The following is a 237,338-nucleotide window of genomic DNA, read 5'->3' on the forward strand; positions in this document are numbered from 1 at the left end:
GCAAGTTTGGAAAATACTCATTTATTTGAAGCCTTATAATGTGTTTGCTTAGTGAAATGACCAGACCAGTCATGCATCATGACCCATGACTGCACCACCAAATGAAAAAGGTCTGCAGCAAATATGTTGTAAATCATTTCATACAAACTTCCCCCAAAAAAACATTCAGTCTGAATTATTTGGTATATTTTAACAGGTGAAGACACGTGTCAGTGCCCGGGAATGAGTTTTAGGATAAAAATAAAAAACAATTTAAGCGTAAAGACAAGGTTTCACTTCCAACTATGCAAGTCATTGTTTTATATGAACAATAGAGAAAAAATATATAACAGGATGTAAATTATACAGAGTCAATTTTAACAATAACTCTTAGTCAGTAATAAGACAGAGAGCCTCAGTAGGAAAGCCCATACTACAGAGTAGATTGATTGAGTGCATATGGAAAGTAAAGCACTAAATCAGACCTGTTGACTCTCTTTGACAGCCAATCAGTTTTATGTCCAGAAATGATTACATGGGAGCTCATTAACATGGACGCAGTGAGCCAAAGCTTAGTTTCTCTCCCTCTGTGAGGTTTATTTCTCTCTGGCTGAGCAGCTGTTTATGCTGCTCTCATTAAAACTGACTGAGAAGGTGAGAAATGACTGCGTTTTGCAAATCCACTTTTCCTGCCTTTTGCTTTTAAATGTAAACACCAAGCAGGAGCTCTCAAATCTGCAGGTGAGTCCTACAGTTTGTAAAGAAGGACGCCTGATGTTTACCGTCCCGAGCGCAGGGGGGGGCCTGCCGTATCTGCACGTGGCTGCAAATTCAAATTCAGTGAAGGAAGAGATTATTATTTATTAAAGGCAGCTGGTGCACCATATGTGACTTCCATCCAGCCATGAAATCACAGGCCCCGAGATGAACAGTTCGGCATTACTCCTTTCTGGATTACTCGCTTCGAAGCTGCCACGATTTCTCAGTTTGCAAACAGTTACAGTTTCTCAGTTTGAGATCTCTTTTGTTCACCTTCCTTTAACACCCTGGTGAATTTAGATGTGTGGAAATGTAAAGATTTATTTTTTAGATTTAGACAAACTTCCCAACGGTTCCCTCTCGATGCCTTTTTATTTATGATCAGCTTCCAAATGTGAGTATATCTGCAAATCCTGCCGCCCACAAAACTGTTGCAGTCAGGCCATTGCTTTGATTAAGAGTCTGTTCATAGCCATCTTCCCCAGTAATATATGACTTCCCTGTGCCTCACTGGGGCCAAGTAATTGTTCTAATGCAGAAATCCTACTTTTCTAATTTAAAGTTTTGAACCTATACAGCTTGGATGAAACTGCCCGTGACTTTTAACCAGCAGAAACTTCCAGATTCTGCTTAATTCAAACGTACTATCAAACAATTCATGGTCGAGATGTGTATTATACCATGTGGAAGAGTAAAGTATGAATGACATAACATAGTCACATGTGGAGACGTTCCATAGTGTCAAAGCTTGAAGGCTTTAAGAGCAGCAGCAGCAGTGCTTTGCAGTGGCAGATATTTCAAGATGCAGCTACACAGAACACTGTGTGCTGAAGGAGTGTTACTGCTACCATCCCACTGATGGTTAAAGCTGAATTTCTAATTCAGACTAATTTTGGATGATATTGTGATAATAGTGTTTGTTGGTGTGTGATTGTTGGTGGCTATGGGACCTTATGTTGTCATATTATTGTCAGTGTTTTCCATTGTAGGCACAGAACAAGAAGTGCTCCTCGGAATTGTAGCATTGTGTTACCAAGATCTGAACTTAGCATAGCTGCCATCTTATTATCATTGATTTTTGCAGAAAGAAATCTTGAACTGGGTGGCACAGTGGTGCAGTGGTGAGTACTGTTCTGGGTCCAAATCTGCCCAGTCAAGACTTTTCAGTGTGGAGTTGGCATGTTCTCCTCATGCCTGTGTGGGTGTGATGACTCTAAATTGTCCATAAGTGTGAATGTGAGTGTCAGCCCTGTGATAGACTGGAGACCTGTGTAGTGTGTACCCTGCTTCTCATCCAAAATCACCTATATGTGAGTGGACCTATATTTTACAGTAAAAACACTGAAGCGGCCCAGAACGATCTCACATGCACAGTTAGCAACTTTATTCTCTCCTCTCATTTTTTTCCACCTTTCAAGTGTTTCAAGTGTTGCAGTATGATCTTACGCATCTCTATCAGGAAACCACAATCGTATTGATTTCTGAGTCAAGGCCATGGAATAGGAACAGCAGCCATATGATCTGGATCCACGGAGTCCATGGTTAGAGATGAAAACAGCTGTGGTATGTTCTCAATGGTTTAAAGTGCAATCTGTGGTTGACTTAAAAGCCTTGTTTGGAGGAGAAGCTCCCCCATCCCCCACCCCCCCACCCCCCCTCAGGGAGGCTTTTGGTGTTTTCCTGTGTACATGCTGAGGTAAAACCACAGGAAAACACCACATAAGGTAGAGTGAGTAGAAATGCTCGGTTGTGGTTGACTTAAAAGCCTTGTTTGGAGGAGAAGCTGCCCCCCCTCGTCCCCTCAGAGAGGCTTTTGCTGTTTTCCTGTGTAGATGCTGAGGTAAAACCACAGGAAAACACCACATAAGGTAGAGTGAGTAGAAATGCTTGGGATCTAAACGGTCTTGCAGACTTCCCATTCTGCAACCCTGTGCTCATTTTGCTTCTTATTTTCAGCCGCTGAAAAAAGAAGCTGAGGAAAGGCTGAGGAGACCAGTGAAACTGATCATGAAATATTGATGTGCAAGAACTGGTTTGCCCCACAGCAATTTCATGTCTAGACTGTATTTCATTTCCTCGCATGGGATAATCTTATGAGTCAAATTGTTTTGCCCCCACCCCCCTCCCGTAGCACTTCTTTGTCGCTGCTCTTTAACTTCACTGTTGATTGTTTTAAGCTTCACTAAGGAAGATTGTACTGTAAAAATATATTTTATCAGCCTAAAGCACTAAGTGGAGCCGTAGCAGAATAGTGTTCTACCCCCATTAACCAAGGCTAATGTACTAATTAAATCTGGATATTTGTTTTCTCACTTGGGGAAATCTCCATTAACCGGCATGGTACAATGAGTATATAAGAGAATGAGTCAAACAGGGAATAAATCAAACAAAAACAAGTAATAATGGTTTAAATGCACGAATAAATTCAGAACTATGTGAGAGAGAATGACAAAGACAAAGAATTTACAAAATTAAAGCGTTGGATCTGTTACATCTGTGGAATCAAGATAATAACAACAGGTTTTTATGGGTTTTCAGAAATAAAACTCCCTGAGAACTGTAGTGGAAAAAAAGGAAGTTACATATGATACCTTTCAATCACTAAAGGTCCAAATATTTCTAACATCCGCATGTTTTATTCCAATGTAGTGGTAACAGATGACAAACATATTGTTTGTCGTCTTCTCCGACGTGTTTTACCATATTTTGCTGCGTCACGTTCTAACTAGAGAAAGTCTGTTCAGTTGTTTATGGTGATTTATCTGTCTGTTTCTAAGAGAAATATCTCACAAATATACAGTGGTTTGTTGGAACAAACCACAGCCCAGCAGATGTGGTCATGTACTGAATCGAACTTGTCCACCACCACATTATATGGTTTTGTGGGTATTTGTGCAAACCCTGCTTCGGCTGGTCATTTCAGAAAAGCGCCCCCCCCCCAGGCAACATGCCCCGTAATCTGTCTGAATGTCGTTGGGCATCCATCAGAGCCTGAGGCACAAAGTCCCACAAGAGCTAATCGAGGTGGTAACAGAGGTGTAATGGAAACATCCTGCAAAACCTCTACAGCTCCGTCTGACTGCCAGTAGCCTCTGGTGTGTGCATATTTTGGCAAGCTGATGTTGCTCCTTATCACAAAGCTCCTGCATCTGATGTACACTCGTACACACATCTAGCACACGGTGGTACATCGTACAGGCTATTTTTTTTACTGCATGATAGAAAGTGAAAACCAGCCAACTATGCTTTTTGTGCTATCTTTGAAAAAGGACATAATAAGTACTATACGTTTTGGATTTATTTAATTACCTTTTGGCTACTGGTCAGCTATAAACTCTACCCACACAGCACATGACGACTCATGGCAAACTCCTCAACACTGGGGTAAAGAGCATCGTCTCTGGATGTTTCCAAATGGTTTTCCAGGCTGTCATCTGAACCTAGAACGATATCAGTCAATCGCTCAGTTACTACGTTTATGTTGGTTGTGTTTCAGGTGCAGGTCTACATATAAGAGTGTCCCTCACATATCACCCACAGCCATTAATAACTGTAGCACTTCATGTTCCTTTTAAAAAAAAAAAAAAACGATGGTGTCTCTGAACATAATCCAGCCACTGATTACATTCCCTACAAAACATTGATTTAGTTGTACAGAAAACTTAATTCCTAGAAGACAGAGTTGACTCCATTGCTAACCGTCCGTGTGCGGCAGCCGGAGACCAGTTCAGGTTATCCTCTCGTCTTTCTAACATTCCGTGTCCTTGCCCACTCGTCCTCCCTCCTCCCTCGCTTCCTCCCGTTCTCTGGCTCTCCTTCCTGCTGGCTGCTGTTGTCCTGTGCTGTGATTAGGATTGACATATTCCCTGGAGCTTTTCTGTTTGCCTGTGATTGAGCATGCTGGCTGCGCCTTCTTGCATTCACCCCTGCTAACCTTACCTGACCAACCCGTTTAAAGCTTACAGCTCACTGCCATGAGTAAATTCTCCCCTTTTCACTGTGAAGCCGCTTCAATATTGGAATGCTCAAGTTGTAAACAAGGAACATTTTAAGATTTTCACCCTTAAAAATACTCTCAACCTCTGTCAGGTTGGATGGGGACTGTCAGTGGACAGACATTTTCAGGTCTCTCCAGAGATGTTTGGTTGGGTTTCAAGTCAGGCATCTGGCTGAGCCACTCAAGGACATTCACAGAGTCGTCACTATTGTGTTACCTTGGCTGTGAGCTTATGGTCACTGTCCTGTTGGAAGGTCAGCCTTTGACCCAGGTGATGAGTGGTGCCTGGTTTCCTCCAGACATGATGCTTAGACCTTAGATGGGTTCTTTTGCATCTAATCCTCATTCACTTACAGCTTCCCTCACATAATGCTGTAAATAAAGTTTTCCCCCAGTGTGGTTGTCATGCTTGGCTCATGTTTGCAGTATATGAGTTATGTGACGCACTGTAAACGTTACGTACGATGTTCAAGCGTCCAAAGCGACTCTCTCTGCTGAGTTGAGAGAGTTCAGCACCCACGCTTTAACTTCTGTGTACAACTTGGGCGATGTCAGTGATGTGTTGTCGGGAAGGTGTGGTGTACTGGGGCTCTGATGTCTTTATCATATTACGGAAGCCGTCATTATTCACAACACTAAGTGGGCACAGGTCTTTGCAAGTAAAGTGAAGTATTGACTGTATTATGTTGGTTGCACGAGTTGAATCAGCGGTAACTTCGATGGATGAACTTGTTCCACAGTTGGTTGAGAGGGAAGTGTTTCAGGTTAGCCATTAGCTGTAGATCTGTACGGTGTCTGTCCATGTGTGTTCGCAGATTTGTTGTACTGCCTGAGTATTTGTCTCTGGTGTTGCATAGCTTGCAGACGCTGGCTAGTACAGTAGGCCCCGATGTATGTATGTTTGTGAGACCTCTGTCTCGTGAGAGGAGTGGAGGGAGGGGGACAATCAAATGGCTGGATACCTGCTGCCAACTAGTAGTCTTAATACAACAAAAAACCACTGTCACCATGTAAATGATTGATAAATAAATAAATACTGATACAGCACTTCAGAAAATCAATACAATATTGCATCACGAAATATCGCACTATTGTAGCATATCGATATTTTCAAATACTTTTTGTCCACTCTGCCATAAAGTCCAGATCAGTGGAGTCCTGCAGTGATGGTTGTCCTTCTGGAAGTTCCTCCCATCTCCTCTCACAGGATCTCTGGAGCTCAGCCAAAGAGACCATCAAGGTTCTTGGTCACCTCTCTTACCTCTTGCTCTTCAATTCAGTTCAGTTCAATTTTTTATTTCGGTTACATACATCTTATAAAATAAACAAAGGTCATTTCACACAAATGTCACAGTCAATAACTGTAAAAAGGAATAGGCTGAAGCACAAAGCTTATTATTGCCTGTCCTCTCCTCCAATGTCTCAGTTTGGTGGAGCGGCAGCTCTGGGAAGAATCCTGGTTGTTCCGTTCCAAAGTTCTTCCATTAAAGAATTATGTTCTCTGTTCTCCTGGGAACCTTCAATGCAGCAGAGGGGTTTGTTTTTTTTTTTTTGTAGCCTTTCACAGATCTGTGCCTCAAGACAATCCTGTCTCTGAGCTCTGCAGGCAGCTCCTCGGACCTGATGGCTTGGTTTTGCTCTAATATGCACTGTCAGCAGTGAGACCTTATAGAGGCAGCAAGGGGTCTGAATAAGTTTTATATATATGTGTTTGTGTGTGTGTGTGTGTGTGTGTGTGTGTGTGTGTGTGTGTGTGTGTGGATTGAGTTGCACAGCAGATATGTTCCTAAACTTCCTTTCCTAACCCCACTGTCACAGCTCTTTGTGCTGACTGTGTGGTGTGCAGCTGATATTCTCTCGGCCATGACTGCTGGAACAAATGAAGCCCACCGTCCTCATGACCCCTTGTCTCTTGTGTATCATTAACCAAACCCCCCCCCCCCCCCCACACGCACACACACACACTTGGCTCTGGCAGCCTCTGCTGTCACAGTGTGGCTTTGTCACGGGACGCAACAACATTGATGTAACATTGAGCTCAGGCTCTGGCTGTGAGCAACATTCTGAAAAGAGTTGACGCAGAGAACCACTGACTCTTGTTGCCGTTGAAACAGTGAAGTGCATTTTGCATTAAATATCCCCCCTCTCAGCGTCCTCTGTAATCCATACTGAAGGACAGAGTGGCTCCTCAGGCTGTAAGAACTGCACTGTGGGATAGGGCTGAAAAAAAAAAAAACTGCAAGGCATGGCAGTGATACAGTATGTGACATCATATGTTTCAGCCTGTACAACAGCCAACAATCTGTACACAGTGTGGTAAGGCTCTGTGAACATGCTTGGAACAGTATTCTCTTATCAAAGTTAGAAGTGATACAAGGTCATGGTTTAAAGTTGAAAGTGTTTATCTTCTTGGGAGTTTGATTATGCTCAGGAAAATGTATAGAAAGTTTGCCTTTTGGATGCAGAGAAAGTTGACACATTAGTGTGGCGCCAGTGAACATGGGCTTAGAGGAAAATCTATACATGTATATCAAGACCTCACTCCCACCTGGGATTAATAAGCAATATGTTTGTAAATCTGATCTGTATAAGGGAGAAACATACTGACGTAAAAGCATGAAAAATGCATTGCAGTTGGACTACAGCCTGATCAGGACCCTGTTTTCCTAAAGCGTCTTAAATTGACGAAGCCTTCTTAAGCTTAAGAGGTGTTTGCTACAGTTAAACTGGTATAGTAAACATATTTGGTTTTTAATGTGTGTTAAAAGTTTCAGAAAGGAAGTAATTTCAAGGTACAAATGTAACACTTTTACTTTGGAAGAGCTCTAAATTGATATAGTGAAATCGCTTGATTATCAGCCTGTATGTCTTTATGCATTCCCTCACATTTTAGAGAGATGTATATAAAATGTGGTGTACCACTTGCAGGCAACACACACCCCCACATGCAAATACAATTTGAATATCAGTCAGGTAACCTATTGATACACCTGACATCAATCATATTCACAGCTGTAGTTTGATGAGGATCATCAGTTACGTGTCCTCTTTCTGAGTTTCTGATAAGTCTTCACACAGCAGCAGAATCCACATCTGCATCTCTGAAGTGGGCGAGGAGCTGTGCGCATTTATGCATGTGGCACAGCAGCTGTTACCACATTAATTATTTAAAAATGATTAATCCGGACATGCCAAAGGTAGCAAATCCTGTACTTACTTCTATATTTGCCTCTACACCAAAGACGTGTTCGTTGTCACGAACAGACTCCAAGTTAGTACAAAGATAGCTCGTACTCCTGGTGGGTCCAGAGCTCAGGCGAAAGCTGTTGGGATATTTTGATTTTGCTGTAAGTAGAACTCTGATCCATTTCATCTGGAAAGTTCATGTTTTGTGTCCATTCTAATTTCAATTTAATGAAATTCCGTCTATTGCACAACAAAACCCACCAGCGTTCAGAGCAGCACCTGCTTTGACTTCCGCTCGCTGACATTAAACATTACGGGCAGCGAGCTGAGAACTGTAGACTCCTAACTGTACTCTGTGCATCATTTTCAGGAACAGCCCTTAAGTATAAAACCATTTCTCTGTGTTGTTTACACTTTGTAGTCATATTTCTAATGTATATTCATAATAGTATGTAATTTCAGTATGCATCACGCCTTACAGGCAGTTAAATCTATCCATCTTAAGGTGTAAGTGCACATCAGATGTCGTTAACCAGATAACATCCAGATTCAGATCATCACCGCGTGTAGGTGGGGCCTAAAAGAGTTCATTCTCTGTAGTGATTGATGTTAGTTTGTGTTGTGTGGATATTTTTTTCTCTTACGATGGAGCAAGACAAGGAGAAAGGAGGCAGCAGGCAGTTTGCAAGTGGGAGGAGGAACAAAGAGAAAAGAGTTTAATGCAAACTAATCAGTGAGATCATGATCGTGGATAGATACTGAAAGAGCCTGACATGACGCACAAGGCGAGTGATGGTTTTTTTTTTTTCCTTTTTTTAATATTTCAAGTTGTAGTCATATATTTAAAGTTTTTAATATTTAAAGTTATGTGCAGTTTAATATGGCAACAAAACGCTTCCTGATAGCACTCGATATAACTGTTTCCATTCTTTCAATAAAGAAGTCAGTCAGAAGTAATTGCAACCTTGATCTGACTTCATGCTGCGCTCAGCTCAAGTAGTTTTCCCACACAGCAGCAGGAAACAGTGAAAGGAAGCCGGTTACCACGCTGAGGCGTCGGAGGTGTTCAGCCTGTCGCCTGCAGCTCTTCATCTAACAGCTCACTGTGGCTGCTCCTGCTCGTTCCATCAACCCCCTCCCACCCCCAACCCCCCCACAAGATTCAGAAATCTTAAGCATTTACAGCTTTAACCAAAACAACCATCTGAAGTAACCGGTAACCCAAACACGAACCCATGTTTGGTTCTGGTGAGAAATCTTTTTCTTTTTTTGTTTGTCCGTTCAAAGTTCACCAATTTGCCAGCGTTCCCTCTGAAAACACAGTGTTTTGCTTTTCCTCTTTGTTCTCGTCCACTGAGGTTTAAGCAGAACCAAAGTGATTAATTCTGCATCCAGAAATAACTGCAGAGCTGAAACTCCAATCTCCACATGATCACCTCTGTTCTCTCTCTCTCTCCCACCGCTGGCCTCTGCCCAAAGCCCTGCTACTGCCAGTCCAATTGTCCACTGACGCTAATGTGCTGATCATTGCTTTAAAAAAAAAAAATGTCTGCACACATGCTGGCACTTTAGGTTTGATTCCAAGCTTTCTCATCCTCCATCTCTCTCAGAACACAGAGAATTTAGACTTCCTCTCTTCATATTCCCAGTCTACGCCTGTTGGCTCAGTGGGCGAAGCCACATTTTCCCCCAAAGTGGTGAAAACAGCAGAAAAAAAAAAAAAAGTTAAGGACGTTATTGGTTTATGGTGCTTCAGTAAGAGCTCTTCCTCTCGTCTGTCATTTCTTTCCATCCATATATCCTACAGCATAAAATCCCTCTACTTTTACTGTCACATTTAACTGCAGCAAAGATATGAAGCTGTCACACTTGCAGCCTGTTTGCTGCAATGTAAAGCTGCAGCTGGGAGACATGATACAGTGAGAGCTGGGACTCACCTCTGACCCTCTGCAGAGCCAATGAATGTATGAATGGACAATGTATAGCACTGAATGCTGTGCATGTAATCCTCATCTCACTGACTTCATTTAATTATCACATGCCTTTTTGAGTCTTTGCAGGGTGGAATGGCTGAAGTGTGTGCGTGCGTGTGTGTGTGTGTGTGTGTGTGTGTGTGTGTGTCTGCCGCCTGGTGTTTTATTTCCTCTCTGGCCATTGGCACTTCAGTGGAACAGATTGTCAGCTCTGCATCCCGGCTTTGATAACGCAGCATTTGCAGTATGTATTTTTATCAGTAGCAGAACAGAGTCTGGCTCTGCAGATCTCATGATGTAAGCGGGGCCCGACGCGGCACCAGCAGAGGACGTTTCATGGTTCGAACAACAACAACGTGCTTGAAATTACAGATAATAAAAACGGGGTGTGACGTGTACATTAGCTAGTGCCTGCAAAGGTCTGTTCATGGTTCTTTAAAGTGCTCCACGTTCTGCCCGGGTGCTCTGTGCTCCAATAATTTATTCTACACATGTCGTGAATATGTAACCGCAGCCTTTTCATAACTGCCATGCTACTGCATTATCATTAAAATTTAATTTGATGGAACTCCAGTGCTGGAAGAAGTATTCAGATTCTTAAGTGGCAGCAATGCAGGCTACACTGTAAAAATACATGAGTTAAGGGAGCTTAGTTCGAATCAGAATCTGTGTGCTCAGTGTACTCACACACTGAACACACTACTAATAACAATGTAAAGTGGGATACACATAGTTACTGTATATACATACAGTAGGTGGTTGAATAATAAGTGATGGGTGAAAACAGCCTCTATCTGGACAACGTTCTAAGCTTCTCCAAGACCAAAGAAGAGCATGTTCAGCAGGTGCAGACTGACAAACCTTTTGTCAAGGTGGAGAAACACAAAATTCCAGCTCCAACATCGGGCACTGCAAACTTCTGACTGTCAGGTTTAGCCCTGAAGGAGAGGAGACACTGGTCGGAGGAGGCTGAGCGGCCATTTATGGTGTGAACCGACCACAAAAACGTTGAGTCCATGTGCTGCTCTAATCGTCTGAATTAGGCCACCAGGTATGCTCTCTTCTTCAAGAAATTAATCTTCACTGTCTTGAATCTCCCAGGCTCAAAACACTGAAGACCCTGTCACACCAGTTCCAGTCGCCCTGCAGAATCAGAGAAGGTCTTTCCTGCATCATTTGAGGGATCACCAGGGGAATCAAGTGGAAGGTAAAATCATCACACACCAAATACCCTAATCTTTCCATCTGTCCCTGTACTACCACTGCTGTCCCAGCTCATGTCCACTCTCCACTGTTCTCCAGTGCAGCTGGAGCTGAAGGGTTGGTGGGTGATGGGGGGGGGGGGGGGGGGGGCTGCTCGCATTTCTTGCAGCATGCTGACACGGAGGCCGATCCAGAACCGGCAACAACCTGCCAAACTGCCTGCTCGGGGCCAAGTTTGAGCTGTAAATTCAGCCCATATTTATCCTATTAGCGAAACCAGAGTCACACTGCAGCGAGGGCCTGATGTGGGCCAGGAACTCTGCCTGACCTGTTCCGGAGCTGGCCCAGCTGGGGCGATGCGTTAAAAACTGTTCAGGCACTCATTCTAATACGTCTGCGTGTTTACGGGCTGTGGAGTTGATATTATTTATACATTTTATTATTACATAGGCTATCTGCACCCGCCACGGTATCAAATTTTCTTTATTGTTGGTCGGTACTCCATGAATCAATGTGTGTGTATCCTTTCATTTTTTTTCTCCCCCAGTTGGTAAAGATGTAGGAAGACACAGAACACTCTGAGGGTTATTTGTTCTGTCCAACACTTTGAGACTGTGGGCTATGAAGAGCCTCCAGAGCTGGCAGTGAGGCTTTTAGTCAAAAACTTTGTCAGACGTGTCGTGCGCCGTATTTCCTGAAACTCAAAACACTCTTCAACCACTCCGCTGTCATTTTCTGCAGCTGTTCCCACTTGTAATGTACAAACCTGAGGCTCGGTTGTGTAGGATCCTAATGCCTCGTACTGTCAAATTCACCCACTCCGCTCTTTAGGGATAGGAGTGTGAGCTGAATCTGAAATTCAGAGCATCGCATGGCACCCCGAAATGCTGAACATTTCTGAACAGAGCATACGCTTCATGACACAACAATCCGTTGTATTTCTTGTTATCTTGTTATGAGCTCCTGTCATGGCATTAATAAATGAAAAGCAATCCGTTTTCATAGCCCCCTGGGAAATTAAATGAAGCAGTCAAAGAAGCAATAAATCAGCTGCCTGTTTAAAGACCTCCTAGCAACATTGATGCAACAGTTTTCAGAGGTTATTAGTTAATTGTCAACAAAAGCCCTGCTCGAGACAAGCTTTTGACTCTATCATTTAACTGCAAAATTATTAATGTATATCATCCACAAAGTGGTTTACTCTTTATTTATTGCACCTGTTTAACTCTGAATTTGCATCCATTTGTCTCAGCATCCAGTCAGTGGTATCCGTGTCTACGTTCAGGACTCTCCCGTGTGTGTCTATGTGGTTAGATGGTGTTTTTCCTTTCCTCCCACCCGAGAGCTCAGGTAACAGCACCAGGCAGATGGGCTGATTTGTCTCAGAGCACCAGGCCTATCTGTGAGCTCAAATGCAGTGTGCTTCAAACGTTCTATTCTTAGCTGAGAGGGAGAGAAAACAGCAGATTTACGTTGTGTATAAATGTTATTGATGGTACAAAGGTTATATAACAGTATCTGCAATAAGCTCGTAATGTTCAGTGTTTGCTGAAAGTGTTTCAGGGTGGTGTCATTGTAGTTTGCATTACACAGAAAGGTGTTAGGCCTTAATCTGTCAGTACAATGCAAAACAGTTCATTCATACAGTTGTGGCACAGCCTGGAGAATCGACTTGGGGGGTTCCTCTGCCAAAAATGAACTGGTATTATGGTATCAAGTATTTATGTACTGTGTAGTTGATTGTCTGCATCAGTGGTACACATTCCCAAACAAAATTCGCAGTGAAACCTAATTGAGCCCAAACGGCTTCTCACACTCTGAAACTGAAACTGGGGCGTCTGGGTGCCGCGGGGTCTTGGGGTCCCGGGGCTGTCGGTAATCTAGCTTTAGTTGTGGGTGGAAATGCGTCAAAGAGGAAATGAGTCAAAGAGGAAATGCTTCAAAGAGTTCTTCTAACGAGTCAAGTGGTTGTGGTCAGATTTTGCTGTTTAATTTTACAGTTAACACGTTTTTCTAATTAAGGACGTTCTGGTCTTTGTGTAATGATGAACTGTCATGAGACCTGCTTCAGTTCTGCTCACACAGAGTCCTGTCGTTGCTGTTTGATGTTACTTTCATGTGTATACTCAGTCTTACCTACTGGGCTACTTCATGGAATAGAGCCATACACACACACACACACACCCCTAAGATAGTTCTATGATAACAGCACCATTGCCAGCCATATATGTGTTTTATTTTTATAAATCACATCACAGATCATATAAAATATTAATGTAGCACATAAGTTCCATATCACTCTCAGTCTCATTTCTCCTCTGTGCTCGTTCACCGGTTAGCAAAGAGTAACAGGCAGAGGGGACAATGGTTCAGTGGGCTGGGCTGAAGAGACTGTAGATCAAACCTCATTGCCCCATTGTAGGCAGTTGGACTCAGGGGAACAGTGCAGTCCAAGCAATTCACTTTTGCCGTAATGAATCAAAGGCATATTTCAGTGGACTGAAATACATCTGTGTGTGAGTGTAATCGGGGATGTGCACTCAGTGCCTCCTGGCTTCGGGACACAATGAGCTTACTAGTTAGGATAATTTGCATCTTTCTCCTCGTCGGCTTGACTTACATAAGTCTTTCTCTCGCAATATGCTGATTCAGACGTCCTCCGCTCTCTCCCTGCTCGCACTTAATTGGCTCTGCAAAGCCTTTTTTTTTTTATCAACCCTGACGGCCTTTGCTCCGAATCACTCTTTATAATCATGACACCATATTTTCTGAGCGCTGTGATTAGCTCAGGCCCACGGGTGGATTTTACTAAAGGCTGAGGCAGATGTTTCCCTGCGTCAGGCCTGGAAGACTGTTAAGGTAAACACCTGGACTGTCCCCCCATGTTTTTTTTTTTCCCACATTAATTCAGTTCAAGTGCAGCTTTGCTCTCTATGAAGACAAATCACCCGTCTTATTTCCTTACAGAGTGTCAGGTCACTCCTGTCTTCCCTCTGTTCTTCTGAGGAACCAGCTCCATTTGAAAACTAAACGCCCAAGACAGCCTTTGAAGTTTTTAAAGCTTAAATGACTCAGTCTTCTGGCTCTGCTGAGAGCTTCAGGGAAAGACGCATGGTAATTTATTTCCTGGTGTGTTGACACATGAAAGCATCAAGCTGTCAGAGTCCTTCACAATGAGTGCGGGGAGTGAACTCTTATTCTTTAGCTCCTGTGGATTCACTCAAAACACACACATGCTCACACCTTGCACAGAGTCACTTTGGGGGCAGGAATAATCCCATTGGTAAGGAAGTATTCACTGTAACTCCAGCTCTATGAACACAGGTGAAACCCACTGGGTTCAGAGGGGGGTGGCTCCGCGGCCTTGTACGGGCTTGACCACTCGTCTCACATATCTTTGCACTGAAATGTGCTTCATATGAGGGCTGTATAGATTTGTTAAGTGTGAGGACCACTAGTTCTGGAAGTATCTCTGCTCCCGAAGCTATCTAGTCATCTGTAATGATGTGTGTTTTCATGTTCTACATGTATTTGAACATATCTGCTAAATCAACGAAAGAGTGGAAAGCAATATGAAGGCAAGCAGCTACACTAGGATCTTCGGTAGACACTGTATGGATCTGCAGATCGAGGGTTATCCTCTGCGAGGGATGATCTCTGTTATAGCTGTAGCTAAATGTTAACTGGAATGTGTTATGTTTTGCTCTAATGTTTTGGTCTCTGTTGTTCCGCTTCACAGATATATATACATGGGGTGGTCTGGTCAAACACATGACGCAAGAGTGCTTGGCAACTCTTCCTACTTCCCAGATGGCTGACGAACAAGATGGTTACATGTTTCTCCCCCCGTGAGGTACGTGACAGCAATGACTGTGCTTCATTTCCTGGGCTGCAGCACAGCTAGGCACTTTCACAGACCTGTAGACAAATATCCTGTGAATGGCTGTGTGTGGAGGTCCAGCACACGTGTGTGTGTGTGTGTGTGTGTGTGTGTGTGTGTGTGTGTGTGTGTGTGTGTGTGTGTGTGTGTGTGTGTGTGTGTGTGTGTGTGTGTGTGTGTGTGTCTGTGTGTGTGTGTGTGTGTGTGTCTGTGTGTGTGTGTGTGTCTTCTCATGAAATGATTGTGACCATGTGATTTATTCTTGATAGATAAAGTGTATATCTTCTCAAAACTGTATTGATCAGTCTCTTCCAATGTGATTACTGATGTGTATAAATAGGAATAAAAAGAGGAATGTGTCTGAAAACACAACTTTATGGGCAACAGTGTATATCCTAGTGGCAAACTGGAAAGCACACTAACCTTTGGGGACTTATGTCACTGTGGGGACAAAAACTGAGGTCTCCATAGAGACCGCTTTTTTAGGGTTGTACATGTTTTTTCTATCCACTCACTGCGCATTTATGATTATTATTATTACTATTTTTGTTTCTCTGATTCTGATGTGGCACTGTGGCAGCCTTGTTAACCTATATGTTTCCCCTCAAAGCAAACAGCTGAGCTGTTGTACACAGAGAGATATAATATTTCTACTGGTATGTGAAGTGTATTATTTCAGGGAGTTTTCAGTTTTGCTGTTTAAATACAATAATATTTGCATTTACATTGCTGCAGGCATGAAACGTATCTAATCACTTTAGTAAATAAAATGTAAAACAGCAGAAAGTAAACTGTAAAAGCCCCAAAAAAAAAAAGACAGTATTTGCATAGAGGACTATTTATTTTGAGTGTGGTATTATTGTCTTTCGGGGAGTTCAAAGGACTTCACAGTGGTGAATTCTTTTTTTTTTTTTTTCTCTTGCATTTTCTGGCCAGTCAGACCAAAACTCCACCTGAGAGACAAAGGAGACTGGAGAGACACGAAACTCCTCCACGTAACCAGTTTGTGTGCTGGGGTCTGATTCTCTTCCATCAGACCATCAGATCCGAGGCCCACTCATTCATCACCTGCCAGTTTCATATTCTGGCATTCAGAACAGTCTATCAGCTCCACACAAATCCATCAGGACTTTGTTTATTTGGACCCAGCTCTGAAACCTAAGACGACGAGTCCCCACGGCTCATAAAAACCTCCTGTTAACTTGCTCAAACACCGGTGCATTTCATTTGAATCTCACTAATAAGCTGTTGTGCCGTTGATTTAATTCACTACTGGCTCAAAACAGTCATTTATATCATATGTATTCTGTATTATTCACTTGCTATAACCTCGTACTTCTGTTTTCTCTTGTCCTTTTGCCTCTTTGTTTTGTGTTAGTTGTAGTGTACAATCATAACACCGCCTGAGCATCACAAAATTCCAAAAAGTAAATCGTAAAAAACAGCTCACAAATATATAGTTTTATTTATTTACTTACTTACTTATTTAAACAAGGCTCCATAATGTACTAATGCAGCTGGTCACTGGAGTTTTTTTTTTATCAAACAGGAGGAAACAGTACGTTTGCTGGGAGCTATTGATCCAAATTTAGTGCTCCACTGAGTTTGTGGGGGCCACAGGATGGTGTATTTGGATTGAGTCAAAGTAAACTACACAAACTAAACAAAGGAACATATTATCCAGTGCCACAGTGTGGCTCATTGATGTGTTTTTAATAGTGTTTGGACAACAATAGAGCTCTGTGGCTCAGAGGAATATGATATATCAGCCTCTGGATACACTCGATACTACGTAGTAAGATGCATTCATGGTGGGTTTGGCTCTGAAGGGATTTGTGGACAATGAGTCTTGGGTTTTCTTATGTGTATTAGGTGCTGAACTCTTCACTAAGAACTCTTGGTGCCATTTCAGCTTGAGCCAAACATGTACCATCTCCCAGCGTGTGGGGCTGGGAACAGGGATAATTCCAGTTTGTTAAAACGTGTGTGTTGTCTTGTAGTTTTCCATCGTTAGTGCAAATTATGGCAACACTGTGCTCAGCAAAGTAGTTTCTGGGATCTGGGAATGTTGCCTCACTACAATAGGTAGAATTGGATCTTCCTTTTGTTTGGGAAAACAAATGGAATCAGGTCTGTGGGGATTAATCTCACTTCCTCTATTACCCAAATGTTCAGTGTGAATGGCCCTTTAATGCTCCAGTCTGTGAATAAACAGATGGCTGCACTTACATTTGTCTCCCTGTGGTAGAGTGCCTATTTCAGAGATATCACATCTCTTTTCATTCATTTTCTGAGAAACTAAATATTCTGAAATGAATTTCTATGAAATTAATTAATCCCAGATGTAATGTGTCCCTAATTTGTTTCAGTATTATTTGTCCTACAGTGCCAGGTACCCACTGTACTGAGCTTATAAATCCAAATCTGTGCCTTGGAGCTTGGAATAGTTAGAAGAGAACTTTTAGTCTTATAAAAATAGATCTCTTTGGTGCCATTCTAGGCTACTTACAACAGCTGATGCTGAAGTTATTAAATCTACCTGCACAATTATTAAACATTTAAATGGAAGATTTGATATTGCTGGGCTCTCATTACCTTCCTCTGAGAGTCTGCTCAGAATGTTGACATGATTCATCACATCATTCATGCTGCCAATCTGCTGTTCTACCACATCCCAAAGGGGTTCTACTGGATTCAGGTCTGGAGACAGAACCTGGCCTTCCAGTCTTCATCTGTCTAGTTTTGGTAAACCTGCGTCCACTGCAGCCTCAGAGCTCTGACAGGACTGGAGCTCCTGACCTGTATCTGCAGGGTTTTGTTTTTTTTTTTTTTTTTTCCATTGCACTGCTGCCACATGATTGGCTGATTGAACAAATGTGTAAATAAGCAGGTGCTTCTTGTTCAGTATTTTTGGTTTATGTCTAAATATTAGCTAAACAAATATTCAACAATACTCTTTGCATTCCTTAAAGATCTATCACCCAGATGTCGTGGCCTTCATCAGTGAATGGAGTGCTGAGTTGTCATGGAGATGTCATGGAATTCAGTCACAGATTAACCTATCACTTACGTTCACTAACAAAACTATCAAGTACACCATCTTATATTAGTGCTTCTTGTACGTAGCTTCATTGTATTATTCTCCTTCCCCTTTAAGAAATACTGACCTATGTGTAGGTCAGGAAGAGTACACACACTGTTCTAGTCTCATAACACACTTGTGACTCATAACATACGCTGAGAGCACTACAATATGTTCTTGCAACGAGCCTGATGTGACAAACTGTCACATTGTCGGCTGTAGAGCAGTATTAAATCCACTTCACGTTGCTCTTCCTGCCCCATCCTGGACCGTGAATCACCCTCTTGCCTCTGTCAGCTTCTCCATGGTTGCTGAGCCATTTCAGGATAGAACTGCTGCCCAAGCTCATCAGCATTTGTTTCAGGTGTCAGCCTTGTAAAAAAAAAAAAAAACCCTACGGAGTGGAGAGGAGAGAATTTTTATATGGGGAGGACTGGATGTGAAGTCAGTGCTACGGTGTGAGGTTTCCTGTAATTCTATGGAGGACTCGGCAGCTATGAAACTACTGTGAGATCGTTCAGCAAAGCAGGTTAATTGGGAGTACAAGAAGCAAACATGATCAAGGAGCCTAAACACTCCCTTAAGAAGAACTGTAGATGCTCTGACTCAGCAAGGTCTATTACACATGCTGCAAGATGCACAGGCCTGTTGCTAAGGGTGGGACACTGGTGCTCTGTGTATCCCCACCTGATGTGTGGGGACATACAAAAATGTCTTCTAATTAATTAGCACAAGATTTAAGTTATACTAGACTATATTCTGTTTGGTGTCCCGTAACTGAAGGCATTGAAATCCTTAAGGATCTGCCGTTGCATGTCCAACCGACAGTCCAAAACCCAAAGATGTCCAGCCTACTCTCATATGCTTAAAAAATACTCAAATGATTAATTGATTGTCAAAATAGTTTGCCTAATTTATTAACTAACTAATCATTTCACCTCTGGTAGCTATCTAACTACCGTATGTAGGACGTTGTCGACATGCTACAAATAGCTGTGTAATAGTTGTGATGGAAATATTTTCATCCATCACTAAAGGGGGAGGCCAGTATGACCGATGCTCAAACCTCCTCCTCTGGCTAGGTATGATGCAAAAAAAAAAAAACAACAACAACAAACAGATGTTCTTCCTTCGGCTCCTTCTGGAGGCTTGAGGTATTCACCCTTAATCTGCATTTCAGAGTTTGTGTTCTTTTCATGAAATCCGCTAATTTAGAATCCAATGACCTTATTCTGTCACCAAAGCCCAGAATGATGCACCTCCACGAGAATATCGCAGCAATTTTAGTCCTGAAGGTGGATCTGTGATCTGTCCCTGGGATTTGACGTGTGGCGCGGCCCTCGGGTTTTATTTGGAGACGGGTGTGGGAGGACGGGGGCTGCTGTTGGCTCTGAACACTCTTCTATCAGAATTATTGTCACAATGCTTCAAATGCTTCTTTCATCACTCACTCCAGCTACCGCTTTCTTTATTTCCAGTCTCGCCTGAACTTTTTCCAACCGGCGTCCTTTGGTTGTCATGAACCTCTCTTTTTTTTTTTTTTTTTTTGTCTCCTGCTCGGTGCTCATCATTCTTTCTGTGTGTTTCTCCATTTTCCTTCTTTCTTTTAATTTCAGTTCATCTTATGGAAGATCTGAAATGCCTCAGTTAAAACAAATCAAACTAACAAAGTAAAAAACAATACACACTGTTAGGTATTTCATTTTATGGAGGCATTTAAATAAAAAGGACAATCATCTTGCTTTTTGTTTTTAATAATTGAATGATCTGTTTTTTTTTTTGTGATATAAATTTTCCATGCCAGAAGACAAAGTGAAGAGGTGTATAACTTTTAAGTGTCATCCAGCAGAGAGCAGCATACACCTGGCAAATGCACCTTTATCTGTCTTGTATAATCACCAAAATGAACAATCAATCAACTGTCTAATCACAGTTTAGGGACAGGACCGTGGGCGGAGTTTAACTTTGCTGACACAAGCTTATGGCAGCCTCTAAGTGCCTCTTTGTGCAACCACCTGCAGAAAAATCAATCCCATTAAACATTTGTGACAGTCAATCACAAATATAACTGTATGTCTGGTCAGTAGTGTCCCTCCAACTGACAAGTTCACAGGAAATAGTTTTATTTTGAAAGGTAGTTGACTTGCTTTGTTTTGTTTTGTTTTTTGCATGGACAATGTCTTGTCTTGTGTTTTGTGTTTCACTGTTTCTTTCTTTTAATTTGGTGGTTTTAAATCTTCCATACCAGCAGAGTTTTAACCGTCATCAGTCCAAGAAAACAGTGTTGTTCCCCTCAATGTTTCAGCTTTTCGTCTTCATCCTGGCTGGTCTGGCCTCTGTACCTCTCAGCGTCTAATTCGGTGTCCTTTGTAATGAGAATGACGCACTGCTGCATCAGAAAGCATCACAAACGTGTCACATTTGTCTGATTTCTATTTCTTTAAGTGACTGTAACGTTTGAGGAGTGGTATCACGCTGTCATCACTGTCTTATACGCAAAGCAATGGACCTTTGTCCTTGACATGATTCACACAGTCACACACAGAATGAAAACATACATGTAACAAAAAAAATATATATATATATATATATATATATATATATATATATATATCATTGCAAGTAGTATATAGTAGATTTACATCAATATAGAAAGAACTGTGTGGGAGATACAGCCCACATAGACCCCAGAGTTTGGGGGTTTCATATGTAATCATATGTAATCACAAAGATACACAAGGTCAAACAAAATCATCATATTTAATATTTTCTGTCTCAGATCTTCCCTGAGTGATTCTCTCCAGACCTTCACTGCAGTCTCCTTCGGCTCTTGCTCGTTGTGAAGTCTCTCCTCCTTCAGTCTGCTGTTCAGTAAGTGGAATGCCGCTCAGTCAGACTGAGATCAGACATCTGACTTGTCCAATCAAAGATATACCAGCTCATCACCCTAACAAGCTCATTCGTATACTGCCATCTTTTGGGTCATGGGTTATTTTCTTGTTCTCCATACTTCTTCTCTTTCCATCAGCAGTGGGTTTGCGTCTTGTGGTGAATCCTCTGAAGTTACGCTCATGAAGTCTTCTCTTGATCGGTGACAAGGAAAGCTGTATGCCTACATTCTGGAGAGCTTGACTTGACTTCTTGACATAAAAGGGTTTTTCCATGCAGATGATGTTCCGGGTCGTTTGCCATTTTCTAGATTTCCTTTGCACACCTGCTTTTTTAGGAATGTATCCAGCTGTTTTGACAAACCAATGACTTTGTGTACTGCATCTCTCTGATAGATCTTTGCTTTTTTTTTGGAGCCTCATCATTATCGTCTTCATTTGCAACCCTTGCAGTCTGGGCTCTATGTCCCATACATTTATTACTGTACCTGCTAAACCTACTAAAATTAAAGCTAAGACTTGGCACTGTAGTTTTCATTATCTTAATTCACGTTGAAGATGCTGAAGCACAGAGCCTGAACAACAGAAAACGTGCATCTGTCCAAATGCCTACAGTCTGGACTGGTACCAGTTTACAGTAGTTGAGAGCAGTTTGGCTGTAAAGTGCAAATATGTGCAAGTGTTAGGGCACTAATTCTGTCAAAGCTTGTTTATCATGTTAATGGAATTTTTTTGAATATATTTGCCCTTGCTGGGGGGGGGGTACTTGTCACAGCAGCTGGATGGGAGGAGTTGGAATGTATTATGGTGGGGGCTGTGATTGCTCCTGTGTGATGAGGCTCGGTCTGTGAGCATAGTCCTGAAAATGCAAACACAGCACTCTCAGGCTCACAGTGAAGAGACTTGACGGGACCGGTGGTGGATTTTTTTGACAGTCCACCCGACCAGCAGTTGCTAACAGTAGCTAACCCACCTGGTGATGCTTGTTAATGTTCCTTATTTTATAAGCTAAGAAATACATATTTCCTGTTAACTGATGGAAGGGTTCATACAAAGTATGGACAAAGGTCCCTGATGCCTGCACCAGGGAGTGTGTGTGTGTGCACGGTAAATACTGTTGCTCAGTTCCTTGTGAGAGAGCTGAGCCAGAAAGTACACTAGTGTGTGTGACACTACTGTGACAACTGTGACAAACGCTGAGCAGATTAGGTTAAAACATTGCTATTATCTCCTCGGAGCAGCGTTACTGTGTGTGCACGATGTTGGGTATCATGACAGTCCTCTCAGGGTGTAGGCGGTGGGGACAGTTGGGACTGCTCCACATATATAAACACAGTAAGCACGACACTACAGATCCTCCGAATTCAGCGGCATCGTCCGCGCCCACTGAACTGACGCCCCCTATCAGCAGCAGGACGTCATTTCTCAGTTTCTCAAATGGGAGCATTATGTGGAGGAGGGTTTCATATTACTTCCAGTGTGAAAAAGATGGATATCCTTACTACTCTGGTCCTATGTTGGGACTATTATAATAGTCACAGGACTATTATAAGACTGTTCTGTCCCTGTCAGTCTAGGAATGACCACGACCGTACTGGCCTGGTTCTCTCAGCCAGGCTGCAGTCATCTGACCTTCAGCTTCAGTCCAGGCCAGAATGGCTGCTATAACACACTCTGACACACACACGCAACCAGTGAGCAAACACAGAACACAGCAGCTCCACTCCCTTACACCTGCTGTCAGCAGGAAACCAACCTCTGTTTGATTGATTTGCACTGTTTGTGTTCACCTGTGCAGAAAATCTACAGTTTAAGCTCAAAGCTCACAGCCTGGATGTGGACTGAAGGGCAGAGGAGCAGAGAAGGTGTCTGGACACCAGAGGACTCCCTGACCTTGCTGCTCTCAGTATTTTGGTTGGATTGTTTTGAGTCCCGTTTCATGGGAACTTGGGGAATTATCAGTACCATCATTTCTGTATCAAATTAAAGTGTAACTACAGCCGAGGCGTGGACTTGTAGCATGGACAGGGATGCAGAGAGATGCCAACAGTCTCTCTGTGTCTCTGCTGGAAAGACAGGGATTTGGGTAAAGCTGTTCTCAGTCCCTAGAAACACATTTAAAGGGTTGTGTTGTAGCTCGGCTAACTGTGCTGCTGTGTCATTGGCATGCGTGGTTAGAGTTACCGTTTGTCAGTCTTAAATGTGTTGTTAAGATCTGAGTACACCACTAGCTATTGATAGCGGCTCTGCATGAGAAGCAGTGTTCTGCTTTTTATACTTGACATGGCAGCTGCTATAGTCGGGGGGGGTCAACATACGTAATAGACTTCAGAGTCTGGCCAGTTTCATCGTGGTGAAGGAGGGGCGGGAGAAATCCCAGCAGACACATTCAAGTTTTCCACAGAAAAATCCATTTTCAAAAAATCCATTTTCACACCCAGTATACCCGTTTGCAGGATAAATTGCCTGCGTTAACATCTTCAATAAATCATTTATTGTGAAGTTCCTCTCACAGATCAGCCTCACCCCACTACTGAACATAACCCTCAGTGGACAATACCACTTGTACAGTTCAACAAAAGCCTCATTTTTCAGTTACAGGATTGTGGATCTTGCTAAATCTGTAACAAAATGAGGTGGTTACTTGTTTTTCCAAAATTGAAACAAAATAATCTCCAAAAGGAAAACTGGAGCCAGATCCTTTAGCTCTAAGGCTCCTCTACTGACAAAACCATCTACCAGTGTGGGTCCTGGAGGCAGACACCCTCTCCATGTTTAAGAGGAGGCTAAAAAACTTTCCTCTTTGATAAAGCTAAAGTTAGTTCTGGCTCAGTCTTTCCTTGAACCATCCCCTAGTTAAGCTGCTATAGGTTTAGACTGCCAGGGAACTTCCCATGATGCATCTGGCTCATCTCATTCATATCCCATTAATACATGTTACTGACTCAGCTTCTTCTCTTTCCTGTAGTTCTGTTCTTCCTCCTTTCTCTCTTCTGCTGTCACGCTCTCTGCAGGTTCATCTGCCTCCAGAGCTGTAGAGTCTGGATCTGCTGCTGTGGGCCACCTACTGCCCCATTATTAGTCTCATTAAATATTATTATTAGTCCCGTTATTAGTCTTATTATTAGTAGTTTTACTATTGTTGTTTGTATTATCATTAGTCCTATTACTAGTCCTATCAGTGTCTTATTATTATTATTAGCCTTGTAATTATCCAGACTCAATTACTATTTTATTATTATTACTATTTTACTATTATTTTACTTTTACGTTACTCTATGTTGACCTTCACTCTCCGGACCCCAGGAAACGCTGTCTCATTTTGTCTGCACTGCAGTTGTATGTACAGCAAAGTGACAATAAAGCCTGATTTGATTTTGATTTGATTTGAATTATGTGGAACCTGCACTGTGCTATGCTCTCTTTCCTCTGTGCTATATAAATACAACTGCCTTGACTTGACAAGAGAGGTTTCTTGGCATAATAGAATTTGGTATGTAGTAATAACCAGAAACGGATGTCATTACAATATAAAAATATCCTCTTAGAATTTTTTTTAATTCAACTTCCTCGGTTTAATTTCTTTCTGCAGACTCTTCCAAATGACTGGAGCACTTGTCTGATCACCAGGGACAGACAAATATTCCCGTACGAGCTTTGTGAGATGAGAGTTCAGTGGGACGTGCAGGTGTCTAATGTGAATTCAGGTGTGAAAGCAGGTGAATGTCCCACAGAAGAATGTGACTAACGGCTGCAGGAAAGTTGTTAGTGACTCGCTGCCTGTCAGCTCAGTCTGTGTCAGGACAAATCATTTCAGCTCTCACACACACACACACACACACACTGACAGCTGAATCTGTTGATTTAGCACTCTGTCAGATTACACCACATCTGCTCAGACCGGGCAAAACCAAATTACTTAATGGCGCACAACAATCTTTGAGATGGGGTACGTGAGCATGGCATTAATATCTCCTCAGGCCAGTAAGAGTTCATAACTTTTACAGTCTGCTCGATTACTTGTATAAGGCTATAATCTTATTATTGTTTTTCGAAACAGCTGCACGGAGGACAAACTTAAATTGAGTTGGAGTAACCAAAGGCACTCTGTGATTGTTTTTTTTTTTTCCTATTTTCATTCTTCCTGTCAGAAAGGTGAGGGGTGGGGATACAGCCCAGGAAGAGAAGATACGTGTGTGACTTTTGGAAGGAATTATCGAGCTGTTTTGTAAGTAGCTTAGCGAGTGTGTTTCCTCTGATGGTCTGAGCGCAGCGCTCGAGTGAGATCAGGGTTTCAGCTGGGTCCCTGTTCACTACGTGGACTGACTACTGATCCCTCTCTCTTCTCCCAGAGAATGTCTGACTGCGCTGACAGTAAGGGCGTGTATGTGCAAATCAAGACATCCTTCTGGGGGAAAAAAAAAAAAGACATCAGATTTTTGTCAAAACGCCTGATAGGACAAATGTTTCTGTTTTCCCTCACAGGGACCCCTAGTGGCCATGTGAATGAGGATTCTTGTCTGTCAGCAGAAGAGGGGAAATTAGTATGACATACTCTGAAAACTCCCTAAGGAGGTGTTTGGGGTGGATGGACAGTATCGACCTTCAGAGCCAAAGCACACTGTCAGACTATTTTTCCTCCAGTAAATTCAGAGGGTAGTTCACATGAAAAGGGCCAGAAGAGGCTGTGTGTAGAATAAAAAGAAGGGTAACATGAAAGACAAGTTCAAATCCTGGCTTCTTTCACTCATCAGATTGTTGGACAGGTATCTCTGTGTAAAACACAAAGCACCCAGGTGTTCTGTCTTCATGTGACAGACTTAGATTAAAGACAGGTCTTTATTTCTATTTTCCCATGTTCCCCAGTTAATACAAACGCATAACCTCCTCCATGTTCATCTGTTGTCTTTCTAAATTTAGTATAATGTCCATTTCCACAGCACTAATTCCATCAGGGGCAGTGCAGTGGTCTCCTCACAAGAAGGTTCTGGGTTCGAATCCACCAGCCGGGGCTTTTCTGTGTGGAGTTTGCATGTTCTCCCTCCCCCCAGGTACTCCAGGTTCCTCTCATAGGCCAAAGACATCCAGATTAGGTTCACTGGTGACTCTACATTGTGAATATGAGTGTGAATGTGAATGCTTGTTTGTCTCTCCTACCTCCCTATATAGGCAGGCTTTTAATATGGAAAAACATCAGGAAGCTCTGACTTGCACATTGAACATTAGTACCAAAAGAAAGACAAAAAAATTGGGAGAGTTATTTTGAAATTAAAATGTTTTGCCCACTGGGCTAAAGTGTAGTTCCTAATGTGACTGTGTGGTGTCACTACCCACTATGTGAAAGGAAGTTTCGTTTAGCATAGAAGAAAGTTAGTGGAGAGTGAATGCAGGAGATTCCAGACACAGTGGCAAAATGAGACCACGACAGATGAGCCGAACGGAACAGCATCCCTGGTGTGCAGTAAAGTGGAGAAAAGGCCATGAAATGGCACGTTATTATACATCAGGAAGCACTCTGCACCAGAGCCGCCCAGCTGGGCCGTGTGATAAGTACTGTGTGTCTACCACGCAGATGTGCTCCGGCTTTGTCGTGGGTCAGTACTAGGGAGCGGTTCTATTAGCTGAGATGTGATCTCTTTGAAAGAGAAAAGCTCACAGCCTTGTTGAACTGAGTAACCCTGAGCTGTTGGCAGACTTTGCTTTTTTTTTTTTTTTTTTTTTTTTTTTTTAGTTGATCGCACCGCCCATCTGAGCACCTCAAACAAAAGCCTGCAAGGAAAAGATGGGCTGTGTGTACTCACATCACTGACCACTGAATTTAACCAGTGCTTTCAAGAATTTGCCTGACAATGTCAAGGACATGAACCTGTTAGTCACCGCCAGCAGCTCCCACTGTCAGAGTCTGGAAAAGTCCAGATTAGGGCAAATGAAGCTCTGATGCTCAGCTTTTATTTGGCTCTGCCACATATATACATAACATGCATAACATTTTCTGTTATGAAATCACCTGACTGGACAGCAGCTCTCCAGTCCAAGACCCCAGCATCACTGAACCCACTGGCAGTGCCATTTACTGCCGAGTTCAGTTTAATTGTGTGGTGATAAAATCATATTACTGCAAAATTCAAGTGTCCAGCACGAAATGTTTTAAACTCGGGAGGCAGTGCAGGTGCACCACATTAATCAGAAGGCCGGTAGCTGAAAACCCAGGTCAAATTTCTCAACATACAGAAAAGCTGATTCTGTCTCACATTTATTTCACATTTGTTTCACAGTCTCTTTCCATGTGCGTGGTATTTCACAGATTCAGCAGTGAAAACCAACCTGAAACACATATTTTGGAATGATTTTTGAGTTTTTGTGTTAGTGTGAGCGTGTGCGAGTTTGTGTTGTTCTGCGAGCATGTCTTAAATCATCCGTGCAGCCCTGACATTCAGCGATTGGTTTGTTCTCTTGCCTTCAGGCTGTTTTCATACAGTCTCCCAGCATCACTCTGGGCTTAGACAGAGTTTCTTGGCTAGAGAACAGCAATGCCAGGGAGACAATTATAAAGATGCAGTGTACAGTTGAGATTAGGGAAACTAGGAGCTAACGTCCCACTGAGGAGAAGGATTTCTGTTTGTCCTGCTCTGCCCTGGAGTGTTTTTCTAGCATTACACAATCCCTCACAGGATTAGACAAATTCTATTACTAATCACTTCTGGCATAACAATTCCAGTAGTGACCAATTTCATCCTATGAGGAATTTTCCATGATGTATATGGGCGATGGCATTAGCTGTACAATAGGCCTTTTAACTAACCAGATATGATCTTAATTAAGCTTTTATGGGAGATACTATACCACACAGCCTCATTCAGTACAAAGTAACACAATATAGTTAGAATAATCTGCATATACAACAGGACGATCTCACAGGCCCTGCTTACCACCTCAGTATGAAAAGGGTTACAACCAGGAAGTCTCACTGGGAGACCCTGGCAAGTGTCAGGCTGGATACCTCTGCAGTATGAATGAGGAGACCTACAACCACGGCACATGGCACGTCTAAATATCCCTAACCCTGACAGATAGGACAGGAGGAGCTAGTGAACCAGAGATTGTTACGTTTCAAAGGCAGTGAGGGGGGAAGAAGTGTTTCCCAGTGTTCCTCCCTACCACGCCAGTATATATCGGATTAATGCTAATACAACCCCTCTGAGCTTAGCATTGAGAAGATTTTCTCCCTTTGCTATTGTGCAGACTTGCATGAGGCTTATTACATTAACAAATCAGACTAATTTAAGTTATGTTCTTACATCCACATACATACAATAAAAAAAAAACATATTATGTCACGATTCACTGTAGACAGCATTTATTATTTCCAATTTCCTATTATGAATAAATGATAAAAGTTTGGATTGAAAGTGTAGAAACACTGTACTGGCTCTGGCAGGCTGGAGGTTATGTAACACACAATCTCAACCCAAGTCAAAACACTGCAAACTCACAGGGAAAGAAGCAACATCAGCTTCATTAGAGGCAAATGTCACCCACTCACACATCCACATGTATACAGTGAGCACACACGCATACACTAACCTCAGAAGCTTTACTTTACACTGCTCTTTTTCGGTGTAGTAAATAAACCAAATGGAGACCATTTTTCTGCCACCACCCCCAACAAACGCTGTTTATTTTGATCCTTTGTGTTCCTTCCTCCCCTCTTACAGAATCTCTCTGTTTGGTTTTGCAGAGCTACAGTTTCTGGAAAACAGCAAAGATATTGTTTGTTGTTTTGCAGCAAACTGCAGTAATGATATCACACCAATATTTATGCTGTGGGATTGTGTTTGGTAAAAGTTAAAAAGGAGAGTTCTGCTTTAATTGCATTCAAGGCCCTAATGTCGTGGTGTTGTAGTTACCAGCACATGCAGCGCTCTCATGGTTTGGTATTTTCCTTGTCCTTGAAATTCACTTTACCCAACTGGGTGGTGTTTTTTTGGTGCAGAACATCCAGTGGGAGGAGAGGCGCAAACAGGCAGACAGAATAATCCACCACTAGTACAACTTTTCCACGTAGTTCAAGCTGGAACGCCAGTAAATGAGTCTGCGTTTACCCATAAATCAACATGAATGACTCTGACAGTATCTGCAGTGTAGTTTATTTCCTGCTTTTGCACTTTGTGCCGCTGCACCAACATGAACCAAAGCAGCAGTTGTATTATTATTATAGAGTATTATTCTGTTGTTGCTGTGAATTACAAGGTCAAGGTTACAAGGTGGGGGTCTAAATTGGATTGTTTCATGTGGAAACTTTTGTGATTGGATTTGGACTTGACCATGAAACCTTTCAAGCTCTCGGGGTTAGATTTGTTCTCATTCTTTTGATTACTCACAATCCTGAAGGGACAGAGTGCTTTAATATATTTCTTACGGCCTTAATTTCTGAAACATTAGCACTAATGAAAGTCCAGAACTTTCCTCCTGAATACAGGATTTGATGACAGTTATTTATGAGTCACACAGAAGCATGAGAAAAGACTGTGCATCCGTTTAGAAATTTTCTGGAAAGTTATAAGAACGTGACACATCACATCATGCAAAGCTGTCTGTCTGCTCCTCTGTCGGCTGTCAAGAAATCCTAAGCACGTCAAACACAGTCTTAGCAAAGTTCATTAATCAACACACATGGTTAGACTGTCTGCAGCTGACGGGCAACTTTTTATGCTGATCTCCTCATGAATCCTCAGTCACTTGGGGTCATTTTCTGCCCCTGTCTGTCATCTCACTCACTACAGTGTCCTCTGTAGTAGTGTCCTTCCTCTGAGCCCACTGGCTCACAGGAAATTGTTTTAATGTGAAAGTCTGTAATAATAATAATAATAATAATAATAATAATCTCTTCACTTTTTTCAAAATTTAATGCTTTTTTTATTTAAACAATGACACAGTAAACACATATGCAAAAAAGGCAAATAAAAAGATATTGGTGAGTCGCTGTTTCCAGTCACTGCTCACTTCTCTCAGGCCATGTTTATCCCTCCATCTCCCCAGACCTCCCATTCTCCATCTGCCCCCACAAGATCTCCCCAGACTGTCTTCCACCTGTTGTCCATCCATCTGTGAGCCTGGCTCTCCTTCAGTTTATACTGTTAAAGTTCCTCCACCGAGCCTGCCTGATTGTGTGTCTGTGTTTGGCTCTCCTCAGCAGCACAGGTGGGGAAGGAAACTACCATAAAACAGCCATAAAGTTGAAATGAGTGTGAGGGCAGCACCTGCAGCCACACAGCTCCAGTAGAAGTTGGTACGTTGCACATACACGAACATAACTGATAACATATAATTCCTCGTTTCATCCATGTAACTTATGGTTTATTTAATGTTTTCTTGAAGTACATTAGTTCTATTGTTAGCTGGCACTTCTGCATATTCAACATTGTGTTGTTACATCAGTTTATCTTGTTTAAATTCTCTTTTGAGTTTTACCAGTGCTTGGGAGGGGGGGGGTCAAAAGGGATGGACACCAGGAAGAAGTGAACCCAATCACAGGAGGTGTTCACCACACCAGGGGGGATTTTAGTTTACATATTTTGTTTATTTACATATTTGATTGGACTTTAGTTTTTTTTTTTTCTTTTTTTTAAAGAAATTTTCTCCCTTTTGGGGATAAATTTAAACACTTATTTTCTCCTCATGCTCACCAGCTTGGTCCCTCACTATTATAAGAGACACTGAACCAAAGTTAGAGGCAAAAACTTTTTTTTTTGTCTCGTATAAAAAAAGCATACAAAGGGAACATGAGGCCTGTAGTAGGACCTTTTTTGACTCACTGACTCACCCACAAGTCTGAGCCAACTTTGTGTCTCAACAGCTGTTGCACTGCTACAGTGAGGTAGGTTGTGTGTGGAATGAGTCTAGTACAAACCAAAATACACCTAAAGTAAGTTTTTTTTTTAAATGTAGTTTGAAGTTTGATTAGAATTCTCATTCTCTAGATATGGATTAAACGTCAAGAGTTTTACTGGACTACATATTGACTGAGAGTGAAAATGATCAGGCCTGACACGATGGAAAGTAACCTGGCTTTTTTTTTTTTACGATTAAAACTAAATCTAAAGTAACATTAGTGCTCAGACATAAAAAGCATTGGTGAATCATCATTATCATACTGGTGTAAAATGACTTCATCGCACGCTGTGTCTTTGAGAATAGCTCGGTGCTGGTGACCGTGAAGCCGGGGTGGTTTGATGTCGATGAGAATAAGTTTGCGTGATCCGACAGAGTCTGCCGTCTCCTCTGACTCATCTCTGAGCTGCGCTGTTCGGCTCCCAGCTCCTCCTCAGGACGTTAGCGGGGGGAGACGAGCCGCACCGCGTGATGGGGCCGCTCGGCACTCTTGCTGCTCGTCTCCCCCATCGCTCTGACACCCGGGATGACACTGGTGTCCAATTTTTTCGACAGCAGCGATATCAACATGTGTCACGAAGCCAAAAATCCAAGAGTGCTGCAGTCAGTCCGAGTACACTGCAGCAGGTTCGCTTTCACAGAGCCCGGAGCTGCTGCTGTATTATGCATCACTGAAGATTGTGTTTTGTTTTGTTTTGTTTTGTTTTGTTTTGTTTCACAGTCTATACAGACGTGGGATGATTCCCCCCAAAAAATCTCTGGCTGCAGTTCAGATTGTTGGTTTGCTTTAGATTAAAAGCAGTACTACAGTCTTACGATTTAGTATAAGGCTGTGCCGCTTCATTCATATATTCTCATCTGCAGCATGGAGAAGATAAATGAAGGGAGAAAGTGGCTTTGCTGTGGTTTGACTGAACAGTGGGGACGACTGTAGTGGGATGTGAGCACAGTTGTCTGGATGCAGCAGTGGGGATTTTTTTTTTTTTTTTTTTTTTTTTTTAAACACGAGCCCCCAGCTGAGGTTCCTCTGATCTGTCTCCCGCAGGGAAGCTGCTCTGCTCACAGCATTACAAAGACGTTCAATTACTTTCATCAGGTCCTGCAGGCGCCTGCAGCCCCAGCCCAACAGCAGCACTGCAGCATTACATGCCATGCAATGCTATTTTTGATTGATTCTATCTATTGTGATGCTCCCCTGTAAATGAAAAAAGTCAACATTTATTTCATTAAAGAAGCTGCTATCTGTCTAAATTTGAACCGAGTCAGTTGAATCTGGACTGGCTTTTTTCCCCCCCACATTTTCTTTTTTACATCTTCACACATCTGGACGGCTGACAGGGCTTGGTTTTACATCCTCTGGGTTCTCTGACGTCCTGCCACAAGCTTGGTCCCTATTCATCTAGCAGAGGAGTTAGCATCGACCAGTGTTATATCTTGAGCCTTTTTTTTTGTCCAATTACAAAAACGTTTTGTATCAGTTGTATCATACAAGCATGCAAGGATAATAAAAAAAGCGGTGCAGTGGAGTAGGTTATTAAGGATGTAACACAACATAGTGTCTGTGTCTGCATCTGTGTCTGTTTGGCTCACAAAAATAGCTCTCAGTAGGCTACAGGTAGACTTTGAACTAAATCCAGTTAATCTTACCAAATTCCACCACTTTCAGCTTCTCTTCATCGGCTCCTTATCCATGTCAGATCAGACTTTAAGGTGCTTTTGGTGACGTCACATGATGACCTGCTCTTCACCCTCAGAACTCAGGGCTCCTGTCTGTACCCAGAGTTAAAGAGAAGTCAGCAGGCTGCTGAGCCTTTTTCCCATCATGCCTCCTTCCTCTGGAACAACCTCCCTGCTGACATCAGACTGTCTGACTCCAGTGAAGCATTTAAAACTTTAAACTTTACACTTTAAAACTCATTGTTATGGTGAACTTACTGAAACACACTGCATCTCTCTGACTCTCTGTTTGTTTATTCCCTCAACCACATGAGAGTCCAGGCTGTGTGTCTCTCTTTGTCTTTCTTTCTCTCTCTGTCCCTCTATTTTCTCCTCCCTGTTGTCTCTTTTTACTCAGGCTCTCTGTGCTGGTCCATAGTCCATCCTGAGACCAGATCAGATTTATCTGTGTTCCTCTTTATGAAACTGTGTATAAAGTAGGTCAAACTAACTCCACCTGCAGCAGCTACGACAGCAACATGGTGCTGACACACTGATGCTTCAGTATTAATCATCTAATTATGTTAGATATATAATAAAAGGGACCAAAGCAGTACTTTTACTGTAAAACTTAAACTACATTTTGCTACTAATTCTTATGTACTTTTACTTGTGATGGAGTATTTTTACTTTGTTATATTGGTACTTTAAAGTCAGAGACCTCTTTCTGTTCATCTGCTCTTAAAACAGCAAAATAGTTTGTTGGTCATGAAGTCAAACACTTGAATAAGACTTGTACATGTACACTGTAGATGCCACTCAAATACGAAATGTTAATCCAACCCTGTCCTTTTATAAGATCAAAGAGACTATTAAGTGCAAGGAGCCAACACATCAAAATGTTCCAGCTCTTAAATTATTAGAAGGAGTTTGAAACATTTGCTTTGCATGTCTCTTATATAACAGTCCAATCAGCAAGTCTGCCTTTTCCACTGATGGGTTTGGAGGGTTTAGCGCCCCCCCCCCCCCCCCCCCCCCCCCCCCACACACACACACACACACACTTTTGATCCATGGGGCCTTTTTGTAAGCAGTGAAAAAGAAAGTGAAGACAGGCAAAGGAAGGAGACACACACAGCCATCTCATTTTCTCTCAAAGAAGTACACATAGGTGGCTAACACCATGATAAAAAAGAATATTTGAGGGTAAATGGAAAAGATTGTGTGTCAGCGCCAAGACCTGTGTGTTGTCGCTGTTGTTACATAGCAGTCTGGTGTTGTAGGAGCTAAAAATACTACCGGTCTGCCTAATGTCAGAGTGAGACCATGTCAAAGTGTTGTCCTTTTCACTTGCTCCTGAGGAGTAATACAGATAAAAATTAAAACTAATGATTAAATAACTACTGGTAATAAGCAATAATATTAAGGTTCAAAAATGGTAGCATTCCCTGAGAGGTGTATTGCACTGAATATATAGTAGCTGAATATATAACAGCAAGTAGTGGTAGCATTTAAGGATAAAGTGCACAGAGATGTGCATCATCACTGCTGACTGCAGGCTGATGTGGCACTGAAACCCAGTGGACGCTGCCTTTAAAGGCACAGTCAAACACAATCGGACTAACAGGGATGATTGTCCAGGCTGGGGTGAACTCCTGTGTGTGTGTGTGTGGACAACAATATTACTGTGAGCACTCGTGTATCACATCACGCGCTCAGTTGTGCCCCAATGCTCGTCCGTGAGTATCAAGACGCTATTAAGATCACAGCGAGGGGAAGTTGTGCAGAAATGCAACGTTGCTACTACTACTGAAAAGAGGGATTATACTTCTGCTGATGTGCCAGCAAAAATAATCAAATGCAGTAATAAATGAGTATTAAAGTAACTTGGCAGGAAGTCATCCTCGAATCGAGGCTGAATATCTTTTTTTTCTTCCATTCACAGGTGTAAGTGAAGGGGTTTGAGTTGATATTTCCTCCTGTTCAGCAGTTTTTATTGATGTATTTTTAGCTCTTTGCTCAGCGTTCAGAAGGCAGAGGAAATGGAAGCTATTAAAGATGCTGTAGAACCGAATCTGTTATTGTAAGAGGAGCATCTGTGAGTTATAAACTCTGCAAGTGATTCACAGTACAGTCAACTTAAAGTTTGTGTTCTGATTCAAGCCTCTTCCGTCTGGATTCAGGGGAGATTCTGACCTCTCATGGTGGCATCAGCACAATGTGTTGTTACTTCCAGACCAGGTTCCAGGATAAATGTACTATAGGAGCTCGACTGGATTCACAACCGACTGATGCATTAAATATGCTACTTAAAGGACGTGTTTAGCATTTAGGAAGGCAGTCTCTTTAATAAGGTTAGCACTGGCGCCAATATGGATCCAACAGATCAAACATGCACCAACATTTTTTTTTTTAATCTGCTGGTAGCTCTAGAGGAAAGGACAGTCAGTAGGATTCATCTTCTCTCAGTCCAACCATCATTATTACCACTGCAGCAAGGATTTACTGCAGTACTTATGAGTTTAAACTCCAAGATGAGGTGAAACTGAATCTTGTTCTTGAGAAACGTTCAGAACATTCGGTTCCTAAGAGAACAGGAAGTTCATAACCTGTTTAGTTCTTCTAGCAGCATGGACTAAGGATGACAAAATGGGCCAAGTGGTTGGTTGCTCTGTCCAAGTGCTTCTTTAAAAGACCTTTGGAACCTTTCTTTGGTGGAAATAAAAGGAATATCTGCTTTAAATCTCAGTTATAGTGGATCCTATGTGATCTGCAGACAGCCCCATCAGTGGGAGGCCAATGAAAGTCCATCATGTGGAACCACTGATATTCTGGGACTGTAAAGCCCACTAAGATATTTTATGTGATACAAATAAACCTGTTTATTTACATACATGCTTAAACCTAATTTTGGCTCCATCTTTACACTTAAAATGTGTTACAATCCAAAAAAAGAAGTGCAACACTAAATTGTGTGAGTAGCACTTTAAACAACCCAGAACACTGGGCTCCACACAACCTGACCAAACAACATTTCATGGAGAGTGAATTAACATTTAAAGAGATGTGTGTGAACGAAGATTAAAAAATGATAAATTTCACGTTGGTTGTTTTGGATTTGATGTGATTATACTGAATTCGGGGCACAGCTGGGGGTCGGGCAGGCACAAGCTGATTGGTGATCAGAGTTTTTCAGCTTGCACCACTGCACACACACACTATCCTGAAAATGTATATAATCCTGTTGCGTGGTAGTGGTTTGCATCCTCCAGCCCAGAAGGAACCCACACTAGCATGTTCTCCCCGTGCTTGTGTGGGTTCCCTCTGCGTAATCCGGCTTCAGTCTGTGACAGGTGTTTCAAGATATTGTGTGTTCTGCTCCATACAGATGCATTAGTACAATGGTTTTACTGTTGTGTTTGTTGTAGTCATCCTTGTTGAAATCCTTGAAAATACCTGTAACATGGAGTTAGTCCAAGTTCATACGAGCTCTGGAGCAGAGGCAAAATGTAGTCCCAGGAACTGGTCCAGAGATGGAGGTTGAGAGCAGCGGAAGGAATAGCTGAACCTGTGAAGATGAATGCACGTTATTCTATTCTTTAAGACCCTGCAGTGGAAATAAGCTGTCTGAGCACAACAATGCAGACTTGGTTTGGGTCTTTGTGGGATTAGATTTATGGCTGCTGAGAGAAGCCTCACAGGGCCTCCAGTTACGAAGTGATACTCTGTGCTGACAAGCCAATGAAATCAAGAAGCAGAGAGAGGAGCAAAAAGCTGATAACACATGATAATTATCCCCCTGCAAGCTGACAACGGTTTAATCCAGAGCTGAGGAGCGAGCCTGTGGGAATCACTGATAGTGTCATCGTGGGGCTGCAGTGACAGCTTTGCTGGGAGAGGGGTTTTATTCAGCAGGACCATAATTAATCATGGAAACAAATGTGTAATGAGATGATTATGATGGTAAAGATTGTTATTGGTGGTTGGATTTGTGTGTCAACAGCTGCTGTTGCAATAGAGGTAAAATGACCTACACTGAATGAGCCAAAGGTCGGAATCACAACCACGAAATAAAGAAATCTCTCATGTTTCTTATGAGATTTTTCACAAATCTCAAGCTCTCTTCAGTGAACTTCCAGCGTGTTATGGAAACACTGAATGCTGAGGGGCGACATGTAGTGTTTTGGATGCATTTGATGTCTGGTCGTTACTAACATTGAGAGGGACAAATTTCCACAATTCACATATTGACAGAGACCACCCATTCCTTGATCATTGTAGTACGAGTCCATGTGGACTCAATTACTTTGATACAACTGATACCCTTATTTTATTTCATCTTTATTTAATCAGGCCGTCTCATTGAGATTCAGGTCTCTTTTTAAGAGAAACCTGAGAACAATAAAACATTCATAGTCACACAAGAGTCATAAAAGCATCAGATAATAGAGAAGGTTATGAAGGACTCTGGTTTGAGGGCAGATTGATGTTCATCCTATTTAAAAGGTGCATGTCTAAGGTTCAGTAGTTGCTGGGTTATACTCTGTAGTTTAAGATTTAAATGTTGAAAGAGATGACAGATGATATTTCTTCTTGTCTGGAGGGAAGTCCATCCCACCTTGGGATACAGAATATTACCAGGTTCATGACGAGACCTTTTTTTCATGTTCTTAAGAGATGCTACAGTCTTCCAAAACGTACAGGAGCCGTTGTGACACGAAGAGAGAGCCTTCATGATCAAACAGGTGCAGATCTATCATTGTTGTCTTGACCAGTCTTCAGTGGTGCCACTAGATCTAGCCCCGTACCAAGCTTTGTCTCTGTTGTGACATGATCTGCCTCAACTTGAGTGGCTTCCTATGGACTCTATGCTTCCTGTTTTATTTTGTCATCACTTACCTGTTGTATATTTGGTTGTTTTACTTCCTGTCTTTGTGTATCTTTTCCCGCCTGTGTGATCGCCCGCCCCGGCCTAATCAGTTTCACCGGTTGCCTCCCTTGTGTATTTAAGTCTCTGTGTTCCCGTCTGTCTTTGTCAGTTTGTCTGTTCAATTCCCTCCTGTTACTTTCTGCTTCTGTCTAATTTCCTGTTCTTGTTCCTGATTTTTTTTTTTTCCCTGTGGTTTTGGTGCTGAGTTTTGGATTTCCTGAGTTTTGTTCCTGCCCGGACTCTAAGTTTCTTCACCCATCAGCCTGTAAGCCAGCTTTTTGTAATTAAAGTATCTTCACTGAATCTGCCTGCCAGCGAGTTTGCATTTCCCTGTTCCTGGCTTCTGCCATAACACAGTGGGGATAGTGGTGGACAGCTGCAGGGAGAACCAAGGATTATGTCTGTTTTTAATTGAGTGTTTTGTATGGAGTGTGTCTGTCTGTTTGAAGACTGTAAAAAGAAAAAATACTATCAGCGTCAGGAAAGCACAAGTCCAATTGTTAGAGCTGTGACAGAACCAGTCCAGGTTTCACTGTCATCATTTCAGAAGAGGCATAAAGAGACCAGAGCTTGATAGTGTCATCCAATCAATCAATATTTGCTGAAGGGAGGTGATACATACTAATAATGGTCATGTGCATGTGATTACCAACATAGAGATCTAATAGTATATATTTACATTTATTAGGCTCAGAGCAAAAGCTTTTACATAAACTTGATTTTTGCAGGGGATACCATTTGACGTCAATTACTACGCCTAGACAAGCGGCCATATTTAGAAACCGGATAAAAACTTGCAATGCAATCACACCAGCTGAAATGTAAAAATGAGTTTTTATATTAATGGTCTGTAGTTGTACCTACAAGTGCTCAAAGCTACCTCTGTGGTAGTTCCTGCCATGATAACATACACACACAGACTCACAAAGTGAAAACAGTAACCAGCCATGGCGTCGCAGCTGGTAATAACAGGAGTGTTATGTGAATTTACAAGATTGCTGGAGGGTCCTGACTCCACATGAACAATGGGTGGGGTGAGCAAAGGGAGCCAATTAGTCTGGTTCTAGGACCCTGGGGGTGTCAATGGTGGTGGAACTTGTCAGAGTGTGTGGAGGTCGTGTGTTACATATTTAGACACAGGGCTCATGGATGCAGGTGCAACAGACAGCCTTGTTTTTAATCCCCAGTTTAGTGCACAATGTGAGTACTTTGCGGTACAAAGTACTCACAAGTACTGGGCTGGAGGAGTACAGCGCACCATACTGGCAGCATCCCTCTTTTTTCTTTTTCCTTTTTTTTTTTTTTAAAGGATACGTCTACATAATCACATGAACTATAATGATATAAATTTAGCTCTGTTACCTGTATAACCTAAACTCCAAGGGACACTATGTAGAAATTGCTGATGCTCTCCACCCTTACTGCCGAGATCAAAGCGTTTGCTCATGTCTCAGCATCCCTTCGTGAGCCTTATGTGACCAAATTGGTTCACTGCAACCAGACAGGGTTCATTAAGTCACGACAGGCCTTTAATAATATGTCGACTCCTGCATTATCACACATGCTGTAAAAGATGTTGCATCTCCAAGCACTGTTTTAAGCCTTGATACAGAAAAAGCATAACAGGCTTGAGTGGAATCTGTTGGAAGCACTGAGACAATTCAGATTTGGTTGAAACGCCATTAAAATCACTCTTTTCTCCAAGCCTGCCCCCGGGGTTCCTCTTTATTTGCCCTGTCACCCAAGCCACTTGCACAGATTCTTAGATAACGTCCATCTGTTTTTCCATTTAATTTGAATGTTACCAGTCATTAAATCTCCCTGCATGCTGACGACATTTTCTTTTATGTTGATAAAATTCCCAATCTTCTTGAATCATGTTCGGGGGCATTTATGAAAATCTTGTATCTGACCTTAGCAGGTGGATTTCTGGGAGTTTGGAGTTGTAATCCACACACACATCAAGTAATCTGCATCAATGAACTGAAATAAATCACTTTCAGGAACTAGGCGTGGCATACGTGGTTCTTTGTGGTCGTTTTGTCTGAGGGTGTTGCAGGTCATGGATTTCGCTACCTCCTCCTCTCTCTGCTTAGCTATTCCTGTCCAGTAAAGGGCATCTCTGGCTCCTTTCTTTGGACTTCACAAAGCCCATATGTGATTCATTGATTTTTTTTTTCTTGCTCAGAGCCTTTTAATAACAGTCCATCTGTATTTGACAGTCTCTGAATATCCAGTGTTGTTTTATCTCACTTGGTAGCTGACTGTGTATCAGACCACCCATGCAGGACTGTGTCAGTGACCATCCTCAACTCACAATCTTCCCTGGTTGCTGCTTTGATATACTGCTGTTTTTTTTTTCTATAACACTAACATAGTGACATAACTGACCTCGAGTTCATTACTTGAGTTTTACTTCAAGGCTATACTTTTGCAGTCTCATGAGCTTTCTTTGCAGCCTGGCTTCTTAAATATCACCTCTAAGGGTTTGTGATGGACATAGCAACAATAGCAACAATAGAAACTGAACTGCTCCCACACTCATTTGGCTCACTTGGTTGTGTGGGTAGGTTACAATATTTGGTCGTCCGTCCTTAGAGCACACTGTCAACACTTCTTTTTTTTTTTTTTTGGTTGGTAGAAAGTTCCAATGAAAGTGTAAACAGCAAGGTCTAGATTTTCCAGGGTAATCTGGACTTTGGACTTTCCAGAACAACACGTTTAACTTCAGTTTTTAAATCTTTTGAGTGACACAAACAAAATTTCATTCCCTGACACAGGTCATTCTAAACCTCAGCACATAAAATCAGATCTGCTTCCAATACTTTAAAAATATGTCCAGTTGTAATTTGGATGGCCTGAGCTTTTATGATTAGGTTAAGGTTTTGGTACCCGGTCAACAGTTCTTTTTGCACATACTGTGGTGTAATAATGGTGTTTAATTTAGTGTAAATAAGAACACTTTGCACACACACAGGTCTGGCTGCCTTCTCTTTTCCTCAAGTATTTCTTTTGTGATCTGCTCCAGATTTGGCAACAGCAATGACATATGATTAATATTTTGATGATGATGTTAGAAGTGAAGAAAAATGATTTGCTTTTCATTTTGGCAAAGATGATGTTGATATCTGAGACAGACCCTGTGTGGGATGCAGAGATTACGTGCTGTCCCTGCAGAAACTGTAATGTCCTTCAGACGTTACACTTTGTAACAGGGAAAATACAGCTACAAAGTACAACAGTGATGATTTTGTCGGGGGCCAACAGTTTCACCTTTCATAAATCAAACTTTGATCAAACTTATTCTCATCATGGAGACTGAACACAACAAGGATCCTCTGTGAGAGAAGACTCAAATTGATTTAAACACGATCAGACCCCCCCCCCCCCCCCCCCCCCCCCCCCCCCCAGGCAGGATGTCAGCTGCATAATCAAGGACATTTCAACTTCATTACAGAAAGTAACTATTCAAGAGACTCTTCTCCAATAAGAAAAAGATCCCATTGGCTGACTGTCACAGGAGTCTACCTATGGGGTCTAATGGTTCAGCATTAGATTCAACACTATTATGGGAAGTGTAAAACACTATGGTTGGATGGGGCTAATTTCACACAGGTTAGTCAAATTATCTACCATCTCTATGTTCTGAAAAGCCTCCATTTATTTATTTTTTGAGGCCATGAGTCATTTTGTTTACAGTCTACTGTGCAAATAGCAACTTTGTTAAATATCATCTTGTAATAAATTTTGGCATCATAATTTTGCCTATGTTACCTTGGTGAGTTACTTACATTATTTAACAATACATACTGTACAATACCTACACATAATAAAGTGGTGCTTTATGACAAAGCATCGTCATAAATCCTCCTTAGCAGCTGGCAGAGCTGTAAAACAGTAATGTCACACTCTCTTCCAGGAGTCATGCTTCTCTCTGCTGAAAGTCGGTGTACGGAGCTTCATAAATTACTCAAGTCCTACTCCGAGGCAGGAGAGTTTTATTCCGAGGCTAACTTTCAGTGTAGTTCGAGGGGACTGATTCTGAGCTATCTTTATATTATCCATCCAAAATTGATAGAATTATATAAAGGTGGCAGAGGGAGAGACTGCATAGCACAGAGATCTAGCTGCTTCATCCAGTGTGAATAGCAGAAAGCCTGTCTCTCATCTCCTCCTGCATGCCCCCCCCCCCCCCCCCCCCCCCTTCCTCCTCCGCCTTGCCAGCTCTAGAGCAGATTCATGGCTGTAACCTTGAGATGACTGGTAAACAAGTCAGAGATTCTGGGGAGCTCCTCACAGCCTTTACACACTGAGCACACACACAACACAAACTAAAACCTATAAATGGACAGATATGCTCAGCTGTAAACATCAACTCCGCCTCAACATTTGCACACATAAACACAGATCTGCGCATAATCTTCCCATTTATACAGCTTCAGCATGTTTACACCAAAGTCACAGTAGACTGGCCTGCGAGAGCCGCGCAAATAGAAGCTGGAGTATGGATATATGAATGAGGAGGGCTAACACTGACGTGACAAGCCGGCTCCATGTTTAAAGCCAAGTCACACACAGCGCAGGAATGCAGCCAATTAATACTCCTTCACGGAGCTGCTCTCAGCACAGACTGTTAAAGTGTCAGTTCACCCAAATTACAATGGAATCTGGCCATAAAGAGAGTTCTGGGTTTCTTTGTCCAAGGTTTTGAGATTTCTGCCTCCACCCCAGTACAAAGAAAGTGAATGGAATTCGGGTTGTGGTGTTCACAGCATTTCCAATAAAAAAAGTACAAGAGAATTAACACCAACCCTGGAGTTCCCCTAAACTCTATGAATATTTGTAGGCTGTTGTAACTCAGCTGTTGTTTCTAGCAACAGGCAGCTGTTTTTAGTGAAAAGGGTTTGGTAAACCCAAATGTCAGACAGATAAAACTAGACAGACAAGCTGGTGAACATGTAACACGCTAAAGCCAGATTCTGGTTCTTGTCAGAAGCTGGTGGAGACCAAAGCAGAGCTAAAAAGAGGGTGAATATTGGATTGCATTCATCAGCTGGACTCAAACACAGCTTCAAGTAATATCAGTCAGTTTTTAGTCTAATGAACAGATTACCAAGATTATCAAGTTATTTCTTCAGGGAAACCGAGTTCCAGTTAAAACTGTAGACAAGGTAAGCAAGGCCTGTGGATCATCCAGAGGACCCAGAACTCTGTTCCCTGTTTCCCCTGGACCCTGTTTCAGGAAATGAATTTGAAAGTGTCAACGTCTCAAACAAAATTTCTGAGGGCACAAATCTCAGATTGACCAATATCTGAAACACTGGACAAATGAAACCAAAACCATGGATATGTATATATGTAATTAAGGTAAGTGTGAAAATGTGTTGTCATAGGCTGTTATTTGGTGAACCAACCCTTTAATATTCAAACCAGCTCTGGCTGCCAAGTATGTTTTCTGTGATTATACAGCAGATTGGCTCAGTGGAGATGGAAGAATTCAGAAAGACAGCCTAAGCACTTCACTAATTCCAGGATTAGAGTTAACTACTTCTGACAGTTTTCACACTCATAAACTTGTTTCACCATCTCTGTGGGGTACACTCATTGACATAATGCATTCTCTAGTCCCTTACCTTTTGTCCCCACAGTGACAAAGGTCCACATGCAGGTTTAAGTCCCAACCAGGACATAAAAACAAGCCCACAAATACAACATGCACATTGATGCTTACAAATATCAGCCTTTTTCCATCTTCTCCAATTGAGAACACAGCTTTTGGACAGTTCACCCCCAATTAACTGGTCTGAAATGTGTCCCCAAAAGTGGCCTATGACACACACACACACACACACACACACCACTGCCTGATCATCATGTAAAAGAAGTTTTTGCTGGGATAATCTCAAAGATCTCTGTCAATCTTCCTCCGAGAGAGGTTGTTCAAATACAGCACACCGTGTCATCTCACTCTGCAGAAACAAATTGCTCCTCAGCGAAGTTTTCACATTATTGATCTGGAAGATTAAAACCTTTGCTACAGCAGCGATCCACAGGAAGAGAAAAGCAGTGTGGTTCCAGACTATGTGGAAACAAGGATAGTGCTCATGCTGTTATCTGTGTGACTGTGTAAGAGCTTAGTCGTCGGCTGGATGGGCTCCTGCTGTGTGGAAGAGGGCTCTACTGATAAGATCCCCCAGGAAGTTATAATTAACAACATTTTGTTTTAAAGCCGGGAAGAGACCTGAGTAGTTTCAGAGTCCTACGATAAAACACCAGAGTGTTAAGGGGTGGGAGGGGCTGCTGATTCTGGAGGAGTTTTTTCCCCATTTCAGTATTTTCTTGAGGTGATATCCTCAATATTGCTTAACATAGAAACATAGGACTCTTTCAGATATTGTAACCATCCCATAGGTTTTATTATGGCCACCATTTTCAGTTATTTCTGCTGTGTTTCTGAGAAAGCGTGGTTTGTCTGTTGGCTTGGCAGACACTTACAAAAACCTACAAGTTATAAGTTGCTGAATTCACCAAAAAGTAGAAGTGGAAATCATAGATCAGTCTGCTGATTGGAAACATTTTGTTCAGTTCAGTTCATTCATCGATTTGTCACTATGCAGATGATTCACTTTTGTTCAGATCATTCACTAAGCCTTGCAGTTCCATCAATATTTAAAGATTTTTCAGTGTATACAACAGTAAGTGAACACATCATCATTTGTACAGCTTCAGCATTCAGCTCTGATTCTGACTCTGTCTTCAGTTCAGGAGTACGTTTAGTCTGTTTGTGGTCCAAGCTGTCATGTTCAGTTGGGTACAAAACTAGCCTGTACAATGACCACACATACGATTAACAGCTTAGCAGCCACTTGTTTACAACAGACTTATCACATTATGAGTGCTTCTGTAGCTTGTTCTATCTTTTAAGCTTTTCATAAGGAAGTAACGTCCTGTGAATCACAGCTAAGCTGACAGCAGAGCTCTGTCACCAGTGAGGAGCTTTGGAGATTAGACTCCATCAATATCAAGCGTCTTTATTAAGCGTTGGCCCATATGAAGGTAAGAGATAGGGCGCCTTTGGACGAGTGTCCCTGGTTACAGTGGCAAAGGAGAAGGTGGATTGTGCAGTAGTAGACAGAAAGGCAGAATTGCAATGCTATCCAGTGATTGATTAGCTAAAAGAACGCAGGCAGAAACATCACTGGTCAGATGTGGTATTGTCAGGATTGTTGATGGAGGGATTTGACAGGAAATCAGAAGGGATGGAGGGAAATAGATCAGGAGTGTATAGCCAACGTTAACCCATATGAAAGAAAGGCTGTGAGAGCATGATGATGTGCGAAATGGGCAGCTCCATGGGCCAATCAGACACTAGCTGCGCTTGGGCTTGGCATTTAAAAAAGTTATACATGGTTATTATTACATTTCTTAGAATGGTACTTTAACTACATGAGCCTGAATAGGTTGTGAGCAACCCTTTTGTAAGGAATGGTTCCGGTTTTCAACAAAAGCAGTTTCACACGACCAGAGATGTCACACTTTGTGGGGAAACTTTCTGATAAAGCAAAGACAATCAGTCAGGCACTTTTTTGTGTGTTTTTGCAGTCTCTTGTATATAATAATGTTAGATTGTGGCTGTTTTAACTAATGGTGGATACTTGTATGGCTCAGAGTCAACTTTAGAATGAGTCTGTAGTGTTTCCTGGTAGAAATGTGATTTTTGTCTTTCTCCTTATTTTATTCAATTTTATATTTTCCTATTTATCTATATGTTTGTATCTGTTCATATTTTCTTTAGATGTAGGTGTTTTATATATGAATAAAAGTCAAGGCCTACCTTCAGATGATCTGTAAATAACAATCAGCATCCTGCATACCAGATAGTTTTATCTGTGACTCAGCCCTTTATCTGATCACATACCTGACATGATGTGTGTAATAGTCAGTCTTTCTGGAACATTGTGGAGATGTGGCGCAAATCATCACAACAAGAAGCACAGAATTTAATGAAAATGTTTTTGAAAATTGAACATTTAATTAGGGCTGCAACAACTAATCGATTAAATCGATTAAAATCGATTATTAAAATAGTTGGCAACTAATTTAATAATCGATTAGTTGGGTCTACGTTATCATACACATAAGTGCAGCGGCTACCCCGTAATGTGGGGGCAGTAAAGCACCAGTAAGCTGGATGCCGACCGCCGTAAAAGAAGAAGAAGAAGAAGGGGCAAGAGAAGCGAACCAATGCCGCCCTTGTGTAGCTCACCTGGAAGAAGCGTTTGAAAAATGGCGGAGGCGGTTACAGCGGTGAAGGCTATAACGTTAGCAGAGAGAAAAATACGACCCAAGTCGCCAAAAGCATGGGAGCACTTTACATTAACGCCTTCAAAGAACAGCGCTGGACGCGAAATGTGCGCAGCTGATCTCGCCTGGCACGGCAGCACAACACCACTGCGAGAGCACCTGAGGAGGAAGCATGTTGGAGCCGTGGATGAAGGAGATTCAAGATGATTTCGGAGTAAGTTAATTTATCTTGTATCCATCAACAAAACTAGAGAAAACGGACAGAGGTTTGTTTTTAAATTGTCCTGAAAAACGGACACAAACCTGCCGGAAACCGATAATAGCTGAGATTAAGTCTGAGAGACACAGGTGGATAACATTGTTGTGAAGTTTTTTGGATTATTTTATGCAATTAATCCGAGAGAGTTTAACGTGAATCATTCATTTCTTCATAGCAATATCTGGTCAAATATATATTAATTGCATTTTCCTTTTATTCTCAGTACATGGCAGCATTACCCAGTGTCTATTTATTTAATTTCATTTTGCTTTGTCTGCGTTTTAGATCAGTAGTTATTAACTTAAAAAGATATTGTATGTTTTACTTACTGTGCTTCTGTGCATACTCATACTACACTTTCTCTCTCACCCTAGGGAAAAAAAAACCTTCAGCCCTGGTTACACTCTTTCCTCAAGGACTTATTTCACCAGACTGATGAAGAAATGAACCATAAAGAACCGTTCCTCCATAGTTCTATAGGAAAAGCCTGTTTAAAATCTGTTTGAGTTTCATGCATTTTATTTATTAAATTGCTGTTCAGCTCATTTCAAGGTGGAGACAGGTTTTTTTTCAGAACATGTAAACAAATGCTCTCTGCACTGTATAAAAACAGATGGTCTTTGTTTTTCATTAGTTACTTAAACTGTTCACCATCTTTATGTTTTTCTTTACATTGATTCAGCTGCTACAAAATTTTTAGTTTTATTTATTTTTTTGTACTCAATGTAACATACATTTAATTTTTTTATGTGAGTTGGAAACAGCTTTTGAACAAAGACAGTTTGGTTAATTAAATAAAATGCTGGAAATCAAATGTTTCTTTTTCCCCTTTTTATCCGATTAATCGATTAATCGAAAAAATAATCGACAGATTAATCGATTATCAAAATAATCGTTAGTTGCAGCCCTACATTTAATGCATATTTAGTCAGATCACTGATAAACGAGTTGCATGAAATTTACAAAATCAAAAGCATTTGTCATTTTGATAAATACTTCAGCTCATTAAAGTTTGGTGAAATGTTCGTTTCATCTAAACCATCAACCTGACCTGACCCATCTTAGACCTGATCTCAACTACGTTTGCTAATGTATCTTTACCATAAGTTAGCACCTCTTTATTAGATATGATCAATCTGTTGTAATTCAGATGTTTTAGCCTTTTAGCCAACTGTGGACCTATATCTAACCCTCCCTGTTTCTGTAGTATGGATTCAGAGTGAATCATAGCACAGAGACAGCACGGCTGAAAGTTACAAATGACTTACTATCTGCTTTGGACAAAGGACATTTCTCTGTACTTGTCTTGTTAGATCTTAGTGATGCATTTGATACCACTGAATATCACATCCTATCATATATACTGGAACATTTAATTGTCATCAAAGGAACCATACTCCACAAACTCTGGGTTTTTATAAAGATGATGTGATTATATTTATCAGCGAAGCCAGAGGATCTTCAGGAGTTGGGTTTCCTGGAGGTTGAACTGTGTTAGCCTCGTCCAGGGTGATTGCACTAGAAGTTGTCAGTGGACTGCACAGCAGCTGACCTGCGCCCTTGGATTTGATATATGTATCTGTTTATATAATTTACTTTTGATGTTAACACATTTCATTCATGTTATTAGTGTTTAAAAGACAAAGCTTCATTATCTAGTTATGAGATAATATCATAACTTTGAGAAATTTAATAATGATAATGATTCAACTGCTTATGTGTCAGACTACATGTTCCCTTTGGAAATCCATAATTACAACAACAACAAAGCAGTCAGTCATGTCTGAAAATGAGTTCAAAGATACAGTTCAAACTTCAACAGGCTTGAATGTGATCTAACTAACTCTGAATCAGTCCAACCTTGTGCAGGTTTGAGCTGAAAGACTGTTACTGTGACGACAGCTCCAGATGAGCGTGAAGCCAGTTTCGAAGACCTGAACAATCCAAGCTCCTGTCAGATCCTCTGTAGCTAACTCAATTATCTGTGTAGAAAGAACAGAGTGCAGCACTGTCCTGTCTGGATTATAGAGCGTGTCTGCATCACAGCGTGGTGTGGTGTAAGGATTGGTTCAGGGGATGCTGAACTCAGACGTCCTGACCCCCAGGCTGACTTCCAAGTATTCACTCATAGTGAAAGAGATGAAAAGAGCTTCAGAGCTGTTAGTGGGTGAAAATGAGTTATCTGTTTGAAAACTCTTCTATTAAATGATACAAGAAATAAATGGTGTAACCACTGCTTCATTTGTAGCATAGGTGGATTAAAGAGGTTTTACTCTACTTTCTGAAGTCCCAAGAGAATCCAGGGTGCAGTTAGAGTATAAATCCTGCCCTGTCCCTTAAGGACAACACTGAACACTCTATACCATTCATGAAACTGTTTTTTCTTTACTGTCTTTTATCATTGTTGAGGTAAACATTCCTCTGCATTTCCATTAATTGTGAGTGGCTGGAGGTCTACAGCCCAGCCCAGCCCAGCCCAGTGTGTGTGTGTGTGTGTGTGTCCGTCTGTCAACGCTGCATCCTGAGACAAATAATTTGAACCTGTTTTTGCTGCAACACGACGTGATGTTACCCAGCGGGGCTCTGTGTTGGCCAACCACATGCAACACAAGTAAGCTCACACGCAAGTCTGTTCCTCCAACTGGACTTAAATCATCATATTTCACTATTTCACTGTTACCATGAAACAACACGTCTGACCAACACAGCCCCAGAGTTGTTTCAAAGCACGATAAATGTCTGTCTGAATGTGGCACCAAAGAGGAAGGAAAAATTTTTTTGCAGCTGATTTCTTAAAGCTCGGTTAGGTTAGCTTTCATTTCACGTGTGTGGCAAAAATACAGGAATGTAATACGTCTTTCCTCATGGACCTCAGTACAATTTAGAACAGACTTTAAGGACAAGCTGCAGTGATTCAGGGCACAGCTCTGACAGGCGACTGCCTCAGTAACAACAATGATAGTGTGGCGAGCACAGTCCAGTGCTGTTAGTCTTAGAGGACAGCAGTGATTGTGTGTCAGCAGTGAGTCAGTCACAAATAAAACGAAGCAGTTCTTCAGCTCACGCTGGATAGTCTGTCATACTCAACTCTGCTAGTCTCCAGAAGATCCAGCAGCTGCAGCTGAGTTTTGCCACATAAATGTAATATGACAACTGAAATATTTGGTCTGCAAAAAGCCGCAAACCCAAGCCTGTCACTACAGTGTCTAAAGCATGTGCTCTGTTAAAAATCAAAAATCTCTATTGCTTCTTGTCCCTGATGTAAAGACCCTATGAACATGTAAATACTGTTCATTTCAAAAGCCCGTGCTGCAAACAAGATGTGTACTCCCTTGCTAAAACCTCCATCCTCATCCATCCAGGAGGTTTGGAGTTTCCACATCATACTTGTGTAAGTCGCACAGTGATACAGGCTCCAAACTAATGATGTCATGTCACAAAACGTTGCTCATATGTAAACATTCTTAAACAGAGACTAAACTTTCCTCTAGATGAATGTGAAAACGGCCCTCCAGCCTCAAATTCTGACTCGCAGACACTGTTCTCCACAGTCAGACACAAGTTTGAATAAACCCACTGCTCACGCTGTACAGCACACCTGCAGCTGAGAGCATGCAGACGTGCCGGTGGCTGATGTTTCGCTGTCATTGATCAACTGATTGGAAATGAGCTGAATCTGTTGGCTGCAGCATTTCATGTCCCCATTGTTCTTCTGCTCACATCACTGCATGCAAGACATGTACAGGTGGACATGCAGACACTGTGAAGCACGTGATCTAAAAGGGAATAAGACTCATTATATACTGTGATACTGTGCATATATAGTGTAGTATGTGTGTGCAGGTGAATACTAAACTCATACTAGCAGCTATAGAAACAGAAGTGTGTGTGTGTGTGTCTGGTCTCTGTCAGACCAGTGGTACAAACTCTGGGGACAGGTCAGCTGTCGATGAGATGAACAAGCACTCGTGTCAACCCAGTTAACGTAATGTCTCTGGACTGAGGGGAGGAAACATGCAAGACTCCACACAGACTGACAGGTTCAAACCCAAAAAACACAACCAAACACTGAAAGGCTACAGGGTTAACATCAGGTATCTGGAATAATATCTGAATCATGAGGTCGGAATATTTAAAGGGGAAAAAAAAACATCATTTACAGCTGCTGTGGAGCTTGAAATATTTATGTCGATAACAAAATGAAAATGTAATTCATCCTTTTACTCAGGCTTTAAATATTAATATTGTCACATCTTTGCCAAATGCCTGCTCTGCTACTGCTTTTGGCCAGTTGTCGCTTCTCTGATGATGTGTGACTTGATTTAATTCACAACAGACTTACTGTTTAAAGACTCACAGGGTTAGTGTGCGTCTTTGTCTTATTGCACTGTTAAGTGTTGTTCTGGCTCAGGGAGGAGTTTCTGAAAAACTGAAACCCTTTTGAGGATTTGTGTTGGTACTAACTAACATGTGCCACTGCACAATGACAATGATGGATAAAGTTTTAGATGATGACATTCGCTGACTGATGAAAAGTTTGGTTTTTGTGAGCATCCAACGCTCAACAGGGCGATAACGTGGTAGAATAATCCAGAGCCTGTGTCATCTTCGCCTGGTCACAGTGACCAAGCAGAAACTGCTTATGACCAAGAACACGACGGACGAGAACAAGATTCGCTGACCTGAAGTGTTCTGTCCCCTCGTGTGAGACGGAGTCTCCTCTGCTCAGGGCTCCATCGAGTCTGTTTGACAATCCTGAATTAAACTGACTGAAAGATAAGTTTTGTCTTTTGCGACATATTTAACCCTTTTAAACCTGCCATAGAACCAAATCCTCCAGAACATATTTTACATTTTTACCTGCTGTGGTGCCACATATTTTTCTAAATACAGAGATGTCTTAGTTGTATCCCTCAAAATTAGAAATATAAAAAAGTTGCACAAAATAATTTTAAACCACAATAAATTTGAGTGTATTCACTGGCTAGTCTTTGAGATACACTCAAATTTATAAACTAAGACAAAAACAAAACGAACACCCGCTATCTGGATTATACTAGTGTTATTGTGTGTGCTGTTTATGGATTTTTTGCGATTTTTTACTGGTTTTCTGCACACCCACTCGTGGAAGACAGCTCTCTGAGACATGTTTAAAGTTTGATATGTAAGTGTTACTCCTCCGGTTTAATATGCAAAAAGAATTATTGCTCTATCTTATGTGGTTGCAGTTTTACCGGCATTTAAAAATTGATATGCAAAAGAGATCGCCGGCGCTCCCGTTGGTTTAAACCCCTTAAAGATCGCCGGCGCTCCCGTCGGTTTAACAGGGTTAACAGAAATTGTTACGGCCGTCTGACGTTTTTTGGAACTTTTTCAGGCCATTCTAAAGTATGACTTTTTTTGGCCGATTTTGACGCCTTACTATCCTATTGTCATGGTCCGTAAAATATGACTTATGTTTTGTCTCGTGTCTATGTTGTCTTGTGGTTTCCTGTTTTATTTTGAAATTATTGCCCTTGTGCGTCTTGTCTCATTTTACTTCCTGCCTTTGTCTGGTTTCCCGCCGTTGTGATTGTTTTCCCCGCCCTAATTGTTTCCACCTGTTTCCCCTACCTGTTGTGTATATATTGTCTGCGTCGCCCCTTGTTCCGTGCCAGTTCGTCTTGTCCTTTCCAAGTGAACCAGCGTCTCTTTATCGTCCAGTCTATGTCAGGTTTAGTGTTGTTCTTTTGTACTTTGATTTCGCTTATGTTTGCCTTGTTGCCTTGCCTTTTGTTTCAGTTTGTTTTCCTCGTAAGAGTGATTTTGTGTTTTCCTCGTAAGAGTGATTTTGTGTTCTCCTCGCTAGAGTGATTTTGTGTTTCCTCAATAGAGTGATTTTTTTGTTCCTTTTGACATTTTGTTTCATATCGTTTGTTTCCCCGATAGGGCGATTATCATTTGCTACTTTGTTTAATAAATACTTCTTTTTTGGATTATACGTATTGGAGTTGTGCTTTTGGGTTCTATCCTCGTTCGGCCGTGACACCTATGACGTTTTTTGGCACTTTTTGAGGCCATACTAAAGTATGACTTTTTTTGGCCGATTTTGACGCCATACTATACTATGACCTTTTTTTGGCACTTTTTGAGGCCATACTAAAGTATGACTTTTTTTGGCCCGATTTTGACACCATACTATACTATGACGTTTTTTATGACATTTTGAGGCCATACTAAAGTATGACTTTTTTTGGCCGATTTTGACGCCATACTATACTATGACGTTTTTTGGCACTTTTTGAGGCCATACTAAAGTATGACTTTTTTTTTTCCGATTTTGACGCCATACTATACTATGACCTTTTTTGGCCGATTTTGACGCCATACTATACTATGACCTTTTTTGGCACTTTTCGAGGCCATACTAAAGTATGACTTTTTTTGGCCGATTTTGACGCCATACTATACTATGACGTTTTTTATGACATTTTGAGGCCATACTAAAGTATGACTTTTTTTGGCCGATTTTGACGCCATACTATACTATGACGTTTTTTATGACTTTTTAAGGCCATACTAAAGTATGACTTTTTTTGGCCGATTTTGACGGCATACTAAATTATGACTTTTTTTGGCCGATTTCGACGCCATACTATACTATGACGTTTTTTGGCCGATTTTGACGCCATACTATACTATGACGTTTTTTGGCTGATTTTGACGCCATACTATACTATGAAGTTTTTTGGCACTTTTTGATGCCATACTAAAGTATGACTTTTTTTGGCCGATTTTGACACCATACTATACTATGACGTTTTTTATGACTTTTTGAGGCCATACTAAAGTATGACTTTTTTTGGCCGATTTTGACGCCATACTATACTATGACTTTTTTTGGCACTTTTTGAGGCCATACTAAAGTATGACTTTTTTTGGCCGATTTTGACGCCATACTATACTATGACTTTTTTTGGCACTTTTTATGGCTTTTTGAGGCCATACTAAAGTATGACTTTTTTTGGCCATACTATACTATGACGCCATACCATACTATACTATGACATTTTTTTATGACATTTTGAGGCCATACTAAAGTATGACTTTTTTTGGCCCATTTTGACGCCATACTATACTATGACCTTTTTTGGCACTTTTTGAGGCCATACTAAAGTATGACTTTATTTGGCCGATTTTGACGCCATACTATACTATGACGTTTTTTGGCACTTGTTGAGACCATACTAAAGTATGACTTTTTTTGGCCGATTTTGACGCCATACTATACTATGACGTTTTTTATGACATTTTGAGGCCATACTGAAGTTTAACTTTTTTTGGCCGATTTTGACGCCATACTATACTATGACGTTTTTTATGACATTTTGAGGCCATACTAAAGTATGACTTTTTTTGGCCGATTTTAACGCCATACTATACTATGACCTTTTTTGGCACTTTTTGAGGCCATACTAAAGTATGACTTTTTTTGGCCGATTTTGACGCCATACTATACTATAACGTTTTTTATGACTTTTTGAGGCCATACTAAAGTATGACTTTTTTTGGCCGATTTTGACGCCATACTATACTATGACTTTTTTTATGACATTTTGAGGCCATACTAAAGTATGACTTTTTTTGGCTGATTTTGACGCCATACTATACTATGACGTTTTTTGGCACTTTTTGAGGCCATACTAAAGTATGACTTTTTTTGGCCGATTTTGACGCCATACTATACTATGACATTTTTTATGACATGTTGAGGCCATACTAAAGTATGACTTTTTTTGGACGATTTTGACGCCATACTATACTATGACCTTTTTTGGCATTTTTTGAGGCCATACTAAAGTATGACTTTTTTTGGCCGATTTTGACGCCATACTATACTATGACATTTTTTATGACATGTTGAGGCCATACTAAAGTATGACTTTTTTTGGCCGAGTTTGACGCCATACTATACTATGACCTTTTTTGGCATTTTTTGAGGCCATACTAAAGTATGACTTTTTTTGGCCGATTTTGACGCCATACTATACTATGACGTTTTTTGGCAATTTTTGAGGCCATACTAAAGTATGACTTTTTTTGGCCGATTTTGACGCCATACTATACTATGTCGTTTTTTGGCACTTTTTGAGGCCATACTAAAGTATGACTTTTTTTGGCTGATTTTGACGCCATACTATACTATGATGTTTTTTGGCACTTTTTGAGGCCATACTAAAGTATGACTTTATTTGGCTGATTTTGACGCCATACTATACTATGACCTTTTTTGGCACTTTTTGAGGCCATACTAAAGTATGACTTTTTTTGGCCGATTTTGACGCCATACTATACAATGACGTTTTTTGGCACTTTTTGAGGCCATACTATACTATGACGTTTTTTGGCACTTTTTGAGGCCATACTAAAGTATGACTTTTTTTGGCCGATTTTGACGCCATACTATACTATAACGTTTTTTGGCACTTTTTGAGGCCATACTAAAGTATGACTTTTTTTGGCCGATTTTGACGCCATACTAAAGTATGACTTTTTTTGGCCGATTTCGACGCCATACTATACTATGACTTTTTTGGCCGATTTTGACGCCATACTATACTATGACCTTTTTTGACCGATTTTGATGCCATACTATATTATGACCTTTTTTGGCACTTTTCGAGGCCATACTAAAGCATGACTTTTTTTGGCCGATTTTGACGCCATACTATACTATGACTTTTTTTATGACTTTTTGAGGCCATACTAAAGTATGACTTTTTTTGGCCGATTTTGACGCCATACTATACTATAACGTTTTTTGGCACTTTTTGAGGCCATACTAAAGTATGACTTTTTTTGGCCGATTTTGACGCCATACTAAAGTATGACTTTTTTTGGCCGATTTCGACGCCATACTATACTATGACTTTTTTGGCCGATTTTGACGCCATACTATACTATGACCTTTTTTGACCGATTTTGATGCCATACTATATTATGACCTTTTTTGGCACTTTTCGAGGCCATACTAAAGCATGACTTTTTTTGGCCGATTTTGACGCCATACTATACTATGACTTTTTTTATGACTTTTTGAGGCCATACTAAAGTATGACTTTTTTTGGCCGATTTTGACGCCATACTATACTATGATGTTTTTTGGCACTTTTTGAGGCCATACTAAAGTATGACTTTTTTTGGCCGATTTTGACGCCATACTATACTATGACGTTTTTTATGACATTTTGAGGCCATACTAAAGTATGACTTTTTTTACCGATTTTGACGCCATACTATACTATGACCTTTTTTGGCCGATTTTGACGCCATACTATACTATTACGTTTTTTATGACATTTTGAGGCCATACTAAAGTATGGCTTTTTTCAACCGATTTTGACGCCATACTATACTATGATGTTTTTTGGCACTTTTTGAGGCCATACTAAAGTATGACTTTTTTTGGCCGAATTTGACGGCATACTATACTATGAAGTTTTTTGGCACTTTTTGAGGCCATACAAAATTATGACTTTTTTTGGCCGATTTTTACGCCATACTATACTATGACGTTTTTTATGACATTTTGAGGCCTAAAAAAATGTTGACTTTTTTTGGCCGATTTTGACGCCTTACTATACTATGACGTTTTTTATGACATTTTGAGGTCATACTAAAGTATGACTTTTTTTTTGGCCGATTTAAACGCCTTACTATACTATGATGTTTTTTATGACATTTTGAGGCCATAATAAAATTTCGACTTTTTTTGGCCGATTTTGACGCCATACTAAAGTATGACTTTTTTTGGCCGATTTCGACGCCATACTATACTATGACTTTTTTGGCCGATTTTGACGCCATACTATACTATGACCTTTTTTGGCCGATTTTGATGCCATACTATATTATGACCTTTTTTGGCACTTTTCGAGGCCATACTAAAGCATGACTTTTTTTGGCCGATTTTGACGCCATACTATACTATGACTTTTTTTATGACTTTTTGAGGCCATACTAAAGTATGACTTTTTTTGGCCGATTTTGACGCCATACTATACTATGATGTTTTTTGGCACTTTTTGAGGCCATACTAAAGTATGACTTTTTTTGGCCGATTTTGACGCCATACTAAACTATGACGTTTTTTATGACATTTTGAGGCCATACTAAAGTATGACTTTTTTTGGCCGATTTTGACGTCATACTATACTATGACGTTTTTTATGACATTTTGAGGCCATACTAAAGTATGACTTTTTTTACCGATTTTGACGCCATACTATACTATGACCTTTTTTGGCCGATTTTGACGCCATACTATACTATTACGTTTTTTATGACATTTTGAGGCCATACTAAAGTATGGCTTTTTTCAACCGATTTTGACGCCATACTATACTATGATGTTTTTTGGCACTTTTTGAGGCCATACTAAAGTATGACTTTTTTTGGCCGAATTTGACGGCATACTATACTATTAAGTTTTTTGGCACTTTTTGAGGCCATACAAAATTATGACTTTTTTTGGCCGATTTTTACGCCATACTATACTATGACGTTTTTTATGACATTTTGAGGCCTAAAAAAATGTTGACTTTTTTTGGCCGATTTTGACGCCTTACTATACTATGACGTTTTTTATGACATTTTGAGGTCATACTAAAGTATGACTTTTTTTTTGGCCGATTTAAACGCCTTACTATACTATGATGTTTTTTATGACATTTTGAGGCCATAATAAAATTTCGACATTTTTTGGCCGATTTTGACGCCATACTATACAATGACGTTTTTTATGACATTTTGAGGCCCAAAAAAATCTTGACTTTTTGAGGTCATTCTAAAGTATGACTTTTTTTGGCCGATTTTGAGGCCATACTAAAGTATGACTTTTTTTGGCACTTTTTGAGGTCATACTAATGTATGACTTTTTTTGGCCGATTTTGACGCCATACTATACTATGACCTTTTTTGGCACTTTTTTAGGCCATGCTAAAGTATGACTTTTTTTGGCCGATTTTGACGCCATACTATACTATGACCTTTTTTGGCACTTTTTGAGGCCATACTAAAGTATGACTTTTTTTGGCCGATTTTGACGCCATACTATACTATGACGTTTTTGATGACATTTTGAGGCCATAATAAAGTATGACTTTTTTTGGCCGATTTTGACGCCATACTATACTATGACGTTTTTGATGACATTTTGAGGCCATAATAAAGTATGGCTTTTTTTGGCCGATTTTGACGCCATACTATACTATGACCTTTTTTGGCACTTTTTGAGGCCATACTAAAGTATGACTTTTTTTGGCCGATTTTGACGCCATACTATACTATGACCTTTTTTGGCACTTTTTGAGGCCATACTATACTATGACGTTTTTTGGCACTTTTTGAGGCCATACTAAAGTATGACTTTTTTTGGCCGATTTCGACGCCATACTATACTATGACGTTTTTTGGCACTTTTTGAGGCCATACTAAAGTATGACTTTTTTTGGCCGATTTTGACGCCATACTAAAGTATGACTTTTTTTGGCCGATTTCGACGCCATACTATACTATGACTTTTTTGGCCGATTTTGACGCCATACTATACTATGACCTTTTTTGGCCGATTTTGACGCCATACTATATTATGACCTTTTTTGGCACTTTTCGAGGCCATACTAAAGCATGACTTTTTTTGGCCGATTTTGACGCCATACTATACTATGACGTTTTTTGGCACTTTTTGAGGCCATACTAAAGTATGACTTTTTTTGGCCGATTTTGACGCCATACTAAACTATGACGTTTTTTATGACATTTTGAGGCCATACTAAAGTATGACTTTTTTTACCGATTTTGACGCCATACTATACTATGACCTTTTTTGGCCGATTTTGACGCCATACTATACTATGACCTTTTTTGGCAATTTTCGAGGCCATACTAAAGTATGACTTTTTTTGGCCGATTTTGACGCCATACTATACTATGACGTTTTTTATGACATTTTGAGGCCATACTAAAGTATGACTTTTTTTGGCCGATTTTGACGCCATACTATACTATGACATTTTTTTATGACTTTTTGAGGCCATACTAAAGTATGACTTTTTTTGGCCGATTTTGACGCCATACTATGCTATGACCTTTTTTGGCACTTTTTGAGGCCATACTAAAATATGACTTTTTTTGGCCGATTTTGACGCCATACTATACTATGACGTTTTCTGGCACTTTTTGAGGCCATACTAAAGTATGACTTTTTTTGGCCGATTTTGACGCCATACTATACTATGATGTTTTTTAGCACTTTTTGAGGCCATACTAAAAGTATGACTTTTTTTGGCCGATTTTGACGCCATACTATACTATGACGTTTTTTGGCACTTTTTGAGGCCATACTAAAGTATGACTTTTTTTGGCCGATTTTGACGCCATACTATACTACGATGTTTTTTAGCACTTTTTGACGCCATACTAAAAGTATGACTTTTTTTGGCCGATTTTGACGCCATACTATACTATGACGTTTCTTGGCACTTTTTGAGGCCATACTAAAGTATGACTTTTTTTGGCCGATTTTGACGCCATACTATACTATGACGTTTTTTATGACATTTTGAGGCCTAAAAAAATGTTGACTTTTTTTGGCCGATTTTGACGCCTTACTATACTATGACGTTTTTTATGACATTTTGAGGTCATACTAAAGTATGACTTTTTTTGGCTGATTCTGACGCCATACAATACTATGACGTTTTTTGGAACTTTTTGAGGCCATACTAAAGTATGACTTTTTTTGGCCGATTTTTACGCCATACTATACTATGACGTTTTTTGGCACTTTTTGAGGCCATACTAAAGTATGACTTTTTGTGGCCGATTTTGACGCCATACTATACTATGACATTTTTTATGACATGTTGAGGCCATACTAAAGTATGACTTTTTTTGGCCGATTTTGAAGCCATACTATACTATGACGTTTTTTGGCACTTTTTGAGGCCATACTAAAGTATGACTTTTTTTGGCCGATTTTGACACCATACTATACTATGACCTTTTTTGGCACTTTTTGAGGCCATACTATACTATGACGTTTTTTGGCACTTTTTGAGGCCATACTAAAGTATGACTTTTTTTGGCCGATTTTGACGCCATACTATACAATGACGTTTTTTGGCACTTTTTGAGGCCATACTAAAGTATGACTTTTTTTGGCCGATTTTGACGCCATACTATATTATGACCTTTTTTGGCACTTTTTGAGGCCATACTAAAGTATGACTTTTTTTGGCCGATTTTGACGCCATACTATACTATGACGTTTTTTGGCAATTTTTGAGGCCATACTAAAGTATGACTTTTTTTGGCCGATTTTGACGCCATACTAAACTATGACGTTTTTTATGACATTTTGAGGCCATACTAAAGTATGACTTATACTATGACATTTTTTATGACATGTTCAGGCCATACTAAAGTATGACTTTTTTTGGCCGATTTTGACACCATACTATACTATGACCTTTTTTGGCACTTTTTGAGGCCATACTAAAGTATGACTTTTTTTGGCCGATTTTGACGCCATACTAAACTATGACGTTTTTTATGACATTTTGAGGCCATACTAAAGTATGACTTTTTTTGGCTGATTTTGACGCCATACAATACTATGACGTTTTTTGGCACTTTTTGAGGCCATACTAAAGTATGACTTTATTTGGCCGATTTTGACGCCATACTATACTATGACTTTTTTTTGCCGATTTTGACGCCATACTATACTATGACGTTTTTTGCCCGATTTTGACGCCATACTATACTATGACGTTTTTTGGCACTTTTTGAGGCCATACTAAAGTATGACTTTTTTTGGCCGATTTTGACGCCATACTATACTATGACGTTTTTTGGCAATTTTTGAGGCCATACTAAAGTATGACTTTTTTTGGCCGATTTTGACGCCATACTATACTATGACATTTTTTATGACATTTTGAGGCCATACTAAAGTATGGCTTTTTTTGGCCGATTTTGACGCCATACTATACTATGACCTTTTTTGGCACTTTTTGAGGCCATATTAAAGTATGACTTTTTTTGGCCGATTTTGACGCCATACTATATTATGACCTTTTTTGGCACTTTTCTAGGCCATATTAAAGCATGACTTTTTTTGGCCGATTTTGACGCCATACTATACTATGACATTTTTTGTGACATTTTGAGGCCATACTAAAGTATGACTTTTTTTGGCCGATTTTGACGCCATACTATACTATGACGTTTTTTGGCACTTTTTGAGGTCATACTAATGTATGACTTTTTTTGGCCGATTTTGACGCCATACTATACTATGACCTTTTTTGGCACTTTTTGAGGCCATACTAATGTATGACTTTTTTTGGCCGATTTTGACGCCATACTATACTATGACCTTTTTTGGCACTTTTTGAGGCCATACTAAAGTATGACTTTTTTTGGCCGATTTTGACGCCATACTATACTATGACGTTTTTTGGCACTTTTTGAGGCCATACTAAAGTATGACTTTTTTTGGCCGATTTTGACGCCATACTATACTATGACATTTTTTATGACATGTTGAGGCCATACTTAAGTATGACTTTTTTTGGCCGATTTTGAAGCCATACTATACTATGACCTTTTTTGGCACTTTTTGAGGCCATACTAAAGTATGACTTTTTTTGGCCGATTTTGACGCCATACTATACTATGACGTTTTTTGGCAATTTTTGAGGCCATACTAAAGTATGACTTTTTTTGGCCGATTTTGACGCCATACTATACTATGACGTTTTTTGGCACTTTTTGAGGCCATACTAAAGTATGACTTTATTTGGCCGATTTTGACGCCATACTATACTATGACGTTTTTTGGCACTTTTTGAGGTCATACTAATATATGACTTTTTTTGGCCTATTTTGACGCCATACTATACTATGACGTTTTTTGGCACTTTTTCAGGCCATACTAAAGTATGACTTTTTTTGGCCGATTTTGACGCCATACTATACTATGACCTTTTTTGGCACTTTTTGAGGCCATACTAAAGTATGACTTTATTTGGCCGATTTTGACGCCATACTATACTATGACGTTTTTTGGCACTTTTTGAGGTCATACTAATATATGACTTTTTTTGGCCGATTTTGACGCCATACTATACTATGACGTTTTTTGGCACTTTTTGAGGCCATACTAAAGTATGACTTTTTTTGGCCGATTTTGACGCCATACTATACTATGACATTTTTTATGACATGTTGAGGCCATACTTAAGTATGACTTTTTTTGGCCGATTTTGAAGCCATACTATACTATGACGTTTTTTGGCACTTTTTGAGGCCATACTAAAGTATGACTTTATTTGGCCGATTTTGACGCCATACTATACTAAGACGTTTTTTGGCACTTTTTGAGGTCATACTAATATATGACTTTTTTTGGCCGATTTTGAAGCCATACTATACTATGACCTTTTTTGGCACTTTTTTAGGCCATACTAAAGTATGGCTTTTTTTGGCCGATTTTGACGCCATACTATACTATGACGTTTTTTGGCACTTTTTGAGGCCATACTAAAGTATGACTTTTTTTGGCCGATTTTGACGCCATACTGAAGTATGACTTTTTTTGGCCGATTTTGACGCCATACTATATTATGACCTTTTTTGGCACTTTTCGAGGCCATATTAAAGCATGACTTTTTTTGGCCGATTTTGACGCCATACTATACTATGACATTTTTTGTGACATTTTGAGGCCATACTAAAGTATGACTTTTTTTGGCTGATTTTGACGCCATACTATACTATGATGTTTTTTGGCACTTTTTGAGGCCATACTAAAGTATGACTTTATTTGGCCGATTTTGACGCCATACTATACTATGACGTTTTTTGGCACTTTTTGAGGTCATACTAATATATGACTTTTTTTGGCCGATTTTGAAGCCATACTATACTATGACTTTTTTTGGCACCTTTTGAGGCCATACTAAAGTATGGCTTTTTTTGGCCGATTTTGACGCCATACTATACTATGACCTTTTTTGGCACTTTTTTAGGCCATACTAAAGTATGACTTTTTTTGGCCGATTTTGACGCCATACTATATTATGACCTTTTTTGGCACTTTTCTAGGCCATATTAAAGCATGACTTTTTTTGGCCGATTTTGACGCCATACTATACTATGACATTTTTTGTGACATTTTGAGGCCATACTAAAGTATGACTTTTTTTGGCCGATTTTGACGCCATACTATACTATGACGTTTTTTGGCACTTTTTGAGGCCATACTAAAGTATGACTTTATTTGGCCGATTTTGACGCCATACTATACTATGACGTTTTTTGGCACTTTTTGAGGTCATACTAATGTATGACTTTTTTTGGCCGATTTTGAAGCCATACTATACTATGACCTTTTTTGGCACTTTTTTAGGCCATACTTAAGTATGACTTTTTTTGGCCGATTTTGACGCCATACTATACTATGACCTTTTTTGGCACTTTTTGAGGCCATACTAAAGTATGACTTTTTTTGGCCGATTTTGACGCCATACTATACTATGACGTTTTTTGGCAATTTTTGAGGCCATACTAAAGTATGACTTTTTTTGGCCGATTTTGACGCCATACTAAACTATGACGTTTTTTATGACATTTTGAGGCCATACTAAAGTATGACTTTTTTTGGCTGCTTTTGACGCCATACTATACTATGACGTTTTTTGGCACTTTTTGAGGCCATACTAAAGTATGACTTTATTTGGCCGATTTTGACGCCATACTATACTATGACGTTTTTTGGCACTTTTTGAGGCCATACTAAAGTATGACTTTTTTTGGCCGATTTTGACGCCATACTATACTATGACGTTTTTTGGCACTTTTTGAGGCCATACTAAAGTATGACTTATACTATGACATTTTTTATGACATGTTGAGGCCATACTAAAGTATGACTTTTTTTGGCCGATTTTGACGCCATACTATACTATGACCTTTTTTGGCACTTTTTTAGGCCATACTATACTATGACATTTTTTGGCACTTTTTGAGGCCATACTAAAGTATGACTTTTTTTGGCCGATTTTGACGCCATACTATACTATGACGTTTTTTGGCACTTTTTGAGGCCATACTAAAGTATGACTTTTTTTGGCCGATTTTGACGCCATACTAAAGTATGACTTTTTTTGGCCGATTTCGACGCCATACTATACTATGACTTTTTTGGCCGATTTTGACGCCATACTATACTATGACCTTTTTTGGCCGATTTTGACGCCATACTATACTATGACCTTTTTTGGCCGATTTTGACGCCATACTATATCATGACCTTTTTTGGCACTTTTCGAGGCCATACTAAAGCATGACTTTTTTTGGCCGATTTTGATGCCATACTATACTATGACTTTTTTTATGACTTTTTGAGGCCATACTAAAGTATGACTTTTTTTGGCCGATTTTGACGCCATACTATACTATGACGTTTTTTGGCACTTTTTGAGGCCATACTAAAGTATGACTTTTTTTGGCCGATTTTGACGCCATACTATACTATGACGTTTTTTGGCACTTTTTGAGGCCATACTAAAGTATGACTTATACTATGACATTTTTTATGACATGTTGAGGCCATACTAAAGTATGACTTTTTTTGGCCGATTTTGACGCCATACTATACTATGACCTTTTTTGGCACTTTTTTAGGCCATACTATACTATGACATTTTTTGGCACTTTTTGAGGCCATACTAAAGTATGACTTTTTTTGGCCGATTTTGACGCCATACTATACTATGACGTTTTTTGGCACTTTTTGAGGCCATACTAAAGTATGACTTTTTTTGGCCGATTTTGACGCCATACTAAAGTATGACTTTTTTTGGCCGATTTCGACGCCATACTAAACTATGACGTTTTTTATGACATTGTGAGGCCATACTAAAGTATGACTTTTTTTGGCCGATTTTGACGCCATACTATACTATGACGTTTTTTATGACATTTTGAGGCCATAATAAAGTATGACTTCTTTTGGCCGATTTTGACGCCATACTATACTATGACCTTTTTTGGCCGATTTTGACGCCATACTATACTATGACCTTTTTTGGCACTTTTCTAAGCCATATTAAAGCATGACTTTTTTTGGCCGATTTTGACGCCATACTATACTATGACATTTTTTGTGACATTTTGAGGCCATACTAAAGTATGACTTTTTTTGGCCGATTTTGACGCCATACTAAACTATGACGTTTTTTATGACATTTTGAGGCCATACTAAAATATGACTTTTTTTGGCTGATTTTGACGCCATACTATACTATGACGTTTTTTGGCACTTTTTGAGGCCATACTAAAGTATGACTTTTTTTGGCCGATTTTGACGCCATACTATACTATGACGTTTTTTGGCACTTTTTGAAGTCATACTAATGTATGACTTTTTTTGGCCGATTTTGACGCCATACTATACTATGACCTTTTTTGGCCGATTTTGACGCCATACTATATCATGACCTTTTTTGGCACTTTTCGAGGCCATACTAAAGCATGACTTTTTTTGGCCGATTTTGATGCCATACTATACTATGACTTTTTTTATGACTTTTTGAGGCCATACTAAAGTATGACTTTTTTTGGCCGATTTTGACGCCATACTATACTATGACATTTTTTATGACATGTTGAGGCCATACTAAAGTATGACTTTTTTTGGCCGATTTTGACGCCATACTCAACTATGACGTTTTTTGTGACATTTTGAGGCCATACTAAAGTATGACTTTTTTTGACCGATTTTGACGCCATACTATACTATGACGTTTTTTGGCACTTTTTGAGGCCATACTAAAGTATGACTTTATTTGGCCGATTTTGACGCCATACTATACTATGACGTTTTTTGGCACTTTTTGAGGTCATACTAAAGTATGACTTTTTTTGGCCGATTTCGACGCCATACTATACTATGACTTTTTTGGCCAATTTTGACGCCATACTATACTATGACCTTTTTTGGCCGATTTTGACGCCATACTATATTATGACCTTTTTTGGCACTTTTCGAGGCCATACTAAAGCATGACTTTTTTTGGCCGATTTTGACGCCATACTATACTATGACATTTTTTGTGACATTTTGAGGCCATACTAAAGTATGACTTTATTTGGCTGATTTTGACGCCATACTATACTATGACGTTTTTTGGCACTTTTTGAGGCCATACTAAAGTATGACTTTATTTGGCCGATTTTGACGCCATACTATACTATGATGTTTTTTGGCACTTTTTGAGGTCATACTAATGTATGACTTTTTTTGGCCGATTTTGAAGCCATACTATACTATGACCTTTTTTGGCACTTTTTTAGGCCATACTAAAGTATGACTTTTTTTGGCCGATTTTGACGCCATACTATACTATGACCTTTTTTGGCACTTTTTGAGGCCATACTAAAGTATGACTTTTTTTGGCCGATTTTGACGCCATACTATACTATGACGTTTTTTGGCAATTTTTGAGGCCATACTAAAGTATGACTTTTTTTGGCCGATTTTGACGCCATACTAAACTATGACGTTTTTTATGACATTTTGAGGCCATACTAAAGTATGACTTATACTATGACATTTTTTATGACATGTTCAGGCCATACTAAAGTATGACTTTTTTTGGCCGATTTTGACACCATACTATACTATGACCTTTTTTGGCACTTTTTGAGGCCATACTAAAGTATGACTTTTTTTGGCCGATTTTGACGCCATACTAAACTATGACGTTTTTTATGACATTTTGAGGCCATACTAAAGTATGACTTTTTTTGGCTGATTTTGACGCCATACAATACTATGACGTTTTTTGGCACTTTTTGAGGCCATACTAAAGTATGACTTTATTTGGCCGATTTTGACGCCATACTATACTATGACTTTTTTTTGCCGATTTTGACGCCATACTATACTATGACGTTTTTTGCCCGATTTTGACGCCATACTATACTATGACGTTTTTTGGCACTTTTTGAGGCCATACTAAAGTATGACTTTTTTTGGCCGATTTTGAAGCCATACTATACTATGACCTTTTTTGGCACTTTTTGAGGCCATACTAAACTATGACTTTTTTTGGCCGATTTTGACGCCATACTAAACTATGACGTTTTTTATGACATTGTGAGGCCATACTAAAGTATGACTTTTTTTGGCCGATTTTGACGCCATACTATACTATGACGTTTTTTATGACATTTTGAGGCCATAATAAAGTATGACTTCTTTTAGCCGATTTTGACGCCATACTATACTATGACGTTTTTTGGCACTTTTTGAGGCCATACTAAAGTATGACTTTTTTTGGCCGATTTTGACGCCATACTATACTATGACGTTTTTTGGCAATTTTTGAGGCCATACTAAAGTATGACTTTTTTTGGCCGATTTTGACGCCATACTAAACTATGACGTTTTTTATGACATTTTGAGGCCATACTAAAATATGACTTTTTTTGGCCGATTTTGACGCCATACTATACTATGACGTTTTTTGGCACTTTTTGAGGCCATACTAAAGTATGACTTTTTTTGGCCGATTTTGACGCCATACTATACTATGACGTTTTTTGGCACTTTTTGAAGTCATACTAATGTATGACTTTTTTTGGCCGATTTTGATGCCATACTATACTATGACGTTTTTTGGCACTTTTTGAGGCCATACTAAAGTATGACTTTTTTTGGCCGATTTTGACGCCATACTATACTATGACGTTTTTTGGCACTTTTTGAGGCCATACTAAAGTATGACTTTTTTTGGCCGATTTTGACGCCATACTATACTATGACGTTTTTTGGCAATTTTTGAGGCCATACTAAAGTATGACTTTATTTGGCCGATTTTGACGCCATACTATACTATGACCTTTTTTGGCACTTTTTGAGGCCATACTAAAGTATGACTTTTTTTGGCCGATTTTGACGCCATACTATACTATGACGTTTTTTGGCACTTTTTGAGGTCATACTAATGTATGACTTTTTTTGGCCGATTTTGAAGCCATACTATACTATGACCTTTTTTGGCACTTTTTTAGGCCATACTAAAGTATGACTTTTTTTGGCCGATTTTGACGCCATACTAAACTATGACGTTTTTTATGACATTTTGAGGCCATACTAAAGTATGACTTATACTATGACATTTTTTATGACATGTTCAGGCCATACTAAAGTATGACTTTTTTTGGCCGATTTTGACACCATACTATACTATGACCTTTTTTGGCACTTTTTGAGGCCATACTAAAGTATGACTTTTTTTGGCCGATTTTGACGCCATACTAAACTATGACGTTTTTTATGACATTTTGAGGCCATACTAAAGTATGACTTTTTTTGGCCGATTTTGACGCCATACTATACTATGACTTTTTTTTGCCGATTTTGACGCCATACTATACTATGACGTTTTTTGGCACTTTTTGAGGCCATACTAAAGTATGACTTTTTTTGGCCGATTTTGAAGCCATACTATACTATGACCTTTTTTGGCACTTTTTGAGGCCATACTAAAGTATGACGTTTTTTGGCCGATTTTGACGCCATACTAAACTATGACGTTTTTTATGACATTGTGAGGCCATACTAAAGTATGACTTTTTTTGGCCGATTTTAACGCCATACTATACTATGACGTTTTTTATGACATTTTGAGGCCATAATAAAGTATGACTTCTTTTGGCCGATTTTGACGCCATACTATACTATGACGTTTTTTGGCACTTGTTGAGGCCATACTAAAGTATGACTTTTTTTGGCCGATTTTGACGCCATACTATACTATGACGTTTTTTGGCAATTTTTGATGCCATACTAAAGTATGACTTTTTTTGGCCGATTTTGACGCCATACTAAACTATGACGTTTTTTATGACATTTTGAGGCCATACTAAAATATGACTTTTTTTGGCCGATTTTGACGCCATACAATACTATGACGTTTTTTGGCACTTTTTGAGGCCATACTAAAGTATGACTTTATTTGGCCGATTTTGACGCCATACTATACTATGACTTTTTTTTTGCCGATTTTGACGCCATACTATACTATGACGTTTTTTGCCCGATTTTGACGCCATACTATACTATGACGTTTTTTGGCACTTTTTGAGGCCATACTAAAGTATGACTTTTTTTGGCCGATTTTGACGCCATACTATACTATGACGTTTTTTGGCACTTTTTGACGTCATACTAATGTATGACTTTTTTTGGCCGATTTTGACGCCATACTAAAGTATGACCTTTTTTGGGCGATTTCGACGCCATACTATACTATGACTTTTTTGGCCGATTTTGACGCCATACTATACTATGACCTTTTTTGGCCGATTTTGACGCCATACTATACTATGACCTTTTTTGGCCGATTTTGACACCATACTATACTATGACCTTTTTTGGCACTTTTTGAGGCCATACTAAAGTATGACTTTTTTTGGCCGATTTTGACGCCATACTAAACTATGACGTTTTTTATGACATTTTGAGGCCATACTAAAGTATGACTTTTTTTGGCTGATTTTGACGCCATACAATACTATGACGTTTTTTGGCACTTTTTGAGGCCATACTAAAGTATGACTTTATTTGGCCGATTTTGACGCCATACTATACTATGACTTTTTTTTGCCGATTTTGACGCCATACTATACTATGACGTTTTTTGCCCGATATTGACGCCATACTATACTATGACCTTTTTTGGCACTTTTTGAGGCCATACTAAAGTATGACTTTTTTTGGCCGATTTTGACGCCATACTATACTATGACGTTTTTTGGCACTTTTTGAGGCCATACTAAAGTATGACTTTTTTTGGCCGATTTTGACGCCATACTATACTATGACATTTTTTATGACATGTTGAGGCCATACTTAAGTATGACTTTTTTTGGCCGATTTTGAAGCCATACTATACTATGACCTTTTTTGGCACTTTTTGAGGCCATACTAAAGTATGACTTTTTTTGGCCGATTTTGACGCCATACTATACTATGACGTTTTTTGGCACTTTTTGAGGCCATACTAAAGTATGACTTTATTTGGCCGATTTTGACGCCATACTATACTATGACGTTTTTTGGCACTTTTTGAGGTCATACTAATACATGACTTTTTTTGGCCGATTTTGACGCCATACTATACTATGACGTTTTTTGGCACTTTTTCAGGCCATACTAAAGTATGACTTTTTTTGGCCGATTTTGACGCCATACTATACTATGACCTTTTTTGGCACTTTTTTAGGCCATACTATACTATGACGTTTTTTGGCACTTTTTGAGGCCATACTAAAGTATGACTTTTTTTGGCCGATTTTGACGCCATACTATACTATGACGTTTTTTGGCACTTTTTGAGGCCATACTAAAGTATGACTTTTTTTGGCCGATTTTGACGCCATACTAAAGTATGACTTTTTTTGGCCGATTTCGACGCCATACTATACTATGACTTTTTTGGCCGATTTTGACGCCATACTATACTATGACCTTTTTTGGCCGATTTTGACGCCATACTATACTATGACCTTTTTTGGCCGATTTTGACGCCATACTATATCATGACCTTTTTTGGCACTTTTTGAGGCCATACTAAAGTATGACTTTATTTGGCCGATTTTGACGCCATACTATACTATGACGTTTTTTGCCCGATTTTGACGCCATACTATACTATGACGTTTTTTGGCACTTTTTGAGGCCATACTAAAGTATGACTTTTTTTGGCCGATTTTGAAGCCATACTGTACTATGACCTTTTTTGGCACTTTTTGAGGCCATACTAAAGTATGACTTTTTTTGGCCGATTTTGACGCCATACTATACTATGACATTTTTTGTGACATTTTGAGGCCATACTAAAGTATGACTTTATTTGGCCGATTTTGACGCCATACTATACTATGACGTTTTTTGGCACTTTTTGAAGCCATACTAAAGTATGACTTTTTGTGGCCGATTTTGACGCCATACTATACTATGACGTTTTTTGGCACTTTTTGAGGCCATACTAAAGTATGACTTATACTATGACATTTTTTATGACATGTTGAGGCCATACTAAAGTATGACTTTTTTTGGCCGATTTTGACGCCATACTATACTATGACCTTTTTTGGCACTTTTTTAGTCCATACTATACTATGACATTTTTTGGCACTTTTTGAGGCCATACTAAATTATGACTTTTTTTGGCCGATTTTGACGCCATACTATACTATGACGTTTTTTGGCACTTTTTGAGGCCATACTAAAGTATGACTTTTTTTGGCCGATTTTGACGCCATACTAAAGTATGACTTTTTTTGGCCGATTTCGACGCCATACTATACTATGACTTTTTTGGCCGATTTTGACGCCATACTATACTATGACCTTTTTTGGCCGATTTTGACGCCATACTATATTATGACCTTTTTTGGCACTTTTCGAGGCCATATTAAAGCATGACTTTTTTTGGCCGATTTTGACGCCATACTATACTATGACATTTTTTGTGACATTTTGAGGCCATACTAAAGTATGACTTTTTTTGGCTGATTTTGACGCCATACTATACTATGATGTTTTTTGGCACTTTTTGAGGCCATACTAAAGTATGACTTTATTTGGCCGATTTTGACGCCATACTATACTATGACGTTTTTTGGCACTTTTTGAGGTCATACTAATATATGACTTTTTTTGGCCGATTTTGAAGCCATACTATACTATGACTTTTTTTGGCACCTTTTGAGGCCATACTAAAGTATGGCTTTTTTTGGCCGATTTTGACGCCATACTATACTATGACCTTTTTTGGCACTTTTTGAGGCCATATTAAAGTATGACTTTTTTTGGCCGATTTTGACGCCATACTATATTATGACCTTTTTTGGCACTTTTCTAGGCCATATTAAAGCATGACTTTTTTTGGCCGATTTTGACGCCATACTATACTATGACATTTTTTGTGACATTTTGAGGCCATACTAAAGTATGACTTTTTTTGGCCGATTTTGACGCCATACTATACTATGACGTTTTTTGGCACTTTTTGAGGCCATACTAAAGTATGACTTTATTTGGCCGATTTTGACGCCATACTATACTATGACGTTTTTTGGCACTTTTTGAGGTCATACTAATGTATGACTTTTTTTGGCCGATTTTGAAGCCATACTATACTATGACCTTTTTTGGCACTTTTTTAGGCCATACTAAAGTATGACTTTTTTTGGCCGATTTTGACGCCATACTATACTATGACCTTTTTTGGCACTTTTTGAGGCCATACTAAAGTATGACTTTTTTTGGCCGATTTTGACGCCATACTATACTATGACGTTTTTTGGCAATTTTTGAGGCCATACTAAAGTATGACTTTTTTTGGCCGATTTTGACGCCATACTAAACTATGACGTTTTTTATGACATTTTGAGGCCATACTAAAGTATGACTTATACTATGACATTTTTTATGACATGTTCAGGCCATACTAAAGTATGACTTTTTTTGGCCGATTTTGACACCATACTATACTATGACCTTTTTTGGCACTTTTTGAGGCCATACTAAAGTATGACTTTTTTTGGCCGATTTTGACGCCATACTAAACTATGACGTTTTTTATGACATTTTGAGGCCATACTAAAGTATGACTTTTTTTGGCTGATTTTGACGCCATACAATACTATGACGTTTTTTGGCACTTTTTGAGGCCATACTAAAGTATGACTTTATTTGGCCGATTTTGACGCCATACTATACTATGACGTTTTTTGCCCGATTTTGACGCCATACTATACTATGACGTTTTTTGGCACTTTTTGAGGCCATACTAAAGTATGACTTTTTTTGGCCGATTTTGAAGCCATACTATACTATGACCTTTTTTGGCACTTTTTGAGGCCATACTAAACTATGACTTTTTTTGGCCGATTTTGACGCCATACTAAACTATGACGTTTTTTATGACATTGTGAGGCCATACTAAAGTATGACTTTTTTTGGCCGATTTTGACGCCATACTATACTATGACGTTTTTTATGACATTTTGAGGCCATAATAAAGTATGACTTCTTTTGGCCGATTTTGACGCCATACTATACTATGACGTTTTTTGGCACTTTTTGAGGCCATACTAAAGTATGACTTTTTTTGGCCGATTTTGACGCCATACTATACTATGACGTTTTTTGGCAATTTTTGAGGCCATACTAAAGTATGACTTTTTTTGGCCGATTTTGACGCCATACTAAACTATGACGTTTTTTATGACATTTTGAGGCCATACTAAAATATGACTTTTTTTGGCTGATTTTGACGCCATACTATACTATGACGTTTTTTGGCACTTTTTGAGGCCATACTAAAGTATGACTTTTTTTGGCCGATTTTGACGCCATACTATACTATGACGTTTTTTGGCACTTTTTGAAGTCATACTAATGTATGACTTTTTTTGGCCGATTTTGACGCCATACTATACTATGACCTTTTTTGGCACTTTTTGAGGCCATACTAAAGTATGACTTTTTTTGGCCGATTTTGACGCCATACTATACTATGACGTTTTTTGGCACTTTTTGAGGCCATACTAAAGTATGACTTTTTTTGGCCGATTTTGACGCCATACTATACTATGACGTTTTTTGGCAATTTTTGAGGCCATACTAAAGTATGACTTTATTTGGCCGATTTTGACGCCATACTATACTATGACCTTTTTTGGCACTTTTTGAGGCCATACTAAAGTATGACTTTTTTTGGCCGATTTTGACGCCATACTATACTATGACGTTTTTTGGCACTTTTTGAGGTCATACTAATGTATGACTTTTTTTGGCCGATTTTGAAGCCATACTATACTATGACCTTTTTTGGCACTTTTTTAGGCCATACTAAAGTATGACTTTTTTTGGCCGATTTTGACGCCATACTAAACTATGACGTTTTTTATGACATTTTGAGGCCATACTAAAGTATGACTTATACTATGACATTTTTTATGACATGTTCAGGCCATACTAAAGTATGACTTTTTTTGGCCGATTTTGACACCATACTATACTATGACCTTTTTTGGCACTTTTTGAGGCCATACTAAAGTATGACTTTTTTTGGCCGATTTTGACGCCATACTAAACTATGACGTTTTTTATGACATTTTGAGGCCATACTAAAGTATGACTTTTTTTGGCCGATTTTGACGCCATACTATACTATGACTTTTTTTTGCCGATTTTGACGCCATACTATACTATGACGTTTTTTGGCACTTTTTGAGGCCATACTAAAGTATGACTTTTTTTGGCCGATTTTGAAGCCATACTATACTATGACCTTTTTTGGCACTTTTTGAGGCCATACTAAAGTATGACGTTTTTTGGCCGATTTTGACGCCATACTAAACTATGACGTTTTTTATGACATTGTGAGGCCATACTAAAGTATGACTTTTTTTGGCCGATTTTAACGCCATACTATACTATGACGTTTTTTATGACATTTTGAGGCCATAATAAAGTATGACTTCTTTTGGCCGATTTTGACGCCATACTATACTATGACGTTTTTTGGCACTTGTTGAGGCCATACTAAAGTATGACTTTTTTTGGCCGATTTTGACGCCATACTATACTATGACGTTTTTTGGCAATTTTTGATGCCATACTAAAGTATGACTTTTTTTGGCCGATTTTGACGCCATACTAAACTATGACGTTTTTTATGACATTTTGAGGCCATACTAAAATATGACTTTTTTTGGCTGATTTTGACGCCATACAATACTATGACGTTTTTTGGCACTTTTTGAGGCCATACTAAAGTATGACTTTATTTGGCCGATTTTGACGCCATACTATACTATGACTTTTTTTTTGCCGATTTTGACGCCATACTATACTATGACGTTTTTTGCCCGATTTTGACGCCATACTATACTATGACGTTTTTTGGCACTTTTTGAGGCCATACTAAAGTATGACTTTTTTTGGCCGATTTTGACGCCATACTATACTATGACGTTTTTTGGCACTTTTTGACGTCATACTAATGTATGACTTTTTTTGGCCGATTTTGACGCCATACTAAAGTATGACCTTTTTTGGGCGATTTCGACGCCATACTATACTATGACTTTTTTGGCCGATTTTGACGCCATACTATACTATGACCTTTTTTGGCCGATTTTGACGCCATACTATACTATGACCTTTTTTGGCCGATTTTGACACCATACTATACTATGACCTTTTTTGGCACTTTTTGAGGCCATACTAAAGTATGACTTTTTTTGGCCGATTTTGACGCCATACTAAACTATGACGTTTTTTATGACATTTTGAGGCCATACTAAAGTATGACTTTTTTTGGCTGATTTTGACGCCATACAATACTATGACGTTTTTTGGCACTTTTTGAGGCCATACTAAAGTATGACTTTATAGAATAGAATAGAATAGAATAGAATTTTATTGTCTGATACAAGTGTAACAGAAATTTGCCTTTGACAGGGCTCAGTAGCACATTTACAGATAGTAAAAACACATAGTAAAAAAACTCACATACAGACATACTAAGACCACATAAATGTAAAAAGTAACTAAAATCCCGGTGATAATAAAACGTGATCAGGTTATTGCACCTTTGCTGTTCAGGGCATTGGCTGCTGTTGGGATGAATGATTTTTTGTGGACTGTTTTTCTGGCTAGTGGGACTTTGTATCTCCTGCCAGATGGAAGAAGACTGAAGGAGTGGTGGAGGGGGTGAGAGGGTTCCTCTGTGATCAGGGTGGCTTTCCTGATCACAGAGCGTTTGTACAGGTGGGACAGTGGAGTTTGTGTTGATCCAATTATTTTGCTGGCTTGATTTGTGATCCGTGACAGTTTTGTCTTCTGTTTGCTAGTGAGGAGGTTGTACCAGGATGTGATGTTAAAGGTGAGAGTGGATTCTATGAGTGACCTGTATACCATGGTTAGGATTTTTTTACTGACATTAAAGTACCTGAGTTTTCTAAGGAGATGGAGGCGCTGAAGCGCTTTATTGTAGATTGAGTCCGAGTGTGTTTGGAATGATAGGCGGGTGTCTATCTGTGTCCCCAGATATTTAAAACACTCCACCTGCTCAACCTGCTCCCCGTGAATGCTCAGTGGTTTAAAAAGCGGGATATTTGCAGCTGTATATTTGCTCACACAGCACAACTCCTTTGTTTTTGAAATATTTAATTCCAGTGATTTCTCACTGAAGGTTTTTACCAGGTTATCTACCGCTGTTTGGTACTGTGTGACAGCCTCCATACTGACCATGTGGGCTACTAGGGCCATGTCATCAGCATATTTTAAAAGACTCATTCCCTCCCTGCTACAGGTGATGTTGTTGGTGTAGACAGAGAACAGAAGGGGAGATAAAACACAGCCTTGTGGAAGACCTGTGCTTAAAACCAGTTTACTGGATTTAAAACCATTTAAAAACACCTGCTGTGGTCTGTCTGTTAAAAAGTCTCTAATCCATAAAAGCATCAATGGGTGGATCTGTAAGTCCAGGAGGCAGTACAGCAGAGTGTCCGGGTTTACAGTGTTAAAAGCAGAGGAAAAGTCCATAAATAAAATCAGAGTATGTGGTTGTGCAGAGTCCATATTTTGTGCAACAGTGTTTAAAAGAGTCAAACTTGCATCCTCTACACCTCGTTTGGCCTTATAGGCAAACTGGAGAGGATCTAGTTTTCCTGAGATTGTGTGAGACATCATATTACACACAACTTTCTCCATGCATTTGCAAAGCACTGATGTGAGGGCCACAGGCCTGAAGTCTTTTGTGTCTTTTGCATGGGCCTTTTTGGGGATGGGAATTATGGAGGACTCCTTCCATTGACTGGGAACACAGCCGCAATCTAAAAGAAGCTGAAACAGCCTGGTGAAGACTGGACCCAACTGTGCAGCACAGCCTTTGAGCACCCTGCCCCTGAGCCTGTCAGGGCCAGGGGCTTTGTGTGGGTTCACCTTCTGTAAGATGGAGGTCACCAGCTGCTCATCCACAGTAAGGGTTTCGTTGTTGGTCTGACTGTTAAAAGCAAAGTTTCTTGGTGTTTTGTCCTGGTTGTACCGACTGAAGAAGGTGTTCAGTTCTTCCACAAATGAGGCAGGGTCTGTGCAGCTAGTTGCAGCTGGTTTGGTGGCACGGCCCATCATGATGTTCAGTCCTTGCCATGCCTCCCTCACATTCCCAGATGTTAACTTGTCCTCTACCTTTTTCCTATAATTGTTTTTTGCAAGGGCAGACTGTCTCCTGAACTCCCTCTCCAGCTCTCTCACTCTCTGCTTGTCCCCCTGAAGAAATGCTTTTTTCTTCTGGGTTAGGCAGAGTTTCATGTCTTTGCTGAACCATTCTTTATTGTTTGGGTAGATGGTTATGGTTTTTGTGGGAGTAACAGTGTCTTCACAGAATAAAATATATGAAGTCAGGACATCTGTCAAAGAATTCAGATCCCCATTACAGTCATTAAAAAACAAGTCCCAGTCTGTGAGTTCAAGGCAACCCCTGAGTGTGTCTGTTGCTTCATTATTCCAAACTGTAATGGTTTTTGTAATTGTCTGACCTGTTTTTAGTTGTGATCTGTATTTTGGTAATAGCAGGATGACGTTGTGATCTGACCGGCCGAGAGGGGGGCGTGGCTTTGATACATATGCATTTGGGATGTTTCCATAGCACAGGTCCAGTATGTTGTTCATTCTGGTGGGTGTGGTGACGTACTGTTCCAGATGGGGCAGATGTGTCTTAATGTCACAGCGGTTAAAATCTCCGAGGAGAAATACAGGCTGTGCCCCAGTCTGATTGACAGCTCTGTGGTAGCTGTCAGCTATCTGCTCTGCCGCCATATTAAAATCCGGTCCTGGGACGTATGCTAAAATCACAGTCAGCTGAGAGAACTCTCTGGGTAGGTAATGCGGTCTGAAAGACACCGTCAGCAGCTCGTAGTGCTTACAGCTCCTTGTTTCTCTCACTGTAAAGTTTGTTGCCCACTTACTGTTGACAGCCATACAAACTCCGCCCCCAATCGATTTCCTGGTTCTCGATGCATCCCTGTCAAAGCGAATGATGTTAAAACCTTCCAGTTGCAGGTCTGTGTCCTTTGTGAGCCAGGTTTCCGTGAAGCAGAAGAGGCTGATCTGTCGGTAGTCCTGATCGGACTTCAGGAGTGTGGAAAGTTCCTCCATTTTATTCCGAAGCGATCGCACGTTTGACAGCGCGATTGCAGGTAGTGGTAGCCGGCTGCCTCTCCTCCTTAACCTGTTTCTTATTCCCCCTCGAGACCCCCTTTTCCTCCGGATCCGTTTGCGTTTTTGACTGCGGAGTATCTGACCGGGGATGTTGTCAGTGAGGGACGGTAGTTGTGCTGACCCTGGCAGCTGTTGGCCGAGCTCCAACAGGTAGCTCCGTGAATATGTGAGTCTACCTGTGGTGGTGGTGAATGGCTGCGCCGGTGGCAAACAAAGTCCATTTACTGGCCATAAAACTGTTAAAATGAACCAGAGGGCAAGCAAATAAAGTGCTGTTGTTGTTAGCTGTCCGTTGAAGTGATCCATTACCACAAGAACACACTTTTCAAACCAACAATACACAATAAACAATCAAACACTCAGAGCCGTGTCAGGAGTCGCTCTTGCAGAAGCAGAAGCGCCCCCCTGCGCTATTTGGCCGATTTTGACGCCATACTATACTATGACTTTTTTTTGCCGATTTTGACGCCATACTATACTATGACGTTTTTTGCCCGATTTTGACGCCATACTATACTATGACCTTTTTTGGCACTTTTTGAGGCCATACTAAAGTATGACTTTTTTTGGCCGATTTTGACGCCATACTATACTATGACGTTTTTTGGCACTTTTTGAGGCCATACTAAAGTATGACTTTTTTTGGCCGATTTTGACGCCATACTATACTATGACATTTTTTATGACATGTTGAGGCCATACTTAAGTATGACTTTTTTTGGCCGATTTTGAAGCCATACTATACTATGACCTTTTTTGGCACTTTTTGAGGCCATACTAAAGTATGACTTTTTTTGGCCGATTTTGACGCCATACTATACTATGACGTTTTTTGGCACTTTTTGAGGCCATACTAAAGTATGACTTTATTTGGCCGATTTTGACGCCATACTATACTATGACGTTTTTTGGCACTTTTTGAGGTCATACTAATACATGACTTTTTTTGGCCGATTTTGACGCCATACTATACTATGACGTTTTTTGGCACTTTTTCAGGCCATACTAAAGTATGACTTTTTTTGGCCGATTTTGACGCCATACTATACTATGACCTTTTTTGGCACTTTTTGAGGCCATACTATACTATGACGTTTTTTGGCACTTTTTGAGGCCATACTAAAGTATGACTTTTTTTGGCCGATTTTGACGCCATACTATACTATGACGTTTTTTGGCACTTTTTGAGGCCATACTAAAGTATGACTTTATTTGGCCGATTTTGACGCCATACTATACTATGACGTTTTTTGGCACTTTTTGAGGTCATACTAATATATGACTTTTTTTGGCCGATTTTGACGCCATACTATACTATGACGTTTTTTGGCACTTTTTCAGGCCATACTAAAGTATGACTTTTTTTGGCCGATTTTGACGCCATACTATACTATGACCTTTTTTGGCACTTTTTGAGGCCATACTAAAGTATGACTTTTTTTGGCCGATTTTGACGCCATACTATACTATGACGTTTTTTGGCACTTTTTGAGGCCATACTAAAGTATGACTTTTTTTGGCCGATTTTGACGCCATACTAAAGTATGACTTTTTTTGGCCGATTTCGACGCCATACTATACTATGACTTTTTTGGCACTTTTCGAGGCCATACTAAAGCTTGACTTTTTTTGGCCGATTTTGACGCCATACTATACTATGACCTTTTTTGGCACTTTTTGAGGCCATACTAAAGTATGACTTTTTTTGGCCGATTTTGACGCCATACTATACTATGATGTTTTTTGGCACTTTTTGAGGCCATACTAAAGTATGACTTTTTTTGGCCGATTTTGACGCCATACTATACTATGACATTTTTTATGACATGTTGAGGCCATACTTAAGTATGACTTTTTTTGGCCGATTTTGAAGCCATACTATACTATGACCTTTTTTGGCACTTTTTGAGGCCATACTAAAGTATGACTTTTTTTGGCCGATTTTGACGCCATACTATACTATGACGTTTTTTGGCAATTTTTGAGGCCATACTAAAGTATGACTTTTTTTGGCAGATTTTGACGCCATACTATACTATGACGTTTTTTGGCACTTTTTGAGGCCATACTAAAGTATGACTTTATTTGGCCGATTTTGACGCCATACTATACTATGACGTTTTTTGGTACTTTTTGAGGTCATACTAATGTATGACTTTTTTTGGCCGATTTTGACGCCATACTATACTATGACGTTTTTTGGCACTTTTTCAGGCCATACTAAAGTATGACTTTTTTTGGCCGATTTTGACGCCATACTATACTATGACCTTTTTTGGCACTTTTTGAGGCCATACTATACTATGACGTTTTTTGGCACTTTTTGAGACCATACTAAAGTATGACTTTTTTTGGCCGATTTTGACGCCATACTATACTATGACGTTTTTTGGCACTTTTTGAGGCCATACTAAAGTATGACTTTATTTGGCCGATTTTGACGCCATACTATACTATGACGTTTTTTGGCACTTTTTGAGGTCATACTAATATATGACTTTTTTTGGCCGATTTTGACGCCATACTATACTATGACGTTTTTTGGCACTTTTTCAGGCCATACTAAAGTATGACTTTTTTTGGCCGATTTTGACGCCATACTATACTATGACCTTTTTTGGCACTTTTTGAGGCCATACTATACTATGACGTTTTTTGGCACTTTTTGAGGCCATACTAAAGTATGACTTTTTTTGGCCGATTTTGACACCATACTATACTATGACGTTTTTTGGCACTTTTTGAGGCCATACTAAAGTATGACTTTTTTTGGCCGATTTTGACGCCATACTAAAGTATGACTTTTTTAGGCCGATTTTGACGCCATACTATACTATGACGTTTTTTGGCACTTTTTGAGGCCATACTAAAGTATGACTTTTTTTGGCCGATTTTGACGCCATACTATACTATGACCTTTTTTGGCACTTTTTGAGGCCATACTATACTATGACGTTTTTTGGCACTTTTTGAGGCCATACTAAAGTATGACTTTTTTTGGCCGATTTTGACGCCATACTATACTATGACGTTTTTTGGCACTTTTTGAGGCCATACTAAAGTATGACTTTTTTTGGCCGATTTTGACGCCATACTAAAGTATGACTTTTTTTGGCCGATTTCGACGCCATACTACACTATGACTTTTTTGGCACTTTTCGAGGCCATACTAAAGTATGACTTTTTTTGGCCGATTTTGACGCCATACTATACTATGACGTTTTTTGGCAATTTTTGAGGCCATACTAAAGTATGACTTTTTTTTGGCCGATTTTGACGCCATACTAAACTATAACGTTTTTTATGACATTTTGAGGCCATACTAAAGTATGACTTATACTATGACATTTTTTATGACATGTTGAGGCCATACTAAAGTATGACTTTTTTTGGCCGATTTTGACACCATACTATACTATGACCTTTTTTGGCACTTTTTGAGGCCATACTAAAGTATGACTTTTTTTGGCCGATTTTGACGCCATACTAAACTATGACGTTTTTTATGACATTTTGAGGCCATACTAAAGTATGACTTTTTTTGGCCGATTTTGACGCCATACTAAAGTATGACGTTTTTTATGACATTTTGAGGCCATAATAAAGTATGACTTTTTTTGGCCGATTTTGACGCCATACTATACTATGACGTTTTTTGGCACTTTTTGAGGCCATACTAAAGTATAAATTTTTTTGGCCGATTTTGACGCCATACTATACTATGACATTTTTTGGCACTTTTTGAGGCCATACTAAAGTATGACTTTATTTGGCCGATTTTGACGCCATACTATACTATGACCTTTTTTGGCACTTTTTGAGGCCATACTAAAGTATGACTTTTTTTGGCTGATTTTGACGCCATACTAAACTATGACGTTTTTTATGACATTTTGAGGCCATACTAAAGTATGACTTTTTTTGGCCGATTTTGACGCCATACTATACTATGACGTTTTTTATGACATTTTGAGGCCATAATAAAGTATGACTTTTTTTGGCCGATTTTGACGCCATACTATACTATGACGTTTTTTGGCACTTTTTGAGGCCATACTAAAGCATGAATTTTTTTGGCCGATTTTGACGCCATACTATACTATGACGTTTTTTGGCAATTTTTGAGGCCATACTAAAGTATGACTTTTTTTTGGCCGATTTTGACGCCATACTAAACTATGACGTTTTTTATGACATTTTGAGGCCATACTAAAGTATGACTTATACTATGACATTTTTTATGACATGTTGAGGCCATACTAAAGTATGACTTTTTTTGGCCGATTTTGACACCATACTATACTATGACCTTTTTTGGCACTTTTTGAGGCCATACTAAAGTATGACTTTATTTGGCCGATTTTGACGCCATACTATACTATGACGTTTTTTGGCACTTTTTGAGGCCATACTAAACTATCACTTTTTTTGGCCGATTTTGACGCCATACTAAACTATGACGTTTTTTATGACATTGTGAGGCCATACTAAAGTATGACTTATACTATGACATTTTTTATGACATGTTGAGGCCATACTAAAGTATGACTTTTTTTGGCCGATTTTGACACCATACTATACTATGACCTTTTTTGGCTGATTTTGACGCCATACTATACTATGACGTTTTTTATGACATTTTGAGGCCATACTAAAGTATGACTTTTTTTGGCCGATTTTGACGCCATACTATACTATGACGTTTTTTATGACATTTTGAGGCCATAATAAAGTATGACTTTTTTTGGCCGATTTTGACGCCATACTATACTATGACGTTTTTTGGCACTTTTTGAGGCCATACTAAAGCATGAATTTTTTTGGCCGATTTTGACGCCATACTATACTATGACGTTTTTTGGCAATTTTTGAGGCCATACTAAAGTATGACTTTTTTTTGGCCGATTTTGACGCCATACTAAACTATGACGTTTTTTATGACATTTTGAGGCCATACTAAAGTATGACTTATACTATGACATTTTTTATGACATGTTGAGGCCATACTAAAGTATGACTTTTTTTGGCCGATTTTGACACCATACTATACTATGACCTTTTTTGGCACTTTTTGAGGCCATACTAAAGTATGACTTTATTTGGCCGATTTTGACGCCATACTATACTATGACGTTTTTTGGCACTTTTTGAGGCCATACTAAACTATCACTTTTTTTGGCCGATTTTGACGCCATACTAAACTATGACGTTTTTTATGACATTGTGAGGCCATACTAAAGTATGACTTATACTATGACATTTTTTATGACATGTTGAGGCCATACTAAAGTATGACTTTTTTTGGCCGATTTTGACACCATACTATACTATGACCTTTTTTGGCTGATTTTGACGCCATACTATACTATGACGTTTTTTGGCACTTTTTGAGGCCATACTAAAGTATGACTTTTTTTGGCCGATTTTCACGCCATACTATACTATGACGTTTTTTATGACATTTTGAGGCCATACTAAAGTATGACTTTTTTTGGCCGATTTTGACGCCATACTATACTATGACGTTTTTTGGCACTTTTTGAGGCCATACTAAAGTATGACTTTTTTTGGCCGATTTTGACGCCATACTAAACTATGACGTTTTTTATGACATTTTGAGGCCATACTAAAGTATGACTTATACTATGACATTTTTTATGACATGTTGAGGCCATACTAAAGTATGACTTTTTTTGGCCGATTTTGACACCATACTATACTATGACCTTTTTTGGCTGATTTTGACGCCATACTATACTATGACGTTTTTTGGCACTTTTTGAGGCCATACTAAAGTATGACTTTATTTGGCCGATTTTGACGCCATACTATACTATGACGTTTTTTGGCACTTTTTGAGGCCATACTAAAGTATGACTTTTTTTGGCCGATTTTGACGCCATACTATACTATGACGTTTTTTGGCACTTTTTGAGCCCATACTAAAGTATGACTTATACTATGACATTTTTTATGACATGTTGAGGCCATACTAAAGTATGACTTTTTTTGGCCGATTTTGACGCCATACTATACTATGACCTTTTTTGGCACTTTTTGAGGCCATACTATACTATGACGTTTTTTGGCACTTTTTGAGGCCATACTAAAGTATGACTTTTTTTGGCCGATTTTGACGCCATACTATACTATGACGTTTTTTGGCACTTTTTGAGGCCATACTAAAGTATGACTTTATTTGGCCGATTTTGACGCCATACTATACTATGACGTTTTTTGGCACTTTTTGAGGTCATACTAATATATGACTTTTTTTGGCCGATTTTGACGCCATACTATACTATGACGTTTTTTGGCACTTTTTCAGGCCATACTAAAGTATGACTTTTTTTGGCCGATTTTGACGCCATACTATACTATGACCTTTTTTGGCACTTTTTGAGGCCATACTAAAGTATGACTTTTTTTGGCCGATTTTGACGCCATACTATACTATGACGTTTTTTGGCACTTTTTGAGGCCATACTAAAGTATGACTTTTTTTGGCCGATTTTGACGCCATACTAAAGTATGACTTTTTTTGGCCGATTTCGACGCCATACTATACTATGACTTTTTTGGCACTTTTCGAGGCCATACTAAAGCTTGACTTTTTTTGGCCGATTTTGACGCCATACTATACTATGACCTTTTTTGGCACTTTTTGAGGCCATACTAAAGTATGACTTTTTTTGGCCGATTTTGACGCCATACTATACTATGATGTTTTTTGGCACTTTTTGAGGCCATACTAAAGTATGACTTTTTTTGGCCGATTTTGACGCCATACTATACTATGACATTTTTTATGACATGTTGAGGCCATACTTAAGTATGACTTTTTTTGGCCGATTTTGAAGCCATACTATACTATGACCTTTTTTGGCACTTTTTGAGGCCATACTAAAGTATGACTTTTTTTGGCCGATTTTGACGCCATACTATACTATGACGTTTTTTGGCAATTTTTGAGGCCATACTAAAGTATGACTTTTTTTGGCAGATTTTGACGCCATACTATACTATGACGTTTTTTGGCACTTTTTGAGGCCATACTAAAGTATGACTTTATTTGGCCGATTTTGACGCCATACTATACTATGACGTTTTTTGGTACTTTTTGAGGTCATACTAATGTATGACTTTTTTTGGCCGATTTTGACGCCATACTATACTATGACGTTTTTTGGCACTTTTTCAGGCCATACTAAAGTATGACTTTTTTTGGCCGATTTTGACGCCATACTATACTATGACCTTTTTTGGCACTTTTTGAGGCCATACTATACTATGACGTTTTTTGGCACTTTTTGAGACCATACTAAAGTATGACTTATACTATGACATTTTTTATGACATGTTGAGGCCATACTAAAGTATGACTTTTTTTGGCCGATTTTGACACCATACTATACTATGACGTTTTTTGGCACTTTTTGAGGCCATACTAAAGTATGACTTTTTTTGGCCGATTTTGACGCCATACTAAAGTATGACTTTTTTAGGCCGATTTTGACGCCATACTATACTATGACGTTTTTTGGCACTTTTTGAGGCCATACTAAAGTATGACTTTTTTTGGCCGATTTTGACGCCATACTATACTATGACCTTTTTTGGCACTTTTTGAGGCCATACTATACTATGACGTTTTTTGGCACTTTTTGAGGCCATACTAAAGTATGACTTTTTTTGGCCGATTTTGACGCCATACTATACTATGACGTTTTTTGGCACTTTTTCAGGCCATACTAAAGTATGACTTTTTTTGGCCGATTTTGACGCCATACTAAAGTATGACTTTTTTTGGCCGATTTCGACGCCATACTATACTATGACTTTTTTGGCACTTTTCGAGGCCATACTAAAGTATGACTTTTTTTGGCCGATTTTGACGCCATACTATACTATGACGTTTTTTGGCAATTTTTGAGGCCATACTAAAGTATGACTTTTTTTTGGCCGATTTTGACGCCATACTAAACTATAACGTTTTTTATGACATTTTGAGGCCATACTAAAGTATGACTTATACTATGACATTTTTTATGACATGTTGAGGCCATACTAAAGTATGACTTTTTTTGGCCGATTTTGACACCATACTATACTATGACCTTTTTTGGCACTTTTTGAGGCCATACTAAAGTATGACTTTTTTTGGCCGATTTTGACGCCATACTAAACTATGACGTTTTTTATGACATTTTGAGGCCATACTAAAGTATGACTTTTTTTGGCCGATTTTGACGCCATACTAAAGTATGACGTTTTTTATGACATTTTGAGGCCATAATAAAGTATGACTTTTTTTGGCCGATTTTGACGCCATACTATACTATGACGTTTTTTGGCACTTTTTGAGGCCATACTAAAGTATAAATTTTTTTGGCCGATTTTGACGCCATACTATACTATGACATTTTTTGGCACTTTTTGAGGCCATACTAAAGTATGACTTTATTTGGCCGATTTTGACGCCATACTATACTATGACCTTTTTTGGCACTTTTTGAGGCCATACTAAAGTATGACTTTTTTTGGCTGATTTTGACGCCATACTATACTATGACCTTTTTTGGCACTTTTTGAGGCCATACTAAAGTATGACTTTTTTTGGCCGATTTTGACGCCATACTAAACTATGACGTTTTTTATGACATTTTGAGGCCATACTAAAGTATGACTTTTTTTGGCCGATTTTGACGCCATACTATACTATGACGTTTTTTATGACATTTTGAGGCCATAATAAAGTATGACTTTTTTTGGCCGATTTTGACGCCATACTATACTATGACGTTTTTTGGCACTTTTTGAGGCCATACTAAAGCATGAATTTTTTTGGCCGATTTTGACGCCATACTATACTATGACGTTTTTTGGCAATTTTTGAGGCCATACTAAAGTATGACTTTTTTTTGGCCGATTTTGACGCCATACTAAACTATGACGTTTTTTATGACATTTTGAGGCCATACTAAAGTATGACTTATACTATGACATTTTTTATGACATGTTGAGGCCATACTAAAGTATGACTTTTTTTGGCCGATTTTGACACCATACTATACTATGACCTTTTTTGGCACTTTTTGAGGCCATACTAAAGTATGACTTTATTTGGCCGATTTTGACGCCATACTATACTATGACGTTTTTTGGCACTTTTTGAGGCCATACTAAACTATCACTTTTTTTGGCCGATTTTGACGCCATACTAAACTATGACGTTTTTTATGACATTGTGAGGCCATACTAAAGTATGACTTATACTATGACATTTTTTATGACATGTTGAGGCCATACTAAAGTATGACTTTTTTTGGCCGATTTTGACACCATACTATACTATGACCTTTTTTGGCTGATTTTGACGCCATACTATACTATGACGTTTTTTGGCACTTTTTGAGGCCATACTAAAGTATGACTTTTTTTGGCCGATTTTCACGCCATACTATACTATGACGTTTTTTATGACATTTTGAGGCCATACTAAAGTATGACTTTTTTTGGCCGATTTTGACGCCATACTATACTATGACGTTTTTTGGCACTTTTTGAGGCCATACTAAAGTATGACTTTTTTTGGCCGATTTTGACGCCATACTAAACTATGACGTTTTTTATGACATTTTGAGGCCATACTAAAGTATGACTTATACTATGACATTTTTTATGACATGTTGAGGCCATACTAAAGTATGACTTTTTTTGGCCGATTTTGACACCATACTATACTATGACCTTTTTTGGCTGATTTTGACGCCATACTATACTATGACGTTTTTTGGCACTTTTTGAGGCCATACTAAAGTATGACTTTATTTGGCCGATTTTGACGCCATACTATACTATGACGTTTTTTGGCACTTTTTGAGGCCATACTAAAGTATGACTTTTTTTGGCCGATTTTGACGCCATACTATACTATGACGTTTTTTGGCACTTTTTGAGCCCATACTAAAGTATGACTTATACTATGACATTTTTTATGACATGTTGAGGCCATACTAAAGTATGACTTTTTTTGGCCGATTTTGACGCCATACTATACTATGACCTTTTTTGGCACTTTTTTAGGCCATACTATACTATGACGTTTTTTGGCACTTTTTGAGGCCATACTAAAGTATGACTTTTTTTGGCCAATTTTGACGCCATACTATACTATGACGTTTTTTGGCACTTTTTGAGGCCATACTAAAGTATGACTTTTTTTGGCCGATTTTGACGCCATACTAAAGTATGACCTTTTTTGGCCGATTTCGACGCCATACTATACTATGACTTTTTTGGCCGATTTTGACGCCATACTATACTATGACCTTTTTTGGCCGATTTTGACGCCATACTATACTATGACCTTTTTTGGCCGATTTTGACGCCATACTATATCATGACCTTTTTTGGCACTTTTCGAGGCCATACTAAAGCATGACTTTTTTTGGCCGATTTTGACGCCATACTATACTATGACGTTTTTTATGACTTTTTGAGGTCATACTAATATATGACTTTTTTTGGCCGATTTTGACGCCATACTATACTATGACGTTTTTTGGCACTTTTTGAGGCCATACTAAAGTATGACTTTTTTTGGCCGATTTTGACACCATACTATACTATGACATTTTTTATGACATGTTGAGGCCATACTTAAGTATGACTTTTTTTGGCCGATTTTGAAGCCATACTATACTATGACCTTTTTTGGCACTTTTTGAGGCCATACTAAAGTATGACTTTTTTTGGCCGATTTTGACGCCATACTATACTATGACGTTTTTTGGCAATTTTTGAGGCCATACTAAAGTATGACTTTTTTTGGCAGATTTTGACGCCATACTATACTATGACGTTTTTTGGCACTTTTTGAGGCCATACTAAAGTATGACTTTATTTGGCCGATTTTGACGCCATACTATACTATGACGTTTTTTGGCACTTTTTGAGGTCATACTAATATATGACTTTTTTTGGCCGATTTTGACGCCATACTATACTATGACGTTTTTTGGCACTTTTTCAGGCCATACTAAAGTATGACTTTTTTTGGCCGATTTTGACGCCATACTATACTATGACCTTTTTTGGCACTTTTTGAGGCCATACTATACTATGACGTTTTTTGGCACTTTTTGAGGCCATACTAAAGTATGACTTTTTTTGGCCGATTTTGACGCCATACTATACTATGACGTTTTTTGGCACTTTTTGAGGCCATACTAAAGTATGACTTTATTTGGCCGATTTTGACGCCATACTATACTATGACGTTTTTTGGCACTTTTTGAGGTCATACTAATATATGACTTTTTTTGGCCGATTTTGACGCCATACTATACTATGACGTTTTTTATGACATTTTGAGGCCTAAAAAAATGTTGACTTTTTTTGGCCGATTTTGACGCCATACTAAACTATGACGTTTTTTATGACATTTTGAGGCCATACTAAAGTATGACTTATACTATGACATTTTTTATGACATGTTGAGGCCATACTAAAGTATGACTTTTTTTGGCCGATTTTGACGCCATACTATACTATGACGTTTTTTGGCACTTTTTGAGGCCATACTAAAGTATGACTTTTTTTGGCCGATTTTGACGCCATACTATACTATGACGTTTTTTATGACATTTTGAGGCCATACTAAAGTATGACTTTTTTTGGCCGATTTTGACGCCATACTATACTATGACCTATTTTGGCACTTTTTGAGGCCATACTAAAGTATGACTTTTTTTGGCCGATTTTGACGCCTTACTATACTATGACATTTTTTATGACATTTTGAGGCCTAAAAAAATGTTGACTTTTTTTGGCCGATTTTGACGCCTTACTATACTATGACGTTTTTTATGACATTTTGAGGTCATACTAAAGTATGACTTTTTTTAGCCGATTTTGATGCCTTATTTTACGATAACGTTTTTCATGACATTTGGAGGCCCAAAAAAAATTTTTTGGGCCACCAAGTCTACCTCTCTCTTTTGCACACACTCTATGTCTCTCTACCATCCACATTACCTTACTCTCTATCTCTCTCTCTCTCTCTCTTTCTCTCTCTCCCTACCTGTCTCTTTCTGTGTCTCTCTACCCTTCTCTTGTCCAACCCACATTCACTGACATCACAGCTTAATTACCCAATCAGAGGCAGGCCATTTTGTCACTGTCAAAGCCCTGGCCAATCAGCCCCTGTATGATAATTCACTTTCACAGTTTAGAAGTAAAAAGTGTGTTCAGCTTAGTACACTGGTTTTAAAACTGAAACACTTTCAATGTAAACTTGTGAACATGTTTTTCTCATTCAGAGATATTATGTGATATGTTCAACTTTGATACTTTGATGTTTACAACTTCATAAATATCAAATAAAGAGTTTCTGTGTTTCAGAATTTTAAGGTGGATTTTTTTGTGGCTGTTTTGTTGGGCGGGGTTTTTTTTTTTCCAGATAAAACAATGCATTTATAAAATGTAAAAAAAAATGTTATCACAGAAAAATATTGAAATAAGCACATTTTTAAACTGTAAACTCTATGCTTGATTCAGTATTTTACCATAAAAAAATGAGTTTGAACATTTAAAACACATTGTTTTACCAATGAAAACAACATGTTTCCATGTAAATTTTCAGGTAAAACTATGTTTTTTTTTTAATCTAAGAACATTTTGTGAGAGAGAGAGAGAGAGAGAGAGAGAGAGAGATGTGTGTGAGAGTGACAAGCTCTGTGCGTGTGTGTGTGAGCGAGTTGTGCTCTCTCTCTCTCTCTCTCTCTTTTTCACACACACTCTCTCTCCCAGAAAATCCTTTGAATTTCAGCAAGTTTACTCTCTCTCTTACACACACTCTATGTCTCTCTACCATTCACAGAAACATACTCTCTACCACTCTCTCTCTCTTTCTCTCTCTCCCTACCTCAGTCTCTTTCTATGTCTCTCTACCCTTCTCTTGTCCAACCCACATTCACTGACATCACAGCTTAATTGTCCAATCAGAGGCAGGCCATTTTGTCACTGTCAAAGCCCTGGCCAATCAGCCCCTGTATGATAATTCACTTTAACAGTTTATAAGTAAAAAGTGTGTTCAGCTTAGTACACTGGTTTTAAAACTGAAACACTTTCAATGTAAACTTGTGAACATGTTTTTCTCATTCAGAGATATTATGTGATATGTTCAACTTTGATATTTTCATGTTTACAACTTCATAAATATCAAATAAAGAGTTTCTGTGTTTCAAAATTTTAAGGTGGATTTTTTTGTGGCTGTTTTGTTGGGCGGGTTTTTTTTCCAGGTAAAACAATACATTTATAAAATGTAAAAAAAAATTTGATCACAGAAAAATATTGAAATAAGCACATTTTTAAACTGTAAACTCTATGCTTAATTCAGTATTTTACCATATAAAAAACAGTTTGAACATTTAAAACACATTGTTTTACCAATAAAAATAACATGTTTCCATGTGAATTTTCAGGTAAAACTATGTTTTTTTTTAAATCTAAGAACATTTTTTTTACAATAAAATATTGAAATAACCACATGTATTAACTGTAAAATCAACAGTATCAATACAATTTATTTCTGTAAATGGAGGAAACGTTTTACCATAATTTAACGGTGCTATTTCGGCAACCACAGCTGCCGGTACATTACTGTAAAAACAACATTTTTTTTTTTTACAGTGTAGGATGCAGTGTAACTATTAACATTGTTAACAGGTCTGTTTTTTTTCACACACACACACACACACAGTGACAAAATGGCCTGCCTCTGATTGGATAATTAAGCTGTGATGTCAGTGAATGTGGGTTGGACAAGAGAAGGGTAGAGAGACATAGAAAGAGACAGAGGTAGTGAGAGAGAGAAAGAGAGAGAGAGTGGTAGAGAGTATGTTTCTGTGAATGGTAGAGAGACATAGAGTGTGTGTAAGAGAGAGAGTAAACTTTCTGAAATTCAAAGGATTTTCTGGGAGAGAGAGTGTGTGTGAAAAAGAGAGAGAGAGAGAGAGAGAGATGTGAGTGAGAGTGACAAGCTCTGTGTGTGTGTGTGTGAGGGAGTTGTGGTCTCTCTCTCTCTCTCTCTCTCTCTCTCTCTCTCTCGCTCTCTCTTTTTCACACACACTCTCTCTCCCAGAAAATCCTTTGAATTTCAGAAAGTTTACTCTCTCTCTTACACACACTCTATGTCTCTCTACCATTCACAGAAACATACTCTCTACCACTCTCTCTCTCTTTCTCTCTCTCCCTACCTCAGTCTCTTTCTATGTCTCTCTACCCTTCTCTTGTCCAACCCACATTCACTGACATCACAGCTTAATGATCCAATCAGAGACAGGCCATTTTGTCACTGTCAAAGCCCTGGCCAATCAGCCCCTGTATGATAATTCACTTTAACAGTTTAGAAGTAAAAAGTGTGTTCAGCTTAGTACACTGGTTTTAAAACTGAAACACTTTCAATGTAAACTTGTGAACATGTTTTTCTCATTCAGAGATATTATGTGATATGTTCAACTTTGATATTTTCATGTTTACAACTTCATAAATATCAAATAAAAAGTTTCTGTGTTTCAAAATTTTAAGGTGGATTTTTTTGTGGCTGTTTTGTTGGGCGGGGTTTTTTTTCCAGGTAAAACAATACATTTATAAAATGTAAAAAAAAAAATTGATCACAGAAAAATATTGAAATAAGCACATTTTTAAACTGTAAACTCTATGCTTGATTCAGTATTTTACCATAAAAAAAGAGTTTGAACATTTAAAACACATTGTTTTACCAATAAAAATAACATGTTTCCATGTAAATTTTCAGGTAAAACTATGTTTTTTTAAAATCTAAGAACATTTTTTTTACAATAAAATATTGAAATAACCACATGTATTAACTGTAAAATCAACAGTATCAATACAATTTATTTCTGTAAATGGAGGAAATGTTTTACCATAATTTAACGGTGCTATTTCGGCAACCACAGCTGCCGGTACATTACTGTAAAAACAACATTTTTTTTTTACAGTGTAGGATGCAGTGTAACTATTAACGTTGTTAACAGGTCTGTTTTTTTTCACGCACACACACACAGTGACAACATGGCCTGCCTCTGATTGGATAATTAAGCTGTGATGTCAGTGAATGTGGGTTGGACAAGAGAAGGGTAGAGAGACATAGAAAGAGACTGAGGTAGGGAGAGAGAGAAAGAGAGAGAGAGTGGTAGAGAGTATGTTTCTGTGAATGGTAGAGAGACATAGAGTGTGTGTAAGAGAGAGAGTAAACTTTCTGAAATTCAAAGGATTTTCTGGGAGAGAGAGTGTGTGTGAAAAAGAGAGAGCGAGAGAGAGAGAGAGACCACAACTCCCTCACACACACACAGAGCTTGTCACTCTCACTCACATCTCTCTCTCTCTCTCTCTCTCTCTCTTTCACATATATTTATAAGTAAAAAGTGTGTTCAGCTTAGTACACTGGTTTTAAAACTGAAACACTTTCAATGTAAACTTGTGAACATGTTTTTCTCATTCAGAGATATTATGTGATATGTTCAACTTTGATATTTTCATGTTTACAACTTCATAAATATCAAATAAAGCGTTTCTGTGTTTAAAAATTTTAAGGTGGATTTTTTTGTGGCTGTTTTGTTGGGCGGGGTTTTTTTTTTCCAGATAAAACAATACATTTATAAAATGTAAAATAAAAATTTATCACAGAAAAATATTGAAATAAGCACATTTTTAAACTGTAAACTCTATGCTTGATTCAGTATTTTACCATAAAAAAAAGAGTTTGAACATTTAAAACACATTGTTTTACCAATAAAAATAACATGTGTCCATGTAAATTTTCAGGTAAAACTATGTTTTTTTTTAAATCTAAGAACATTTTTTTACAATAAAATATTGAAATAACCACATGTATTAACTGTAAAATCAACAGATGGCGGCGCGGACACACGCAGCGGCTGCTCTCCGTCCCAACGAGACAGTGTTTTCATGTTTTTTGTCGTGTCGATCATCGTGTTTTTGTTCGTCTGCGTCCTCGTTATGTTTATTTATGTTTATACTGTCTTTAATTATTTATCTTTTACCGTAACGCTGTGGGCCTAGGGAGCACTGCAATTTCAAAACCTGTGTATGACCTGTACATATGGTTTTGACAATAAAGTTGACTTTGACTTTGACAATTTATTACTGTAAATGGAGGAAATGTTTTACCATAATTTAACGGTGCTATTTCAAGAGAGAGAGAGAGAGAGAGAGAGAGAGAGAGAGAGAGAGAGAGATGTGTGTGAGAGTGACAAGCTCTGTGTGTGTGTGTGTGTGTGTGTGTGTGTGTGAGGGAGTTGTGGTCTCTCTCTCTCTCTCTCTCTCTCTCTCTCTCTCTCTCTCTCTCTCGTTTTACCAATAAAAACAACATGTTTCCATGTGAATTTTCAGGTAAAACTATGTTTTTTTTTAAATCTAAGAACATTTTGTGAGAGAGAGAGAGAGAGAGAGAGAGAGAGAGAGATGTGTGTGAGAGTGACAAGCTCTGTGCGTGTGTGTGTGAGCGAGTCGTGGTCTCTCTCTCTCTCTCTCTCTCTCTCTCTCTCTCGCTCTCTCTTTTTCACACACACTCTCTCTCCCAGAAAATCCTTTGAATTTCAGAAAGTTTACTCTCTCTCTTACACACACTCTATGTCTCTCTACCATTCACAGAAACATACTCTCTATCACTCTCTCTCTCTTTCTCTCTCTCCCTACCTCAGTCTCTTTCTATGTCTCTCTACCCTTCTCTTGTCCAACCCACATTCACTGACATCACAGCTTAATTGTCCAATCAGAGACAGGCCATTTTGTCACTGTCAAAGCCCTGGCCAATCAGCCCCTGTATGATAATTCACTTTAACAGTTTAGAAGTAAAAAGTGTGTTCAGCTTAGTACACTGGTTTTAAAACTGAAACACTTTCAATGTAAACTTGTGAACATGTTTTCTCATTCAGAGATATTATGTGATATGTTCAACTTTGATATTTTCATGTTTACAACTTCATAAAAATCAAATAAAGAGTTTCTGTGTTTCAAAATTTTAAGGTGGATTTTTTTGTGGCTGTTTTGTTGGGCGGGGTTTTTTTTTTCCAGGTAAAACAATACATTTATAAAATGTAAAAAACAAAAGTGTTATCACAGAAAAATATTGAAATAAGCACATTGTTAAACTGTAAACTCTATGCTTGATTCAGTATTTTACCATATAAAAAAGAGTTTGAACATTTAAAACACATTGTTTTACCAATAAAAATAACATGTTTCCATGTGAATTTTCAGGTAAAACTATGTTTTTTTTAATCTAAGAACATTTTGTGTGTGAGAGAGAGAGAGAGAGAGAGAGAGATGTGTGTGAGAGTGACAAGCTCTGTGTGTGTGTGTGTGTGTGTGTGTGTGTGTGTGAGGGAGTTGTGGTCTCTCTCTCTCTCTCTCTCTCTCTCTCTCGCTCTCTCTCTCTCTCTCTCTCTCTCTCTCTCTCTCTCTCTCACTCTCTCTCCCAAAATATCCTTTGAATTTCACCAAGTCTAACTCTCTCTCTTGAACACACTCTATGTCTCTCTACCATCCACATTACCTTACTCTCTATCACTCTCTCTCTCTTGCTCTTTCTCCCTACCTCTGTCTCTTTCTGTGTCTCTCTATCCTTCTCTTGTCCAACCCACATTCACTGACATCACAGCTTAATTGTCCAATCAGAGGCAGGCCATTTTGTCACTGTCAAAGCCCTGGCCAATCAGCCCCTGTATGATAATTCACTTTAACAGTTTAGAAGTAAACTTATTGGCCGATTTTGACGCCATACTATACTATGACGTTTTTTGGCACTTTTTGAGGTCATACTAAAGTATGACTTTTTTTGGCCGATTGTGACGCCATACTATACTATGACGTTTGTTATGACATTTTGAGGTCTTACTAAAATATGACTTTTATTGGCATATTTTGAAGCCTTAGTATACTAGTTTTTTTAGGCTGTAATGTTTGCTATTTAAACATGGGGGTAAATGGATAATTGCTCACTTCTGGAGCCAGCCCCCAGCGGCAGCCGAGAAACGCGAACGCATAAGTGATCCTCACTGCTGAAACCTATAACTCTTGCCTTGGTTACATTCTCCTCTGTGTCTCCTGCAGCTGCGAGGACACTGCTTCGGTACACTGATACTGCATTTTATAGGGTAAATAAAAAACCATTCTGACCCCCGGCCAGGAACAGACAAGCCGTTCGGGAAACCTCCCGATGGCCAGCCCGCCCCTCGCACACAGTATATATATTATCAGGAAGTCATCATGATCTAAAGGTGTAATTTCAAATTAAAGCACTAAGCTTCTTTTCACCACAAGAAAACAGAAGTTGTAAAATAAAATCCAAAGAATTCCAGGAGTTATTTTGGGATCCAACACATTTAATTAGGACATTTTGATGAGGATCTGCTGTTTAAACACCAAGATGCATGAAATGTGTACTTGAATCTGAGGTATGTTTCATTATCTTGAATTTAATCGGTCAGTGACATCAGCTCATTTCAGTTAACAGGAATCAGCTTAATGAATCAGGTGAATCGTTTAAACAGCACTTAAATCTGCTTTGGGAGAGATTTCAGAAGGTGTCACTGTGTAGTTAGAATAGGTTTAAGATGTTTCATCAGATTTAAATGGACTGCAATGAAAATGTGCTGCCTGTAAGGTAATCCCTCACGCTGAACATGCACATAGCGTATCTAATTTTATCATTCTCATGGTACTGCATTCAAACTGATACCAGAGTCTGTATATTACCAGCTAATGATAACTTTGACAGATTGGTTTCCACAATAAGAACAAATTCCTGATGGAAGATCAGGGGGAAAAAAAAACAAGTATTATGAAGTTCACACTGTGAAACACCCACGTACGTGTTGGAAACGTGTCGGCAGCGATGCGTGCATGCTTTGCAGGAAATGAGCTAAAACCTTCCAAACGCTGATGTGATCTTTTAAATAGATTTGGATGGCTGATTGATCGATGGGGGGGGGGGGGGGGGGGGGGGGGTGATAATACAAACTTGAGACGATGTGGAAATAATTATCCCTGCCCTTGCCCCATTTTAGAGATGCCACTGTTCCACTGATCCCTGCCTGCCAGACGCTGCTAATGCAACGGGTGTATTAGCTAATGGGCAGCAGGACGTTTCTGTGCCAGTGAAAAACAATCCTGGCTGCGACTTCATGAATCGATAGAGTCGTCACAGGAAGCTCTCTTTCCTAATTCTGCTCCGTCTTGGTCAGCAGCGTGGGGGAAAGCGCAGCAGATCTTAACTGAGAAAGACAGGAACGAGAGCTGATGTTTGGTTCAGAGGCTGTAAATTTCTAAGCCCCAGTGTTTTCACATCTGCACCTCCTCCTGCCCTCCTGCGGCCAAATAATCCTCTGCCTTTCTGTGCTTTAACTGCCAGAGGTCAGGAGGTCCCCCCCGCCCGCTCGCTTTATGAGCTGGTAGAAACCCAGAGGCCATCTTGTAAATGACCAATTAAAAAAATAAAAGAGATCGTGAGGGGGGCTGCGATACCTGCCCGGAAGGAACCATAAAATCTAATAAGAAGGGGGAACAATTTTAGAGCGTGGTGGAGAGGCTCTGCTGAAAGTGACTACAGCTGGGGAATTCCTCCCACCCCTGCCTGCGGCCTGCCACTCCACCCCAGCACTGCTTGAAAATCTCAGGCTGGTACTGTGGAGAAGGAGAGAGAGAGAGGGAAGAAAAAAAATCAATTTCTCACATTCTCATTCATCAGGTGATAAACTGAATGTGGGCCTCGATCTGGGTCCAAGATCCCAGCTGGATGTAAAATATGGATGGAATGCAAAGTCTCCTTCAGGGTGAGGAATGGGGGCCTTCAGCAGTGAGCACGGAGAGATGATTATATGCTGCATACATAACACAACCAGGTGTCGTTTACCTCGACAGCTTGAATAAATGAGACAACAGCAAACAGGAGCTGCTTTCTCTTTGCTTTATATTTGCACCAAAAGGCATCAACAACGTTGTTTCATTTGGTGGATGGACACAGCGTGAGACACAACCACTGATTGTTTTCCGTGGGACCGCTCATATTGCTTGGTATACATTTAAAACATAGAGTGTCACACGTGGCATACACAACAGGTAGCACAGACAGAGCAAACCAGAGAGAGAGAGACTGTTGATTCAAACAAGGAGGGGTTGCCTCTGCACATCTGCATGGGGTGGGGGTGGAGAGGGGTTAAGGAGCAAGGAGGGGAAGGAAGGAAGGAAGAGGGGGCCCATGAGACTCTGATTCATATTCTCTTTCCTCTATGACACAGACCCAGATGTATGCAGGAGCACTGATTACCCTCAGTAAATCTAACAGGAGCCTCACGCAGGCTCGCCGCCATCCATCCCATCCCATTTGATCAGAGGGTGTGTGTGTGGGGGGGGGAGGAAGGGGGGGACGTGCGTGGGCAGCAGGGCCTCCTCTCATAAATACAGGCCGCCTTCAGAAAGGAGAAAGATAAAACAGGAGACGACCAGGAGGAGGAGGACGAGGAGCTCCTGCTTTCGTAACAAGATCATATACCGGACACAACGACCAGGAGGAGGACAACAAAGAGAAAACCCCTTTCATTATTAAGGATAATTCCTTTTTTTTTTTTTAGTTTTCATGGTTTCAACCATAATTCTTACTGGTAAAAATAACACTCTAAACACCAAGTTAACCTGTAGCTGAGATCTGGGAAAACAAAACAGTGACATGGCTGGAAAGGAGAAGAGGAAGGTGAACAGTCAGAGGGTCGAACGGGTTTAATGTGGAAACAGTGTTTACTGCATTAGCAGTAATCTGTCCATGCACAGTAATAATGTGGTGCTGCACAGCTGTAATGACATGAAATTAATGTCATTACCAAATGTCAACTGCAATTTTAAAAACACATGTTGCTGTTAATGGGGGAATTTCCAGTTTTCACAAGAAGATGTCAAGAATTAAAAATAAGAAAACTAACTGCTGGACCAAGGTCATGACATGGATGACACAGAGGCATCGTTTATGGTCACTGACTCAGAGCTTTGTCCAGGAGCTGGTCTTCATATCTCCTCTCTTAGTATTTTATCTAATTTCATCTTTATCATTTATCTCTGTTTTCCGTTTTAAACCATACCTTGATTTCTGGTCTTTGAAATATTTGTTTTGAATTTTAAATTTTTATCCAACCTCTGGTGTTTACTCATGCCATATTTATGAGATTTCTGATAGCGTTTCCTCAGTTCCAGTTTTTATTAAGTCTCTTTTACACTGTTGATTATAGATGGATTTTGGACATGTGTGTGTGTGGGGGGGGGTTGGGGCCCTTAGTGAAAACAGACTCTGCCATCATGTTCCCAGGCCTCAGCAGCTAAGTTGGTGATTACTGTGTATCAATATTGTCCAAACATAAGAAAATAAGACCCATATTGTAATAAACCGGAATTACCCTTTAACTATCATTACTTCTTATACACATAAAACCAACAATGACATAACTCTGCATAAGTATTAAGATGTAACATACTGTACATCACTGCCATGCATTGCATTTGGAATAATATGGGACCTCAGCTGAGGCAAAAGTCCCATTTTGTTATGTACTAGTAGCATTTGACAAGAGCTGTCAGCACTTTTTGGGCTCAGGGGGTCCAGGTAGTTTGGTTCAGAAAAAAAAATAATACTGATTGCACATTGAACACAGTCCTCCATCCTCCTGCACCCTTGATATCTCTTCTTCATTTGGATTGTGCAGGCAGTGTCCTGGAAATAATAGGCAAATAGGCATTTTGGCACTGAGATCCAGGTTCATTTCTTGCCAAGTAAAGCCCAAGTAAAACAGTGTGTCCAATTGCTTTGCCCATCTCTGACAGCGCAGGATCTGCATATAGTTCATTCTCTTTCAATTATATAAACGTCTGCTAAATCCTGCTGAGCAAAAACCACAATCCCTGTGTGTCAATATTCCACTGGAGACTGAAAACAAGCTCAAGTTTTGGAAGATCCTTGTGAGAAATACTGTACTCCAAACGATCCAGGGCTCAGTTCCTCTCCACCTCACGTAAAATTTCAAACCAAAAATATATAGTGCAGTTGTTTTAATCCAACCATCACTGAAAAGGCCCAGAGCCAAAACTCTTATCCCACTGAGAACACTGCTGCTCTAACTGGTCCAGCAGTTTATCCACCGAGTCCTCTTTGTTTTCTAGTTTCAGGTATCGTCTTCCGCTGCCCAGGTCGAGCCGAGGCCAGCTTCGGTGAGTCTGCTCCTCAATGGCTTCCACAGTCTGCCCCAAGATGTCCACGCAAACCTGTGAACCAGCCTCTCTCCTCGCGACTATTAGCGGATTTACTTGACCCTCCTTTCCAGGTTTGTGGAGTCCTTCCTCCAGACACACACCGGTTTGGGCTACGTAAGGTTTAGTCCTGTAGCTCATGCTGTGGCAGCGCCTCGGCTGGGCGGCTGGGGTATCCACCTCGTCCACCCCCAGGGTGGACATGGAACTGGCAGACACCAGGCTGCTGTTGAGCTTGACGAATGGGACAGGCTGCATAATGAAGCTGGCTTTGCCCCTGTGCTCAGCACCCGGCTGTGTGATGAAGTCTGTCTGACTGGAGTTACATGAACTGGAGTGCGAGGAGCAGAGGGAAGGCGGAGGCTCTGATTTCTGGTGGTGGAGGGCTTCTGTCTGGAGAACAGCTTGCTGGTAGATGCCCTCCACGCTCTCCTCGTGGTCTGTGGGTTGTCTGGTCTGGAGCAGTGGCTCAGAGCTGGCCAGCTGCTGCAGACAGAGGATGTTGAGGTGGGCAGCTGGTAAACTGCTCACCCACTGGTAGTGTTTGGCCATCGAGTTGGCCGCTGCTATTTCTTTAAGGTCTGCTGAGGGCACAGCTGCAGACACAGAGCAGATAACGCTGCGCATCTGAGCCAGCAGCATCTGAGTCTCCCTGTCCCTGTTCTCATACAGGACAGTGTTGGCACAAATGAGGATGAAGAGTCCCACCCCCATGATGACAGGCCCCAGCAGCTTCATCCGTTCACTGTGAATGAGGCTGGCTGTGGACAGGAGGCCCTTAGCTCCCAGACTCCAACTAGAAGTCTGCGACTCAGAAATACTCTCCCCTTCTGCAGCCTCCAGGATGGACGACCTTGATATCCGGTAGGGCCAGTAACCTGCCACCGCAAGAGCGGTGCCAACGACCACTACGAGGACCCCCAGCACCAGGAAGGCTCCGGGCATGGAGCGGATGCGAAGCTTGCCTTGTATCACACTGTCCTTCTTCTTTCTGCCTCGTAAGGTGAAGCGAGACTTCCGTCGGCAGGAAGGCGACGTTTGTTTAACACCTCGGGCCTTCTGGGTCTTCATGGCACAGGTCGGTCCAGAGCTGTTGCTCCTGGTCACACCCTGTCAGGGGACTGATGGAGTGAGGACATTTCAAGAGTTAATGAAGCCAAATCCTTGTATCTACATGTTGCATCCATTCATTCAAACATCCATCTACTTAGCTTTTTCAGCTTCAGATTAATAGATCACAAACATATAACATGGATGGTTAATGTCTTGACTACAAGCACATAGTTACACCTTTTTATTTTAACCAGAGTTAGCTATTTCACCATCAAGTGTACAATTTGAACATTTCTGACTGGTGCCCCCTGATGGTAGTATCAAAAATGACAGTGTGGCAGGCAGCTATATGTATTGCTATGTATAGTCTTGAATTAAAAGACAGAGAGACCAGTCAGGGATGTTTGTGTTGTGTTTCTACTCCTGTTAAATACAGAAGACGAGACACAAGGTTTTACAGCTGATTAACTCTACCTTTGACGACCCCTTTGAGTGATCTGTTTGGACTAAATCCTAAACAAATATCATTGATCTTAAGGATCTGCAACCTGCTCTTGTCATTTGATGATAGTGCCATGAGGAAAAATGAGCTGGGCCTCAACTTTACTGATGAGTTGTGATATTTGGAGACCCCAAGGACTAGAGCTCGGTCACTTCCAGTTAGACATTTAACAATTCACATCTTTATGACTGTCTCTCAATGGCTTTTTTTTTTCTAAAAGTGAAGAAGATTAAGTACAAGGTGATGGGCAGCTCTGAAAAAAGTCCTCAGGGAACAGTCAACTTCTAGAACTTTCTTCAGCTCACCAAAGGTCTCAGCACTGAATCAACCTTTTCAGCTCCCCCCGCTTTCTTTCTCTTTTCTCTTGTTTTATCATGACTCTACTGACAGGGAGAGTTTGTGTGCTGTGTAAAGGAGTATGACGACGACTGATGATATTCTGAGGGTGAGCAAAAGGGTGGGAAGAAACTGTAAGGATATAGGACAACAATCGGGGGGCATCAGAATTATGCTGTTAGATCTTTTTCCTCTTTGAAACATTTTGATATAATTGGATTTCAGTGTCTTTATTCCTCAACAGAGAAGCTAAAACTAAAAAGCAAGCAACATTTTTTAAGAAACTTACCAAACACTGTTTGCACCTTTAATTCTGCTTTATAGTTCAGTTTCTAAAATTTGACCCTCATAGAATCAAGACAACACCAAGTAGATGTGTTAAGATATATTGGACCATTTCATACATTTATTATATACCAGAGGTAATCATCGATTCTTTCTTACCAGGCAGATTTTTCTCAACTTGTTGGATATTTTCCTCAATAACAACTCAGGTCTTGTGATTTCCTTGCTGTGTCTCAGTATCAGAATCTAACCTCAGTATCTACCCCAGTGTGCAGCCAAAGTCTTGAGAAAGTATTTGTCGCCCCTGGTCGAGCTTCAGAGCGTCTGAGATAGATACGTCAAATACTTTCCTTCTGAAATGCCTTTTATCTGTCATCGTGACAGCTTTGACTTTACATACAGACGCCTGGAATCCAGACACATTTAGCCCTGCCTTAACCTACTTTGGTCACACATTAGTCCATGGTTGTTTACCATGCACAGCCCCTTTTCAAAGTTAATCACGACTGAAAATAATTAGAGTGAAAGCTCCTCAGACCGTTCCAATCCCTCCACGTCTGCGGGGAGCTTGTAAAATTCAATGAGGTACAAACAAAAGTAGAGAAACTCTTGCACATGTGTTGTTCTTCTTGAGTTCTCACATGGCCATAAACAAAGCAGAGTGAAATGGAAAAACTGCTAAAAAAAAAAAAAAAACACTCTGACTGCAATTACAGCAAGGTCCTGAGCATTTTACAGCGAGGGCAAAATGTTCTCACTGTGCTGACTGTCAGACACCTCGCAGCTTTGTTGTTTCTCTTCCTTATTGTGGACAGATGAGGCTCGGCCTCATCGCACATCCTCACAGCTGGGTTTGACGGCGGACGACTCTGTAACCTTCAAAGTTCAAAGCGGAACTCTGACTAGTTTTTTGGCAGCACCATCAGAGCCATCTGAGCATACTGATCAGGAAGGCTTGCTCTGTGCTTGGGGGACACTTTTCTAGAAACCAAAGAGTTAGTCGTGGACATCATGGAGAACGCGTCACATTCCCTCCACGAAGGGCACGCAGGACCCGTTCTGCGACAAGGAACACTACAGGAAGTCATTCCTGCCAGCTGCCATCAGTCTGTCCAGTGACCCTCCTCTGTGTGGGGAGAGGGGGACTCTCTCCCTGTTACAATAGTTTTTCCTTGTAAGAGAACAAACTGACATTAAGCATCACAGCATCACATCTGTTATATATATCAGATTAATCCGATCTTTCATGGTTTCCTGTTCTATATCCACCCAACTTGCACCAATGTGCCATGTATTAAAGTTTATCTAGGTGCATGTTCTACAGGTTCCAAACAGGTTCACTGGTGACTCTAAATTGCCAGCTAACATGTCTGACGGATTTTGTTTGGTGCTCTGGGGGTACTGAGGTTGTCCACCGGTCACAACCAGCCGTGACATTACAGGTGGCTTCCATTGGTAAAGTCCTAAAACAAAGACAATACAATGGCTTATGACGATAAAGGGGACATGCACTTGTTTCTCAGCCTTGGGTCTGAGGAACCTCAGTGGGGATGATTAGATCACAACCCCTGGTTATGTGATCACAGCTGTGCCGTCTCTACAACAAGTATACAAACTCCAGAGAGAGACAGAGATGCAGTTAAAAGTTCCCGAAAAAACACAAGCACGTCCACCCTGAGTTAAGATTATCTGGTCAAACTACGATTTTCAAGGTCAAGAATGAACCTTCTAATCACTGGGCAGCATTTCAGTCTTTTAGACACAAACTGAATTGTATCCACCAAAACTATCACATACAGACACTGATACTGTGACTGAAGTGTCTCTCCTAATCATTTGTATCACTTGTATGAAAAATTGGCTTCTCCCCCCCATCTCCCTGTGACAGTAAATCCAAAACTGAGGTGAAGACATCAGCAGATGAATCAAAATTGAAAGATGCCTGAGTTTGACTCATGAGATTTGAGATTTGGTTTTTAGAATCAGAAATCTTAACTGATCTGATCTGATCTGAGTTACATCTCAGCATAACCAGTAAGAATGACCAGTATGTTATTAATATTTCATTCTGGATCATGCCTGCAGTTGCACAAACATGTCCACTGGAGGAATGATACAGAGTGGGCTGATTCACAGTGGACAGTAGAAGTTTCTGTCTGGTGGACTGAGGCTGTACCTGAGCGTAAACACACATCTGATCCAGGTGATGCCCGGACATCGAGGTTACTGTGGTCTGATTATAGATTCCAGGGGGGATGATGGGACACCCCAGAGAACGGGGCGCGCTGGAACGCACTTTAATCGAATATCAGCTCGATTAAAGGTCCTGTCTGGCACAGACAGAGTGCATCCAGTCTTTTATAGACCCACCATTACTGTTTCATCTGCTGTTCTTTTTTTTCCCTGAGAAGCCACAAGTTGTGCCTCGTGATGGGAATAGACAAAGTGCACGGACATAATTCTGTATGATAAGCTCACAGCGGGGGCGTGGACGGGTGGAGCCATACCTCCTCACTGAAGCACAATGAAACCATCTAAATCATTCTCACTGAGGGATTCGGTTAGGAGAAAAAACAGGAGGAACGAAGCGTTTTATCTTTACCTTAAATCCGTGCCGTGCCGCACCGCGCTGTGCCGCGCCGGACTATCTCCTCTAAAACTGTGTCTGCTGTGTGGAGGTTACAGACAGACAGGAATGTGTCTGACTGACCGTGCTGCTGCATTCCTCACCGACACCAGCACACCACACACACATATACACAAAATCACAGTAATAACTGAGTGCGTTTGGCTCAGCTGCTCAGACTGCAGCACTCTCCGCTAAACCACAGCAGGGTAGATGAATTTACAGGATCCTGTGGTCTGTCCAAAAGTGACTTTTTGGAAACTTGCCTGTATTTGTCCGATCCTGTTGCAGCTTGTTCATAGTTTGAAGACGCGTAACATCCCGATCAAGGTCTCCGGACTGATGCAGCCTGTTGTTCCGATAGATTCGCAGGCAGGCAGGCAGGCAGGCAGGGGACTGGGGAAGGACGCAGCGCAGTCTTCTGAGCAACTCCTGCGGGTTGGTCTCAGCTCATCATGAGGACAATGCAATCCAGCAGAGAGCCCAGCCCCAGCAGCTCCCCACTCCGCTCTGCACCGCAACGCTCAGCGCTCGTCGCTCCGCACGCTGCCGCTTCCTGTCAAGCGAGCAGCAACTAGTACCTCCGCTTCAGAAAACAGGGTTGTTTTTCAAAATAAAAGTATTCAAGGAGCCACAAAGCCTGCAAAGCCAGTCAGATATGTCTGAAATATCCTGGACCTATGTCAGTGGACTACAATTGCTCAACAACAGGGCTAGAGCCAGGGTTTCTGTGACACTAAATCACTGCATACAACAACCAGAGTCAGAAGACACAGATGCGGCTATTTGTCTCCACCTAGTGGATGACAAGTGATTTCACAAAGCGTGAAACTCTCACACTTAGTAAACCAGAAGTGATTCAGTGTAAATTCAACATCTATTTGTATCTGTTGTATTGGTTTCACTTTGTTTCTGATATTTCTTGTCCTGTGTCCTAAGGTCTACTGTTTCACATGCACCTAACAAAAAAAATATAACATTTAACCAAGCAAGAAAATGAATACGATGCACATATGATGGCGACAGGCAACAGAGGCTACATCCACATTAAAATCATAAAAAAGCAGATTCATGGGTAAATCTGGATCCAGATACCAGATTTGAAGATCTGGAGCTGGATGTTTGAAGTGACCCAGAGGAAACGTCTCACCCTGAACTCAAACACAGAAACTCTCAGCTCTTTACTAGTGATCAATTAAGCTGAAGGAAAGAAGCTTTTGACAACTGTAGTCCTGTTGACTTGAGGGGTTACTCTTAATAAGCTGCACTTTATCCAGTTTGGGTTTAAGGATTTATTGCTATAGCAACAGCTCCAGATGTGTGAGTTAATCCCAAATTATTTCCGTATGAAGAAAAGGACCCTGGAAACAAAACAATACTTGTGTTTTTGGTGACTCACTATTACTAGAGACACGGACCCGACCAGGGGACGTAGAATGTGACAGCAAACTAAAACATATGGAGTCAGAGTAATATGAGCCCCAAATTATGTAATCACATAAAGTGGGGCTTTGATGACACTGACACGAACCTGAATGAGGTCAGCTGGTTGGATAGTGGTATAAAAGTGACGTCTGAGAGTTGGTTATTTTTTGGTTTGGTTAATATTGACATAAAATTAGTTTTTAAGATGTTTTGTTTATGTTTGTTTTTACATTCTGGGACTATGTTGAAATTAAAATTTGTAGCATGCCATCCTTCAGATTCAGTGTGTTTTGTAGATCCATAATCTGATGTAAGTCAGAGATGTGTGTACACACACTGCATTTCCATTGGTTTCCACACTTGATTAAGATTTATTATCATAACAGATTTTCTTTGCGTCCCTTAAAAAAAAAGAAAAAAAAAATCCATGCTGTCAACGTTTCAGCAGAAAGCTGAAAATAAAATACCCTGTGGAGGGTACAGTCCAGAGAAAGAAACATGTTCACTTTCAGCAGTAAATGGGTTCTGGTAGGCTGGATGTCACATAGTCCTGCTCTGTAGAGAACTCCGCTGGCTGCCAGTGACACTCGATCAGAGCGTCGTACAGCTCCTCACTCAGCTCCATGAACTTCCTGTTGGCCTCCACCACGTCCAGCTCTGGACTGGGATCTGCAACACAGGGATGAGGAAGTAAATACAACCCCTGCAGCAATCAGACATAAAAAAATAAGCAGGAACATTTTTTAAAGTAACTGTTGTGTGTGTATAAAGGTCAGAGCACCCTTATAAGTCAGTAGGTTTAAATTCATTTTTTCCTTCATCAATAATGACAAAGCAAAAACAGTTTTAAATTTTTTTTTACAAATTTATCAAAAAGGAAAAACTGAACTATCACACTGACGTAAATATTTAGACTCTTTGCTATAACACTTGAAATTTGGCTCAGGATTCTTCCCAGAGATGCTGCTCAGCCAAACTGAGACACAGAGGGAGAAAAGCCTTGGTAAGAGAGGTGACCAAGAACCTCATGGTCTCTTTGGCTGAGCTCCACAGATCCTGTGAGAGGAGATTGGAGGAACTTCCAGATGGACAACCATCACTGCAGGACTCCACTGATTTGGACTTTATGGCAGAATGGACAGATGAAGCCTGTCCTCAAGTGACAGACACACAAAGCTGCTTGGAGTTTGGAAAAAGAACCTGATGGACTCACAGACAGTGAGGAACAAGATTCTCTGGTCTGACAAAACCAAAACTGAACTATAAGCATCATGTCTGGAGGAAACCAGGCAATGACCCTAATGTCTGTGAGTCCTTGAGTGGCTCAGCCAAAGCTCAGACTTAAACCTCATACAACATCTGTGCAGAGACCTGAAAATGGCTGATCACAGACACTTCCCATCCGATATAACAGAGCCTGAGAGGATCTGCCTGTAAGAATGTGATAAACTTCCCACATCCAGGTCCTCAAAGCCTGTAGAGCCTCACCCACTTTGATTTTTAATAAATATGCAAACACTTCTAAACATGTTTTCACTGTGTCATTATAGGCCCTGAGTGAAGCCTGATGGGAATTTTTATTTCTCTGTTTTGTGTGGATTCTGTTGGTGTTCAAATGAAAGTACTGGTTTCCTTCTGCTTCCTTCTAGCTTCATGCTAACCTAGGCTAACCACATCCTGACTCCAGCTCTGCACCTAACACACATATCAGAGCCCCCAGTCCCAAACACCCACCTTCAAGTCCATCATCCTGAACAGCTTCACTTTCCTGAAAAAAAGAAAAAAAAAAACTTGTTAGAAGGATTTGTGTCTGTTAACTGACGGGCATCAACACTGGCTGTTTGACAGGGAGAGCTCACCTGTGGTGGGGGATACTGTGAGTAATCATACTGCTGATAGTTGTAGCCATACGCTCCTCCAGTCTGGTCATAGCCCCAGGAGGAGTAACACCCAGGATATGCCTGCTGCTGGTACTGGTTGTACTGGTCATAGTTGTGTCTGTATCCGGAGCTTGTTTGCCACGACCTGTCTGAGTGCTGCTGCTGCTGCTGATGCTGCTGCTGATGCTGCTGCCTGTTCCTTAAACTCACAGAGGAGAAAGAGACGTACTCTCTGAACTCCACCCATCACTGGGCTTGTGCTCTAGGCACAAATTCATCAACCTGCAGGAAAAAAAAGGAGCCACGACTCTGAGAGGAGAACTCACTTGTTAGCAGCCAGGCTCAGTCTCAGGGGTTTGCCGCCCAGTCCCACAGCGCCCTGACACTCCTCCAACGCCCGCTTCTGCAGCCGCTCATCTGGGAACTGAACAAAGCCACAGCCCCTGAAGAGAGAGAATGAGAGAGAGAGACAGAGAGAGAGGGTTGATCATAGCGCTGCACTGAAAACGACTGAAGCATTTCTGCTGCATTAAGAAACACCTGACTCCATGTTGTGTGATAACATGTTAATGCTCACTTGGAGTTGCCCATGCTGTCCAGCACCACCTTCCCACCACGACAGGAGGGGTAGCGGTTGTAGAAGAACTCATACAGCATCCCATCATCCACCTCTGGAGTCAGATCTCCCACAAACAGAGAATACATCTGACTACAACACAGGGATGAAAAAACCAAGAATATTCATTATAACAATAACAATAATAGCAACAGCTTTACTTATATGGCATCATTCAAAATAGTGCTTACCAGTAAAAACAAAGAATAAAAGAAGTAAACTCAGAAGCATAAATCTAAAACAAGACAGACAAAAAAAGACCCGATGCATATTTGGACTCACCCAGTGTCTTGTTTCCCAAAAGTGGCTCGGTTTAACTTGAATCGTGTGGGCTGTGAAGAAGAGACATAAAAGTTCAATATTCCAGAGTCTCCATCAGCTGTGAGTTGACAGGGAAAAAATTGGGAATAATAAATGCTCTTCATACCGGACTTGCCCCTGGTAAAGCTTTCCCGTTGATTTTGCGGAGACACCTCTCAGCCGTGGCCTCGTCTGCCATCTCCACAAAGCAGTAACCCAGAGCGCCCCTGGGTGAAGACACACTGTTCAAAATCAGAATCAAATGAGTGCAAAGCGGACACGGCTGCACATGGATTTTTCTCTCACCCTGTCATCTTGTTGCGTATGATCCGCACATTGTTGACCTGCTCGCCCATGGTGGAAAAGGCTCTGGTGATGAACTTCTCATCCATGTAGGCCTCCAGCTACAGAGCAGCAGAAAACCAGAATGAAAAAAAAGAGCTCAGGAAATATTCAGTAATGTTATTGCTTAACAGAGGGCTAAAACAAACACTGTTAAATCCCATTTTTATATTTGTGAGACCTGGATGGAGCAAAAATGTGTGCAATCATCCCTTTTTCCAATTTTCACATAGTAAATAAATAATTTTGAAATGGTGACCCTGTTATGACTCTCATTTCCTACAGTGTAACGGAGTGTTTACCACCTGAAAACGTTACGCTTTCCCTGGACGTAGAGCTGCATGTTGCATTATTATAGTGCCAAACAACCAGAACTACACAGTAGTCTTTCAGCTACTCGTCACAGTTAAATTGCTACCGAAAACAACAAATTTTCGAAAGGGAGTTTTGAATTATATCCTAAGAACGAATGGGCTAACGTTAAATTAGCTAACACGGTGGTTATGCTACATTAATCTTCGCAGCAAAAATAAAGTTGTAAACAACTCACGTTCCCCATCCATAACGTGCTCATGGTGTTTCCGAAGATGTGAATATTCTAACGCGAAACTATTCAGCACTTAAACTGCAAATTACGTTGAAGCGTCAATGATGCTAAGACGCTAACTTTCGAAGTAGTAGAAGGAGAAAAGTGCACCAACATTACGTCCTGACGTCACTCAGCAGAGACGGGTACGTAATGTGCGTCATCTTTGAGCGCTTCTGGCGCTTCCACGTTTTGGACATGAAGAATATTTTTCTTACAATTAGTTTCGATTTATCAAAATGTATTGACTGACCTGATATTTGTGTATTTTATTTAAAATAAACAAAAGTTTATTATAATCTTCACAAATAATGTACCATTGCAAAAAATGTTTTGGTGAAATTTTTTTTTTTTTTTTTTATTTTATATATATGCGCAAAGGGAATAGAAAGGTCAATATTTTTAGTGTGAATTTGAGACAAAAAAGAAACGACAAGAAAAGTCAATCACAGACATGCCCGTGTCCAGGAGGCCAAGAAAAGTTAAACACTAAACAAATGCACTTAGAGGAAGACAGAAGATGAAGCAAAGAATACTTTAGTTGACTGGATGGGTGGATGGATAGAACTGCAACAAAGAAGACAGGATGGAGAGCAAGGAGAAGGAGAGAGAGAGTGAGCATCAGTGCATGATGGTAACTCTGTATCTGTATCTTGATTTCTTGTAGGCAGGACTGGACCCAAGATTTTGGCCAAAAATAAAACTCTCTTAATCATTTCACTTATATGGATTTGTCATATTTATTTATTCAGTGAAACAATCAATCACATCTTCCTCAAATTTTCACTGTAAATCCTACTGCACCGACAGTTACGAAGTTCAGTTTGTGCCGAAAGTGTTGATTCAAACCTGTATGGTGCTGTATTGTGTCACACTGGCAGGTGTCTAGTAATAATTTGTCCATCCCACTTATATCCCACAGAATATCAGAAAAACCTCTCAGTATAAGCGGAAGTGCAGCCTCCATACAAACGACCCAACACCTCTATTAGACAATAGAGACAAAATATTCCAGGGTAGGATTTATTGCAAGCATCTCTACTCTAGACTGCATTCGTTTTAACCAGTTGTTCCTAATAAAATGGCAACCATATGTAGATTTTGTCTAAAAACACTGGAAACAGCTTATGAAGTATAAACCACCTCATGTAACACAAACTCTCAACAGAAGAGATACAGAAGACTGTCCTTTAATAGTAGTGATATTCCTGGTTGTTGACCTGATGGAGGGTGTGTGTCCATTAATACTGTTAACCTTACGTTAAATGTAAATAAATAAATAAATAAGAAAGAAAGAAAATCTGTGTGTGTTCATTGAAATTTATTGACAATCGTAGAAACCACAGGATGAAGTCTGGTTCAGGAAGGAGGAGACAGTTCACGTGTTCAACCACAAACCAAAGAACTGATTCTGGCTTCCAACACCTCAGATAAGACTTTTAGAAGATTATTTATATCTCTCAAATGATACATTTACAGAAATACAACCCTAATGTTCCTATGAGACACTTCCTAAGCAGCCTGTGGACACAAAATCATCAATATCAGCCGTCCTGCATGGGGGGTTGTAACATCATACATGAACTTTTAACTCAAACTGTACACTCAGAAAGCAACATATCTGTGTTTGTGTGCCACACACTTTGCACCACCGTCTTAATGGCCCCCAGTATAACTTGCGAACAGATGTTGAAAGTTTCTAAAACCCCCAATTTCCAAGAAAAGGAAAAAAACAAACAAACAGAACATGACCTCTGCGTCCTAAAATAAAAACAACCCTGGTTTTCAAATGATTACAATGTTTTGTTCCATTATTGATTTAGGTTTAAACATAAAACATAAGAAAAGTAGAGATATAGTGTAATGTATAGTTAACTGTATAACTGTGAAAACCTTCATCCTGCTTTAAACCTGCAGCTGCACATGGGAAAAAAAATCTCTTACCATTTTCTCTATGTAGTGATATCAGGGTACAAACATACTGCGATAAGGTGCTGCTGACTGACAGTCACTGCTTGTCCACATAAGACCACCGCCTCCACTTTCTTCCATAAATTATATGCTTTGCATCTGTTAATACAAAAATGGACAGGAAGTTCAAGGACACGTCTGTGAGACTGCACTAATTACGTATGAGGGTGAACATTCACTCGAGAGTTTGCGAAAAGTAGTTTGAAAAAAAAAAAAAAAAAACCTTCAAGGTCCACTTACTGCTGTAGTTTACCAGCAACATCTGAGAATACAACTCTGTTATGATTAAAAAGCACATGATACAGTTGAAAGTAACAAACAGAACATTTTTTTTTCTTTTATCCACAACGTGTTACCATTTGAAAACATCTGACATCATTTTATCTTGTTTGCATGAGCTATTAGTATGCGACAAGCTATTTTGTTCGCACACTGGGTTATCATGTTATCATCTTGTTGTTTTCAGATTCGGTAAAACATGGGGACCTTGACTACTTGTGTCACACAAAGTTACATAGTTCTGAAGCAGATTCAACAACTTCTTGAAACGCTAGCATGATAAGAGTTATTGTTTGACTAGATGATAATTGGAACCTCAATCAGTCAATCAATCAGTCTATAAATGGTATGTAGTGTTTCTCCGTATGACCTGACACATGAGAAAATGTTTGTAGGAATAATCGAAAACACATCATTGAAAGTTAACACCACACAGCTCATTTATGAAGTCATTCACAGATCAAGAAGGGATGGCGACCGATTCACCTAGAACGACAGTACATCTAAGATCAACATCAGAGGACGGTTTCGGAGCCCGATCCAATGTTCAATGATTATGTGAAAGGTTCAAATGTCTGTGCCCTGTCCACCGAAGGGCAGCTGTGTAAGGCAGTGATCCAAGACAGGAGTTGGGACTCATTCTATTCTAGGCTGGAGCAACAAAAACCCCAAACCTCGGTATGCAAACAGGAAACTTAACATTATTAAATGGGTGCGTGGTAGATTACAGACCGCTAACCCTCCACGGTTACCAGTAAGTTCTTAGGTCTGAGATCCCAGTTTAATTAAACTGTTTTGACTCGACACACTATGTTTCTGTGGTGCTACTATAACCTCTTAAGACTCCTATGACAAGACACTGCATTAATTATCTTGTAATATAAAGATATGAAATAGTAATGGTCATAATAGCAACGTGATGAGCAGGTCCTCTTCCTTTCACCTCAGACTGTTCTCTCCTAGGACACCATTTTTTTTTAAAAAATGAGAGGAATGATAAGAAGGTACAGAAGCCTGTTAACTCAAACTAATGAGACACTGAAACTGAACTGAAGTCACAATGTGCAGAATTTGAAACATTCAGACTCCAATGATAGTAACAAATAAAAGAAACTGGTAAAAGCAGCTCATGCTGCCATGGATCAACCCAAGGAGACCGAGATCAACAGGCTAGAACATACACACATATGTCATTCTGTTAAAAACTGGTGTGCTCTAAATGTTTTGGACAAACACGTTAACCTGGTCCCTCCCAGACCTTGCCCACATCTCTGATTTGTGCAGAGAATCATGAGTTCTGGTGTTGCGATCACTGATAGGGAAACCATGAACTAACCAGAGCTCTGTAGGTGCTATATAACAGGCTACGTTGCTGCACCCAGGAAACAGAGAGGTAGAAACAGGGCCACAAAAATTGCAACCCACAGGACTGAGATGTACACAGCTGTATGGGCTGTTTTAAGTTGACTTGCAGAAATGACAACCCTGAAGTATTTCTCTTATTGTTGCCAGAAAAAAAAAAAAAAACAAACAAAAAAAAAAACATAAAGCTAGCTGCTCCTACAAACCGCTTTAGCCGCTTCTGTGTTCACTGAAAACACTGTGGATGAGATGGATGCATCACTCAGAAAAAAAGAAAGAAAAAACATGAAACTGATTTTCAGGCAACACCAAAGCTGCAGTAGTGGTTTCTAGGAGCAAATAGCCTTTTCCCAGCCAATCGACGAAAAATGACAGCGTTCTTACATGGGGTGATTAATAAGTTCGTGGCCTAAGGTAGACTGCTGCTGCTGTTTCGGTTTCAAGTAAGTAAAAATTAGACATCATCTCTGTCTGTGATGATGTGTAAAGCCTGGGTCTCAAGGCTTTATCACCCAAGGAAATCCTTGGTCTCATTTGACCTCAGAATACTACCTCTACACCGAGATGAAGAAGAAAGCTCAGTGGCGTCATCATGACTGTGGACCACTTTCTGGAGTTCCAAGATGCAAACTTCTACAAAGAAGAGATCCATCTGCTCTACAGCTTTGCTAGGATCTCTAAAAGTTGACTCCTTCTATCTTAGCCCACAAACTTATCAATCACCCTTTGTATGTTTTTAAGATGACTTATGACAACCCGTTTAGCTGTGTTGATCTCACCTACACTTGGCCATTTTCCTGCTGCCAGTTTTTACGGATGTAGCTAAGTAGCTAACTTGAGATTTAGGAGGACTGTGTCCTCATTTTTAATCCTGTCTACAAGCCTTAAAATGGTCCAAACCGTGAATGAAGTTCTGAACAAATCAAAGATGTGGAAGATGCAGAGGTTTGGATCCTGGTAAGAAAACACTCTTGAGTTCTAACACTCCATCACAAACAGATAAATCATTAACAGCTTGCTGTGTGCAGGCAGAACATTTCATGGATCTCCAAAGTGCAAAAAAAAAAAAAAAGATAGTAAGGAAAAAACTAAACCATTAATAAAACAGAACCATCATAGATACTCTGTTAGATTAGCTTAATAGGAAGACATACTGTTCACTCCAGTTACATACAGATTAGCCATTTATATTTCATGTGCAAGTTTGTAAGGCTTCTTACATTAAAAACTCAACATGTACACACTGTATAGAGTGCTCTATTCATCATGTAGATACAACATACACGTTTCAACATGTGCATATGTTTAAGTGCCACATCTTTGGATGTGACGGTTTAGGGTTAACTGACATAAAAGGGAACAATCATCTGTTTGGGATGAATACGATTACGTTACTTTAAAGTTGCACTGATCGATATTTTTCAAAATGAACAATTATCACCCAACTCTGAAGTACTGCCGAGCTCTTTAGCTCCTTTCAGCTCATTGTTTTGGTTTTACATTCAACACCTCTTCTTCTCAGCCTCATTTCCAGCAGCGGAAAGAAGCTGTTTGTAGAGAAAAAGCTCTGGTAACTCCCTGTACATCACAAGCCCAACAACAAATAAACTATGTTAGATGCTGTTGTGTTTTTCCCTCACAAGCAGTCAAAAAAAAAAAAAAAAACAAACACATACAATGCAGCTTTAAAGGCCCTATTCACCCATAATCCACCCACACAGGTGTTTCAGACTCTTGTTGCTTAGTTACACCTGTGAACTTGACAGGTGGAAGTCACTCTTCTTTTAATTATTTTTATTAGTATGTGGAGAATACCTGCGTGTGTAGGGCCTTTAATTAAAGGTGTAATGAAGTACAGTAAGAAATTGCCTGTTACAACATTTTTAACAGATTAAAAAAAACTGTTTAAGTGGTAAACAAATAAGGAAATGAGCAGTAGTGAAACAGTTAAGTCCCATCACTGACCCTCTGTATAGCTGACAACCTAACACCGACGAAACCAGCAAAACCAACCGAAAGATACGGTATGTGGAATGTAAACCGTGTGAAGGACAATGTGCAGTACCACTGAAGGAGGTAAAGTACATTGTAGATGAATGACAGAAAAAGGGTCCTGGATGAGAAAGTCTGAGGGCAGTGTGGAGGCAGCAGATCAGTTTACAGTCCAGACCTGGGGAAGAAGGCGGTGAAGATGACGAGGTATATGAGCCTGTGGGGCACAGCTGCTCCTCTTACACTCACACAGACAGACACACACACACACAGACACACAACAGCACTCAGTCCATCTTCTCCTTGTGAACCAGTTTAGGGGCGTCCACAAAGTCTTGGCCGTTAAACAGGATGATAGTGGCTGTAATTGCACTGGCGGCCCCCCAGAACATCACATAAGCCAGGGTCTCTGTCCACGTGTCACCTGGAAGACAAACAGGAGTCACTTATGCTGGTTTTCAAAATGGCAGTAAGAACCAGCTACAACAAAAATCAGTCCACCCTTCATTAGTGATTCTTTTATTTTGTTATGTGTGCCCTTATTTTGATGACAGATTCCACCCTCCTGTTCATGGATGATGTTATGCTGTTCTTCACAGATGATTCCACAGGTTTTGTGATGGATTCAATCAGGGGACAAACTTGACTAGCTCAGTTTCACTCTGTGTTTGTCTGAGTGTGTTTGAAATCATTGTCCTGTTGGAACATTACTCTCCTGCTGAGCTCATTGAGACTCAGGGACTCATCTTTTCATTCAATATTTGGGTACAAAGCTCCATCCACAGCACCCATCTATCTATCTAACATCTCTCCTACACCTTTTACTCTCACAGACCCACATCAGCACACTCATGTGTCCTGATCAGATCCACAGGAACCACGCTGGAGCTCATCTGATCCAAACACATTTATTTTGGTTTCATCAGACCAAAGAACGTGCTGCTAACATTCGTCAGGCTTCTCTAAATGTTCTATAAGTGATCACAGTGATCATGCAGCAGTAGCTGGACACAGTTTGTACAGTTTGACTTCATGCAGTGTCCTTGTCACTGTCTGATCAGTCACTGAAACACCACTTTCCACAGATAACCCTTGTACTGAGTCAAAAGCACCAACTCGTCTGTTTTTCAATACAAGGTTGTGTAAACAGTGTCGTTTCTGGATGACTCCCTCTGCACCTTGTTACTGGTCGTATGGCTCTTCCTGTGCCTCCTAACCACTGCTGCAGCTGTGCCTCACCTTATGCTCAGCAGCCCTCTGATGCTCTTGTCCCCTCTCCATCTTTATGAAGTTTCACACCCTGTTTCTCTCACTTGTTCAGAGAGCTTTGAACAGAGATTCTAAGATACTGTTCCAATAAGATGTTGGTATTTCCACTGAACAGTAACACTATCAAAACTCAGTTTACAGTGGCTCACATTAAAAGCCTCACAGCGGTTTAGCAGTGGAAAGCATTTAATGTGAAGCAGCAACAACAGGAAATGTTTAGTTTGCATCAGCAGTAACTTGACACATCTGAGGGTGATTCTGTAAATGCTCACTGCATTAGACCAGAGTGACCAGACTGTTACAGTGAAGTAACAGTAACATTTCTAAGAGCTAACAGATTTCAGCAGTGCTGACTGAGACGACTGAGACAGATGACAGGAAGAGTGTAGGTAGATCAGCAGAGAAGAACTTACCAGCCATGAGAAGACACACGATGCACATGGAAAATGCCACCAGCATAATGATGGGCAGCTGTAAAAAATAAAGCAGTAATCAGAGGATCAGACAGACGCATTCACTGCTGCTGCTGCTAACAACAGAAGAAACAACGATGTACTGACCGTGAGGAACTTCCAGTCCTTCTGCACACGAAGAGGAGTGGGTCCATCTGACTCATCAACAGCAAAGTTACCCAGAAACAGGTCGATGGAGTCCTGAAACCAGCAAAACCACACTGACACCTTAACTGGACTGATCAAAAACACTCTTCCAGATCATAATTATCTTCTTTCTGAGGCTTGTTTTGTTGAAATGCTGAACACTGAAGGTGAAATCAGTCCAGGTCGTGTCATAGACGCCTTACCTGTCTGAATCCATCAGAGAAGTTGTTTTTGTAGTAGCGGATCATGGAGTTCCAGCCGTCCATCAGCAGCCCCCATCTGGTCCTCTTCCCCGTCCTGAAGGAGAAATGAACTCTGATTAAACAGCAGTCATGATGATAATACCACATGGAGGGGACTCCAGAATACAACACACACATGTGCGATGCAGGGATTGTTATAGTACTGTACCTTGTGAAGTCTGTTTTCAAGGCTCCAGTCCCTGCGTACTGTACAGCGCATGCATTGGCATTGTCAGCCCATGCTGGTTAGAGAGCACACACACACATAGAGAACATTGAGGCTCACACTTCCTACTGAACGCACAACACATGCTAAGAGCTGCAGCTGCGTGCAGAAGAGCGAGGAGTTACCGTTCTTGTAGATCTTTTCAAACTCAGCCTGCTCTTCGATCCTCTGGCCCACGTTCAGGACCCCCATCCTCTGTGGACACACAGCCAGGATAAGATTCAGGATGTCAAACAGCAACAGAACCAAATCCACTGCAAAAAATGTGATTTATTCCCCAACGGCTCAAAACATGCATTCAACCTTCCTCTTTGATAAAGCTCATAGTTAGTTCTGGCTCAGTCTTTCCTTGAACCATTCCCTAATTATGCTGCTATAGGCTCAGACTGCCAGGAACTTCCCATGATGCACCGAGCTCCTCTCTCCTCCTCTCCCTCTCTTGTTACTGACTCAGCTTCTTCTCTTTCCTGTAGTTCTATTCTTCCTCCTCTCTCTTCTCTTTTCTTCTGCTGTCTCTCTACTGCAGGTTCATCTGCCTCCAAAGCTGTAGAGTCAGGATCTGCTGCTGTGGGCCACCTACTGCCCCATTATTAGACTCAATAACTATTATTATTAGTCCTTTTATTAGTCTTATTATCAGTGAGGTTAAATACCTGGAGCTGAGATTGCAGGGAGCGTCGGGCCAGCAGGCTCTGGATGACATTGGTCCTGTCCAGGCAGTCCATGCAGTTACTGCGGAAGACTCCTTTCTGCTCGGCCACCATCTTCCCCTCCGAGTTCACCATGAAGTAGCTGCACGCAGACCAACGTTTGAATAGTCCTTCACAGCACACAACTAAACACTAGCCCAGAAAAGCTGCTGGCTAAGTCACCTGTATTCATCCTGTGTCTCTGCAACAGAATCCACTAAGATCTGGAGACGGTCCCATCGCATGTGGCTGCACTCTTTGTGGAAGTCGAAGGCTATGTAACTGAGGACAGAGGAGACAGTGTCACAATGTCAATGGAAAATTGGGAAGTCAACCAAACACTGGGTAATAATGCAAGAGACCCGCACAAGATCTTCTAACGCTAAAAATGTTTACCGAAGAGCATGTCGACACCGTACGTCCCCGTGAGCTCGGGAAACATAAAAACTGGACAAAGCGTCGAGTGACACTTACTTGAGCATACCATTGTTCATGCCTGACACCATCTTAGCAAAGGCCTGTTCTAGCGGCTTCTCTGAGCCCTTCTGATTCACCTGGAAAAAACACAAACACACAAATTAGCCCTCATACGTCTAAAGAGCCCTTCTTGTATATATAAAAAAAAAAAACATAAGAGGACCTCACCAGGTTGAGAATAGTTTGCTTCCCATAGATGAGGAGCTGAGAATCGAAATGCCTCTGGAAACCATCCATCTATACAAAGTGAAGTTTTCAAGTGGTTAGCATCCAATTTTCACACCGATCTCTATTTAAAAAAAAAAAAAAAAAAAGGTCTCTTACGTGATTGGTGGCTTTGCTGATTATAGGTTTAGGTTTGTATTTGAGGTTGGGCCTCTGACTCCAATAAAAGGGCATGGAGCCTCGTGTCTGGGGATGAAAAAAAAAAAAAAAAAAAGTTGAAAAGTCATTTCTAAAATCTTGCACTTCTCAAACTTCAATTCCTTAAACATATGAACTTAAAGTGGCAGAGAAAAGCTGCTTTTTTACACACACACACAGCAACTATGGGCTTTTGTAGACATTACCCGGAGGAGCTGTACGTGTCAAAGCAAATGTCTGAATCAGCTGAACTCGACATGAAACAGACTTTAATCTGACAGCTCTTCACAGCTTCATACTTGCCTGTACAAATGAAGCCTTTGCTCCCTCATACAAAACGATCTGCTCAGTCTCCACAAAGTTAGCAGCGTGGCCTTCAGAGTCAATGCCTGGGAAGACAGTGGGACAGAAAACATTCAGGAGCAGAACAGGAGCATCAACGGTCATGTCAGTGGTCACAACATTACTTTCTGCTGTTGTTAAATAGAGAAACAAAAGCTGGTCTTGTCTTCCACACTGCAAGGCAGCGGAGACAAAACTGTAACTGTTGATGAAAATGTGTTGGTTGTTAGCTCCCTTCTAATGCAAAGGAGCTAACTGTCTATGCAATTCAGCATAGACAATGCTTCAGTGTCAAGCTGTAGGATTTTTTTTTTTACCTCTAACATAGTATCTGACGCCGGCACGGAAGCAGCTCCTCCTGGATATGAGGATCCACTCAAAGATCTTCCCGTTAATGCGACATGGCTTCATGACGATGACTGGATCAGGGACGGTCAAGGAAAGGCTTAGCTTTTAGCACCTTAGCTTATTTTAGCTTACCTTATCTTATATTACCTTAGCTTATATTACACATCACAAAACTCCCCACACGGGAACAATCTGAAAATACTACGCCTTCAGTGGAAAGGATACATCCATGGACGACAGGAAGTGCGAACTTGTGAAGCTACGGGGGAGAAAGTCACACTTATTCTAAAATATAATAATAAAATAGGTACAAAAAAAATGCAGTCTAGCGTGACAGAGAAACAACTGGGGTCAGCACAGACATGTGTTACCTCTGGCTGTGCAGCCAGTTCTCTGAGGAGGTTCCCGTTCCACACAAACCTCTGATCTGCCTGAAAACAACAACAACAGATACGACTCACTGAGTAAGACGTCAACATTGTATTAAACATCAAATATTTATTACATTAAATATTAAAAATAACACAAAGAAATTCATTACGACCTTATATTTTTCTTACTGTCAACAAATCCCAAGAAAAGACCAAAAACCAACAGGTTAGTCCATCTCTCAGTACCTTATGTCCTCCCCTCCCTGCCCAAGTATTTTGACATTTCTGACCAAAAACACTTAAATGCACAAGTGTTTTATGAGTGATTTATATGATAAAGATGTGAATTTAATGTGCACTTCTGTCAGGCAGATCATCGGCTGTCTCACCCTCTCCAGCAGAGTCATGTCCTGGAAGTCAGGGCTGGTGTTGGCCAGCCGCTGCAGAGTGTGTGTCAGGTCGTAGTCAGTGCAGAAGTAGAAGCCGTCTGTAGTCAGCACATTGTTAATCATTGACAGGAAGGTCTTGTTCTCCTGTGACTAGAAGAGGAAAGAAAACAGACTTTTAGTTTACAGGAACATTCATGAGCATGCACTTGCATGCAGGAAAAATCAGTGGCTGGACACTGGTAAAGAGGAGCTGCTTCTCTTTATCTCTGTCTCATATCAAGGAAAAATTCAATGGTAAATCCACCTCCATTATCGTTGTAAACCACCTGTGAATTCAGGTATGGGAATTTTTCCCCATGAGCCCACAGGAAAGGAGTTTAGTGAAGGTTCTCGTGTTGTTGTTGTTGTTGTGCTGCTGGTGAGGCTTAGCTTAACCCTTCCACCTTTCCATTCAGTCCTATGACGTGGAAAACCAACAGGGCTGCAGCAGTGACAGTTGGATCAGAGTGAGTTTCGTGCTTTGTTTTTTTTATTTTTGAGCTTTGTGTGTCTCAGCCGAGTTAATAGGATCTAGCTGCTAAGCCAGTTATCACAGAGAGTGAAGCCTGAAGTTACACCTCCGCCCTGTCACTGTTCAACTCTCTCTGTGTTCTTACATCCCTCTCACCTGACCTCACTCTTTCCTGTCCTGTTTGACCGGTAATTATACTTATAGACTACTTTGTATTTGCTAAGTTTAAAAAGTTTTATTATTAAGTATTATCTGCTTGGAAAAATCCACACACTCTAATCTGCTCCAATCAATAATAATCCCCTGTTTCCCATTGTTTTATCTACACTGCAGACATAGTATTTCACCACTACTCCCATAGTTTCCAGCTGATCTTTCAGTTAGTAAGCCAAGAATAGAAGCAGCAGCAGATGAATAATGCACGGCCTGCTTCATTGAAATTAGATAGCACAGTGTGATTCCAGACCGCGAAGAAAAGACCGACCCTGAAACACGAGGTCTCCGTCAGAGAGAATGGACGCCTTTGAGACACCCAGACGAGCAGTCTGAATTTCCGAACCGCTCACCAGAGCCGAGTGTGACAATCTGCTGGACTATGACACAGTACCACTCACACTATTCATGGCCTACTATGTCTGTGAAGACTCTCAGTCATCCAGGTCGTGGGATTTCCAAAAGCTACAGATACCATTTAAACTCAGCCAGAACTCTGCTGTTTACAAGACAGATTTTCTGCATCTTGTGTTTTTATATGTGGTTTTTCTTACTGGTTTCAACTGAGCCAAAGGCACAACTGGAGAAATGGGATGTCATGTGCTTCTGAGCACCAATCAGAATTTAGCAACATCTGACTCAAAATGTAATGACAGTTAAATCTGACCACAATCGAACCACACCCACACAGTCCTGATGAAGCAGACTAGCGGAGTCTCTGACCAGTAAACTCAGCATAAAGAACAGCCAGATATAGTCAGCACAGTCAACATCAGTTTCATTTGGCTGTATCCAGTACAGAGACTGATCCCAGAAGAGCTCAGACTAGTTAACAGACGTTTATTTCTCTATAGAATCATTGTGTAATGCAGATTTGGAGAGAACCGTGTTGCTGACCTGGATCTCTGACAGATGCAGCACCGTCTTCTTGTAAGAGATCACGTCAAAATCCACAGCCTTCCACACAGCGTGGCCCAGGAGGCTGCCCACGTTCCTCTTCCGGGTGATGACAATCAGGTACATCCCTGTGTGTGGCGTCAGTGGTCAGTCGCAGCCGTTTTTTAACTGTGCAGGCATCAACAGAGAACTGACAACACAATGCTGGATCAAAAAAGGAACCTACCTGCTACCAGGCGAATGGTTCCCATGATGCCACAAATAGGCCTGGTGACTGCTGACGGAGGAACATCCTTTTTACCTGTGAACGCACCACAAGAGTTAGATGCTTCATCAAATAAGACAAAAACAATCAATAACCTATATGATTCTATGTTACCTTGATAATGATTCATTGATTATATGTTTAAAAAAGAGGTTCAGCAATTAATCTACCATCAGGTTTCATGACAACTGAAGCTGCCTAACAGGATCTGCAGAGAGAGATCCTGTCTTAAACAAACAAGTATTGAAGAATTAAAGCTGCAGGCAGTGCTGAACAGGCCCTCGCCCTCTGACCCCGTGGGGGGAGTTGCAGCCACGGTGTTAATGCAGGTCATATGTCGTGGCTCTGAATTTGCATGATCGTTCGATACAGACTCAATGAGTTACACATCGCTTACTGTGTTACTGTGTCAGCCAGTTGCATGTTTGTCTTGTGCATGATGGCACAGGCAGTTAGACCCTAAAGGAGGCTTGAGCCCCCGTCCTTTTATCTTCAGACTACAATACAATTACATTGCCAATATGCTTTAGAAAAACCTCTATGTAACAAACACAAATGAAACTCATGCAGCTCAAAATGGCTAAAACTGTCAGTCTGGCTGTCACAGGAAAAGACCAACGGAAATTTGCTAAAACAAACTGATGTAGAAAGCAATATTTATTTTAGTGAGCAAAAATACCCGGCTGTAAAATGAGAATGAAAATATTCTTCACTGAGTGAGTTCACCTGAACGAGGCATCGGTTTGTTTTGGGAGCAAACAACACACGCGTCAACTGACATTTGTGGATCTACTTCACAGTCAACACAGGTAATCTCTACCTTCCATGTGCCTTCCTCTACCTTCCTAACCCACAGGTTTACATTAGAGTTATATGAATTATACTATAACACAGACCTAATAATAATAAATAGCCTTTCTCAGCCATGGCTAAAACCTCTGTCTCAGTCATTCTCCTTCTTGCTGGCATTTTGTCAAAAAACAACTAGAAACAACATTTGCTCTGTGACACGCCTTTTCAGGAGCGGGAAAAAGTAGCATTAAAATACGAGGCCTGTAAATGGCTTCAAAACAACTGAAACTGTTTCGTGTTTGCGATGTAAGTGACGCAAAGTCATTAAACTTCCAAAGACTTTCTACCTGTCAGGGTCATCTCATTTGAGACCCTGTCGATTGCCAGCACAGCATCAGCCCCCTCATCGCAGGCCTCAATGAAGAACTTCTCTGGGGTAGTGTGCCTGGAAGAAGACAAAGAACATGTTATAGCTGAGTGTTTCAGCCAAGGGTAAAAGGCTCACCAAACCAAATAACATTGACAAAGTGCAATAGAGGCTTGGGATGCACCGAAACACATCAGCTGCTTGTGAGGCAGCAGCAAAGACACCAAGAGGTCAAACGATACACAGAGCATTATATCACGCCCTATGAAGAGGATCACGCTGTGATTGGAGAATATGGGAACCACAAATTCACAAACAGGGTGGCCTTTATTTCTAATTTCCTCTGTTCTGACCCCAAGAAGCCCGGGTACTCAAACCATTTTATTATGCGCCATAGACTTTAATCAACTGGTGAATGAAAACACTATTTGTATTAAAAAGAGAAGGTGAGATAATTGATTCTGTCTTACAACCCCCTACGAGCATATCCTGTGGTATATATGTGATATATTTTGCTATATATTGGACAATGTAGATATAGACAGATGACATGCGGAGAGACAGGGGTATGATATGAAATGAAGTTTCACCCTCATCCAAAAAGCTTCATCAGTTCTAACTGACTGGTGGGAATCCAGGTATTTAGCTTCTTCTAGTGCTGTTAACACCTTCAGAGTTGTCACATGTGACTCGTTGTACCACCCTGCCATCCTGTGAGTCCTTAAGGTCACATGAGTCCTCCTCTGTTGAGTGATGGTGGTTCCAGTTTGACGTAGATGGCTTCACTCACGCCTCTCTCAAACCATCGGTCTTCTCTGGCCAAAACTTGAACATTGCTGTCCTCAAATGAGTGTCCCTTGTCCTTCAGGTGTAGGTGGACTGCTGAGTCCTGACGTGAGGAACTTCCTCTTCTGTGTTGCTGTTCTCACGTCACATTTTGGCCCCGGAGAAGACCAATGACTCACATGTGACCTCAACGACTCTTGAGATGTTAACAACCCCAAGAGAAGGTAAATACCTGAAACTGATGAAGCAAGTCCAGATATCTTTGTATAGCTTTTGGAAAAACCATGACCTGAATGACTGAGAGTCTTCACAGACATGAGCAAAAACAAACGGATTTAGGCCTGGTACGGCAGCCATTTTTCCATAAAGCCACTCGCTCGATGGACCAGAAATCACAGCAACAGTCTGAGTAACACACAGCTTTAAATCCCCGCAACAGAAAAATGTGACCTCCTGTTGAGCAGCAGTGTAGTTTGGGGCTTGGGGTGATGTAGTGAAACACTCAGCTGCTGTAGCAGTGACAAAGCCACACAAACACTCCATTGTTGGTCTCAAGTAATCTAGACCACGCTAAACACGCCTGTGCTACACCAGCACAAAGTAGAATTAGCGAGACAACGACTGTTACAGGATCACACCAAACTCTGTGCACGGTTTAGCCCATTTACTTCAAACCACGTGCACCAGGGGAGAAATACAGAGTGAAACTCGGCTGAATGAATCTGATTTATGCTGGGAAAAGAAAGAAACGAGAGTTTGCTGATGCTATCGTGCTGATGTTTACTTCACTAAAATTCAGCTTGGATCCTTTTCTTTAAGTTTCTTCCCCTATCATTGTTAATAATTAACAATCAATCAATCATCAATCAAGAAAAAAGTTTGTTCTGACTTTTCTCTCAGTTTTGCTGTTTCTTATGGAATATTGAGTCTTTCAACTTGAGTTTGACCTTCTTCAGGTCTGTATAAACTATTCAGATGAAACAGTCTAAGAAGGTAACATCAAATCTCAGGTCAAACTTGCTGCAAATCTTATGCCACTTGTGACATGGGGCACACAGGGCACACATTCTTTCCCTGTCCTACCTAACTTACAACAAGAACCTAACCAGAAGAACCGTAGCAAAGATTAAGATAAACCCTGAAGTCATGGGTCTGCATTTTCCTTTGCTAATTATATTTATACATATGTCAGTTCAGCTATTACATTATTTCTCCTGTTAATTTTATCACCCTGCACAATAGTAATAAGTCTAAATGTTGCTTCAACGGCCCTCCTCCACAATGCCTGTATGTAGCAGCTGGAGAAATACAAACCCCTTTATTTACACGTATATCTGCAGCTTAGAACTGAGCCTTAAAACCCCACCATGTGTAATTCCTGTACCTCTTACATGGCATGTAAAACAGTTGTCAACCCACTCTCCATACTCACTAAGTAAACCTGTCAAGATAACATTGACAAAGTGCAGGTGGAAAGAAAGACTAGTAGGACTGGGCAGCCTACACTGTCAACTAGGCATCAACAAGGGTGTGTCTGCAAAAGTACAGAGTGATCTGTCAACTGTCATGAAAGTTGCGGAGGACAAGAGGCAACAGGCTCGTTAGTCAGAGCGAATAGTCGATTACGTTTCGAAGAAATTAGTGTCGTGAAACAACCATCACGTTGCTGCCCCTCGGTGGACTCTACATTAACTCCTGATGTGGTAAAATTAATGATAAACCCGACAAACAACCCTCTGCTGCTAGCTAGGTTAACTAACTTTCTGCCTCCCTGTTCACAACCAAATAGCAAAGCCCCTCAACAGGCCGATTGGTGATTCACGACACGAAGCACTTGGCAGCAGCTCGAGCCTCCTGCCAAGTCTGCATAACGACGCCAAGATATATTCTTCATAATGAATGAGCGTGGAGTGAAACTTGGCTGGGTCCTGCTCTACCAGCCGAGCCTGTCAGCGAACTTCAGCTGCTGTGTCATCTGAACCTGACGCTGCCTCTGAATCCCAGCGCCTGTTTCACCCGGGTCACGAGCGTCGCCTCTTGTTTGCCTTTCAACGGACTCGGAAATAAGGGATAAGGGATTTGTAAAAAAAAAAAAAGGTTAACCATATTATATGTACTTACAAATTGTATCTCTCGTAGGCGGTCGCCATCTTCGCTCCGTCTACCTGACCTCAGTGACGACAGCCGTGAGTGGGCTCTGTCTGTGTTGCCAGATACAAAATTGTAGAGTCCGTAGAGGGCGTAGTACCTAAAATGCGGTTTTCCCTTTCAGACCAAGAGAACCTGGCACCCATGAGAGGCGTGATGATGGATGGTACTTGTAGTTCAAGCACTACAATTAAGGTGCCTTGCGTGTGCCTGCAGTAAATGTTTGTAAGCTCTCTTATTCCCTCTAAATCTCAAATGTAATTTTTACTCTGATTCAGAGCTGAAGTTGAGTATTCTGTAAGCTGTGTCCTCTGTTTGTACAAAAATCCACAAACCACTGTTGAAATGTCCTACTTATTATTTACTTCTTACACATATTACAATAACACTATAATAACTTTATTATTATGACCGACTTTATTATGACTTTTCCTTTTTATAAATGTACTTTTAATTCGTGGTGTTTGCTGTAAAATTTGTACGATTTTTTTTTTTTTTTTTTTTTTTAGAATGTTAGAAACAGGCAATATTCATGACACTCAAAGACACGCGGTGCTGTGAAGGACCCTGTTATATAAACCACGGGCGGACTCTTGTTCAGCCTTTCTCTGATGGCGCTCGGTCCTGAAGTGTCTTTTTAGGACAAGAAGTTCTCGGAATTTGTCACAAGCTAAACTGCTTTCTATAAAAAGAACGGAAGGTAAATGTAGTGTATTATAAATCTCTTCTTAATTGTTTTTTTGGCCTGTGTGTTAGTCAGCACACGAAATGGAGCGAACTGCAGCGTCTGCAGCAGTTCTTCTTTGAACACGTGTTACAACCATCACGACAAGGCTTCACTGCCATGGAGGAACAAGAGCCTAGCTTAACCTGTGGTCTCTGTTTCCCCTGTAGACCGTAGGATGACTCTCTGTATGGGATCTGCTCAGCCGATGTCTGAGTGTCGAAGGAACTCCTGGAGCATCAACTTAGAGATGAATGAAGTGAGTGGTAATTATATTATTGGGGTTTTTAGATGTTTGGGGACAATAGATGATGTGACTGGTAGCATATTGTTATAATTTTGAATTAAACATACAGGTTTTCACATAATTAGTAGTTGTTCATCTTAAAACAAAGTAAGATATATTATAGTGCAGAACTACTTGAACTGATCTGGTATGTAAACACACTGGTGTTTGCAGGGCTGTGGCACCATCTGCAGGGAACAAGCCAAATTTTTTGAAATACATAGGTTATAAATACAAATTCCCCCAGTGCACCTTTGTAATAAATGTGACTTGGCAATAATATTTGATCATTTTTTAAATGCAATTAATTTACCTTAAACAGTGCTGTTTGAGGACCTCATTAAAGATGGATGCAGCCGCCACCTGAGGCTCCTCCGAGCACTGAGGAAACCATGTGATTTCCCCTGACTGAGTCCTGTGTTCCTGCATTGAGTGAAGAGTTAAGTCTGCGGCCGTGAGCTGATGGTGAGTGTCAGGACAGGATGTTACTGAATCATATGCTGTGAAACCCTATATGCTACTATGATGATTCACAAGACTAGAGTCTCTGATTATACCGTGAAGCTCTTTCACAGTGCACTGAGTGTTTGCATATAACTGTTTCTAAATATAACCAGCAAAGATCAGAACTGGTTCTAATACTGTGTTCTCTTTGGACTCGGCAGGCATTCACACAAGGGGGCCAAGATGGAGACTGCTCTTCTGTGTAAGTCTGGAATCTAAAGGCCTCTGTTCTGTGCTTCTTGTGTTATGTGGAATGATGATTTCATAGACTAGAGTCTCTGAGAAAAGCATGAAGTTGTTTTCACAGTGCACTGACCACATGGCCACACCAGAGGTGCGGTATGGTTTAACCCCTCTACTGTAGATCATCTAGACTTCATATTTCAGAGTGTTTTGCTTTTCCATAGCTCCACCACAGCTTTCTTTTTTATTGCATATCATCATGAAACAATTCATTACTATATATGTGCATTTATTAAAGCAGCATTATCACCGTACGGTGATTTAAATACAAAGAACAGATGCATCACTGTGCTGCATCACTTCAGTTTAAGTTCGATAGGAAGGGCAGACACATCATTCACAGGAACTTATACCCTTAGTATAATTTAAACATGTATACATGTGTATAGATTGCTGTCATTGCAGTAGTTGGGCTAAAACAGCTGAAAACACTGGTGTGGTCCCTGAATTATCCTCTTTTTTTTTTTTTTCCCTCCATATGTTATGGTATTGACTGTGGTATTGTTTTTGTCTTGTAGCTGGTCCACACATGAGCAAGAAAAGAGGTGGTGTTGACAGCTCCACAGATGTAAGTACCAACTTCTCTGGCAGTAAAGCCCCATTAGGATGGGATTCATTTTTCAGTGTGAGGTGGGTGGGTCATCTTGTCTGGGATTTAAATCACGTGATATCATATTGTTTTAAATCAGTTTGTCCTTCTGACTTTAATATGACTCACGATATGCACCAAAAGTGTGCCAGACTATTGCAGGCTAAAATTATACATAAGTGCATGTAACTTTTAAATTACCCACCCTCTTGATGAATAGGGACCATCCCACTGGGGCTTAGAAGGGCTGTCATCTTGTAGCTCTTGTATCTGAGTGTGGTCAATGATGATGCAGTTATTTGGTTCAACTGATCTTAACTGAAGTCTACTCGCAGCGCACTGAGACACTCAATGCTGGAGCTACTGCTGAAGCACTGTTTTCTTTTGGAAGGCAAGAGGTGTTAAATCACTGATTTCTTTCTCGTCAGATACAAGTGTGGCAGCCCAAGCTGGGAGACATTCAGAGCCAACGAATGGACCAGGTTTGTACTGATGGGACAGTATGACAGAGGCTTTGTAGAGTTTCCTCACAGACTATAAGACCTGTTCTCCTGGCAGAGTGATGCTTAAATGGTAACCTTAAGATGTAATGTCCTTTCACAGGTGCTGCAGCTTATGAGGTGGGAAGCTTCAGAGGTGGTCAGTATCAAGCCATCCAGGAAATGGAAGTGTCCCCAGAAGTTGGAAGCTTCATCAAAGTCTATTTATTTATTTATTTTAAGAGTCAGCCTCTTAAAATGTTCTCTGCAATATGTTGAAGTACATCCAAGCTTTTAAGAGTAGTTCACACTGAGTAGCTCAATGATGTTCATTGATGGCTTGAACCTTTGTCATGCAGATGTATGTAAGGAAACTTAATAAAGTGGTTGACAACACACTCAAGGTTTTTGGTTCTTTTGTTTTTTTTGGCAGGTTGCTCACAATAAAATGAATCCTAATACGCTAAATGCTGCTTTGTTACATGTGATGTTATGATTTGAGGTGGAAAGCGCACAGATTAAAATACTAAATATTTGGGGCTGTTTGCGTTTCTTAGTATTCCATTGCACTTATTGTGAAAGTCTTAGTTACACAGCAGATCATGATCTTGTATAAAATCTAGAATGATTCATTACTGTGGATCAACTCATCACCTGTTGTATAACCTGCATCTAAGCCAGTACAGTTAAATGTAAAATAAGCCCTCTTCATCACATAATCAGCCTTATATATATATACATTTAACACAACGCCCCTGCCAGATGGGTTATGGATACAAACCGAATATGTTCTGTAAGTCTGTGATGCTGTGGCGCAGGAGAATAAAAGTAATTTGGTGTGAAAAGGGCAAATTCCAGTCCAGTACAATGTGTGACCGACACATGGTCAGCCGCCGTTTTATTTTGAAGGCTGAAACCGAACCGGTAGTTCGTCCTTTTGTTCGCGTAATTAGGTAAACGTTTCAGCCGACCTCGCAGGCGGACCCTTTCCCTGTTTTATTTTTTTATTTTTTGCTGGGTAGCAGTACCGTTAGCGGTACCTGTCGTCAGGTACGTTTGACTGGAAGCTGACTTTCTTCTCTAGCCGCAAAACGTTAACACGTTGGTGTGTTTATAACATAGCATCCAAAAGTTGATCAACTTGGTCTGTGTGTCTGGTTATTTGATGCTAACAAGGAGGGCTAGCTACGGTCTGCCAGGCGAACTCAAGCTAACATCGCCGAAGGTGAGCATTTATTCATTATCAGATTAGCTGTCATACTTTGGAGAGATCGAAAACTCCAAAAATGTTTTCCCGAAATTTGCTAGGAAATGTTGAGCCACCTCACGTTAGCTGCTGAACAATGTCACTGTCATGTAAAACCCTAAAGGTTAGCTAAGACGACTGTGAAGACCTGTGTAACATTAGCTAACTCTCATTGTTGTTGACGTGGAACAGGGAGCGAGTTTTCATGCTTCTACCTACTGTGAATGTCTTGTCTTGTATTTGCAGGTATGAGGACTGACGCCGCTTGTTTCAGGAGACGTTGGAGAAGTTGGACAAGTTCGTGAAGCTATAACGTTATTGTCAGTTAGCGGACGGTTGGCGCTGAAGGCTTGGTCAACCCAATTCATTGACTTGTAGCTAGCTTAATGAGCACATCTGAATGTAATGTGGAGTTATTGAGAGCAACATTGACAGCTTCGGAGGTTGCCGGGTTAAACCAAAGACATGTAGACAAGAAGTTGTACTTATAAAACGCTTTAATGTCTTTAAGAGCATTGTAAGTAATGTAAGGGGGGGTCACCCCTTCTCTCAGTTGAACTGCTCAAACACACCCACAGGTGTGCCTCTGGCCCGAAGACGTCAGTTTGCTCTGACTTGAATCCTTCTGAACAAGTAGTGCAACTTCTTAACTGCACTGGCAGTACATGCTTTGCCCAGCCAACTGAGGCGAGAAGAGGTGAGAACTGAGTGGCTGCACATTTTAATAATACAACTTCAGCAAGCTCAGCAAAGAGGAATGACAGCTGTGGTAGGCAGAGCACTGGGGTGGGTGCGCTCATGGGGCAGCGGTGCCGTGTCGGAGAATACCACAGTGGTTATAGACGAGGGCCAGAAGCGTAGCTGTGGCAGCTGGAGCCTCAGGGGGTGGACCTCTTGGGTCTGGGGAGGGTGGAGACGTCAGAGTGACCCAAGTAGCCCAGTAGAGGAGTACTGGGAGGCGCAGGAGAAGCTTCAGCCCATGGAAATTGAAAATGTCTGCGCAGGGAAACAGGAGATCGCGGTAGATTCCAGATGGTGGAATAAATATCTCCCAACTTCTTACCTTCTCTGGCCAAGAACAACAGAGTCAGGAAGACGAAGACAAAGGAAACATGATGGTCAGGGTGGAGGTGCGCCAGACCATGATGGGGACTTTTCTGACTACAGAACACCTCCCCCGTCTCCCACACCTCCTTCCTCTCGGCTGACGTCTCCCTTTCGACTCTTCATGCACAGCTGGAACGTGGAAACCCTACCAGAGCACTACGAGATCTGTTTCAACTTCCTCCGCCACTTGTTTGACCTGTTTGTGGTTGGCTTCCTGTGGACCGTGTCCCCTCCTGCCAAGCTGATCTTGGAGGTGCTGGGGGTCCAGGGAGCGCTGAGGCTGTGGTTTCATGGCATGGCCATGTTTTTCGTCTCCACGGTCGGAATGGCAGGGTTGCTCTGGTTGATCCAGGAGTATCTCCCTCAGTTTGCTTTAATCTATGGCATCATACAGGCGCTGGTGATCTCTGTCAGCGTTCGACAGAGTGTGATCATCGGCACAGAGGACGAGAAAGAAGAAAAGGATGAGGAGGGACAGGAGACTGATGAAATGACAGACAGCAGGGAGCATAAAGAAAAACTAGTGTCTGTTAAGGACAAGGTGAAGAAAAGTTAAACTTGTGGTAAGCCCCTTCATTTCTCTAATGTGATGCTTAGGTGTGTGTATGTGTGTGAACATTAACTCTACAGCAATGTATTACACAGTCTCATTAGCAACTTACAGTTAGCCAGGCTGATATTTTGGCCAAAATTAGCTCATTGAAGATTTATCAGTGTGTATATAAGATAATTAATAAGAAGAGGATCTGTTGCAGGATTGTTGTATTATCAAAGGCCTTTGACTTTTGGGATTAGCTGGTGTAACACAGTGACTTAATTTTTGGCTTTTTGAGTGTTTTTTTTATTTCTTTGTAAATTCAGATGCTTTAAGGAGAAACACAAACTGCTCACAAACACACAGACACAGACACACAGTAAGGCCTTGTTGAATCTATTCTGATTCTCTCACCATAGAAAAATGAGTGTGAGATTTTCCTGAGTGGTGTGAAAGCAGCTGGAACCACAGACGGAGAACAGAAGGACTCCTCTGGGAGACACGGAGAATTCATTTCATGCGCCTGAGGCCTCTGATCTCCCTCTGCTTTAGTTTTCATAATTATCTCTTCACAGATGAAGATTATGTCCATTATGGTCTAACACACATTAGCCCAGGGATATAAGAGATAATGGAACAGATTCTGCTGGAATAACTACTACAGTAACATTTATTAAATGCATATATAAGCAAATGAAAGTGTGATGTGGACGTTACTCAGAGATCTGTGTCTCCTTCACAGATGCAGAGGAGCCGCTGTCTGTTCGGCTGTATCAGACCTCGTCCAGGTGTTTGACATCGCAGCAGTGGGGACTACACAGTGAGACTGTTTGACTTCACCTCTGCGTTCTGCAGTGCGACTTTATTCATTGTATTGCACATTCACTACAAACTCATAGAAGTTGTAACTTTACGTCACTTTACATTCAACACTATTGGTCTGTATTTTATAGACATCTGTACACGTTCAGTCTTTATGTCACCACCAGAATGTCAACACTGATAATCACATAAAGTTAAGTTTCAAAGTATATTTCTTTTACTGTAATGGAGTCCATGAATGTTCAGGAAATGCTTGTAAAATCACTAAAATGTAAAGATTCCCAGTATTTAGAGAACCCTGCATTTTATTTTACCCTGTTTACATCTCATTGTGCTGTGGGGCCACTTTTGTCATGACTCACCTTGAGACAGTCACCCAGGGTGGGACCAGCGGACGGCCTCTGTGACTGAGAAGGAACAATCAAAGCTGAACCTATAACAAGTAAATCCACAGCCTGGATGAGTAGATTTTTTTTTTGAAACCCCATATAAACCACTACAGTAATAAAAACAAAAAAAAAAAAAAAAAAACAGTGCCTCTGAGGGTCAGGTCAGAAGTAAGAAAGATTCTCTGAATGAACAGAATTCATAGTGAGAACACAGAAACACACACACAGCAGAAACAGGGAAACTGCCCTGTGAATCATGGGCTTATATCCAATCAGAGTTCCACTATGACAGACGAACTAAAAGCATAGGCTGAGGCTGTGACTTCACACAGCCAGCTCCTGTAAACCCCTCACACACTGTGTTTGGAAATGGAGAAGCAACATCACCGTGTTATACTTTGTGACTGTAAACAGTTAAATCCCTCTTCTACACTTTTTACGGTCAGATCAATATTTCTTCATCCTGTAACATCACCTTTCACTTCCTTCCCAGCCTCCGTGTGTGGGGTTGTTTAGCTGGACAGAAAGCTGATGTGAGTGCACATTTTACAGCAAAAATCAGCAGCCACCACTACTGACCTGCATATACACACACACACACACCATTTATATCATCAAATATTGATCTTTTCCGCTGGTGAAGCTGATCCGTATAAGATATATTTTCACACACCGAACTGAGAAAGACTGAAATGACCTGTGGAAAAAGCGTTTCCTGAAAACCTGACCCCCACGCGCACACACACACAGCACATGGATCACATTACACTGAGATTCCTCACACAACACGACACCGTCACTGGCTCGTGTCACGGGAGGAAGCCGTTTGTAGAGATTTGAAGAACAGGACACACAAAACCAGCAGCACATTTTAAATGTGTTCACTGTTCACACTTTGTGGTTTTGGCCTTATGTTGTTTTCTGTGCAATGAAATTGCTCGTTTGAAACTTTCCCTGGGGATATATAGGCCTCACTCTTTCTCCACATGTACATGCTTTGTTTGATTTTTAATATCCCCTCTCACGCTTCGGATTTACAGATTTACAGGTTTACAGGTACAGAGCATCTTGTCTGGTTTCAGTGCACAGGGGGCATGTTTTTGCACACAACACTCCTGTTAAATGGGACTTCATTTGACCTGCATCAGATGTTTATTTCTATTTCTACAGCATGTGCCACTAATTAAAAAAAAAAAAAAATTGGCTTTGCTTCTTTATATAACAGCCTGTAAGATGTGGAAGTCTGTGGCTGCTGATGTTGAAATGAGATTGTCCATTTGTGTGCACATAATACCTGCTGCATGTGAATTTAAGTTGCGTTTTGATTTCTACTGTTACTAATGAAATTAAAATGTAAACAGTCTTTTTTAAATGGTAAGGAGCTTAAAATTAGGTATAAAAACAAAAGTCCAGAGTGCAGCATCATTTGTTTAGATTCCACCGGGTCATTATCATTGTCTTTGATCCATGCACACAAATTGAAAATCAGTCTTTTTAATATCAGCAGTTACAGACGTCCATAAAAAGAATGTCGAACTATCTTGGGCTTTTTTTTTTTGTTTGTTTGTTTTGTACAAGTCCCAAGAATGTGACACATTGTCTACAACTCTTTGTTGCCTTCTAATTCAATATTTGCTTGTATGGAGCTTTCATTGCAGTGATATTAACGCTGATAATCCCTTGTGAGGAAAGCTATTTTTCTATGGGTTAACCAGCGCGCCTAACAAGTGCTGGATCACTGTAGCTAAATAAACTGTGCCCTGTAAAGGAAGGAAGAATCTGCTGTGACCTATTACTGTACACCTGATTTATGGGCCACTTTGAACCCAACACCTACACTGAGGTTAAATTCTCCCACTGGCTAAATAAAAGTGATGTTCTTTTATTAGATTAGTGTCTGGTTGTCTTTTGATTTTGTGTGGATAACACTTTGCAGCCATGGCCTCAAATCTGAGGCAAATTGTGTAGCAGCTGTTGTAGTGATGTTAGGATCCTAAAGTACTTTGCTATGATAGAATCTGGACACACAGGTCCATAGTGTCCCACAGGTGGGGTGGTGTATTTGAAAAGGTTTAAAGATTAGCTTCAGTCAGATAAACCACCACAGTGAACTTCATGTCTTCTCTTATCAGATGTGTGATGGTTTAACAGCGAGGGAAGAGATCGACCACCTGACTCAGACAAGTTCTGAGCAAGTAGCAATCCAACATTATCAGATGACTGACCGTGAACTTCAGGCTTGTCTCCTTAAAAAATACGTAAATATTTCTGGAATAATTCTTTTGTTCACCAGTTGCTTTGCATTCATTTCACAGAAAAATGAAAACAGAATCTTGAGCTGTAGCTATTATATAGCTGAACTTGGATAAAGTATTCCTTCACACATTCAACAGAACAAAATATATTTTTGGGCCAATGTAGAATCAAACCACGGTCATTTTCATGGAGCTGCTGGGCCTCTTTGAACCACATGTCCCCACTGGTTACAGTATCCGCAGTATCTCTATGCTGAAATACCACCTGCCCTCAGCTTCACAGTGTGGTCTCTGAATTAAACACAGGTTTAATATTAGATGATACAGCCTGTAAGAACAGTTTGGGACCTCTTTCAGCAAAGTGCAGGATCCACCTCAAAGGAGTAATATTTTATTTGGCCACAGGGTGGCAGCAGAACAAGCTAAAAACACAACTAAATTCTTATAGAGAGTCTGTCTGTTGTTTGTTGATTGAGTTTGTTGTTGGCAATGTGATCAAAAGTTGAGGCTCTGAAACCAAAACGAGCTAAAAGGGTCTAACAGAGCTGAAGGGAAACTGTAAAACTGGCAATAAATCACTGTGGGTTTGTCACTATGACGACATGACACGAGGGCAGCTGTAAGGTCCTTAGAGTGCCAGCTGATCTTTACACCACGGACCTGAGGCTTCTGGAGGCCCATGAATCCGGAAGCTTGGCTGGTCAAACCAAAAAGGCAGAACAACCATTTGATTTTGAGTATTTATGCTACATTGCAGATATGAAATGGACTCACCTCCTCTGTGTGTGACTATACCCACAGTCCCATGTGATATAAAACACATACTTGTAAGTCAGTTTCAATCACAGTTCAAAACTTTAATTCACATTAAATCTGCTGTCATTATGCTTAATCATATATACAGAACGGTGCATTACCAGTACAAGAACAATGTACATATGTAACAATGTCTACGAGTGTAGATAATACAGAAAGTAGTGGCATAGATGAACTGAATGAGTGGAATCCACAGAACTGTCACATATTAAAAATGGTCTGAAACAGCAGAGGAGGAGGAGGATGATGATGGAACCTGTATCAGGTGAGTTTTGGTAATAGCTGAGACATTGAGTACAAAGCCTGGGCCAGCAGTCATGCATCTTTCACTTCTCCTGGGTCCTGTTAGCTGTGATCCAGATCCAAGAATGGACCTGGATCGCAGAACTCTGCATCTTCATAGAGTCGAATTATAGAGGTTTTTTTCTTTTTTTTTAATGTTTTACTACCGACATGCAGCTGAATTTAAAGGGAACCTATGGGTGCAAGGAGTTAAGTGAGTGAGTGCATCAACAGAAATCAACTTATTCCACAGATTAACCATCCTCACTTCACCCTTTAACTTCTTATGCAAAGACACAGCTCTAAAAACCTTCTTCTGATGCACAGGTGTCTGAACTGCCCAGTGAACACAGTGGATTTATCGAAAAACCAGTCAGGCAAATAAAACCCAGCAGAGGATTTAGAAGTTAAAAATACCATCACTCATTCTGTTAATGCTTAAAGGTTTTTCATCAAATCTAATGCTGCCAGAGAATTAAATAACAGCGTGAGCTTAATCAGTTGTTACAGAAAACAGACAATTATAGAAATAATCAAACGACACTCCCCATTCATCATATGTAGTTTAACTAATCCAGACACGTCATGTTAGCCTGATTAAGTAACATAGTTAATTCTTATCTAGCTAATTCAGTTCCTCCAGCACACCTCCTTCAGAGGTTTTAAAGAAACTGAACAATATTTAAAAAATGGAATAAAAACTCCAAATATATCAGCTAATATCAGCCAAATCTTAAAAAATGAAATTAAACCTCAACCTGCTAGAGCCTCTAATAAATAACAGCGTGACCAGTTTATGAACTGAGTTCAGTTTCCTGACTGACTGGCTGTTTTTAAGACTGGCTCAAATTTTATAGAAGCTGATAAACAGAATCGGCTGGGCAGCGATAGAGCTAACGGGGATTATATTAAAGTGTCTCCATTCATTCACAGATTTTACTGTCTAAATGTTACGTTCTGTGATGTAAACTTTAAGCTGAATTTATCCTTTTTTGCTCACAGTGGAAACCAAATCTGAAGCAGTTCTTTTTCATTTTATTGTATTTTCAGTCAGCATTTATACATGTGTTTACTGTGATTAACACGTTGCTGTGAATTAAACTGTGATTACGACACTGACACTGACTTTTAAAAACTAACTGTGGGAAATAAGAGTATTGTCCCTTGAAGAGAAGCTCTGTTTAAAACCCACTGTTAGGGTTAGTTCATTCTTTTGTTATTAAAATGACAATAATTAATAATAAATATTATTCATATTTGACAAATACATCAGGATTTCTGAGTCTGTAAATAAAGGAGTCATCTGTATCTGAGAATGACTTCATGTTTAAGGTTAATCCTGTGAGGTTTTGATCCAGCTAACTGAGAGTAAGCTGGACTTTAGTGGGTTTGTGGTTAATGTCGTGTTGCTATAAAAACAAAGTCAGATAACTAATAACGGATAACTTGAAAAAAAAAAATCCAGGCTTGTGAATAATCAGCAGTAATAAAAACAAATTCATTAAATTTGCCACATATGAAGAACAGGGTCCAGGGCTGAGTTCTCTAATACTGATCACTCAAGTCTAACAGATTATACTGATGGTGCTGAAAGCCTGTTTAGTAATAATGTCTTAAGTCTTGTCTAATATGTTGGAATTAACTTTAAAACTGGTCTGCAAATGTAAAAGTGAGACCTTAGTTGGTGTTCAGTCTTTAATCTACTTCATTCTAATTCTCACATAAAGGTTTGTAATTGTAATGTTACTGTACAGACTGTGGTCGAGTATTGGCAAGTTTGGAATTAAGATCAGCAAATAAATAAAACATAATAAAAACAAAGTGATGTGCTATGTTATGTACAATTAACTCCACCACTCTGTCAAAAAGGAAAATACACAGCCAGACACAGCATCTTATGGCCTCTCTGCCTCCATCTACTCAAAGCTCACCAACGGACTGTGTGCTGCGTTCCAGAGACGCTTCATTGTCACAAAGTGCAGCTGGATGGGGGTGGGGGAGGGGGGGGGGGGGTGCAACGTCATGGCATTTCCAGCTGGAACTACAAGCAGGGAGCACAGGTTTCTCAGCTCTGCAGTGATCGGATTACAGTGACATTGCAGGTTAAAGACGTTAAAGCTGGTTTTAGCTAAGTCATGACATTTTTGACGTTCCTGTCGATGACCAGTTTCCAAAGTGCTCCAAACTGTTTCGGGGGTATTTTAGCAGAAAGCCACTGGTTTCCACTCATTTTACTACAGAGTGAAAATCCTGGTCCACAGTTATGTAATGTACATAAATGTGCTTTGAAAGGAGAAGGGTGCAGAAGGGTGAGTATCTGTCCATTGGTATTAGTCCTGTTCTACTATCAGCACCGCGTGTTCTTAAATTTGTACATTAAAGAGTTAAACACTTCACAGTCATTCGATCAAACCATTTTTAGCTGTTTATAGTGTTCTTATTTGTTTTAGCTCAGCTAAAGCTTAGCCTAGTTTAGCTATGACAAATCACATATTTACATACGTGCTGCTGAACATTTTCCATAGCATACTGCATTCTTATAGGTTTTTAAATGAATTTTTTGGGGGTCTCAACTACCAGGTAATATATAATCACTGAACAGACAGAGGCTTAAAAAGTATTAACTGTTATAATATTATATAAACCAAGCTTATATTGAAGCTAAGTTTATATAATCCTGTTTTTCTTTTTGTGTGTTGTCAGGAGTATGTTCAGGCTGATGACTCATATACAGAAAATGAACTGGTTAAAAAAGGAAAATTACAGAACTGAACTGATTTGTCAGTGTGTCGGTTTGTTGACTGACAGAAAATCACGTGCAGCTATACTGATGATTGATTGTTGATTGATTACTGGTGATTCATTTAGAAGCGAATATCGCAAACAGCTTCGCAATAATAATAAACTGAGCATAATTTTATTATTTTAACATGTTCCGACATTTTACAAACAAAAATGACTCTGCTCAACAGATGAATCGATGATGAGAATAATCATCACTGGCTACCCTAACGCAAAGGGTGATTTGAGTCTTGGGGAAAGAATGGAAACCAGTGGCTGCCCGGAAAATAGGAGAGCGTTTCAAATTCTATCATCACACTTTGGAAAACGATCGGCTGAAATCTGATGCACAGGGTGTGGGATTTGTAGTAAAAGAGCTAAAGCATGCAAAAAAAAAAAAAGAAAAGAAAAGAAAAAAAACTTGGTATGGCCCTTTAAACTCTATTCTCATCATGGCAGTATGTGTCCTTTGCGACAGTTAGAACTTGCAGTTATCTTTCCACGTTATGAATCGACACTGAGCACGCTTTCAACTGTTGAGAAGGGAGCAGGATTTTCAGATGGGCTAATTTAATAATCCGTGTCGCTCCGTGTTTTACAGAGCAGCAGTGCAGAGGCTGTAATCCTGCTCCAGCAGCTGGGATGTTTCTGACCCATGACTAGAACGCAGCACCAGGCCTGCCTGTACCTCAGTGATGAACTAAACTAAAAAGAAAAAAAGAACAAAAACAAAAAAAAAGGAGTGCAGTTTTGTGATGTGTCACTGTTGTGATGAGAAGCCACCCAACCCCGCTCCACCGCCCCCACACAATCAGCCTGCAATGCCCATTAATGGGTGTGGGACCCTCCAGAGTTTGGGGGCACTGTGGTCCCCCCGGCCCCTCTCTGTCCATGGCCTCTCCTGCCGTGGCCCAGGATGCAGTGAGCACTGCCACACCCTTCTTCGTCGTCGTCCCCCTCGCTTTCAGAGGATGATTCTCCAAACTGTCGCGGCTTCTCATAAACGCAGCAGCCTGGAACACAACACGCACACGGTTAGGATCGGCCCTGGCGATCCACATCTACAGCTGCTGCCTTCACTTGACTCACTGTAAGCTTCTGTATTTCTGTTTGAAATCCTTGTTCAGACACAGTAAAACTAAAAGGGAGCATGTGGTAAAAATAGCTTCTCAGCCGACGTGTGATTTGAGCTGTGGAGCAGGAGCACGAAGAGACCACATTAAATATTTGAGGTCTAACATCAATTACACAGTAAATGTGGGTATAATAATGTATATAGAGTGGAGTGTCTGTACTGGGCCATTCTGAGCCTTAGTAATATAGAAGGAAATATATTGATGAAGCAATTTTTTTAAAAACACAGCATTATGGGAACTATGGATTGAATGATGAAAACTGGTAGTATAATGTTGCCATGGAGTCAGCTCGGACTATCTACACTGTCAAAAGTAATGCCGCATTAGCATTTGTGCTCTAACCCTGCACGTATTGATTTGGACTGATCTGATTAAGAAAACATCTGAACATAATGATTATGAAGCGCGATCTCCAGTTACAAGGGCTGTGTTTTATTCTATGTTTCATAAGACGGCTCATGAACATCTATCTGCAACGGACATCCACTGTCACAGGAAAAAGGAACTTGTGTTTATTCTAAGATGTGCAGTGTTACAGTGTAAAAGAAAAAAAAAAAGGTAAACTAAAATTAAAAAAAAAAACTATGGTCTGTGTATTTGCCATCATTTTATGTCACAGTCTGATTGGTGGATTTGCAGCAGTCGCATTGTGAGGAGACTGTAGGTTGTCTTTATGTCTCACAGTGAGAAACAGAGCCACCACTGTTTAGGACTGACAACCTAAGACTGTCAAATTTTGTCTGACAGCCCAAAACCACATAATATACAAGGCCCATTAGCAGCCTGTAAACAACAGTAATGTAAACAGCATTTAAAAGCAGCTCTAGCCATTAAATTCAATAAAACAAGCTCTGCTGAAGGAAGAGCATCCACTGCATTAATTAAATTTCAGAGGGTGTGCGCTGATGAGGAAGACAAACTTACATTTTGAAGACCTCCTTCCAAGGTGCTCATTGTCAACAGTGTCACTGGACCACTCCACCTTCTTCTCAGTCTTCCTCTTCCTCAGCTTGATTGTCAGGCTTCGTCCCTCCTGTAACATGGTGGAAGGTCTGTTGTGAGACACTGGGTATCAAAGGTAGACCAGGCCCAGTGACCAGGCCCTGTGATCACACAGCAAGAAGGCCTGGAGTCCAAACCCAAAATGAGCCATGTCTGCGAACCATGTCAGCCCCATGTGATAGCTGACTCCACAGACTCCTCAGATTTTCTACTTCAGCGAGGTCCAACTCCGATGTTGCGTGGGATATTACATGGGGTTGAGGTACAGGATCTGTTCAGGCCAATCAAGTGCTTCCACACCAAACTGGGAAAACCTTTTTTTTTTTTTTTTTTTTTAAATGGACCTAGCATTGTGCATGGAGTCACTGTCATGCTGAACCAGGAAAAACATCACTGTACGCTGGAAAATTAAGATTTCTCTTCATTTGAACTATGTGAATATGAACCAAACCTGGAATAACAGATCCAGACCAGAAGCACGCGGACAGGGATGCTCCACCTATTTATGGCTCTATACACTCATTTAGCGTATTATGTGCCTTACTTTACATACTGTAATAAAACACAAGTGTATTTCTCAGGTCTGAATATATTCTACATTATCGATATTCCTATTTCTAATCTTCGAAATCTATTTCGGAGTTTAACACCCAGTGTGTGTATCTGGGTCCGGAGCCATACCTGACCCCGTTCAAGAACCTGCTCCAGAGAACCGCAATCTGTAGTTACTATAAACGCGAGATGTTACATGGGAACATTTTGAACATACTCAGATATGAGACTGCTGTAATGACGACAGTTGGCTAACATCCTGACGAGCGCTGTCATTTTAAAAGGAGCTTAACAGGTTAGGCCTCGTCCAGCTTTCATGCGGCAGGTGCTGAAAGCCGTGCCATAATTTCAGGATAATAACACGAACGCTGTCTATAAGCAGCGCGGCCTCGTCGGTGCTAGAAACGGCTTGGCACCATAATATAACCCCGGTTGGCAAAAACAAGCAACACGTCTTCGCGTCAAGCTCTTCATTATTTACCTGCTGGGGCGGCGGCGGTGTGCTAGTCTGAACAGTCTCCGTTATCGTCTCACTTGATGTCCCGGGAACCTCCGCCATCCCTGGAGTTGCTTTGCTAACGCTACCGTTAGCTAGGTTCAAGATGTAAAAGAACCGGGGTGTCTGTAATTACAGTGTTATGATAGCTACACCTGCTCACCTCGCTTCTTTAAATCACAAACTGTTTTAAAAATTGAAGGCTTGTTAACCTGACGTCAATGACGTGCTGCACACTTTAGTGAGATGCGGCCAACACAGAGTCAAGCTGCGAAATGAGTTAGTTAGTTAGCCAGACTCCAAACGGAAGTTTAATGTTCCCACGTCAAAACGAATAACAGCTGTGTGAATCATGGTGTCGCACAAAAAAAAAGCCCACACCAAAACACTGTGGTTTATCATAATTTTATGCATGTAAGCAAAAAGCATTTATGACAACGACATTGCGTTTTGCACATATTATTTTATTTTTGAAACCTAAACAAGTTTCTTTCTCGGTTTAGCTTGACAGCAGTGGTGTTGTGGGGAAGATTTTTCCAGACGGACAATGTTAGTTTCCTGTTGTCCGTAAGTCATAACAGTCCGCCAAAAAACAGCATGTTCATGCCGAGAATGAAAGAAAAAAAAATATTATTGAAGAGCAACATGGATTGACGCATGTTTTACGAGGATATAGAATGATGTAATATTTACATATAATTAGCAACATACTAGAAATGGACTTTGTCGGGATTTTCAGTGACGAAGTAGCTAAGATAGAAGGTCGTTACTGACACCTCTGTGTATTTAAAACACAGTAAGTAAACTTAGCCGGTTGAAATGCTAACTGTCAGCGCACACAAACTTGTTTCACGCGAAGCTAATTTATTAGCCAGCTTCCCGGAATCAACGGCTGTGGTTCTGTGTGTTTGTTTCCTTGTTGTAGTGTGTCACTGAAGATGTGGAGGGCAGGTCGTGTCCTTGGTTTGAGATTGGCAGGAAAGGAAAGGGCAGTCAGACTCTGTTCCAGCCACCCACCAAAACCTTCATCATCCCAGCCAAGTTCCTCTCCGCGGCCCAGAGCCGAGAAGCAGAGGCGTAGACGAGAGCGAGAGGAGGCCATACTGTCAAGTCAGCACAGTGTAAGTAGGAGAGAAGAATCAGGAAAAAGCACCTGCTGTTTACAGTTCCGCCCAAAGCAAAACATATGACAACTACATCCAACGGGTTCATAAGAAAAGAATATTCCAGTGATAATAACATTGTGTATGAATATGTTTTACCCCCCTGTTAGATTGTACATATACTTTAGGTCCTTTAGGTCTAATAGTGTAAATGCTGAATTCATGAATGACCAGTCAAAGCTGGTGTATCAGTGCATGCTGTGCACCTACTCCCAGTGCGTTACGTGATACTGAAGTTCTCTGAAGCTGCTGCGTTGGACAACCAGTTTAGCTTGTACTGTCTTTACCCTGAACAAAGTGTTGTTTTATATTTAAAATGCAGACCCCAAAGTACAACCTTAATGTAACAAAAGTCAGTTTACCAGTGATCACTGCTACAAAAGTGGTTACACCTATGATTTACAGTGAAGGCTAACTGCATGAACAAGGTTATAGAAGAACCTGTGGAGACACAGCTGCCTCAGTTTGGGCCTGGGTTGTGTCTAATTCAGCAGTGTGTTTGTTCAGATGTGCTCCAGCATGTTTCCTGTGGACCTGATCAGGACCACCACAGTGACTGCATAGTACTGACTGTGAAACATGGAGGTGGGAGTGTGCTGATGTGGGTCTGAGTGAGAGTAAAAGGTGTAGGAGAGATGTTATGTATAGATGGTGCTGTGGATGGAGCTTTGTACCCAAATACTGAATGAAAAGATGAGTCCAAGTCTCAATGAGCTCAGCAGGAGAGGACTGTTCCAACAGGACAATGATCCCAAACACTTTAACAAAATAAAAGAATGAAATCTCACTAATGAAGAGTGGACTGACTTTTGTTCCTCATTTTAAGATGAATTGGCCTCATTCTTGTTGGTCTTTGGCTAAAAACACAAAATTATTTTAAATGAACAGAATTAGTTATTAACCCATCATGGGTACATTCAGTTTTGCTGCATACTATATATATATATATATATATATATATATATATATATATATATACATACAGTTGCAGTATTTGCATTGATTTTGTGGCATTGTATTAGTTTCTATGGAATAAATAGTATTTCAAAAACTGTTAACAAGTGATCAACCCTGTTTCAACATTGATGATTGTGTTTCCAGATAGCTGAGGATGAATCTGTGAAGTGGAGTGAGAAACAGAAGATATTGTACACCGCTCAGACACCTCCTGGGACGAAGAAAGGTGACTCATTTTTGTTAGTCAAAATGTTTCATGTAGTGTTTCTCTGCAGATTTAGAAAAGATTATTAATTAATTTATTTATTTTTGTCTTTGCAGACACCAGTTTGCCACTCCCGCCCTCATACAGTCCAGAGTATGTGGAGTCCAGCTGGTATCAGTGGTGGGAGAAAGAGGGACTCTTCAGTCCAGAGCAACATGTGAGGATCTTCTAACAGAACAACACGTTAAACTACAACAATCACTGCTGTCGTTAATAACACTAAAGTGATGGCCTAGATTTATGAAGTTATTAGAAAATAACTCTCCGTAAACAGAGCCTTCCAAATACACAATATTTCATTTAAAATAAATGAAAGCGAACGGGTTAAAGTAACAGATTTTTTCAGGAAAAAAGTACTTGTGATAAATGGATTGTCTCTCAGCCATACTCAGACCTACTAAGACCATACTGTGTGTGTCTTGTGTGTTGGTTGACAGAAAAGACTTTATTTCCAACCAAGGGTGACTGTGCTGTTACAGTAATACAAACCAATAATAATTGAAGTTATGATCATCATAGCATGATTTTTGACTGATCACTAATTTGATTTCACTTGGACTTTAAGGACCCAAAGAACAGGCTGCAGTACAAACTGTGCCTCACCCCCTTGACTCTTGAGCCGTTTCCTGTTTCTCGTCAGCTTTCAAACTTAATACTGTCATGTCCATTCAGGAGAGGTTATCTCACGCCGTGGATCAGACCTTCTCTCTGTGTATCCCTCCGCCAAACGTGACGGGTACTCTGCACCTGGGTCACGCTCTGACCGTAGCTGTAGAAGACGCCCTGGCTCGATGGTAAGTGCCAACGTATGCAGCACGCTGTGTGATGTGTCTGTTGTTACTAGTGAAGAACTGAGCCTTATCTGTTGACAGAGCAGAGAGTCATATTTCCATTTGTAATCCATCAGGAGAAGGATGCAGGGCTACAGGGTACTGTGGGTTCCTGGATGCGACCATGCAGGTATTGCAACACAGGTAGGGCAACTTCCTGTCTTCTTTCTCTTGCATGACAGTCTGGGATTTTCTGGGTTTGCTTTATTGGTATGAATGTCACGTGAACAGTATCGCCAAAAAGAAAACAAAAGAAGAAGAAGAAAATACAAAAATATACATAAGATAATACAATCAGTGAATAGAGTAAAAAACAGAAAATGGGGGGAAAAAACAAAACACATTTTGTGTGTGTGTGTGTGTGTGCGTTTTCAATATGTAGAATACCCTGTGTGTCAAGATAATTATTTGCCACATTCAGAGATGTTGTATTAAGTATCTGTGTCTCAGTTTGTGACATGCAACAACAGTGTGCAGCTATGTTAGCTGAGTGTGTATCTGATCTGTCTCTGACTCTGTCCCTCTCACTCTCTGTGTGTCTCTCTGATTCTCTGTCTCTCTGGTTCTGACAGGTTTTTGTCACAGATTTATTTCCTCCAAAACTGATCTGACTGTGGAATAAGCTTTGTGTGTGTGTGTGTTAGACAGTGGTGGAGAGGAGACTGCTGAGGGAAGAAGGGAAGCATAGACAGGACTTCACCAGGGAAGAGTTTCTACGAGAGGTGTGGAAATGGAAGAACGAGTGAGTCTTCACACGCCCACATCTAAGATCAGAATCAGAATCAGAGAATCGTTTGGTCTGTGCTGCGTTGGCTTTCGTTGAGTCGAGTGCTGTTGTCCCCTGTGTCTCCTACCAGGAAAGGAGAGGAGATCTACCATCAGCTGAGGAGGCTTGGAGCTTCTCTGGACTGGAGCAGAGCATGTTTCACCATGGACCCAGTAAGACCACATGCATCCAGCATCTCTGTTGTTTTCTGCCATGTGACCTGTGTGAATGTCAGACATTTTCAACCCCTACTCATCTTTATAAAGGTGCTCTAAGAGTTCTCTCTATTAGAAGCTAATTATTTATATCAATACATATAAATGGATTACAAATGACATATTTGTATTAATAAAGCAATCGTCAACTTAGATACTACCTTGGCATCCTCTCCTTTGTTGCTTCAGTATATAGAAGTGTAACACTGGCTATAAGGATTGATGAGTATGCTTTAATAATAATGTTAAATAGATGTAAAAAGGAAAACCTCTGAATTGTTTTCACCGTGTTGATTTGTTTGGATTGTTTTTTTTTTTCTTTTCAGGGTTTCAGCAGAGCTGTGACTGAGGCCTTCATCAGACTATGTGACTCTGGTCTGATTTATCGCTCAGAGGGTTTGGTCAACTGGAGCTGTGCTCTGGAGTCTGCCATCTCTGACATAGAGGTGAGATATATATATATATAGAGAGAGAGATAGATAGATACATAGATAGATAAAACAGATGTACAAAATAAAACCATACTGTATTATTTCCCTGTTTAACGATCTTGAGTTGTCATCTTCTCAGCGTCATGGTGTGCCTCAGCAGATGGGAATTTAACTCAGTCCGAGTGGTTCACGTTTGGAGAAAATCCTAAAAAACCTTCAGCCCGTAATGTGTGTCAGTGAAAGTAAACGTGGCCTATCTCTGATTCCATGAACTATGACGCCCCGGGGAACAGGACTGGTTTTACAAACCGCCAAATGAGGCCATCTGTTTCCCCTTTTTAGACAGGATCATCATTCATTTTGATCTGTATACGCATGTCAACTTTGATGGTCGTGGAATTTGCTGTCAGGTCGACTCAAAGGAGCTGCCTGGGCAGACCATGCTGTCTGTTCCTGGTTATGAAAACAAGGTGGAGTTTGGAACGATGGTGACCTTTGCATACCCCGTAGAAGGCCACGGTGAGTATTAGTGACGGTCTGGCAACACGATGCACGCTGTGCTTGGACATGGTCTGTTTCATATTATGTTCCAATTCCCCGTTTACCCTGTATTTTAGAAGGAGAGGTGGCGGTGTCCACCACCCGTCCCGAGACGATGCTGGGAGATGTGGCTGTTGCCGTCCACCCAGACGATCCTCGATATCAGGCCAGTTTTGCTTTTTGATGGAAGTTTTAATGAGACTGAATTTAGACAGACGTATATTGATAAATCTGTCAATATTGGGGAATTGTACGAGTGAACTTCACAGGACTGATGAAACAAATGATACGCACAACATGAGTCGTGCTCATATCTTTTGAAATCGTATCCTCTTTGTTCCAGGCTTTTCACGGGAAGCAGTGCCGACACCCCTTCACCAACAGACTCCTGCCCATCGTCACTGACCCAATGGTGGACATGGAGCTCGGAACAGGTGACGCCAACTTTATCTCTGACACGGTCTCATCCACAGCTGACCATCCAAAGGACCCCACGGCTTGCTTCTCTCTGATGATGTGTGTGCTTGCAGGTGCGGTGAAGGTGACTCCGGCTCATGACCACACTGACTTCCTGCTGTCACAGAGACACTCACTGCCCCGTCTCACTGTGATTAGAGGAGATGGAACCATGTCACCCCCCTGTGGACAGTGGCTGGAGGTGCATGGACACCCGTTGTCATTATCATGACCATATGAAATGTTGAAGAGATGTGATTAATCTGGATATGTGAGCTGGCCCAAATACGGGCCCTGTAAAACACTTGCTGGAGCTGTGGTCAGGGGCAGAGGATGCACTGGCAACCTGAGCAGGACTGATGTATTTTCACACCAGCTGTTGTTTGTGTCTGTTAAGGGAGCGAAGCGTTTTGATGCCAGGCAGCTCATTGTGGATGCTCTGGTTGAGAAGAAGCTATTCAGAGGAAAGAAGAGTCATCCTATGACTTTACCTGTTTGCAGGTAGGGGAACACACACATCACCAGACTTACTGTACTGTTTTTAGTTTTTTGTTATAGCAGGAAAAGGACTGATGTTACTAATAAGATTGATGTTAATAACTGAAGCCATGACAGTGTGACAGTGAGCCACCATGCAGGAGACCAGGACACAGAATTTGGAATTGGTTAAATACCAACAAAAAAACCTTAAAGACTCCCTGCAGAGTTTCTGTGGACTACTACCAGTGGCTTCCAACTATTCAGCTGATCTATGTAGTAGGTGGCTGTGGTTCAGGAGGTAGAGCAGGTCCTGTGGGAGGAGGTCGGTGGCTCGATCCCCACCTCCCCCAGTCTGCATGTGAAGCTGTTCTCTGGCAAAATACTGAACCCTGAACTGAACTGTCAGTGTGTGTGTGTGTGTGTGTGTATGTATGTATGTGTATGTGTATATGAGAATGGGTGAGTGACATGTTATATAAAGCGCCTTGACTGGTCGATTAGACTAGGCCGGCCATTTAGCGTCTATAGGTGGCTGTAGTTTAGTGTTGCACCAGTAAAGACAAAGAGGGAGACGGAGTCTGTCAATAACGCAGGATTTAAAATGCTTTTAAAAATACGCTTTGCAGATGTTTGAAGGAAAAACATTCAATACCTTTCTCTGACTTTGAGTAATGTTCATTTAAAAGACTCCACAGGGGTCTCTGTGGTGGAGGTGCACACAAAAGCTGTTTTTCAGAAGCACGGTGAATTATGCTTGAGCCATTATGTGGTTGACGGTCTGCACCGAGTAAAATTGACGCACATCGGCTTTGACAAATGTGTGCGTGAGAGACAGCTGACTGGGACACAGACAGGCCAAGGCTGCATCCTGTCCACTGGCTGTGGATCATGCAGCCTGAACCTGAACAGGCAGTTTTTAGGGTTATTTGTAGGATGTATAAGTTGCTCCATTCTTTTGCAACTAACATGAAGAACTACAACTGAAACGAGACACTTCTGCCCTGTTATGTTCTAATTTACTTTTGCGTTCTGTGTTTCCTCTTCCCCGCTTCCTCCCCACCTCAGCCGTTCAGGAGACATCATTGAACCTCTTCTGAAGAAGCAATGGTTTGTCCGTTGTGGTGAGATGGCTAAAAAAGCCATCCAGGTAAGCTGGCGCCCGTGAGCAGGTGATATTTAGGTCAGCTTTGTATGTACTGAAAGGCTCGTAGTTGCATCACATACAGTATTTTCTTTCCCCCGTCAGGCGGTGGAGGACGGACAGCTGGAAATCATTCCTCACTTCTACACCAAGACCTGGAAGCAGTGGCTGTCCAACATCAGGTAGACCGCTCTGACCTTTGACTCAGACATAATTCATATATTTGTATTGAAGAGGAACAATAGCGGTGTGTGTGTGTATGTTTGTGTGCCATTGTTTCTGGTCTGAGTCTGTGTGTGAAATGACACCGCTGTGATGATGAATGAGCTCTTGTTTCAACTCATGGCTTGTCAACAATGTCCCACTGTTTACTTCACAGCGATTGGTGCATCTCCAGGCAGCTTTGGTGGGGTCATCAGATCCCGGCTTACAGAGTGGAGCTTCCTAATTGCACCGAAAAAGAAGAGGTTGGGTTTGTGCTTATTTGTATGTTTTGAGAATGATGCTGCTGAGAAACGAGAGGCTTGTGTGTGTGTGTGTGTGTTTAACTGACAGGGTTTGTTCAGGCCCTTTAGATCCCGTTCAACACTCCACAGAATAATGACTGTGTTAGATTAATGGGTTAACAAGCTGACGTACTCCCCACATTGTGGACCAGTGTCAGTCTGTCCCAGACTGTGGTGTAAGTTGTGTGCGTGTGTTGTTTGTTATAGGAGAAGTGGGTTTGGGGACAGAGCGAGGACGAGGCCAGACAGAGAGCTGCCGTCAAATACGGAGTGAGGCCGGAAGCCATCACTTTGACTCAGGGTGATTCACCTCCCTCTTACCTCTCACACTGTGCTTGTATCAGCTGATGGAAACCTTACTCTACATTAAGCCATCACATTTAAAAAAGAGAAAGAAAGAAAGAAAGAAAAAAAGTTCGGTTAGCTCCTGATCAGCATTTTTTTTCTTTACATTTACTATTGTTGCTAACGCTGCTACTGCAAACATTATTGGACTTAGCACTGCCTCCACCACTGCTGCTGCTGTTTCACCACCTCCACCACTCACATATATCAGTATAACATGTATATACTCATGTAATTCTCTATTGTTTGTACCTGCATCCTCCATGTGTCAGACCCTGATGTCCTGGACACGTGGTTCTCCTCAGGGCTCTTTCCCTTTGCGATGCTCGGCTGGCCAGAACAGGTACCACACCTCCTCCAGCAACCCATAGCGCTCAATGAACGGGGCCATCCCACTGTATTATAACCCCAGCCTCACTTCCCACAGACCGCTGACCTTCAACGTTACTACCCCAACTCCATCCTGGAGACAGGCAATGACCTCATCTTCTTCTGGGTGGCAAGGATGGTAATGCTGGGCACAGAGCTGACTGGACAGCTGCCCTTTAAGCAGGTACTTGGATAGTTTAAAAAAAAAAAAAAACAGTACACAAAGACTATTGATGAATCACAGTGAGTCTCTCCCTTTCCTGTTCCCGTCATGCCTCTCAGGTTTTATTCCACTCTCTGGTGAGAGATAAACACGGCAGGAAAATGAGTAAATCTCTTGGAAATGTCATCGACCCACTGGACGTCATACACGGAGTCTCTCTGGAGGTAGGTAGCACGGTAACACGTGGGCTCAGTCCAGGTTGGGTATTATTGCGAATGACTACGCTCAGTTAATGGGCAGGACTCTGTTGGTTTTGAAAGTGAACTATATTTTAAACCATTTAAACAAAGTCAGCAAACATGCTAATGTATATGTAATATTAAAAAAAAAAAAACAATTTCCAACATTCCCATTTTTGAAAGAGAAAAAAAAAACATTGCAATTTCTTTCACCATGAACAATGAACAGAAACTGAAAGTTTTCTCTATGTGAGTGCCAGAAAAAAGCCCACACTCTCCGTGCTCTGTGCTGGAAAGCAGTTTTGGATGTATTTTTCTTTCTGTCAGCAGTCCCAGCAAATCCTGGAAACTTTCAGAGGGAAATAAAAGACCACAAGAATTCAGACGGTTTTCAAAGTCAAATATTTCAGTGCAAAGATGTTTCATCATATTTCAGTTTCTATGTGAAGGATTCAGTAGTGTTTACATTTCACAATTAAGTGTTCGGTTGCTTACAAGAATTAGATGATTTGCTTCCATAGAACAACCAATCAGATCATTTCATGTGAGTGTGTATAAACTTGCAACATCACCATCCTGACAGTGTCACGAACATTCAGACAGCCTGACAAAACAAGAGCCACAAACATTTGAACAGCAATGCGTATTAGCTCTCTAGCTAATGTCTCCTTCGTATTGAACGTACAAATAAGGACACAAGCAACGTAGCTTGTTGAACAAGGCTCGATAACAAGTTAGTTTGTCAGCTGTAGAACATTAAACAGATTAAAACTCGCCTGTAAATGTTGGTTTGGTCCTCACTGTCAAGCAGTTATCAATACCACTGCTAACAAAACACTGTCTGTCCAAGGGCAAAGCTACAGTTACCAGGGAAGGTTTGTTTAAATAAATAAATAAAACAATAAATAAAACAATAAATTAAATAAATATGGAGATGGACATTGTTAGTTTGCATTTATGTTTTTACACATACCACCTTAAAAACACGAGTCACGTGTCTGATTCAGTCGTTCCATTATTCCACTGCCACAGCACAGTGTAGCCAACAAAGCAACAGCCAGCTTAAAGCTGCTGGCTGTTGCTTTGGTTTTATTTTGCATAAAAGCACTGGATTGCAACGGAAAATACATTTATGACTTTCATACTCAGAAGTTTTTTGGGACGTGAGAAGTGTTAACACTGTCAGCGGACTGATGAGGTTTTTCTGTCTCGTAGTGCCAGAGTCTCTGAGAGTAGTGAGAAGGAATCAGGCCACTGAGACAGACGTCTCTTCTATTGTCCCTCAAACGACGTTGTGTTGTAAAACTCTTCTCCCTTGCTTTTCTTTTTCCTCCTAGAGACTTCAGGAGAAAGTGATGGAAGGGAACCTTGACCCCAGGGAGCGGCTGGTCGCCATGGAAGCACAGGTCAGCCCCCCCCTCCCATCTGAGCTTCTTTCTGGCTGACTGAGCTCACTCATTACTTCCTCTCTTATCTGTCCGCTCCATCTGCTTCCCCACAGAGGAAAGACCTCCCCAAGGGGATCCCCCAGTGTGGGACTGATGCTCTGAGATTCGCCCTCTGCTCTCACAAGATGCAGGGTGAGTGACTCGCATCTCGGCTCACTTTATCTGACGAGAAAGACCATTTGTCGGAGTGAATGAATGTGAGGAGCTGTGTGAATGTGAAACACTTTCAGGAAAAGAGAAGACAAGGTGCAGCTTTAGCTAGACTGAAAGGAAGAGATAAGTAGTGAGGGACTGCAGTGAAGGACTGACAGGACTACAGATTGCCTATTGTCACACACTGGTTGCCCGTTCCTTTTTGCAGGTGATCTGCACTGAGTTTTCTCACAAGTTGAACTATTTTCAATTAGCTTTTTTTTTTTCATTTAGCAGCAGGCAGTTAGACAATGAACAGCTCTGCTTTAAAACAACATAGGAGGCTGTGGTGATGGTTTTGTGGGGGGTTGGGGGGGGGGCATGTTGTTTCAAGGACCTGTGAGACAATGAAGTACAATCCGGGAAGTCCAGCTGGAGTAACAGATCATACCTTTTAAGGCTAACTCTGGAAAGTTATCACAGAGGCAACTGTGATATCTTTCATTGCAGCTATTGTAAGCAGTAGGAGTTTAGCACTGATTCATTACATCCTCCAGGCATGTGAGCTTCCAGTCCTGTGACTGGATTACACAGCATCTTGCTGGATGACATTGTGTTTTATTGTGACAAAAGTTGAACATATAATATAAATAAATAACACTCTAACAAATCTTTGGCTTCTTCAAGTATTGTTTTGTATTAGTCAAACAGTACATGGTCCACATTTGTATTGCAGATTAAAATACTGAATGGACATATAGACTAACCACTGGTGGGGCAGTGTTATTCACTTTAAAAGTGTATTTATCTTCTCACTGTGTGTTTTCCTCTGCCTCTCTATCAGGAGAAGACATCAGTCTGTCCATCTCTCAGGTCCTGAGCTGCAGACACTTTTGCAATAAAATGTGGCAGACGCTGAGATTCACACTGGGAGTGCTGGGGGACAACACAGCACCAGTGGGAACACTGGAGGAGGTACGGCAAAGAATCCACAGAGCCTGCCGGACAGTGTCTTTGTTCTTAATTGTATAATTTATGTACATAGTTGTACTGTTTCTGGAAAAAGACTGAGCCTGTCTTTACATTCATAAGCTAGAGGACTGGACAGTCCCTGCCACACTCTACAGTCTGTCTGTGTGTGTGTGTGTTTGTGTTTGTGCGCTCTTCTGAGTTGGCCTTGGCTGGAAATCTGCTGAATTGCTCCAGCAACACAGCACAACTCTTTTGTGGTGCAAAACAGGAAAACAGAGCTGCTCATCAAAGCGTCAGCTTTTGTTGTCCCGACTACAACAACAGATGGTGGAGGGAAGGACTGGCTTCAACGTAAAAATCAGTTGGAATAAAGTCCAAAACGTTCCCGGACACGTTTGTGCCGATAGCAGCACATTCCACACACGGCAAATAGTAACATGTAATGAAGGATCCTTAATCAGGACTGGTATGAGCAACACGTTTTCCTTTTCTAAAGGACGCACAGAGACAGACAGTAAGACGTGAGCAGTGTGAAAGGTCTTGTGTCTTCAGCACAGTTTAATTTGACCTACTTACCAAGGGATTTGTCCATGGTCCTGTTTGTCTGTGGTAACTGTAGCATGGTATAACATTAAATTCAGCTATCACACATTGATGTTTAAAGGACTATTTCAAGCATTTTTTCAGAAACGCTCTTACTTATTTTTGAGAGAGATGACGAGAGATGGACTCTCTGTGCATATATCCGTGTGTTAATTCTGCCTTCGTGTCACGTGCTCGTTACAACAGTTATCAGTTTCCAATTTGTGCATACTGCCAGCATCAACAGCCAAGTTCTAATTACCGCTGGGAAACTTGAATGTGTTTTCAAGAGCGTCTAATTAAGCTGCTAATTAATACAGAAATGTCTGGAAAGACCAAAAGTACACCCATGAACACGTCTAAAGCTCACTGAATCAGCAGGAATGAACCACAGTGACTGTGCGTCGCTTCCTGGAGTATCGTCCCTGTCCGGTTGGACAATAGCTGGACATGCTGCTCCAAAGTTCTAGGCAAATTGATAAACTGATGCCTTTATGCAAAGCGACCTACACACAAGCTTCAGCACAGTCGGAGTAAATACTAAATACTAAAGTAGTAAATCTCTTCAGTCAGATTAGGTGCAAGGAGATCAGGTAAAGAAGCACACTTTAAGTGTGAGTTCTGCATGTCAGGGTATTATAGGTGTTAGGAGTTTGTCCTTGAGATTGCCCCTTTATTTGGTGTCCCCATAATCAGAGAGAATGGGTCTTACAATGCGGTGGTTCACTGTGTCAAAGGCTGCTGATGCATCCAAGCAGGATAAGGACGGAGGACTGAGCTGCAGCCGCTCGACCGATGACCCTTGAGATCAGCGGGGTCACTGGGTTTATGCCATTTTTCTCTCTGAGCAGCTCTGTGATGTGACTTTAAACTACAAGTGTTTCTTTTCCACTTTCCAGACGACTCCTCTGAGCAGCATGGACCGGTGGATCTGCTCTAGACTCTACAGCACAGTATTACAGTGTGAGCAGGCTTTTGAAGCCTATGAGCTACACACTGTCACAGCTGCCCTGTACTCCTTCTGGGTCCACAGCCTGTGTGACGTTTACGTGGTGAGTGGTGACTATAACTTTCATTATGGGGGGCATTATGGGTACACTTTGGTGTCATCAGAAAAGGACAGATTAGAAATGAGACCCCTGCTTGTTTCCTTTTGCATTAGCAGTAACCGGCTTACTGCCTAAAACAGAGGGATGATGTGTTTACCTGATTTATTATATCAAAGATTGATGGAAACAGATGAATGCAAATAAAGCTTGTGTTTGAGCTAAACTGACAGCGGTTATTTCAGTGTGGAAATGTTTCTAGTGTTTGTCATTTCCTGTGTGTGTCCTGCAGGAGTACGTGAAGCCTGTGCTGGTCCAGCAGGATGAGGGGGCAGCGGTCCAGCCCGACTCAGAACACAGCGACAGAGCAAGGCAGGTGGCCAGCAGTGTCCTCTATCACTGTGTGTCTACATCTCTGGCCTTGCTCTCCCCTTTCATGCCCTTCATCACTGAGGAGCTGTGGCAGAGACTCCAGCCATTCAGACCTGGAGGAGCCGACGCCCAGACCAGCCTGTGTTTACAGCCGTGCCCCCGCTCCTCTCAGCTGGTAGGACTGCAACCATCAAACCTCCACACAGTGTGTGTACAGTTTGTATAACACACATACACTAACACTGATGCTTAAAATGTTGCTGTTGAACAAGATTTAATCCTCCTCTTTTGTACTGGGACGACGGCAGGAGTCTCAGAGATACTACATGTATACAGATACCAACGGAGGAAGTAAGACAGTATCTGGTCTGTAAATTGGGTGAACAAGACCCTTTAAACTCCAGAAAGATACCAGATACTTTGCTTTGTATGGTACAGTCATACAAAACAGTATATTAGGTTGTACATTTCACTCAGAGTACGTGTCATAGAATATACAGCAACTATTAGGAATCAGTTCAGTTTACATCAGGTCGGATTCCACTGCATCAAAGAGACGTATCTGTCAGGCAGACGAATCTATTCATGGAAAATACCTTGATCTGAAGGGCATGATCTGACTCTGTAATCTCATATAGGATGATGCTTCTATTCTAGACTGAAGCGTTTCCGTCAAACTGGTATTTCTGGAAGCAAGTCATCGAGAGGGAAAAAAAATCAGTGTGAAGTTTGAGTGTTCTGTTTGGACTGCTCTGGTTTCACAGCTCAGACACACGCTGGTTTGGTGAATTGGAGACTCTTAATTGTCTGTGACTGTGTTTGCTGGTCGCTGTGCACATCAGCTCCTGTAGTACAGGGTGTGCTTTGCCTCACTCGCAGTGCATGCTGTGATAGGCTGATGACTCCGTCATCACCATGAGCAGGAACAGATGGACGACGGATGAATAGGGAAAAATGAAGCCCAGCTTTGCTCTTCTATTCAGGATCTTGCTCATTTTTTACCCCTAAACGTCCTCTGGACGGATTTTCTACTTTCCTTTTGTTTTAGTTTATTATGTTCTTATTTTATTTGCTACTTTTTAACCTTTCCATCCTACCAGGCACACTGGCACTTCCCCGAAGAGGAAGGAGATTTCCTGCTGGTCCAGGAAGCGATACGAACGGCCCGCTCACTCCGAGCCCAGTGTGGCATGACCAAAGAAAAACCTGCGGGTAAGTTATTTAACACCTGAAAACAATGTAACACTATAATATCATATATACATTAACACAAAAATGATGAGTCGTATTGATAAATGAATAGATGCGTGGGTTGCTTGACTTCTTTTCATGTTGCGTGTGTGTTTCAGTGTGGGCAGTGTGTTCACCCAGCCAGGCCCGGGTCCTGCTTCACTTTAAGTCAGCTGTTTTGACCTTAAGCCGGATCTCCAGCCTCCATATCTACTGCCCTCAGACAGCAGACAACCTCCGCTCCACTCCTCCACCTAAAGGAAGCCTCGTTGGTGTGGTGGACCACACGTGTCAGCTACACCTTCACGTTCAGGTGTGGATCAACTTCCTTCTGCTTCCTGCATAAAAGCACAACTAAAAGGCAGACGCCCACGTTTTGCCACCCTGACACAAGTTAAAAAAAAACAAAAAAACTCCATAGCTCTACATGACAATGAAATAAAGCCTGAGTGGACCTGAGGATGTCGATTGTCCTTTTCATGCAGAGTATCATGTTATTTCCTCTCTCAGAGTGGACTCAGCGCTGACAAACAGATCCAGCAGCTCTCCCAGCGCAGAGACAAGCTCATTCCCAAGCTGGAGGAAATCCTCCACAGGGTCCGATCTCCAGACTACCTGACCAAGGTTCCAGCTCATGTCCGACAGCGCATGGACAGTAAGGTGAGCACCGGCCACCTCTTTGTACGAGATTAAGAGATTCTCCAATACTCCAACAACCACTGTAGCTTATGTGGCTTAAAATTAATTGTCTGTCTTAGCCATCTCTGCCTAAATCCTTGAACTACTGGAATTTGGAAGTTGCCATTAACCATTACATAATAACATAGTACATGTACGTGGCAACACCACTATATTATGGAACTCCAGAGAGACTGATACTGAATAAGTGAAGACATTTTAATATAAATACCCATGAGATTAAATATAGCAAAATATATAAATGAACAAATACACTTTTTGATAACCTACTTATTACTATGAAATGTTATTTTAATGTTAGACTTGAGTTCATTTTTATTTAAACTATTTTGTTGTCCTTTTTTCAAAGTTGATAAAATGAATTCCAATCCAAATCTGTCGGGAGTTTAAGAACAATAAAGTAACATTTAGCTCATTTAACTTAAATTATTAAATCTCTTTTTAATATGGCCCTACGTTATTTTACAATCTATTCACTTTGTTGGTCGGCATTTGTAAATAGGCAGTAACTAATTATAGCATATGCAGTGTGTGAAACGTTTCACATGATTTACATTTGTAACCGTTCCTTGTGCCCAGGTGTCGGCCTTGCAGCAGGAAGTGAAAACCATTGAGGACCAGCTGAAGGTGCTGCAACAGACTCAAACAGCAGAGTAACTACAGTCAGCAGTCCATCAGAACTGAACACTGCAGGACTGCACAGGCTGCAGGAATCAATGCAAACAAACGATGTATGTGTTTTGTCAATGTACAGATGCCATAATGGAAGTTTCCACCAGCTTCATTGGTTGCTCCTTAAAGGCCAGTATGTGTGTCATGTCATGGCCTTTCAAGAACTGTGATCACAGATGGCATCTCTGTTACTAATCCTTCATAGTGGTCATTGCTTTATAAAATGAATGTGTCTTTTTTTTCCCCTAAACTTGGTGTTTCCTTGTTGGGAGATCTTAGAATTTGAATACCAGGAGGGTCCAATATTTCAGGTTGAATTAGCTGTAAATACAGGCCTAGTTATGTGGAGGATGTATCATATCTGTCTGGTGCAGATTCCAAATGATGGAATCTATACTGGACACGACTGTGTTCACACAGGCAGCAAACACAGCGCTGAGTCCATCAATATTGGAAATCTAAGACAATCAAAAGGAAGTAAGTCAATCACATTCAAATGAAAACATGCATATATTGATATATTGATAGAGAAAGTCTTTTATTCATCCATCCATCAACTATACCTGCTTATCCTTGAGGGTCATGAGGATAGGGCTGTAGCCAGTCCCAGCTGACACTTGGCAAGTAGTGAGGTGCATGGTATGAGGAACAGGTCATACCCCTGGACAATTTAGAGTGGCCAGTTAACCTGACCTGCCAGTTAACCTGACCTGCATGTGGGAGGAAACCCATGCAAGCTCCACACACAAGTGAATCCCAAAGGGAAATTTTCAGTGTTGTAGCAGCAAAACATAAGAAATAGGTTTAAGAACTAAAATATATTTAAAAGAAAATCCAAACACATAATAAATATAAGAACAAAGACTAAAAGTCAGACAATAACCTTCATATTTAACAGCCATTTCAGTTACAATATAGTACTTGGTTCAAGTAGTATACAGGTAGAGGGTCTGTTATAATTATGTAGACATATAATATTATCGATTGACTTGATTCAGATGAAAGAAGCTATGAAGTTGCATTGTGGGAAGTGTAGGATCCCGTGTTTTTTAAGCTTGAAACATTAGAGAATAGAAGTCAGGATATCTCGATCTGTGATGCTTTAATTTTGACCATTTAAGTCCAACTTTATGGCAGTGCAGTATTTTTGGATGAATACGGGTTGGACATTAATATATTGTTATCCATCCGTTTTTAATTGTGTGACATATTTATGTTAGCAGTTTTATAGGAAGGAAATCAAAATAGTTAAGGATAGGACTCCGGCTCAGGTCGGGTCAGCTCGGTCCTACACGAGTCAAGTAATCCGGAAATGTAGTTTTGTGTAGTCAAATGGAAAAATGCCGTTATCAGAGGAAGCAGCCTGCGGTGGAGCCAGCTGGAGTATGAGAAATTGAACCAGGGCAATCAGGGTAGAGGAAAGGACTTCTCACTGCAAAGCGTCACTGTGGATACTACACATGCCGGTGGCAGTGTAACGTCTGTGGCGGAGCACGCACTGCAGCCTGCTAACATTAGCAGGTTCTGGTGTTGGATTAAAAGGTCCGGGCTGGGGGAATAATGTGAACCAGAGGTGGAGGAGCAGGCAGTGGTGGAGCCGCACAGCCAGAGAGCAGGGATGTGCTGTGAATGTGACACCGAAGGAAATGTCAGGGTGGCTCCACTAGCTAACGTCAGCTAGCTAGCTAGCTAGCCGGTCAGCGCTGCGGGCTTGATGCGAGTCTCGTGTCCTTTCAAGATGCAAGCTGCACCGACTCGTTCAGATCGGCGCGTGAGAGGTGAGTGAGACCGGCTTCAGCAGCTACACGTCCCCCGGCCAGGGCGGCTCGTGAATGGCAAACCTTCACTGCTACTGTTTGGCGTTAGCTAGCTAGCTAACAGCACGTTAGCATTACGGCTTAGTTTGCTACTGAGGTATTCTTCAAGTCCCCGGTGATGTGAAATGATTGTAGAGATGACCAAACACTGGCTGTGACCATGGTTCATTTAACATCCATTGTGTCTTGTGTTTCGACATAACTGGCCGATAGTTCGGTGTCAGCTAGCATAACACCTTCAAAGAAGTATGTGAACCGTAACAGCCGGGGTTCATCTCAGCAGACTGGACACCTGCTGTTTGCAATGTGGACACTTGCACCAGTTGAAAGTAAATAGGATTTGGTGTCAGCAAACTAAGAGGCGTCGCCTCACGGTCCTTATTGCCTTTCCACGGCGTAGTCATGTGAACCTACGCTGCTTCGGTAGGTTGGTGCCGCAGGCTCCTCTGAGAACGATCCTACCAGTCAGCTCCACGTTGTCTGACGGAGGAAGGAGGGGGTTAAAGAAGAATAGAGTTTCAGCTGGTACAGTTTGTGAGAGGAGCAACAGTTCCCTCCCTCTGGCTACCATCTCTCCCTGTTCACAATCAGCTCCTCTTGTCCTACAAGGCTTAACGTACTACTGTATGGAAGGGGGAGGCATGACAGATCTATAGGCTGATCCGTGTCCAGGTATGGTTAGTTTATCCTTTATATCCTTTGGCTCCGGTGTTCATTTCTTCATCGTGCCTTTAGACGTCTAACTTTCCTCTGTCCCTGACACTTCACTGCTTACTTCAAGGACTGTCTCCTTTCCCTTTCTCTCAGATTTTTTACTTCTCCACATTAACTGATCCATTGTTTCTCAGCGTTTCTGTGTCTCCACGTAGCTTCTTGTGCTTTTCAAGGTAAAATCAGCACCTCAGACTCTCAGATTTCCACTCTGCTTCAGAGTGTTCATGTTGTCATTTTAATAATTTAGTCATTTCAGCGCAGCCTAATACAACAGTCCTGCTGTCATGGTCAAATCACAGGATGTAGTTTGTGGTGTTTCTGTTATTTAGCTGACCCTCACTGATACCACAAAAGCTTAACATTAGAACCTACATTAAAGTAGGATTTACTGAAGGATCAGTGTATTAGACTGTACTGGTTTTAACTAGGTGGTGTAACCTAATCAAATGGCAACTGAGTGTGCACTATGTAGAAACATTGCTCTTACATTTTTCAATGTACTGCATATTACGCAATTGTTTTGCATTTGAAGCAGATAAGTTATTGATGGATAAATTAACAGAACATTAATCAGCTACTATTCTGATTATCAATTAATTGTTTAAGTCTTTTTCCAAGCAAAAATTAGCTGGGTCCAGACAGTCTCCAGTAGATTTGCCTCATGTGACAGTTGTCGACTGTGGGTCACACAAATAAAGACATTTGATTGTTTCACGTTCCGCTTTAGGAATTTGCGATGGCCAGTCATATCTTTTTTTCTGACATTTTATAGACCACATGTCTAATTGATTAATGGAAAACATAATCAGTAGATCCAGTGATAATCAGAATAAAATGTTTAGTGGCCTGGTAGTTGTGTGTTCAGTGGAGTCTTAAAATCTGATAATCTTATCTTTTTATGACATAAGATAGTTTCAAGTTTATATGCCAAGAGAAGGTTATAGAATTCATAGCATTTGTGAAGACAGGAGCTGCAATTTAAATCACTGATTAATTGTCATTTATCATGAAAAAGTTTCTTGGTCCAGCTTCTGAGACAAATGTGAGGAGTTTTTTCTCAGTTTTAAATAACTGTAACCTGCATATGTTTGGGTTTCAGACTGTTGAAAGGACAAAACGATCAATCTGAAGAAGTAACTCTGGGCTATGACAGCTTGTGATTGACATATTCACAATTTTCCGTCGTTTTAAAGACTAAAAAAGATGAAAAATGGCTAAAATGATAAAAACTACAGTTTACTTTGAAAAGTGTGTTTGAAGACTTGAGTTTGAGGCCAGTTGCCTATATACTGCATGTTTCTCTGATAATGCCTGTTGGTTTTTTTTAAAATGTCATGTGGTGTAACTTATTACACCACTTGACAGTGCTGATAACATGTGACTGACAGAAAGAGGAGTTCAGGTATCAAACTGCTGAAAGTGCCTATCCTGTTGTGTGCTGTAGTGTGTTAGATCTGGATTAACTCAATACACACCCCAAACTCCAACCTAACCACAAGCGTTTGTCACTCTTCAAACATGTAACAGCTCTATAAACTTTATAAGGCGATGGCAATAACAAGATAAACAGGTCTGATATGTTAATGCCCTGCACAGCGGCGTTTGTCCTGTCCCGGAGCAGTGAAGCGCAGCCATAGATCCATTACTAATCAGAGCATCTGTTCCTTGTAGTCAAACATCCATCCTTACAAGATTATTGTGGGCCTATATTTATCAGCACTAATTGGTTTAGGCTTTTCTGATTCTGAGGAGCTCCAGTGGAGGAGTCGGTGTGACCTTCTTCCTCCTCCACTCACTTTCTGCCACCCCTGCATCAAGTAAACCTTCTCTGTCACCCACCCTGTTAAAACTCAGTAGTAGTTTCATTTGACTGGAGAGCTCTGTGTGTTCAACTTTTGCACCGGAGACTGTTTGTCCATTTGAAGCTGGACTTTGACTGCACGGCAAAATCTCTTGTGTTGACAGACATTTAAATAGAGGGCATATTTAAAGAGTCCATTTAGCCAGATTACAAAAGAAAGTTCCCTCTAGTGCTGTGGTTCCCAAACGGGGGGTATGTATTTGATTTATGAAGGGAAAATAAACAAATGAGTTTGCTGATGTGATGGTGCTGAACTTTATTTCTCTAAAATTCAACTGGGATCTTTGTTTTATCAGTTGAAGCAGACAGCCTCTGAAGTGGGGCATGGTAGAAAAAGCTTGAGAGCCACTGCAGTATCAGTAGTATTAAACCTTTCAGGTAACTCAGATTTTGAGATCTCTGTCTTTGAAATTTCTGCCCCTTCAATAATACAGTGATCCAGCTTTGAATGTTTCTGTGTGTTTTGTGCAGTCTTAGTATGTCTGCAACTACTAGTCAAGTCAGGATGAACACTTGGTACCAGGGACCACTCACTGTTTACTCGCTGATCCCGTTGTGAACGTCACCTCACTCTGAGGTTCACAGTCAACCAACTGTCTGAACAGTTGATAGTCCAGCTGTTACATTTTTCCTAAATTTCTTTTCTCTTTCCTGTGTGGATTACAGCCCAGTTTTTAAGGCCATCTGAACTGTTGTAATGTTCTCTGGAAAAAAAAAAAAAATGAAAACAGCATCAGAGGAACAGAATCCTCATGATCAGTGAGGATGAATGAAGGGGTTAAGTGTCTAGCAGGAAGGCTCTCTTGAACGTTTGCCATCTTTGTTCACGAGTTGCTCAGTAAGACTGAATATCACATGGAGATGAGCAGGACGTCCTGTCAGCTCCTCTGGGTACCTCAGATAAAGCGACTGTTCAGGGTGTTTAGCCTCCAGAAATATCATGAAACACTGCCGGGTCTGTCTGTCTGGTGAAGTGATGGGCTTTTGGATTTGGTCTCTGCAGAAGAAAAAATTTAGGGCTGCCCCTGGCTAAGGTTTTCCTAGTCAACAGGTCATTGCGCGTTTATGATATTAATTTAATTATTGAAATCATATTTGTGCAACTAACGGTTGGTCAAATGTTAGGGGTCAAATTTCATGATGATTCTGTTCAAACTTGACAGGGCCGTTGATGTAAAGAGCTGCAGTGCCTACTGGATATGAAACATCTTCCCAGTTTAGGGTGAACAGAGAGAAGAGCACACTTACATAGAAGTTCACAGGAACATGCAGCATGTCTGAAAGACGTTTTTGTTTTTACTTCATTATTTAAAGTTCAGATGGGTTCTTTAAGCTGATTATTTGTTTTCCTGCTCTGTTTTCAGGATGATGGCTGAAGGATAACATTCAAGGACTCGCATTCCCTCAACCCAAAGTGACCCCACTTTCCCCCTTTTTTAACTTTCATCTGTGCTTTTGCAACCTCCCCTTGCTGAACTTCTTCGAGTCCTGTCTTAGCTCCTTGCCCCGTCTCCTTGGGATTTCATGGAATGCATGAATTGCAAATTAGGATCATCTAAATTCATTTTAAATTGGACAATCCTCCTCCTGACACCCCCCCTGGCCAGAAGACAGGATGACTCAAATCTGAAGTAATTACAATGTGGCTGGGTATCAACTTCCTGCCCATCTGAGAATTGCCACCTCTGTAGGATTCTCGCTCTGGTTCCATCACTTGTTCCCTACCTGCAGCCTTTGTCACAACCCCATCCCTGTTCTAGTGTCATTGGGCCATGGTTCGTAAGAAAGGTTCTCTTATACTATGCGGTGCTTTCCTGTTTGTTGCCTGGAATGCTTTGCTTCTACTTTATCTTTGGGGTCGCCCCCCCATCGGCCGCCTCGGAGAAGGCGGTGGAGCCGAACCAGGAGGAAAAGAGGAGTGGGGCGTGGGCAGAGGGAAAGCAGGCCATGTCAACCTGGCCGGGGAGGTGATCCGGCTGGCGGAGGAGGTTGAAGTTCAGCTTGAGACCCAGAAAAAGCTACTGAAGCAGATTGAAAGTCACAGGGCAGTGTGGGCTCGGCAGAAAGATGTCGGGAAAAGAGAAACGGTTGATACAAAAGATGTCAAAGAAGAGGTTGTCCGCCAGCCATCGAAACCTCCACTTCCTCTCAAAGACAGTGTGGATGAGAAAGCCCAAACTGCATTACAACATACACAGGAGCCTGTTCTTACAGTCGCTCCGGACTCAGAACAGCAGCAGGCCATAAAGGAAATAAAGGAGGAGATTGTTGAGAAGAATAAATTGGTAACTTCTGCTGCCAGCCCAGAGGTCGTCATTCCCATTCTAGTTATCGCTTGTGACAGGGTGACGGTAAAACGGAGCCTCGACAGACTGATACAGTACCGCCCTTCTCCGCAACAGCATCCGATCATTGTCAGTCAGGACTGCGGCCACGCTGAGACTGCTCGTGTGATCGGCTCATATGGAGATCAAGTGACGCACATAAGCCAACCGGACCTGTCGGACATCAGGGTCCGGCCAGAGCACAGGAAGTTCCAGGGCTACTACAAAATTGCCCGACATTACCGCTGGGCGCTCAACCAAGTGTTCAACACTTTTTCCCAGTCTACGGTCGTCATAGTGGAGGATGATCTGGAGGTGAGTGCTCTCAGACTTCTCCCTTATTGTCCTAACATAACCATGCTTTATAGTAGGAATAGTGTCTCAGCAGGGAGAGGAAAGAAAGGAGGACTTCAACTTGACCTGGGTCCTTGGATGAACTTAAACCAGACTCAGCAGACTGCAGCAGTGCAGTGTTACTATCTTAGACCACCACAATACCCAGACAGGCCAGACTGGTTTGGCTGGGTTTCTGTGTTAGGTTGTGCTTTGTGCATCTTAAATAACCAGTGTATTTGTGTCCTTTGGTCCTGCCATTGATAGCACTAGCTTTGATTTCGTTGTCATCTTCATTTTAATGCTTTTTTCTCTTGTAACACTGTCAGTGATGTCACCTCATTACACCTTATCTACATATAAGAAAAATATACCTGTCATTATATTGTTCAGCTCAAGAAAACAGTGGTGAGACTGCAGGGTCCAGAGTTCAGAAGTAGATGGGGCAAAGGACGCTGCTGGCTGCAGGAGGGGATCACTCACACCTCATCACATCCTGGGCGTCAGGCCTTTTTATATTTGAGTCTTGTGGCAGAGAGCACTGCTGACAGTGTTGGCAGCATCGTTGCAAACTGACACCCACATCCACACCTCCCATTCATGTTAGCTTAAAGAGACTGTTCAGATGGGACTTTTAGCGTCTCCTGTTGGAGTGGTGTTATTGATGTACAGGCATAAGCTCTGTCTGGACGAGTCAGTTCGCGGTTAGCCTAACTTAGCATAAAGATAGGAAGCAGGAGGAAACTAGTATGGCTCAGTCCAGAGTTCAAAATTACACCTACCAACATCCAACCATTCTAATCTTCACTTATCAGCATGTATTTACTGTTTAATCTGTACATAATCAGAATTGTATGACAGTTTGTGGTGATAGGAGGAGTTGCGCACTGGAAATATTTCTTGATGAACAACAGTCGGGGGCAGTGGCTGTGTGTGCAGCTTTCCAGAAGTCATCACAGTGTTGCTGCCAGTTTTGGCACCACTGAGTGTGTACAGAGACCCAAACCAAAAACTGTGCCCACTGGCTGTATCTGTCAGTTTACACTATTGCTGGAGACACAGCACAGAAGTACTAGGTAGATGGTTCATCAAGAAATAGTTCCAGTGTATGACACGATACACAACATTATCCAACACTTAACAGTATTTACCCTAATGTTAAATCACTTCACTGCTACAGATCAGTTTAATAGTGAGTATCCATATACTGACTGCATAATGTGTATATTGTTCCACTACATTTGTTTAATTTCTTGCACTGACTGAGGATCTTCAGCATAACTAATAAAATAAAGGAAAAGTCTGACGGTTTAAGCGGCGCCTGTAGACACAGCACCAGTTTGTAATTATGTTCCCTCTGGTAGGTCTGAAGAGGTTAAACAGCCTTTCCATGGTAGAATTGTAATTACATGTGGCTTACAATCAAATGTGGGTTAATGATGACTGGAGCTGGTTCCACACGTTCCACATTTGTCTCAAGTCTTCACTAAAGACAGTTTTCTTCAAAATGTGAAGCAGTAGCTGTTCAGACTGTGATAAGTTTTCACTCCACCCAGTACCCAGTTTAGAGTGTTGTCACAGAGCCCAGACTGGCTGCCAGTCCCAACCATTGAACAGTATATTTATATATGTTTATCATATTTAACTGCCGAGCATTGTGTGTGTGCTTTGGATCACAGCAGAAACAGTAACTGCTCCTTTGGAGAGAGATCAAATATCAGACATTGATCAGCTGAACAGCTGTAATCACATTTTACCGATGATTGGATTATATGTGCTGGCACTGAAACAGAAGTTGTCAGTGAATCGGTAAAACTCCCCCTTCCAGCTGGTATAAGTGGATAAACAAAAAAAAAACCATCAGAGTGAACATTTGGCTGGTTAAAAAAAAAAAAGTGCTTCAGCAGCAGGAAATAAGTTACAGGAAATTCAAAGTCATTTTGACTTCAACCGGGAGCTGGAGGGAGAAACTGTGCCCTGTAAATCAGCAATTATTTTGCCAGTGAGCAGGGAAAATCTGGGTTTACTTATGTAACTGTTCTCCACTGGCTTCCTTTTTTTTTTTTATTATTACTGACAGCTCAGGGACTAACGCTCTCTGTTTGTTTGGCTAATCTTTTTAAGTTGACAGAGTTAAAGTTCATTTAACCTCATTGACCCTCCTGGACCTGGCCCTGTCCGTAGGGGCCCATCATACACTCTAATGATGTGCAGACAAGCATTGTTTAAATGCCAAAAATTTCATTTTTATAGTGTTTTTTTATGCATTTTTGCCTTTTTTAATAGCTGACCATACAGAGATGACAGGAAATACATTTGGATGACATGCAACAGATGTCCTTGGCTGGACTTGAAACAGTTCCAATGACACAGACAATGTTTTGCATCCCTATTCCATTAGGACATTTTTTTTTTAAATGGAGTTGTTTGGGAGAGTTTTTCCTTCTCTTAACTGAGGGTCTAAAGATATAAAATGCCTATTTGCCATCTAATCTTCTCACAAGGTTTCATTTGAATGATTTTTCAAAGCCCAAAGATGTACAAACAATTACATATGTCACAAAAATGACAGAAAAATCCCAAAAATGCATATAAATTTATCTGGTATAACTTAATTAGCAGAAGTTTGTCCCTTCTGTCCTGCCCCTTTAACCATCATGACCCCTCTGATTTATCTTGTGATCTTTTGGAGGGGCCCAACCCCTAGTTTTGGAACCGTGGGACTAAACTAAAATAAAACTGTCACACTTTGCACAGCTAAGCAGTAAAAATCTGCTTACACAAGTGTGAGTATTTTTTACTTTGGATACTTTCAGTACTTTAAGCTGATAACACTTCTCTATTCCTACTCACGTGGGATTTAAATGCAGGACTTTTGTAAAAGAATATTTTTACATTAATATACTGGTGCTTTTATTTAGTAAAGGATTGCTACTATAGTTTGTTGAAACGTTTGTCAATGTTTTTAGTTACAAGTCAGAATGTTCTGCTGTGTGTAAAGGTCTCTGAATCTAACTGATCTGGGAGCCATAAAAAAGACAAAGAGTGCTCTGAATATTAAGATCCAGGTTAGCAAATTTGTTCAGACAGCAAAACAAAAAAAGAATGCTTGATGTCCAAAGGAGGACATGGCAGAGGAGTGTGGAAGATCTCACTGTCAGCAGTTCACCTTTGTGCCGGCAGCACCCATGACAGGAGGCGTAATGTTTTTGGGTTTCCATCCTATTCTTGTGAATCCAATGCCTCATGTGCGATACTCCCTTGTTTCTTTAGATTTGGCACAAACATTCACCTGGACTCGAGGATGAGCTGATTAGAATTTGGTGATCAATGTTCAGGGTCACTGTGACCTCACAAGAGACATTTCTGGCCATGATTGTGGTTTTCCTTTGGAACAGTATCTGCTCAGGAAGAGCTCTCAGTAAAAACTGAGTAAGCAGATGGATGCTGCTGTTTTTTTCAGATCTTTGAACAAAAAAGGAAAACCTGTATCATCATCTGATGATAATGTCACTAAAAAGAGTTTGATGAGTGACGAAACGTGAACTCATACAGTCCAACAGATTGGAAACAAACCTCCAGGTTGGTCAAGAGAAAACATTTAAAGGTCTTAAAATGACAGTAATCAGCCCAAACTGACAACTAAGAGTTGAAGTTGTCAAGAATTCTTTTCTCTTTCTCTTTGGACTGTATCTCTGAAGCAGCAGCATCTCACCACTGTGCATCTCTCTCCTCTCATTCAGGTGGCACCGGACTTCTTCGAGTATTTCAGAGCTCTGTATCCGATCTTGCGCTCCGACCCCACCCTGTGGTGTGTTTCTGCCTGGAACGACAACGGCAGAGACGCCTTGGTGGATCCATCGAAGGCCGAGCTTCTCTACAGAACAGACTTCTTCCCTGGTCTTGGCTGGATGCTGCTGAAGGAGATGTGGGACGAATTGGAACCCAAATGGCCCTTGGCCTTCTGGGATGACTGGATGCGTCAACCAGAGCAGCGCAAGGACCGCTCGTGCATCCGGCCCGAAATCTCGCGGACTATCACCTTTGGCCGAAAAGGCGTGAGTTTAGGTCAATTCTTTGACCAGTACCTTCGTTACATTAAGCTAAACACTCAATTTGTGCCTTTTACCAAACAGAATTTGTCTTATTTGCTAAAAGAGAAGTATGATGAACAGTTTATCAAAGAGGTTTACAGCGCACCACTGGTGAAAATTGAAGAACTGCAACAAGGGGGCAGCTTAAGAGGCCCTGGACCGTACAGGGTGCAGTACTCCAGCAGGGACAGTTTTAAAGTCTTCGCTCGAAATCTTGGGGTGATGGACGACCTGAAATCTGGAGTTCCTCGCACAGGTTACAGGGGCGTAGTCAGTTTCCTGTACCGAGGCCGAAGGGTGTTCTTGGCTCCACCGGAGGGATGGATGCAGTATGACATCAGTTGGAGCTGAAGAGACTGCTCCAGAAAGTACAATGTGAATGGGGTTGAAGAGGGGAGAGAGCCTTACTCAGAGGAACACCCTCTCAGACCAAAGAATATCAGCAGATGCAGTGGTTCATGAAGGAATTAAAGCAGCAAAGATGGGGCTGCACTGGAGCGCCAACATCGAGCGTTGGCCTCCGGGTCTGTTTGTAAGGGAAGCTTCTAAATTAGGCCCTGCTCATTCAGGATCAGCAGGTTCAGGGCCACACAGACTTCAGTTCAAATTTGAAGGAAATTTCACCCTAAACACTGCTTCAACACAGCTGTTGGCAGTGTGCCTTGCTTTATGGGCCCATTTTGTTTCATGCTTTCTTAATTCCTTTGAATATTGGCCAAATGTAGACTCAACTTCACATTGTTGCTGTTTGCAGCAGCTGTAAATGAAGGTTGGTAGCAGAAGGTAACTGTCAACAGAAAGAGCTTGTTTAAGTGTCAGCGATGATACACTGGAGGCAGCATTTATGTGCTAAACTCTTGGGCCACCAGGTTTTTGAGAGAAGGTGTTGAAGTCAACCCAACTCTTCAGATCATGTTACCGGATAAGTCTAACAAAGTAATCAGAAGCAGAGTTGTGTGCAAAGGCAAATGAAAAGCTTCTACAGGATTCTAGGTGGTAAACAAAGGCCACATCCAATGCTGAGCCAAGTCCTCGCCCTGATGGTTATCATTAGAGAGGAAAGGTTTCGTCATCAGTGATACAGAGAGAAGGAATTGCAGTAAAAGCAGAGACACTAACTTCCCAAACCACAGCAGCTCTGATCCAGGACCAACAGACCATGTATCATTGTCCAGGTTCCTGCAGATGGCAGATCATCTGCTGGAACTCAAACATTTAAGTCACTGAGCAGCTCATAAAATCCGTTACTCACCAGATTGTAAGAACCCTGTGAGATGGGGACAAAGGATGAGAGGTGGATACAAAACAGTCAACAAGATGACTGGGTCTGACCCAGAATGGTGTCTTCTGTCGAAGTCAGTGCAAACCACTCACTTTGTTTTTCCCTCACCTGACCAGAGTGCTGACAGTTACAGAACAGAGACAGTTCATACAACGTACTGCTACTGTAATACCAGTGTACCAGTGGCGGCACTGAGGGCTGTGCTGCTGTACAGTATTGGAGTCCATGTGCAAGGAAGACGTCCTATGCCATCTTTGACTGAGATGTCTATGACAAGAGAGTTTTTTTTTGTTTAAGTGAATCATGTTAGTTGTCACCACCAGGTGAAGTACGGATTCTTAAAATTCATCATATAACACATTTTCTGAGCTGCTCAGTGACTGAGCTGTCTGACAGCAGGACTGTGACGTGGTGACGGTCCTGAATCATTGCTACACCCACAGTAACGTCACTAAACCAGGGAGGAGACTAATCTTTTGTATTAAACATTTTTGTGGGAAATATTATGTTGAAGTAGATGAACGTGAAAATGACAGAAAGCTAGAAGATTTAAAAACTGGATGACACTCCATAATCAAATGGTCCTGAGAGTGTTGTGAACAGGACAAATAGCAGATGTGTCACAGTGTGGGAGGATCAAGGGTGGAGTTTTTCTTGAATTATCAGCGCTGCTGTTCTTAGATCAGGTCATGAACATGGCCTCAAAAGCGCTGTGATGACATTGGACAGCATTAAATCAAAGCAGAGAGATGATGACACGGCATTAAGACCTCCGTATGCTTCAAATGAAGTAGGTCAGACTCAGCAGCGACTTTTACTGAAAGGTGAGCAAAGCCGAAGAACCAACCATGTTAAAATGACAACTAACTATTCTGAGATGTAAGGAGAGATATTGCTTCCACTTCAGTTTCGTGCTAATTGATGTTTGTTTTTAGCTTTAACTGGTCGAGCACTGCTTGTCTTGATGGCGCGCTGCCTGGTCAGAGCTCCATAACAGAAAATAGGATGCTGCGCGTTTCACACTCAAAGACGGGCACAAAAAGCTGCATTGTCTTCGTAGTCTTGGTTTTGGGACACCTTTAGACGACCTGACGGGTTTGAAGCATACTGAGGCCTTTACGGTTGACCTCCTGCTCCAGCAGGTCTTTGGACTTGTGTAAATTTTTTTTTCTTTCAGAAATGTAATGTCTTTAATGTTTCTGTGTAGCCCAGTTTAAATTCCAGCACTCTTGAAGGTTGAAGAAAATCACTCTGCTGAAGGAAATACCTGATTCATTCTCCAGCTCCTGTTTGCTTTCAGAGGGTTTTACGGAGTTCTGCCTCCGTGTTTGGGTGAATGAACATGGCGTCTAAATGTGATGAAGGAAATGATTAATATTAAGTATGGAACTGTAATGGTAAGGCTAATTTTGAAATTATTTAACTGTCTAGAACTTGAAGTTCTTAACACGTTTGCAGCGCTGCAGATGAGATTCAGACATCACTGAATCTGACATTTACCCATGATCACCCTGAAGCCGCCCTGTTACGGGGAGAGCTGTAATTACATGACATCCAAACCATGGTTTGGCCAGCTTAGGTTTGTTGAAAAACCAATGATTGTTTGATAGTTTTTATTTGTTACGCGACAAGAAGGCTGAGAAATGGCTAGAGAAATGATTATCACTGTACTGTAATTAGCTCCGGGGAGGGGGGGTTACCCACAAGGTCGATTGATTCTAATGTCTGTATGGTGATGTGTCAAACCACTGCCTGATGTGTTTATAACTTTAACACAGTATAAATAAAATCAACTATTTTGATATTTGTCCACACGCTGAGGGAGTCGGTCTTTCATTGACAGCAGTAATCAGCTGTACTGAACAGTATCTGCACTACTAAACCGGTTCATGTCATGGTCATGTTCATCCGAGCCTTGATGAAGAAGACCTGCACTGACTGAACCACATACTCCTGATCCTGTTCTACAGAGTCTCAGTAGCTGGACTCACTGTCATGTTCATGAAACCAGTTTGAGACTTTAGCTTTATGACATGAAGCATTATCCTGCTGGAAGTAGCCATTAGAAGATGGTGAACTGTGGCCATGAAGGGATGAACATGGTCAGCAACAATACTCAGACAGACTGAGACATTCAGACCATGACTGATTGGTATTAAGGCCCAAAGTGAACCAAGAAACCATCACACCACCACCACCACCAGCCTGGACTGTTGACACAAGGCAGGTTGGGTCCATGGATTCATGCTGTTGACTCCAAACTCTGACCCTACCATCTGCAGCCTCAGCAGAAATCCAGATCCATCAGACCAGGCTACGTTCGTCCAGTCTTCATCTTTCCAGTTTTGGTGAGTCTGTGTCCACTGCAGCCTCAGGCCTTTCTGTTCTTGGCTGACAGGACTGGAACTTGACCAGTGCACTGTTGTCACCTGATTGGCTGATTGGGTCATTGCATGAACAAGTAGGTGTACAAGTGTTCCTAATGAAGTGCTCCATGAGCGTTCTACAACCATGTTGTAGAATTGACATTGCTCTATATTTACGGTTCCTCAGCCAGTTGACTGAGTGACAAACTTAGCCTGATTCAGGCTATTTAGTCTGATTATCAAGTTAATAGGTAACTGTTAATGTCTCACCTTGCTGCAGTGATGTACACGTGTATTCCAGTGCACTGTCACATCAGAGCTGGGTGTGTTTACAGGTGCAGCTGAGCACATCTCTGAGCCCTGAATCACATCTATCAGTGTTGCTGGTCCGAGGTTTGAATATTCCAGCCTGTGCAGTGACAGCCTCATCCTCAGCCACGATTTCTCCGTCTCTGGTGTCAAGCTAAAAATAAACTTACTCATATGACTTCACTGATGTTCACACCATACTTTCTGGGAACTAGGAATTTTACTAACAAATTGAAGGCTCAGTCTGCTGCACTAAATCACTGAGAAACAACAGCCCTAAGAGACACTACTCTGCTTTACTGAAACTGAACCTTTTCATATATTTGTTTTACTTCCCTTTAGGGCATTATCAACAACACACATCTGACTACTCAGAGCTAACGCCATCAGAAATGTGTTTAGATCACCTGCATGCAAAACAAACATGGCCGTTTGGTTTTTATTTCAGAAGCAGTTACATTTGTGAACAGCCGCAGTAAACTTTAACACAGGATGTGCCTTTGTGGTGTCGGCAACATTTTTATTATTATTATTATTATTATTATTATTATTATTATTATTATTATTTATATTTTTTATGTGTGAATGGACTGTCTTTTGTTTGTTGCAAACTTCTTTGCCTCAAGTTGTCCCTTGAGGGACAAATGAAGTATTCTGAACTAAACTCAAAGAGCACCAAATGTGTATTAATCCACCGCTGAAAATAGTCCCCAATAAAAATACCATTTCCTCCTGTTTGAGCAGAGTTTGATAAAAGCAGCTGTATCCAGCTGTTGTAGGAAATTAGAATCTTTTTTGAGAGATTTGTTCATATAAGAAAAATGCTGAACAGTCATAAACACTGAGAGAGACTTTACCAAGCAAAAACCAGATTTATTAATCCACACAGCAGTAACTAGTGTTTAACAGTGTCCATTTGTCAGTCCTAAAACTAGCTCTTTCAACAAGTCAACTTATCACATCTATAAAACCAGCTATCCTTCATAATACAACTCAATATCAAAATGAAGCATCCATTAACAAATACGGACGTTAGAAACTTAAATAAAACGAACACAAACACTTGAATAAAGACAAAGTCTGTCCTGATTCCTCCCTGCAAAGGGAGCTGTCCCATCGACCACTGCTTCCTTTCTGTGTTTCAAAAAGCAAATGTCTCAGGATTAGGAAAATATCTGCTGTCTGACATGCCAGGGTTTATATATAAAGACGGTATGCGTCTACCATTAGAGTGAAACTGCACATACAAAGTGACTGCGAGCCCCAATGGAGGATGTGGAGCGTTTATCGTGCTGGTTCAACTGCAGGGGAAACAAACACACACCAGGAAGCTTTTTAGTGAAGGAGAACTTTGAATGAATGAGTGAAAAGAGTGAAGCAGAACTCACTGTAAGAGGAGATGTCGATCTCGTCTGGCAGCTCGCTAATGTTCACCTCAAAGCGGTCCTGGACATCATTGAGCGTGCGGGCGTCGCTTTCGTCAGACACAAACGTGATAGCCAGGCCCTTTGTGCCGAACCTGCCTGCCCGGGCCACCTGCACAAACGCACACCTTTTACACACCTGCTGCTCACCTGTACGGCTGACCTCGCTTTTCAGGTCGGATAAAGCCACATGATACGGTCCATTCAGTTTATCTACATTGTTATGAGCACTGTTTTGGGTTCAGCCCCCTCAGGATAGGTCTGCTGGTATTACATGTTTTTCTTTTTGTAAACCAATCCCCTGTGAGAAGCCAGACCAACAATGAATGTCTCTAACTAACAATGTGTGTATATCCAAAGCCTGGTATATCCACTGCTTCACTGGAGTCCAAAACCAATTAGAAATACATCAGTGATCTGTTGTTCAAAACTAGCAAAAATTTTAGCCAAGACCACATGTCAAACCACCTCCAGGTTAGAATCTCCCACTGATTTAGTCTTTATTTATTTATTTATTCCAAAATACTATATTTAATTCCAGATCAAGAGATTCCTCTAATGACAAGGATTGAAATAATTAAGGTAAGAGAATCCAAAGTAGGTTCAGTGGTAAGGTCCAAATATTCACCAATTTTTTTTTTTTGTTGTCGTTGTTGTTTTTATTGTTGCTATCATTTGATTTTCCCATCACCTTCTTAGCCAAAGCTCTTCAGATGTGGACGCTGTGTGTGACAGGTCTGCCTTACCCTGTGCAGGTAAGTGTCGGAGTCTTCTGGCATGTCGTAGTTAAAGGCAATGTTGACTCTCTCGATGTCCATCCCTCGTCCAAACAGGTTGGTGGCCACCAGGATTCTCCTCTGGAAGTCCTTGAACTGCTGGTAGCGAGACAAACTGCAGACACAGTGAAGAGCAGAAGTAAGTGAAGCTCCGTTTTCCTGACCGCAGCACTACAATTCAACCAGGACGACCTCTGAACACAAGACACATCCACAAGCTCTAAGACTCAGGCCACATAGTTTAATCACTGTAACAGAAAAAGAATTCTCATGCTCCGTTTTGCTTAGTGCTAAAAGTTCTTAACTCAAGGTCGACTTACTAATTTTTTTCCAAAGCTTTTACCTCTGGATATCCTCTTAGCCTGGTTCCAGACCTCTGAACTGCCACCAACCACCAGCTGGAGAAACAGCTGACCAATCAGAGCTTTCCAGAACCCAAGTGTATGATAGAAGCCCACTGCCAACCTCTCTCTTTCTTTTAGCCATATGTTGGAGCACAGTTTCTGTTTGTTAGAGTTTAATTTTCACAGCTCAGTTACCGTTCCTCCTGAGGCATCCCTCGATGGATGGCGATCGCTGGGAAGTTCTGCTCCACCAGAAGCTGAGCCAGAGCCACACACCGCTGGACGGACTTCACAAAGATCACCACCTGGATGACAGAGTGATATACTCACTCAGCTACTGCTCCCATCGCTATACTCAATACGTGCACCCATCCTAAGAATTAAGGCCTCAGTATGCTTCAAAAGAAAGGTGCCACAATCGTCAGGTCAGGGACTGCTTCCATCAATTTCTGTAACATCTGTTTGCCAGGCCATCGGTGATGTCTCCACTTGGGTGTTGCATGTGGGCAATGAGAAGAACAGCTGGGTGTCATCAGCACAGAAGTGGAATGAGAAGCTCAACAGTTCTTCAATACTACAAAGACACAAAAGATGGACTATATCTTCCCCTGATATAGTGCAGGGAAGACGTAATATGACAGAACTACAGTTAGTTGGATGTTTATGAACACCTAGCTAAAACGGATGCAGTCCAATAAAAAGGCTGACACATTCCGCCTCCTTCTTTTGAAGCATACTGATGCCTTTAAGGCTCGATTGACGTAGAACACAGTACCTGATTGAACTCTAGTGCATCCAGGAGGTCAAAGAGCTTTCTGTTTTTCTCATTGTCCTTCAGCTTGACGTAGTACTGCTGCAGCCCGTGCAGAGTCAGCTTGGTCTCATCGTCCACAAAGATTTCCATCGGCTGGAGCAGGCAGGAGTTGCAAAGGGTTAGGGGGGTGGGGTTGAGGAGATTGAAGGAAGGAAATGGGTGTAGAAAATAAGGGAATGTGGAAGTGGAGTTTATTAAAGCAGGTCAGACAGAATATTGCAGGGTGGGGGGAGGGGAGGGGTTTATAGGACAGATTAACAGATATATATATGACAGTATAAATATTTTTGTGGAGAGGGGGGATGCAGGGAAATGCATCAATAAGGAAAGCACCAAGTAACCGAGGGCAAAATCAGAGGTGAGACAGAAAACCAGTAAGAGACAGGTCAGAAGACGGAGTGGAGGACAGGTAGCAGAGAGGAAAAAGAGAGAGGGAAGGTTGTGGGGTGGTTAACCCCCAAAGCGCGTGCGCGCACACACACACACGCACGCACCTAAACCCTCAGAAGACACCAAACTGACTGGATCCGCCCAAGTGCTACTGAGATGATTTAAAATCACAACAAATCCGTTTCCACAGCTTTGTCTGTTCCAGGTAAACTCAGACGTCCTGATGTCTGTGATCACTTCAGCTACTCTGAGATTCCACCAGTTCAGATTCTGAGCACGTACCAATGCAGACTCGTGAGGATGAGCACTAATCCTTATCTCAAAGGTATGTCTGATCTAATGATGAGGCAACTCGTCACATCAACACAAAGAACATCATCATCACAAAGAAATCTACAGCTGCTAACTTCACCTGGTCTTGGGTCTTTGTAACGTTGCAGCGGTTACAAGGATTACAGACCGTTATTTTCATTACTGACTATTCACTTGTTTCATCATTTGATCTGGTAAATGTCAAAAAATAGAGCGGTGAAATTTAAAAGTCTCTTGTTTAATCTGACAAACAAAAAAAACAGATATCTATATTCTATCAGATGTGAAGAAAATCTGGAAAATCTCCAACCAGAGAATTTTTGGCAGTCCGTTATCATTCACTAACTGATTAATGGCAGCAGCTCTGAATTAAGACTTCAAACACTTTACACCCTATTCACACATTCATTAGTAACCTTTAAGTTTAAACTGAGCCAAGACCAAGTGTAAATAGTCAAGTCAGACTTATGTGTCCCCACGTGGTACGACTAACATGTTTAGCTAGACCAGCGAGAACATAGACGGGCGTACAAATACTCAACGCCACTAATAACTAACCCAGATCTACTTATTATTACCTTCAAAAGATTTATGGCTAATGTGACACCAAGCTGTTGCCTACTGACAGATCCAGCAGAGACTGAGCAACATCAGCATTCACCTGGAGCGGTGTTTGAGTCCATCTGATCCAGTCCAGTATTCACTCCCCTCACTCCTTAACGCTCCACTTTGGTTCACCAGCTACTCTCAGACTGTGTGTGTCTGCTGTTTGGAGCTGGGCAGGTAGTGGATAGAGGATTCACAAGAGCTAACGGTTATTGCTGGAAATGAGGATAATGAGAGCCGTTGGACAAAACCACAGCAGTAAAGAAACTGCAGGACCATGAAGGTGATAATCCTCTGTGGGTTCATCCTGTCACATTACACACACTAGGTCTACCGAGTGTATGAAACCTTTATGATGCCTCGCACAGCATCATTCATGTGCTCCCTGCTGTTTCTGTCTACCCAAGTAAGCGGTGCTAAAAAGGCTAAGGTTAAAACTGATTGATTAAAATTGAATTTGTAACCTATTAACACATTAGACTGTAACTTTCCACTGTCATTTCTTGTTTCTTTCCATTGCCACTCATGTACTAACCTCTGCAAAGTTCCACTGTGTCCTTGTGTTTTTCCATCAGCTGAAATCTGATGCCTAGATTACAGCTCAAGATAGAGATAAATTAAAATCTGCTCATTTCTGCTGTAAAATAAATGTTTTGATTACTATTCTTCTTCTTATTGTTATTATTAGTCGTCTTATGCCTAAGCTCAAATGGCTGAGTCCAATAAAATTTGACTCACAAGTCCAGCTCAGTGTGCTCTACAAAAAAAAAAGCCTCTTGGGCTGTAAAAGTCTGCCATGATGGATTTTATCCAATCATCATAAACCAGGTTGATATTTTCAGTCCGTGCGAATAGGCCTACCAAAGCTTTCTGAGCCTGACCCATAGGGGGCACCACGAATTCCAATTTCACCTATCTTGGTGAACATGATCTGGGTGGAAAGTGACTTTAATGACTGGTACATGTGAGCGTGGACTGAGCCGGAGACATAAAACTTGGTACCATAACTGAAAATGATGCGCAAATGCTTCATAAAAAAAAAAAAATCGTATCCCAATCAGCCCGATGGTGGCGCCACAGGTAACAGTCAAAAATGTGAAAAATTTGAAAGTCCGAAAGTCCAAAAACATGGCCGCCGTCCATCAAAAAACACATTGCCAAAGGCAGGATACTGGTCATAACTCATTAACAACTTGCCCAATTATCAGAAATCTTGGAAGATATTTTCAGTCCCGGTTTGGAAATAGGTCTACCAAGGGATTTTGAGCCCCACCCACAGGGGGGCGTCACTAATAACACGCCCACCTGCACCACTATCTGGTGGACACAACCTCCCTAATTTTGGTGCATGATATGGGGGCAAGTTTAAGCCATTAAGGCACAATATAAACTGAAATGGTAGGGGCCGTCAATGAAATGAGAGGAGCTCTGTTGGTATTGGGGGGGGCAGCAGGGGCTGAGAGCTCATTCTTGCCTAGTGGGTTGATCCAGTCCTGGTCCTAGGTGGCTGCAACACAGAGGCCAGCACACTCTCTGAGGCATGTTTGGAATAATTGTTGTAATGAACACTAAGTTGTCTAATGCAATATGTGTATTTTAAAACAAAAATTCTGAATAGTGAAGTGTCAGCTTAAAAAGTGCAGTTGCTTTATAAGCTGCTTTTCTCTGAATTTCTCTGAGGTGTAAACAAGAAGAAATAAATCATTTATGATGAAGTGTTTGTCACTGTAATTCTAGATTTTATGTTCTCTCTGACTCCCTGCTACACCTAACTACACTACATATTTCTATCATTTCAAAACAAGAATGAGAGTAGCTTCCCAAGAATTTTTTTGGGTTGGCTTTTAATTGAGTTCTGGTCTAAGACATGCGCTCATGGTTGAATCTCTCCATGTAGGTACCACAGGGGTAAATCTGCAGCCCATCATAGCTCCTGATCTTAAAGCCAATGAAGTTCAGTGATGCCAGTTCCTGAAATCTGGTCTTAAAGCTGCAGTGTGCAACCTGTCTTCACATTAACACCCGGTTCCACCAAATCCATGGCGTTCATACAACACTACCAGATGGTGTGTCTGTGATTTATTACCTGAAGGCCTGACACTACCTATTCAATAATTTTGGAATTTTTATGGTTTGGAAACTATTTGCTGTGGGTGTGCTAGCTTAAGATCAGACAGGTGGCTACAAAGCAGTGAAGTCGCTGCCACAGCGATGGAGGCAGTAAAGGGGGGAAAAATGGATTTTCAGCTTAAGATTAGATGCTTTCTCTCTCGCTTCTCTGATGTCTCTGACTCTAAACATTTGTTGAGGTGGGTACTTGACAATACACTCCCTTCCTTAAGACCAGATGTTGCATATTGCGGCTTTAAGCGGGTGTGATCTAAAGTAAATGTGGCTTGTTTACAGGCTGCGTCAGGGGCCCAAGCGCTGGCCCGTCGCAGCTGGCTACGACACGACGGCACAGCGGGGGTCGACGTTTTCCCCCACGCTCCACACGCACTGAAGGGGCTGCTCGGAGTACAACTTCTTCCTTGCTTGTAACTTGGGAATCACGGAGGTCGCGGGGCGACACGGACTCTGCTGCCCGTTGTTCCGGCAGGCATGGCACAACAGGGGGAGGAGTAGCAGAGGTGTGGAGGGAGCAAGAGCAGGGATGGTAGGTGCGAGTGGAGAGTCGTATTTACATCTTGCATGAACTTTCTGCAGACCGGACGGATCTCTTTGCTCAGGGTGGCGCTGAACATCATGACCTGCTTCTCGTGGGGAGTCATACGGAAGATCTCCTGGACGTCTCGGCGCATGTCTGAAGGACAGAGTGGAGAGTGTCATACATGCTGAGCTGGTGGCAGTAAATAAAGAATAGCAGATTATTATCACTGTTCTGTGACACTCATTAACACTGTCCTGACTCATGTTGCCTTTCGCATGTGTGTGTTAATAAAAAGCGCTGCATGAATGAAATCCATTACCATTTAACCACAGAGATACAGGTAGAAGCTAAATTACTAAGATTTTTTTTCTGTCTCGCCATGTGCCATCTCCATGACCAAAGAACAGATGCTCACAGTACTCGTAGTTTCAAAGAAATTTGTTTTAACCTCGTGTGCGGCATATTTTTTTTTTCAGGAAACTGTCAGTGTTAGATGGAGTTTCCCTTTAAACATACGAAGGGCTGTGGGAGGTTTTACTGACCGAGCTGCTCGAGCATCTTGTCGCACTCATCCAGGATGAAATGTTTGATGTGGCGCAGGTTGAGTGTCTTGTTGCGCGTCAGTGCCAGGATCCTGCCCGGTGTTCCCACCACAATGTGAGGACAGTCCTTCTTCAGCACCTCTTCATCTTTTTTTATAGACAGCCCTCCAAAGAACACTGCCACCTGCAGTGGCACGCGCACACAAACACACACATATCGTAAGTGCCGTGAGACAGTCAAAACCTGGGCTGTAATTGAGAATGAGGAGACATTATTACAGTATTACCTTGACAGTGGGCATGTACTTTGAAAATCTCTCATACTCCTTGCTGATCTGAAAGGCCAGCTCTCTGGTGTGGCACATCACCAGGACAGACACCTTCAGGACAACAAAAAAAACAATGACAGTTAAATCCAAAATGGGATACCTCCCAGCCTCTGTGACCAAAATCATTTCCTGCCTGCATCTCCTCACACACAGCAGCTTTAGTTAATGTATAATACAAAGCTTTACAATATGACCACCATTAACAAATCAAGTCAGTGTCCCCACCAAACATTTTTATAATATGTGTTCTGCCCTCTGTTTTTTTTGTACTACAGTGCCTACTCCTGGCCACTCCGCAGCAGTACTGTTAGAGCAGGGCATTTTCCCAACTCACCGGGGAGGACAGTATAGTAAAAGGACAAAAAGCAAGGTGGACACAATTAAACACGGTACTATGCAGGAACAGTGAGTCTGCGCTCAGGAAAAACAGGATGAGAGAGTGGAAAAGCAGCAAGAGCAGGAGTCAAAGTGCTGATAACACAGTCAGTACATTACAGTCAACATGGCGGTCAAGCTGAGCCGCCTCAGCCAGGTCCTCAGTGATAAAAGCGAAAGGCTGAGGCAGGGTCAACTTCCTTATGCTGGAGAACAGGCCAGAATTACCGCTACGCCTCCACCACCCAGCCAAGCTGCAGTTTACAGCCACGTCTGTCCAGACTTATGTTTGTAGAGAAGACTTTGAAGGAATTTAATAAAAGTTATTATAATTCCTGTATGAATTCTTGAGTTATGGCAAAAAGAAGTGTTTTTTTGTGAGGTCACACTGACCTTGAGCTTTGAGCAATGAAATTCAATCCCTTCATCTTTGAGTTCAGTTGAACATTTGGGCCAAATATGAAGAAATTGCCTCAAGGCGTTCCTGAGATTTCACATTCACGAGAACAGGCCGGACAACTCTAAACAGCGACGCCTCCCGGGCCGCGGCTGTCGCCAGCATGAACGCATTAAAAAGCCGACCCTGAGGCAAATGTTCAATGTTTTACAAAGCCAGAGAGCTGTTGTTTTTCCCAACGGCTGAAGCTGCAGCCAATAAAGAAGCTGATAAATCAAATAAGAATGAACTTACTCAAGATTTATTACCTGTGAGTTGTGAGTTCAGCCGCTCACAACAGCACTTAGAAGCATACAGCAGAGAAATGCCATTCAAGGCTGAGCCACCACTCATCACGGTGAGAAAGATGAGAACAGATGCAATGAAAAACAAAAGTGCTGTGAGTGCCAGTCTCCTAAAACCTTACGACTGCCCGGAGAATTAATGGTCATGGAAAGCAGAGTTTCAAAGTGCTGCCAGACACGTCAACCTTTCAGCCAAGGAAGAATTACATATAACGACAAAACGGCTGAGTGTGGTTTTAGAGAGAATTAGCTCTGTGATAAACCCAAGAGCAGCTCTCAACTCAACTCAATCTGGCAAAGATCTGAAGAAATGATCTCAACAAAGATCATTCCAAGCTAAGACAGTTGGGTGACATTCCTCAGGAGACGGGATTCACCCTGTGGATCAAAGTGCTGCCATCCTCCTGGTGAGGAACCACATCAACAGACCCCGGATAGCTCCTTTCGCACAACAGCTAGACGTGGACTGGGTCATTTTGGGTGAAGCAATCGTCCTTTCTCAGGCCATGTCCAAACAAAATGCTGGTGAAGGAGACACTCAACCCCATGCCATCACATCTTAGCTGTTCTCCAGCCTTCGGTGCTCAGGCAGACTACCTTAGTGGGGGTGTATACTGTCATTTCTGACAGGACAAAGGACGACGATTCAGCCTTTCTTGACATAGTGGCTCTGATTGAAGCAACACCGTCTCAGGGTTTATAATCTGCATTTTAGAAAAGAGTCTGTGGCATTCACATTTTATTGTGCTGTGGTACAACAGGACTACAGACTACCTCAGATTCCTATGGTATGAGCACAGCGTCCTCAGGAAGAATGCAAAGGGCTTCAGAACGAAAAGTACCACGTGTTTGGAAACAGACCTTTGCCAGCTGTGGATATTTACTGCATGAGGCATGCTGCTTTGATGTCAATGGATTAAAAAAAGTTCTATCTATCTAAGCAGTTTGTGAGAGCACATGTTTATGCTGAGGATGTACTTGCATCTGCACCCACCCATGAAGAAGCTCCTCATTGGATTACCATGTTACACCACGGCATTATTTATTTACGTTGTAGCGGTACTCACATCAGCAATAATACTCCATTGTTGTTTGCATGAAGCATCATTGCTCTTTTTCCAGCCCTGAGTGTTTTCTGCAGTCTCTTTTTTGAACTACATACAGTCCCAACAGCCTCCACCAATAAGGAAGAGCAGCCTGACACAAGATATATAGGATAAGAAAGTCTGTGAAGCACTCTGCACTCACTGCTGCTCCTCCGGCTTATTGATGTGTGTGTAAACTGTAATAATTAAAGGCGGCTCAGATGCATATTTTTATCAGTTGAGAGGATCACCTGTCCTGTGACGGGCTCCAGCTGCTGCAGGGTGGCCAGAACAAACACTGCAGTCTTCCCCATCCCAGACTTGGCCTGACAGAGAACATCCATACCAAGGATCGCCTGAGGGATGCACTCATGCTGAACTGTAAGAAAAACACAGCATGTCTCTCAATTAAGATATGAACCACAGCAGTCTTTATCAGGAAGCTAAAGTAGACACAGAGAATGTAGAAGGGAGTGAAAGACAGCAAAGATTAACCACTGCCTACTTCTCTTTTCAGTTCAATGAAACTCTAAAACCCTCAAATCCGTTCTTGTGCTTCCCCAGCTTCTTACCCTCAGACGGATGCTCAAACCCACAGTCCACTATGGCTCTGAGAAGTTCAGGTTTCAGCAGGAAATCTCTGAATCCAGAGGAGTGGATGGACACATAGGAGCCCTTCACTCCCTCCTTCCTTATTGACATGTCACCTACACCTCCAACATCCCCGACCCCCGCAGCCTCCACTTCATCCTCCTCATAGTCTAGCAGCTCGTTGTCCACGTCGTTCTCAGTCATCCTGACACAGCTGCAAAACACGTCGAGTCAAACTCAAATTCAAGGATGTGGTACGGTAATGTTCATGACCACACTGCTTTATTCAACAAAATTACAGTTTACAGCGACTCTAGTTTTCTTTGGACACTACAGACTCCCTTTCCAACTCTGTAATTTCCCCAGAGGAGAAGTAACTTCATGATTTGCCATAAGTTGCGATATTAAATTCAGAGGTAGAATTATCAATCATCATCAATTTCGAACAGATTAATTGAATCTTTATTAGGCGTCAGTTGTTGCACCAATCCTTTTGTTTACTGATGAATCCACAGTCCCCATGCTGATGAAAGACAAATTCTGCTAGCTGACTGACTTTCATGAAATTTCAGTCTGTAGAACTGTTAAAATTATGCCTTTTTATTTTGAAGGAATCGTCCGGGAGCCTTATTTTCATATTATCATCGTGGTCGTCGGCATAAAAGCATCTGTCAAGACACACGCAGTTTGGTTTTGTGACTGTTTACCAAACAGAGGGTTTGTTTTTAGCATTTTTTTTTTTCATTCAATTGCTAATAACAAATCATATTAACCTAGCTCTCAAAATAAATTCTCGCGCACTCGGAGAAATCTGTGATATTAGGTTAGTTTATGTGAATAAAGGGTACCTACTGTAATAATGTTACCCTAAATTCAAACTACAGTATTTGAATGGCTAGCTGCAGTTAGCTCGATGGCTAACAAGTCACTCGTCCAGTCGCCTGCTAAACCAGTTCCAGGCTAAAATCTGAACTTTGACAGTCATCAAATATATTGCAGTATGCTGTGCTAATCATGTAGGATTCAAATTACTTTTAACAGTGAACATACCTTTACTACGAAAGATAACAATGAGCAACAACGTCTATTCAAAGTAAAGCGCTAATGTTGCCGGACCCAAATGACGTCTCAGCATGCGACGGGGAGTAGTTGCAGGACCCCTTGGTGTGTCACCATGCAGATGCCAAACTTTGAGTAACGCAACAGACAGACGTTTGGTCTCTTCGTTGAACCTGCGTATTATTATTGTTGGTAGTTGATAGTACCGATATTTACACATTAAACAGGTAAGAAACTAAATTCTGGTTTGAAAGCTATTTTCTGCTAATGTGGCTAAGATGAATATAAGGGTAGCTAATAGTGCCAGAGGTGGTACAGTTGCTCTCACGTGCTAAAGTGACATGCTCCGTTAATTTCTGAACTTTAATTACTTGTCACATTTTTCAGTCCTTATGGAAAAGCAATCCAAAGTTAAAATTTGACATTTATTTAGAAGGCAATAAGTGTCGGCCCGCCACAGACTCCAAACACAATACTGTATCTTTATCAAATTAATTGACAGGTCTTTTTAAACAGGGATTAACACTAGATAACAACAACAAAGTCTCAGTTATAATTAATATAACAACTCTGCTAAAGTGCTAATGAGTAAACAAACAACACCGTTAGTGTATATTGTATTTGTTTGTGATTCTCGTCTTTTCTTCACACAGAGATGTCGTGTTTTAGTGGTGATCCCAACTTCTGCCCAGAATGTGGGAATGTTCTTCCTCTCCCAGGGATACAGGACACAGTCCGTTGCCCTCGCTGCTCCTTCTGCATCCCTGTAGCAGGTACCAACTGTCTGTCTGGTCTTCCCTCGCTCTGTTAGCGCTGTCACAGGCAAAGATAGAAAGAAAGACTTAGCCACTTTCCATTCATTTGCACTGTGCTTTAGCACAGAAACATCCATAGCGCAGTAATCTGACCAATCTTGAAATGTGCCCATAAGAGGACATGTTCTTCTGAAATGTCACAAAAAAAGAGGTCTTCTGTAAAATTTGAGCCACATTAACAGAATAGTTCATATGCAGACTGTTGATATCATACATTATTATTATTGATAACTGCACTGATTTCCTCAGATTATCCCTCACACACATGTATATTATTGTCCAGAGTTTTCAGGTCAGGAGATCCACTCTATAGTCGTCTTTAACCCTGTGGAGCAGTCGTCAGTGGTTCAGGAAATCGAGGAGGACGCGGAACTGAAGGGACCTGTGGTAAGAACAGACTGACTGCTGCTCGCAGACTGTTGTGTGTGGTTGTTACAGCTGTACACTGTATTAATGAGGCCATCTGGCTCTTTCAGATTGACAGGCGATGCTCTCGTTGCAATAAAGAGGGGATGGTTTACCACACCAGACAGATGAGATCTGCGGATGAAGGACAGACCGTCTTCTTCACCTGTATACACTGCAGGTAATCAGTCAGCACAGTTACATGCACTTAAGTAACCAGGTTACTGTCAGCTGTTTCCAGAAAGCTGAGTTCTTAAAGGATCAGTGTGTAGGATTCAGTGGCATCTAGCAGTGAGGTTGCAGTTTGCCACCAACACACTGTGTGTTGTGGAACATTTTTTGCTTCCTAGTGATTTTTTTCTGATTTGTGGTGTTTCAGGTATCAAGAGAAGGAGGACTCCTGAGACAAAATCTGCTTCACTTTCTCCACTCCTCTCTATGTCTGCTATGCACTACTGTTGGTCTCTGATGTGAGGATGTCATCAGTCAATGGGCCCTTTATCTCTGTTTTATCTAAAGAGGCTGTGACCAGCAGAGCATGTCAGTGACAGTTCCTTCCTGAATTGTTATCATTCATGCAAGTTTGACTAAATAATCTCCACTCAGGGTCCACTTACTTTTTTCAAGAGCTTCCGTTTGCATCTCACAGTCTTCATCAGTGGATCGAGTTCACTCAGTTTTCTTGGAAAAAGTGTTGCTCATTGACATTGATGATTTTCTGCTGACAGATGCTGTGAGATACAGTTGAAAGCTGTAGAAAAAGCTTGTAACAATTAAGATTGTTTTTGTTAAACTACAGCTTCGAAGAAGAAAAGTGGACTTTAATGCTGAACAAAATTTGTTTACTTAAGTTGTGACATTTATATAACTGAAGTTGTTTATTATAAAATGTTATTAAATCTGCATTCATAAAATTTTTTGTTCGGTGTGAATGTGTTAGCAAACAGCTGCTCATTTACACACTCAGCAGAAAGAGAGCAACATTACTTGAAGTCATGTTTGTGTCCAGCTGATAATTGTATGTCCAGTATTCCCTTACTTTTAGCTCTGTTTTTGGTCTCCACCAACTCCTGAGAAAAACAGTGACAGACACAATGTTCCACGTTCCACTACACAAAACAACAAGACTGTTCTGTTGTCTCATCTGCATCCGTTAAATGATCACTCTCCAAACTGAAACAGATCGAAACCCATCTTAGAAACATGTGGAGAAGGAAGGCTGCTCAAAGCAAATCACTCTACAGATGTGTTAAATATGTAAAACATGACCTGTTCCTGTATTTTTATTCCAGAGATGTTTGTTTAAAAAGTAAATCCTTTTTTATACAGAGGCGATGTTATCCTCATATTCTCAATCAGCCTGTATAAAGTCTTAGTGTATAGTCTTAATTGGGGATGTAGCCTTATAGCAAACACACATCATTGTTCTCTGCTGATGGGGGCCTATTGAAGGTATGCGACAGCCTGAATCTGCTGCTGGCGAGGAGTAAAGAGATGACATGGTAAACTTTACTCTCATTACAGGAGATCAAACAGGCTATTTGCAAATCAGGATTAACCTTACCATGAAAAGATCAAACATATTACACTGTGTTAGAGCATGTTAGTGATGCTGCATGGATTTCATTGGAATCACACAACACTGGATGCCAGCCTCTGATATGTGAAAGTGAGTGAAAGCAGTTAATTAGGATTACAAGATGAGAAGATGTGAAACTGAATGAAAGTTCTTTTTTTAGCTGATCCAGTGGGGAGGGTGGGTGGGTTTGTCATTTGCTTTTCAAAACACGTTATTGCTTCTCTATCAAATAGACTATGGATCGTTTAAACAACAGTAAGCAGCTCACACACACACATAAATACATATGGGAGGATTTATTTCAGGTCTCATGTATTGATTAGAATACATTGGTTTTACGCACCACAAATTCAAATTTTGCAACGGATCATCATCCCTTTCATAACAGCTGTGGACCTCTGAGATATTTTTATTCTTAATTTTAAAAGTATAGACTAAGTCTGAGGTCAGAAATCCCAGTCCGCCCTTTCCAAACTCAGGACAGTAGGTGGCGGTACTGCGCCCTTCAAGTTGTTCAATGATCACATTGAAAATAGCTGAAGAGCATCATGACCAATAAGAACGTTCGCATCAAAGTCACATGACCCGAAAACCGGAACACCGTGAGTTAGAGGAGCGAGTGGAAAGACAGACTTCAGTGAAAAGGAGCTAGCAAATGACAATAATGCAGTTATTTTCTATTATAAAATAATTGTATAACCGGAAGTTGCTCGATATTTCAATTCCGTTCTCACGGTAAATAACATCTTTTCCAAACATCCGCTAATAAGCTTATTTCAAGTCCTCTGTCCCCGGTAGTTGCTTTGTTGTCAGTGATTTCCAGAACATAAAATAAACTGTTGCCATACTCAAATTAAAGCTAAACGTTAAATATATTTTTTGCCGACTTAAAGGTTTGATTCAAAGAATACAAAATCTTCATTCAAACATTATTCGATCACTATAGTCGTTTAGAGATTAACTAAGCAACAATAAATTGCTCGATTTTTAAAGGGGATTTGGTGGGACCTGCTGCAGTCGAATCTCACTGTATTTGATGACATTCTTCTTTTATTCTTTGTAGATAATGAAGCTTCGTGTCCAGCTGCAGTGTAAGAATTTACATGAATACCTGAGAGAGCTGAGTCCTGAGATTTTGGACAGACTGTACAACCATCCGGCGACATGTCTGGCTGTCTACAGGTATGATGGCTATGGTTAGGATGCTGATGTGGACACGACTCCTGAGTAATGTGATGCCTAATTTTACACTGTGTTTAATCTTCCACCAGGGAGCTCCCCTCTCTGGCTAAGAATTATGTGATGCGGATGCTGTTCCTGGATCAGCCACTTCCCCAGGCAGCAGTGGCATTGTGGGTGAAAAAAGACAGTCAGAAGTGAGTCACTTACCTTCTCATGTCTTCATTACTCTTGACTGTTGTCCCGCATCATTTTAACTGGAGGCAGCAGTGCTCTGCCTGTACCTGGTCTGCAGAAAGTAAAAGAAGAAACCACATCAACAAACATAGGCTTTTCAGAATTTTCAGACATTGTGGACAAAGGCAGCTACGCAATTTGTACGACTTGTATTTGTTTACAGATGAGTACGTACATGTGGTCTGAGTGATCACTTCTCAGACGCATCTTCAGTGCATCTTAGGTGCATTCAGACCTGTCCTTAGAGCTGTCCCCTTGTGATCCCATCACCCGAGATGCCTGTTAATGCCATGTCTGAACAGGGCCTAAGATAGTGGGACAGGCCCAGGTCTGCCACCTGCTGTGTGTATGAGAGTGTAGAGTCTTCATTGTAGGGATGCACTGATCGGACACACCGGATCAGTGTCAGCGCCGATAGGTCTGAAGGATTAGGTTTTTTTCTAATAATGTGTTGCTGTGTTCCAAAGTGTGCCACACAGCGTTTCCTCTGTCTCCACACTCTGAGGGTCAGCCCTATTATTCCCATCATAATGCCTACCATGTTTTCTTTTTGTAGAATCCCAGGTTAACTTTGAACTTTTCATCACATTCTCTGTGCAGCGCCCCCTTCTATACCTTAGGCTGGACTGAACCTTACATATTATCAGCTGTTCAGGAGCCACGACTGGTCTGTCAGAGATTACAATGGGCTCCACCCATGTGTGCCTGAAGGGTGAAAGCTTTTAACCTTTATTAAGGTGAAAACGAAACAGTGGTTAGAATAACAAACGAAATTCCTTCGGGATTAGCAGCTCTCTGATCATCCATTCAGTGGGAGAAGCACAGTCGACTACACATTTCAGAGTGATAACCGGTGAAGTTCATTGTTTGTGTTTGTTTGTTTGTTTTTGTCTTTGGCTTCTACCTGCAGGGATCATGATGAATGTGTCTCAGTGTTGGCAGGACTCCGCCTTTGGCACAGTCAGCAGCTGCAGGGTGGTCTGCAGGGATACATTTTAAATCCGGTGTTCAAAGATAACCTGCGGATCGCACTGCTCGGCGGGTAGGTCTGCTTCCTGCACACGCACCGTTTAATCACAGGGCAGCAGCAGTTTTCCCTCTCACTCTCTTTGTTCCACACAATAAATTCAGGTACTGCGCACACAAATCTGTGTCGGAGGAAATTTATTGGACCGGTTTGATTTCTAATTTGACAGATTTGAGACTGAAAAGCAGCACTGTAGCTGCAGTTATAACCTGTTGTTTTCCAGTAAAAGTCTCCTCTGCCGTGTCGACTCTCAGGGGCAGGGCGTGGGCCGATGAGGGCAGCACTCTGGGTCCTGACCGCCATGCTCGGGACATAGAGAGTCTCGACCGCTACGCTATGGAGCGCTGGGAGGTCATTCTGCATTTCATGGTGGGTTCTCCCAGTGCTGCTGTCAGTCAGGACCTGGCTCAGCTGCTGGTTCAAGCAGGCCTCATGAAAAGGTACATTACAATAATAGTATAGAGCTCTGATGAATTAAATCTTACACTGTCCCCAGCAATGCATAGCTTGGTCACAATTTTAAAGGATTCTTATCTTAGCTACATAGCTAATTAATATTAACTCCATGAATCGGTTAAAGCACCAACTCTTTGAAATTCCTGCAGCTGAGGCACATGAAAACAAGAACTCTGCAAAAGGATTTTAAAAGACTGAAAAAAATATACATTTACAGAAGTACTTGCAGTAAACCTAGCACACTTGCATTAAATTTCTATAGGCACCAGGGGGCGGTACTGGTGTGACAGTCTGACAGTGGCAGTCCAGTTTAACTGCCTATGCTGGTCATAATGTTTTGACTCATCAGTGTATAAGCAGCAACCACGTTCCAGTCCTGGAAGCAGCTTTCCCTGATGCAACGGATAACAAAATAAGACATGCTAAATCTTAGCCCTGAAGATAATACGCCCAGTTAGCCAGGTATGCTAACAGTAGAAGCTTAAATCTGATCATTCCTTACACTGGTGCTCTGGTGTTTTTGGTTTTGGGTAGGGGATGAAACATTCAGACATTCAGACATTCAGACCGCTGAACTTTAGCTATGGGTTGAATCATGGTTGTGTTAGTGGCACAGAAATGAATGAAGACCTCAGGTTTTGCACTGTACCTCATGTTGTTCTATCATCTTCTCTGCTTGTCAGTGAGGCAGGAGAGGCGCCCTATATCACCTCAGCCGGTTTCCAGTTCCTCCTGCTGGACACAGCCTCTCAGCTGTGGTACTTCACCCTGCAGTACCTCAAAACTGCTCAGGTACCTGTGCATCAAAACAAGCTGCACCACTGGTTATCATCCATTTACCATTCAGACCCTAGAGTGTCTATGGCCTGTCATCAACCTGATTACTACATCTTTAAGCAGAGAGGGCTCTAATCAGTAACATGAACTGCTGCACAGACTGGCTGCTGCAGACTCTTGGGTCATAACGATCCATTTTGAGGATTTCTGCTTCCTGTCAGACTCTTGTTAATGTCCTGTGTGACCCTGATCAGTGCCCTGTTTGTGGAAAAGAATTTAGTAGTAGTAGTAGTAATAATAATAATAATATAATTTTTTTTAAGCTTAACTGCTCAGTGACCGTGTCACAGAGGTGTTCACCAGCCATTTTTCTTGTCAGTTGCCTAGCAACCAGAGCCAGAATTTCCATTGAAGGGGGACTTTAGAAGGTTTTACCAACCTGAAAGGGGGAGATCCTAATCAGTCAGTCCATCACTAATGAGAAATATGAACTAGATATATGAAAAGCCAAATGGGACAGAGAGCTTGATGTAGAGACATCAGATCAGTGATTCCTAGCCCTAACTGTCCTGCATGTCTTTGGACTGTGTGGGGTGAGATTATTATAATTATTATAATTGGCTTTAAAATATTTTTAATGGTAACTATATGTAATTTGTGATGAATCTTGTATTTGTTGTTGTACTGTTTTTTTTTCCTTAAATTATTGGAGAGAATATCTTCTCATATATAGATATCTATATTTCATGCGTTGTCTCTTGCAGTCCAGAGGGATGGACCTGGTGGAGATCTTGTCATTCTTATTCCAGCTCAGCTTCTCCACTCTGGGCAGGGTGAGTGCACAGCTGTTTGCATCTGTTTGACCCTCGGAGTTCTCAGCGTGCACGTGTGTGCTCTTTGTTGTTACTGATCGCGTGTCGCCCCGTGTGTGCCCTCAGGATTACTCAGTGGAGGGCATGAGTGAGTCACTGCTCACCTTCCTGCAGCACCTGCGGGAGTTTGGACTGGTCTTCCAGAGGAAGGTGAGGCTCTGAGAACGAGAGGGGAGATCCACTAACACTTGACAGTTACTGTCAGCACCACTTTTATATCACGTCTTCATATTGTTGGCATACACCAAACTCTACCTGCACCTTTCACCTCTAGAACATGTTAAATTCATTGTTTTTTTTTTTATTCTTGTTCTTATTGCTTAGATATATTTTTAATATATTTTTGCATTTTGGGTTGTGATCATTTGTGCTAACGTTAAAAAAAAATCAAGGATGTTAACTTAAAGTGGGCAACAGACATTTATAATGAAGTTTGCTAGCTGTGGTACTAATCCTGGTTCTGAATTGGATCATTTTTTGCAGCAAAGTGCACTTATTGTAAAAGTAGTAAAAGATTTCTTACTGTTTGACCACTTTTAGGGATTCAGCAATATGTATTTTACTTTGGTTGACTGCAATAGATTTTTCCACCAACTAGTCTGATTTTTGTCTTTTAAGCCACTAAATTACAATTTTAAATCAAATTAAATTTTAATTTTCTGTAATGCTTCTGTCATTTCTTCTTCTGTCTTGTTACCAGAGGAAGTCCAGGCGGTACTACCCCACCAGACTCGCCATCACTCTGGCTGCGGGGGTCACTACCGGCTCCTCCTCCTCCTCCTCTTCCTCCTCCTCCTCCTCCTTGTCTTCCATGCCAGGTGCTGGAGATGCAGGCTTCATAGTGGTGGAGACTAATTATCGTATATATGCCTACACAAGTATGTCTGAGCACCGGGAGCTTTTTGTACTGCATGTTAAAACTAATAGATACATTCCACACAGTGGAATGTGATCATAAAATGCTGAAAATGCTGCTGCACATCACAACTTTTGAAAGGAACGCACAACAGAGCCAGATTTTACGGAATGTGAACTGATGCATTTGTGTGTTTGTGTTTTTATGTTTGCGCCCCCCCCCCCCCTCCCAGGCTCAGAGCTTCAGATTGCCCTGGTGGCCCTCTTCAGTGAAATGCTGTATCGCTTTCCCAATGTCGTGGTGGCTCAGGTTACGAGGGAGTCAGTGCAACAGGCCATCGCCAACGGCATCACTGCGCAGCAGGTGCTCAGCTACTGCAACACACTGCACGAACACAGGGGATGTTCAGCGTATTCAAGGGGGGGGAATCGATAAGTAATGAGAAGCTACACCCAGGGAAGAGCGGGATTCTGTATTTAAACAAAGAAAATCCAGACCGAGGAAAATAACTGAATAAAACTGAATAAAAGTGAAACCTATGTGTTAAAGTGAAATTTTTTTTTTAAATCCTTCTACAGATTATCCACTTTCTGAGGACCAGAGCTCACCCTGTCATGCTCAAACAGGTACATCCAACCTATCCACCACTCCGTCACACTCCCTTCTGATAATAATGACTGGTACATATCTGCACGGTGTCTTAATCCTCCACCTCTGTGCCTCAGACCCCAGTGCTGCCTCCGACCATAACCGATCAGATCCGACTGTGGGAGCTGGAGAGAGACCGACTGCAGTTCACAGAGGGTGAGCACGTTACTGTGTGTGTGTTTGTGTGTCTGCAAACTTCATCATGTTTATGGAAAACAGGTCTTTATTTCGATTTTCCCCCCAATTTATTTAAGTGAAAAACAGTTCTAACTTGCTGCTAATTCAGACCCTTCCTCCGTGTTTTTGCTTGTGGTCCTGATAAATTTCGAAAATTTTAAAATCCATCATTAGAAACAGCGCCTCATGTCATTCTCACCTCTCAGTTAACTTCGAATCAAATCATTTTTTTTTTGATCACGCTTTTCACATTAAAAGCCTCCCGGTGGTTCAAAGGGAAAATGACTTTAAATGTGAAACATCCACAGGAAGCGTCAGGTTTAACTGATCGTAGCGTGACAGTGATAAAAAAACCGCAGCATGTGAATGAAAACGGTGTTTAAATTCAAATTTAAAGTGAGGACGACATGACACAGTTGATGTACTAATGGAAATAGTGCTGCAGAAACATTATATTGAATGTAGCCATGTGGGGCATTATAATACAGCTCACCACCCCACCCTCTCTGTAAGGCTGCTGAAAACTGATTCATGTCTCAGGCCGTCTTTATTGCTCCTGCCTGAGGATCGTGACTGACAGATACTGGCCTCCTCCCTCTGTTGACAGAGCTCAGTCAATAGAGCTGAGCTGTAACCCTTGCGGTCTGAGCCGTTGTACTCCGTGATGAGTGTTGATGTTGTGCTGGCTTCTAACCTCATTCCTCACCTGTCTGTGTGTTGTTGATGTCCGTGTCTCCTTCAGGGGTGCTCTATAACCAGTTCCTCTCCCAGGCTGACTTTGAGGTGCTACGAGACCGAGCTCAGGTGGGTAGGATTTTTCTTTCCTAACTGAAAAATGAAAACACAGATGAGCCAAAGCGTAGTGACCACTCACAAATGAAGCAGATAACGCTGATTAGCTCTTGAGGTGCTCCCTCACCAGATTACCACACTGATCTTCAGAGGTCTTGTGGAGTCCACGCCTTAGTGGTCTGTAGCTGTCCCACAGCATAATACACAGGGGTGGTCATAGTGTTTTGGCTCATCTGTGTATTTTTATAATCAGTATTATATCGATTTGATTTGATTTTTATCTTAGACAAACATTTCTAAGCTTATAAAAACAGCTGTGTGGATTTTAAAGCTTGCTCATGCTCGTTGCCCCATTGGACTTATTTTTAGTGATGATGCTTCTCTCTGTGATTTTATGTGTGTATAATATTATAACTGTTAGAAGTGATTACCATAGCTACAAAAATAAGCCCACAAAGTATAAAAAGCTATAGTTTTCCTCAAAGAGACAGCAAAGGATAATAAAAACCAGTGATCCACCAGGGAGGGTGGATGAGTTTGATCTTTTCATTCAGTGCGTTCCTTTCCTTGGTTACTCTTGTCCTTATGCATATCCTCTTCTTCTTCTATGCATGCTATTACTGCGTGCTGTTGTGATGATCCAGTCATTTCTGCAGGGATTATTGAACCCATCCAATATGAACCACATGTTGTGTACCTTCACCAACAGCTCTAGACAATGATCCATCCCCTCCACCTCCTCGACCTTTTTAAACTCACCGCTGCTCTATTACCGTTTCATGACATAATCAAGTCCTTGCAGTCACAGTAGTTTCTGTCAGATGACCTTTGGACCTCTCTAATGAAATCTATGTCAGTGAAGTGCCCATACTGTGCGTTACTCTAGTAGCCCGCTGCCGTTTAATGATGTTGTTGCTGCCGTGCAGGGTCTGGGCTGTCTGGTGTGGCAGGACGTGGCTCACAGGGTGATGGTGGTGACACCGCAGGGACACAGCGAGGTCAAGAGGTTCTGGAAACGGCAGAAGTCGCACACGTAAACGTTGAAGAAGAAAACGTGCACGTCTGCTCCTTCTTATTTCCTTTTTTGAGTAGTTTTGTAACTTGCAGATAAACCAATGATTAAATATTGTCTTCTATACTACAAATAAAGCAAATCATTTCTAAATATGGATTTGGGTTATATCATTCTGACTGTGTTAGTTGAAGGTACTCTGTTGAACAACACTTTAGAGGAACACATCAAAAAGTACATGATTTCTCAACTTTTTTCACATTTCAGTGTTTAAGCTTTTCACCCGGGTCTCAGCCGTCCAGTATCTGACTTGAGAATCATCAGACCTCACGATGAAACCAAAAGTCCCCAATGTCCCCCACACTTTCACACTTAATGGGGTCCTTCCCAGGAGGTCTGAGACTTTCAGTGGACGCCCAAAACCAAAAAAATTCATTGAGTCCACAACGAGCCTCAAACAAACTTCCTGTGAACTTTCAAAGAAACTGCTTAGTGAGCAAACTTCACCAAAGACCTGGGTTTTTCCTTCTCGTTTTCAACTCGTCTGTCTGTCTCTGTCAAACTCAATACTCTTAAAAAAAAACCCACTCATGTTTGTAAGAGGAGGCAGGCCCTTAAAGTCCCCCTCCAGTCCAGCACCTCTTGGCCTGAGATCATTATATCCCTTAATGCTGAAAAACCTTTGATCGGGTATTTGTGGTGTTTTTGCTTCAGTGATCCAAATGAAAGAGAAATACAATCTTGATAACAACTACTTAAGATATTTCGACATAAGAAACATTGACTGCTGGTACAACTTCCCCTTCACCGAATAATCCTTGTCAGTGTGGTTAGTCATGCTTGTCTTGCTTCCCCTCTCTTTATCTTTTTGTTAAAGATCAATGAGGGTAGGTGGAATTCAGTTCTGAACATTTTTCATCCACTTGTGCAAAACACTTTTAATTGCTTTTATTTTTTAATTGTGAGAATTGAATTGAGAATTTGCCATCTGCTGTGTATCGTGGCATAAACTGGATCCCTTGTCCACAGAGTTTCTGAAATTGCCCTCTCGGGTCACAGTTCTCTCAAAGGTGTTTAGGACCCCTTTCAATGCATCTCCCACCATAACATTTGGAGTAACTGCTAAAGAAACTAATCTTCTACCATATAATTAACTGTGCCTTTGTGATTGGGACCTAATGCAGTTTTTAGAGAAGGTTAGATTGGCTCTGACCTTGGCATTCTACGGATAAATTGTATAAGGGCTGGCTGCCATCCATTCATCACCCATAAAAAGCCTTTTTTTTAAATTAATTTATTTTATCTTACACTGCATTTGTTTTATACAGAAGAAAAAAATAGAATTATGAGTTTTCTCAGAATTCTGACTTTTTCCTGTAGAATTCTAACTTTAAACTCACAACTCTTTTATTATTATTATTATTATTATTATTATTATTGTTGTTGTTGTTGTTGTTGTTGTTGTTGTTGTTGTTGATCATGTTATTTCAAATAAATTGTTTCACTTGGCCCTAATCCATATCTGTAGAGGGCTTGAGGCAATCACTGTTCAGGACCCCCAGCTGACTTGAACCAGCTCTGGTCACAGACTACATTTATTATTGGGGGAAAAAAAAATAAAATAAGTGCATTATTTATTAATTAAATATTAATAAACACAACTAAAGTATTCTGAGAATTGCAAACAAACGGAGCACGGAGGAGAGACGCGGAGTGCTGCTGGTGTCATGTGCAGCCTGAATGACTGAAGCAGCCCAGCTTGCCTGATGTTAGCGGCTAACAGCCCACACTGCTGGTTGTACTGGAGGCACGGAGGCGTTTGAATACTTAAAGTACTGGGTGTTTTCCAGCAGCTTTCTTTACCGGTAGCGTAAACGCGGACAAGGCATTGAACCAGGGAGGCTAACATAAGAAAAAAATAAAGGGCAGCCCACCGACAGGCCGCAAATGGAGCCGGGGACCTCGCGTGAAATTCCGAGCCGTGCGGGGTGCCCTAAACCGGCCGGTTTGCGGGAGGAGACCCCGGGGAAGGAGGCGAAGGGCGGAGAGGGGAGCAGCGTCATGATGAAGCGGAGAGGAGCGGACACAGACACCGCGGAGGAGGTGAAGGCGCCTTGGGAGGAGGATGATGGAGATGCTGAGAAACAGGTTCAAACCGAAGAGGGAGAGGATGCTGGCAAATACGAGGAGGAACTGGACCCAAGAATTCAGGCATGTTACACAGTAATTATTGTTACTGATACATGTAGCCTGTTATTTTTATTTTACACACAGCATCCAGTTTTCTAATAGTCCATAAGGCATATTTAGGCATAAATATGAAAATGGACGTGTCTCCAGCCCGCTCCTTCCACAGGTTGGTGCCAGGGATGGGCAACCTCAAGCCCCACGTCTGTGGGCTGCAGCATCCCTCCACTGAACACTTCAGCATGCAGCTTTAAATTCCATCATCTTAACAGCTTTTCTGTTCACATCCTGCTTTAAATGTAAATCATCTTCTCCTCCCCTCTGTGTTTCCAGGAGGAGCTGGAGCACCTCAACCAGGCCAGCGACGAGATCAACAAGCTGGAGCTGCAGCTGGACGTGAGAAAGTTGTTCATGTTTCGCAGACAGTGTTTGTACTGTGGTCACAACCTCAGCTGCCACACAGTGTCATGGCACGGCTCGCTGAATGTCACAGACCATGTTTTGGTTGTGTGTGTGTCTGTCCCTCAGGATGCCAGGTCCAGCTACAGGAGGATTCTCACTGATTCTGCCCGGAAGCTCAACGCTCAGGGCTCCCAGCTCGGTGCCTGCATTGAGAAAGCGAGGCCCTACTACGAAGCCCGCAGACTGGCCAAAGAGGTGCGTGTTACGGGTGCACACAAGTCCTCGTGGTTATCAGGATGAGAGATCCACTCTCAGATGGGAATTTTGTTAGTTCTACTGTGTTTAAACTAGCACAGATAAGATAAAGATGAACAGTGTGCTGGTGAACAAGTGGGTGAATCTAATTGGCTGCTCCTCAGTGCGGAGAACAGGTAGCTGTGGTAACGCCAGGTGAGCAGGAACAACGGAGAGTGAGCAGGTCTGTTCAAACAGACCTCAGTAAATCCAGTCAGCGTGTGCTGTATCACTGCAGAGCAGAGGGACCCAGGGACTGTGGACACCTAAGCAGTGCTTTGTCCACTAACCTTGTGATCAACAGGATCATATATATGTATACAACACACATATGTATATATAGTACACAACAAACTGTACGAACATAACTGTACGCAACAGAGACGGTGACAGCCGGAGCTTCAAAAAGCTTAGAGGACCAAAAAAAAACAAAAAACATATTTTTTCCTTTTTAAGTTATTATTTAAACAGCTGCAGAGCGTGAGCCCACAGTCTGAAGCATCCTGCTGCTTCTCCTGATCCTGAGATCTCAGGGCTGTGGGAGACAGAGGTCAGGATCCTCGCTATGATCTGTGGTTTAAAACATTAAACAAAAATAGCTTAGGAGTGAACTTGTATGTGTATCTGTCCTTCCTGTATACATATGTTAAGATGTGTGATATTTCCAGCAGCATATTACCCAGTTCTTCTGTTAAGCACTGCAGAAAGTGTAGTATAATACAATACAATTCAACAGGAGCAAAAATGAAAGTTTCCAAAATGGATTGATAAATAATTGATAATAAACCTAAAGCACTTTTACTAGTTGTAATATCATTAATATTAATATATTACTTATTAAACACATTGCCACCATCCACTGTTGTGATTCCAGTATGCATTGCAGCACACTTTATCTGTGGAGAGGAATAAATATTTGCTTGGTGGTACACAAATAAAAAGGTTTACAAATGTGTATGTTAGTTGAATTTTGTCTCCATGTCAGTGGACAAATATCACCCAACCCAAGGCAGTGATCAGAAAAGAGACACGGCCTCTGAAGAACGACACACAGTGACAGGTCAGAATCACAAAGTTGCACACACGCGCACAAAATATATAGAATTAATAGGTTTTAGAAAGTAAATACACATAGGTAGCTTTTAACATGTAATGCATTCATGTTGGGGGGTATTTTCCTGTAAGTATCAGATCATAACATTTTATGTGTGTATCATGAAATTTCTGTAACATTGAGACTTTTTTTTCTCTTTTTCATTGTGACTGTAACAACATAAAAATGTAGTCGTAACACATATGTTGCCTCTCCAATGTCAATAAGTGACAGCTGAGCTTGAATGATCGGTCTGGAACGAAACCTAATTGATTACGTAAAACTTTTAACCCTTGAAGGAGCAGGGCGTGAGTGGCAGTCACGTTCGATCAGCGTGCCGAGGAGTCATTTGAAACTGTAATTGAACTAATGAAAATTGCGTGGAGGAAGAGCAGAGGTCTAATTGAAAGCAATAAAGCAAATAATAGATTATTAATCTGAACGGTTAAGCGCTGTCATTTGTAGTTATAAAAATGCAAATTAGAAAACGAGGCAAACGCCATCCGTGTTAGATCAGCGGCGTTCAGATTTCAACAGCCTTTCGCATTTTGTGATGCAGTCATTTTTCTTTCAGCAGCTAGTTTGCACACGTTGTCCTGTCATGTGTGAAATAATATGTTCAGAGTTGTTCCAATTGGCCACAGCCGTAAACAATGTTGTTTGATTATGGAGATAACGGAGCGTATTTGTGGGCAGTTGGTTAGTGGAGGACATTTGTAATGTTGACCTCAGCAGTTGTGTAAAATCAACTGACCTTAAATCTGGCAGCAGATGTTAGATGTAGCTACAGGATCCAGGTAAATTGGTCGTCCGCAAATACCTTCTGAAAACTGAGCTCCAAAATTGGATGTTTGATCAAGGGAGATGTGGTTCTATATTCGCTTTATTAGGAACGCCTGGCTAATACTGGGTGGGGCACAGAAACAAAAAAGATTGATTGGTATAAAGTGAGCCAAGCTAACATTCCCCACACCATCACACCACCACCACCACCAGCCTGGACTGTTGACACAAGGCAGGTTGGGTCCATGGATTCATGCTGATTCATCTGTCCAGTTTTGGTGAGGTTGTGCCCAAGGGTGGAGTTACCACAATGACAGAGTTCATCTAAAGATTCTTCGAGTGATCAAAAGCCTTTGAATGATGGAACTGTTTTATAGTGACAGTAGATGTAATGATTGCTGCTGCTGCTGCTGTCTGTTCCCACAGGCCCAACAGGAGACCCAGAAGGCAGCCCTGAGATATGAGAGGGCTGTATCCATGCACACTGCTGCCAGAGAGATGGTGTATGTGGCGGAGCAGGGCCTCTTGGCTGACAGGAACACCATGGACCCCACCTGGCAGGAAATGCTTAACCACGCCACCGCCAAGGTACACACCTGGGTTTCTCCTGGTCCCTGGGGTTTTTGGTATATTTTATGGAGGCAAAATTTAGAGGAATTTTAGCCAAGAAAAGGCATTTTCCAATTTTTTACCCCCGTGACAAACTGGCTACCTGTCCAGGCTCTGTCCCCGCTTCTCACCCAGTGTCAGCTGGGATCGGCTGCAGCTCCCCCCTAAACCTCTAAAAAGGATCAGCGGGTATAGCTTGAGGAAATTCTCAGCTGGGTCACTCTAGGACAAACAGCTCCTTGAATGAATATCCAATATTCCTTTGTAGCCATAGGGAAGATTTTAGTAGCATGGATCAAAGAGGGCCAATCTCCTTTTTCCTCCGTGTTAAACTTTAAAGGTCATATCGTGCAGTTGTGATTTTAATGATTGATGGTGACTGGGAACGGAGCCTGCAGAGTTCAGCTAGAGCTGCTTTTTGTTGTGTATGAATTTTGAAAAATATATATATAAAAAAAAAAAAGGTACAGAGCCCAAATACCAAACCCTCTGTCTGTACAAAGGAAGTGTGTTACTACACCCTCTGATGCTTTATCAGGACAGTACTGTACTGCAGGAAGTAGGACTGCATACTGCTCTGACAGTGGACAGAGAGAGGCAGTAACAAAGAGGACTTGTAGTACATCCTACAGCAACATCATGACCCAGAACATTAGAACCTTAAACCGCATGGAGCTGGTTGAATTAATGCAGGTTCACGTCCACTGCTGTCTTGTGAATAGTAGGGGAGATGGTTTGTGAAGACAAAGAGCTGGTGGAGCCAGCTCTCCACTCATTGTCATTAAAACACTGCAGAAGAAGAAGGTGGAATTAAATGAGTCAAACCTCAGGTGGTGTAGAAAGTGTAGAAAACATGATGGAAGTATGGTATTTATAAATGTTTCATGTGCCAGATTTAGGGAATGTAACAGTGTCATAATCATTGTCCTCCTGTTTTCAGTCTCTTTAGGTCACATGCTTCATGTATGTCATGATTTATTGGCTGAGTCTGTTTCCCTTTCGTCGATGGACACACGCGTCCTGTGACACCTGTGCTTTTCCTGTCATGACAAGTCAAAATGTCTTTCGGGGGGGGGGGAATGTTATGATGAGTATCCACCTACATATCCTGAGCCGCGGATATGCAGACGGTAATGTGTTATTAATGTGATGATGCCGTGTTCCTGCTCTCAGTCGCGTTTTTTCTGTGCTGCTCAGGTGAACGAGGCGGAGGAGGAGCGCCTCCACAGTGAGCGCGAGCACCAGCGGGTCACACAGCTCTGCCAGGATGCAGAGGCTCGAGTCCAGACCCTCCAGAAAGCCCTGAAGAAGGTCATCCTCAAGTCCAAACCGTACTTTGAACTCAAGGCTCAGTTCAATCACATTCTGGAGGTGCGTCCTTTTTTGGTTTTTCTTTTTTATTGCAGTATAAAACATACACTGTGTTCATGTGGCGCTGCTATGTGTGGTCCTGTCTTACAGGCTGCATCAGTCTGTAGCATCATCAGCCTAATGAATGTCTCACTCTGAGCTTTGCTGACTTGCTTTAACCGGTTTTCAGGAGCATAAGGCCAAAGTGGTTCAGCTGGAGGAGCAGGTGGCTAAAGTAAAAACACGTTACTCTGTGGCCCTGCGGAACCTGGAGCAGATCAGTGAGCAGATTCACGCACAGAGGGGGCGAATCAGGGCCAACAGGGGGCGTCCTGCAGTCTGCGGGGGGCGGAGCTCCCCCGTGGGCGCCGAGGCCGAGGTCAGAGCCACCGTCGGGATTCACGTCAGCGCGGTTGGAGGGATAGAGAGCGACTGGGCCGACGGCGAGAAAACTCGGCTGTGGGTGGAGAGGCACAGGGAGAGCGGCTGGGGCCAGAGGGAGCGGCTGGAGGCGGAGCAGGCCGGCTCGGACTGCATGTCAGTCATCAGCCTGCAGACCATCGCCTCCGACCTGGAAAAGTGCGACTCAGTGGAGCACCTCGGTGACCTGAGCGACGCCGGGAGCGTGCAGCTGGGTGAAGAGTGGGAGCACAGCAGGAAGCCGAACGAGACGCCGGCCAGCAGGGAGGTGGCGACCCAGGGGCCCCAGCAGGAGAGAGCCCACCAGGAGAAGGCAGTGGCTAGCAAAGAAAAGCAGGAGAGCTTTGTCAAGCAGCACTACAGAAGTGTTAGTCTATGATAATCAGCAAGAGGAGGAAGCTGATGAGTGGTGAGGATAAGGATCATGGTGAGTGTATGATGGGGGATCAGAGAGAGAGACAGAAAGCACCCTGAGTCAGAGCTGGTAGGTTGACAGTGATTGACACTGTGCCGCACTGACACTGCAGTTAGGAATAGGAGGGCGGGTTGGCAGGTACACTGGCTGCACACTAATGAATCTCTGCGTGGCAGCAATAAACTGAGAGAGCAGTCCTGCAGAGAGCACTGACCTCTCCTCACACTTTGCAGCGTCTGATCCAGTCTCTTGCTCCACACACTGAAACGTCAACCACAGCGCATTAGGGAAAACGAATCACTGCAGGCAACGAAACAGGCCATTTAGAGACAATGCAAACACAAGCTGGTGTTTGAGTCACACATCTGGTTTTCTAATGCCCCCCCCCCCGCAAACCATTTAAAAAAAAGCGGCTCACCATGTTGACACGGTGTCGGTTGATGTTGGTTTGCTCCAGGGATGAGACGAGCTTGTTTGAAGGGTAAGTCAGGATTGAGATAAGTGGGTTTATTTTTGTAGCCTTGGCCATTGTTTGTATCATTCATGAGATCACACTGAACAATGGCTGAAATATGGGAACACACTGACATTGTTAATATTACACATGGCAAGAAACATGACCAGCCAGACATTGCGCAAACTATATGTATAGATACATATATATGAGTGTGTGTGTGTGTGTGTGAAAATGTACGTAAACTCAAAGAGTTTTGGAGAACATACACACATACATATCTATATTTGATGCAGGAGCATGTTTTTACATTTACATACTTTTGGTTCTGTTTTTGGTCGCCTCCACTTGAAATATAGCAGATTGTATAACGTCAGCTGCGGTAATGTCAAAGAGGCGTTGAAGTGAGCTACCTTCTACTATGTCTGGCTAAATAACAGCACTGTTTGCACAGTCAGGAGACTTGCTGGGCAAGGGGTTAGGGTCGGGGGTCACAGTTACATGTTACTGTTCACCTTTGTTTTCTCCTCCAGGTAAGTTCAGCTGACTCAGAGGTTTGTTTCTAACCCGTCTGATTGGCTGGCTGCTTGTGTTTCTTGATCCGACAGGCTTTGTTTTTAGTGATGTTGCCAAATCTCCAAAAAATAAAAATAAAATAAAGGGGAACAGAGCAAGATATTACATATTTAGCATCATCTTAATGAACCCTAAATAATGAAACAAAAGGTTTGAGTCTAAGGCCTTATCTTTGCTCACTATATTAAGAGTTTTTATTTAAAATAATGTGATTAAATTCTATTATTCCATTGCCTTATAGAGCGACTATAACCATATGTCCTCAGCTGCATTTTTGAATACACTCACTTGGCCATTAGGAACAGCTAGAATGGAAAAACTAATACAGCCTAATACAACAGTCCTGCATTAAACCCTCCCATGTTTCAGAGGTGCTGATTCACCACAAACTGCATCAGACTGCATCCTCCAAAATGATGAAACAGTTGAATCAACACCTCTCTAAAAGAGTTCCAACCAAAAACCGAACATTAGAACCTTCATAAAGGCATATTAACTGTGGGACTTTGGCATTAGACTGCATTCATTTTAGCTGCGTATCTAATAAACTCCCAACAGAGTGTAAATGTGTCCTGATAAGATCATCAGCTGAGTGCAGTTTAATGGAGGTATTATTGCACCACAGAGATACTAACTGAGAACTTCGCCTTAAAATATATACAAAGCATCTTTGTTGGCCTTGATTGATCTGGTTTTGTCAGAGCAAAACTGTTTAAAGTGCTTTAAGTTCAGTTTACTCAGCTGAAGAGTCGAGCTTAATGCAAAAATCTATTTACTGTTATGCTAAGACCTCTGGTGTCATCACGGCGCAGTACAGCAGCATTAAGAATGGTGGTGGTATCTGCAAGGCCCAGCAGAACAGCAAGATTAAGTAATAGGATTAAAAGTTGGGTTAATTAAAAACTGTCCGCTGTGTGGGTTGCCCCTCTACCAGCTACTGAATTGAATTACATGACATTACATCACAGTTCAGCTGTCAAATTTCACTCCCACGCCAAGATCCATCAGACTCCAAACAAATCTGCAGGGGCGGGGACATATAAGACCTTGTATAGACCTGGTGATGGACTGGCAACCTGTTCAGGGTGTGTCCCCCGCCCAAAGTAGGCTGGGATTGAGCATTATAGCTAATGGATGGATAGACCTATTTCAGATATATCATCGATTTGTCCATCTTTTCATTATCAGCTGATATCTCAGTATTAAATTGTAAAAACTTCTTTACCCCCAGTAAACCCACCACCATGAAACTAACAGTGTAGGTCTCTGTTGCACAGAGTCACATCACCAAGTTTTGCCTAGGGAAAAAGCCAAATGTTTGAGTTGCTTTAGCTTAGCTCTAGCTTAAGTTTAAGTTGGTGATTTCTTTTATTCAAAGTGCCTGTGAGTCCTGAATTGGATTTTGTTAGCCAAAAATGATCTTGCTATTAATAAATCCAAAAGGTTTATGCTACATATTTACAGTTAGCTTAAGCGAAACCAGTGTTAGTCAGTAGACAGCCTATGTCAAACAGGAGAGAGCTAATAGTCTGAAGATGAAGATTGATGAGAGTGATGATATTTTATATGTGTATTCATTGTCCTCAGGTTAGACCATGTTAAAACAGGAGATGCTAAGAGTTTGGTGTTTTCTCCCAGAAGATTAAAATCGATATCATGTCCGAAATAGTTTGTGTACAGATCAGACAGTATGTTTATTTTGTGAATTTTTTAACTCTGAACGGTCAGGCTAGCCATTTCGCCCTGCTTCCAGTCGTCATGCTAACCGTGTACTGACTCCAGTTCTGTACCTAACACACAGGCGCGAGATTGATATCCATCTGAATCATGCCTAAAAAGTATGGGGTGTGTTTCCCCTGATGTTGAACCACTTAATATGTACAAATGTTATGTTTTGAATTCTCCATCGGTACAGAGGTGGATTAAACGTACTAGCCAACATTTGACTTTCAATTAAAGTCCAATATGATATATTGGGAAAACGATATAACGAAATGTAAATGTAGAGACTGTGAAATTTAATTTGGAGTTTGGAGTTATTTATTGTAACTTAATAGGAGTGAAGGGTGGTGTGTTTTTACTAATGAGTGTTCTAAAGTTGCCTCATCTGACTTTACACATTAGCATTAGCTGCTACATTTAGAGCCAGTGAAAGCACTTTTGATCCAAACAGTATTGTGAATACTCTGTTTTTGCAAAGCTGTGCTGTGATTTCTTTTTAAACATGGCCTTGCACCACTGCAGCATGTTCTGTTTGCACTTGATTCTTTTTTTTTTTTTTTTTTTTGTTACACCATGTTTTAATGACTTCCTTCTAAACCCTGATGTAAAAACTACTGTAGAAAACTCTGTATTTACTGTTTAAAGTGAATGTACATTTTCAGGAGCAACAGGAATATAATACTGCTGAGCATCAGATGTGTATCTTATTAAACATGCAAATGTTATTTTATGGAACTTATTAAAAAGTCACGGTATTTAACCTGCTTTACTGTGTTCATGAGGGGGGATTTTTATAAGATGGAAAAAACTAACATAGAGATACTTTATTAATCCCCGTGGGGATTAATAAAGTTCTTAACATCCAGCCACTAGGTTTAGAAGGTTTGTCTTCCCAAGTATATAACAAGTATATAATAGTATGAAAACATACAACACCTTTTTTGTCTAACCAAATTTAAAGTCTTGGCTCTGGTCACAACAACTGAAGCATTTGTGTGACAAATTCTGATAAGTTTCTTTCATTCCTCACACAACTACCTCAACTTGGACATCAGGTATTCCCCATAATCTGTTCACATCAGACATTAATGAATATCAGCAGTGGAATGTGCCACGATGGAAACAGGAAACATGCATATTTTTAAGGTAAGAGTGTTTAATGTTTTAGGTTTTATAGAAATGTTAAAACCACAACAAATTTGTATATATTAATAACCATTAGACTGAACTCTCACGTTAAAATGGATTCCTGTGGGACCAGTGACTGTACATAGATACACGTCCACTAAGTGGCCCCTGAACTAACTACTAAGATTCTTCATTTCTATTCATTTATATACAGATAACCAACACAGAGCTCACACCGAGGCTGCAGTGCAGCTTCTCCTCCAGGTTTTCTTTCATTACTTTTCCTAAAAACCTTAAACGTGTTCTTCATTCTAAGCTGCACCAGTGTTCTGAGAAAATGTAACTACCTTGACATTTTACAAATAGGGTTATTTCACTAGCATTCAACAGCTCACTAAAAATAATTTCCTTTTATATCACTCTATGCCAAAATAAGAGTTGTCTAACTCAAATGTTTTGCTCTGATGTCACAATATAACAATAATTTGTTTAAATTATTAATTTAAACAGATTAAAAGTTAAAGCTGACTAAAGATGTATAGTTAAAAGGTAAAGCTGCTCATCCTGAGGAAAAGCTGCTCAGTAATACAGATCCAGGTTAGGTGATTCTACACTGCTGCTTTCTCTGCAGCTCTGCTTCTTATCTGAAGTTCCAGCTGTTATTGATCTTATCTATAGAAATGATCTAGCTACATTTCTGTGTTTTTTTCTGGATCCATAACAAATTAGTGAGAGCTATTAGCAAAAGCAGGAGAGAACTGCTCCTTTCTAACTCTGTTATGTGTTAGCTACCAGTTGGTGAGGAACATGTTTCTTCAGGGTTAATCTGTCCAACACAGAGGACGGTTAAAGTGTCCTATCATGATGAATTATTCACAAATGTTTAACAAAATAACACAAATGTGTTTTACCTGTGTTTGTAATGCAGGGATTTCTTTGAATAGATTTTGTTTAATAATGAACTTTAATATTTAGTTCTTTTGTTTCAGTGTACTGATATTACACTCACCAGGAGGTGGCAGGGTGAGCTGTCTATGGGACATGACTGACTTACAAGTCTTACAGCAGGAGACCAGCTGCAGATGAACTTTGTCTGACTCAGTCTTACCAGTGAAACAGTGAAGGGAATCACCTTTTATTCTCATTTCACAAACAGAACAAAAATCTCATCTGAAAATTTTTTTGTGTCAGGTGTCAAGGATTTTATTACTAAGTTTTCTCACAACTGTTTAACAACTTTAAGTGTTGTAACAACAGAGAATCGGCTGAGAGACATTATCCCTTAATGTCCCTGTTAAATAATGTATCAGAGACTAAATTCAGCCTCATGCTGTGGGAAAAACCTTATGTCAAACAGCCTCCAGTTAAAATAGTTCAGCATTTTGGGAAATATACAGCTTAGAGTCAGGATTAGACCAGTTTAACACAAGAGACTGGGAGCAGAGGAAATGTTCTCTGGCTCAGTAGGAAAACGGGTTTCCACTGATTCAGAAAGTTGGTGGTTCGATCCCCAGCTTCTCCAGTCTGTATGTCAAAGTGTTCTTGGGCAATCAAAATATCAAAATGTGTGTGTGACTGGGTGAATGTGGCTTTGTTGATAACACTAGAAAAGCTGAACTATTTCTAACAGAGATGTGTTCTGTTTTTTTTTTTTTATACTGTCATTTATCTCACTTTTAATAATTCTGTTTTACTAACGTTCATTGTTTTGTTTTATGCACAGCCCTGAGACATATTTTGTGACATCAGGCTACAATAAAATTTGACTTGAATTGATATGTCTCCTGACAGAGCTGTGATGTAACTGCACAGCCTCTTCATCAGTGGTGTTTTGTGTTTTTGTGTGTGGAGGTTAATGGTCAGAAAACTGCCAGATAACAAACAATTATCTCCTTGTTGTGAGCTTCAGTTATTCAGCTGTGATATAAATACACAGAGAGGGCACAGAGAGAGAGAGAGATGGAGGGATGAGCTGAGAAGTGATAAAGTGACAGAAAACGTGATAATTGATTGCGATAGCGTACAAGGAGAGAAGGGATGGCAAGTCGAGACGGGAAACGTTGGCCATGCGTTGCAATTTTATGGCTGCAGTGGGTGAAGGTGAGACATGATGGAGGAGGTGGGGGGTGGACAGGTGGGGGGGAAGAGAGTCTGATGGGATGCCCTTCATCAAGCTGAGCTCCACATTCATTTCCCACTGTAAATGCTGGAAAAGCAACAGCTATGTGCACAATAATGAAGCAGATCCATGTTTAATCCGTTTCTAATTGCAGTGTGAAAATGGAAAATAAGGTCAGAGCGATGGTGGAACAGGGCCGCAGGTCCTAGCTGTGCGTCAGTCACCTTGAAACAGACAGTGGGAAGGTGTTTTTTGCGTCAGTGTGTTCATTCATACTTCAGACATTTGTGCCGTTATTTGGATTTTATTTTTGGATCTTCTAAAAATGACTGTGCCACACTTGTGGAGTGGACCCAGGAAGTGTTTAGGTGCTGCTGAAGATGAAGAACATTGTAAAGAAGCTGTTAAACCACCAACTGGTTTTAACCTCATAGTAAAAACTGTTAGGGTCAGAGGTTAGAGGAGTTAGGATTGTAGAGCTCAAACACAGAGACAGGTGGAATAAAGTCCATAGCAGTTTATTGCCAAATAAGATAATGTTCTTTGTGCTGGAGCAGGGGAGGCTGGGTGAGACCGTCGACGGGCTCGAGCAGGTCAAGGTGTATGTCCAGGTAGGACAGAGCAGGAAACCTCAGGGGTTTGACGAGGACATGGGGGCAGCACTGAGCATGGTGAAATGGTGGAGGCACAAGTACAAGTGAACCTGGAGCGCAGCAGAGACGGGTATAAGCCAGAGGAATAATAACACTTGGAATTAAAGTCATGAAGAGTGGGCCACATGTAACCAACAATGTGAACTGACAATCAGTGGAGCGAAGAGCCGGAGCTCATGTGCTACAGGCTGAGGGTGTGGCTATATGAGGTGATTGCAGACAAGGTGAGCAGGAGTTCTGGCGGGAAAACTGGAAGTAGGTCGACCGTGCCCAGGCCCAGACCCAGACACACACACACACACACACGAAAATAGACAAACAAGAAACTCTGGGGAGGGGAGGACACTAGAAACACAAGGGCTGTTGGCTCCTATAGAGAGTAAACAGTACACTATGAACAGCAATATGACTGTGCTGAATTTACTGAAATGTATATGAATAACTGCAGCGTCTCAGTGTCTGATGTGTTTATTGTGAGCTGTTCTTACTGGAATTTGTTATTCTGAGAAGAGACTAACTATGACCTTGTCCTCATTGCAGTTTGGTATAATACGCTAGTGGGGGAAGAAATGTTTCCTGGGCCCAGAATAAATCCATTAAAAAAAAAAAACAAACAACTCCAGAGAGAGTGTTTCTTCTCTTTATTGATTTGGCATTGACAGCTGGATAAAAAAAAAAAAAACACAAACAGCTGGACTGCATTTCTGGTACGTCACAGATTAGTGATGCAGAGCTGTGTCGGAGGCAGACTAACCGGGGGCACGACAATTCTGAAAACAGCAAAAAAACCACAGTTAATGAATTCCCAAATGGAATACATTCCTGAAAGCCTTCACTTTCAGAAACCCCTGATCCTGAAGACCAGCTCCATCTCTCGCTTCTCTTACATGTACCTATTATTTCCCAACTGTTACCCACTACTGCAGATCTGTGAAAAAGAGATGAGCCTATCAAGGCCAACTGCTCAAAGAATCAAAACCGGAAACATTTAAAGGTCCAAAATATCAAAGCCACAGAGAAATAAGAGAAAAAGAGAGTGTGTGTGTGTGTGTGTGTGTGTGTGTGTGTGTGTGTGTGTGTGTGTGTGTGTGTGTGTGTGTGTGTGTGTGTGTGTGTGTGTGTCTGTGTGTGACACAGCTACAGAGCCCAGAGGAGCTGATGTGTCTCCTGTGATGTGGTGACCATCCACCATCCACTCTGTATTTTGTCATGATGTGACCCTGTTTTCTGGCTGTGGAGCGTGGAAACAGTCTGAGAGCATGTTATCAGTGAAAGGTCTCTGCATGTGTCAGACTCTGTTGGGTTTTTGGATGAAATCTGAGCTTTTGTTTCTCTAAAGTGTCGGTTTCAGGATGGTTGACATTCAGCAGAAGTGGCGATGTTTACAGGGAAAGTGTGATGAATAAATGTGGGAGTGTGACACGGGTATTTTTTGTCATTTCTGTTTTGTAGGTCTTTATTTGTCCTTGTTTCAGTCTCATTTATCAGCTTTGTGTTGTTTTAATGAAGAATTTCAGGAACATTGTGATTTAAAAGCTGACAAATGTTTAGAGGATTCCTGTTTCCTGGCTAACACTGGAACACATCACATTTAATTCAACGTTTTCATTCACTATACTTTGGCCAAGGTCTTTGAGTGATTTTGCATGTGTTTGTCATATTGAGATACAGATCAATATTTGAAAAATATCCGTATTAACAGTGCAATTTAAACCATATCAATCAGTCCTGATGTGCATTTCCTCTACTGAGGAAAGCGTATTACTCTTCCTTGCCGAGGTCTTAGAAAGGTCTTAATAGGAAAGACAAAGCTGAGGCTCAACCACAGCCTCACACGCAGAAAACATAGTACAGGTAACTGTGAAAGACAGGAAGATAAATTAACCCCGTCTGAGATTGATAAAATCCAAAACAAGAGCCAAGACGACCTGTAAATTATTCAGAACAGAAGATGAAGTGGAAGAAATGAGATGAGAAAGAAGGAGCTGCTCATGCTGTGATACAACCAATTAATGAAAGGTACAAATGCAGTATTGAACTCATGTCCCTAGGAGAGCTGGCTGATATAATAGATACATTTCACTTGGATAAAATTGAGGAGGCACCATAGCTGAGGTGGTAACATCTGTAGAGGCCTCTGTGGGTGTTAATGGTCAAGTGTTTCTCTGACTCTTCATCTAACTATAGTTGTTAGCAGTCATGAGAAAGGGTTCAGTAGCAAACAGGTCTTCAGTACGTGGTATAAGACATATTGTTCCCTGTGTTTCATGTTCACAGTGCATCCTGAGCAGGTCTCCAAACATTCACACCTATGGACAATTTAACTCAATTCAATTTTATTTATACAGCATCAAATCATAACATACACTATCTCAAGGCACCTTACAGAGTGAGGTTGAGACCTGACAGTATTAAGGAGGGAAGCCCAACAGTTCCCACCATGAGCAGCAACCGCAACCGTCTGCAACAGCAGCTGGTCTGCCCTGACCAGCTGGTTTGAGAGGAGAGAAGTGGGTGAGAGAGAAGAGAGAGAGAGAGAGACCTGGAACAGCTGTATAAACTGTAATAATGATTTTTATTAATGGATTGTAGGTGTAATAATGTTGTGAATAATAACAGCAGCAAAGTGCCAGTGGACAAGAATAAGAATAAAGATGATGATGATGATGATGATGTTGATGAGAGGTAGTGGCAGATCTGGATCCTGTAGAGACACCTGCAGAATGAGGACAGGGAGAGAGAAGGGACAGAGAGGAAAAGGACATACAATGAGACAGAGAAGACACAAAGTTAATGACATGCAGTGGTGCAGACAATGGATAGATGGAAGACGCCACGGAGCTCGGTCACGAAGGGCTTTGTGCTTACAAAGAAGGAATTTGAATTCTTGGGTGTGAAAGTCTTTCAGATGAGTTAAAACTAAGTTCAGGTCAAGGGTTGGTTGGCGAGCTGGGACGCAAGGGGGAGGGAACACAGATGAACTGACAAGGACAGAAGAGAACGCAGAGACTAAAAATACACAAGGGAGGCAGAAGTCACTGGGCACAGGTGAAACACTTGAGGGCGGGGCAGACACTCACAAAGGCAGGAAAACACAAAGACTGGAAGTGACACCACAACTGATGCACTTCAATTTGAGATCTTTGGTAAAAATCCACAGTTACAGTTTTGTTGAATGGCTGTACTACTCTGGGCTGTATTAACACACTGAGCTAGAGACGCCACTACTGTACTTACCAGATTTTTAAGGCATGGTGAGACAGGTCCTCCGGGAGGAATCATGTAGGAGAACAACATTTGGATGGTCAAAGTCCAATTTCTAATAAAGGCCATGCATTGGTATGATGGCACTGAACTCACACACACCTGTTCCATGTCCAACTGCTTGTGTAATGAAGAAGGCAGCTCATTCAAATCTGTTAGCGTGTGAGCATGGACGGTTGGATTGCACATCCCATCCTCCCACACACGTGATAAAACAGGAGATGAGCAGAAGACGGAGGCTGTGATGTGGTGAAGTGTCTGGAGACGTGAGCTCACACAGGTCTACCAGCCTGTACTGGGAATCCCGGGCCCTCACTCACTGGCTTAAGCAGATTAGAACTGAATAATAAAAAAAAAGCTTTGGACTGGCTTTTCCATACTTTTTTTAGTGGAAACGCTTGTGCATCTTTGTTTTTTTTTTTTTTATTTTGATCAGTGAAATATAATGAATATAATGACAATGGACACAAAGTATATTGGCTATTTTCTGATTCAGTAAAGTGCAGGCAGGTCAATGGGATTTTCCTCACAATGGTGTGATGCTGTGCAGACTATCAAGCAGTATTTCAAGCTGAATTGGACTGTGCACTCTGATAAATGAATATCTTTTTTTTCCCCCCCACCGGTGTGACTCAGCCCCCTCTCCAGAGATTTTTTTTTTTTCTCTACAACTATAATGATAAATCCGATCATCACAACAGTGCGGGCCGACCAGCTGCCTGCAGCTCACAGTGGAGCTGCAGGCTACAGCAGCCTGGCAGCAGGATGACTGTATTATAGACACGAAGAGACTACGTACATCACCTCAGTACAGGGAACTGACTGGTCAGCTGTTGGAGGTATCAACTATTTATCTAGCACAGAGCGGGCCATCTGTCTTTCTGTCAGCCAATCAGCTCTCTCATTTTCCTCACTCCGCCAACTGCAGAGAGAGAGAGACAGTCTTGCTGCCTTCATGAGCACGGGAAAAATGGAAATTATGAAGTGTATTTATATGAATATGAAACTACATATAATGTAAATATATTAAGTTAACATATGTTAAGTTATAAGTGTTATATATTTTATTTACTGTCATCAAACCCCATGTGCAGACCCATACCAGCAGTGAATGTATCCTGCTAACAAGTAATGTATGTGTATTTAAGCCTGGTATATCTTATTCCTCTGAGCCATAGAGCTCCATTTCTGCCCAAAAACTATTGAATCAGTGAGCCACACTTGCACTGGTTGACATGTCCTAACAATATCCTCCTGTCTGAGTAACATTTCTTGAAAACTTCAGAGACCAGCTGTTTTGGGAAAATGCTGAACCTTTTCAAAAAAAAAATGATACCATACTTTTGTCAGCTGTTTTAAAAGATTTACATCCTGATTAAGAAGCAATGGATTTTGGGCTGTAAGCCACAGACAGGGCAGGGAAGTCAGAGAGTAAAGAGAAAGGCTAAAACACTGTTAGTTATGGGGTTTTGGTCCTCTCAGGGGACCTGCTGACAAGGAGGAAAACTTGGATTAATGCCAGCCTCACCATTATACAGTATAAGCAATGAAGGAAATTCCAGATGTAACTTACAGACACTTTTAGTTGTCTCTATCTTCCACCAAACCCTTGCCTTGCACAGTCAAAAGTTTTGCACATCACTGTCCTTCTCCTGCAATGCAACATATTTGTGTGACAGCTCCACCAGCCTAATTTGCATAATGAAATCTGAGCACACTTCAGACAGAATCAACACAATGAGAATGCTCATTATAAACAGGTGTCAATGCAAATGTCTGTGATCAAATCTTCATCTCAAATCATCGCGTAGATAACGTATCCAGATGTAGATCACAGGTTAATAGAATGATGCTAGTATCAGACCAAGTATATGTGATGATCTGCTCTGATAAATTCAGGAAGAATTGTTGAGTCACACATGTGGGGAGGCACTGAGCAGATCCACATACCATTCTGAAAAAGTTAACCGAAAGCACTGGCTGCCCCATTAAAATGACAGTGTCAAACTGGAGCTGGAGTTTTGACGTTAAAGCTGTAATGTAATCTATTAGAAACCTGACAATTATCCTTCTTCCCATCAGACTCAGCCTATAGCCTGCCACAGGGGGATCCGGAGGTGTTCCCTGATCAGATAGATGTGTAGTCCTTCCAGTTTGTTCTGGGGTTAGGGTTCTCCTGGATATCTGAGGTCCGTACCCTAACTCAAACTTTTTGTGCCCTGTATGAAAACAGTTCTGTTGTCTCATCAACTATTGGATGACTTGCAAAGACATTTGGTACAGATATCCATGAATTATAATGTTGATCCTCTGCTTTTCATCTAGTGTCATCATCAGGTCAGATTTCTGTTTTGTCCAATACTTTATGACCAAATACCTGTACAAGAAATGACATGCCCATCAGCCACAGGTGTATGTAGTGTTTAGAGTTAATTAATGACCACATCAGAATCAGATTTAGAAAAATGAATCCCCACAGGGAAACTGATTTGAAACCACTGCTCAACTTGCAGGCGGGAAAAAGGAATTTTCTTCAGCAGAAAAGGGTGGAATTGTAGAACTGTACGGACCCTGGAAGGAAGGAACCTCCTCTGGTGTTCTGAGGACCAATCATTCTGAGTCTCTGGCTGAACATGCTCTTCAGACTAGCCAGAACTACATGCAGAGGGTCCAGCTCCACCACCTGGACTTTGGCTGGCTTTCTGAATAAGTTTGTTGAGTCTGTTGGTGTCAGGCTTCTGCCCCAGCAGACGACAGCGTACAAAATGACTCTGGCTACCACAGACTCATAAAACATGGTGCCACACACACTGAAGGACCGGAGCCTCCACAGGAAAAAAGAGCCAACTCTGGCACTTCCTGTAGTCCAGTTTGGACACCCACTTCTGTACTCCAGGGCCATCTCTGCAATCTCTTCCCTCATAATAAGAGGAGTAGCAGGAGTCCTGGATCTCCTGAACTTCACTCAGCTCCTTTATTTTGCTGACATTGAGCTGCAGGTGGTTTAGCTTACACCAGTCAAAATCATTTCACCACCCCCTGGTACTCCCTCTCGGCCATGCTTCCAACAGCAAGAGAACTTCTGGCAGTGTCATACTTGGAGGTGTCCACGTACAGCTTCAAAGAGCTAAATATAATTGATTGTTTTGTTTTCTTTTTATTTGCATCATGGACCCTCGTTCAGAAAATGTATTATTTTTTTGTATTTCCTGAACTGATGCAGCCCTTTTGTTGTTGCGCATTATTGCTTGTTAATAGTCAAAAACTAACCATCTAATAACCGAGAACAACTACATTTTTTTTCGGGTTAAAATAACTTCTCTGAAGTCTCATCTCGAGTCTTTTCCCACTGGGAAGTGAATGCAGCATCTCAGGCTGCATCTCCCAGTGACGTCACCAGAGAGCGAGGGAGTGGGTGAAGAGGGAGGGAGCTACAACGTGAAGCTGTGTTAGTGTATGTGTGTGTGTGTCTCAAGTCTGTGTATGTGTGTATGCGTTTGTGTGTGTGAACGAGCTTTTCGAAACCGCTCTGACAGGATTTAATTTGGGCCACAGAACAGCCGTGTTATGAGCTCAGCCGAACCGCTCTCCGGACTAACTGAAAAACACTTTTCCACTCTGCTGCTGCAGACGCTGGCGCTTCTTTTTCCTGCCCTACCACCGGCAGTCTGTGGGAACCTGCTAATACAGCTGGCGTCTAGTATGCGTGAGTATGACTCTTAATACAGTATGTGGTTAATAAATGACGTGTTGAACTTTTTTTTTTCTTGCCTCGTAGTATAAATTTTACCGACGTGACAGCGGCGTCGGGGGCTTCAAATTCACAACTGCTCGCACCTGAGCGTTATTGATTCACAGTTGATGCCAGACATTTAGTTTGAATTTAAAATTGCCACACTGCTTCACAGGGCAGCGCCAGTGCTGCCGTGTTTTCCACACTTCCGGGCTATAGTTCGTTTTTAACATCATAGATTTGCTAGCAAGGTAGCTCTTGCCTTGTAGCAGTTGCTCGTGGGCATAATTTTTGCGCTTGCACGTGCGCTCTAGTCACCGAGCGCGCGCCGAACTCCGACGCGCTGTCACGCCTGTACACCAGTTTGCGTGTGTGTGTTTGCGCGCGCGTGTGTGTGTGTGTGATCCTGAGACTTCAAAGCTCCACAGTACAGTAGGTGTAGAGGCCGTGGTGTTGCTCTCTTCATAGTGATGCAGTGTGGTCCATTTATCTCCCTCTGCCATCGGTACACACACACAGGCTGTGGAGGTCTGCAAGCTAACGGCTCCGATGCCAGCAGCTAGTGTTGATGGAGCGAGGCAATGACTGCCAAGCCATCCTGTGGTCAGCGTGGCGGATTAAAACTTGACACTGATAGTCAACCAGTCAGCTAGAGCGTGACCTCCAGAGGAGCCTAATGATGATTGATTGCTACTTTTAGAAAAGCAGCTGAAATCGTTTTACTGATATTGATCAGAAGAGCTTCCACTGCCATTGATGAGTCAGTATCTTTGATTTATCCAGTGATAATTCCCAGTCAGTACACACAGTCAGGGTATTGTTTATATTTAATTTTTTTTTTTCTCATGGAATTCTGAGAATCTGTTAGAAGCAAAAAAGCAGCTTAATTTTTAACTGATTCATTTCACATATTCAGTGTTAGTTTCCAGCCCCGCAAACATTTCCAGGAGCTCAGGAACCATTTTAGGACCTGAGTTACCTCACCTATGGGGGGACCAGGATCTTAATTTCGTTACTTGGCCATAGTGCGTGGTTTCCTTGCTGTGCGGGCAGTACTTTCTGATGGCCCAGGAACTATCGGGGCAGATATTGCTGTGCTGAATGTCTCTAATTGGTCAAGCACAAACCTCAGCCACAACTTGTTTTTAGCTTCATCAGCACACACAGCAGTGCTGAGAACCACAGTATTATATAGGCAAAATTAAATATAAAAAAATATGTAATACAAAGGACGGACATCCTAATTAGTCTGACAAAAAAAAAAAAAAGAGATAGAGGGTGAAAATGGACTGACAGCACAAGTGTGAAAGACGATGGAGACGGCAAGCAAAGTGAAAGTGGCTGTTATGTTCTAAAGAAGAAATGCTGTAAAATTCCATCAAACACTCAACAGATCGTCTGCTTTGAAGACAACGTCCTGGTCAGTCTCCTTTCCCACCTCTGCACAGTTTCTTCACATCCATTCACACATCACAGCGAATCATTTCAGCCGTGTTTTTCTGTCCTGCGTCTCTCACCCGTCTGATGGACCAAATACACTAAAAAAAAAAAAAGTCACTTTCAGGATCATCAAACCAGTAGTTTCCTGTAATTTGTCACCTGTCTGTATGTATGTATGTGACTGTTTGTCTGGGTCAGCCCTCTGATGACGAGGGCACCAGGACATCACAGTGCATGCTGGGACAGACTCCACCCCCCCCCCCCCCCACATTAGCTTGAATAGATCTGGCTCATCACGTAGTATTGTTGTTTAACTAATGATTTTTCCCATGTTAGCCACTTGTCTGTCTTCATTCTATTCACTCTGCTGTTGATTACAGCTCATCTGTATCAAGTAGACTTATTATCTCCGACAGGCTGAAAGCAAGCCTCTATTACGTGACCGCCATCATCAGTGATTGTCAATGTTTCACTCACTGCCATCAGACACTTACACATGACCATGAGACACTTACATGACCATGATACCAATGGCAGTAGTGCCTTGGTGAAAGTGGGAGTTTAAAGCAGCGGAGAAAAATTCTAATCGTTGGATTAAAACAAATCTTTTGTTTGAGTTGCACATAATTTGTTGATGATGAAAAATCTATGGTTCAGAAATTGAAACGATATCTTTAATCATAATAAATCAGTCCTGTGTCTTTTCTGTTCTGCTGATATTCCATCTTTGTTTTTGCAGGGGAAAAAAAGACATTAGTTTGTGTTCTTTTGTGTTTTTGTGGCGTTGCAAGGAGCAGTTTTGCATTTTGAAAAATACACAGCATAGAGCTGAAGTCAGTACATGGTTTTCCTAGCTTAGTATAAAGACTGGAGACAGGTGTAAACAGCTAGCCTGGTGCTATCCAAAGTTCAAATATACACCCACCAACACCTCTTAAGCTCCTAATTAACAAGCTGTGTCTCATCTATTTAATCTGTATGAAGAGGAATTTAAAAAAAAACACAGTTTGTGGTTATTGGGGTTGTAATGATACAGCCCTGGCTGTAGTGCACAGGTTTTAGTATCCAGTTATATTGGATACTATATTGGAGTGGGGCTCAAACCCACGACCCCACGAGAGATTGAGTCTCGTGCTCTACCAGCTTAGCCTACTCGGGTGGCTACGGTTGGATGTTAGCTCCTGAAAATTACATTTATGTATTACTAAATAATTTTCCCAGTTATGTTGCTGATAAATATAATTGCTGACTGTGGAAATGTTTTCTTTTTTTGAATGAATGAATGAGTGAAGTACACCAGAGTAACAGTGATGTGGTTGCAGTGTGACTCCAGAGATATGGTTTTGGTTAAAAGTAAATAAACATGTTGTCTCTCAAGTCAGTGGTGATTTTTTCTGTATTAAACCAGACTATCACCTGACTTCCCCTAACCTTCAGCATGCTGTATTCACTACTAATGCTTACAGCACTGCAAGATTGGTGTTTTGGCAGGAAAAAAATACATTGTCAGTGAACGTTGTACTGATGCATTCAGCATCAACGTATTTGTGACTTGCCACATACGTAAATTAACATTTCCTCATTATGATGGTTGAAAACATAATCACAGTCACAATGACGTTTCCTTCAACTTGTATTTGTTGCATGTAATTGTAATTTCTAGCGGACAGGGTCTTCCCTCCTGACAGTATGACAATGTGAAAGAGGTTGTTCGCACCTATGAACTTATCAGCTGAGTGTGCAGCTCCCCTCAGCTTTACAGAGCTTTACAGTTTCAGCTTGTTTTAACTTTGTGGACCATAGCTTTGCTGTTTTGAGTCACTCTTACCGCTTTCATACTATTGTTATCAGCCATAGCAGGCAGCTGCCCTGCTCAGCAGCTAACAGCAGACAGACACAGTCAGAGAGCAGCTGGTGAACATAGTGGAGCATCTAGCAGTTAAAGCCAGATGTTTCCCTCAGGAGCTGGTGGAGAACAAAACAGGCTTAAAAGAGATGGATGCAATGATAAGCCACTGTTGTTCCTGCTGCCTAAAAGAGGCCTAAAATAATCAGCAGTTGTAGGTTTAAGTGTTATGTCTGATATATCTGGGCTTTCAGAAAAGTCAGTCTCCATATTGTTATAACTTGGAACACTATTTAGAGGTCAGAGACTTGTAATTATGATAACTCTAATATGACATTAACATGATATGAGGAATATTTGCTTAGGGCCACATGGGAACCATAATGTAGCAAATGATCCAAATGTGCTAAAATGTTCCTCTTTAAAGGGCTGGAAACGTAATTAAACCCGTGAGTATAATGGAATTCAGTGCAGCACCTTGATCAGGCAGCAGTGTTGAACATTTCAGCACTGTGCAGATGAATGCAGGAGAGAATGAAGGCAGGACTGCAGAGGAAACATGCTGGAGAAGTAAACAGAAATGAGAAGTCAGGGGTGTGCGATTTTCAGGAGCTTACCACAAAACAACAAGGTTTTTAGACCTGTTACCATAACAATATAAACGTCAATCAACAAGACGAATTCAGAACTGGAAAGAAATGAGAGGAAAGAGAGTGAAGTACCTTTTTTTTTTTTTTTCCTTTTTTTGGGAACTGTTGTGTGACACTGTCAGATATGCAGCACTTCGGTGCACCTTTTCAATAGAAGAGGGCAGCGATAATAGCAAATGGTCCTTGAGTTGCTCTGTAACGGTGAATGTGAGTAGTGGGAGAACAGGTATTATAGCTGACTGCTGGGAGATTCAATTTAGATTTAAAGGCAGACTGACTGATGTGTCGAACACAGTGACGATCAGTATCTGCACTGTGCAGAGTGGAAAGCTGGTGAGATCGCATTGGAAATAAGTTTTCTATTGATTTATTTATCTTTTTATGACTTAATTATAACTAATAAGTGCAGCAGATTTTATTCATGATTCAATAATTTGTTATTCTTCCTTACAGAAAATATGAGAAACTCCCCAGACTAACAGCTGGGGCTGGGTGATATGACATCTATCTATCTATCTATATACAGAGAGATAGAGAGAGGTCGTAATACACACACACACACACACACACACACACACACATACTTAATGGCTAAGATAACCATGTGTTACATTGCAATGTCCATGGACTAATGGCTTTTTTCAGTTTTCATCAATGGCCACTGGTTGCCATGTTGTCTAAATATCAGCATCGGCCATTGAAAAACCCCGATTTATTGACCATTAGTAGTTTGCACTCACTCTACCAACCTCCAGAAGGTCGATGAAAGCTGTTGCTTGGTTTTGCTGTGTAAAAACTTTTTTTTAACAACACATAGATGACAAAAATGTCACAGAATGACCACACTAATATGTGTGGTTCCCTGTTTGTTTGCACTCACACACACGTGCAAGGGAAGCATATGCACGCTCATGTGTATACAGATAATGTGATACAGGTTACTGCCAATGGTTTCACACTGTTCCATTCTAAAGGTGTCTTTTGGTGAGTAACACTAAATGTAAAGAGAAACCTTGCTTACAGGAAGCTCCACAGGGCAGCTTCAAACCCTCCTCCTCCTCCTCCTCTCTGTAAGTTCTTGGCAGAAATTCCAGTTTTACAGTTTCATGTGTTTCAGATTTATTAAATGTTGAATATCATTTGATTACAACACAGAAAATCATGGATTGCAAGTTTGCTGATTTATAATCATAAGCTAGTAAATAATAGCAGAAGGTTGTTTAATTACTACGCAGCACTTTCATATTCGCACTCTGCTACGTTAATGTTATTTTTAACAAAAAGCCTCTGTCAAATCCAGTCTCACACAAACATTTAGAGACGGAATAACTTCCACATTCACAGAGGGTGGCAAACAGCTCCAGTTTGACTGTCTGGGATAAATGTGAGCGCAAGTTTGACTCTGCCACGGCACTGATGTGGAGAGAGAGAGCAGCACATAAATCACCCAGCAGATTAGTCTGTGGACAGATGCTCGTCTACAGGGTCTGAAAAGTGCCAGTGAAACAGAAAGTATTGAACAGATGAGCAAATAAACGACTGTTGAATTATTAATACAGTGAATGAGAAGAAAGAAATCAGTGAGCCTGTCCCAGTCCCCATGAGAAACCTGAGGCTTCGCTGACAGTAGAGCCTGGTGTGTTGATGGCAGGAATGACCTTCTCCGCTCATTCTTTTTTTTTTTTAAAGTGGGGCTGATAAAGTCACTCCATACTTGTAGTGCTGACCTGAGTTGTGGTGCTGATACAGAAACTTTTTCTGATTCATCACTCTCTGAAAGTCTTGGGGGTGTTTCACCTCTGGCCACACCCAGCAGCTCCACCTCCTGTGTTAAGCCTAAGTTATACAGTTGCAGACACCGCGGACGCACGGTTGTTCTTATTATACTGCTTTCTAGTCCTCTTGGTGTAGACCATGTGCTGTTGGTGAGCCTGTGGCGTGCTGTGCACACAGATGTACGCAAAGAGCCGCACGTAAACCCTGTGATGACCAAATTTATGTCACCCGGACCTTATTGGACCCTCGTCTTCCCGCGGATGTGGAGCACTAGCCTCTAAACATTGGAGGATGTTCCACTACTGTCACCTTGCTCTGTGTCAAATAGAAACCAGCAGCTGTAGAACAGCTTTGCCTGAATAAAATCATCTGAAACTGGCAAATTATTGATTTAAGGCCCCTGAAAACTTAATTTCAAATGTTTCTCTGTTTATCTTCTCTGTTTAGTCACTGAATAACTAAATAAGCGACAGTCAAAGTTTGAAAAAACATCCTCAGGTGTTTGTAAGTATTTAACTAGTTAATCAGCTTCATCATGATTGTGTGTGTGGATTGATCGGGACCGATCGACAGTTGCCGGGCAACATATGCAGACAACCCCGTATCTGTCATCACATTGTGATTGATGAAATGCCCTCTAAACTGTGATTCGTGCATGAGGAACATCAGGTTGCAAGCAGTGAGAACAGTGTGTTGATGTGGGACGTGGTCACTCAGAGTGACACTAGGTGTTCAGCATCTTCAAATCAGAGCAGCTCTTTAGCTTTGCCCTGTTGGCATACTGCTCATCACTGGTTATAGTCCATTTTCAGAGCAGCTGTCCTCTTCATCTGCCTGCAGCCAGTTTATCTGTGGACTATGAAGAGCTGAGCAACGGTTAGAGGCGTGTGAAGGCAGTGAGACCATTGGCCGATCCACGACTATCTGAGCCGTCTTTACAGCGCTCTGCTTCTCATTTATCTCCTCAGTCAGTAATGAACCTACAGACGCACCATTCTCTGTAGCAGCGATCGACATTTGTTTGTCCAGAGTTACACACGGCCTGAAACCGTGATAATCCCATTTTTAGGTTGAAACACGGCTCCGAAAGTTGCGTAGTAGTGTGAATGAGGTTAGGCGCCACAGTCTTCAGCGCTCAGACACACAAGCATAAACAAAAATACATTAAAAAAAACCCGCAGGTGTTTTTCTGAGGAAATGGGAGCAGAGTTTGGCAAGAAAATCCTCCTCACGTTTTAATAATATGCAAAATGAAGGGTAATATCAGCGTGGCGCGTGATATTAGATTTAGCTGATATACTGATGTTGATATGTCTGTGATAAACAAAAACTGGCCAATAATATTGGTCAGGGCAGTGTATTGGTTGGGCTCTAATTACAGTCCCTTCTGTTTTTTAAGTAGCACTTCACCACAACATGATGAGTCCTTGCTCACCAACAGTAAGGCAATGGGGAGTTGTGCTCCCACTGCTAATAGTAATTGTTACACCAGTCATACATTACTTTCTTGTCCTTTTTATTGCTTCTCTCGCTTTGTCTCACTTATCTCTCCTCTCTATTGATTCTCTCTTACACACACACACACACACACACACACACACACACACACACACACAGTGTCCCCATCTCTCTTTCTTATTTATGTGTTTCCCTGCCATTCCTACCTTGTACTCTCTCCATCTGAAATGGTGTCAGTGCTCATCACAGAGCAGAAAAACAGAATTCTTTTTTTTTAATCTTTGATCTATTTTTACTGTTCATAGAAAGCTACCTATTCCAGCAGCTAGTCTGCCTAATTTATAATGTAAACGCTTCATTCTTAATTTTTTTATTTTTATGTGAATGGACCTGCCTCAGCTGTGCTAATAATTCTGATGATAACATTTCCAGTGTTGGAACCTCTCTAGTTCAGACTGAAAGCCTGAGGATGTAAATTCTGTGTGTGTGTGTGTGTGTGTGTGTGTGTGTGTGTGTGTGTGTGTGTGTGTGTGTGTGTGGTGGATGGGGACAAAAATGAAATCTACCAGCAGTGACGAAGAATGGAACGGTTCTTATGTGAGAATTGATTGGATTCTGTTGACAGGTTTAATTGTACGTGATGGGACTGTTTCTGGCGAGGCAGATTAGGCCAAATCCAGACTTTATCTCAGAGCGGTGTCCCTCAGAAGGAGAGAGGGCTGTGGTGTTTTCTCATTTCTCTGTGGCTGTAAGCCTCAGATGCTTTCAGGTATTTCAGGAGATAAACTTTGGCCTTGGCTCTAACCTCTGTCCTTCTCCCACGGCGACAATAACCTCCCCTCCTCCATCAGCTTTGGAGCGCAAAGCACCTGGGATAAGTTTTTTTTTTTTTTTTTTTTTTTTTAAACCACATTGGTCTGTTTCTCCTCACAGCATTGGTCAGCTTAAGATTTGCTGTGCTGCCACAGGAAGAGTGCGTGTTCACAATGGCTACAGCACTCCTGGCAGAGGTAATGGTCATTCTCTCTGACTTATTGTCTAACAGTAGCAGAGGAGCGCTGATGTATTGTGGACTCTGTTGGTTAGCTCATTGTCTGGCCCTCCCAGAACACATACATCATGGAGGTTTTGACCGTGAGCTTGCACAATAAGAGAAAAACCAGTTTGTACTTCAGAAAGGAGTCCAAACATTTGGCAAGAGGCTATGAGTTTTAGACATGGTTAGTTTGCACTCCACTTGGCTATTTGGGATGTAACATTTTTCCACAGTACTCTCTAAATCAGGCACGAAAGTTGTATTTGGGTTCATAATCAGGTGTCGGGGGGCATCGCTACCAACTAGAGTGGTCCCAGGCGATATGCTTTGGACAATCCCGAAGTAGAGCTAAAAGCAAAACAGTCACAGGCTTCATTTGCACTTGTCATTTCAAGGATCTCGCATATAGATAAACTACAGATAAGATACACTTGTGTTCAAGTGGTGCTTGGACACATTGGAGTTAAGCAGCATTTGGAGATGTTAAAAGTAAAAATGGCTCTGTCAGAATCTTTGGGATCAGCTCACCTCTGCGTAGAAAGTCACTTAGCATTAAATCCTGGCGCTGTGTTTGAAGAGTTCAGTAATGAAGGTATCCCGTCTGTGACAGCTGTGTGTAAAGTGGCAATGATTTGGAGAAATCTGAGAGTGATCCTCTGCCAAAGCTTGTGAGTGGATCTTGAGTTAAGATGATTAAGAATCATTATTTCTCGGATCTGATTACTGATTAAATAAACAAACAAACAAATAAACAAAAAGCACTCCTTTGGCTGTGATGCAGCTGCCTCTCTCTGAAAGGTAACTACTCGTAGTCTGAGTCAACCTCCCACCCCCAGGATTATCGGATTGGTTATACATCACAGCTAAATAGCCATTCAACAATGTACTCCCTTTTTTGCGAAAGAGACGTGGGACAGAGTAATGCAGAAAGAGAGGCATCGTTGAGACGCTGACTGAATATTTAGTCATTTTCAGGCTAATCACGATCTAGCGTGGCAGTTTTGTGTAGCTGTTATGCAGGTAGTTTATTAACCCCGTTTACTTGCGCATGATGTGCCACAAAGCCTGCATGTAATGTGTCATTTCAGCTGCTGGTCTGATTGGAGATAAGTGAATATTCAGAACAACATCAAACTTGTGCCAAATACCTTATCAGTGCCTCCACTGAGCTTAGTGTGCTGCTGAAGCTGACAGATGGCTGAAAGAAGAGGCAGTGAAGTTTAGTGACATAATTATGGAGAAAAATGATACATAGTTGTTGTAGTTTAGTAAATAAGTGCAAAAGGCCTCAGAACCAGGCTGCTTTCCAATTAGCTCAGTAACTCCCCTTCTCTTCAGTTGCCAATTGTGTACGCGTGTACGGAAGTGTGTGTTTTTCGTTTCCTGTACGTCTTTCGAGGCTCTGTCAGGGGGAAAAAAAAAAAAGAGTTTTGGCTAACGGATTTGTGTGGCTAGCTACATCTCTAGTTGTGTGTTTCTATTCAGGGTCTAGTGAAGGTGGAGAACATGTTGAGCTCAGATCAGAGAGACCAAGCCGCCTATAAATGGTCCTTCATGTACAGGATGCTGCTGTTGACATGCAGCCAGGACTGGAGCTCTCCAACAGTCCAAACACATGGTCATTCACTTTCTACTCCAGCTCAGCTCAGCTCCTGCTTCCTGCCTTTCACAAGTTGGAAAGGAGAATGTTTTATTTCTACACATTATAAGCTTTATTGAATTGCACCCGGTACAAGTGATCAGAGCATTAGACTCAGTAGAATATCATAGTTTTTGTAATTGGATCATTGAAATGTCAATTTAATGAATGACTTCATTAATTGGCTTTAAAATGGGGCCCATGGGTTTCAGTTCATTGTTGGATGCTATCAATGACAAAGTCACTTGAAGCTCCCTCCACATAGGTAATGCATCAGAATGAAACACACCTCTACGCTGACTGGTTACTTCCCCAGTTAAAACGGCCGAGTGATCTGTGAATCTTTCCTGATGGTGCATTCGGGTGCTGAAGTGAAGATCTGGACAACAGAGCTCCGACGTCCAGCTTCCTCGTAGTATTGCATTTGTTAGCTATGATGTGTGGAAATTCAACAAGGAATACAAATGAATATTAGATATGAATATTGTTAAAACTTGTCCGAACTTTGATGGTTTACTGTTATTGATTTGTTTGTTTTTGCGAAATGATTTTGCGAAAACAAACGGCAGCTCTGCAAAGTTGGAACGCTTCCACAAGAAAATGTCAGAGAATATCATGAAGAGCTCCAACAAGAAGACAGTTTCTACTGAAGGTGTATTGTAGTGTACCAGTTTGAGCCACAGTATACCAAGGGAAATGGTGCTGAAGCACACGTAACTGTAACACGTGACATACTATGTAATCCACAAGTGCTTCTGTGTTGAGTGAAAATGACAATGGATACTTCATCCACTCGTCAGTACAATGACAGAGTCAGGTCATACTCAGCACTCTACTGATTTGTTGCCCTTTGTAACACAAAAAAACGTTTTTAGTTATAAATTCCAACTCACACAATTAACGTGACTCTTTACCACGAATTTTACGCTAGTCTTCTGTGATACTGTGCATCTTATTGCTGCCGCACAGACCTGTATCCATCAATAATGTGTTATCAAATTTTTTACTGTAGTAAAGTGACAGCCTTGTGCTTGGCTGTCAGGGGTTTGTTTGCATAGTAACTGGCCAAGCCTGGTGCTACAATGGGGCTAACTGCTTTGCAGGAGTGAATTGTTAATGGGCTGTTTATGTCTTTGTGTACTGGAAGGTCTCTGTAGCACTTCTTCAATGAAAACGTACAGCAACTACTAGAAACGTTTGAGCAATATAATTCACAATCACTGAATAAGTCTCTTATCCCCCCCGGCCCACACCTTCCACTCCATCTCTGTAAAGCCCAGGAGCCGTTTGAACTTTTTCCACATCCACTCCGCGTCCCAACCCACACCCACCGAGCATCACGAGTGTAACCACCGTCTAAACCTCTCAAACCCTCTGAAGCAGGGCTTCTCTCTTCAGATAGCACACAATGACCCATGTCTTCCCTGCTGCTTAAAAAAAAAAAAAAAAACTGCTGCATCCACCGAGCGAGGATCAGTGTTGTGGCCGGTGACACACACACACACACACACACACAGAGTGGTGTTTTTGCTCTCTGAGGGTGTTTATTGCTCGTTCTTGTTCTGTGTGAAGGAACAGAGCTGGCTTTGCTGTGACCCAGCCTGCTGTGGCTCTGGGGACCTGTGGAGACTGTGATGGCTTTCAAGTCTTCGGTCCTGCCTCAGGCCAGCACTCAGCAGCCAAGAGTGCTTCCTCTAAAGGAGCAGTTCTCTCAAACTGAAAAGACTCTGTAATGATAGCACGTACTTTTATAATGACAATGCAGTGCTGTGCTCAAGAAGTGTTACATTTTTTTTTTTAATGTGATGCTAATTAATATCACAGCCGCAATCTTTTAAAACATTTAGGTGTGAAGTGTTTCAGATTTTTTTCTGATTGGTTGAATGTTATGTTTCCAGAGAGGGAATCCATTTTCACCAGACTATAGTAGCTCTTATCTTCAACAAAGCAGAACGACAGTGAGCTTATGTCTCATTTTTCCCCCATAATTGTAACTGAGCATCACATATTGCTGAGTCTTTCTTTCCCTGTCAGAGAGGTGACGTTCCATGTCTGTACAGCCAGTCTGTGCCGCCAGGGATTGGCACGACAAGGTCCCCGACCTAGCCACCACCCGGTTCACATTGCACCTGACCCCAACTCCTCTCCCTGCAGGTGGTGGGCCCACAGGGTGGCGGCCCCATGTTGTCCATTTGGGCTCTACCCAGCTGGGCCCCATTTGATTAGGATGCCTCCTAGGCTCCTTCCATTGAAGGCCTTGGGGCGGAGGCCCTACGGGCTGGAGGCCCCTAGGGCAGATCCAGAACATGCTGGATCGATTATATATCTCATCTGGCCCCGGAACGTCTCAGGGTTCCCCCAGGAGGAGCTGGAAAATGTTGCTGGGTAGAGGGACATCTGAGTTGCCTTGCTAAACCTGCTGCCACCGCAACCCGACCTCGGATAAGAGGCTGAAAATGGATGGATGGATGAATGGATGAATGGATGGGTGGACTTCTTATCTTGCTTACCAGTGAAGTGAAAATAAACATTGACATTGATTTCTATTTACAGTTATGCATTTACTAACATTATCAGTTCATCAGTGCATACATTTAGTTGACGGACTGGAACTATCCTGCTCTGTCCTCCGGTCCATGTAAAACACAGCATCTTCCTCTTCCTGCATCTTTTTCTGTGCATTTCCCATCATCCTCTCCTTGTTCAGAGTCCTCCCTCTTGCTGTTTTCCCTGTCTCTCCACCATCCTCTGATGTGTACTTGTATTATTGGCAGCGGCCTCAGTGTGAGATCTCCTGCCACCAGTAATAATAAACCAACCTTCCCCAAACCACAACCTGCACTCCCCTTCTTTTCTTCTGTGCAGTGGGACAAGCACTCATTTCTTTTTCACACCATTCAGTGTTATTACTCTATTTACATTATCTCCTATCTCTACTACTCTCTATCTCTCTGCCACCCAACCCCCCCCCCCCCCCACACCCCACTCTTCTCTCTGTCTCTCTCTTTCACTTGCTCTCATTTGCATAACATTGTTGCAGGAGATGTCTTTCATCTTTTCAGTATCAGATTGGAAGGAGGGAAAATTACATTACCTTTCCTGTCAAATACAAAGCGCTCTATCTCAGAGTTCAGCAGATCAGGAGCGCTGGGCCCTCAAACAGCAGAGTCAGGGGATTTGGAAACCATTCAGAAGAGGAGAAGTGAATTGTGGGAAAGCCAAGGGTCAAGATAACCTATTTAGTCACATTTATGAGCTGTAAAAAAAAATAGTATGAGTGGGAGCACGGATTTTGGCCTGTCTTATTAAAAAGTGTTTGTGTGTGCGGTTCAGAATGCAGTGTACAAGTCTGGTGTGGGTGGACAGTGAGTGTGGAATCTGTGTGAACACATTATCGTCTGGCTAATGTGCGGAGTCTTATTGGATTCACGTTGAGGCCGTTTCCCTCAGTTGCCTCATGTCTAGTCACGTCCGGGAGCCGCTCCTTCCCTCCGAACTCAGACATCCCCCCGGTGATTTTGGCAGAATGAGAATTGGCATTTTGGATTTCTCGTCAGAATCCAGAGATTTATCTTCAGTGAGAAAGGACGGAAGTGGTTTCAACAGGGCTCCAGATAAAAGCCGCGTTGATAAGGAAGAAGAAGAAGTGTTGCCTGGCTCTGAATATTTAAAGCTTCTGTCCAGGACTCTGTATGCACAGCATCCCTCCGGTGTGGCTGCTTATTGAGGGGGAGGGGTGGGGGGTGGTAAACACAGAACTCCATTCACAAGTCAGTTAGTTTTTCTTGGTGATATCTACATATTAGAAACGAGAGAATGGCTTTGGGGCTTTCTAAGGAGGCATTAATTCTCAAATAAAAGCTGGTATTCAGATAATGGCCAAGTCTTAAATCACAGCTATGGCTGACATGTACAGTTAGAGATCACCAGCAAAGTGTCAGTAAATAAAACTGAGGGGGAATCACCTGAACTAATAATAGCTTTATTCTTTTAGTACATGATAGTTTCAGTATAATGTACATTTGTACAGCACATCAGTACAACATGTTCTCATACTCACCACTCTGTTGAAAGCATTTTCTCTTTAACCCAGGTGGTAGTGTCATTTACTAAGCTCCTATCACCTCATTGATAGGAGCTGATTGGAGTGGTTGTGTCCTGGGCTGGAGCTCACTAGTCAACGAGGTTGCAGACGACTTGTCAGGATCAGAATATTGTTAGGTTACTGGTTTCTCTCACATGGACTGTCCTGAAAGCTATGTTTCAGCAGCATTCTTGTGGTGTCAGTCGAATAGCTGGTTTTGTCACACTGACCAAAATGAGGATAGAAATATTTTGAGCTTGGGTATTGATTGGTAACAGCCAAACTATGGCCCGATGACCATGACAACCAAAAGGGTGCATGTCACAGTGCGACAGTCACGAATTATGAAGTCATCCATAATGACCTAAGTGCATATGCAGCTGTATGCAGAGGTTTAGGAACCCTTGGGCAAATTTTGGTGTTATATATAAGTAAATACAAACCCTGCAGAAAAATGACTGTTAACTCTCTGTTGCTTTTTAATTCATGAGCTTATAAAATGGAAAAAATAATAATTGTGGTCTGTTCTTCATTAATTATTAGGTCTTAATTGACTCATTAGGACTTGTAAAGCAGGTCAAGAATTCAAGACAGGACTCTTCAGACCTTGTGGTAACACAAACCATGAGCTCCTCTGAGCAGCTGACTGAGTGAGTGATGCTTCAAAGCAAAAGGAGGCTATAAAAAGATTTCTAAGCACTTACAGCACGAACGTTCCTCTGTCCAAAATGTCATGAAGAAATGGCAGTGGAGGGGAACGGTGGAAGTCACGATTAGATCTGGATGACCAAGAACATTTTAAGTTAACTGCACATCTGATAGACAGAAGGGCAAAGCTGCAGGAGGGTTTAGTTTTACAGAGAGTGATTTTACAGAGACACTGGGTGGTGGGGAAACAAGTGCTGTGGACAAATGAAGTTCAAACTCAGCCCCTGAAGAAAAGAACATCCTCTCAACTCTTAAACATAGGCGTGGAAATGTTCTGCTTCAGGGTTGTCACGGGGAACAAAGCAGCGATAGAGAGAAGAATGGATTCCACTAAAAATCAGCAAATTCTGGATGCAAATGTCCTACAGTCAGGCAGGACAGTGAAAGTGAAAAGAGCTTGGTTTCATTAACAGGACAATGATCCAACACAGACCTCAAAATGTAGAATTTGCTCAGTGGCACCCAAGGTTTTGCATACGACTGTAGATACCAGGAGGTCAGTTGAAATGCCATCCTCCACTGTGGTAGTTGACTGAGCTGCAGCACTTCCTCTCGCTGTGAGGTGGAGAGGAGAAAGCGAAACTTGTCTCAGCCAAACTCTCTGATCTCAGAACACGTCAGCGGAAGTCAGCTTGGCTGCTCCAACTGGCAGTGACAACACACAGAACACTGGCAGTGCAGACGCTGTATCCCTGTGACTCACACACGGAAATAAAGTTGGAAATATGTGTTATGTTACTTTGGTGCGGTATTTTTAAACTCTTTCATCACTTCCTTAATGTGTTCATGAAAAAAAAAAAACCCCACTGAATTCCATTTTTCTACACTTGTAAGTCTTCTATTGAACTATGGGAAGCTTTGGAAATGTTCCTTTGGATAAAGGAGGAGCAGCAGTATCTACAGCAGCCATGTGAATGGGGTAGGGCTGGGCAATAGAACTTAGTACCTAGTACCTAGGTTTGTTTTCAAAATATCAGTGGTGGGGGGGGGGGGCTAATAGGGAAAGGCAAACTGTTCCACAATTTAGGGCTGGGAAAACACAAGGCACAGGTACAGGAACAGACATAGGGGGGTTGACTTGGGGAAGCAGGGCAGAGGCACACAGATGAATCTTAATATCAGTTTTGTTCTTCACTAGTAAGCAGTGAAGAGAGGCCAGTACAGGGGATACACGGTCTCTATTCTTGGTACCAGTGAGGAGTCTCTACTCTGCTGTATTTTGAAGCAGCTGCAGGCAAGATGAGGCTGACTAACTGAGTCCTACAGAGAGAGAGAACTGCAGTAGTTGAGGCGAGAGGAAATAAAGGTGGGAACTATAGTTCTCAAATCTTTGACAGGGATCTAAGGTGGAAGAAACAACAGAGTTTATTTATCCAATTGTAAAGCAGAAAAGAAGAAAGATAACACTGAGGGAACACTTGTGTGGGAATGTACATTCAGTGAGGGAGGCCTGAGGACATTGTGAGGTGTCTGCTGGGCCCAAGATTAGGGCCTCAAGCTGTTTGCCTTCCAGGATTTTACGTCCTCAGTGCAGTTTAGAAGAGAGTTCAAAAACGCCTTAAACCTGACTGAAGTTTGTCCAGGGTGCTGAATTTGTCCAAGAGAAAGAACTTTTTCAAGATCCTTGTATAAGAGTGAGAGCTCTGAGATTGGTAATTATACCATATTAATTAATTATACTATTATATTCATTATTAGGAACGGATGGATCTAGGTCAGATTTTCTGAACAGAGGGTGGGTGACAGCATGTTTAAAGATGGGACAGAGCCATTGACCAGAGAGCTTTTCATTCTTGGTAAAATATGAGACCCAACAGTGTCCTGGACTTCCTGAAGTAGATTGATCATAGGATAGGATGGCAGGGAGATTTTTAGATGGTATAGTGTCAGTTTTGCTAATAAAGAATCCTTTGAATGGTATCTGGTATTGCTGCATGATGATTTGTGACTGCAGGGCTGCAACGCTGTGTTTATTGTATTAAATAAAACTTTGGGTTTATGGGCATGTTTGAGGATGAAATCAGAGAAATATTTGGTTTTCTCTGTTTGACACACTGTTGGTGTTTAGACAGACAGTATCTCAGACGCTGGTAGGACGATTGGAGTTTGTCTTTTTTCGCTCTGCTTCCCTGCATTTTCTGCCTAACTGCACAAGTTGTACAGTTAAACTGGGGCTGAGCTTTGATTATTTCTCTTTTCTAACTCTGTACAGGGCAGTCGAGTTAAGTTTAAACAAAACAACCACTTACTACACCTACATTTTGGCCACTTCCTTTAGATTTGTGCTGTTCTCCTCAGTTTGCTGCGAGACCTCTGAGGAGAGGTACCATACGAGTGCTCAATCAACAGCGTGTTAGAAAAAACAAGGGGTAAATAAGGTAAATAAGTAAATAAAGGGATTTACTCTCTCAGAAAAATAATAACAGAATTGAACAGGAATAAAATATTGGTGAAATTTAAGCCCATTACATGAACACATTGGTTACACACATGCCTTAAATTTAGATGGTGAACATGGTAAACATTTTACCTGCTGCACGTCAGTTAGTTTTGGCTGGCAAGGCAGCAGCTGGCCTCATCTCACCGCTCATCATCCACCAATACAATGAAGAGTTCATAGCAAAAATGCAGTGTCAGGCCAGACCAGCTACATTAGCATTGGATATGTGGTCTTTACTGAAGGTAACATGAAATTTAAAAAAATGAACAGATGGTGGAGCCTGAGGAAAGTCAGAGGATCACCAGCGTCATTAGAGTTCATCTCCTGTTGTACAAAATTTTCACAACAGCATGTCCAATAGATACTGATATATTTCAGCCTGGACTAAAGTCTGGATGGTTCTGACTGTGGTAGTATCTCCTCTCCTCATTGTGATGTGGCAAACCCTAATGGGCTCATTAGGGTTTTCCACCCTCCGCCCTGAGGCAGGAGGGTGGAAAACACACCTGCAACTATTGGACAAGCCACGCAAGAGTGAGATTTACGCTTCATTTGAAGAATTTTCACAGCGTATGTTTTGGTTTTACAGGAGAAAAGATTTAAGGGACCTCCTAAATGTAACGATCATAGTGAACCCTGGGTCTTTATGATGATGATGTCGTTATGACATTTAGCCTAATGTCCAACTTGCGGTGTTTGCGGTCGTTTTTTTTTGTTTGCTGTTTGCTGTGTGATGGCATTTTTTCCTTGCAGGAGGGAACTTCAGACATCATGGAGCACAGCATAAATCAGATTTATGTTTGCCTGAAAAGGTGGAAAGGTGGAAAATTATATTCTTAGAAAAAAACAAAATACTCTACTCAATGTGGGTGTGTGTGTGTGTGCGTGTTGGCCTGAGCCCTCTGATATCAGCTTGTGTTATCAGACAAAGCAAGGGAGGAAGTGGTGTCTGGTGTTTTTCAGCCTGTCAGTGCAGGGAGACGATGGTGTGATGGTAACCAGAGGAGACAAACCATCATCAGTGGTTAAATGTGGAGAAGCATCCACACACACAGGAGAGAGTGTGTGAATGGTTGCCAGGCAACAGAATTAGCCAGCATCTATCTCCTTTTCACAGTCAGAGGAGGGGAAACTGCCTTCTGCTGTATGTCACTTGTTTTGATTTGAGTGTGTGTGTGTGTGTGTGTGTGTGTGTGTGTGTGTGTGTGCAGCCTCTTGCAGGAAAACTTTTGGACTCAAAGTGTGAGAATTATTTTGGAGAGCTGTCTTTGCTAGATTAAATATTCTGATTAGAATTAAGCTTAGTTTTAACTTCAACTTTAGTGGTTTAAGATCATCACTGGTTCCATGAGGGGCCTAAAGAGACCATTGTCTGTTGGTAGGTCTCTCCGTTTAGCTGCTGATCTCAGCATTGGATTTCAAGGTACCTCGAAAACGAATGAGTGGATTTCCATTAAATTTGCTGTGATTATTCACGGTCTGCAAAGGATTCATCTGAACGGTTTAGTGTTGGAACTTTCATTTGTAAACAAAAAAAAAAAGATTCATTTAATGCCCAGTTTGAAAATTGAAATAGTTCTGAACACATCAGTGCTCTTATCAATCTCAAACAGAGGTTAAAACAAATCCCATACTCAGAGCCAAACCAACAGTGTGTCTATACTCCCTGACTTCTCTACCATGTTTGTGGATCTCAGCCCCAAACTCATTGGTTCCTACTGAAGATGTAAATCTTAAAAAAAACAAACAAAAAAAGAACGCCTTTGTAAATAGCAACTATACTAACGTCAGACGTACAGAACCTGGGAAACCTCCAACACAAGGATTCAGGATGCTCAGTGTGGGACAGTGTCACAGTGGGATGTTGACGCAGAGGATTCTAGCAAAAAAAACAAAAACAAAATTCAAACAAGGATTGTGTAGCAAAAAAGTTGCTTTCGAGCTGCGTTGGCCAATCAAACACATACAAGTGGTAGATCACTTTAAATCTGGACACACGTATTTCTACTGTTGTTAATGAGAAGGTAATATAAAAATGATCTTTAACATACTCAACACTGATACCTTTCATAAACCGCTGTGCAGTGTTTTGGAGTTAAATAAACCTCAAAAATCATTGATGTATAACTCAGTCTCGACTTCCTGGATTGTGTCTCTCCAGTCTCATCAGTACCTGAAGCAGCACCTCTGGTCATATGGACAGTAGGTCAAATCTGGATGTGTAGTTCATATATTACTCGTCCAATGAAAACATAAGAACAGCGATTTAATGAGTAGTTTTTGGGCAAG

The 237,338-nt window shown here is 41.3% G+C and overlaps 11 protein-coding genes, 1 long non-coding RNA gene and 1 other non-coding gene across 20 annotated transcripts; 8 read left to right on the forward strand and 5 right to left on the reverse strand.

Moving 5' to 3' along the window:
* Window positions 1-99,067: 99,067 nt before the first annotated feature.
* On the reverse strand, window positions 99,068-100,759 carry tmem200b (transmembrane protein 200B). Its single transcript, XM_041053783.1, has one exon. The coding sequence runs from the start codon at window positions 100,757-100,759 to the stop codon at window positions 99,503-99,505; it is 1,257 nt and encodes a 418-aa protein (XP_040909717.1). The 3' UTR covers window positions 99,068-99,502.
* Window positions 100,760-106,262: 5,503 nt separating this feature from the next.
* On the reverse strand, window positions 106,263-109,762 carry LOC121191628 (tRNA selenocysteine 1-associated protein 1-like). Of its 3 annotated transcripts, none has more exons than XM_041052871.1 (9): window positions 109,604-109,762; window positions 109,018-109,115; window positions 108,839-108,938; window positions 108,694-108,743; window positions 108,373-108,504; window positions 108,122-108,238; window positions 107,775-108,000; window positions 107,650-107,683; window positions 106,263-106,584 (listed from the first exon to the last, which is right to left on the reverse strand). In XM_041052871.1, the coding sequence occupies exons 1-9, from the start codon at window positions 109,625-109,627 to the stop codon at window positions 106,424-106,426; spliced, it is 942 nt and encodes a 313-aa protein (XP_040908805.1). In that variant the 5' UTR covers window positions 109,628-109,762; the 3' UTR covers window positions 106,263-106,423. The 3 variants fall into 3 exon arrangements, with proteins under 3 accessions (XP_040908805.1, XP_040908804.1, XP_040908803.1); XM_041052870.1 differs by having other exon boundaries at window positions 107,775-107,994; window positions 108,839-108,953; XM_041052869.1 differs by having other exon boundaries at window positions 108,839-108,953.
* A 2,542-nt stretch (window positions 109,763-112,304) lies between these two features.
* Window positions 112,305-126,613, reverse strand: sacm1la (SAC1 like phosphatidylinositide phosphatase a). The gene is made up of 20 exons (XM_041052867.1): window positions 126,511-126,613; window positions 123,584-123,681; window positions 122,406-122,480; window positions 122,180-122,307; window positions 120,559-120,708; window positions 120,170-120,229; window positions 120,024-120,057; window positions 119,768-119,869; window positions 119,412-119,497; window positions 119,070-119,156; window positions 118,914-118,982; window positions 118,743-118,822; window positions 118,452-118,550; window positions 118,233-118,371; window positions 117,705-117,774; window positions 117,523-117,595; window positions 117,315-117,408; window positions 117,073-117,165; window positions 116,926-116,983; window positions 112,305-115,667 (listed from the first exon to the last, which is right to left on the reverse strand). The coding sequence occupies exons 1-20, from the start codon at window positions 126,537-126,539 to the stop codon at window positions 115,531-115,533; spliced, it is 1,761 nt and encodes a 586-aa protein (XP_040908801.1). The 5' UTR covers window positions 126,540-126,613; the 3' UTR covers window positions 112,305-115,530.
* A 531-nt stretch (window positions 126,614-127,144) lies between these two features.
* On the forward strand, window positions 127,145-129,760 carry LOC121191629. Its single transcript, XR_005895127.1, has 7 exons — window positions 127,145-127,237; window positions 127,432-127,520; window positions 127,870-128,012; window positions 128,213-128,253; window positions 128,813-128,862; window positions 129,312-129,365; window positions 129,487-129,760. It is a non-coding gene; the product is annotated as an uncharacterized LOC121191629 (long non-coding RNA).
* LOC121192526 lies at window positions 128,301-128,369 on the forward strand. The gene has a single exon (XR_005895203.1). It is a non-coding gene; the product is annotated as a small nucleolar RNA SNORD52 (small nucleolar RNA).
* Window positions 129,761-130,307: 547 nt separating the features above from the next.
* Window positions 130,308-133,603, forward strand: c13h6orf47 (chromosome 13 C6orf47 homolog). 2 transcript variants are annotated; one of them, XM_041053968.1, is made up of 3 exons: window positions 130,308-130,412; window positions 130,855-132,278; window positions 132,993-133,603. In XM_041053968.1, exon 2 carries the CDS (start codon window positions 131,366-131,368, stop codon window positions 132,269-132,271), a length of 906 nt encoding a protein of 301 aa, XP_040909902.1. In that variant the 5' UTR covers window positions 130,308-130,412; window positions 130,855-131,365; the 3' UTR covers window positions 132,272-132,278; window positions 132,993-133,603. The 2 variants fall into 2 exon arrangements, with proteins under 2 accessions (XP_040909902.1, XP_040909901.1); XM_041053967.1 differs by having other exon boundaries at window positions 130,320-130,587.
* A 2,955-nt stretch (window positions 133,604-136,558) lies between these two features.
* Window positions 136,559-143,073, reverse strand: ppp1r11 (protein phosphatase 1, regulatory (inhibitor) subunit 11). 2 transcript variants are annotated; one of them, XM_041053860.1, is made up of 3 exons: window positions 142,767-143,073; window positions 141,656-141,764; window positions 136,559-140,608 (listed from the first exon to the last, which is right to left on the reverse strand). In XM_041053860.1, exons 1-3 carry the CDS (start codon window positions 142,842-142,844, stop codon window positions 140,424-140,426), a joined length of 372 nt encoding a protein of 123 aa, XP_040909794.1. In that variant the 5' UTR covers window positions 142,845-143,073; the 3' UTR covers window positions 136,559-140,423. The 2 variants fall into 2 exon arrangements, with proteins under 2 accessions (XP_040909794.1, XP_040909795.1); XM_041053861.1 differs by having other exon boundaries at window positions 141,656-141,783.
* Window positions 143,074-143,362: 289 nt separating this feature from the next.
* vars2 (valyl-tRNA synthetase 2, mitochondrial) lies at window positions 143,363-159,044 on the forward strand. 3 transcript variants are annotated; one of them, XM_041053972.1, is made up of 30 exons: window positions 143,363-143,577; window positions 143,707-143,902; window positions 145,046-145,127; window positions 145,223-145,323; window positions 145,839-145,960; window positions 146,074-146,140; window positions 146,641-146,738; window positions 146,854-147,028; window positions 147,304-147,423; window positions 147,819-147,927; window positions 148,026-148,114; window positions 148,292-148,382; window positions 148,479-148,606; window positions 148,802-148,905; window positions 149,950-150,031; window positions 150,131-150,207; window positions 150,405-150,492; window positions 150,739-150,832; window positions 151,149-151,219; window positions 151,304-151,429; window positions 151,528-151,632; window positions 152,985-153,053; window positions 153,149-153,227; window positions 154,072-154,202; window positions 155,681-155,833; window positions 156,120-156,374; window positions 157,300-157,411; window positions 157,549-157,742; window positions 157,940-158,089; window positions 158,708-159,044. In XM_041053972.1, the coding sequence occupies exons 2-30, from the start codon at window positions 143,720-143,722 to the stop codon at window positions 158,783-158,785; spliced, it is 3,333 nt and encodes a 1,110-aa protein (XP_040909906.1). In that variant the 5' UTR covers window positions 143,363-143,577; window positions 143,707-143,719; the 3' UTR covers window positions 158,786-159,044. The 3 variants fall into 3 exon arrangements, with proteins under 3 accessions (XP_040909906.1, XP_040909907.1, XP_040909909.1); XM_041053973.1 differs by having other exon boundaries at window positions 146,854-146,935; XM_041053975.1 differs by lacking the exons at window positions 143,363-143,577; window positions 143,707-143,902; window positions 145,046-145,127; window positions 145,223-145,323 and having other exon boundaries at window positions 145,872-145,960; window positions 146,074-146,126.
* Window positions 159,045-160,100: 1,056 nt separating this feature from the next.
* On the forward strand, window positions 160,101-173,033 carry mgat1b (alpha-1,3-mannosyl-glycoprotein 2-beta-N-acetylglucosaminyltransferase b). 2 transcript variants are annotated; one of them, XM_041053654.1, is made up of 3 exons: window positions 160,101-160,578; window positions 164,557-165,831; window positions 169,593-173,033. In XM_041053654.1, the coding sequence occupies exons 2-3, from the start codon at window positions 164,965-164,967 to the stop codon at window positions 170,292-170,294; spliced, it is 1,569 nt and encodes a 522-aa protein (XP_040909588.1). In that variant the 5' UTR covers window positions 160,101-160,578; window positions 164,557-164,964; the 3' UTR covers window positions 170,295-173,033. The 2 variants fall into 2 exon arrangements, with proteins under 2 accessions (XP_040909588.1, XP_040909589.1); XM_041053655.1 differs by lacking the exon at window positions 160,101-160,578 and adding an exon at window positions 161,165-161,289.
* A 1,675-nt stretch (window positions 173,034-174,708) lies between these two features.
* On the reverse strand, window positions 174,709-186,010 carry ddx39b (DEAD (Asp-Glu-Ala-Asp) box polypeptide 39B). Its single transcript, XM_041053236.1, has 11 exons — window positions 185,930-186,010; window positions 184,861-185,093; window positions 184,540-184,667; window positions 182,046-182,138; window positions 181,759-181,942; window positions 181,251-181,369; window positions 177,220-177,351; window positions 176,640-176,749; window positions 176,071-176,215; window positions 175,289-175,436; window positions 174,709-175,201 (listed from the first exon to the last, which is right to left on the reverse strand). Exons 2-11 carry the CDS (start codon window positions 185,081-185,083, stop codon window positions 175,185-175,187), a joined length of 1,299 nt encoding a protein of 432 aa, XP_040909170.1. The 5' UTR covers window positions 185,084-185,093; window positions 185,930-186,010; the 3' UTR covers window positions 174,709-175,184.
* A 21-nt stretch (window positions 186,011-186,031) lies between these two features.
* Window positions 186,032-188,066, forward strand: polr1h (RNA polymerase I subunit H). The gene is made up of 5 exons (XM_041053641.1): window positions 186,032-186,165; window positions 186,592-186,711; window positions 187,037-187,140; window positions 187,230-187,339; window positions 187,538-188,066. Exons 2-5 carry the CDS (start codon window positions 186,594-186,596, stop codon window positions 187,560-187,562), a joined length of 357 nt encoding a protein of 118 aa, XP_040909575.1. The 5' UTR covers window positions 186,032-186,165; window positions 186,592-186,593; the 3' UTR covers window positions 187,563-188,066.
* Window positions 188,067-189,335: 1,269 nt separating this feature from the next.
* On the forward strand, window positions 189,336-196,927 carry gtf2h4 (general transcription factor IIH, polypeptide 4). The gene is made up of 14 exons (XM_041053441.1): window positions 189,336-189,472; window positions 189,801-189,919; window positions 190,009-190,113; window positions 191,064-191,195; window positions 191,435-191,620; window positions 192,320-192,428; window positions 193,178-193,246; window positions 193,352-193,435; window positions 193,986-194,163; window positions 194,374-194,504; window positions 194,720-194,767; window positions 194,867-194,945; window positions 195,709-195,770; window positions 196,685-196,927. The coding sequence occupies exons 2-14, from the start codon at window positions 189,804-189,806 to the stop codon at window positions 196,793-196,795; spliced, it is 1,410 nt and encodes a 469-aa protein (XP_040909375.1). The 5' UTR covers window positions 189,336-189,472; window positions 189,801-189,803; the 3' UTR covers window positions 196,796-196,927.
* Window positions 196,928-198,531: 1,604 nt separating this feature from the next.
* sh3bp5lb (SH3-binding domain protein 5-like, b) lies at window positions 198,532-204,791 on the forward strand. The gene is made up of 6 exons (XM_041053444.1): window positions 198,532-198,981; window positions 199,291-199,353; window positions 199,486-199,614; window positions 201,956-202,117; window positions 203,336-203,509; window positions 203,679-204,791. Exons 1-6 carry the CDS (start codon window positions 198,718-198,720, stop codon window positions 204,285-204,287), a joined length of 1,401 nt encoding a protein of 466 aa, XP_040909378.1. The 5' UTR covers window positions 198,532-198,717; the 3' UTR covers window positions 204,288-204,791.
* Window positions 204,792-237,338: the final 32,547 nt, after the last annotated feature.

The sequence above is a fragment of the Toxotes jaculatrix genome, chromosome 13, assembly GCF_017976425.1.
Source record: "Toxotes jaculatrix isolate fToxJac2 chromosome 13, fToxJac2.pri, whole genome shotgun sequence".
Lineage (NCBI taxonomy): Eukaryota > Metazoa > Chordata > Actinopteri > Toxotidae > Toxotes > Toxotes jaculatrix.

Excerpts from the sequence above, each read along its gene's own strand:
- polr1h (XM_041053641.1), top strand. The coding sequence starts at position 186,594 with ATGTCGTGTTTTAGTGGTGATCCCAACTTCTGCCCAGAATGTGGGAAT. Across the intron at positions 186,712-187,036 it reads CTTCTGCATCCCTGTAGCAG|AGTTTTCAGGTCAGGAGATC; the intron begins GTACCAACTGTC and ends ATTATTGTCCAG. Across the intron at positions 187,141-187,229 it reads CGGAACTGAAGGGACCTGTG|ATTGACAGGCGATGCTCTCG; the intron begins GTAAGAACAGAC and ends TGGCTCTTTCAG.
- gtf2h4 (XM_041053441.1), top strand. The coding sequence starts at position 189,804 with ATGAAGCTTCGTGTCCAGCTGCAGTGTAAGAATTTACATGAATACCTG. Across the intron at positions 189,920-190,008 it reads ACATGTCTGGCTGTCTACAG|GGAGCTCCCCTCTCTGGCTA; the intron begins GTATGATGGCTA and ends ATCTTCCACCAG. Across the intron at positions 194,505-194,719 it reads ACGGCATCACTGCGCAGCAG|ATTATCCACTTTCTGAGGAC; the intron begins GTGCTCAGCTAC and ends ATCCTTCTACAG.
- mgat1b (XM_041053654.1), top strand. The coding sequence starts at position 164,965 with ATGGTTCGTAAGAAAGGTTCTCTTATACTATGCGGTGCTTTCCTGTTT. Across the intron at positions 165,832-169,592 it reads TAGTGGAGGATGATCTGGAG|GTGGCACCGGACTTCTTCGA; the intron begins GTGAGTGCTCTC and ends CCTCTCATTCAG.
- tmem200b (XM_041053783.1), bottom strand. The coding sequence starts at position 100,759 with ATGAAGACCCAGAAGGCCCGAGGTGTTAAACAAACGTCGCCTTCCTGC.
- ddx39b (XM_041053236.1), bottom strand. The coding sequence starts at position 185,083 with ATGACTGAGAACGACGTGGACAACGAGCTGCTAGACTATGAGGAGGAT. Across the intron at positions 181,943-182,045 it reads AGTACATGCCCACTGTCAAG|GTGGCAGTGTTCTTTGGAGG; the intron begins GTAATACTGTAA and ends GTGCCACTGCAG. Across the intron at positions 175,437-176,070 it reads CCGACACTTACCTGCACAGG|GTGGCCCGGGCAGGCAGGTT; the intron begins GTAAGGCAGACC and ends GCGTTTGTGCAG.
- ppp1r11 (XM_041053860.1), bottom strand. The coding sequence starts at position 142,844 with ATGGCGGAGGTTCCCGGGACATCAAGTGAGACGATAACGGAGACTGTT. Across the intron at positions 141,765-142,766 it reads CACCGCCGCCGCCCCAGCAG|GAGGGACGAAGCCTGACAAT; the intron begins GTAAATAATGAA and ends ACCATGTTACAG. Across the intron at positions 140,609-141,655 it reads TGGAAGGAGGTCTTCAAAAT|GCTGCTGCGTTTATGAGAAG; the intron begins GTAAGTTTGTCT and ends GTTGTGTTCCAG.
- vars2 (XM_041053972.1), top strand. The coding sequence starts at position 143,720 with ATGTGGAGGGCAGGTCGTGTCCTTGGTTTGAGATTGGCAGGAAAGGAA. Across the intron at positions 147,029-147,303 it reads CCCTACTCATCTTTATAAAG|GGTTTCAGCAGAGCTGTGAC; the intron begins GTGCTCTAAGAG and ends TTTTCTTTTCAG. Across the intron at positions 157,412-157,548 it reads GACCAAAGAAAAACCTGCGG|TGTGGGCAGTGTGTTCACCC; the intron begins GTAAGTTATTTA and ends TGTGTGTTTCAG.
- sh3bp5lb (XM_041053444.1), top strand. The coding sequence starts at position 198,718 with ATGGAGCCGGGGACCTCGCGTGAAATTCCGAGCCGTGCGGGGTGCCCT. Across the intron at positions 199,354-199,485 it reads AGCTGGAGCTGCAGCTGGAC|GATGCCAGGTCCAGCTACAG; the intron begins GTGAGAAAGTTG and ends TCTGTCCCTCAG. Across the intron at positions 199,615-201,955 it reads CCCGCAGACTGGCCAAAGAG|GCCCAACAGGAGACCCAGAA; the intron begins GTGCGTGTTACG and ends CTGTTCCCACAG.
- c13h6orf47 (XM_041053968.1), top strand. The coding sequence starts at position 131,366 with ATGACAGCTGTGGTAGGCAGAGCACTGGGGTGGGTGCGCTCATGGGGC.
- LOC121191628 (XM_041052869.1), bottom strand. The coding sequence starts at position 109,627 with ATGAGCACGTTATGGATGGGGAAC. Across the intron at positions 108,505-108,693 it reads TTTGGGAAACAAGACACTGG|TCAGATGTATTCTCTGTTTG; the intron begins GTGAGTCCAAAT and ends CCTGTGTTGTAG. Across the intron at positions 107,684-107,774 it reads CACAGTATCCCCCACCACAG|GAAAGTGAAGCTGTTCAGGA; the intron begins GTGAGCTCTCCC and ends TCTTTTTTTCAG.
- sacm1la (XM_041052867.1), bottom strand. The coding sequence starts at position 126,539 with ATGGCGACCGCCTACGAGAGATACAATTT. Across the intron at positions 120,058-120,169 it reads AACTGGCTGCACAGCCAGAG|CTTCACAAGTTCGCACTTCC; the intron begins GTAACACATGTC and ends TCTCCCCCGTAG. Across the intron at positions 117,775-118,232 it reads CCCTGCAATCTCAGCTCCAG|AGGATGGGGGTCCTGAACGT; the intron begins GTATTTAACCTC and ends GTGTGTCCACAG.